Consider the following 264,298-nt stretch of genomic DNA (forward strand, 5'->3'; position numbering starts at 1 on the left):
CTCAAAAAGAAACTCGTACTCCCTCAAACATGGCCTCTCTTATTGAGTCATGTTTGTATAATGAGAATGTTGCGTTAGCCTTATGAAGTCAAGGAATCTACTCATTATTAAATGATTTCATGCTGGCAAATACGATAACTAAGCATACAAAAAGACTTCCATAAAGATCAACTTATTACATCCCGTATCTATCTAAAACACTTTATCTTCTCAGCTGAAATTATCTATATTTGTTCATGTAGCAAAGGCAAAACGTTCGGAATGATTGAATAAAGTTAGCTCATGCATTTTTAAAATATGATTTACTCAAAGCAACTCAATGTTTCTGTCTTATATTAGAGCCCTCAAAGACCAAGTTTATTTTATTACAGCATCCTGCTCTTCAACCTGAAATCAGAGCTTCCACCAGGCCAGCTGCAGTCTCTTGGGATTTTACAATAGGAGTAGAAAAGACTGACAAAAGATACAGTAAAAAAAAGAAAAAAAAGAAAAAAAAAGCCCAGCAAAGTGAAGCCTCAGTACAGAAGACCCATGAAAAACTAGGGTTTGATCCAGAATGAAATTCTGGTGTCTTGATTGATTAGACAGATTAGCTTCTTTTTACACCACAACCTAATTTCTTCTGCATGGAAACATCAACAATACTTTAATTTTTATATTTTCCGTTAATACTTTCAAGATCCTGTTTTTCCTTAGAGGAACAGAATCTGTCTATATCTGAGAACTAATGCAAACTGCAATAGGATCAAGATCTATTGCTAGAACATAATGTACACATTCACAGGAAGACATAGAAGGAAAAAAAATCCTAAACCAATTATTTTTAGTGATGTATATATTTTTCTTATTACACAGTGGATTGTCCCAAATTAACAGATGTGTTAGTAGCAAAGATAAAATAACCTGCCTGTATTTCCAAGTGCTGGCTAGTGCATGGGTTTAGTTGTTTATTTTGTGTGTGTTTTTTTCCTTCTTTTTAGTTATTTGGTTTAATTAACAAGATTCACAATAATAACATGACCTTTGATGTTGTTCTATAATTCACTATATTCAGAAGCATTTATTTTTATATGTATAATATCACACCATAAACGGTGTCGTCTTTTAACAGAATGTGACAGGAGCTTAATTCCTGGTGCCTATGAATCAGGTCAAGAGCTGTCGATGACAGTGAGTTAGAGATTTACAGTAGACCAGACAAACTATAAAAACCTATGGTAGGGATTATGAGTTATCAAGATGTGCTGAGCTGGCACATGCTGCTGAGTCTGTGGTCAGCATTATCCAGGGGGAAGCTACAGCGCCACAGCTGCACAGCATTCTATTACTACTGGTTAGCATCAGAGCGAGTATCAGCAATGGGAAGACTTTAAAAAGGTTTGAAGGCAGGAGGATAAAGAAGGGAAATCAGGAGAAAAATGCATGACAAACAGTAATGTCTCCAGGACTGGCAACTCGTAAATCCAAAGGTTGCTAGCAAACAAACTGTATGTTCAGCACTTTAACAAAACCATTCAAGGAAATAACGTCAACATCAAATTGAAAGCCTTCTATTCCCTTGTTCTGGCAGGAAGCGTGAGGAAAGCAATAACTGTGGGAGGCTGCAGTTTTTCATGCAGTGATTCTTTCTTCATTGCACGTATTATCAACTGTTTACCTGCAACGGAGGAATGTGCCAGGTAGGAAAAGTGTCTTGTGTTTATCATGCTTTTCCTTGAACTCTGTTCATTCATTTCTGGATTTATATATACATATGTATATAAATATATATAAACACATTGCTTATGGCTATACGTATGTTTGCATCAGTAAAAGCAGAGAGGCAAACCAGCTTTTTTCAATCACTGACCCTTCAGAGACCACAATGGAGTTACTCTGATACATATAGCTGAAGGTTAAGACTCAGTTTTATTTGCTCGAATTTGACTAGATATTCTGAATGAGAGTCAGCTTAAGAAATAAGGTATGTTTACCAACAATGTTCCATGCTTCCAGCAGTTTCATCCTTCTTCACTGGAATACAGATGTGACTTACTAAGGCCTTTTACATTCAATTATTTCACTTTTCCCTTAAGTGCTGCTGGCCCTTTGGGACAGACTCAGAAAATTATGGCCATGGTGACAACTTCCGTGTTTCTCTAGATGCTCTCTTTTGCACATAATTTGGAATAGAATGAGAAGCTGGGGATACGGTACTTAATCCAGCCCTAAATTGGCCATTGCAGCTTGCAGTCTGAGGCAGCAGTATTGTTTTTCTTTTAGTGACCTGGGCAGGGAAGTTGATAGTACTGAAAAAGGTACAGAAAGTCACAGCAGCATATTGGTTTTGCCAGAGGAAAATAAAAATGTAATCATATTTCTTTAGAACAAAGAGAACATTTGCCCTGTCAGCCAACATCTTCAGGAACTTCCCCCCATCCTTCCAAATTCCATTTTATCTGAATTGAGGTTGGTCCAACTTGCCTTTTAGCCTCCTGACTGATCTGGTTCTACAAGAGCAAAGAGATTAAACCTTCCGGTGTGACAGGAGAGAGAGAGACAGCTGAGTGCCATCTGCACATTAATAAGTCCACTTATGGTCTCAAATGTTCTCACATACATATCAAATAAAAAAGCTGCCCAGAATGGCATCCTGTAGAGTTTCCCATAACAAAGAGCCTACTAAAAGAACCATCCCGTAACATTCTTTAAGATTTATTGAAAGGAAAAAGAATTGACTCAGCGAAGACCAACCAGACCATTCCTACCCGATACCCAGGCCAGCCAAGCACATCTTGTAATTAATTGTGCAAAACGCAATCAAAAGATACAACCTGTAGCTTTTGGTCTGAACTGAACAAAGTATACATGACTTCCTGAAATAATTAAATGAACTACATTCACTTGTGTCTTGGGGCCAAAGCTCTTCCTCAATTTCCGTGCTTGATCTTTGTCAGTTTAAGCACCAGATTGATACGAGGTAGCTGCACTGCCTGTTTCTTACCTATTGCAGGAGATAGATTTTTGGAATGTGTCCTGATGACCTGCTAGAGGTTACCAATGTCTTAACCATCCATAGCAAAGTGCTGAATACTCAGTCAGTGAACCACTGCCTCTTTTCCAGTCACCCGGAGCACACAACTAACTACCTGTCTGTAGAACAAAGTAACTGAGAGGAGTCTCCAGGTTCCATACACAAGAAGAAAACAAACAAACAAACAAACAAAAAAAAACAACAAACACCACCACCAAAAATTTTGGTATAAACGCGTCCTCTAAAAACTCTCTCCCTTTCTCAGAATCTGCCTGGTAAATTTGAATATTATGATCTGCAAAGTACACAGCAAATTGCCTACCACACAAGAAAGTGGTCTGTCTACATGTCTGCAAGCATGATACTCACTGACCTACCAGCAGTGATTTTAGCATCCAGGAACTTATTAATAGAAAACAGTCATATAACAAGTAGTTTTATTTACGACTTCCTAACTTTTTCAGTGTACAGAAGCAATTCAATGGTTACTAAACCAAAGACTGTGTCAAACACAGACACTCCATGAGCAGATTTTTTTTTTCTCCCCAGTTTAAACAGCGATGCTACTATTAACATACTGGGCTGTGGCCAAGTCAGTACTCATTGTACTGAAAAGCAAGGTTAGTGCTCACAGATGAGCATTACTGGCTATGAATAGATAATAGGTTACTATTCTTAGATTGAGCTGTGCCATAAGGGCTCAAGTGCTTTGCTTGAGATAGCCTAAGCAGAAAAAGTTCAGTAAGCCATCCCTCTTTTAGAATTTCCTGTTTTCAAGAATGCATGTTAGACAGATGTTTTCTCACATACAGCAAGTCTCCACTTTAGGATACAATAAATTCTATAATAGGAATATGATTGCTTTAAATTTGAGGAACTGATTTATGTTGGTGACCTGAAAGTTATTATAATACATGGCAGAAAAGAGAACTAAAACAACATCAACAGCACAACGAGTATATGAGACTACTAATCATGGCAGTAAGTGAAGTAAAATGCTTTTTCATGAAATGCAAGATTTTTAAAACCATTAGTTATCAAAGTCATTGTAGTTGGTAAGGCTGAAGGAAGAGACTTAAAACGCTACAGTTTGGTGGCAGCACATATGTGAGAGAGGAGTGGATTTTAAGATCGGACACTTCAAAGCTGGCTGAGAAACAGAATTAGCCTCTATATACAATATATAATTAAGAATTAAATTTTGAAAGCTGTACTGTGCCATTCTTGTGCATCAGATCAGACCCAACAGTTACAGGGAACATACTGTTTTTTCCCCTCTTCATCCAGTGCATGCTTCAAGAACTGCCACTTGGTTTGGTTTCTGCTCACTGTCCAGTGCATAACCTACATGTACATGTATATCCCACATCCTTTTCACACCTTTTGTGCCATAAGAGCTACATAGGCTACACACTGCTGACATGCATTTCTTGCCAGAGTACAAACATTAAGCTATGTTTGCTCTGCTCAGAATGGCAGGTGGAAGATGGAGGAGATAGGACTGTTGAAGAAGCAATGGTATAAAAGTTAAGACAAGAAGCTAGTTTCACTGGGGCAGAGAAAATTATAGCTGCAGTTCATGTCCTGGAAATTGAGCCTAGCATTGGGTCAATAAATAATCTAATAATCGAAATAATCTAATAAAATCTAATAATCTCAAATCCGTTGGAGACAAACTAGCAGTTATGCTGTAAGCACTGTTTGTTTTAAATATGGAACAGCAGCACAAGTCATCTTTTCAGTCTTTCCAAGTCTGTCAGTCAAGATTCAGGTGGTAAGAACCAAACTGGACACACAGCCTTGTTTTGGTTCCTTTTGCATATGCGCTGTGAAGCATTCTATCTATTCCATACAACTACTGCCTTATTCAGAGCACACGTGCGATGCTGCTCTGGACATGCCCAGGACAGCACAGGCAATGAAAGGTGGTTTGTGGAGGGTTCGTACCACATCTATTCCACTGGTGAAAACACATGGGGGGAAAAAAAAAAAAAAAAAAAAAGCAGTTAGGGTTAAAACTATTGAATGCCAATGTGAAGTATTGGAGTTTATCTTTCTTCTTTTACAGGCGTTTGGAGATTTTACCTTTAAAGCTGATAATCTAAATAAATTTGCTGATATCTATCTTCACTGCTAACGTTGGTGTTTCACACATCACGTGCCTGATATGTATGATGTAGACAAACAGCAACATAAGGTCTGCCATGTACTGAGAAGCATTTAAAACATTTACATGAAAATAAACATGGGAAAAAAGAACATAATTGGGATTATCTCTGACATCTCAGTGCTAGGTGTACAGTATTTGGTACTTTTTGAGGGGCTGTACTTTCCTTATAAAAAGACAATTTCAATCTGCCATTCAACAAACATCAACTTCTCACTCACTTCTGTGATTTCTTTTTCAAAAGATCTCACAGCATCTTGGTTTCCTTCTTGTGTTTCCACATTGCCTGTACACTGGGACTTTTGTAACACACTGTACTTGCTTTTACAATACAAAAGAAAAAAGGAAAAGAAAAAAGATGTTCGCTTTGGCCCATCTGCTATGCTAATCACAACTACTTGCAAAGGATTGCCTTATGACCGTTATTTTAGTATTTTTGAAAGCTTTATGAATTTCTTTATGCTATATAAGCATGCTTTTGGATAGCCTGTCAGTCAATGCACTAGAGCTTTGAAAGTATTTTAATCTAGTACATGCTGATTATATATATGGTGCTTTCCATTACATAATTACAAACAGCTTCACTTCAAACAGATACAGACTTCCTTCATCCCAGAAGCCCAACCACCTCTAGTTGGAAATACCAGCAGCTGGTTCTCAATTGGAAAGGACATTGCAAAACCATTTTGGTCAAAATATGAAATTGCAGCAGCCGGAAAATCCTCTGTTGAAACTACTTGGAAAATTCAAATGGGCATAAAGCCACATCGCCAGACTGGAACACAGCACAGTGTGACAAATAGCACAGTCCTGTCAAAATACTCTGCTGCTGTAAGTCACTGTCACCGCTCTATTTTCAAAATAGCAATGCTGATTTACCTCATATGATGAAGGGGGTCCTTTTTCTCAGTTTAGGATCATTAGAAAGCTGGCACATCCAGCAGCACAGATACCCCACTTTGTTTTGCTGGAACACTAGCATGGGGAGGTGCCATGAGGCTTCTCTTTACAGGTTTTTTCTCTGATGTCTGTCATCCAAATATTGATTCACTGCTCAGTTCATGAAGACTGACAGGATTGCAACTTTTGCTGGTATGACAAAACAGTTTAATTGCAATCCATTTTTTTTTAAGCACCACCAACTTTAACTATGCATTTTCCCTGTAAGTTTACAAAACTCAAAGTTGTCTCTTAAGGATAAAGAGATGTCTTCTTCTCGCTAAAGAGAAGCAGGTAGATAAAAAAAAAAATTGTTCAATAGCTTTATCAGAGGGAAGTGAAATTTATTACACGAGAAGGACCTGAGAGGCTTGGGACTGAAGACTGTACTGATATATGTCTTCTAGGAGTTTAACTAAAATGTTATTTTGTATCTGCCATAAAGTATAAGAAAATATTGATGGTGTTTTTTAAACTTGATGTCAGTGGGGTATAATCAGAAAAGGAAAGGAGAGAATAAAACATAGATCTTTCCTTCCCTTGCTGAAGAGAACTTTCATACCTTTATTTTATAGACTAATCTAATGTTACGCTTATTTGGTTAACTGGGCTTCAGCTTGTGGTTTGGTTTAAAGATTTTTGTTCACTTTAGTCTTACAGGGATTGTCTGTGTGACTGTAATGTCTTTTGAAGGGACAAATTGGCGAGCACAACTATTAGCTGGGTGACATCAAAGAGCATTAATCTTTTGTTCTATAGCAAGGCCAAGACCACATTAGTGCATTTCACCCAGTCATTATTAAGACTGTAGCCCAAGGGTGTAATAAATGTTTTATGGCATGCAAACCAAGGTAATGGAATGCAAATTCCATAATACATCCATACATTTATTTTCTAATAGAGTAAATGATGATGTATTTTATCCAAGAAGAGCTGCTGAATGACAGCACAAGTTCAGAAATTCATAACTGAAGATAAATATAGCCCTTACTTGTTTTGGGACAGCTGTGTGATACAAGAGGAATAAGAGATCTATTCTGTTAGAAATTGCCCAGTAAAAAAAGCGTTAAGAGCAAACACTTTCATCTTATTCTTTAATGTAAATCTCTTTTCGGGAAGGTGGATGTGGTTATCTTACATTTTTATTTCTAATTACATTTCCCTCTTTGAATACTAATGGATTATTTTGCTTATATTTGCCTTAGAAATATATGAGAGAATTAATGTGTGAGATTTTAATAGGTATCAGGGAAGGCATTTTCCCAGCAGAACTTAAGTCATGCTTTATTACATTGTATTCAGAATCTGATAGATTAGGAATTATTCCTCAAGTACAGCAGTTTAAGTAACCTAAATAATAATATAAATACATGTCAGTGTTCTTGCTACTTTAACCTGTCAAACTCTGCTGTAAAGGTTCCAGTAATCACAGTGCTGGTTGACTGGATTAGCGTGTGAAACCTCTGTAAGCCATTTTATCTGCCCCTAAGAAATGTTTTCATTTCATTCTTACCTTATTTCCTGATGATGCACAGTGCTTTTGATCTGACCTAATAGACAGTTTCATGTTCATTCATTGCTGTGTTTCTCAGATAGAAATACAGTAACCAAGAGAGTAAATTGTATTACAGAGTATAGCCCAAGTACACACTCAGGACTGATAAGTAAGTTTGAAGACTATAAAAGCACTCATAACTAACTAGGGAGAACAGACAGGGAAAGTTTCTCTGTGACTGCTGCACACCAAGGTCTTTCTGCAACTTACACAGCCAGAACAATTCAGTAACCTGTACCGCAGGAAAGCAAAACCGATGGAATTCTCTTTTCTCAAACCCTTTTCCCCAGGGCCACATCTTTCCCGTTTCATTCATAAGGCAAAAGGTCTGTCAAGGCAGTGTATAAGTCGATGACAAGGACATCACAGTCTTCTAGCCCCTCACATCATTTTTCACTGGATCAAGTTGCATCAGTGCCCTTGGAGCCATTATTTGTAGGACCCGGTTCCGAGTCACATTCCTAACTGAAAGCATTTATAGTCTGATCCAAAGCATACAGGGATGATTGGAAATATTCCCACAGACTCCACTGGTCTTTGGATTAGGTCTTCTATAGAAATACAGTATTTAATATGTCTCTGCTTGCGTTTTCTATCCTGGAGTGTAAGTTCAGAACAGAATAACTCTCTGGGACAAGTTCATCACTAACATCAGCAGAGTTGCCCATAACTAAATCTGGCACCAGGGAGCCTCATTCTGTGTATGGAAGCAGTTGCTTTACATTTCGGTGCTCCTGATGGCTAGGGCGTGCAAACACTATTTTTGCAGTGAGTGAGTATTTGCAGGTGAGGGGAAAATCTTTCTGCCAAAGGGAAAGAAAAAGAACATCAGCATAAAGGGATCCTTGAGTAACAGTGGTTCTGACAGAGAAAGTACAATCAGTTGTTGCACCATGATTCCCTCTGCAATTGGCAGGATCTCACAGAGGTGGCAGTGCACTTATTTAGGCTTTATGGCCCAGAAGTTCTAGCATGGGGTGATGAAAACAAAGACAAGCAAAACCAGACAGAAAATATTCTGAACAAAGCAAACCATTGCAGTTAATTTCAATAGAACAACAGAGGAAAAACCTGCTGTTCAGACACACAGCCTGAGGTGCTGCTGAAATATGACTCTTTTAGCACACTAGGCATTCAGACCTATTACATTGCAGTAGAGAAGGAAGCCAAAATGAGGAAGAGAAGTCATACACTAGAGTACATCTTTCTTACCTAATTGTGATAAATATGTCCTGGAAAGAAGACATGCAGTTGTACTTAAATTTGGGAAGTTCAAGAAGGAAATAGATTTCTTCTCACAGATAGAACATACCAGAGCCACTAGTTGCCAACTATGATAGCAGCTTCACAAATAGCCCAGTATTACTTTGATGTTTCTTTGAGTTTAGTAAACATGGAAGCCTTCCTAAATTACGTCTGTGTCCTATCTCTTAGACAAAAGCTTGGGGTTGATGAGCTATGAGATTACCCAGAATACCTATCTGCTGTGAACTGCAGTCTGCTCACTGCTTTTTCAGGATTTGGAAGAGACTAGGATTGAAAGCAGCATGTTGCTTCTTACAGCACTGCATCGTGGAACTTTCACTGGGCTTCAGGGGCTAGTGAAAGTTTTTAGCTGCAGTGTCCTCTGTGACTGGGCACAACCTTATTTCCACTTCACAATTTACTTATTTACTTAAGACCTATTCAAAAGAATCGCAACATTACGCAAATCACCCACTTAATATTCAGAGTCTACAAAGACTAATATAAATGCTGTACTTTACGTAACTGAGCAGCAACTTTGACTTTACTCTTCCTGAGAACTGGACAAAACCCACCAGGATTAGACATAGTTTGTTACTATTCGTAATCTGAGTTCTGGCTAGTAAATTCAATAACTTTAGTAGCAAAAAGGCTAAAAGCTGTAATGAAAAAAAAATCAATGTTCACCTGTCATTTAATACCCAAATTGAACAATTAAAATAGTCTTTGGCATGATGTAAGCACTCACTATTGCAACAGAGGATTTATTGAATATCTGATATGGGGTGGTGGCCTTTGAAGACAGCTGTTAGAAAGCATTTAAATTTACTGCCCACTTTTGTAATATTTTTTTTAATAATTGTTGTAAAACATGATGCTAACTTAGCAGTTATAAACCTGTCTGCTGTATAAATTAACTAAGTGGTGGAATCTCGCTGATATATCAATGAAAAAAGTCAATTTTTATTTAATCTTTTGAACAGAGCGTTTTGCTTAAAAATCTGAAGCAGATTGAGATAAACTTTAGTGCTCATTTTTTTTGACTCTTAACAAAAGGAAAAAAAATGTGGAAACTTGGGCAAGACTAAAAAATAATAAGAACTCCTCTCCCAACTTTTCCTGGGATTTACCTACTTAGAAATTCAAATGTAATCATCTCAAAAATTGCTCTGGTTTATTTATATGTTACCAGTGAATTTTGCTTGCAAACATTGACTATAGTCATCATTACTTCATCAGCTCATTCCAATGACTGATAGCATTAACCTCTGCTAAGTGACGTTCTAAACTTGCAGTTTTATAAGTGTCAAGTCTGAAACATAGTTCACTTATTGGTCCATCCTCCCCCTTCATTCTAGGAACGAGAGCTCTTTCATTTGCTATTTCCTTATGAATGATTAAGGTGAACTTGTTTAAGTTAACTATTAACTCTTAAGCTTAAAGAGCTTAAGAGGTAAAATGAAAATGCACAGAAATTTATGCATTTCTCAAGATGACAAGAGGTTTATTCCATTTTACGGTTGAAACCCATTTGACTGCAGATTTTGTTTTTTACAGATAGTATAGATTTTAGAAAAACACCAGATATTCCTGAATAACCCACAACACACATCTTGCTTACTGTAACAACTTCTGAAATTAGCCTACGTGCACACATTTGTGCTATTCCAAGACATAGGTTAAGGACTGAAAAATCAGCTGTGAGCTTGGGTGGAAGAAAAATAGTTCAGAAGTTTCTGCTTTCAGATGTCTCCTGTTAACCATCTGAAGTTGTTAATTTAATTAATTATTAAAATCACAGCTACTTACTGTAATTTTGAACCAATCCCCAGTGAAATACACAGTAACATTCTCTTACTGTTGTGGTTTGGAATAAGACTCTTGGGTACCAATCTCCCCACCCAATTCATTCAGACAAGGGGATATCAACTTAGCTGAAATGTACCATCCCTCATTTACCACCACAAACAACTCACAGTTTATAAGGATCATAGCATTTATTCATGTGAGTATAGCCCTATAGCTGCCGAAGCTAGAGGGAATAATGATCAGCAGTGTCCTTTGATGCGCTGCACTTCTATTTCCCCTGCACTCCTCCAGGCAAAACTAGGAGAGCTAGCACAGTTGTTGAGGTGGTAACACAAAGGCAGAAGAGTGAAATGACACCATACTATTACAAAAGGGAAATCAGTTGGGTGAGGTTTTTTTGTTGTTGTTGTTTTGTTTTGTTTTTTACTGCTGTTGTTTTTAATGGGTTTATTGAAATAAAAATTAACTTGTATTCACAGTGAAGTAGTGTAACATGGCAGAGTTTATTGGAGTTGGGATCTTAGAATTAAAAAAACAAACAAAAAAAACCAAACACATAAGAACATGCTCGCAAAACTTCGTATAAAAATCCTATACTGTTTAGAAGCTCTCCATGCATTGATTTCAACTGTAAACAGCATAAATATGCTGTATAACCCTTAAAATGCTAATGATTTATTTTGGCTCAGGTTCTTCCTATCAACCTGAATATACAGAAGTGTACAAAGGTGGAATGTGAAAGACTGCTTTACAGTTTCCTTTTGAGCTAATTGCTTGCCTGTGAAATGAAGACACTACTGAGTCTGGGCAAAGGCCTTTTAAATAGTGGTACATTAAGGGGCTGAGTGATTCAGCACATTGCTGTATGCTGCTTCATTCTGTATAAAAGATAGAGAAGTTCAAGTGTTTCCAGATATTTGAAATACTTTTGTTTTGCCAGATCTCTCTCTGTGTTTCTCTCGACAGGTTAGGAATGTGATTTTTTTTTGTTTTGTTTTTTGACTTGCTTGTAGCCTTGGGATATTTTCTTTCTTGAAAATTTTGTTTTATCATCATATTCATCTACTCAGGAAAAGACTAAAGCAGAAATTACAGTCACAAGTTAAAAATCTTCCTGGTAGAACAGCATGATGTAGACAGTGGCAACTCACCTGTCACTTCTACCACTGCAAGTAAGAAGATTAGGATCTATTTTCCAAGCCAATTCATTTCTCTGTACCATCCCAGAAAAGAGCTGCCCTTACGTCTTTAAGCAACATCTGAAAGATCAGACTTAGGCATTTAACAGAGATACAAACAGAGACAAGGGAAATGGGACTGTAGGCGAACATAGGTTAATTTTGTTATCGATAGCATCAATTTCCTGGTGTATGGCACAAGTCTATGATTACAGTAAGTCATCAACACAGTCATCAACAGCATGATGAGGAAGGGCAAAAAAGAGAAACAATTTTGAGACTGACAACTAAGTCACCATTTGGCTACAAATGTTATCTGGGATGTTCCAGCTGTTTCTGTATTAACTCACTTATTTGACTGAGAGTATCAGCCACTAGGACACGAGGTGTGAACCCCATTAGTTTGATAACTTATAATGTTTTTTAATTTATTCCAGATTTCCAGTCCCATGCACTTTAATCTCAAGGAGCCTCATCTAGTTCTGTGCGATAGGGGTTGGTGGGGATAGAGTGTAGACAAGTCCTTTTCCAGAGTCATACTATTACTTGAAGGGGGTTAGAAAGGATGTTCTGCTAATAGAAATTGTACACAAGGCTGCAGAGTGGTTTTCAGATTATTGCACCCCCCAAGAAAACAAAAAAAATTCACACCTAATTTTTCCTGCCATTGCCTCCAGAAGCAGCATGTGCTTTCAGCTAGTAGTTTTCAAAGTTTTCAACAATTTTAATAATTGGAAGGCTATGTCTGTGGCTTGACCAAATACAAGAGAGAAATACCTCCATCACATCTCCTCATAATGATATATGTGCCTTCAGTGAATAAGCAACACAGACATGAATTCATTCATTTCATTTCTAAATTTCATTTCAGTGACGCACTGAGACACTGCTCTGACAAATACAGGTCAAATCTCAACCATGAGCCAAATCTCAAAAAATGGTGCTGAGCTATTTCCCTGAGCATGGAGAGGTTATACCTAAAGAGAATTGGTTAAAAATGTTTGATTGGAGAGTTTGTAAGGAAAGTGCCTGCTGTAGCAAGAAGTGATTAAAGCCATTACTTTAGCATCAGTTTTACCTTCTGAATCATGAATAAACCAGTAATAAATGTGCCTGATAAATGAACTATTGCCTGTTAGAGAGATGCTGTCTTATAGAGCTGACGTTTTGACAAATGTGACTACTGTAAATTCCTTTGTGCTCCAGCAAGAAGTCCTGAGAAAATTCCAGTCCGAGGAATTACATGTACCCCAAATTCCCCTTTAAGTTTCAGATGAAAAAAAAAAGACATTTCATATAGCAACCATTTAAGGGATAGCTAGCTCACCAGGGACTGCATTTTGTCATTACTGTGAGAAATGATTCACTCATAAACCCTTATCCCTGGAAACAATTGCTCGTGGAAGGACTTTTATCTGTGCATACATCAAAAAGTTAAGGAATAATGTCTCAGTGGAATCAGCTGATGGCTCAGGTCCTACCTTGCAAATGATTTTCTGGTATTTCCACAATACACTGGGTAGACAACAGATGAAATAGGCCTTTAGTACTTTTCTCATTCTCCCTGAATCCAGTGAGACTGCAGTGATTTTACAGGAATAGTCTCCAAGCACTCAGAGGACAACAACAATGAGAAGAGAGTCCTCATGGTTTAAAAATATTGTTGCCAGTGCATCTTTGTTTTACAGACTGATTCCAACATCTGCTTTCTGTTAATACCCACAGGGGGTAAAAGAAGGGATTTTTACTAGCATAACAACGGCTTAATCCTAACACGCAATTGCCATGGAAATTGGTGCCTCAGCATCCTCTAGGACGCTTTCAGACCTGCAGACACGACCCACAGCTCTGTCTGAATTGCCAGTCTGAACCCTTGTTCTTTCTCACAGTGGGGTCACAAGAGCTCTGCCTGTGTTAGCACTCTTAAGCAGGACCCTGACTTTCTGGAATACCCCACTTTCACATATAGAATTAGATTAACATCTGAGCTCAGGACCAAGCACACAGACTTTGTTTTGACCTTCTGAGCAAAATCTGCTTCAAAAAAGGTGTCTAAGTTCAATAAGTGAAGGACTCTCGGTATCGACAGATTGTAAATTCTCATTACAAAGGATCCAGTTTCTTCAAGAAAGGCTGATCAGGACAATCTGAAAACTACCTGGCTGGCTGGAACTCCAATGCAATGGCTCTGCAAAGAGCTAGAAAAGTTAAGCTAGTGCTGCCCTCCCCCATTTTTTTTCCAGTGAATGTTTATTATCATTCTTTATTTGCAGAAAGTTTCAGTTTGGAGTGACTGGTCAAATTAGTTATATCTACTCATTTTATAAGGGACTTCTGAAAGGCTCAGCCTGAATCCTTAAACACTGAGGGATATATCTGGGTGAAGGTCGCTGTCCCACCCTATAGCTGTTTTTGATCAGACTAAACTTATGGTCAGAAACAAATCAGTGCTATATTTGCTCTGAAAATATTCTGCAGTCCATGCAAAAGTATTTTGTCCTAGAAAGAAAACACAAATTTCAAAGAAGGATGTAGTTATCTGTGCATGCCACAGTAGCCCATCACATTGCTTAGAAACAAGAGGAGGAAAAGTTATTTTAAAAATGGGTTTCCAATCATAACTAGGAACTTATTTCTTCAAGTGAGGAGTAGGTCTGAGAAGCTTTACTACTTTGATCAGCTATTGTTTGCCTTACATTATAGGTTCTTGTAAACTTATACTTTAGATTTAGCATTTCTAAGTTTTGCAGCAGCCGTGACCCACAGTCACCATTTGTCCTCCAATCTCACTCTTCAGATGTCTTTATGTCATTACTGTTCTCAAGTGATAAATATTTATAGCTAGCTGCAGATGTTGTTTCATTTGCAAAAGAAAGATTTACAAGTAAAGAGAAACTGGAAAAAATGAATATTAATAAACTGCACAGGAACAGAAAATGAGAAATACTATATGGCTCAGATCCATGAGAAGAGCAGGTCATCAATTTGTAATGGGCAAATAATTCATAACAAGTAACATATTCAATACATTTCATCTCTTTTTTTATTCTAGCAAATTGCACACCAGCAGATAGTGATTTTCTCTAATTTACTCGTAATTCACATTTTCCAACTAAGTACTTTCTGCAAAAAAGTTATTGGTCTTAGATAGTTTGTTGCAAAGTATTTCACAGTAAAAGAAAAAAGTTGCATTTGGGCAATTTTGATTAGACCTTAGACAAGTTTTTGTCCCCTTACTAGATAGGTGTAACTCTTAAAATTTAGTTTTCTGATCTAAATTCTGACATCTATGGATTTCTGCTTTACTTTTAAAGAACATTTCCAATACCTAATTAAAATACTGTTCCTACAAACTGTTCTGCTAGAAAACTCTTTGCCTTCAGTAATTCTAGGTGACTAGAAAAGTAGCAAAAAAAAAAAAAAAAAGCAAAATGAACTGCCTGAAAAAAAAATAAAGAAATTGATACTCAACAGTGAGCCACAGTAGCCTTTAAGTATGAAATGGATTAGCATTTATCAGAACTTCAAGACAGACTGGAGTCAATGCATTCAATAACTTACTACGTTAGCTAGTAAAAAAAAAAAAATGGGGAAAAAAAAGACCTTCCTTCTATGTGTAACTGCAAAAATATATGCAAGAGTGGATAGAAGTTTGTTTTTGTATTCTTCTTTCCACAATTATGGACCATTCAGGGTTTTTCTGCACTGATATTGCCTACTTGGGATAATCCAAAAAATGAACAGAAAATCAGAACGATGTTGGAAATGCCCAGCTAAGAGAAACGCCTGAATTTCTATGGATGTTTGGCAGTCAGAGGAGGTAACTTAACGTGAAGGAATCCCAGACTACTGGCAACTAATATAAATACAATTTCAATGAAAAAAAAAAAATCAGATGTAAGGAAATTAGATATTAGGAAGAAATTCTTCACAGTTTCACAAGGGTAGTGAGGCACTGGCACAGGGTGCCCAGAGAAGCTGTGGATGCCCCATCCCTGGAAATGTTCAAGGCTAGGCTGGATGGGGCTTTGAGCAACCTGGTCTTTCTGGAAGGGGAATTGGAAATAGGTGATCTTTAAGGCCCCTTACAACCCAAACCATAGAATATGATTCTATGAAAACCTCTACCCTATTCACTTTCCTTATTCACCCACAAACTCCGAGGCAGGATGATAAGAGTGACCACTTCAGATAGGCATGTCGCCCTAGACACTTCTTTGTGATGCTAATGGTGAAGCATCTCAAAGGGACAAGATAACAAGTCTATGTATCCTCAGCCTGTGGCGTGCTGGGAAACATCTGAGCAGAGGGATAATCTTGTGCGCAACTGCAATGCTGTTCGACAGCTATGTATGCATATAGTCAGTCTGCAGAACTCTAACTGATGCCACATCCACATATTTGCATGCATTCACATATTTGTAAGTGTGGGAGAAATATTTGATTTTACAATGGAAAGAGGATGCAATTTTTAGCTGTTGAAGGGAACTCTTCCTTTGTGAAGTGGGCTGAGGGGAAAAACCACAGAGACATTTTCCAGGCACTGCTCAAGGAACTAACATGCAGTGACATTAGCCCGGCTCCAGCTACAAGCAGCAGGCGTACATCACTACGCTCATGTGCAATTTTGCTGAGAAGGCACTCTTTCCAGCATGACACAATAGTCTGCTAAAAGCATTTATCTTCAGAGTTGCACATTTTTAAGTGTTGTCATTTTTTAATTAGAGTTCAGGGTTCTTGTTTTGATGGGCAACAGAAGATATGCATGCCTTCAATAAATACACATCACAGAGGTCTACACGAAATATCATGCAAGCTCAGGCATGCCAAGGTGGAAGCTCATGAAGGCATCGGATATAAAACCTCAGTCTCAATTACAGTGTGTGAAAGATTGGTATCAAAATTCAGACAGCTGTGTCATTTATTAACACAATCTTACTAACAGCTTGTTGACTCAGATCTATTTGTTATCTGCAGTTCTTTATTTTCAGTTAATATACATTCTGTTGAACTCCTGAGCGTGTTTCCAGTAACAGAGATACTTTTCTGTGAGCACTCAAGGACTGCAAAAGCACTCACAGCCAGAGTGAGAAATCAAATTGATTCCTCCAGACTTTATCCTGTTGTAAGACATTTCATTTGTGTACTGCCTTCTTAGTCTTGGAGAAATCCTATTCAGAATTGTGGCTTAGACCTCCCAGAACCTCATCAAATATGTTCAGATTGTCACTAACCTCACTGGCAGGCATTTTAACATCTCTCAGCTGTATCCTGCAGGTGGTATGAGTCATGTGAGCTTATTTAAGAATTGGGTTTTTTGGAACTTCCCCAGGAACGTGGAATGTACATAGATCCACCGTGAACACTACAATACTATCAAATATGCTTGGATATTTTTTGAAAAGGAAAGTAAAAAATGAATATTTTTTAAACAAACATGGTTTCTTACAGCAATGATATCTGTCTTACACTTCATATACTTTTATATGTACGCTCAGCATAACATTATCATTTTTCCCTTTATTTCTTTCCCAGACCGACCCCATAGTAACAAAGCAGTGGAATAAGAGGAAGGCCACTTGGAAATCTGTGAGTAAACTCAAAATTATCTTAACTCAGGCTTTATGAAAGTAGTAAATATAATAGTGGAAAAAAGTGTTTTGCCACAGTTGTTGGCAAAACTGATTCCTCTGCCCGCAGATAAAGAAGAGTATTTTTTTTTTTTTTTTTTTTTTTGACCTCGTTGCTGGAAGTAACAACATTCTGTGCTACAGTAAAGGAAGAATGGGTGAAGGGAAAGTTTCCTCTGACCGATGTGCAACTGGGAAACTAGGATGCAGGAATATTTGGGGAACCTAGCAGAAAAAACCTACACCCTTCCTCCCTTATCTTTCCCTTCCACCACTTACCTAACTAGTCTTTTACCCACAATACCTGATTTAACTTGCTGTGACCTGATTTTGTAGCACTTCATACTACAGTATAAATAAACATACTGTTAACCTGGGCCCTGATCTGGTTGGTAAGGGGTATTTACTCTGCTCCTCCAGCCTACTGTCCTCAACCCCAACACTCCATTAAGACTTGCCTTCATTCTAGCATGCCATCCCTTGGTTCCAAAGCTACGCAGTATATTAATATAAATAAAGATGAAACAGACTATAAATTTATCACATCAGTGATATTTTGGTTTGACTCACATGCCACTTTCAAAGGGAGCACTCGAAACACATGAAAACCTGGGCTGACCCTGCCTTCTAATGTATTGCTTCTGTTCCATGGCTTGATTTTTGCAACCTGCCTTTCAAGTTAAAGTACATTTTTCAAATTCAGACAGTAATTTTTTTTTTTTTTTTTTTTTGAGTTAATTAAGGTCCCTACACTTTATAGTCTGTTGTTCACCAAGACCTACTTTTTTTCAAAAGGAGAGTTAATACAACAGGTTGTCCTTCAGAGACAGCTTGAAGGAACGATCAAGCTGTCATTCTTGGAAAGAATGGAAAGATCAAGATGGCAAACAGGAGATTTATTTATTTATTATTTTTATTAGGGACATATGCCTGTCATAGAATATGTAGCCTGGTTTGCATCTACAGTTAAATTAATACAGATCATCTCAATCTGTTAGACTATTTCATTTATAACTTTTAACTTTTTTTTTCCCCTCATCGAAGTCACCTCCAAAGTGATGGATCCAAATTCTCCCAAGCTTACTTGAACATTTTTCAAGTGTTTTATGAATAAATTAAATTCCCCACACATGAAGTCCTATTGCTTAAGAAATCTCAGTGTTACTGCTAGGCGGGAGAATGAAACTGATTATTTAACAGAAGTTTTCCAACTCTCCCAGTTCTTTACCCTGTGGGCACAATGCTTTGAACTGGACAACTTCAGAAGTTTAATGGAATTTCTCCTACTTATATCAAGGCTAGATCTAGCTCTGTGAGAAGAAAGTAGCTTGTTGTTCATGAGCAATGTCTTTCACCTTTAAGGGCTAGACAAGATGTCACGATGTCTTTCAAACAGGGCTTCAAGAGGCATTGGAAGTTATATGAAAAAGGGTGCGGTGCCAGGAGTAAATGAAAGAATAGCAATGTTCCAAAAGTTACTCTAATAAAATCAGAGCCAAAAGATACATTTTTCTAAGTCCTTAAAAAAGCAAGATTAACTTTGATATAAATGCAAGTTTTGCCTGCTTAGAAACAAACTGACTGTGGTTTATGTATGGAGTTGAACAATCAACAGTTCCAATATTTAAGGGTGTTTTTCTTTCTTAACCACAAAAACACAACTTAAAAAGACAGGTTTATTATTTGAGACATAAAACGGAAGGTTTTATGGACAATTCTGTAAGAACAACACTCATTATTGCATTAGTTAGTAAATAATAATGATAACAGCATCAGACTGGTGATTGCTGTCAATGAGTAATGAGCTAATGCTCTTTGTGTATTTATTATTAGATTTTCTGTGCTCATCAGAAATTGAGCGTAGTTTTGTTCACTGCATATATCTTCATATTGCAATCAATATAATGGTACACTTTTCATAGACATCAGACTTTAATATTAATTTGTTTTTATTTATACACCATGGAAAGACAGAGAACATCTTCACTTCTATGATAAAGCCTTCATTCAAAATAAAGTATGGTTATATCATCACTGGGGTTAAGAAGATTTTATGTTTACTACTCAAAAGATTAATGGGTCACTCAAGCATTTACATTCTCATACATTTTTATGACAGTGCTATGAAGTAAATTTGATGTATGTTCAGAAGAGAATGATAGGTTTAAATGTCTAACAGCTGCTCTTTTGAATTTCAGCAATGTTTTAAGTGTTGCTACCATTTAGCACTTCCACTGCTCAGTGCAATTTACTGTTCGCCTGCATTAGTTATTTGTATTTGCACAGGAAGACAAAAGGGAAAGAATTAGGTGCAGAGTAGAAACAGTTTTACTTCCTTCAAGTCACCTGAATCTAATCAATCTTATGGCTGACAGTGTTGGGAGAAAAAAAACACACAATATGTTTCAGAATGTGTATTGAAAGATTTTACTGGAAAAGTATCATAGGTACAGAAACTGTGTGAACAGATACAGACCCTTTGCTGGATCTGGTTTGAAGACTATTTCACATTTTGAAATGCATTAGACGTCCTCTATATCACAAAAGCAATTTTGATGAGTAAACAACCCAGAGGGGGGCTGATTCCAGCACAAGTCATTGAAACAGCTTGGGGATGGGAGTGGCAGTAGCAGCAGGAAGTTCTGGTCTTTTAGCTCCAATCAACTGAAACAGCCTCAAATGCTGCTGCAGTCTTTTCCTGTGTGAAGTACACAACACTGGATGTAATGCGCTTGGTACACGTCACTTAAGACAAGACTGTTTAACACAGCAGGGGAACTTGGTTCTCTAATCACCCCCTACCATGAGCCAGAGCCAACACAGAGGCAATTAAATGAGAAAGATCAGAATGTCACAACAGGCAAGCACAAGCTGTGTTAGGGGACAGGGTAGTCACAAGCAACCACACAGATCTGCTTTTGCATGCCTTTGCAGCTCCTTACTCCATACATAGCACCAGTTGTTCCAAGAGTACCTGTGGGCTTCAGCAGTCCTCACAGTGCATGTAGCAGGGAGCTTGGGCTGCTGCCTGTAGCCCTTCTCCAGCATGGCCTGTGCAGCATACAGAGCCTCAGTTCTAGGATGAAGGAGCATGTGTGTGACCACACGTTCCCATTTGTCCCCATTCTGAAGAGGGCTTAGTTTGCCCCTGAGTCAGGGTTTCACAACTGTCTCATTATATGAATGAGCAAAAAGACGGCTACACTGAATTCCAAAAGCAGTCAATAAATCTTTCAGAAGCCTAATTTTATTTTAGGAATGGTGCCTCAGGCAAGACTTGTGTGGCTTAGAAAAGAAAATGTTTAAAACATTTGCAAAAGTTCTGTAAACCTGGCTTGCCCCATTTCTGCTCTCTGTGTTACGCGATTCTGAAGAGACACAACGTTTAACGGCTCCACTAAATTGGAGAACAGAAAGCACACCCTACCACTTATAGGAGGCACAGGTTGTTGTTACTTTAGGGTTATCATTGCAATACATTTATTTTGTGGCCAACTTCGTGACTGCCTGGAGAAATAGAGTCAAATTTAGTCAGAGGCACTCTGTTAAAGTTCTAGAGTTACGAGCCAGAGTTTTAACACCATCCTACTACCACTTGCTGGCCATACAGGACAGACAACAGAATCTCAGTAAACATCAACCATGTATCTTACTGTGTTGATCTTATATTTCAAAAGAAAAACATTTTCACTATTCCTAGACCTGTTACTCTGTGACATCCTCCAGTCATAGAATAGCTTGCAGAAATGCAAATATAACAATTAGCCTTGGTCCCCAGCATCACTTGGCCCCTGCAGTCCCTCACCTTGCCCACCCACCTCCAAACCAAGAATCCACAAGAATCCCATGCCTTCTGCAGAGGCAGTCTATGACCACATACCATGTCCCTGTCTGAGGCACTCTGCCATGTGGGAAGTAAGGTTGCTAGCTCCTAAGCACGTCTTGCTACCTGAGAGAGGCTAGAGTTAAATGGGGAAGGGTACAATCAGGGACTATTTTTCATAATATGGAAAATAAAGGGGGTGTGGGGTGGGGAGGGGGCAGGACTTTGCATGTATATTTATTGCTCCCCGAATGATGTGTATCTAAGACACTCAGCCCTCCTACATTAGCAGCCATCCAAAATCTATAAAATTTGAAGGAAAGAACAAAAGAAGAACATGTCTTGTGAACTTTTCGATGCCTCAGAGAAGCGAGGCCAGCTGACGCAGGCATGCAAGGAGAAGTAACTCTGAACTACAAAACAGAAGTAACACAATAGAGCCGCCCATCCCTAATCTGCATGCTGGCTAAGCAATGCTTTGAAATGATCCACAGACTACAGAAAGACAAAAAAAACAGTTTATACATTTCCAGTACAGATAAGCTACTTCTTAAGACATTTTAAGTAAAGCATACAAAAACATGATCATTCAAATTATCAATCACTTTATCTAAACCCATTGTGCCTTGTTTTTCCAATACCTGAGTTTTCTGCTGTATACAATGAGGCTCATAATAGTTTTCCACTTTTCTCATACATTGATGAATGATTTTAAGGCAGTTGGACCGAAGGAGATGTGTCAGCAGAAATACAAATTCTTAAATTATTTAGTGTGGCAATACATCTAAGAAATAACTCATTCCATTAAAAAACTGCAGAACTTGAACTCCCCTAAGTTGGCAAAAATGCTTGAATTGAACTTTTTCTCCACAAATATTTCCAGAAGAGATAAATTTCCATAATGAAGTATTAAATAATTGTAAATTAAGTTGACATTAATTTCCATAATGGGCAACTTTTGAACAAAAAAAAAAAAATCAAGATCATTTTAGAACAACTTCCAGTGTCAAATAGTCTTTTTTTTTTTTCTATTTTAATTGCTATTTGGACAGCTTTTCCTCAAATTAATATTTTCAATATTTTACGAACCCTAATCACAAATGTATGATATTTTTATTCCCATTCGGTAAACCAGAAAGTCTTATTATTATAATGATATTGCCTAGCATTATTTTCTACTACACATAGATTAGTTGCCTGATCTCTCCAAACATACTTAATTATGACTAATAAAAAACAGATAAATAAATGCAGATACACAAATTAGGACAAATATAATGTTATTAATGTTGCTTTAATTTATACTCACAGGAAAACTTAGAGCAAGGTATAAATTTACTAGCTGAAGAAAATAAATGAAAAGATAATTAAACTCTAATTAAAATTACACTCGGATGTACAGCTGCAACGATGAGTAATTCTGGCTAGAGCATCATTAGCCATGTACGTTAGCATTTGTTTGTACTTATAGCTAGGCATGAATTTATTTGGAGAAAAAAAGATTTTATTTCAGCATCCAAGCACATACTTAGTTCCCCGAAAGATGGTGTATTTAAGTCGCTCAATAGCAGTGGATTATCCATGTGTTTAAGATTAAGCCTGAATGAGCGCTTTGCTGAATTCAAGTCGAAGTGACGCTTAGTCACAGGCTTCGTTTGTGCATCTGTGCTAGCTGCTAGCAGGGTAAGAGGATGTGGAACCAAACCACACCATCTTTCATGACTCCATGTTAGGGATGTATATTGGGTCTGTCCAAGTCCCAGACTATCAGGATTCAGTTCTGGAGAGCAGGCAGACAAGGCAAAATCCTGACCAGCACAGCTGGACTAATTGCTGCGTGGTTAAGAGCAGAGCTCAAGATGCACAGCATAGCACCAAGTGAGATCAGTCTCAGCACTCTGCATGCAGACATATAGGCAGTGCCTGCAACTGACAGCACATCATGCACAGCTGCAGCAATTCTGTGTGCATTTTTTTTTTTTTTTAAGAGAGCATACAACAGCCTAAATACCATGCCAATTGCCAAGGCAAAACAGATATGTAAGAGTGTATGCATCTTTGCATATATGCAAGATGAAAACCATGGTGTCATACAGCTTTCTGAGCCACATAATAAGTCACTGAAGAACCATGAGTGGAAAGGGGTCCTGGTCCTGTGCAAGTGCATCTAGATATACACATACTCTAATCTGTCTCATCTACTTAATATGAAGCTGAATAGCATTAAACTTCTACATTACACATTGATGTCCTCAGACACCATAGGTAGTCCTCATATCCTACAGCATGCTGGCAAACTATACTAGACCAAGTAGTTTGGTTGTAGGTTTTCTCCCTTCACTACCCTTGTGTAAGCATATTTTTGTGGCATCATGTTTCATAGAACCTTATTTTTTGCAAAGCCAAGTGATTGATCAGTTAAGAAATAAAATAAATTCTCTGTATAGAGCATGTATAGAGAAAGTATAGAGAATGAGGAGTGAATGAGTGAACATACCCTTTCCCACAAGGTGGGAAAAAGTATACTTCCAAAAACTTAGAAAACAATTCACTAATTTCTATATCCACAGCAATTTCCTGCTGGCTCCTAACAGCTGGCCTGAGTAATCTTGGTTGTAAGACAGCTGTAGCTACATTCTGACTTGCTCCAAAGCTTGTGCCACTTTTTGCAACTGCAAAGCAAAAACCCTAGCAAGTCAAGTTGATTTGGTTTTACACTCACTTTCCCTAGGCTGAGAGGAAGCAAAGATACTGAGCAATCAAAAATTACTCACTAATTTCTATAGCTTCTGAATGGTCTTTTTATAGAATTAGAAATGAAAGCATTCTTTGGTGTCAACAGCTGTTTATACACTTATGTTTTCCCCACTAACTACATAAAACATTCAGTCAAAATAAGAAAAGACAGCATCAAGTAGGGCCTTTGGCTTTCTTCTCCTTATACCTTACTGACTACTCTGACCCGCCTTTAGACTAGCAGGACCACATTTCTGGTTTTTCACCTTGGGAAAGGCCTCTCCTTTGTAGTTCAGGAAAGAAACATCATGGGACAAAATACAAAGCACTCCAGACTTGAGCTCTCACACTGTGGTCAGCATTAAAGCCTGGATTATACAGCTAGAGAAATTACAAAGAAAGAGGCATCTCTAACCGTCTTGAATTAATTTTTATGAAAGAAGAAAAATCTATGTTATAGTCCTTTCTTAAAAGGCCTCACAGGAAAGGAATAATTATGGAAGTCTGTAGACAAAGCATTTTAAAAATCCTATTGTACTTGCATTTAAGTTAATGGTAAAAACTCTGCTGACCTCAGGAGCGTAACACTTTACATTTGTTACCAACACATAACTGTAGGAAGTTATGTAACATAATTGATGCCATTTTCCCTTCTAAATTAATCTAGTGGAATTAAATCTGTCCACACTGTGTTTTCAGGAAAGATTTTCTGCAGTAAGTTCTTCCTGCTGTACTATATATTAATTTCTATTCCAATTAGCATCCAGAAAGGTCTAGGCTCCGCCCAAACATTTAATTGTTTCAGGCAGGGAACAATTCAGCATCCACAAATTCCGCTTTATACTCTTCTCCCCGTTGTTAAGGGTATCCTGATTTGCAAAGCTAGAGCATCAAGATTATAGCTTAAGAAAGCTGTTCAGAGCACTCATGCTGTGAAACACTCATAAAACAAGGCACAAGCAGAGCTAATACACAGAACAGGGAGCAGATGCATCAAGTGCATGACGAGATGCCCCTGGTGAGAAGGGGCTATCTGAGAGGTGCCAGTGCTCTCTGGCCCCTGCCCTTTACATTTTACGCTATTATGCTGCTGAGCTCACTCCGGCAGTATATCTGGCCACAAAAGAAGCAAACTTGAGCAGACCCAGCACAGGCCCTTGTGCAATGAGAGCGAAAGGCCAAGGCATGCTGCACTCAGCAATGCCGTACTTCCCAGGGAGTGCTGGGGGCAACACCGGTGGCTGTCAAGGCTCAACCCTACATCTGGAAGAGGGGACAGTGGCTCAAAGTACTTTGCAAACCATGCCTTTCCTAACCTGTCTCTCTGTAAGCAGAGGGAGCTGGGGCCTGATATTTTGGTTTTAGGTTTTATAATTCTCATTCCTGACAGGCAAAAGCTTTTCTGCTAGTTGCTTTAAAGTAAAATAAAAAGAAAGGAAAGAAGAGACAAACATTTCTAGAATTATTTGTTAATATTTTTTGGCAGCTGTACATGTACTACTCTCTTGCTGTGACCATAATCGAAGCCTAATGTTGCTCCCAAGGAATTCTGTGGCAGTATTCCCACCAACTGTAGTGCAGGCAGATCTGTGGCCTTTGTTTGGTCAAAGCTGTTCCAGATGGAGGCCGAAGGATTCCCACCCGGCATTCCAGTTATAAAGAATGATTCTGCCCTTCTCTTCCAGAAGCAGTTTTCTGGCTCCAGCTACAGTTGACCTGTTGGGACCAACAGTGGAAATGTTCCACTGCCATCATGCAGCATGACCCACCCCACGGGAGAGAAGGGTAATGCTAGGTTTTATTAACTGCACAGCTGCCTCATCAATGCTAAGATAGTTACATTTGGTGCAATTCAGTTTAGAGTTGCATATAGTGAACGGGTTTCAGATAGTCACAGAAATGTAGCTGCAGCTGGGATAGAAATGCAATTATAGCACACAGTGAGACAGATTTTGAAGGATATCAACTGTCTAGTTAGCTTCACACAGAACACTAAAATCCCAGTACCAGTACACCTACCCACACAGAACCACACCAGAAACATAATGCAGGAAAAATATGAACTACACTAAAAGGGAATCTGACAAAAATCAAAATTCTTTAGTTTACCAGTGAGATTCCCCTGGGATCTTAATGGTGAAATAAACAGACAGAAAAATAAAATTTGCATCTTCATAACATACAAGAAGCTTAGCAGTAGTTCTGTAGCAATGGAAGTGGGCCTTGTTCTCAGGAACACTAAACTCTTCAGTATTTCAGCTGAGCATCAGAATAACACTGGCCACCTTTGAAAGCTTAGACTGCTATCATCATTCATTGTCTATCACCTTTTGAGCATGACATCTCCCTTGACTTCGTTAGTAATTCGCTGCTGAAGTACAGCTCTAGTTCTGTAAGCAAACTGATGCTTGTTCATACAAGTAGGACTTCTGAGCAATGACCACAACTTCAAGCTGTAGAAAAGTAAAGTGATGTCTCCCAAGTTACCACAGTACCCAGCATGATTTTTTTTTGCCCTAATATGCTTGATTTAACAGTACCATAAAAGGTTGAGAAGCTCTCTATTCAGATGGGAAGGTGTGCTAAATCACACATGAAGTCCCTGCACATCTCCCAACATCCCTGTGACCAGTGAGGCCTCTTAGCAAGTTATCAAATCCATACTTCCTCAGAAAATCCAAGTATAGGAAATTAAACTTCTTCCCATATACTATGTGGCCAAGCTGAGCCCACGCAAGCTAAAAGCCTTGTACCCCGGTTAGCATTCTGGCATGAAACCCTGCAACACCAATGAAGAACGCATGGGTTTAAGGCACCCGGCATGCTTACATAGAAGACTTCTGTATTCCCAAGTGGAATGTGTACTGTTATAGCACAGCGATACCTCTGGTACACAATGTAATCGCCAGCTTAAGAATTTGTTTCATAAATCAAGGTTGCCTTGTCTTTCTGGTCAATTTAGCCATAGAAACCAGACAGATCTCAAACACAAAAGGACATACAAACGCTCTGTTAACATTTTCTAAGAAATAGTATGCTAAAATGTAACCCTTTTGTCAAGTTTCATTAAGGGACAGATTGAGAAACAAGGGAGCATACAAAGCAACTTACATGTATTTAGGCACTCCTGTAACATATCTAACATTCTTGTACGTTGAATCAACAGTCCAAGAAAAACAGGAGTTCTGACCGATTGTTTTGCTTTTCCCTCTGCACAATTACTATATGGGCTTGACTTTTTTTTTTTTTTTTAAACAATTGTAGATTGTACCTGTTGGCCAGAGGCACTTCATTGGCTCAGTTATGTTACAAGACTAGAGAATAAATACAAGTTTACAGAAGTTGACAGAAAGCAGAAGCAGGAGGGTATGGAACATGCTTATATATAAACTACTATTCACTGAAACGAGCTTGTTTCTTACTGTCTTGGGAAGTGCTGATTTAAAAAAAAAAAAATACACAACACAACTCAACACTATTTTTCTATAAGCAAATAGCTTTCCTTGACTTTACCAGACACCAAACCCAGATTCGAGTCTGTATTAATATGAGTGAAGTTGGTGACTGTCTCCAAGATGACATACTAATGAAACAGACTTAGTAACCAAGAGGCAGAAATAACTATAATGCTTCATAGGCTTCTGAAACCTGTCCAAAAGTTTTCCCTTTGCTACATTTCAATCTGATGAAACAAAGTCAAGGAGCAGGAAAAGCACACATGATAAGGTATGTGATGCTTTGTGTTCAGCAGGCAAATTTGTATGACATTTTCTCCCTTCCGTTTTCTCAGTGAGTGAGTGAAAGCTTGTGCATGTTTGTCAGATCGGCCCTCCATTAAATGTCTCTTCATGGAAATAAGGGGATATTTATGCACAGTGACTAATGAATGGATGCATTCCAGCATCTGCTATTGTGTATTTCCTGTAAAGTCATTTATTATTCTATCTAACAAACACAGTGTTCTTGGTTGATGCTTAAGATTAATGAGGCATTTACTCCTATTCAAGAAACAAGTTCAGAAGACACATTTTCTCCCATTCAGCTGGGCTGATAGTTTAATTAATGCCATTAATACATATAAGTCACCAAAACCTGTTTTATGGTAACACTGAGGAAAGTTGGCAAAGCACGAGGATTTCAGAGATAAAGCTACAGCATAACACTTCCCTTTGTTTCCAGGTAGTACAGGATTCTCCAGACAGAGGGGTTATCTTTGGGACCGTACAAGTAACAAACAAACAAGATGTAATGAGCTGAGGTAATGACAGAATATCAGTCTTAACTCCACTTGTGTGGCCTTAGCCAAACCCTTAATGTCATTTAATTGCAATTTTTTTTTTGTATGTGGATGCATGTCGTATCTTCCCCAGTAGCACAAAAAGAGAAGGAAGCAAATGCCTTCACTGAAACATATGAATTATTACAATAAACTATAACCAGTGCCACAGCCTATGGTTTAAATATACTTGAGGGGAACTTTTCAAAATGTGCACTACTGCACTGATACGACAGGTGGAATGCAATGTCTCTTTCAGTGCTCCTAGAGTGCATTGCTGAAGTTTCTGTATGGGGCCTTTTTTTGTTAGGGATGCATGAACGCGTTTTACCTAATTGCCAGGCCCACTCAGGCCAGCACAGAAAGCTGGAGCAGGACTGTTGCTGGGTGCACATTCCAAAAGCTGAGAACTGCAAAGCAAGGAGTGAGCATGCAAGTGTGCGTGAGGTGGGGACACACCAAAAAGCAGTGAAAGAGGGCATGTAGCAGGGCTTCTTAGCCCTTTTCTCAAGAGCAAACAATGCACCAAAACAAACGTATACCATACTCTTACGATGATGGTAACCTCCCTGCAGCAACCTAAAGTGATTATCTGATGATCCCCACTCTCTCCTGAATTCTAGAATAAACAGAAGATGTCAAACAGCTTGGAGACAGCATTCTTACTGAATTAGAACAATAGTCCAAGGACAACATCCATTGGTGATCCAGACAAATAAATACAACATACACCCACGTTACAAGTATAGATGGCTGCCTGCTGAGCTTCTGGAGGCAGAACACTGACTTCATTTGTTTTAGCCTCCTAATTATAATTTTTCTTTTCTCACTTTCACTGTCTTTATCTCAAAGACTGATTACAGGAAGAAAAAAAAAAAAAAAAAGAGGCCAACCCTCCCTAGAAGGGAAGAGACTTTCAACATTAATTGTCTCTCCAAACAAGAGAAATAAGCAAAGCACAACTGGAACTGCTTATAGAGGAGCAGTAGATCACCATATGCCATGGTTGCTGGTAGTGCTGTGCAGTGCTCTGCCACCACAGTTTGCTACCCCAGCTAACACCTTCTGAAAGCAATCCTCCTCATGCAGCAGATGACTACAGGCACAGGGATGGATGGAGAGTTGGGTATAGTGCCTGCTGGAACAAGGAACTCCTGGACAATTGAACAGAGAAAGGCCATTAGCTTCTCTCTGTTATTGTAATTCCTGAAGTAAAATGAAGCCAATGCAGGCTAATATGATAACTAGAAGGCCTCGAGGATCACACTTCAAGGCATCTGAAACCTGTCCTACAAAGAAACAGTTCTGCTTATACTGGAAATTCGTCAGTGAAAGGAATCTCTATGAACACGTTGCCTGTAAGATCACCTGCTGTCCCTGGCAGTCCCATCCAGAAGCTCTAAATGGCTCTAAGACTGAGAATTTTCTTAGCCCGGAACTGTTGATACTATCAACAGGTGAAGGGACATACTATGAACAACAGACCAAGACCCACTAGAAATGCGCAAACATACAGATTTCAGCCACACTCCCCAGAAACAGAAAATAGGAGTAAGAAAGACCCAGGAAGCAGTATTTCCTTCACAAAAAGCATTTCAAATAACATCTAGCTATTTTAGATACTTATCCCTCTATTGTGGGAATAATATAGATATCTGAGGATAGGCAAAATAGAATGCAAGATGATGTACAACCTAATTCTCAGTTCTATTTAAGAGAACAAACCTGATATTTAAACGTACTGCTTCAAATTGTTTTGAAAAAGTTTGACCAATAGCCTCGAGGGATTTTATTTTCTTCCCCTTCCAAAGGTTTCCCAGTGCTTAGCCTGTGGCTGTTAGCATTAAGTTTCAAGACACACTGTACTAAACTGTATTAGGCATGTGAAAGGACTTTCATTCCTCATTAGCTGTGCATAAGAAAGGATTGTAACTTTTAAAAAGAACTAAGAGGCTTTGTAAAAAATTCAAACTTCCTTTTAACAAAAATCATACTTGTTAAAACTTTTTTTTTTACTCTGATCTGAACTATGCTTCAACTCAAAGCAAATAAAGTCATCAGTTGACTCCATTCTGTTAGAAGACAGCATTTAAAAAAGCAGGTCCAATGGGTCCTTGAACAGTGGTCCCTTGTCTGTCACATCAAGACATGGCTTATACTTCACACACTATTGACCATGAAAAGCAATCTTGCGACTTTTGAAGCCCTATCACAAAAAAAAAAAAAGCAAGAGAAAACTTCTTGAAATGTTGAGGATTGGGGGGTGACTGCTCTCATCTCCTATGATTAATGACTTGTGGCCTTATTGTGTAGAGGCTGCTAATTAGCTTCAGACTGATTAAGGCTGCAGAATGCAAAATTCAACTTGATAAACCTGGATGGCCCCCACTTTCCACCCCAAGCAAGCCTGATGCACAAACTGACATCTACTTTCTTGAGAAAAATACTATACACATTCTCACTAGGAACTAACATAATCCCAAGTGGCTCTGGAGTTCAGCTTCACCTAATCAGAAACTCAAACTGCAGCATTTTTCTGCACAACATGATGATTATTTGTCAGACCTATCCAGGTTTCCTGTTTTTTGTCTAAAAACATGCTTGGCACATTAAGTAAACAGATATCACATACTAAAAAGTCTTTTCCAAGATTTTTCTAAAATTTAGTTTAAAAACAAAACAAAATAGCTAGTGGATACTTTTAATCTTTTGTTATCCACTCATTAACAAGTGAGAGCCAGTAAATATTAATGCCAAACAGTTGCACACAGCCTTACTGCCTAGCATTTTGACCATGTTCTTTACTGAAACTTTACTTTGATAAAAATGGCTTGCCATAGCTGTGGAGGTGGAGGTCTAGCACAGCAAGTTTCAATCCCTTCCCGACCTTCCCCCCTCCACCCCCCCCCCCCCCCCCCCATCAGATTAAATCTGCTTGTTAAGTTGATCTTCTCATGGAAAGCATTACATTCTGCTAACACAGGAAGGTCACAAATACTTATGCCAGATTTTTAACACGAACCTCATCAAACTGATGTGCTACAGCATAAGGCTGATTAGCTTAATAACTGATTACTCGTCCTCTGGGCACCAGCAACCAACATGAAAAACTTTAGCAGCTCATATAACAAAGTAATATGAGTATGCTTTTACAGAGACCTACATTTCCAACAGGGAGGAAAACAATGTACATTTGCAGAACACCTCTGAAGAGGGAAAGCTCCTTGGTTTTGGTGGGATGGATTTAAATGCTGATAATTTTTCCCCTACTGAATAATACCTAGATAAAGAGACCATGTAAATATTTGTGCACAAAGGACAAATTAACCAGATTACCTCACTGGCATTACTTTTGATTTTAATTACGTATACACTTCTGAATAACTTCAACATGTCAACAGTCAGAATTCAAGAGGCTTCCTTTCATGCTCTGCATTTAGAATTACAGAGTCATAGAATACCCTGAGTTGGAAGGGACCCATAAAGATCAGAGTCCAACTCCTGGCTCCATACAGGACCACCCCAAAGTTTCCCAAAATATCATCCACCTGTGTCTCCCTCCCCCTCCAACCAGTAGTGGGACTGATTGCTTTAAAGACAGGGCATCTGTTATACCAGATGCTGTATGTTGTGTAGTAAAAAGACAGTCATACCCCAAAGAAACAAGGTCCAGTACTGTAAAAATAATTCCATATAGGTTATTACTATGAGTAACTGTAGCATGCCTTCCCAGGGGGCAAGTTTCCAGGGGTGGTGTTAAGTTTGTGATGAAAGGCGACAGATGGTCATTGGAAATAGTAACTTCAGGTAATGTGAGATGACTATGATAGGCAATGCAAATAGAAGGGCATCACTCACAGCCTCTTTCACACCCTCAACAAGAAGCCTAAGCATATGTCTATCCTGAAACATTTCAGCAATCCCTTTAAAGTCAGTAGTAATCAGTTTTCTTAAGTACTTCTGTACTTAGAAGCTTATTTTCACTTTAAAGTGTATACACTACACAGTACAAACATTAATAGACCAAATTCAGCACTGCTGTAAGGTGGCACAGTTCTTCTGACAGCAATGGATCAATGTCTTACTCAAGATCTGTGATTTAACTTTAAAAACATTTTCTAGACCTTACCCAGTTTCTCTTTTGCCTTATTTTGCTTTCAGCAAAGCTCTTTGTAGCATAACAACTCACCATCTTTCTAGTCAGACTTTGTTTATAAAACCTTTATTGTTCAGGAACAATATGGTTGTGACCTGTTAGAAGGAAGGACTGCAACTGGCGCCCTCTCCGTACTTTCTCAGGGCACACTTTGGGATGGAGTGAATGGAAAACACAGTCGTATTGATGTCAGCCAGAAGAGGAAAAATAGACTTCCCCAATAAATCTAAACATAAATCTTTTTGCTCTGTCTCACCATCTGTATGAATGCACCTAAAGCACAAAATTACTAAGGAGACCAATATCCCCAAGCCTACAAAGCTGAAATGCTGCTTGCAGACCATAATGAATTTGGTTTATATTTAGGAAGTTTTGGAGGAATTTACAGGGAAAAAAAAAAAAAAAAAGCAACAGGTGGAAACATAGCTTGGGTCAAGACAAAGTGAATGAGTTAACATTAACATATAATATTAATAACATTATGAGTTTGTGTTCAAACTTCAGTCTTGTGTGCCAGCTCCCTCTGACCCCTTATAAATTTATTTAAGGGTGATATTTGGGACTTATTGTTTCTTAATTTCAGGGCTCTTAAGGCAAACATTTCAGTGAACTTTAATGGGGAAGCAAGTGATTTTTGAAACCACAACTTTCTTCTGCACTCTGAGTAATGACTCATGCAATTTGACTTAAATGATCAAAGGGTACATCAAATACATTGTCCTAATACCTGAGTGAAATTTTGGGCCTTAGCTGGTAGCAAGCAACTCAATTTCATTGAAGCCAATGAGCCATGCTGGCTTACACCAGCTGTTCAACTGCCCCTTCTGCCTTAGTTCGGTCCTTTCGCATCACACAGCCCATTATAAAAGGTATTGCTGTTTTTTCAAGCAAGTGTATATCAAAGTCATCACTTTCTTTTTCCTAGTCTGTAGGCACCCTCAAGCCTCCTCAGCTAATTTGCAGCTCAGTATTTATCAAAGCTGCTCTCACAGGCACATATGTAATTAAGAGAGGAGCAGATCATAAAGCAACAGCAGTAAGTAGCATTAACTCCTTTTCCTTCCCCTATTGTTGTCTTTGTAGTGCAAGTTCCTCAGGGCAGAGCACATACTGTTTTTCCTCTATGACTCCATGCACAGATGTGATACTGACTGTATCAGATATTCAACCAACTGGAACCAGCTATACTACAACTGTAATACAACCAACAGGACTAATATTAATTTTCCTCGTTCATCTTCTCTAATCCATTAGATTATTTCATTCCCCTCACACCGAGCTCCCACCCTGATGCTTCATTTTCTGTGCCTTCTTTGCATGCTTAGGGCCACTACAGCCACTTAGAAGATACTAAACCCCAACCATTTTAATTACAGAAGTCTGAGGGGCTAGCAGAGGCCTTTATGACTATCTAGACATATCCTGGTGGCTAAGAGTAGATAAAAGCTTTACTATATTTGGCAGCGGGGGAGAGTGGGAACAATCAAGTAGATAAGCAAGTGCAAAATATTATTAGGAGAATGAAAATTTTTATGTAATGAATAAGATGCATCACCACAGCATCACCAATGAAATGTATACTTTTTGCCAATAGAGATTGGTTCAGTGGAATTCATTTTCTGAAATCACTGATCCACAACACAGAATAATTAGTGTTAAATATATACTTAAAGAAATGTACTCAGTTACTTTGGCAACATTTAAAACTATAATGAGATAAGTTCAAGTGCACATCTTAGACACCTTTGCTATTTTGATTCTGAAACGGAAAAAAGTTCATAAGTCTTAATTGTTTAGATTTCATCTTATTCATTACATAAAATATACCTGCAAACAAGTGTTTCTCATTTATGCATTATGGACAAATCCTGGGGGATTTACATTAACATCTATACACTGATCAAATTAACAGCAGCTATACTTCAAGTTACAATTTAAGCTTCACTACTGTGTGTATGCACACATCACACATGTATGTGTGGACGCACTCATACACTTCTCTTTCTGGATCCCACAGGCCTCGACTAAATCAGTGTTGCTAGAAAAACACATTAAAATGTTTTAATTTTATTAGCCAGCTACAAAGTTTAAATATAATTCACACCAAGTATTTGGAGAAGGAATGCAGTCATTTTTCTGGGCAAAGGAAGGTCTTAGATCACTTAAAACCCAATTCTACCCCACGGTGAATCAAAAAACCCTCTATCAGCTCCAGACCTTAAATAACCTTCAGATCATAACTAGCAGACGAGTGCTGGGAACATGGTATTTTTGTGAGGCTGAACGGTACCAGTACAATAGGCTCAGTCACTTGCGGAATACAGCCAATAACTTGGGTTTTCTAATTTTACCTCCAATGCCACAGAGAAATTATACACAGAAGCATATATTCAGTGAAATCATTTCTGTATTTGCATTATTACTTATGTTTTTCTAGCTTTCATTCAATTCTGACAACAGAATTTTTCTGTAACATCTTCCATCTGAGCAGAGCATATCAAAGTGCTTTGCAATGAGTAATTACCACTCCAGTTATGAAAAAAATCAAAATAAATATTTAATTATTGCAATGAAAGGCAAAGGATCCCATCTTATTCAAGCTATGCTAGAGAGAAACATTAGCGTAAATACATCAAAACTAAAAACATGACAAGAAGTGATTTCGTAAAATAACAGTTCTGGTGAATCAATGCATATTCATCGCATAACCTCGTATAGCAAACTCCAGGCAACTAAATTTGAATTCCTGCTTAGAAAATACTTTGATGCAAAATAATTATTTAGGTGGCTTAAGTAAGTTGCATACCTACTGCTAATCCAAGTTACTCATATTTGATCCGCATTCCCTGCTTTGTATCAGCCAACCTGGACATACCTACTCAATGGCTACCCACTCCTAATAACAGAAAGGTGGGAGGTAAAAAACAAACAAACAAACAAAAAACAAACAAACAAAAAAAAAACACATCTTACCTTAAACAGTCTCAAAAGAAAAGTAGGGTATCAGTCAAACAGAGCTGTTCTATTTCTCATGAGACAAACACAAGGAACCATGCTATGATGTGAAGCAAGAAAGGGAATCCCCTGCAGTTCCTCCAGGACCTGTGAAGGAATCATCCATCCAAATTTCACAAAGAATTCATTCTATTCTCTGTATTTTCAATACAGAAAAAAATAAAAAAATTAAAAAAGAACTCTACCGCAATGCTCCTTCCCCACTTCCAAACAGCCAGACCAATTCACAACAGCCACAGCCTATCCATTCAGTAGAACTAAAGGTATTTAGCAACATACAGAAGAATGTTTAAAAGTTTAACTGCACATATATTTTAAACCCCACTTCTAATGGGGGTAGAATATCTATGTTTTGTTCTAGCATAAAGCACTTTATGAGAAATCATACAGCCACCCTACCATCCACAGGCAGTATCACCCTTGCTCTTCAGTGTTAAGCAAAATACCTTGCTAATCCTCCTCACGGCTTTCATAGTCTGGTGATTGGTTCAACAGCTGAAAAATCACCACTAACCCAGTTCAGATGTCCTCATTAGTACCTGCTAATGCTCATATCTGCAGCTCCTGCTGTCAGGAGGGGCCTATGGGAGACTGTAATGACAACCAGAGTTCAGGGGATGCTGTGATACCATAGGAGAGGGTGGGGTGGTTAGAGGTACAGTTTGGCCAGGCACTTCTTTTTCTACCAAGGTACTGGGTGCAAAGTTAATCATGGTAATGCAGAAGTGAAAATGCTCGTTTCTGCTTGAGAGCTGGTGTGTCCTAAGCACAGCAGTCAGGTAGATGAGACACCAGAAGCAAGAACCTGTGAGATATTAGAGTGCTGAGGCGCACCGAAGGGCACAAGGGAAAACAAGCGGAGCACAGATCTGAGAAGTGACGACCTGTGGCAACAAGCCACAAACATACATGCAGGTTATGCATCTGCTTAACAAATGAAGATGTCTAAAAACAGACTGTCTGCATATTGCATAATAGGTCTCATGATTGGAGGTTTACAAGATAGTAATGGGGCACCCTGCTTAGCACCAGGAATAACAGCGAGACCATCTTAATTTACAGACATCTTTGAGGCAATATGCGTTTTTAGGCCAATTTAATACAAGAGGTGTAAGGAGAGAAGGAAAGACAGAAGGCTTTTGAGCATACAAACACTTTTTTGATGGCAGAAAGGACATAAAAATCAGTAGAATGGGAAAACCTGCTTTCTTGGCTTTTTGGTTGTGATGCAGAAAACTGTGGAGAAATAAAATTTTTATTGCTCAATATAAACCAGCTCTCCCAAGCCAGGTCATAACAGATTAAGGGGCAGCCAGAGCGTCTATTTCCACTTAGCAACTAGGAAATTAACTTTATTTTCAATTGTTTATTTTGTACTACAAAGCTACCCAGAACAAAAACACTTAGCATATTTCAGATGCCTTATAAAAAATGTGCCTTGTGATGTGGGGGGGAAATCACCAGTACTTAAAGTCGGTAATTAAAATTATTAATTATAGTGAAAATAATACATCCATTCTCCAAGCAAGCCATCGTAATGCTTAATAATTAATTGCAATTTCCTGTAATAAATACTAATGAATTCATTTACAAAGTAATGTAGCTTTATATGTTTATTCACTTTTCTATGAAATATTTGTATTTGTGTAATGTCAACAATTTAATATGCTAAAGTCATTTATAAATATTTATATTAGTTTCAACACTTCTTAATAAAAAGCAGTTGTTTCACATAAATACCGAAGCAATCTTCAGAGCACATCTGTGTCCACAGCAAGCACTCAGGCCTGGCTTGTGAGTCCTTTTACCATCTGTGAGCCTGCATGTTGACAGTGCACCAGCCAGATTAATGTCCCAAAGAGCAGACTGAGCAAGCCTGCGGGGACCTTGCCCTAACCTGGGCTTTACCAGCATCCAGCCTGCCTCTCTTCAGAGCCCAGCCTTTCTGTGGGGAAGAGATTCAGTCACTCCTTGGAGAGAAGAGCCCCAAACCACTGAGTTTAGCAGCTCTGAGTAACCTCTCCCACCCTGTACAATTTCCTATCTTTGTTGAAGTCTTCGTCCATGCTTCTACCGCATCAGCTTCTAAGCATTCCTCTTCCCACACACAGTCTGCTAGGACAGCAAATATTTATGACAGCTTTTTCTACTCAGCTGTTTGATTCATCTGTGAATGTTATTAGGCGCAGCGTTAACCTCTGTTGTGCCATGTGGGATGTGTACCTCCTGCTGCACTTGCGTTCCTGCCTCAGAGAGTCTCAGCAAGGGTGGCAGCAGTACGCGCGGCACTGCCCTCCACAGAGCTCAAGGGCAGCTCCTGCAGGGCGAGGGGGCACGAGCCTCCTGCCCTTGGTGGGCCCACTAATGCTGAGACTGGCTGCCACCTGTGTCACTTAGCTGGCTGCGAGGGCAACCGCCCCACATGTTAAAACACGAACCTGCAATCCCTGACTGCTTCTGCGATCACCACCACTCAAGCCTTGTGCTTGGGACCGAAGCTGGATCAAACCCGGTGTTGTACTTGTGGTCATGGAAGATCACATCTTCTAGAGCACTGGCACTGCACTGGTGGTGAGGCATGAGGTAAAACAGGACACATCAAAACTGTCACCTTGTATACCTGTCACACCTGGGCCCCAACTCATGTCCCTTGGGTACAGCACTTATGGCCAGCTGACAGTGCCTTTCTGGTGCTCTTTCACTTGATTCATCTCCCAGATGCTCATCCCCCTCATTTATGCCATCAGCACCAAAGTCTTAAAGCAAACAGGACTGAAGAAAGGGGATTCACACTGCCCTTCTAAAGGTCATGAGTTAGCATGGCCTTTTTATTCCTCTGAACATGAAATCCTATCACATCCAGTACCTGCCTGCTTTCTCAGGCACTGCCATGGTTTTTGCTTGTAGCTAGCTGTCCTATGATTTAGGAGGGAGTTACTGATCTGACTTGGGAGCAAAAGAACCAGCAGATACAATACAGGTTGCTGCGAGTCAAGGGGTAGACCTTACTTCAGCCCAAATTATAACTGTGAAATGAGAACTTAAAAGGGCACCGATAGCTAACCTATTCTGGTCCCCAGCAAAAGAGAAAACAAAACAAGAACAAACAAACAAAAAACAAACAAACAAACAAACCAAAAAAAACACCTCTTGCAGGCCACAAGCAAAGAAGAGGCTCTCACAATCAGCTTCTTGTTCCTTTACCACCATTAGAAGCTGTAAATGACACTGGACAAGGAGAAACTCCGTCTTTTGTTCTGTTTGGGAATCCACTGAAACAGAATGCTTCCTGAGGAGTCATGCCTCCATGATGAAAACTCCACAAAAGACATGAAAAACAAACAAACAGAATAAGCCTGTCTAGTCACAGTCCTTCACAGAAACTTCTGGAATTAATTATACTCCTTTGTCCGTGTTTGGCCTTAGGCAGTCAAGAACCACACTAAAGGCAGTCTTGCTCTGATCTTCTGGGCTTGTCTCCAGATAGAGGCTGGAACTCTGGACTCAGGTATCTCACTAGGACAGAACATCGCAGGGCAACCTTCCTTCAAAAAAAAAAAAAAAAAGGAAAAAATCAAAACCAAAAACAGCATCAAAACCATCCTTCACACCCTTGCTTGATCTCTTCTCTTGCTCAGTGCATGCTTGAAACCTTTGAGATCTTAACTCATAGGACCAGGCCCCCAGGGAAGGTACCTTCAGAACTAACATCAGCGGTCCCTCTCAGCCATAGGTCTGCACATTTGAACCCCATCAACACAGCAGGCTCCAGGCAGAAAAGCAGCAACCCTCAACTCTTAGCAACACCCATGACTCCCTCTTATTCTCTGAAGCCACCACTTCACAAGGCCAGAAGGGCCAGGACTCTGATATGTCCACACTAATGATCCTTCTGAGTGAAAATCCCCTTTGGGATTCCCCCATGGGTTGAGGTGTGTCCTTCCTCCCAGGTGGGCTGTGGTGTCCCTGCTGTGGCAGGGGGCTGGCTCCGAAGGCAAGGGAGCCCTTGGGCAGGCTTGCTGTGAGTGGGGCTACGGTAGCACAGCACTGCTCCCTTCCCTGCGGGAGGGCACGGGAACACCCACTGAGGGGGCAGTAGCTGCACCTCTTCCTCTCAAGGGCCACATGACAAGAGGTGGGCGCTCCCCTCATGTTTCACCCTCTGTTCAAAGGCAGCTCTAGATACCCTCACCCAGACTGCATGAGCAGCTGCAAAATCCAGCCTCCCCAGGGCCCTCCCGGGGCACTGCAATGCAGCTGTTACCACCGGGAGGGAGCTGCTCCCAGGGAGCTCAGACCTGGGGCAAATTTTTGTAAATGTGAGACTGCCATTCTGCTCGCACCTCTGCTGTCAGTGTGCACCTCTACTGTACAATGCTAAGACCCAGACTCTGGCAGACCCATCTAGCACACAGAGCTCCTGTGGTCTGTGCTCAGAGAGCAACACATAAGGAGTAAGGGGATTAGATTGTATTGTAGCTTGAGAGCCAGGTTTGGTAGAGTGTTAATCTCCAAGAGTATCATTGCCAAAGTCACTTCTTAATCTGGCAGTTCAAGAGGGACAGCCTCTGTCTTAGGACCTGGGGCTAACTTATTTGATGTCACACTATAAGCAGAGCAGGTGCCGGGTTTGCAATGTATATTTGATGTCTAGTGTTGAAAAGTGAATTGATTGAAATGCTGTCAGGCTGCATTTTGAATGATTGCACTACTAATGTCACCTACAGGCATCTTGACGGACATTCTGCCTTACACAGAATACAGTAGGCTGGAAATCATCATTTGCAAATCATCACCTTTGAAAGTACAACTACCAATTCAGCTGAAAAACAGAATTGGAAACATGTTGAAGAAACATTAACCTGAGGAAGTGAGCAAATCAGAAACACCAAATATTTAGGCTCATGGATTTCTCATTATGGGAATTTTCAACCTACTGTATTTCCTCCATGGTGTTGCATTTCAAAAACTGTATTTTGTTTGATAATATATTTCTACCACAGGAAATCTAATCAGGTTGTCCTTTTTTTTTTTTTTTTTTTACTGGCATTCATCAGTATGGCACTTCTTGGTCTGTTCATTTATGAAAGTAGTTTTACAAAATCTGTCACTATGTATGAGCATGACAAAATTAGTAGGAGAGCACTGGCATATTTTTGAAAGGATATGAGGATTTAACTAAATAATTGTCATTGAGATTAACGGGAAGTTGGTGTTTAAATCCAATAGTTGAGCATATAAATCACAGTTCTGACCTATATTTCCTTACCCTTGACACCAACCTGGGTTAGAGTTAGTCTTTTATTAACATTAATGACAAAGGATAGAGGCAAGCAAAGTTTCCTTATTTCCAATGCCTATTATTCTCTAAAGGTAGAATTCTGTGATAAATTTTACATCAATCTGGAGATTAATTTTAGCAATGTGGCAAAACCATTGGCTAAATTGGCTCTCAGGACCAACACTCCAGAAAGAGGAAGAGGCAAGTCTAAGACAACGCCAATATTTCACCAGTCATCTGCTGTTGTCAGCCTAAGTTAGCTAGTTACCAGTAACAGTGAAGCCTTTCTTCAAGTCTCCTTCTGTCAAATTTTCTGAGATTTTATTTATCATGAATGTATGCTTCTGAAAAACAATAAACAACAGCAGGAAGTGGGATACCAGCTACACACTCACCTGTTTCATTTAGAAGTACTGTTTTCTCAGTTGCCAGGGTATTTATATGTATCTATATCCCGAAGACATTAGGCTCTCCTTGAGGATTACAGAACACTGCATCTCGTATAGGAGGAAATTTCAAATTCTGTATAAATTTGGCACTGCACCAGGGAAACTCTACCCCTTCCACTGACAAATGGAGACAGGGAGGCCTTTCTGAATGTGCACAAATTCACACAGCAGGTGAAAGTGCTCTGTGTCGTGCCTAAACAAAACTGAAAGATTACATTTTGAAGCAATAACTGCTTATGCAGGTGCAAAACCAAGTAGAATCAGCAATGGATTTGTTCCCAGTACCTTGACAGCCCATGCTCATGGGCCTGAGGAGAAGCCTTCAACTTTGCTGCAAGAGCCTTGAGCAGAGTTGTACCACATGTGGTAGTGCAAACAGCAGCACGATGTTCAAGCAGACCCCCTTTCTCTTGAGCAGGGAACACATGAGGGGGCTGTGGAGGGGCCAGAGGAAAAAAGAAAAAAAAAGAAAAAAAAAAAAGCCAACGCTGGCTGGGAGCTCTCCTGCTGTGTAGAAAACTCATTAACGTTAAATACTAAAACGGCCCCCTGTCAGGGAGCAGCAAAAGCAGAGCTTCTCCAGAGGCAGAATAAGCTAGGAAATGAGGGTAACCCATGTGCAGCTCCACATCATCTGAATGGGGCTGGGCCCGTGGTTGTGAGAGGGTCCATTGATCATTCCAGACAAGGCGAGATAAATTGGAAAGTGCAGGATCCACCCAGGAAGCCTAACCAGGACAGGGGCAGAAGGCAAAGCGACCTTGCAGGTCAGGTCTGGAGTCCACCCACGAAAACCAGCCCATAAGCCAGGGCAGCAGACAAATGGCACAGGAACCTCTACAACATGGCTTAGGGAGCAGCAGGGTGCCCAAAGCTGGCCCAAAATGGGGCTCCTGGACCTGCAGGCAGGGGCTGTGGGTGGTGCTCCCGGCTGAGCCTGGTCAGGGCCATTAAAGCCCATCAGGACCCTGACACAACCCAACCTATGCTGTGGGAGGAGATGAGAGTCTAAAGCCCTTTTTAAGCAAGAGATGCTGATTATTACTGATGACCTAGGTTTTACCTTTCAATAAGAAACGTACACCCACTCTTATGCAGAAAGGCAGGCTTCTAGCCAACAGGAGATCGGGTGTTTCTTCAGTACCTGACATCACTTCTCACACCGGCACCTGGTCGGGCAAAAGCAGTTCTGCCAAGAACGTGCAGGGCGGTTTTTCCTCTTACTTGTCTACTACTAAACTGAAAAAAGCAGTTTAATGAAGTAAAGCTTGAAATATAAATATATACAAAATGGACAAAAAAACAAGCCCAGTTTTACATTTCTTATTGTTTTCATCAAATTAAGCCTTAAACCATTAGCTCCTACTAAAAATTGGGTAAAAGTCTTTCATGAGTAAACGGTAGGCTCATTAGCCTGTGTGTCAGTTGAAATGTAAACAAAATTAATGGCTTCAAAAGGAATCTTTCAATATTGAGAAATTAGCTGGCTGTCTGATTACCAAGAATCTGTATGCACATTCTTTTCTTTCACTGATCTGCTCTTTCAACATCAGGAATGGTAACACTCTGGGAACTGTTTACCTAAGATCAGCATGGTTCAAGTGTTACTTAGGATCTCAGTTAGGATTTCTTGGTTTTTAAATGTTTAGTCCTTGGGGGGAAGTGAAAATGACAGCAGGAAGAACCTGGAGGTACTAAGCACTGCTGTAGCTGGCACTTGATGACAGGAGGGGAATGAACACACCAGGCACTACATTTTATGATACAGCAAACAGGGAAGTTTGTATTAGATTGTATCAACTCTTGCTGCGCCTTGAGCACATCTGAAAGGAAAGAAACAAACTGATGAAAGTTACAGGGTACAAAAGCGAGAAAAGTGCAAGGAGGGAGGGAAGTTGGGAGCATGTGTAAAATGGCAATAAACATTCTGAAAAGAGAAGAGACTTGTCACCCCTCATGAAAACTATTGTAAGCGGTGGTTGTTTTGCAGTTCAGATTAGAGTGTGCTCCTTCCTTCCTCCCTCGCCCCCGGCCCCACCAGAGATAGTCACTTTGCCCAGGCAGGGATGGCTTCGGAGTCTGATGAACGGAGCCTCAGGTCACAGGGGTGAATAGAGTCCTGTTCTCCAAAGGAAGGCAGGCAGCCAAGGAGGTGCATGAAGCTAGCGTGCAAGAGCCTTCTACAGATGGCTTCTTTAGAAGGGGATCCATCACATGCGTAGGCAATCTTCTCAAGAAATGCTAGGAGCCACAGATTCTTGCTTTCAGAAAGTTAACATCATGCTGATTCAGAGCCATGAGGCTTACCTGGGCATACTGATTTGAAACCTAAGTACAAGCACTCCGATTCTGAGCACACAGATGGGGGTTAGACATGTGGAAACTGATAAGCAACTTGCTGAGTCTGTTGTAGGTAACCTTTTCCAAACCTGGATAGATGTTCCATGTCGTCAAGGTCCTGCCTTCCTGGGTAGTGTTACTGAGTGCTGAGAGCAGACCTTTATTTCCTGGTCCCATCATTTGCCATCGGTTGAATTTACAGCAAAGTAGCAGCCCATGGCAGCTCAGAAAGGCTGTACGCACTCTTCAGACAGACAATGTGGCAGATAGCTACAGCACAGTCACCATCCATCCTTGCATTTGGAAATAAGTTGGTTTAGTAAAGATTCAACGACAGAAGACAATTTGCTCTCCCTTTCCTATGTGTTACCTTCTTCTCCAGTGGGTCGAAGTCCTCTCTTAAAGCTGCAGTCATCCCCGGGAAATCCTAACAGAGAAAGAGCAATGTCAGCCTTTCCTGTGTTACTTTCACGATAAAAGTGTAAAGCGGCAACATTGAGCGGGCCGTGAATTCCATAGGCCAAACTATAAACACTGCAGGAATTCAAGGTCCTTGACATTTCACGGAAAGCAAAACCGTGAGACTGAGGAAAACAAGCTAAAGGCTAAGTTAAGATATGTCTACCAGCTCCTAAGAAGGATCAGTTCAAATAAGGAACTGCAGTCACAATTTCCTGCTTGATTGTCACTTTCTTCCAGTGAAGAAATAGTCTGCTACTGGCCCTTGTCAGGAACAAATTACTTTCCCTTCACTGCCAGCTCAGCTCCACACGCCCTGTGTAGAGAAGCAACACTGCAAGAAGCCAGTTTTCCCCAGAGGATATGAACTCCACAGACTGGTAATCTGTACAGATAATTTAAAGGGGTAACTTGCTCCTCTGTAGCGTTCTCAGTAAACACAAGGTAGTGGAAGTTTAAATTAATTGGAAAAAAAATTGTCATGCAACTTTTTGCTTAGGAATTCTCATCGATGAAAAATTTTAATCCCTTGAGAGCAAGCTTTAAGGGTTGTTAAAACAGAGTCTAAATCCAGCTGTAGCAGAAATGTGATGAAACAGTCTTGGTATTTTAGCTTGTATTCTTGGACAGATCCAATCAGTACAAATACAAATAAATACTTTTTAAAATTAACATTAATTACAAAGAAAAATGTTTTGAGGCATATTAATTTAAACCTTCCAATTTGTTTGCTTTCAGTTTGGGCAATACACACACTGAGAAAAAAATTCATTCTGCTCAGAACATCCTCACCTTATCCTTTCTAAAAAATGTATGTGTACGAGAAAAAGGAAAAACTGTCAACAGTGAGGATCCCAAATGCAAGGTACTCATGCTGGAGCGCTACTCAGAGCTTATTCTATGGTGCAATCCCAAAGTCCTTACTCAGCAGCAACATTAATGGTAGTTCTGCTGAGGAGGGAGTGCCCTGCAGAGATCAGGATTTTAACTTTAAGAAACAATTTTAATAAACTGAGAACAAAGTCATTAAAGCAATGAAATAAGCTTTAAATGCATTCCATTATCAAAAGATATTCCTCTTCTAATGGAAATATCCTGGTTACTTGATTAGGAGGTACACTTTGGTGCCTTACTTTTCTTTATCAGGATTTGTTCAGCCTAACCGGCGCTCATACAATATAGCTTTAATGTATCTATCACACTTTAGTAAGTCCAGATTTGGACAACTCTTGCCTGCTTACTCATGTTTCTGGACTTGTTCTCTCCTAGGCAAAGAGTAACTTGATCCACGCATCCTGTTGATTCTTTCAGTGTCTAAAATTAGGTCTGTGCACGCACGCTTCCTCTACCTGGCGGCGTTCTCCCGGGCTGCAGGCACTCACGCACAGGCAGGATGCAACAACTGCCCAAGTGTCGCTTTCTGAAGGAGGAGAAACCAGAGATTTATACCTTTCACTTTACGTGCAGGGAAGAGAGCCCAATCCACTCTCACATTCAGCACACATGACAAGTATTATTTTGTTCAGCTAAATGCTTAAAATGATAACAGGCTTTCTGAGCACAAGTGGTGGCATCCATCCTAACGTATGATTATCCATACCCATGACTCTAGCGAGCCCAGACTTGGTAGAAATTACTTGACAGTCACAGGACTGCACGGTTGGAAAGGTTAAAGAGAATCCCCCAGCCTCCCATTCCTCCCTTCCTTCACTCTTCTGTTCCCATGAGGATCGCCTGGGACACCCCTGCTAGAATAACATTTGTCAGAAAGCGGAAGGTAACCCAATGGGAAACATCAGTGAACCTGTGTTTACTTTATTTAGAAATGACACCCCATCCCTGTCCCCTGGGGCAAAACTTCTTTTCTAGACATGACCTCAGAGATGTGCTACACGCACCCTGCACAATTTATCACCATGCTGCCTATAATTAGGTTTGTTAACATACAGCCTAGTGCAGTCTTGTTGACTGGGAACTTAATCAAGTTACTATTGAGTTCTTGTATGCATTGCTTCGGGTGACTGTTTTACTTGTAGAATTATAGCTGCGACCAACGTGAGGAAATTAGCTCTGGACACAAGTTTTTTACTTTTTTCCCCCTACATGTGAAAATATTTAGCAAACAGTGACAATGATGGAAAACAGTAGGAAACAAAATGTTCTACATTAGTATAAAACATGAAAAATGCAGCAAGGACCCTCAGTGGTACAACATGTGTTATGCTGGCTGGCAGTCCATTAGGCTTGATAGACATTTCACTTACCTAAGTCAAATATAACAGTCTAGTATTCATTAATATAAGAAGGGGGTTGTGGAATCAAGCCTACCATCTGGTTAGAACGACAGAATAATCTACAACTCATGATTAGGTCTAAGGAGTGGAATTTCACTTTAATCTTTTTCATTGCTCGAAATTTCCATCTGCGCAGTACGGCACATCATTTTTCTTCAAGACAAATGTGCTGTTTTTCATGTTCCAAAATTAGATCAGAAGAAAACGATTAATCATGTCATGGCCTGGGAAAGGAAACAAAGCCCTGATATTTCTCTCTCTCCCCCTCTCTCTCACTAGCTCTGGCTGTTTGCAAGGTCCTTTCTTTCCCTGCCTTGATTTTCATCACAACTTTCAGAGATTCACATTGTGTTAGGCTAGGAACGTTCAGGAAACAGGAATCTTAAATAAAGACATGGCTTTGATTTGCATAGCCATTTTTATTTTTCCCTTGCATCTCCCTCCCCCCCACTTTGCCACTTCATCTTTTCCTCGTCTCTGCCTCGCTCCCTCCCTCTCCGCCCCCTACCATGTGCCCCCTGGCACAGGACGACAGATGGTGACCTGTTTGCATGTGACACCGTAACTGAATCTAAACTCAAGGAAACAAGTCACCGGGCTGCAAATTAGTGAGACCACACAACTGTCAGGTGGCAGTCCCCTTTGACAGTTGTAGGCCATTATAGGAACATTGATGTTTTCGCAGTGTGACAAAAAGGAATCCTTTTTGCAGCAGACCTGTCTGTCAGCTGGCTCTCAAGTCATAACAAATCCCTGGCACTCAGCTGAGGCTGAACATTCGCAGCGTCAGGAGGATGATAAATGACCTGCAGGGCTTTGAAGTGCCTTGGCAGTTCAGATGGGTCCGCAGTGCTGACAGAGAAATATACACAACAGCGTAACCAATAATGAGAACATTAAACATTCCTGCTTTGTGACAGGCTGACAGAAAAACCCAGCCTCACATCAATCATCTTTGGAGATATAACCTTGACAATTAGCCCCCTCTCTGATACTCAGAGTAACCTTTTTTTTTTTTTTTCCTCCCCACCCCCATTCTTTTTCTTTTTCTTTTTTTTTTTCTTCTTTTGCCTGGCTTATCTTCCATAATTTTTTTTTTCTGGTATGGCAGAAAGGGAAAAAACAGCAGAAGGGAAAAAAAAAAAGCCCACATCAAAAAAGATCTTTTCCTTTTCCTCCATGCAAAAATAAAATACGCTAGGACAAAGTTTATTTGATGGACTTCCACCTATTTCCCTTTAGGAGAAAGGAATATATTTTTTGCCCTATCTACCAAAGCATCTGTCACTACAAATACTCCTAGTAGGATTTTGTTTACATTTTATGCTTATTTTGTTCCTTAGTTTTTGTTTTTTTTCCCCTTCACCAACTCTTACATTCGTATCAGTGCATTCTGCTGTCAAGCATCTTTTCCACTTGTAAGAGTGAGATGATTAAGCAGGCGACTGTCCCCTTGTTACTGTATTCTAGGATCATTCAATAAAACAGATATAATCTCTCTTCTTTCTGTAACCTTGTGTTTTCTTCTTTTTGTATGTGCCTGTGCATTGGTTTGCCATTTCTTAAATCCTTTTTACAGAGCAAAAATAATCTCCGAAGGACAAATGAAAGGTGCAGCTAATCCTCCTGAAAACTGAACACTAAACACCCCTCTGGAATCATTCTCACCAAAGTGCTAGAATGAATCCTGATTTTGAGGGTGCTCTCTCTGTTCATGGGCAATTCCTCTTGCGTTACTCAGCATAGGATTGGCAGGAATTTCTCCTGGTACACACTGTTTCTTGCTGATACTCTCCTGATGGCTGAGGACTTCAGGCAGTCGGGTCAACAGGAGCAGTCTGTGCTCTGTAAGAGGTGAATTAGGCTCCTGGGCACTTTCGCTGCTCCTTCCCTGGAGGCTTCAGTCTCCCGAGTCATTACTTGGAGCCCCACAAAGAGGTTTCAAAGGAGTTTAAACACCTTGGTGAAATAGCCTCAAACAAAAATGAGTTTCAAAATGGTGTTTATTGCAGTGGTATTCATCTAGAGGAATGCTAAAAGCCTTCTGTCATTGAAATTAACAGCAAATCCTCTAAGGTGTGCCACATTCAGGTCTTTGTCTCCGTATTCCCTAAAACAGTTCTGCTTTGCTTATGCAATGATGAACATGCACTCTTGCTCTCAAGCACAGCACAGCTCAGATACTTTGATGTTAAGTTCAGGCAGCGAAACAGATTTACACACAACCAAGCACTTGTAAATTAAAAAAAGCTGGGTTTCCAACCCTGAGGTAAAGCGTGTCCCCAAGGCCAGTTTTCCTACATATACTTTAAGGTCCCTTTGCAATGCTGGTGTAGTGGAAAGAAGATGAAAAGGAGACAAAAACCTAGGCCTTCATCACAATTATAGAAGAGCCAGCTATAGACCCAGATGACACTGCTGGAATAATTCATTCCAGAGTCTGTCAGCTGAGTCCTGCTGCTGTCAAAGTATGTCCTGTGCACGTGGCCACAGCTGCTGACTTCACTGCTAGGAGAGGTCAGTGTGAAGGAGAAAAGAAAGGTATCAGATAGAGGATCAACAGCGAGTGGCAAGCACTGTTCAGCAATTGCATGGCCTCATATGCACCCTGATTATAATATCCTGATAAAGAGTCAAACTATGCTGTGCTGGTTTCATAAAATAGCAACAGAAGATTGGCCTTTGCAGGACTGGGAGGAGCAATTTCACTTTCAAGCAAGTACTTTCTAAGATACCAGGCTGACAGTGCTGGAAATAGAAAACTTCTCCTTGCGTCTGTTTTACTTGGCTTGTGGGTACTGACTGCCTCTGTTACAGCACACAGCTAACATACCGCTCTACCACATCGCACAGCCTACCTGGAGGGACTGGAGTCGGACATCATGACTGCTAAATCCTGCTGAGGCTATGGAAAACCCAGACATGGTAACAGCACAACCCAGTGCCTGCCTGGTGCGAGCTGAGGATCCGGCAGAGCTGGGCAGTGAAGGACTGCATTCAACAGCTGGAGGCTCCTCCCTCCTTCCTCCAGGTCTGAGACCTGTTTCTTGCAACAAAGGGACATCACTCAAACTCTGGCTTGTCTGATGAAAGAATCATGAGTTAATTTGCACCACTGATTTTCAAAAGATGGATTCCTTTACTCATTAAAACTACCGCTCTGCTTGTTATGAGTCTGACTCACAGCTGGAGACCTTTTCTCACCATGATGGCCAGTACAAAGGCAAGGGCACTCCCAGCCCGCACACTGCATCCGTGCAGTCCATCAGGTAATTGTTTCACATACTTTAAGATAAGTGGCCATACCTCACTTCTTAAATTCCAAGGTACATCAGTTCCAGGCCTGCCAGCCAGGCTGGCCAATATTATCCCTTCTGCTGACAGGAACACAAGGTGGGGAGCCAGAACCTGCGTGACACACTCATACAGCCACAGGCAGGCTTTGGTGAAAGCAGGTAAGACTTTCAGTCCCTGATCATTGAAGTCTCAGAAAGTATATCCTCCCACTCTACTCCAGTATGATGCTTTATGGCCTCTCCTGCAGCATCACCAGTAGCTGTGTTTGGTTACTGGGTGCTGATGATTGAATCTATAAAACATCTTGGGAAGAAAAATGTGTAGAGTAGATGAACACTTTCCTCCCAGCAGCTTTCTTCCACCTGCCAAACAGCAGAAGAGGACAGACTGCTTTCAGTACTACTCAACGAAGAGAGGGATCAGAAGCTCCCTCTTTGTCACTGGCAGGGACCAGGCAGAGAGCCCGTGCTTTTTGCAGCTAATATTATGAAGTTTATACTGTAGAACACCAAAGCTTTGGGAGTCAATAGATGCATTCAGATCCCACCCTAACAAGACTGCCAGTGGAAAGAAAAGATGGCTTATACCATGTGCTGAGAAAGAAACTGAGGCAGAATGCAACTACTTGTTTTCTTCTGGCCATGTTGGAGGACTGAGCAAACATCCAGCATGCCCAAACATCTGAGAGGCCCGGAAAGCAGACCGTGGCGTAAACCAGTCAGTCATCGTGAAGGCTACAGAAAGGATGACTCTGGAGAAGCCATTTGGCTTCTATGTTAGATGAGGAGGCCATCATTTTTTTGCCTTTTTGAAGAAATCTTTAAGAAACAAATCATGCTTGGCCTATACAAAACTAATCAGATCTCCTGGACCCCATAATTCTCACTGACATATTATTCGGTGCATGGCCTTGAGTTAATCACCATTCTCTGCCTCAGTTTCCTCACAAACAGGAATGGATGCATTCAAATTATACTCACCTGAGAGACGTGTTGTAAAATTTAATTAAGCCCTGAAAAGCACTCTGCAATTGTGAGATGAAAAGGTGCCATTAAAGGCTTCAAGTATTATATTTCACTAAGACTCTCAGAAATATTTTGGATGGAGTTAAAGAGAGAAAATAAAAGGGGAATAAATCATAAACATTGCAGCATAAACGCTGCCCACCCCTTCTTATCTGTAACTCACAAGGCATATAGATTACATCTAAATAATCCTTTGTATGAGAAACTGTCCATACATTTGCACGCAAGATGTAAGGACAATGCTGGTTTTATATGAAAGGGAATATACATGTTTCCTTGCACACACTCAGTGAAGTTAAAAGGGTTAATAAAATATAAGTTGAGATCAAAAGAAATCTGAGGTGACATTTTGGCCTTGAGGCCTTCTCTTGGCTGTGGGAAAACAAAACAAGGCTGCTCTGTAACCTACAACCGGAGCACAATTAGTCGTGTTTTCAGACGGCATGTATTTTTCTAGGTTAAATCTGTATAGATATGAGCATATGCACTGAAAGCACCATGATTTTAGCTTTTCCAGTGGAAAATTATTAACAGTGTTAAGCATGGAGACAAGCTGAGAAAATTCAAAGTTATGTAATTAGAAGATTATACCCGCCCAGATCAGAACCAGATAAAACATTAAAATCATCATCATCATAAAATGCACTCAGAAGGGAAGGGCTTGGTGCACGTGTGTGCAGCTGCAGTGTCATGCATACATCCTGAGGACAATTGGAGGCACTTGGCTTTTCATCTTTTGACTGGAGACCTCTGCAAGACCTATGCGTTACAGCACGAAGAGCCACACACTCTATCAAACCTTGTTATTTACATAACACATGGCAGGGAGCGGTTATAGAATAAATCAATACTTTGTGATATTTGTTACAAGCCACATGGCACAGTTGAGCATTTCTAAGGCCTTACCCAAGGTCTGGCTTAAAGGGAGCTTGTTACAGCCACATTAAAGTTGCCTAATAAGTGAGGTTCCCAGACAACTGCACTGAGCCTTTTTTTTTTTTTTTTTAAATAAAAACAAAACAAAACAAAACAGACTGTAGTGTAGTGAGGGCAAAGCTTTCATTTACAGCTAGGGTCCTGTTCTGTCCCTCTCCAACAAGAACTCTCTTTTTGTGTGAACTACAAGCTGATCTTTCCCTGCTGGCCTCCTCTCCAATAAGCCTGATTCCTAAGCATAGTTGTGGTTATGGCTGTGGGTAATCCCTCCAGATTCAGTGAGATGCTTAATAATAAAAATCCTAATTGTTCACTACTGAGACTAAGACTCTGCATATCCACACCCCTGTGTAGGGATAGCAGTGCAGCTGCCAAGTGGGACACTGATTCAGTTTTTCCCTTACATCCCTGGGTTTGGAGGCTCTATGTGAAAGTGGAACTTCCAGAGGATGAAGGGAAGCACCTCTCTCTCTTTGTTGAGAATATGAAGAACTTAAGACACCTACCTCATACGTGCAAGTTAGCTGTCTAGATTTTGACAATGTAAGAAAACTAATGCTGAATGCTCTACACAAAAGGATGTGGGCATTGGGAAAAACTCCCATACAGACTGTCAGAGCTGATACTGATACAATCTAAGCATCACTTTCCTCTCTTCCATCACTTAGAAATTAGACTTTTGTTTAAAAACACCATCAGAGAACCCAAGTAACCTCTCCAGTTTCAGGGTGCTAAAGCATATTCATTAAAATGTCCAGTTTGGAGAAGACAACATTTTAGAGCACTAACAATACTTAAAATACAACATTTACAGTTCTACAGGCCAGAATGTCTGAACAAGTGACAACACTCAACAAGCTTGAAATTCACTGGGATAAGGCCCACGCTTTCCCTTCATATTAGCTCAGCACTTTGCACCTGCTACATGATTAGTCCTAATAAAGTATCTAAAATACAACATACCAGTAATTGAAAAATATGATCCTTGATACAGTGGATAGAGTTGTTACATAATTGGAAAAATTATCTAAAAGCCACTGAGCAAAAACTCATCTCAGAATGCAAGACATAACTTGTGTTGTGTAAAAAGAAAAGCAGTAAGCAAAGCGTCTTGTTCTGTTCTTTCCTACCTAATAAGAACGTAGGCAATCGCAGACAGAGGGAGGAGCAAGCAATTCATGGAGACGTGTCAGGCCAGCAAGGAATCTCCACTGAAGCCAAGTACAGGATGGAGTAACCTGCATGAACTGTGAGGTTGCAAGAAGCAGTAACAAACAGGTTGCAATAGGAACTTGCAAGAAAAACTCTTCTTAACTGTGGAAGAGCTAAATTTATAAAAATGGAATTGATGTACGATATTTACATGTTAGTAAATCATTTAATGGAAAGTCAACTGAAATATTCAACTATGCTTATTTAGATGCTACCAGAAAACTAGGTCTAAAAAATTTAAAAATTCAGCCTTTTCTTTACTACTTTTCTCAAAGTTCATACATTAGTCATCTGCTGCCTCAGCTCTATCAATGATTTTTATTTTTTTTCTTGTCTTGCAGCTTTCTTACTGCCTTTGTTTCAATGGACATTTTGATTACTCTTCTCTTTTCATGTCCTTCCTTCTCAGCTCCTTGATTTCCAGTTATTATAAATCAAGTTCAAAACACCATTTTAAAGCACTGCAAAAACTTGGACCTCTTCCTTTACTACTTTTTCTCATTAGTCCCACTCCTTAAAAGAAATACCAGTCTTGTTTGGACCATCTGAGTATTCTTTTCCTACCACAGTCTTTATTTTTCATCTATGTCATGAAATATGTTTATGACAGCTTTGAATTCACTTTTGCTAGAGGCTTCCCACAGAAAACTCAAAAACTCATACATTCAGTCGTACAACCATGCCCCCACTCCCAAACTATTTATACTATTTCTCATGTTTGAGATGTCTGTAGCCTAAGTTTTTCAGAGCAAAGAAAGCATTAATTGATGTCCATAATTTCTATTGAGTGGTCCTGTATACTTCTGTAGTGTCATATACATTAAGCATATAACAAACCCACTCGCAAATAAATGCTTTTAGGGAACTGCCCATTGGAAAATTTGTAGGGACTGTGCTAAACTCAGTTTTTAATATTTCATTAATATTTTAAAACCACTGATCAGGTGATACAAAGAGCCGAGACAAATATTAAATTTGCAGATGATACTAAATTAGGAAGTGCTGCAAACATAAGTGAAGACAGAGAAACAACACAGAGTACCTAAGAAAGCTTAGAAATAAGAGCAGGAAATAACAAAATGAAATTCATCCGAGAAACATGCAAAGGTACAGTACATCTGGGGGAAATATTTCAAAATTAAATACCAAAAGTAATCCGATCTTGTGGTTCAAGGTGTAAACTGATTGCCACAGCTGAAATAATCCTCTCAACCCTCCTGCTCAGCAATATGTAACTGGCAAGGTACATTATGAAGGGTTTTAAAAGATCAGGCACAAGTTATTTTTGGAGGCAGGATGCTGAAGAGGAGGCCTGTCTCTTACAGAAAATGCTCTGCAACATGTTATTCGGGGAAATAGCCAGGCACATTGACGGCACATTCCCGCTTCTTGGGCAAGCAAAATATTTGCCTACTTCTCCTTTCACACCCAACAGTTACCTTCATCCTCCTGCTGTTATGCCTACTGACAATTTAGCGCTGACAGGCTAGGCAGAGACATGGTGGCAGTGGCACTAGTGGGTTAGAAAAAGTTGACGAGAACTGGGGACAGGGACAGCAGGCTGGCTAGAGGATGAGATATCGGGGCTCTTAGCATTCCCAACCTCTGAGAAACTGCCTGAGCTACTTTTCAGTCTCAGCGGCCACAGGGACTGCTATACAAGACAAGCAGTAATGTTGTCAGAAACACAGAACCAGATATTCAGTTGATGTCAGTCACGGTTTTTCTGCTGACTTCAAAGAGAATAGCAAATTTAATGTGAGTTTGCAGTGAAATAGGATATTGAAATGCTTCACTGCAGCTTGGTTTTCCATCCTCCAGCCCACCACAATCAGGAACTAGGGAAGAGATGAGGCTTTGTACAGCATTAATAAAACCACAGCAAATACATCACAAGGCTTTGGCCCTTGAATGCCATCAACTCATAGAAAAGCTGGAAAGAGTTGAATGGAAATCAATAACAAAGAAGGATCTCAGACAGATGGACTTTGAAGAAAGTCACTATCGTCTTTTGTTACATGTGAAACAAAAGACAAGAAATGTCATTAAAATAAATAAATTAATGATATCCCTATAGCAAATCAGTCTTTTCCTCCCACTGCTTCAGAGCAGAACTTCTACCTAGGAATTAGCTTTCTACTACACATTTAAATAAACAGCACATATATCCTTATACATTCTCTGCCCTTTTCTTCCTAGATAAACAATCTGAACAGGAATGAAATTAGACACTGAGATGAGTCATTGGTTTCACCACTCATTCAGATCTGTTCACTGTCTAACCCCACCACCACGTTCAGCTGATTCAATTTATTATGAAATTCCAGAGGTGTGAATGGCTGGATGATAACTTAAGGACCCTTTGCAGTTGGATTTCCTCCCATCACTGAGGCTGTGGTATGGTTCCACACAGGCCAAGAACAGGATTTCATAGAAATTAAATTGGGACTGGATATCTCTCCAGAAAGATTTGATGTACCTTAAACAGCACACCATACAATTTTTCAGGAACTTTTTTGAGTCAAATTTGCAGTTTGTGTCAAGCTAAGTTGACAGCCTTTTCTTCCATCTGATCAGTCTGAAGCAAGTAGTCTCCCATGGTGCAGCTATCCGTACGAAGCCATACTGACACATGTTGAAATGTCCATTCCATCCTGGTCTCATGGAAATTAGCTTTCTGACAGTATTTCTGATAGCAAATGGAAAGGAACAAAAAGGAAAAAACAAATTTTCTGAATTATTTCATTACAACTGTTGTCATCTTCTCACACCAGAGTGGGTTGGAAGCTCCATGGAGAATTTCTCAGTGGGACTGAAAGCATCTAATGAAGAGACTGTTAACATGTAGGTAGAACAGGGGTAAGGATGAGCTCTGGTAAAGACCAATACTTGGACTTTAAGTTAGTTGGTCTGTTCCTAACTATGCCACATATTTCCTGAATAAACCCAAATAAATCACTTTATATGTACCTTAATTCCAGATCTGTGCAGTTAGTACTTTCTCAGCTATGCCTGTTCATGCTGCAAGCTGCGTGTAGCCAGTGCATCTCACAACAGGAGACAGACTTTGAATGGAGGAGAGAAGGGATTTCCAAAGCAGGCAAGACTATTGCAGGCAACTGGCATTGTCACGTCTCATTATACATGTACGAGTATGTCTATAAAATCTTCTGCAACCAGAAGAGGGAAAATATCAGTGGTTTGCAACCTCTGGAACAACAATTCATTATGATTCACTTTGGGTGGGCTGAACTTGCATTCAATCATCAAAACCTATGCAGAGGTTATGGGTAGCACCATTATGCACAGTCAAGTAGCTTTGGCTCTCTCTGGCTTGTAGGTTTTCCAGCAGTCATGAACCCCCACCCTCCACAAGCTCTTTATAGTTGGGCATGAAGATGGAAATGCAATTGTGATATAATGGAGGGTGGTGCTTGATGCTATCAGGGCTTTTAATATTAGTCTCATTGCTGCAGGGTCTGAGCACTTCCAGCTCCAGTTTGGTGCTGGCATAATCCAACCGTCTGATAAAGAGACCTGCAGGCAAAGTTGTGGTTATGAAACCTGAGATGAGCAGATCTTCTATCTGTAAAATGAGCTAATTAAAAATTAATTTAAACATAGTCTGTATAAAGTGCTGAAGCATATGATGTGGGGTATAATCCTATGCTAGATTTGACAATCCACAACTGCTACTGTGTATTCAGTGTCTATGGACAAAATTGCATGCTCCTTCTGCCAGACTTCATTGAAAATTTTGCCTGAGAACTTGAGGATCTGACTCAAGGATGCAGACTGAATGGTTAACCCAGGTGGTGATGTGCAGAGATAAGAGCTCAAATCTAGAGGTCGTTTGGCTGCATTTGCACAACCATGCTGCTCTCGGACTGAGAGATGTTCTACAAAGTGAGCATGGATACATCTGCTGTCCTTCCCTGCCATTCCCGGTTCCAGACTGCTTATGCTGAGCCAGCTTGGGTCCTTCAGCACTTACAGTGCTGATATACCCCTGAGGTATTTTGTCTGCAAGGCATGGAGGCCTCTGGGAGCCATGTGGAAAGCTAAAGGCAAGCTCAGATTGCATTCCTCTGCCAGCAAGTCTCAGTTGCAGCACAGACATAGATGAGGTGTCTGGAGCAATGAAAGCAGAAATCACTGTGGTAGGCATGCACTGAGGAAGTCATGCAAATGCTTTTTGGACAGCCACCTACCACAAGGCACAATTGAGCCCTGCCCTAAATCAGGTACTAATTTTCTACTGGAGAGACATACAGACTAATGAATTGTCCTGTCTCTGGTCCTATAGCAGCCAGGCCAAAGCTATGACATGATTTTATTGGACTGCGTGAAGAGTGAACTAGAGGTATTCCCTTGCTTGTCTGTTTCTTAACAAGATATTGAAATAGCCTAGACTAAACACATACAGCAATGGACTTGTGTTTTGGTTCGAGTGAGGACAACTGTGTGGTTGCCTTTGGCTTGGGCTTGGAGACTGAAAGCAATATAAATATGAGTTCAGCTGTATAAAGTAAGATAGGAATAAAAGGATTGCTTCTGAATATACATACTCAATGTGATAATTTTTGAATGTGGAAACAAACACTATAACTGATGTTTCACATAGCATAGGTATGTTGGTAATTTGTTTACTATATTAGTAAATAAAACATTTTCCCTGTTGCTCAATAAACAGGTTAATTAATTGTGTGGAGATATATCCTAGAGACACAATTAGGTAAAAATTACATATGGCTACACTTACTTTTGTGGTGTTACCAGCTACAGAATGCCTATGACTCTTGATAGAAGTAGCCTCAAACAGTCCAAGAAAAACAGAACAGCAATCGTGAAATAATACCCTATGTTTTACATATTCAGGAAACTTTCTCAAACAGCACAAACACATCTGGCCATCACTCACCATCATCAATCTGCCAGTGTTCCCAAAGCAGGAAAGACACGGAGGCACCAGGACGCTTTCTGTGTTGCAGTAGAAGAGCCCAGGGATGGTAACTTTGACTCCTTTGGGCCAAAAAAGTAATCACAAACAAGAGGTACCATGCCCTGCCTGAGATGCACTGTATCTCATTTGAGAAAAAACCTTCCATTATCCTCTTGAAGGCAAACTAGTAAGAAATCAACATAAAGGAAACCCACGTTTAATTCACTGGCTCTAGCCAGCTACTGTGTATTGCTCATGGAAGCTCACAAAGTGAGCTGGTTCCCATGAAAAGGAACGTCTGTGCATTTCCACAGTTGTACTGTTAGCAAGCTACCTTTGTTCTGTGCTGCCTGCAATGACTTTTCATAAAATTTCAAACCAGGATCGTTCCTTATTTTCTCTTCCCAGCATACTTACACATAAAGATAGGATGAGGATCACAGTTACCAGTTATGGCCCTCTGTCCCTACAGGGCTCTCCATAACAAGGCTAGAGTTCATCTGTACAAGAGGTGGGATCTCCTGTGGGCTGTTCATGACTTCATTATGAAATGAAGAACAATCATCCGAAAGAGCTAAATAAGACTGCAAAACAGCCTCTTCTGCTCTGTGCACATAGTGCATCTCTTTGACCTTGCTTGCTCTGACATAAAATGGAATGACACATAGATGATTAATTAGAGAGATGACCATATTACAAGAACATATACAGAGCAGAATATATATGAAGAGATTGAATAAAACAAACTTACTCACCCCTTCCCCATGTGTATATGCCAAAGATCTGGTGGCTCCTGACAGTGAGCTTAACATTTACCAGACAAGATGTTTGGTGCCTTCCCTGTTGGGGCTGATCAAATTTGTGATGGTTTTCTGTCACAGAAGAGAAGCAATGTATTTACTGTTGAGCACATAAATATACGTTAAAAAAGAAAAAAATCCTCTTGGTCATAAGAAGAAATCAATCCTACCACGTCCTGCTCCAACCTGTACCTCACACGTCAGACCTCTGTTTTGCTTTATTTTTACTTATCACACGTATCCTTGCTGCCAACTTTATACACAGAGAGATTTTACTTTTGAACATCTTTTGAACATTTTGAAGTTTTTGAACATCTGAGTGAATTTTCAGACAATGCTGAATAATTCCCCAGGAGCTGTTTGGAGTTGCCCTACAGTCCAAACTGTTGAACACAGAGGCTTACCACAACTGCTTCCCACAAGGAATGAACAGAACAAGGCTCCTGTGGCAGTGTAATCAACTCATGCGCAGGAATCATTCTGAAGATCCATAATTCAACTGCTACAAATGGAATTATGGAATTTCCCTATATTCCTTTTTTTTTTTTTTTTCAGTTTCATTAGGAAGGAAAGAGTAAAGCTGCCTCATGAGTGAAAGATTTTAAAAGCAGCATTATTTTATATTTTATGTTATTATTTTTAATTTTAATTTGCTGTAGTTAGGGACTCAGTAGCCGAATCCTGTGTAGGGGTCCACGCAGCAAGGCTTTATTATGCTGCCCTTTTCCATATTATCGAAATATTATATTATGCTGCCCCTTTCCTATATAATTTTATTTTATTTTCACCTGCTGAAGAAGCCACCTAACAAACACACTGAGCCCTAAACAGAATGTATGGATGCAGCTACAGTAAGGTTGTGCTTTCATGGCCAGCTTCATCTAGCTGAACTGTGAAATGCTGCTGAAGGGACAGATCCCTCCTTTCCACCTTTCCTCCCCCTTGCCTGCCTCTCCTGCACCCTGTGTGTCAGCACACATGGTTGCACACCTCAGCAGTCCCCCAGATCTGTTCTCCATGCAGCTGCCTGCACATCTGGAGGAGTGCTGCTGCTGAGGACAGACACTCACCCTTTCACCACCTTTTCAGCAGTTTAGAAACAGATTAGCCTTAGACTGATACAAAACTATCCCTGAGTATCACCCCTTTTTGGTGACAGAAGTAAACAAAAAGCCAAGAAGTTCCCATGTAATTTGCTGCACAACAAATCACATTACTGATAGAGTAAGAATTTGGGATACCTGCCTTTATGATAACATGGTCATTCTTAATACTAAATGGCAATGGATAGAAGACAGAAAAATGTTTGCTTCAAGAGATGGGACAATAAATAGGAAAATCAAACCAAGTGAAATGACAGTGTAAGAGCAGGTTTTGTGGACAGAGAACTGCAAGGCTTAAACATTCATTTTTCATTACTTTCTCATCTTCATCTCAGAGAACACTACTTCCAAAACAATATTTAATATTGGTGTCACGCTAATTAGTACTACATGAGAAGCTGACTTAGGAAGCAGATCTAAACCAAATGGTGGCAAGGCAATACACTAGCAGCTTCAGCAGGATTTGGATTAAGCTTTTAACATTTGTTTCTTCCTGTTATGCATCTCTCACTCTCTGCTAACTCCCAAGGGGAGACTGCAGAAAAACTCCAAGATGTGGAAAAAGAAAAATCTATAGAGCTGCAGAATGAAAAGTGCCAAACCAACTTTTTTTTTTTTTTTTAGAAACAGAAAATCTTATTATTGTGAGAAAAGAGTAATTAAAATCCTTCTCAGAGAAGGAATTAAATAATAGGAGGAAAAGGGACAGCTTCCTCTACAGCAGTTAGCACTATCCATTATCAGTGCCAAGATATCAGATTAGATAGATCACCACTCTGATCATGACTGGCGACTTCTATCTAACTCATTGCCCTACCCATCATCACGGGTAGAATGGTGCTTCAGCAAGAAAGTCTTACAGGAAAGCAGGAACGCAGTGCTCTGCTCTGCAGCAGGACATACAGGAGTAGTTCCCACCGCTGTCAGAAAGAGCTGCATGAATACCTGCTTCCAGGAAAGCTGAGGTGAGAGCATGTAGAAAGCAACTACAGAAAGTTTAAGTCAACGGGTTTGGAAAATTGGCAAAGACACTGCAGACAGACAACCCAAGGTTTGCATGGCAGCTCCAGGACTGGTATAAATCAGATGAGCACCAGTCAGCTCAAGGGAACCTGCCAATACACAACAGATGAACACCCACTCATTCGCAATACTCCTCTGACTCTTGATATCTGAACCACTTGGATCTCCATCAGCTTCCTAATGCTTCCTCCAGGCCAGGAAGAAGGTGAAAACAGTGTCTGCAAAACACTGTGACGTTCACAGTGCAAAGAAAAATAAAATCACATTTGATCATGAAAACTGATCCTCCATTTTCATACAACACTGAAAACAGGAAGAGACAATGTAAGAATAAGAAACTTTGTCCTGTTCTTTCACACCCCCACACTTTTTGTGCTTTCCTACTGCTGACAGAAATGAAAATCAGGCCTGGATGAACCAAGTGCAGATACCCAGAGGCACCAGAGCAGTACTGGGCCCCTCCCAATACCACACTGCAGTTCAAAGCTGTGAAAGGCTGCAGAACTCCCACCGTGCTGCAGTTCAGCTCCCCACCCAAAAAGCCATATACCTGGCAGCATAATCTCCTCAACATGTTTCTGCTATGACAAAAAGCTCAGATCTTCTCTGCCTTCTGCCCTTATAGTCACATACTGCTGTTACTGTGCACATACAATGAGCATCTCTGCTCCTCCTACCCACCGTACCTCCAGATGCAGGTGTCAGCCAAAGCTCTTTTTGCTGAGCTTTAGCGACTGCTTCTGCCCCAGCTCCCCCTTTACACGTTTACCCTGGTGGTTGCCTTTCTAGACAACAAGGCTGTCTTAAGAATTTTTTGAGACAATGGGCTCAGTGGCAAATGGGGACCTTGGTCAGACTTCATGTGGTGTCGCTCCATGGATGTGTAACAAGTCTACTGTGCACATGCAAATTAAAAAAAAAAAAAAAAAAAAAGCCTTTTCAAAATACAGCAGGATTTCATCCAATGTTGGGAAGTTCAATAGTTCAATCCTTACCATACTAAGGTCTCAGATACCTAGAACATGGATTTAGCCAGTATATTACAAACCGCGTAAGATAGGTCCAAGTAGTGAGACCTGACTCTGTTAATAATCAGCATCCAAAAATGGAATTGCCAACCTGTTACAGAAAGTTGAGCAGGTCCCATACTTTCTTTAGAGAGTTGAATTTTACAGTATTTCAGGGCTGATGGTGAGAGGGCTCAAATACAGAGTTCAAGGTTTCATTTGACATATCCTCAGTAAAACTATCATGGTTCCCTAAACCCAGTGCTTTCCCAAGATGCTGCTCTGGTGTGTGCTGAAGGGCTGGGAGGAGAAAGGAGTGGAGGAGGAGAAAGAATTTCCTCATTCTTCCTTACTGCTCTTCCTGTTTTCATGACTGTGTATTCAAAGGATTGCCTTTCCACAAGCAAACAGCCAGAGACAAGCTCACCCCAAATGTATGTTCTCTCATGTTTCAGGCACTTGCTCTCTGTTCTTGCTGAATGTTTAGTTACAGCATGAAAAATGGATATGTGGAATGAAGACATTTCCCCTTTGACTAGCACATTTGCAGAAGGTATGTCAAGGATCTGAGGCAAGGGGTATGGGCAAGCTTTCAAGAAAGTTTTTTCCCCCCTTCTCCTTTGCTTGCTTATTGGAAGAGCAATAAATATCAAGCAGACAGGCCCTTCTCACAGTTACAAAGCCTACCTGTAACTGAGCTGGATAATTAGCAGCCTTGAAGATGATATATGACTTTCATTACCCTTTGGGACTGGAGACTAAATGAGGACAGAGCTAATTGCCGTGCAAAGCAGTTTGGCATGAATGAGAAAAATGCAGGCGCTGTCTCCTGCCAAAAAAGGGCCCTATTGCTGCTCTGATCTCATGGCTGGTTTTTGCCGCAGGAGTTCACTTGGTGTCCATAAATCATGGTCTGCTTACAGCTGAAACTGCACTGAGTCATCAACATGCAATAAGCTGAGTGACAGATTCCAGCCTGACTACATTAGAACTTCAAACTTAGTCCTCCCCCCCCCCCCCCAACACTACCCATACTTAACAGAAAATTAAACCCAGACTACACAGACATGAAGGCTGTGAGAAACACAAGGCTTGTTTACTTGACAATAGTTTTTTAAGACTAATGTTTCCAGGAAATAGCATCATACGTTTTGAAAGGGAGAGGGCCACGAGTACTGAATTTCTAAAATGACCCACTGCTATAGCTTTTGGTTTGTCCTTCCCCATATAATTGCTGATTAAAATGTATTACCCTCCTTTAATGATCTAAAGTGGCACTTTGTCATCTTAGTTCTCACGGAGATAGATTTAGTCAGCTATCTGAGAAAATATTTTGCTCTTCTTTAAAATTAGGCCAGAAGAACCTGAAATCTGATTGCAAATCTGCTTTCAAAGTGACCCGGGGCACATTAACATCCATCTTGTGCCCTTAAGAAATGTGGGCTTCTGGGGAATCTAAACTATCAGTGCAAAAGACAGTCCTTGAAGATACTCTTTTGCTCTCCTCATTCTGTTTCACATAAGATTTTTTTGCTTTTCCCTAAAGGTACCTTAGGTCTATTTTTTTTAATGGGAGAGATTGTGCTGAATTTGCAATATGGTATCCTGTCAGATCCTAATCAATTAGCCCACATCAGCTCAGTATAAGGCAGATACCAATTTAACTCACAGAGCTAAGCCTTCTGATTTTCTCTAAGGGCAGTCACATAATTCATTCTTTGTAGTGCCAAATTATATTTGACATTTAATTTAAAACTCAAGGTACCATAATGCAAAATCTCGCTAAAAATAATGGTGATAAAGCAGAGGAACATTTCATTTGACAGTGAGGATTTTTTCAGCTTATTTATGCACCCAAACTTTCCCCTCCTCCACTTTCCAAAGCCCCCAGACTCACCACTGCTGGTTATCCAGGCGCTTGCAGACAATGTTAGGCTCTACAGGTGCTCACATACTGTAAAGGGGCACTTGAAGGTGAAGCAAGAAAGCTTCTGGTGAGTTCTGGTGAGTGAGCGCTCCTCTCCACAAAGATACGAGCTTAAAGACAACTCGTGTATTACTGCTGCTGTTGCTAGTAGAAAGCAATATTTCAGTAGTGTGGCTGGGCTAACTGGAAGAGTTGCTTGTTCCCTGAACCAGGCAAAAGGGAGTCAGCCTGAAAAGGCTGTTTTTTTGTTTGTTTTTCTTTAGAAGATTCAATACAAAAAATGCCCATTTAATGGCTTCATTTGCATTCTCTACTATGCCATGCAGCAACTCCATTCACAGCCACCTGGCACAATGGAAGCCTGTTGGTCCATAAAGCATGTCCATGCTGCGGTAATACAATTTTATGCATGGACAATAATAATAATAAGAAAACCAACGAGTTCTCCTCCATTCTTGAAATAACGTGCAACACACTGCAAACCTTTGGAGTTCTAGCCATGGACTCAGTCAGCACTTTCAGCAGGTGAACAGTCAAACTCTAATATAAACACTAGCTTGCTAAAAAATGCACCCATCTCTGTCAAGGTGAGTTGCTCACAAGGACCAACTATTACTGCTGGCATTGTGCAAAATGCTAAGAAGCCAGCAACTTGGCTGGCTAATCCAGACCAGCTCTGTGGGAAGAGAGTAATGGATAACTGTAGGCTCTGCTTTGTTGAGCCAATGCCATAGAGCAATATGCAAAATAGGTTGGTAGCACAATCTGAGAGCGATTCAACTTTCGTCCTGTTGAAGACCAGCTACTACTTTGCAATAAAAAGAAACAAATGTCTAATACTCTCATCCTTCATAGGCAGATTCTCTTGGGGGGAAAAAAATCATCACTGGTCCAAACATGCTTCTCAACATAAAATGGATGACTTGAATTCAGGGACTTCAGGCCTTTTTGTGGATTTCAGTCCTTTATTAAGATGAATACAGTCCAGGGCTGAACTCTGGTATTTTTGGAGTGAGTATGTAGGCCTCAGGTTAGGCATTCTTGCCTTATTTCACATTTGCATGTAGGTGCATGCATATGCTACTGGGAGCTAAGTTCAAAATCTTCCACATTTGATCAGGTTTTGCTCCATTTATTTTAGTACTCGATGCATTATTACATTATTATAGAATACACAGGGTACTATCTGGCATATGAAATATGAACAGGAAATAAAGTTGCTGTGTACCAGAGAGAGAGAGTACACTATCAGCGTACTTGGAAACAAAATAAGCTATATTTGATGTTGATGCAGTGTGCCTATGTGATAAGTTTAAATTAGTAAAGTGATTGTGATGGCATTACACCACTGTAGATTTTCCTACATTCCATGGAATGTCATTGCAAAATACAAAACACAAAACCAAAAACTTCTGCAAAAGCAATGTTTCAGCATTACATAACACAGAGGACTTCTTCTTCTTTTTTTTTTTTTTTTTTTGCATATGTCCTATAATTCAGCTCTTTGAGACCTCCTGAGCTGAGGCTGTATCAAGAATTTTGTTGCCAGTAGTAAGGATTCTGTTTTTTAATTACAAAAGACAAGCTTACCATTCATCAATCCAGATAATTACTTTCTAAATCTAATTATACTTTGGCTTTCGTGGCATCCTGTGGCAATGAGTTCCACAGTTTACTAATGCTTTGTGTGTGTGTGTGTGTGTGTGTGTGTGTGTGTGTGAGAGAGAGAGAGAGAGAGAGAGAGCACTGACACTTGCTTAAGCACTGTTAGCATAAGAAATAGAGAATAGTTGATTCCTATACTTTTTCATACAATTTACGATTCTACCAACAGGAATTACGCAGCCATCAGACCTCTTTTCTAAGCTCATTCTACTTAGCCTCTTTTCATATGGGAACCATTCCAGAAATTGGCATTTCCTTACCTTTTTTAAATCTTGAAAGGTCTTTTTGAGTTGAGGACAAGTGACACACATAATTTTCAAGATGTGAACATGTCAGAGATTTGTGTCACACACTTTACAGTCGGCATTGTCCCAGAAATTGTTTTTTTTTTTCAATTGTGAATCTAGGAAGATATACAAAAGTAAAAAATCTATAGCTGTTCACCAACTAATATCTCTATTTTGACACACAAAAACATACACGCACAAAATCTTCAGAGCATTTCCAGAAAGTGAAGATTTTGCATCATCTTCTTAAGAAAATTCACCTCAGTAAATATTGTTTCAGGATAGTTTGAATGTTTTCAGAAAGGAAATTATGTAAGTACTAATGTAACTATTACACTAACGAAACTGGCTTAGCTGAATGGCCATGTAGGTAGCCTATTTACATCAGCAAGGTTTTACTGTTGTGTAGACAGAAGCTTTAAAAACACTGAACAGTGTAAAACAGTACTAAAAGATACAGTGAGTAAATATGCAGATTGAAAAAAACAACACATTGTACCACGAAGAATCTTTACATGGAAGTAAAGAGATAAATGCATTGACTGAGATTTCAGACCCTCAATACCTAGGTTGGCTCAAATTGCTGAGAACTTTGGTGCTTCCACTGAAATATATGTAAATATGAACATAAGTCTAATGTTTAAATGTTTCTTCTTTTTGAAGGCCTTATCCTTAATCTCTTTTCATATATAGGATTTATCATATTGCTTTAATAAGGGATGTATTAAATATCAGGAACTGACTCAGAGCCCTTGCTTTCAGTAAGGAAGCTGCTTTTTAATTACACTGTGCACAAACATCAGCAATAAACTCCCTCTTATAAATACAAACAGAAAACTAAATCATGGTGGGAAGCCAGAAGAACTGGAATGCACAGAGATATTGAAAGAGAGAAGATAGAAATGATCTCATGGCATTTAAACAGTCTAATTTCTGAAGAAAATTCTTCTTCAATTTACACTGATGTAAAGGAGCTCAGAAATTAGCTTGTTTACTCCTCATTTAAAATACTGCCAGACAAATGGATTATGTTGTGGGTTTGTTTTTTCTTTTTTTTTTTATTTCTTCTTTTTTTTTTTTTAGAATCCTTTATGATATGGGATTCTACAATTAATAGCACAGACACATTTGTCACCATTCTTAATCACAGATATTTGTGCAAAGATTTCAGCAAGCTCTATGCTGTTCTAATTTAAACTCATTTAAATCCTGCACAGCTATGTTGTAGAATTAACTCTCTACAGAATTTAAGCCTGTGTTTGACCACAACTGTGGGTTGTTTTCATACCTGTATCAAGACGCATTTTCCAAAGCATAAGCAGCAAATGCTTAGGACAGTTTGAATTCACAAGTTAGGCACTGTCCATCCAATCTGAGGAACCGTAGCATCTCTCATTCAACATGGATTGATCAAAATACTTCTGGAATTCCAGCACCACCATATTGCAAGTCCCACAGGAAGCTATAACTCACTTTTCAAAATGGATAGCAGGAGTTGCTGCTGGGTCCACATGCAATAAAAATCAATCCCCTCACCAATAATATTAAAATCAAAATTGACAGGTAACAAAATATGAAAATATATATATATATATATTACTATCACTTTGTAGTTTAGAAAACAGAAGCTAAGAGAGAACAATTTTTGCCCAAGATTGGGCAAAATAAAGAAAAAAAATGAATCCAAATTTATCCAGGCTTATTATGGAACTTGTATCACAAAACCATTTTGCTCAGTGAATAGTAAACACAGCCTGACCAGCAGCCTACTGAATTCAACAGGAAAAGCTCTTGCTATTTTCATGAAGGATTTTGATCACTCTGTTGGGTTTCTCAATGAATTTAGCTAAAATAAACCTGCAGCTAGAATAAAGGTCATAACTGAGGCACTACCACAGCAGACTAGATATTTTGTTTTTAGGGCATCTCTAATTCAATAGCCATGAATAATATAATATTCATGGAGTCCCATCTGCTGTTCAGTTCAGTGTATAGAAATATTTTGCATTGTTGGTCCAATAATCCTGACTAAAACTGGTAAAGTGACATACAGGCTCCTGAAAACAGTAGTGGAATAAAAAAAATAATAAACTGAATACAGGAGAAAAAATAAGCTTGTTTTAGTTTGAAGGGAATAAAATTGAAGTCTTTTAACCTTACACATAAGTTCCACACCATTGCTTTTTAAAATCAGTTGAAAATCATTTAAAATCAAATTGATTTTGGCTTTTACATTCAGATGCACTTCATCCTTTCACTTACTCGTCTATACAAGTAATGTCTTCAGCCAACCTGTGTTTAAAATGGGTTGAAAATCAGTTTGTATGTTCACATGCTTATTGGAATTTTCTCATTTCCATTTCACTCAGAGCCAATCACAATCAGATTAACTTGCTGGGGAATATGTCAAGAGGCTGATTTCATGGGTGTTTTAGCAAAGAAATGGTTCCTAATGTAGTGAAACATTTTTTTGCTTATAGCACGTTGTCTATTGCCCATTTGTGTCAATAAGAGGGAAGATGTATAATCAGAACTGTTTATATTTATTCTGAAAAGCTCTCTTCTCCATCATGTACAGGCTCATAATCAATCATGAATGTACTATAAAATCACAGGAAAATATTTCCTAGTTTATATCTGCTTCTTTCCGTTACCAAGACCTGGAATATCTGCAGTCTTCCATGTGTGGAGTGCTAGGATAGGCTCCTGCACTGGAAATTCCTCTGTTCACCTGCTGCCATCCAACTGTGGATCATTTGGACTGGATATCTGCTATCTGAACTGACATTTATTCATCCAGTCTGAAAGCAAGTGTGCAGAAATGACGCAACGTAACTCACTATCAGGGCTGTAATAGGATGTAGAACACCTGCCATTGACTTGGATAGAAAGGATAAAACCTTCTGAATTGCTTTGTTTTCAACATTCTTTTGCCCATATCCCTCAAGTGTCCACTTGTACTTAATTTGTCACTGATGGACAAATTTAAGGAGTGGAGAACGGCATAGCAGGAGAACAAGAAAATGTGAAGCAGATGCCCAAGTTCTATTACTAGCTCTGTTGGTGACTGGGTAAGCTGTTTATAACGTTCTATCACGTTCATTGATTTAGATGGCTCAGTTTTAGGTTTCCAAACTGAGAAGATGCATATGGTCTGCTTTTCACTGTGAGTCAGTACTTCCACACTTCTCATTTTCAAAAAGAGTTTGTATGAGTCTGCAAGTAAGGTGGTAAATGTCTCAAGCTGTGCATATAAAAGCTGAACACTTGCAATTAAATGGTATCAGAAGAATGTTGACTGTAAGCTCTCAGTAAGTCAGTTTACTTGCTTGCAAATGAGAAATTAAAAATGCATCACGAGGAGAGTTGTTGTGGGTTCAAGCAATGTTTTAAAGACCGCTCCAAATCGCAAATGAGAAGTCAAAATTCCACGTGCAAATATTACATTTCAGAGATGATGAGTGGGAATGGAGTGGGAGGTTATATAACCTGATAATATCAAGGATCAGAAAGAGATTAAGCTATTTAACTATTCAGCAGTGAAAAGAAGTCAAGAAGGATCAACGCAGACAAGAAATGGAAAGACAATATAGAAACTGACTTGCGCAGGCTGACATTCTGCTTCAAAGGGTATTAGTGCTAGGGAGTAGTTACAAAACTGTAAGTCTTAAAAAAACAAGTCTGATTTAATAAATATTTACTAAATTGTATAAGAATTGCCTGGCATCAAGCTATAAATATTAAATTCTAATGTAAATATTAAAAGAATGATGGGTTTTCAAATAATCAATTTAAGATTCTAAGAATTTTTGGATTAAACATGAAAAATAATAATAATAAAAAAACAGAGTCAAACAAAAGCCCTGACAGTTAGATTCCAAAAGAACAATCCACTCGGAGTTCCTTTCATGTGCCAACAACTATTATTTATATTGTTTATGCACTTTCATCATGACAGCCCTAACACTGAACAGAGCAGATAGAGTCTAACAGTTACCACATTTGAAAAAAAGCTCTCAGAAGGTAAATAAAGCAAAGTGAGGCTATATTTTTGGATTTGGAGATGTAAGACCATTCTGATACTCTATTTATATTGATTATTTTATATTGTTTAATGAATTTCTGCACTCTCTCTACAAAATAAATGTTGGCTCAATGAATAGAGCCTGCATTTAAAGGAACCACCCTATTAAAACTGGTTTTGTTTGTGCCTGGAGAATCAGAACTGCTCCATGCTTGTTTCAGATTTTACTTGAAAGCTCCCATTCCATTAGTATGACATTGTTTCTGAGACAAAGCTTAACCATAGTGTCTTTCCCCTTTAAAAGGTAATGACACCATCTAAGCAAAAATAATGGTGGGGGAAAAGAAAAGACCCCCATTACAGCAAACTGTGGTATTAATGAAATTCTGTTTGTATTAAAATTTTCTTTCAACCCCAGTCTTCCTGTTCAGGGGGATAGTGTCAACCTGTCAAACATTTAATCACGAGCAGTTCATTGATGCTTCCATTATGTCAAAAAGCCTCACCTAGGTGACTTCAAGGGGAGACAGCAGGTCTGACTCTTTCTCAACATCCAAGACTGAATTTTTCAGTTCTCACCCTCAACTTCTAATTTCTAGTGTATGAGTATGAATATAGATGACAGTGGGTTTTTTTGTTTGGTTGTTATTTTAATTATTTATTTACTTTTACTATTACAAATAATCTATAATTAGTGTAAATTGAAGTTGTAAAGCCAGGAGACAAAAAAAAAAAAAAAAGTCCATATATGAAAAAGTATTTTCTTAATTTTTAGGTTGGTGGCAATGGGCTTGTTAGAGGGCCAAAATCTGCATTCAGAATGCCTCTCACACAACACCAACTTTAGCCAAAATTTCACAATACAGTATCATGATTCGCAATCCAGACTGTCCCTCACTGAGGTGTTGCATTAGAAGGCATGCTGCTGTTAACGCTGATATTAATATTAAAACTGAAGAATCCTCACTCTATTGCATACAACTCAAATTTGGGGCCAGATGCTGACCTCCTGTAGCTTCTTTTCAGCAATCAGCTAGAATGAAACAGGGAAAAAGTCAATTACCAAGTACCTACACTGTCAGGAGAATGCTAGATTTGAAAAACAAACAAGCAAACAAACAAAAGACACAAACCCTTGTGTGATAGCTTTGCAATGCCTTCCTCTAACAATGTATTATTTACTAATCCACTACAGGTGAACTTATAAGGAAACTGGTACGGAACATCTGTCTCTCTCTGATCCTAGGGAACTGAAATCATTTCTTGGAGACTTTAAGAAGGTGATGGTAACCAGGAGCAGCCTTAAGACAGCTCTGATTTCCATCTCAATATTGCCTTGGTATGGGGGTGACCCAGTGCAAAAGTCAGGAATATTTTAACTCCCTGTGCTACTGGGAGAAAAAAAATCCCAAGGAAAACTCTAGTCCTCCTAGCTTCTGAAAGAAGTCCTGCAAGAATTTGACTGAATTTCTGTTAAAGAATTTCTACTTCTACAGTTTCTACCATGAGCAGGAACAAAGCCATCTTTTTCCATTCACAGTAATGCCCATTATTTATCTGTTAGATGTATGGTGCGATGAGTTTTGACTTAAAATACAGTGTTGCTTCAGTGTTCAGGAAGTGAAGTCAGGGAGAATTATGATATCCTGAAGGTATGGTTAGAGGAGATCCTAGACCTTGGGCTTTTAAATAAGCTTGCAAAGACTTATTAATGGAGAATGTGCCACATAATCCATCTAAATAATTTACTGTTAAATATTCTGCCAAAGGAAAGATTCTCATGCAAACATAGTTAGTGTATGTGTGTGTGTTTTCGGTTTTTGTGTTTAGTGGTATTTTTTTTTTTAAGTATCATATATAATTAAAAGAAGACTATATGGGTCATTTGTAAAGCCAAACAACAAGACAAAAACTCTAGTAACGTGAAATGACCAGCTAATTACAACACTGGTTTAAATTATGCTCCTAGGTATTACTTGTTCTTTCCAAAGAGGGCTGGATATCTGTACTATTTATTCAGCCCAAAAGACCAATTCATTCTTGCAAACATATTGCTCCTTTAAAATGTAGCAAGGTTTAAATCATCCAAGCTTATTGTTTTAACTTCCAGCATTTCATTATTCTACTTAATGGTTTGCACATTGTTTTACACAAGGAAAATATAATTTTATTGTGTGATGTCAAAAAAAATAAAATAAAATCCATGTCCCATTTGCTTCTAAAGAAGATGAGAAGTGATGGGACAGGAGACCTAAACTACAGGGATGTTTTGCCTATAGACAGGAAAAGGCCAACGTTCCTCAGCATATGTTTAATTGGGAAGACATGCAATCAAAATATTAGCAACATACACACATCTGAATTAGTCCACCCCTCAAGACTGGATTGGCAGAAATATAAAGAAACTAGGCTGGCCCACTCTTTCTCCCATCGGAGTCAACTGGAATGCTTGACAGCTTTAACTGAGCCAAGAGAAGGCCCTGATTTAGATCCTATGGCTTCTGCACTGGAGCAGGGTTTGTGGCTGGGGATCAGGGCTTTAAGAAACATCCAGGGGTAAAGTACTAAAAGAAACGGTGCCAGGTGGTCCCTGAAAATTTAGCAGAACCGAAGCTAGAGCTTGCAGTCTCCTTCTTCCTCCAAGAAACTGCCATTGGCAAAGCCTGGGCATCAAGAGCCACACAGGAGTATTTTATTTCATGTCTAGGACTGAAGTACCACTGGCTAGTGAGATGGAAACAACAATGACAGCAGAGTATTTTGATGGATTGTCCCTACAAAGTGCAGATATTTGCCTTTAGCATAAAGAACTGTACTAGGAATTTAAAAACATATTTTAAATTGTTCTTTTGGTTGAAATGCAAAAACTGCTTTTTCACAAGAAATATTTTTAGCTAATACCTCCAACAAAGCATATCTAACGTAAAAGAAGCACTGTATCTGCAAAACTGTTTAAGGATGGGTACTTCCCAAGTGCCCTCAATTGCTCCTGCTCTACTTGCCTTGACCTGTTGCGTCACGTTATGCGATATCAAACTGCCATCATATTCCATTTTAGAAGTGATTACACTTCATTGGTGGGCAAAGTTGCTGCTTGCTGAGTGTTTGTGAGGTTTGATTAATTAGTGCTTATGAAGTGCTTTGAAATGCTTGCATGAATGATGTTACAGAAACACTGAATATTGCTGCTGCTATGCAGGCAGGTACATGATTAAAGATTTGATGTTGCAAGGTGTGGCTGGGCCTTACCTTCTCTTTGGGAAAATGTTCTGGTTTCCTTTGCTTTCCCTCTGGCAAGCTAGTTCAGTTTTCCAACCAAACCAAAACACTTCAGTCTTTCTAGGGTAGGGAAAAATAATAATAATAAAAAAAAGATTAGATGAAGGGTATTTCTCAGAACTTGTTGCTTGTCTAGGATATTGCACCTCTAGGTGGTCTGATAAACTTCAAGGGCACCTTGTTGATTAAGCTCATTCTCAGACTAACTCTATTTTCTTCAAGTCTTTTTTTTTTTTTTTTTTTTTTTTTTTTTTAATCAACTACGGTTCTTTTAATTGCTTTCTCCTCTGGGTATTTTACATAGACACCTCATTGCCTGTTAAACCACCTTTCTAAAGCATCCTTATCTCTGATATCCTCTCTTTGGCTGGAGAGACCCACCTGTCTCCCCCAGTCTCTCTTGTCCAGAGGGAGCTGTTACACACTATCCCTTTCCATCACTTCTGACTGTGAACCTGACAGCTTCCATCTGCTCTGGGAATTAAAGCTCCCCTCAGGAGATTCACTCTTGGCCAAAGTAAGAAGTTGCAGGACTGGGCCCACAGCTGGCCTTGAAAAGCCAAAGCTGAAGATAATTATTGCACAGACTTACCCATTTAAAGATTTCTTCAGCTTACTCAGTGCTGCCACACTGGTCTGTAGCCATTACCACACTGTTGTGGCCCTTCAAGAGCATGATGCTTCATAAGGCAAGTGACAGGATTCCTCTGCTCATGCTCAGTGCCCAGTGCCATTTGAGAGACCTTAAGGTATCCAAGACATCTGTACAGGAATAGCAGGTATGACGCAGGACCTAAAGCAGATTGACACTCTACCGAGGTGGCAAATGGATGCCAGACAGACTATGTTGTAATAGCTAAAACAACACTGGATGCCAACGATGAAGCAACCAAGTTCTTTCCACACTGCTTAACTTCCCTGATTTTGGTCATTATTGAGGGCTCTTGAGAGGATAGGTTGTATTGATCTTCTGTGCTGATCACAGACTTCACATCCTTTTTGTGTTGGGCACGTTAGTCTGACTATGATCACTTGCTGCTATCTTTGATTCCAGTTACAGTGTAGTCTCTCAGGTTTCACTATTCCTGCTTGTTTTACTCCTCTCACGTCTGTACCCAATGACTTTTTTTGGTGCTCTTATCTTTCATAGTAACTTCAGGGTAAATTTCATATACACCTGCCTGCATACAGTAGCTTCTGGGTTTTAGGCTCTTTGTGTTTGGTTTCCCAATAGCTGTAAAGAAAAAAAAATAAATCATTTTTGCTGCAAGCTTCAGAAGACATACTTTCTTAAACTCTGAATACATGTCACTATCTAAACCGTGGAAATATTTAGCATTTATGAGGTTCAAACCAAACAGGACAACCCTCCTTCTTATCTCTCTAACATTGCCACCTTTTGTTTGGCTGCCTTTAAGACAGATACAATCTTCCTATTCTGTTTTGTATTTAAAGGGACATAAATCTTATTATGCAGAAGTTTTTAAATGCACTGAAGTATTCAAAATCCTAAATGAGAGGTACCAGGACCCTCTCACTTGGTCCCAGTGAGTATCATATCTCGAAACCTGTGCCTTCCATTTTCTGATCACCGTTCTTGTCTGTGCATCTTCCAGAAACTGGGTTAGTAATCTACCGTGGCCATAAAGTTTCTTTCATTAGAAACAAGTCTGTTCTGACCTTTTCCAGGGCTGGGCTGGGATTTCATGAGGCGTTTCTTGTCAATCACTATATTCTTTACACAGCTTTCAGTGTTCCATGTATGCTTTCAACTGGGTATTCATGCCTGGCCTGTAGATACATTTCCTGGCTCATCTCAGGCATGTCTCTATCCCCAGGTGTGAAATATGTATCCATTGCATGATCTCAGCACTTAAATCTCCTGGGATTACCGTTCAGTTCCATTTAAAACAAGATCCATGCAGTTCTTCATTCACTTCCTAGTGGGGCTGGGGGTGGGCACAAGCTCCTGTGGCACTTACTCCTTGCTCTCTTGCGGGCTATTGGTTGCAAATCACTTTACTGCCCGTCACACACCCTGTTGCTCTTTTGGACTGCTTTGAGCAGCTCCATCTGAAAGAGCAAAGACAGTATTTCAGTATTTTTTTTGCCTCCCTCTGCATATTTGCACCAGAGTTGTTTTTATCCCCCTTTCTCAAGCACCCCCACATCAGTGTTTTAGATGCTCTGCAGGCATGTTGTACTTCAGAGACCTGTGTTCCACTTTCAATCTTCGTCTTTAAAGGCCTGTATTTCCTAAACTTTGAGCATTCTCACAAGATAACATTTACAGTAGCATTTCCTTAAAGGACTGTGACAGGTTCATGCATTACATTAAAAAGTACTGAACATCCTACACTTGCTTTGGCGGGGGCATTTCCACCCTGTTCTCAGTAGCCCAGAAATGACCAACGTAACATATCTATAGCTCACTTAAAGTTTGTCTCCGTTCAGCCTAATGTTTTGTCTCTAGCACCCACCCAGAAGAGTTATCACAGCTAAGTATCATAACATTTAATTGCCTATTATTTGACACCTCTTTCCCACAATCAAGATGTCTTCAGCTACAACATTGGTGGCTAGAGGCCCAGTATTCAGGTAACATTAAACATCCTGATTTCAGAACTGACACTGATAGGCATTTGTGCTCATCAATACCTGCTAGAAGGTGTGGCACTAGTTGTCAGGCAGCTGAATAGAGCTTCCTCTTCAGCAAGCCACAGTAATTGAATCCCTGATTTCCTGCTCAAGTCTTTAACCAACTATTCCATCATGACAGGATACATCTACAGAAAATAATCCATGTAAAAAAGACATATGGGAGTGGACAGAATGAAGGTGTATACCCAGCCCAAGCCAGGTGATTACTCCTACTCTGCCAATTAAAATCACATAGCCATTTTGCTAGTTTAACAGTAAGTATCTATTTTGCATTCAGCTCTTTGTTTCTGAGCAGATGTGTTCATTCTTACTTTTTAAACTATGTCACCTTTCCTTCAACGTGGGCTTAGGTTAATAAACTGTACATCAAGCACTGCTTAAAAGCTGGCTTTGCAGGATGATAACTGATGAGGGAATTGCTTTTAATTACTGTACAAGTGAGTAGATAAAAATCACAGCCCTAATAATCAGTTCCAGAAACTGACAGCAGCAAAGTCTCACATTTCAAATGTGGATTATTTTTTCTTTCAGCGTTCAGCTACAGAAGGCAAATGTTAGTGGTTGGATCATCTTCTGTAAGCAAGCCAAAGTTATGTGTAACATTTTTGGATGCTAATAGGACACAGTTCTGGCAGAACAGAAATAAGGGTAACGTTAAAGATTAGTGCAAGCTTGGAAAGGAAGAGAAGTGCATTTTCTCAATCCAGATTTTCAGAAGAACAATCACCTCACCTACATCTGCTGCTAGAACTTTTAAAGTCCAAGGACAGCAAAAACAAACAACTTACTTACACAGCTATCAAGTCAGAGAGAGCATGAGGCTTCCCAGATTGCCTTCAAAACCAGCAGCATTTGGCCCATTACCATCCACACCAGGCTAATGTATTTTTAATAGTTCACCTCCTAAAGAGATACTGCAGGCCATGAGATGCAAATTAGCCAGCCAGAATTGACTGAGTTTGTGCTATGAGAAATTTCAGGGGAGGATGAAATAAATGAATGTAGGATTACCAACTGAGTTTGGTGCTCTGGTGAGAGGAGAAAAATGTGCTCATGAAGCCCAGTAAAACTTTCTTTTTCTGGTTTATTAGGTGTTTGCAAAAAAGTCTCAGTTGCAAAGTACGACATGTTCTTTTTCTGAAGACTCATCTACAGCACAGAGGCTCTGATAAATCAGCTGCTTTCTTTCTTAGCCAACTATGCAGTGTATGGGAAGCTGAGGCTTATATTATGACTTTGTTAAAACATTAGATGTTGCATGAAAGCTGCCATGTGAACTCCATTTTGAATGTATTTCAATGCAGGTTTTTACAATAGGAAAATAAACACTTAGCAGCTCAGGAAACCAGAATCTAAAATACTGTAGACATGGATTTGTTTATTTGTTGCTTTCCTGCTATAGATCAGCCTGTCAGGAGACCTCCTTCATGTAAATATTTAAAATCTACAACAAAACAATTCTGATAGAAAAAAAAAAAAATTAAACTCTGAAAAGAAGAGAAGAAAAGGAGGATGCAGACTTATTTATCAAAAAGCCAACACAGATGTGTCTCTCTTTGAATCTATCAAGTGTATTCTTTGATGAAAAGGGGAAATATTCTGATTGTAAAGGTGTTATATATAGTGAATGACACTTAGCTCCTTGAAACCACATGTTCTATAGATTCAAAGTTATCCTATTTTTTTTTTTTTTTTAATGGAGCAATAATTTTAGCTCTCAAAAGTCCACATGAAAAACTGAAAATCCAGGATTTGAGAACCAGAGAAGTTCAGAATAGTAGTCATCTGGAAGTCTCCTCTTTTCATGTCGGTAAAGTATAATGTTACTTCACGCCATTTGGCTGCAAATGTAAATTACACCTTTTTTCAGTTGTTAGGACAGGATAGAAAACCACATAATTCTAATGAGTCATAAATGTTTCACCATTTTTTTTCTTCATTTAATTCATATGGTGCCAACACCTGTGAAAACAATCAGCATCATAGCTGTGTGCTCTACTTAAATTTGCTTTAGGGTATGCTTGAGTAAAAGCTTTTATATCTCATTTCTCTACATTATTAACAACATGATGCCCTGAATCATTCTATAATTTAAGTATGCTCATTTCATTCTCAGCTATTTTATTAGGACTAGAAAAGATGCTCAAAGACTCTGACAGTCTTAAAACAGACACAGACACACACACACATACTCATGCTTGATTCTTACTGTAACAAAATATCTATAACAAGATCTTCACATTATTTTTTATGTGCTTTGGCAGTTTTGCACCTTGAATTACGAATCTAAACTGTTAGTACAAGAGCCATACTACAAAGCTTTCTCCCAAAAGACTTTGCAACCGTTGCTCTAAGGTGAGTTAATTTCATGAGAGCAACATCTGCACTGAACTGCATTTTAAGCTATTGCCAAAGGAAAACACATCTTGTTTTCCAATGGGAACGGAGCAGTGGTTGGAAGCCCAGTTCTGGAGTCACTAGATGGTGCCAGAGAGGGCTACACATTGGTAACACCTCAGTTTTGCTTTAGTTGGAACTAGGCAATGGGGTGGTGATGTTAATTTGTAGTAGAAGCACACCATGAATACCAGGGAATGAGATTTACAGATACATGCCAGTGTCCAAAGAATCAATGTAGTGACTGGAGGGGACAAAAAAAGAGCCTCAATCCTATTGACTTTCAGTGGACATCAGCTCTGACCATCTTGAGAATTCTTGCTAACTCCCCCTGGCATTTATTTAGCCTTAAATGACTACAAACTGAGCAATTTGCAAAGGGCTTTTACCTACAATTCTATAATAAACATAAGGTAAGGAGGTACAGAGCTCTCCCCTGCATTTCAACTAGATTGTGACTCCAACTTCCTCTATAAAATTCCCCATCTAAAACCATACAACATAAGAAAAATACATGAGTGATCATAGTGCTTTAAGCTGGAAGGTGCAGAGACCAGTGTCTGTCCCAAAGAGATCTTTTCCCAAAACTTGTCCAGAAAGTACATTCCAGTGTTAAATAGCTTATTACACATAGCCATCCAGGGCCAATTTGTGATCAGGAAGCAGGCCAAAGCTCAGCTGATAAATGCTTCAGCAAACTGTTTGCAGTTGTGATTCACTGCAGTAACTTCCACTGTAATCCAGAGGTGGAAACATACCCTGAGCAGCCTAAATGAACCAACTCAAATACTAAGAGCAGTACAGCCTTCAGAAGGATCTTGGGTGAGGACTCGCTGTCACAGCTTAACAACTTACGTCAACCAAGCTAGCTAGTTTAAAGCTTGTGAATAGCAGGCTTCTCTCTACACTGTAGCTTGGTCCTGCCTGCACAAATGCAGACAACATGAGGGATGAGCTCCCTACTATGTCTAAAGAACTTCAACGCTGACTTTGTACTGACTAAAAATAAGTGGTCTGATAGCCATTTTAAATGTAGTCATTCCAGTAATCTGTACATTTTTACATGGAGTGTCACATTAAATAAATTAAATAAATAAATAAATAAATAAATTAAATAAAAAAAGAAAAGTCACAGTCAGTTACTTGTTGTGTAAGAACTTGTGATTTAACACCAATGCCCCTAGTGGGAGCTTATGCAGAAGTGATCAACCAGCAGTAGGTGATAAGATGAACATGCCTTTTTCCTTGCTTCCCCTCAGGCTTTTTCTTAAGAGGTCTTCCACACACAGACTTAGGGGAGGAGAGGAAGCATGGAAACCAATCCTACTCACAGAGCATCTCAGTTTTTAGACATACAAATGGATATATTTATTTACAGCAGTATGCTCCAGATGGAACACACAGCGATGCGACTAGGTTGTACAGAATTTCATCCAATCCTATCTCTACATATTCCAATGCCTTCCATATACAGGGACCAAAAAAATCCTACATCTTCCAATTTCACCTCTTTCTGATTTTATTCCTCTTAGTCTACCAGATTTCACTTTGAGAGCCCAAAAGAAAACCCATATAATTTAGACAGAAATGATCTTGACCTTTATAGGAAAGAGGCTGTCCTTGCAGAATTCCTTCTAAAGGACTTGCATAGCAGGACTGTGCTTGCTTTACATTGTTTAATTCTCAGTTGTTTATTCAGTTGAAGGTCTGTTTGATTTGAATTGCTGCTATGATGATTAAAAATACGATTTTTTTTTTTTTAAATCACTAAAATAATTCTCTACATTCTTGAAGACAATCAGATTTCCTGACCAATACTGTACCCATAAGAAGGTAGCATTTTCCATGGTGTCATACATTAACTGTTAACTTCGAAATGGAATAAGAAGGGAACATTTACACTTGCTATAACTTCATTTAATTAAATAAATTAATTAAAATGCAAAAACTCTCTGAAGTTAGGGGGTGATGAAGCGAAGAACAGAAGAGAATGATCTCTACATTTCTGAATACAATTTCTGTTACTGAAATACTCATGTAAAAATGCAGTTTTTACTTATGGGGAAAATCATTTTCCTGACTGTAAGCTGCAAATCTGTCTTAGTTTCAATTCTTCCACTGTGAAGGCAGCTTCTGTACTAAGAACTTTAGGAGGACAGTCTTGAAACATTATTAATGAGAACTTACTGTACACTTCATATTTGATGTAGGTGCACTCTGCCTCCTAATGGAAGTCGCATGTGTTTTTTTCCCCAAGTATGCACTAGTAAGTAATGACCCATCATCAAGCACTGACTGATGACAATTGATCATATGGCCATCTACAGCAGCAAAAAAATTAGAGTAATCTCTCAAGAGAATAATCAGAGAACAATTTTCCAGGGTCACTACTAGCAAAGAAGCTTGCTGAAGAAGAAAACAGACTCAAGCTTCACCCTGGATTTTCTTTTCTCTCCTGGATTTCATTTTATACACAAGGTTTAGATTTGTTTCTAAAAAGTTTTATAAGGCAGACTGAAATGTTAAGGGGATTAAGGAATGGGAGACAGAGTCTTTCACCTCCAAACCTTCAGTTCAAATCCGGCTTGGGATAGTAATGAACAAGTATTTACCATTGCTGTTCAGCGTCTATGCAAAATGGATTGGTGGTTCTGGCTCACATCCCAGCAATAAATGTGCATGCCACAACTGGCAACTCCATTGCCATTCTCAGCAGACAGAGCCAAGAATTAAATGAAGCATGGGAAGCAGAGTTACCTCTCCTCCACTACAGGCCAGGGTGGAGGCACATTGGCAGAAGGCGCCTTCTCTGCTGCTGCATGAGCAGGGCTGTGCCATGGATGAGCACAAAGACATCAGTATTACAGACTATCAAACTAGCACCTTTCTTAGGCAGTTAAAAAAAAAAAAGTAATTAAAAAAAAAAATCAGATGCTGTTTAGTGTCGGGTTGAATGGTGACCTAGAATGGATCACAGTCTTCCTTATGCTAAAGTGTAGATTAACCTGCCATTGTAAAGAAAGTGAAACAATGTAAATGCAATATATTCTCAACTACATAAGGCTTCTTTGTCCTGCCAGGGGCATGGCTATAGGGCAGAAAAAGTCAGGGCCTTTTTCTTCCCAGCAATCACATGACAAATCATTTCTCAGGCAAGGAGACTTTGACTCATTGACACCACAAGCCACTAGACCAGGAAGTTTGTTTTTCCTTTTACCATAAACTTAGAGTAATTCTACTGAAATAAATGGAGTCAACCGCCCACACAGAGAAGCATGAAAGGGAGCAGAACATGCCCCATTCTTTATATGGCTGATACTAGAATGAAAAAGTGACTGGTACTGTTAACACCAGAATTATAATATGCCACTGCACTGCTGTTCTGAAGTCATCAGCACTATCAACAGGAAGGGCACCAAACATCCTTGCACGTCTAGAGCAAGCAAGGAATGCAACCTAGGTCTTTAGCCTTGAAGTGGTTTTATCATTGAACAATGCTGAATAAAAAATACATGAAATTTATTCTAAAAATAGCAAGATGGGTCAAGAGAATAATGATTTCAATCTATACAGCTAGGTGAATTTATGGTGATGCTCTTTTATATTTCATAGGGTATTCACTGTGGACCCTGAAATTTCCATGGGTTTCAACACTTTATTTATCCATATTTTATTACCACTGTAAACATAATTATCACAGCATCTTCATACTGAAAATGATAGATAGATTTTGTTACTGGCTTGTCAAGATGCTCGTGTTCACTGTATTCAGCCATCACACCAACCCAGAGACTGATGACTGTGCTAGCCTATTAATAAAAGTCTATTACAGTACATTGATGCTACTGCTCTCAAACAATATTAATGCAAGCCCAGCGGCAAGAGGCATATTTTTAACTTGCAACAACACAATGAGGTCTATTTCATTACAATGATTAACCCTTCTACAATTTATTCAGACTGTCCATTCTTTGCCATAAAGAACAATCACAAAGTCTTTTCACTTGCTATTTTTCATTCTTGTAAAAAGGTGTTGATCATCTGGCCCAAGTTTTCAAAAGTAATTGGTGATTTTCAGTACCTACACTTGAGGCTGATTAAACTGCAGTAGTGTAAAGTGCAGATGATTTTATGAAATGCTGAATACCTACCTCGTGAAAACAAAAATATCACAGGTTAACAACTCAGAAACAGAAAGATCTCAAACCCGTCATTGATTGTGAAAATCTTATCTGTTAAAGTTCAATTGTCAGCAGGCAACGCATGAAAGATATTTCTCCAAATAACAGAAGGTAGCAAAGTAAAAATAAATAAATAAATAAATAAATAAATACCTTTAACATGCCCAGACTTCTAAAAGCAACATGCTGGTGGCAGTGCAATCTTTCAATATATGCTCTTCTAGGACAAGCTTTTTCCTTCTGTCACTAGAGTTTTAGCCTGATTCAAAGATGTTCAAACTAAAATGTGATGGTCCTGCTAAAGAAGCCAAATTATTAATAGTTGAGATACACTTGATATGGGAGGAAAACAAACAAACAAAACTAGCCTGCAAGTGAGATACAAAACAAATGGATAAAAGGCTTTGATCTTCTAGTGCCAACCATCTTATTTTTTAAGCTCTTGAATAAGCAAATAATAACAGAAATTGCACATAGTGATTTAATTAATCATACTTTTTAAAAGACCACCCCAGAAAATGACAAATCTTCTGACTCTGTCCACCAAACATGTACAAAGCATGTAACTTTAAGCATGGAAGTGATACCTTTTAGTTTTCTTTGACAAAGACACTCACTTTAGCAATTAGGCAAGAGCCTAATTGTTTCACTGTGTCAACATCCTTATAGAAACCTACAACGTAACATAAAAATCAGTTCCTTCATATGAAAAATAACTCATATTTTCCAGGAAATCTAGGTTCAGCAGTCACAACGCGAATTACTGTGCTTAAATACTCAGCTTGCATAAATCACCGGTACTCTGCTGACTTTAACTGTGCCTACAAGCCATTGAAGATACGGCCTCAGAACCCCAAACATTGCTGTTAGTCCTAACATCTCTCAAAGACTGACGACTTGGAGCTGAATCAGAAAGGTCATGCTGGATTTAGTGGTAATGGTTTAAGAGGTTACCTCTCCCATCTGTCTGCAGCAGTCCCTCTCCAGAAGCTGAAACAGAGCCATTAGAAAGCAACGTGGTCCAGCCCTCATCTATACAGCTCACAGCCAGTATTTTTAACTGCCAATGGCCTGCAAACTATGACAGCTGATAAACTGGCACTTGCTTGCATATGCTGCCTCTGCTCGTAGGGTGAAAGCCCCTGGTAAAGTGGCAGGATAGGTGTTTATGGTGGCAACCCCTTCTCCCACCCCAGCAATAATCCATCACACTTGTTTGCCAAAGCTCTAATCTGGTCAAAGGGGAACTATACTCTGAAAGAAGCAACTCCATTTAACTTCTTTTGGGGGAATGGAGAGAGAAGATTTTGTACATTTCATGAGGCAGTGAGTGGGAAAGAAATAGTATATATACAGTACCCCTTGTAATTTTAATTCACATTGCCCCTTCTCAGCGAATAAATCTTGTTAAACTTATCCTCTCGAAGACCATCTGGATGAAAACCATTCAGGAAACATCACCATTGGTACAAGAACTTAAATCTCACCATAAATCTGAGCATGTCAAAGCCAAGCATGCATGCCTTAAAGAAACTCTGCAGCTGTGACTTGCTCGGTTACAGACATCTATGTGCAAATGGTGCCTCCCAAGAAACACATTGCTATGTTTCAGTAACTCTTAAAAACAAATGAAAGCAAACTCAAGGATTTTCTCATTTTCAGATAGCTTTGACCTTTTTTATGTAAAGGAAATGAAATCCTTTAATAAAATCCACATAAAATTTACTAGCTTGTTGGAACAGGACTGTCTCAAATGATCTCCACCCTTGTCCTTATCTTTCTCTGATTACTTCTCCCTCTCTTCCAAAGTACATGTGCTAATGTGGCAAGCTATGCTCACAATCGGAAATCATGATTACTTTGCTCTGTAATCTGATTGCCTGTATAGTTAGACACCTGCCTTCCTGGCAAATTTCTTTATGGTAACAGGGTATGAGCAGGTTGGCCTTTTAAATGCCAGATACAGTCAAAACAGCTTTGATCTAAGCTCAATGAGAACACTACTCTTATCCAACAGCAGATAGTCTCCCCTTTCTCCACCCCTAAACTGAGTATAATTGTTTTTATTGAAAAGGATTACATATTTAATTCACCAATTTCAAAAAATGGCAAAGCATAATCTAAAACTTGCAAGTCAATCCATTCAGGAAGTGAAAAGTAAAAGTAAAAGTAAAAAAGGAACTAGGAACTAATGCAGGCTCAATATTTTGACCAAAAAAAATTACAGGGATAAATGCAGATTTGGTGAAACTAAAGGTACTATAAATTTGCTTTATTTTCACTTACTCATTTCCCTAGAGAAAACAAAATCTAAAATCTTTGAAAAAGGACTGAAATGATGTTTGGTATTTTTAAAAAGAGATTTCTAAAGAAATCTAAAGGAGCTTGTTCGGAAATATTTTTCGAGTAAAAAAAATAAAAAATCAAGTAAATCACAAGAACAGCATTTCATTTTCATTTAAAGATTTTTGACTGAAATAAATTTGGTCAGTTTTCAGAATTCTGAAAAAAAATCACCTCAGATCAACTCAAAATTACAGTAATATATACATATTATTTTTAGAACTGCCAGACAACCAGCTACTTTTGCATAACAAAAGTAATTTATGAGCCTAGGAATTGATTTATTGATGTGCTACCAAAATTATAAGAAACAAGTTTCATTGCCTCAAGCAATGACATATTTGAGATATATCAACGTACCGCAGCTGATGAACTTTCTCCAATAGCTGTGAAGGTTTCCTGATGTTTCAGCTAAGGTCACTGGACCTCATTCTTGAATTAAGTACAGGTGATCCTGGTTTATTTTTGCAAATTTCAATTCTGTAAAGCTGAAAATCACCACAGCAAAGTGTTTTAGCTGTCCTCACAACAGCAGACATGACAGTGGTTTGCTAATGCAGGTTCTTGCTTGATCATCTACAGAAAAGATCAATTACCCTCAGCAGTAATAGGTGCTATCCAGAACTGAAAAGACTGCCTTGGTATCTCACTGTGATTGCAAAGTAATCCATTCATTCCCTACAAGGGCAGAGATACTTGCTAAGAACTATCAGCCTCCCACTAGAGAAACAATCTTGTCTGGATCACAGAAAATGGGCTACAGCATATGATTGTCTAAAAACTGTAGAATGAACTAGTCATATCCCCTGTGAAGGCAACAGTTGCTAGCTCAGCATGAAAGACGATCAGCAATGTTTTGTTGTCATGCAAGGTGTATTGTTTCTTCTTTTTAAAGCTATATCCCATGCTGGGCGCTAATTCCTCCCACATGACTTTCTACACCAAACTGGGGAGCTAAGGAAGGGGGTACTGTTTTAAGTCTGTCTACACAGTCAACAGATGGAGACACGTGGGCTGAACTGCCCTCTGGAGGTGCACATCACTTTCCTGACATCGACAGGGGACCATCGGGTGATCAGATACTTACATTCCTCAGTTATATGCTTGAACTCATACTGCTTCAATCCAGGAGCAACTGTGCTTCTCCTGTCCTAAACTGGTTTGTACTGTAGCTACATGCTACAAAACAAATGGCATATACTAATAGTTTTGGCAGAAGTGGTAACAGCTAGCATAAAGTTGGTACTTTGGTCTAAACCTGAGATATTATTGCAGAAATCCTGGTGGTTTGGTATGTCTTTTAACTTCACTCCTTCAAGCATGCAGTGCTACAAAACTGGACAGATTGTGTGAGATTACTTGCACTTTTCAGCGAAGCTTCAACCAGAGTTAGCCTGGAAGCAAGATAGCAAATTTGCCAGGCCAATTTGCTCCTATACAGTAAATCAGTTGTTCCTATGGTAAGTTATATATATATAATTATTTTTTTTTCAGTGCATGGTACAAGGAAAGGAGGACTCAAGCTGAATTCACAGGTGAAGTTCAGACGAGTTCAGATCTATTCAAGCCCCTCTCAATATTCATCCATGTTTGACTCAAGTCCAAACATTTAATTGTCAGCTCTAAACAAAAACTACCAGTGAAAAAGCAGAGGAGGCGACTCTGAACTCCCCTTTCCAGCACTTAGGACTGGAGCACTTTTTTTTTTTTTTTATAATCTGTCATTTGTACTTTTTCATACTAAAGGTGACAGTCTAATTCACATATGACCAACACCCATAAATCATGTTGGGGGGGAGGAAATATTCATAAATCCATATCAAACAGCACCCAAATTATGACAAATGACATGGCAGTCATAAAATTGCACAAGCACAACTCACCAAGTCATTAATTTCATGGCCGTGGAAAATAAACAGACACATTTTTTTCGCAGCCCTAATAAATTTTAAAAAACTCAAAGAATGGTCCATCTGCTTCGAATAATTTTTAATTTCCTATTCTGTCTCGTTCCCATTAGCTATTCCACTGAGATATTTGCTAAATTCTTTCATTTGCCTCCTCCCATCTGTATTCAATTACTCTATTCCCAAATAGAGTTAGTTTTTCTTTCTCCTAAGCACAGTACAAAATATCCCCACCTGTACCTTAAAGCAAATGTTATGTGTGTTTTATTATCTGTTAGACTCTATGAGTCATTCTAACTCGATTGCCTGTGCTGAAAGACTTGGAGGGCAATCTGATTTTGATGTTTTCTGGCTTTGGTGAAAAACACCTGCCTGATTCTCATAGCTAATCTATTAACTTGGTAAATGCCTCAACAGATGTTCTAGAATCAGCTAGGGATCAGGGTCTGTCCTCGTGACAGCGTCCGCTTGTAAGCTTGAAATATTTAAATGTTCAGAGATCAGAGGCCAATGATGTGTTTTGGGTACAAGCTTTCACTAAATCATATTTTTGCAGTCAGTCCCTGGAGTGCAATCCACATACAATAAGTGGCTGGAGCATTCTGACTGAGCAGGCCAACAATACAGGCCTCCTTGAACTTTGAAGGGACATGAATTTCAAGGCAGGATTGGCTTCTTTTATTGAAAAATGGAACAAATTTTTGACTGCACTGCAGTCGTTCCCTTTTAAGCTACACATTTTTTTCCAGTTCCTTTCCTTTCTTCCTAATGAAACCCATTAAGAAAGTATAAACCTTGGCTTTGAGACCTGCCTTTCCAAGGATAACTTAATGTCTCTGAGGAACCTGTTCTAAGCCGTCATCCTCTGTTTGGGTCAACACTGCTCTGCATGATTCACTCACTGTGTGCCTGATTCTCCACCTTGTTACATTGATTTTAAGCCAGGGTAGCTCCACTGACTCTAAGCCGTTCCACTCTATAACAGCCCCCCAGGCTCCATAGACTGGCTGGGATGACTGGAGCAGACCAATCCCTTGAGAAGGCTTTATTCCTCCCATAGGATGGGTGGGATAGATGCATGACATCAGAGTCAAGCCCACGTGAATTCCCATTTTGCAGGTCAAAGCAGTTTTCTATCCAGCTAGTACCACCAGAGAAAAGCAATGAGAAAAAGGCTCAGTACAAGGCCACTGCTTCCCCCTCTGCTTTCAGAAATGGTCCCTTCTCAGTCAAAGCTGGACCTGAGAGCTGAAAGCATTTATTAGTTTTGTAAGCTTTTGTACCATCTTGATTCTTGTAAGAAATACTCAGGCTTGTTACAAAATGCCTTAGAATATTTAATTTGAAATGGCTGCAACTTTCACTGCAAAAATTTTCTCAATGAGATCATGTGAAATGCAGAACAATTAGATACCAGGTTTCTTTCTTTGACCTTCATTCACCACTTGATACTGGTCACTTCACATACCCTTTGTTTACCTCCACTTCTTCATTTGCTAAATGGTCTTTATTAATGCAAACTTATTTCAGTGTTTTAAAGCTTAATTAGTTAATGTTTGTAAAGTGTTTTGAGATCAATACAGTATTATTACTAATGTATTCAAAATCTCATCTCTGATGCTATTTGCTCTTGGATGCTTGACAAGAAGGCTTTCACTGCTCCATGTCTTCAACAACCCTCAGAAGCAGCTCTGCTGTTAGAGCTCTCATATGAGTGATCAGCAGATGGAGTTGGAGGAGTGAGAAGGGAAATGACTGATTCATATGGTTATTGCTATTACACATTCTGCTTTCTAAAAGACAAAATAGAAAACATGGTGTGTGTGGGGGTTGTAACAATTACTTAAGCATTTAAAGGAAGACACTGGAAGCACAAACTGCCTATGTGGGGTATCTGAAATTATTGCTATTCTCAAAAGCATCTCTGGAGGTACAGCCATCTTGTTAGACTTCAAGTCTGACAGGCATTGGAGAAAGGGTCTAAATGGAAGAAGAAGGCTTCTTAGAGAGGAAAGGATCACTTGTAACTGAGTTCTCATCTGAGGGACGAGGGCAAGAACCTTCATTAATAAGGAAAAGGAGATTTTTTTCTGTCTGTAAACAGATGTGGAAGAAGTTACTATAGCTCACCTAGGAGGAATGTTTTTTTCCTTCATTTTACAGGCTGTATCTCTGCTGAAATGCATATCTACTCCTCTTCTGTCTCAGAGAGATTCAAAAATCAACAACCCTTTCAGTAAAGAAGTTCTTCCAACCCTTTCAGTAAACCCTTTCAGTAAAGAGAGTCAACTGCATGAGGTTCAACAAGGCCAAGTGCCGGGTCCTGCACCTGGGGCGCAATAACCCCAAGCAGAGCTACAGGCTGGGAGATGAGTGGTTGGAGAGCTGCCAGGCTGAGAAGGACCTGGGAGTGATGGTGGATAGTCAGCTGAATATGAGCCAGCAGTGTGCTCAGGTGGCCAAGAAGGCCAACGGCATCCTGGCTTGTATCAGAAACAGTGTGGCCAGCAGGGCTAGCGAGGTGATCGTCCCCCTGTACTCGGCTCTGGTGAGGCTGCACCTCGAGTACTGTGTTCAGTTTTGGGCCCCTCACTACAAGAAGGACATCAAGGTGCTTGAGCGAGTCCAGAGAAGGGCGACAAAGCTGGTGAGGGGTCTGGAGAACAAGTCCTACGAGGAGCGGCTGAAGGAGCTGGGCTTGTTCAGCCTGGAGAAGAGGAGGCTCAGGGGCGACCTTATCGCTCTCTACAGATACCTTAAAGGAGGCTGTAGCGAGGTGGGGGTTGGCCTGTTCTCCCACATTCCTGGTGACAGGATGAGGGGGAATGGGCTAAAGTTGCGCCAGGGGAGTTTTAGGTTAGATGTTAGGAAGAACTTCTTTACTGAAAGGGTTGTTAGGCACTGGAACAGGCTGCCCAGGGAAGTGGTGGAGTCACCATCCCTCGAAGTCTTCAAAAGACGTTTAGATGTAGAGCTTAGGGATATGGTTTAGTGGGGACTGTTAGTGTTAGGTTAGAGGTTGGACTCGATGATCTTGAGGTCTCTTCCAACCTAGAAATTCTGTGATTCTGTGAAAAACAGAACCAGTTACTGGAAAGATGCAATAACGAGGTTTGATTTTAAAGCATAATCTCTGCAAAATCCTCTTTATAAATTAGACAAATGCATATACTAACTCATCACTTCCTATTTTGATATTTTCAAACTGGTATATTAAATATATATATATATATATATATATATATAAAATTTTATTGAAATACTGCTGACTCAAGTGAGGACTTGACCTGAAGAACTATTCATGGACAATGCTTGCAAGAGAGAATCTCTGGATCAGGAGAGCTAACAAAACCAATTAACCAATTTTAAGCTACATGCCCATGTTCACATAGAAAATCTGACACCAGAGACAGAAGTGATACAATCAGTGCATGTTCCACAGGAACAGGACGTAGCAAATATCAACTTTTTTTTTTTTTTTTAAATTAGCCTGTGCAACCTGAGGTGATCTCTGGACTCTATAAACATTTGCATGCCCACAGCCCTCTTCTGCAAAGACTAGGTGTCAGTTGAGGCCTCTCTCTTATACAGAGTATTTTAAGATCTCCTTGCCTGTATTCTGTATGTTTCTTCTTTAGCAAACACTTGGAAAAAAAGCTATCTTCCACAGCAAGTCAAGGAATAGAACACATTTTTCATATCAGATACAGCTCCATTGACACAAGCTGTGTTTGATTTGTAGATCTTTGGTCAAAAAGGGATACACAATTTATACGCCAGTAATAATTAAATGAGATGTTATTATAGATGTCCACAGCAGAGGGTGCTAAGATTAAAGAGAACTGACCATAGAGTTAAGATCTGGGGCAATGGGAGCAGATTCACAGCAAGTAGTAGATGGAAGGTGGTTCATTAGCAGAGTAATGAAGGCATCAGTTGATTCTTCATTAATCCTATCTCCGTTGCTTTTTTCCTGAAATTCGGGCTTTTTATAAGAAAGGAGGTACAACATCCACAGCAGAAAAGTGACCCTTGATTTCTTGCATCAGTGTTTTCTGAAATACTGGATTTAGTGCACATATAAATAATATAATAATAAAATAATAATAATATAAAAACAAAACAAATAGAACTAATAACCAGACAATCTGTGTTCTCCTATACTCTGCCTTTTTTCCCCCAATAAGTCTTATAATCAGTCAGTCTCAAGAAGATACATTTATCTCAAGCCAAAAGCAGCCTTAGGTAAGCGAAGACCATTCAGAAATACTTCTGCCAGTGAAACTGGCTGTTACTTCAGTGAAAATGAGGTATCTGACTGATAGCTTAGATTCCATTGTGTTTCAGTGAAAGCACATCCTTGAATTTAGAGAAGTGTAATGACATTATTACATTAAGCTTCTTATTTGAAAACAAACTGCTCCCAAAATATTCTGCTACTGGAGACATGTTTGGCTTCATCTCTTCAGAGATGACTGAACATGTCATTAAGTTCTCCCTCCCCATACTTTCCTACTCACCACTTTTCACAGAATTAAGTTTGATTGTGGGGCAGTGTAAAGCAAAAAGAAAGGAAGAGGCGGGACACCAATGGCTCAAATATATGTGCCTGAGGACCTGGAAAGCTTACAAATTTGAAAAGGGATTACCACTGCTAGTGATTGAAGCTGAACTCAGAGCAGGAGCAAGTGAAAATTTCTACCCTTTGATGTAACAGTGTCCTCAATCAGCAGTTCTCAATCTTCCCTGCATAAAAAAAAAAACTTCTAAATTCTCTGTTTTTTCACTCACCTCCTCAGAAGACAGACATCTCTCCCACTGAGCCCAAGAATAGAGTTTGGGGTTCTCTCTGAGACATCTTCGAAGCTGTCATCTTTGCGATCAGCTCTTGGACCTGTAAGACCTGAACAGAAATCAAAGGTCAGAGGAGTGAGCACCTTGTAACTGGAGACAAACTTGTCTGTTTTGAAGATGGATCTAAAGAAGTTCATCTGCGACAGCAAACACAATGTCCACTCCAGATACACATTGCTGTGTGAAATAACTAGATTGTTTTTTAATCTGTGTAACAGTGAAAGTCTAAGAACTGGGGCACCAAACTACCTTCCCTGTACTTGATGTGTGTTCCTCCTGGTCAGGGCTCCACCATGAAAAACCAGCAGAGCCAGAAAAACTTTTACAGATGCTATCCACATAGCTCCCATGCTGGGACTTTTCACCAACAGTAAGTCCAATGTAGCACACAAACAACTGAGGAAAGTAATTTTATTAAAAATGAAACAAAACAAAAAGCTTTTTGCAGGAATCAGAAATCCAGAGCGGCTTTCTGCTTACTAGAAGAACTACTGATTTACACAAGATAGAGCAGAAATAAGACCTGGGGAGAGAAGAGATGTTTCTATGTTTCTGCTTAAAAGCACAGGACGCACACACACAAAAAAAAAAAAAAATAAAAAAAAAAAATAATAAAAGGTAGAAAGGAGAAAGGAGAGTGCAACTCTGAAATACCTAGCCTTGGAGGAGAAAGCCCAGGAACACCATGGCTGACAACTTGTTGAGAATTTAGGCTTAGAACATCAGAGCAACTCAGGAGGCTGCACACAGAAATCCATTTGTTTCAATGGAAGCTAGGAAAGTTAACAGGCATTGGGCTTGTCAGTATTTTGGAGGATCTGGATTTCACCACTTTGGTATAATCTAACACCTTTGTGCCTGATGTCCTAGGTCCAAATTGTATGGCAAGATAAAAATAATCTGGCTACTGAGGATAAGCCAAAAAGAGAAGCACAGGAATGCTCAAGTAGAGCACACAGATAACAAGTCCTCGAGGCAGATTTCCTGATATGATTGGCATCATAACACTGGGATTCATTTAGACACTATTCCATTATGTGTCCTCTTTTTCCCCTCCAAATTATCACTCTTCAGTGAATACTCACACCTAGTGAAAGTGAAGACAAGTAGTAAATAAAATGTAATGAAACTTGTTTTACATCTCTTTTCATCCCCTCTACGCAGCTCCCTCAACCTTAAAATTGAGAGGAACAGAGACGAGGATTTCTATGCGGACGATGAAAAGGATATGCATTAAACGTCAATTCTATAGGAAAGAAAAGAAGAGATTGAAAGAAAGAAACCCATAAAAGGAAATGCACCACATTCTTCTACCCTCTACGCCAACAAATCCAATTAAACTTGCCAAGACACACGCACATGCCGTCAATCATTCCAGAGCCTATCCGCCCTATCAATATTTCAGCAGCATTTCACTCTCTCACTTTTCAGGACTATGCACACTCCACACAGCATGCACTCATTGTTCCCCATGCTCCTTCCTTGCCCCTTTTAATCAGTCACAACAAGCCACATCCACTTCTTTCCTGCACCTTATGCTACACCAGCCTAGTTGGTTAGCTGGCACAGCAAAGCTTCCTTCTGCTCCATTGATGGTTTCCACCCCTTAAAAAATAAATAAATAAATAAAATAATGAAATAAAGAAACAGGAAAATGCAGGATGTAAAATGTGGTTATAAATGGACACGAGGACACAGAGGAACTGTATCCATGCTTATAAAACAGATATGTTTTGGGGGAAATACTGATTTCCTATTCTGGTGGCATCAAAAGCTGCCTCATTTTAAAGAGCACAAGGAAAATGAACTTAAGGCTTTAGAAAATATCTAGTAATCCAAAAATTCTCTGGAAACCTTACATACCTGATACAGGCATCCTCAAAGTCTGCCCGAGACACAATACCATTATCAAAATAACTTCAGTAATTTGGACTTCTGTTCCTACATAGGTTGCAGGGTTCTGGCTTCACAATAGAAGTAAATCTCCATAATGGGAAAAGGGAGACAAGGTGGCTTTTTCATTCTGCGCAGGACTCAGGGTGCTTGCAGAGCCACCCCTGAGTCACAGACATACACAGTAATTCATTTTCAAAGATAAGGCTTACTTTGGAAGCACTGGAAAGATTACAGCCGTGTCTTGTGCCAGTATACCAGGTCTATCAGGTTTCTCTTCAAATTCTCTCAATGTCACCAAGGGAAATGTATAGAAACCTAATCTGATGGAGGATTTAACTGTTTTTACTGTGATGCCTTTTCTGACATTATAGGCAGTAACCTGAAGTGGCTCCAGAACACTGACAGGGGTTTCAAGCAGGTGGTAGCTATTCCAGCAGAGCCTTTATTGATATGAATTTTACCCTCTTCCAGCATTCTCATGTCCTGAGCCACTCCAGTGCTGAGTGGGTTCCCAGCTTGAAGGTGAGTACCTACTCCATGCCTGTGATGTTTTTCCTTTTCTCTGAAAGGCCTTAAGAGCTCACATGGCAGCCTAATATCCATACAAGATGGCTGGAATGCACAAATAAAACTGCATAAAAACACACAGGCTGATGACCACTGTGGATGCTGGCATGAACACCAGGCAAAAGAAATGAGTTGTGCAATTTATTCTAGCTCTGAGTAGATATAAATAGGTTCTCGTATCAGACCATATTCTACCTCAAACCCAAACAGGAACTGAAAAAAAAAAAAAAAAAAAAAAAAAGCTTTTCCAAAGAAGACTTTTAACTTTATGAAATCACAGCCACCTGCTGAGCTCCAATTTATGAGTCCAGAAGTGTTCTTCAAATTTCAAAGTCCCCCAGAGTTTTGTCAATAAGACCAGCCTCAATGTTTTGAAACAGAACATCTCTGGATGTGCTGTCCAGAAACTGTTTCTTCTTTGAACCTCTTAGTATTTTCCACTTTCTTACCTCTTTGAGGAACTTCTCTGCACAAGGCAGAAATCCAAGCTTTAAGGCTGCAAAGCATAAGGAGGAGAAAAGGAGGAAAGTGGTATTTCTCTCCTTGGCAATAACCTGTCCTGGAAATAATAAGTATTTACTCCCATTTCTAACAAGGTTAGCTGCCAAACAAATACAACCGCTGCTTACTACGAATATCCCAGCTAGGATGAACCAAAGCAAAAGGAAACCTCTGCATTAGTCACAACCAAAATTGGCCACAGAGCACCTGTAAAATATTGACTGCAATATGATCTGCTTCCTAAATTTGGTGAGCAATGTATAATTTCCTCATAAATTGGGAAATCACTTTATGACTGAAAAGAAGTCACAATCGTGCAGGCACGCAGTCCGAGTGCCGGCTCACTTATCCCTGGTAACATGAACCCAGCTGATTTGGGGATTGCCTGGAGGCCTTCAGGGCATAAGCAAACACAGCATCAAATGACTCCACCACAGCCTTTTTGCAGAAAGAGGTTTGACACAGAATAATGATGTGAGTCACCCTGTCGATGGGTTTATGTGCAATGTTTGTGGGCAAGTGCAAAAAAAACTGCTGAAGAGCATTCAAAAGTGTAGCTGGCAAGGTGCTGACATGTGATTCTAATAAGGAAATTGCAGTTTTTCTCAGACATGTTTTTGGTAAGGGTTCATTTGATGGAATTTCTTCACAGCACTGCATCTTGTGCACTTCTCATCTTAGAAACCAATAGGCAAAGCCCCTAGGGTGTGATTAATTAAAATAGCTACCACATGTTTATCTCTGTTTATCTGGTGGTAGAAACCATGTGCATGCATGCAGAGCAATTCTGACTGTCATTTATAACCAGGTCACTTGCTTTCTACTGCACTACGAATGTTAAGAGCTAAAGTAATGGCGATAATGGTCTCCACCAGGCACGGAGCGCTCTGCAGGAGGTCGGTACACACCCAGACCGAGTACCCGCTAAAGAATGCAGCGGTTCAGGTCACTGGATGCAGGGAGTGTCAGAGCCTATTCCTGCCATCGGCAGGAGGCAGAGACGCTGCGTGTGTTAGGTGCGAGCAAGTGGATGACCTGATCCGCATGGTGGCGGAGCTCAAGGAGGAGGTGGAGAGGCTGAGGGCCATCAGGGAGTGTGAGCGGGAGATAGACTTCTGGAGCAACTCCCTGCAGGGCCTCAAGGAGAGGTACCGGGGTGAGACACCCCAAATGGGGGTGGACACCCTGCCCTGTCGCCGTCGGGCAGAGGGAGGGGACCTGGGAGTTGAGGAGGAATGGAGACAGGTCCCTGCTCGACATCGCAGGCGATGCCCTCCTCTTCCGACCCCACCTTCCCAGGTGCCCTTACAAAACAGGTTTGAGGCCCTGGAGAATGAGAGATCAACAGCAACTGAGGAAGAGGTAGAAAGTGTTCCCAGGAGGATTCCTAGGGTGAGGAGGTCAACTCCACGCATCAGGACTGCCTCCACCAAGAACGAAAGAAGGGTGATTGTTGTGGGTGACTCTGTCCTTAGGGGAACAGAGGGCCCTATTTGTCGGCCTGACCCTACCCGTAGGGAGGTCTGCTGCCTCCCTGGGGCCAGGGTCAGGGACATTGCCAAGAAGGTCAAGCGCCTGGTACGGCCCACTGACTACTACCCGCTACTGGTCTTTCAGGCTGGTAGCGATGAAGTAGCAAAGAGAAGCCCGAAGGCGATCAAAAGAGACTTTAGGGATTTGGGGCGACAACTTAGAGGTTCAGGCGCACAGGTTGTGTTTGCCTCTGTCCTTCCGATAGGGGGGATGGAAGCTGAAAGGTGCGCTGTTCGCATAAACTCGTGGCTTCGTGACTGGTGTGACCGGCACAACTTTGGGTTTTTTGATCACGGGAAGGTCTATGCTACACCGGGCCTGATGGCACCGGATGGGATGGGCCTCTCTCGGAGAGGGGTAAGGATCTTGGGTCAGGAGTTGGCAGGGCTGATAGATAGGGCTTTAAACTAGGTAAGAAGGGGGATGGGGGTGAAGCAAGGACTGTTGGGGCTGTGCCAGGGGGAACAATGGCAAGGCCGGAGGATAAGGTAAAGGCCCAGCTGAAGTGCATCTACACCAATGCACGCAGCATGGGTAATAAACAGGAGGAGCTGGAAGCCATCGTGCAGCGGGCAGGCTACGACTTGGTTGCCATCACGGAAACGTGGTGGGACCAGTCTCATGACTGGAGTGCTGCGATGCCTGGCTATAGGCTCTTCAGAAGGGACAGGCAGCACAGAAGGGGTGGCGGTGTGGCTCTCTATATTAGAGAGTCTTTCGATGTTGTAGAACTCGAGGCTAGGAATGACAAGATCGAGTCCCTTTGGGTTAGGATCGGCAGGGACAACAAGGCTAGTGTCCTGGTCGGGGTCTGCTATAGACCGCCGAACCAGGATGAGGAGACGGATGAGGAGTTCTACAGGCAGCTGACAGAAGTTGCGAAATCGTCAGCGCTTGTACTCGTGGGGGACTTCAACTTCCCTGACATATCCTGGAAGCACAACACAGCCCAGAGGAAGCAGTCTAGGAGGTTTCTGGAGAAAGTGGAAGATAGCTTCCTGACGCAGCTGATTAGTGAACCTACCAGGGATGGTGCCCTGCTAGACCTTCTCTTCACAAACAGAGAAGGACTGGTGGAGGATGTGATTGTCGGGAACAGTCTTGGGCAGAGCGACCACGAAATGGTGGAGTTCTCTATTCTTGGCGGGGCCAGGAAGGGAACCAGTAAAACCACTGTATTGGACTTTCGGAGGGCTGACTTTGGGCTGCTCAGGACACTAGTTGGTGGAGTCCCATGGGAGGCGGTTCTGAAGGGCAGAGGGGTCCAGGAAGGCTGGGCGCTCTTTAAGAGGCAAATCCTAATGGTGCAGGAGCGGTCTATTCCCATGCGCCCAAAGATGAGCCAGCGGGGAAGAAGACCAGCCTGGCTCAACAGAGAATTGTGGCTTGAGCTTAGGAGAAAAAAGAGGGTTTATAAACTTTGGAAAATTGGGCAGGCCCCTAAGGAGGACTATAAGGATGTAGCGAGGCTGTGCAGGGACAAGATTAGGAAGGCCAAAGCTCGTCTGGAGCTCAATCTGGCTACTGCCGTTAAAGATAATAAAAAACGCTTTTATAAATACATCAACACAAAAAGGAGGACTAGGGAGAATCTCCATCCTTTACTGGATGCAGGGGGAAACTTAGTTACAAGAGATGAGGAAAAGGCGGAGGTGCTCAATGCCTTCTTTGCCTCAGTCTTTAGCGGCAAAACCGGTTGCTCTCTGGATACCCAGTACCCAGAACTGGTGGAAGGGGACGGGGAGCAGGATGTGGCCCTCACCATCCACGAAGAACTGGTTGGTGACCTGCTACGGCACTTGGATGTCCACAAATCGATGGGGCCGGATGGGATCCACCCAAGGGTACTGAGAGAACTGGCAGATGAGCTGGCCAAGCCCCTATCCATCATTTATCAGCAGTCCTGGCTATCGGGGGAGGTCCCAGCTGACTGGCGGCTAGCAAATGTGACGCCCATCTACAAGAAGGGCCGGAGGGCAGACCCGGGGAACTACAGGCCTGTCAGTTTGACCTCAGTACCAGGGAAGCTCATGGAGCAGATCCTCTTGGGAGACATCATGCGGCACTTGAAGGGCAAGCAGGCGATCAGGCCCAGCCAGCATGGGTTTATGGAAGGCAGGTCCTGCTTGACGAACCTGATCTCCTTCTACGACAAAGTGACGCGCTGGGTGGACGAGGGAAAGGCTGTGGATGTGGTCTACCTTGACTTCAGCAAGGCTTTTGACACCGTCTCCCACAGCATTCTCCTCAAGAAACTGGCTGCTCTTGGCTTGGACTGGCGCACGCTTCGTTGGGTTAGAAACTGGCTGGATAGCCGGGCCCAAAGAGTTGTGGTGAATGGAGCCAAGTCCAGTTGGAGGCCAGTCACTAGTGGCGTCCCCCAGGGCTCGGTGCTGGGGCCGGTCCTCTTTAACATCTTCATCAATGATCTGGATGACGGCATTGAGTGCACCCTCAGTAAGTTTGCAGATGACACCAAGCTAGGTGCGTGTGTCGATCTGCTCGAGGGTAGGAAGGCTCTGCAGGAGGATCTGGATAGGCTGCACCGATGGGCTGAGGTCAACTGTATGAAGTTCAACAAGGCCAAGTGTCGGGTCCTGCACCTGGGGCGCAATAACCCCAAGCAGAACTACAGGCTGGGAGAGGAATGGTTGGAGAGCTGCCAGGCAGAGAAGGACCTGGGAGTGATGGTGGACAGTCGGCTGAATATGAGCCAGCAGTGTGCTCTGGTGGCCAAGAAGGCCAACGGCATCCTGGCTTGTATCAGAAACACTGTGACCAGCAGGGCTAGGGAGGTGATCGTCCCCCTGTACTCGGCTCTGGTGAGGCCGCACCTCGAGTACTGTGTTCAGTTTTGGGCCCCTCGCTACAAGAAGGACATCGAGGTGCTTGAGCGGGTCCAAAGAAGGGCGACGAAGCTGGTGAGGGGCCTGGAGAACAAGTCCTACGAGGAGCGGCTGAAGGAGCTGGGCTTGTTCAGCCTAGAGAAGAGGAGGCTCAGGGGTGACCTTATTGCTCTGTATAAGTACATTAAAGGAGGCTGTAGCGAGGTGGGGGTTGGCCTGTTCTCCCATGTGCCTGGTGACAGGACGAGGGGGAATGGGCTAAAGTTACGCCAGGGGAGTTTTAGGTTAGATGTTAGGAAGAATTTCTTTACTGAAAGGGTTGTGAGGCATTGGAACGGGCTGCCCAGGGAGGTGGTGGAGTCACCATCCCTGGAAGTCTTCAAAAGACGTTTAGATGTAGAGCTTAGGGATATGGTTTAGTGGGGACTGTTAGTTTTAGGTCAGAGGTTGGACTCGATGATCTTGAGGTCTCTTCCAACCTAGAAAATTCTGTGATTCTGTGATTCTGTGAAAGTCACAGCTCAAAGGAGTAAAGCTGCCTCTGTTTGTCCTGGAAAGGTGAGTGAGCATGGAAGCACTCAGCAGGACAGACCTGGCCTCGCAGAAATCTTGCGTTCTGATATTTGCTACAGTGTCTGCTCATAGGTGCTTGGAGAGAGATAAGCAACAAAAAAATGTGTGCTTACAACCAGCATCCTGAAAAAGGAGCCAACTGAGCTTGCCCATAGGGAATTCAGAGAAGACTGTCTTCTGACTTTTAGGAAGATATCTTCCCAGACCTTGACTTCAGTATCTTCCATTTAAAACTCACAGCCTTGAGTATGAAGCTTGGGCTTGGAATCCCATTTTTCAGAAATGAAGGAGGGCTGCAGTCTTTTCAAACACTTTCTAGAAAAAGCATGCACTCACTCCCTTTTAATCCAGGAGTCCAGGCTTTAGGTCCCACTTCGAATTTGAGTTCTGAGAAAGCTTACTGGTGTTAGTCCAGTGAGAGGTCACATGAAGACTTAATCTGTGAGTCTGGGTGGGCTTAGATACAAGCAAGGCCTGGAACCAGTCGTCAATCTCAATGCCAAGCAGCTCTTTTGGTGCTTTTGACAACATTAGAGTCAGCATTCTCAGGGCCAGGTGGCAGCCAAATGTTTTTTTGAGAATCTAAACAGTTCACTTAGACCACATAGTAGAATTGCCTTGTCCTTTCATTTCACAATCCCCAATGACCTTAAGAAGCTACCATTCTCTCCACGCCTCTATTACTTCTTTGTGCACTCATCTTGTAGCAAGTTTGCTTTGCTGCACCATAGGTATTTTGAAGCTTTGAGCTCAATTGACATCGCTACCAGGTACATGCTTCATGTACTTCTTGGTAAAAGGAGGGGAAGATCCATCCCCTCATGCAGATTTATTCTTTTTTTTTTTTTTTTTTTCCTGCTCCCTGGCACACCACTCACTACCTGAGCCACCATCCTCCCTCATACAGTTTATAGCAGTCAGAATATGAGCAACGCTTGCATGTCCTATGGGGAAGCCACCAGCTACCCCTTACTGCTAATGGTCTTTGAACTAATGGAGCAGTGTATTCCTCCCCCAGTTATTAAATCGTATCAGAACTGATTTCTGACACAATATATGGACAAGCTGAAATTTATTGAATGAACCAATCTCTCTATCCCTTACATTTTCTGCCACTGTTGCAATTCAGGTGCAGTTAGCTGAGTGTCTCCTGATAAATCATGATGGCTGCTTTATCAGCTTTTGTTTCCTTAAGTCACTTACCCCTGAGAAAACTGTTCCAAATTTGTGGGCACCAATTGTGATGTGGGGAAAAAACTCAACATTGAAACAAGCTCAACATTGGAGAAATGTGAAAACATGTTCCTTTCTGCTATAAGAGCCATCCCTGGAAATGCTGTGTTTCACTGCTGTCAGCCTTAGAACAGATAGCATGCTTTTGGAAATGAAGTGAAACAGCAAAATTGGATTAAAAGATTCTTGGTGTTAAAAGGTTTGGACACACTGAGTCCATTAGAAAAACAGAAGCTTGATAAGATTTCTTAGGTTAGTAGGATGAGGCTTCGCAGCCAGACTTTGAAGGCATAGTACCAGGTGTTTGGATGATGGATTTTCATAATCTGGAGATTTATAGGATCTAGGATTCATATTTGCAGAAGATAGTAATTTCAGACTTCAACCTAACTCAGTATCTTTCCTGCAGGAGTATGTGAGGACATGGATCAGGATTGGAACAGGAGATTTTGAACAGGATTCAAAAAATGGCAGACAGATGCAGTCCGTGTCAGACCATTCCATTAGCTAGGTACTCAGATCAAATGGGTAATTTCAAAGCTGTCTCTGGCTGATTCCCTTTCTAGAGGTGAACTGTTTTTTCCAAGAAGGCTTTCTGGAAAGAATTAATTTGAATTCATGTGTGTTGCTACTAGCACACAGGGATGAAAGACATCTAGATAAAAGACCTCTAAATGAGGGACATATGGCCAATAGTCAAGAGGCTGCGATACCTAGGTATCAGTCTCTAGCACAATGCTCTTTGCCAGCTTCCCAATTTAATGCTTTGTTTTACTTAAAAAATCACTCTCCCATCCATCCCCAGCCAATTCAAACACTGTACGATTTGAAAAGCCCTAGGTTGGCATTCTCTGTCGAGGATAACATCCGCACCTTAAATATCTACACATAGCAATAAAAACATGCATCTTCTAGAGATATACATGTAACACTATTTTCAGTAATTTTTTAAAATGTAAACCAACAGCTTTTCTGTGATGAAAGATGGTAAAGAAAGATCCAGTAAGGGAATCAACACAAACTAGGAAACAGAGATTAAAATTCTAGACTTACCAGACAACTTGATGAACAGTGAAGGCAGCAAAAGCACAGCAGTTCAGTCTTCATGCTAAATTTGATCCAGGTACTCAGGATGTTCAGTCCAACATTTTCAAGGAGATCTACCAAACAGACAGTATCAATATTCTTCCAGTAGCAAGACATCAACAAGCCCACATGACAGGGAAAAACCTGTGGAGCCCGTTCCAAGGACTGTGCTAGTATGCCCCGTGTGGAGCTCTGGAGGATTCCCTGCAAAAGACTATAGATTGCCCATGATGGAAAGGAGGATAACCAGCAGATCTGATGTTATTTGCTTCCTTTGAGCGAGTAACAACTCTCACAGGTGAGATTTGAAGACAACAGGCCTTTGAGCCACCCACATTTCAGTGCTAGGTGCAGCTTACATGAACAGCAGTAGGTATTACAAACAGGTTTCTGATCTTACCCCTAAAATTAAAATATATATACATATATTTTCATGCTATTGAGACAAAATATTGGGATGTATCTGCATATGACATTTCTAATAACCCCGGCTCCATAACCTCTAGATAACAAGCCAGCTAAGTAGTAGCTACTCCTTCAATTACACAAAGCCATTCAGGCCAAGAGCTGCTGGGATTTATCACAGAGAAAAAGGTTTAAGGCTCTCCAGAACTAAAACAAACAAGTTGTAGTTTCTGAAACAGTATCATGTTCCCAGGCTATAACAATAACAGTTGCTACCACTGGGTGAATTGCCCTTTTGGATTTGAAATTGTTGATAACAGCAGCAAGAAAAGCCAAGCTGTGTGTGAAACAGAGTTAGTTTTACATCTGAAACAAAGGTTGTCCCACCAAAGAGAGGATCAGCTAAAACATGCATTGGATGTTTTTGATCAGGACAAAGGAACAGGCTCTAATTCCAGCTTTACTGAGTATTTCCTGTAGGACAGTGAATAAATGACCTTCATTCACTCTGTATTTATTTCCCCAGCAGCGTCACAGGGTGGCAGATTGGACCACTTGGGAAGACACCCAGATGCTGAAATGATGGACAATATGATGCAAAGAGCGAGATATTGGTCTTTCCACAGTTGTAGATGGCCCCAGGTCTAGATTTGTCTCATACACATATTCCGTTTCTTTTCATAAACAAGATACCTTAAGCCTGTTCTGACGAGAAATCAACGGCATTAATTAGACTTAGCAATGACACAGACACTTTAGTCTGAGTTGAAACATGCTGGAGTTTCGTTGTCTGCTGGACACAGCAAGCAGGTCACAGAATTTCCATTTTCATAGTGCTCACTCAAGTTTTACCAATGTGAGCTGTTGGTTCGGCTGACGCTTCATGCACTATGCAAATCAGAACAATGATTTTAGCTGCTGAAGTTAGAAATTACGAATAAAACCACAAATTTCAGGTATAAACTGTGACTTTTATGGCTTTACATAACACTCAGATGTTAATACTGGATTTACAATTTCCATCTTCTGATTTAAACATCAATCCCTTTACCAAGCCTGGCCTGAGAGAAACCACTCCTAATGTTGTTTCTTGACTTGTGTGAGGTAAAGAAACAGCCAGTTTGCCATTTGAGAATTGTGGCTGCACACTTCTGTAGGTAAGTGAGGGCTGTGACCTGTGACCAGCTGAAAACTGCTTAATAAAATTTTAGTCAATTAAAAACATTCTTCAAGAGTTACCCAGCAAAGAGGTGAGGGGGAGGAGAAAGGAAGAATATTCAAATTCCAGCTAAACCCTATTGTACTACACAGCTTTGTTGTCTGTTCCAAAAGATGCATTGAGCCTGTTTCTGAGTAGCAAGTGAAATCTGTGTGACTGATTTTCTTATACAGTAAAGTATCTCAGACTTGCAGAATCCTCCAGACAGAGGATGCCACAGATAGACATGCCTCACATGTCCTAAATATTTAGAGCAGGAATATTAAAAGAGATAAGACCTTGTAACTTCACAATTTTCTTGATTTGAAAGGAAAACCTGTAATTTTTTTCTGAAAAAAAATTATTGTTACATCTCTGGCAAGAGCTGCCTGAAGACAGCTTTCTTTAAAAGAATTAAATCAGTGCAGAGATCGTGTATATTTTGTAGAGTTTGTTTTCTTAAGAACAAACACACAGAAATCTGTCCTGCACCAGAGGAAGTCTCAAACAGCATTCAGGCCATATTCTCTTCCAGACATCACTGCAGACATACACAATGTGCATTTCCTGGGATGTGACTACATCCTTACATTAGCCTTCAATGAAGCACTGAATGAACTCTTAGCTCCTTTGGGACTTCTGCATAATGTAAAGTAACATAATATATGCTTATCTGAAGTTGAAAAATTAACAAATTCAGAAAAACAAATTTCAGACCACGGAAAAAAGCATCACGTGAAAGCATCTGCCACAAACATGTCTTTCCATTACAAAGGTATGATCTTGTGACTTAAGGGCAATATGTGTAGGCCTGGCCTATTAATTTGAAAAGGAACTCCAAAATGCTACCAAGCAGGAAAACTGACTCTGACATGATCTTTAAAACCCAATTAACCACAGTAAGTTCTATGTTTTTTCTCTGTAACATCAAAACATGAAAGTTTATACCTCACAATGTAAAAACACAACATTAATATCACATATGCACACAAAAAAAAAATCTGGAAAAAGTCAAGATTTTGACCACAATATCGACTCTTTGCTGTGACGTGTCCTATAAACTTAGGATGTGAAGAAAATCAGTATTTTTTTTTTTTAACCAGGTAAACAAGAATAGGAGTTCCACCTGAAGAAATTTTTGTAGAACAAACTTGACTGTTCTCCAAATTCTGACTAAGTTAGATTTCTCATCCTTAATGCTGCTGTTCCTTTCTGCATTCCTTTCTTTATGAAGCGTGCTGCCAGAAGGCAGTGATAGGGTTACTTGCTTTGAATGTTGTGTGTTATGCAGTCAGATATTACCTACCCATCCCAGCATGAATTATGTCATCTAGTTTCTGTCCTAGCATGCATTAGGTCGCTAAGTTTCTGACCTAAACATGTGTTGTTGCTAAGCAGTGCCCGGTCACAAGATCCCCTGTAATCTGCACCACTTGCTGTCCTACTGGAGATGTGCTGTGGTCAGTCTGGTAATGCGATACTCCTGCTCCCACGCTGGACAATAAAACTCATATTTGCCACTACGGATGGCGAGTTCAGGTCCTTTAAAACAAGTTCTGAGAATCCTTTCTCTTAAACAAAAAAGTTCATCTCTTCTTTCTGCAACAGGTCTTAATATCATCTTCTCCCTGGCAGAAGTCCACCCAATATTGATGGCATGCACACGGGCCCTTCATTATACATGACAGCTTTTCATGCTGTAAAGAATATTACTTTTGAAGGAGGAGCAGAGAAGAAAAACTGATCTTCCTTCTTGCAAGAGAGGCTTGAAAAGGTAATCGAATTGCTAGGGCTGAGCAGACCAGGCAGAGAGGCTCCTTGCATATGTATAACTTGTTGGATTTATTCTTGGCTTTAAGGAATCAGTTCTGTTTGACATATACCTCAGCCAAAAGCCTATGCTCTGATGCAGAATGGAGTGATCATCCTAGACAGAAATGGGTCACATCTGGGGAAAAGAGCAAAAAATATGGTTTCCTGAGCCACTCAAGAATACCCAGATCACCTCTGCAAGCTTGCAAGCTGACATGACACTTAAGTCAGTTAAAAAAAAAAATGCTGCAAAAGATCTGTTAAAACACCAGGTCTTGATAAGTTTTATCACAGAATGTGATCCTTTTTACTCTTTGTTCCTTGGGAATGCTTGAAGCACAGTCTGTCCACAGTCTGTTGCTGTAACAATAAGGGCAGGAGATTGGCTGTGCCGAGTCAGACCAAGGCCTGACTGAGCTCATGACGTGGTTCTCTGACACAAGAAATGCTTATGGCTAGGGAACAGCAGAATCACAAGAGAAACACAGGCACACGTGTTCACAGACATATATAGATATATAACTGTAAACCATGGTATATTCTCTCAACCAATAGCACAAAGTTTCAAAGGATTTCTTAAGCCAGACAAGTATTTAGGACACTTAGCTTGCTCTAGCACACGTTTGCAGATCATTCTTATACAAATTTCTCTTGGGGCAATGTTGAGGCAGCCAGCGTGGAGGGAATCAACACCCCACAGCAGCAAGTTCCATAGAGCAACGGCATCCCTGAGGAGGGAGGATGAGGAAGGGCATGCCGTTGTCTTATACAAGGGCTGCAAAATCATCAAAACCCATCTGTTTCTGTCACTGTCTGAACTCTAGCTTGCGGGACTTAACTCCTGCAGGAAGTTCTGTACACTGCAGAAACTAAATCCCAGCCTCTCCAGCAAGTTAAAGAAAGGAGAGGAGAAAAAAAAGAAAAAAAAGAAAAAAAAAGAAAAAAAAAAAAAAAAAAAAAAAGGCCTTGAGCAACCTGAAAAGGTCTGGCAATCTCAAAACCAAAATGAGGTATCCTCTACACCCATCATTACAAGAACCCTTGAGAAGCTCAGGTAACTTAGATGTAGCACTGACAAAAGGTGGAAATCAACTGTTCCTGGGGCAGCTTTCAGAGGTGGTGGATGCAGATAGCTGTGCAATGGTGGATGAGGGTGCGAAGGGACACAAGCGACAGAACAGTGTGTGAAGGCACAAAAGCTTGTGGAAAGCAGATGTAGCACTGGACAGAAATGGCACTGATGCAGCTGTCCTGCTCGAGTGCCATCAGAGGACCATTAAGGCAAACAAGCTCCCCTTTCAAAGACACCTAGCTCTTACAGTGCAAGTGTAAAAATCAAGAACAGAAACCATGCTGAAGCTTTTTTTTCTTTAGTGATTATCTTTAATTGTTGCAATAGCAAAATCTAAGTACCAACCCTGGCTATTATCCATGGCCTAACTGTGCCCTGAGCAGTTCTCAGGAATCAAGGTGGGGTCGTTTTGTTTGTTTTTTAAAAAAAAAAAAAAAAAAAAAAAAAAAAAAAGATTTGAAAGTGATGAAATACCCTGATGATAAAGTGACACAAGATATAGAGACAACTACAGTATTTGAAGCATCAGCTGAAAACATTTCTCTCCTTCAGGCCTGGTCCTGTAACTCTAACACTGAATCACAGGATCTATAAGGACTGTTCACATAAAAGTCACCCAGTCAGATTAAGGTCTGTGCAAGAGCTTGAGCTGGCTGAATGCCACTTTCTAGGACTTAAAAACTCGCTTGTGAAGCACTGGGAAAGGTAATACTAAGAATCTTCCTGTCATTTCTATAGGTAGCATGTCAAGTCCTGCCCTTGAAGATACAGTCTACGTGCAGTTCAAGTCAATGCAAACAGCAGGCAATCCCTCTCTTCCTAGCTCGTTTCAAAAAATTTGGTTTATCCTGTGTAACACATACAGAGGATCAGCTTCTTTCCCACTTTACAGACCTTCAGCAGACCTTCTATTTCTCTAAAACGAACAAACTACTGTTGCAATACCTGAATCAAATGGTAATACCTGGTCTCAGCCTGCACACCGACAGCATTTATGTTCATTTCTGTGGGATGTAGTGTGGCAAGAGCTGTGGATTTGATAAACACTGTCAGAACCCGTTATGGAACTGCTCCTCTTGATCTAAAATGTGAAAACCAAGCATCAATCACCATAAAATAAATGTGATATAGCATAGAGCAGAATAATGGTTCTAGCACATATGGTATTGTGAGAAATGATTTTCTGTGACAGCAAAGTATGACAATGAACAGAAGACAAATGAATTTCCTGAACTGCTTCAGTAAAGGTTGCCTGTCCTGTAAAGACTTATATAGAACAAACTGACAAGATCACCTGGAATTACCTAATCTGATAGGCATTATGTGTGACAGATAAAACATCTGTTTAAAGAAAATAAAACATACTTAACCATGACTTAGATACTGACCAAAACCAGATCAAACAGTGGGAAATTTCCTTAAAAAAAAGCCTTAAATCTTGCAAAGAGTTCTCAAACAATTTATATTAATGCAAAGACACGGATCTCATCACATTTTATGTTTTACCAACGAGCATGCCACAGTTAATTTACACGTTCTAGTTCTGTGGTATGCTAGTGAGCAAATTTGAAAGTGAAGTTGTTTGGAAGAAATATAGGTAAAGTAGGAAGTATACAAGAAAAAATCCATGGCTGATCTATCAGGAGGGAAGGTACTTCTTAAATTACCTTGCTCTCTTTGTGTGAGGGAAAACAAAACAAAACTTCATATCACTGGGTTTTAAAATGGCACTTTGGATTCGGAAACAAACTTTCCTCTGCAAAATCAAGCACTGATTTCAGTACCTGGTGGTTGTAAACAGCAGGAAAAGAGAAGGCCTAGGAGAAAAATTTGAATTTTTAAGTGTGATGAGATGTTCATCAGTGAGATTCAGCTGAAACATTTATCATTGTTAGAAAAACTTCCCAAACTAACCCAAAATTTGTATAATCTGGATGTTTTTGGAAGATCTATCTTGAATCTTCTTTGCTACATAGATCTAAATAGCTCCTTCTCTTTCAGAATTTGTTGACTGGATATTAAAAAGTTGCAGGAGGCTGTTTTCAAGTTTGGTGACAGAAGAGAAGTTTTTAAGCTGAGAATGCAGACAGGAGATTTAGCGCGAGGGGACAGAGTGATGCATTGGGAACAGGCTGGCTGGAACGGGTTGAGAGCAGAGATGGAAGATCACTCTGGTGCTAAGGGTGATGTGGTAGATGATGGGAAGCTGCTCCAATTAGGGTGTGGGTGTAAGTGACAGCATGAGGGTGATGAGAAGAAAATGACTTTACCAGAGATGCTTGAAATCAACTGGAAAGGAGAAGAAAGTCAGAACAATGCTCGTTATGCAGGTTTTGCAGGCACTGGGACTGTTTTTCTAGCTGGATTCAGCATTCAGACAGCTGAAACACGTGCTCCATAGGAGGCTGCATGGGAAGCCAGGGGCCCACAATAGCCACAAGTTGCCTGAACCCCCTCCAGCTGCACACCCAGGAGTCTGGTGAGATAACCACAAACCACAGCTCTGCCTACTGTGCAATGGTTACAGTCTGGGAGGCTGCATGATTGTAGTGACACTTGGACGTCTGCTCCAGTTGCCTCGAAAATCAGCTCTGAGAGATTTAACTAGAATCTGCTAACATGAATCTGGCAGACCCTTTCCTGTTAAAAATAACAAAACTAATAGTGCACTCCACTTTCTTAAGGACACATCTTGAAGCATTTACTCTTGGTGAGCTAGCGCCTTCAACAGGACTACTCAGTACAAGTCAGCTTTGATGCAAGTGTCCTTCAGCCAGGGCCTCCTTTGGGTGTTACACGTCCTTCTCCTTCCAGGAACACCAGAAGACCTGTAACTGCAGACTGCTGGCTTCTCATGAGATACAATCATGCCAAGGATTCCTCGCTGCATTTCTGCACAGGAAACTTTTAAAGGCTCAGCCCCTCACTGCCTAACCAAAGTTTTCCTACCTCAACCCCATGCCAGAGAACTTACTGTTTGTTTCTTGGAGTACTTACTCTTTTTCCCAGAGATATTCCTAGCTAGAACAAAAAAAGATGCAGCTAAATCAACTTATATGGGAACAAATCTAAAATGTGCATTAGATATGCAAAAAATTCCTGGGGAAGTAGCCTTTTTTTTTCCCTCTCACCCCAACACAAGTTTTATATGCTACCAATAATCAATGGAAGAGACCAAATGGTGGAGAGGGTGATTTATAAGAGGGATTCATTTAGATGTTTTGAATCTCAGATGCTCAGGAAAAACTGTCTCTTCTCTGACTATAAGCCCAGAGAGACCAGACAACTGAAGCACAATAGTAGACTTTCTCCTCAAAAGAGGCTCTTTTCTTTCCAGGTGCCAGAGAAAGCATCACAACAATTTTCTTGAAGACAATATAGTCTCAGGAGGCAGACCAAAAAGCGAACAACAATTATGGTTAACTACCTTCAACCATTTCCCTAAAACTCTTTAACAGCAAAAGAAAGTAGACAAATGAGTTTATACATTGAACTTTTCAGTAAATAACATACACAGAGAGGAGGGAACCTGGATTAAATTATTAGGAACAATGAAAATTCTTTTGGGGTAAATCTGAAAGGAAAATGCATGCTCTGTTCCACTCGGGAGGATCTGCTTCTTGTCACGTATGGCATAAGTTTGCCAGGGTGCTTCTTTACTTTTGTAACAAAATAGCTTTGTGAATATGCTGGTCTCTGAAGGCAGACATGAGGAGGAACTGGGAATCCTTCAGTTCAGAGCTTGACCCATCTGATCAAATCCATACACTTCTCTTCAGCAGGAGAAAAGTGTTGTCACTGCGTTGTCTCAGGCCCTGTACATCAACCCTAATCTTCCTCCTGTTTCATCTTTTTCTGTATTTTTAGTCTGGACAGATCATTCTGTTGTACTTGAAGATTCACACACTCTCGTGCAACTGTTTTATTTCAGCCCTCGCTCAGCAAGCAGTGCAACAAAGGCCAGAAGAGAATGGTGAGCTCTGCGTACTGTCAGCGCTACATAGTTCTGACTATTATTTCCGCTTGATGGCTTCAGTTTTATCCAAGGATTATTCAGTTTGGGAATAATGGGAGATTTACATGCTTGCACACAGGTCAAATGACAGTCAGAACGCACATGTGCTGTGATTTCTTCACCTGCAGATTATTCCTGGTGACTGTTATATTAAAACTTCTCTAACCGGCCATGGCAGAAATTACTGTCTGAATCCTTCTGTTTGCAGATGGATACTGATGTCCTCCTGGTGTTCCAGGGGGATACTACTTAGCCGCTGTTTTTTTGCTTTGACATTAAATTATATGTTGTTTCTAATAACAATTCTTACATATGCTGAATAGATCACTTCAGCTCTCTCACTGGAAAAATCTGGATTTTTCCAAGTGACTGTTTCTTAATCCAACGCTGTTACCATGTTACTTCAAGTTTGAGACAAACTCGAACAAATGACCGCAGTGTCATTCTCTCCAACCACATGAACAACTACGAACACTTTGCCATTATTCCTGGTATTCCTAAAGGTTTCGGTAATCATTTGGAGACATTAAAGAGGAAGCAAACAGAGCTATGCTGATTTTTTGGTCCATGAAAAAGCAAAACAAAACCAACCTGAATTTCACTGCCTGTCCTGTAGCAAAGCAGGCAAAGAACAACAGTTTTGCAGCTTGCGAGGAGTTACTGTGAGTGGTTGAAACACAGCTGTGAATTCTGGATGTATCTAATGAGAATACAACGAGGGGAAAAAGTACTGCTTTACTGATGTATTCATTTTTAATGATGATATAGAAATAAGCAGGATACATAATTCAATTTTCAAGTTTGTCTAGTTTCCCAGAACCGTGTAACTTCTATCTGTAGAGGAATGAAAGGACGGAAGTAATTCTCCAACACATTGGGTCTTTGGGATTGAGCATCTCCCTACAGATACTCAGAGTCATGTGTGATCAAACTTAATGCCAGAACACCAACAAAAACTCTACAGTATGAGTTACACAGGGATGAAAACCAAAGGAGTAGGACAGTCTCCTCCTCCTCCTTAACACATAGCAAATGATGTGGGGTGAGAGCAGACAGAACTAGGAAGATCCCAGAATGGTTTTCCCAAACACACTTATCACAAGCAACAAGAAAATGGGCACTCCAGCTCCACCAGCAGGGAACAGCCCCTTGGCTCACTTCAGGATCTTGTCACTTCGTCCTTCCTGAGCAAAGTATGCTGGCCACAACACAAAGGAAAGTCTCACCTCTGGAATCCATCTCTCAGCTCTTAACCCCTTTGGAGACTTCCTGGGGATGCAGGATATGTGCCAAGGGATGAGTTTTTGGAATAAGAGCTTTAGAACAGAGGCTTATTCAGTGACCGTGACAGATCAGATGGCTTTTTGTTTGTTTGATTTTAACAAAGAGTTGAATCATAAATCTTCACTTCAAATTTGATTGCTTTATAATATATCATACTGTGATATAACTGGCATCTGCACTTGGCTCTTATTAGGTGATGCCATATGGTACAATTAGAAGTGGAGACAGAGGACCATCTAAATAACTTAAACTTCATTCAATCTACAATTAAACCATCCACATTCATCTGCATGCATTCAAAATACTAATTTAACCTCTGAAGAGACTCCCATTTGATGTTGCTTATACCTTTTGTATTTCTGAAGCATTAAATCACTAAGCTGGACTTGTATTGTAATTTGAGTAAGTTGGACATTTGTTTTCTAAATAAGATGGTTTCAGTCTCTAGCAGGGTTAGCCCAAGCATGAAGCTGTGTGCAGTTTCCAACACCTCACATTCTCAAGGCAAGTAGGGGTTCTTTTAAACATTTTTTGCCTCCCACTGGGACAGCTACACAATTGAATTAAACTTTGTCTTGTGATACCCACATTCTAGCTATGGCACAAAATAAATCTGCATGTTATCAATAAAAGATTTTTAATTGGCAAGACTGAATTATTTATTCATGGGAAGATAAGCAAGTCTTAGAAAGCCTACTTTCCCAGAAGGTTAGGGGGTTGCACACAACTCACAAATCTTTCTTGATAATCCTTTACTTGAACCAGAAATTATATTATGCTTTTGTTCTTTCATGCCTAAAACTGACCAAGCGGGCAATGATTTATTAAGCTAGAGTCTTGAGTCTCCTGCCACACAACCCACTTAGTCACAGCAATGGCTATGAAACAGATCATGCATTCTGAGATAGGCTATAATTTGTGTTAAAGAAACTTGTCTGTTTCAATTAGCAAATTTAATTTGCAAAGCCCTATAAAAGGTTATGAAGTAAAAAGAAACAAAGCAGCTAAACTTTAGGCTGTAACATTATGTGTTACATATGCACACAGAGCAGAAGAAAAAATGTCATGGAATGGATTTAACTGATAAAAAAATAAAAAATGTTTTCATGTAGCTAAACATTAAGCAGACCCTCGCATGTAACTTTCTTCCAGTCTACAGTTTTGCATCTTGACTCTCCATTTACAAATAATCAGAGGTAAAGGCCATCTCACCTTCTCACTGAAAGACCAGAACAGGAGTTCAGTTACAGAAAATCCTTTTCTTGAAGAACTGACTCTGGGTTGTAAGCAAAATACCATGCCATTTTAGATGACAATTAAGCACATCCTAAATTTGAGTTCTAGTCTTGCTGATTTTAACTTCCATCCAAGGTTATATGCATGACAACATAGTTTAACTTGGTGCTTTAAAAATGTTTTTCAGAGAATGCAGTAGGAAAAAGTCACCATTTAGAAATAAACAGTTTCTCCAAATAAAATTATTTGCAATATGCTAATTCATTAAAACTCACTTTAGCAATATATCTAGAAATAATTGAGGTAACTTGAATTTTATTCTTTACAGGTTAATAGTCTAATCTTTTGCTTTGAAACAATGCATAATGGAAGATACTATTTATTACTACCCTTGCAGTAGATTCCACCAGCTACTTATAATACAGATGAAAAAGGAGACAGGAGAAAGTACTTCAGGAAGTTTGTGACATCAAGCATTAATCTGGCCTCAAATATCACCATAGCTTTATGATTTTCATTGCCTATGTGAACAAGCAGTTCAGAGGAGGGAACGATAACTGGGAAGAAATAAATGAAAAGGCAGAAAGACAGCAAATGGAAGGTGCAAGGGCCAGGCTGAGATGCTGGTGAGAAAGCTCAGCAAGCTCTCAGCTAGCACAGGCTGGCACTGAGCAGCACCTGGCTCAGAGGAACAGATCCAGCCAGCACCCACCACCCTCGTGAAAAGGGGACACATGCCAGTCTGACTTGGCTCACTACAAGTGTGAAGGGGCCAAATCCTGCCATAAAAATTGATTCTGTTTCATCAAATGATGAAACAGGAAAAAAAAAAAAACAAAAAACAGTATCCAGAATTTAATTTAATGTAAATAATTTAACCAGGTTTAATTTTATATAACATTTGCTTGGTCAAGAGAATGAGAACTAGATTTAAGCCTCAGTCACATATGAATCACAGGCAGGCAGGCACGTCAAGTGAGAATTGTGTTCAGGTGGAGCATTGCAGTCACAATACATGCCCACCAACAGGGAGATATGGTCCCCTTCTGCCAGTGCCCCAAAGCTCCTTTTGTGCTGCCTCTGAACACCCCATTTCAGCGGGTTCTGTGAAGCACTGACAGCAACAGCCGCTCACTCGGAAGGTATCGCGAAGGTATACTGGAGGCAGCAATACAGGTTTTGATCCCCGGGCTGCAGCTGTTATTTGCCGAAACTATTATTATATAGAGATTGATTCAGACCTAGGGAGCTTTGAAAAGAAACTTGAGAGGCTGTTGAGCCATTTTAGTCACTTTTCAAATATTAGGGGGGGATAGATGCAGTCCTATTTTAAGTAGGGACAGAAGAAGCTGCAGCAGCTGCGACCACAGCCCAGCGCAGCACGGTCTGCTTCGCTGAGCAGCCTTACTGGGGGGTGACAAAGCCCCCTAGGACAACAGGCACAAAGATGCAGGCTGGAACAGACACATACACCTGCACACACTTAGCAGCTACACACTTGAAATACTTACTGACCTTCATTTTCTACTTTAATTGTATTCATCTCCATTGCTCATTCAGCACCCTGAACCGAGGTGTAGTTTCAATGCATATTACAATGGCTACTCTTTAGAAATTACCCTGCATTCTTCACAAGGGGTTATTTCAAAGTAGCACTCTAAAATGAAGAGATTGCTGGAAAAGATTAAATGTTTTCGCCAGGCTGAGAAAAAAATCACCCTGAATTTTAGAACCAGTAATCTTGTTTCTTTTCATGATTGATGAGAGATCACTATTGAAACCTTCAAGTGAGTCAGCAGTGCATGCAGCACAGATGAAGTGCTGCAAGTGCAGAAAAACATACACCAGAAAAATTGTCTTGAGACTTCCCATTAAAATATACCCCTTTGCACCTGGAGAGAAGAGGCACAACACAATCCTGGGGCTGCTCATAAATAAAGTGTTTCTATCAAGAATTACTACAATTAAAGGTTGCTGTTATTAAAAGATGTAAAGAAAAAAAAAAAGTAAATTATCATATTTAATCAAGTTAAAGCATTAAGTCCTCTAGGGTCTCTACTATTTCTTTTGCTGGGTTAAAGAAGTTTTGCATTGTAATAGCACAGATGTTACTAACCATCTTCAGCTGGCCAAGATGTGAGGGAAATTCCTGTAATAAAACAGCACCAGTGCGGAAAAGTTTAAGATAAAGATGATGTTGTATCATCTCTCAGTGTTGACTGAAATCTGACCTACTTGTGCAACTGGCAGGTCTATTTAGGGGGTGTTCAGTTCCACAAGACAGGGATTTTAGGTGGGAGAGTGTCTTTGTAAATTTTTTTGTTTTGGAAACACGGTTTTGCAAATATGATGTCAACAAGACTATGCAAAAATGGCTGCTCTTTACGGGAATAGAGAAGCCTGTATGCAAAAATGGCAAGGGCTTTGTTAGGTGTTAGCTTTTAATTTTCTCTTTGACATTTGTTACTGTTTATTCTCCTTATTGAAGACATATCAAATAAAAGTAAAAAATCCCCAAGAATAGACAAAGTGAATGTCAGTGAACAATCAGCTATTCGATATACTTAGCCAATGTTTCAAAATAATAAAATATTGCAGAAATGAGAATCCATTTGTAATCATAGAAATGTATGCTAAATTGCTTAAAAAGCTCATAGCCTTAAGTTTATTTTTTTTTTTTTTTTTTTTTTAGTCTGGCTCAGGCTTTTGTGCTGCTGGAACAGCCTAATTACAACTTAAATCCAGGAGTCATCTTCTTCAGCTGCCATACACTCAGCATAACTTCGGCGTACATCACAAATGGCATCCATGGCATGTTTTCACCTCAGGTCTACCTGTCCCAGAGCATACTCCCTGCCTAATCCCCTCATCCTCCTCAGACAGGCACTAACACAGGCACAGCAGCCACCACTGACCTCCTTCCAATTATGTTATTTCCAGTCTCTCTGCATCCAGCTCACCACACAGTTTTTCGTGTCCACTTATCAGATATTTATGATCCTGCCATCAAACAACCGCAATTCTTTGATAGCCCAGAAAGATCAGCAAGCTACGCAGAAGTGACAGACCTGTAAGAACTAAACTTCATGCTCAAACCCTGTTAAATTCCCTTATTAAAACCAAGTATAGCAGTGTCCATAAGACATACTTGTGCTTATACTTAAGCTGCTGATATTTCTGCTTTCAAGACATTTTACTCCTGACTTCAGAGTTTATGCTGCTTCTATTTCATTCCCAGAGTGGATGTAAACTCAACAAATTCAGCCACTTTTTCAGCAATTTTCAACTCTTCTGCTACTCCTTGTGAAATGCATTGCAGCTGTCAGCAATCAGCTCAAATAGGTCATGAGCAGAAATGGGATGGCTCTAAATCTCTTAGACTGTACAATTCCTGCTCTGGGACTTTTGGGTGTTTTGATGTTTATTTTTTTTTTTCCCTCTCAGTTTTCACAGGTCTTCCTCTATTTGCTGGAGGATGTATGTGAATCTTCCACCTAGAAAAGTTACTCTGTAAAACAGCTTTGAATGTAGATCCAACAATTTTACTCTGCTTTTCTACATAAAGGGGTGTTCAAAGTGTCCTGAGCATCAATCTCTTAGCACAGATTAAACCTCAAGGCTCTGCTTGAGCTTCATCCTGATGTTACTCAGTAACTGGCAGAGGAGGATCAAGGGTAACTGCCATCACTGATACAGGGGTGCATTTTGGTGGTGGTGGTTTTTGTTTTTTTTTTCCCCAAAAAACTCTAACCATAAATGTGCTCTGTGAATACCTCTGCTTCTGCAGTTCAGTAAAAGCTTAGCACCTGTGAATTTTCAGTATCAGAACTACATTTGCATTTGGTTGCTTCAGGCAAAATACTCAGAATGCAAGACAGACAATACATGATTTGAGTTTTGGAAATATAATTACCATGGCACAGTCAGTGTCGGGACTCACGATAGCCACCAAGGACCACAGCAGTTATCATCCAAGAATCTCAAAGCACACAATCAGCTGTCATTAGGTATCATGGCACCCTTATGATTTAGACAACAAGTTGTAAGGAGACCATCAGTAATGCGCGAGGACACTTCAAATAGTCTCAGGATGGGACAGGATGCCTCTGCATATATTACATTTGTGCTCTGGGCTGCACTGATTTCACTTTTGCCTTTGTTGATCAAGATCCTACAGAACTGACAACCCAGAGAGGAGTCAGCTTCGAGGATAACAGCAAAATGATACCAATAAGCAAGCTTAAAGGCCTATCAGCCAATTATTGGTATACCCAGAACCAATTACTATCATATGAACGCAGCCTTTGTCATACAAGCTCATTTCAGCTAGTCTAGTCTTTAGGAAAGACTCCTTCAGGAGGGAAAGCTTGCCAGACCTCCAGAGGCTCATGCAGAGCCAGATGGGCCCTTCTCCTTGGGGAACAAAGCCCAAGCTGCATGTGCTCCTGATCACGCCCTGCCAGCTGAAGGTCAGCAGATGCTCTTCTCTTTTTTCTTTCTCCTCCCAGCGTTATTGCAGTGGCATTCATGGTTCCATTCCCAACTGAAAATGCAACTCCCAAGATTCTCATTTTATTATTTAATTATTTAGTTGTTGTGTTGATATTTTTATTGTAATTGCAGGGGAACAAGGAAGATGGAATGCTAAATATTCTAATTTTTAGCTAGCTATGATTATCCCTGGATGACTCCCACTGCCTTCTACCCCAAAAGTCAACTACTGGAATTGATACCAAAACTTTTCAAAACTAGTGTTAACTACCTTCAAAAGACCTCAACAATAATTCTTATTCCAAATCAAGCTTTGATGCACTATAGAGATTGCTACATTTGAATTAAATATTCCCCAGTATTACTCTGCTATTGTTTAGGTGAGCAATTATGTGCAGATGCATCCCTGCTTCAGTGCAGATTCAGTCATGTACAGACAGCCACTCTGAATAGGTCTCTGCAAGCATAATTATCTAGTCTGATTAGGGTATTGATTATATAAAATCATTTTTGGAGTCCCAAAAAATAAACTGGAGGTTCTGAAGATAAAGGTAATTGACTGAAAGAAGAATGATCACTATACCTTTCAACTCCTTCTATATAAAAGAGGCATCACCCCAATATACAAAAGAGCTTCCATTGTACAGTTCTTAAAATCACTAGATATTCAGCCAAATGTTAAAGTGCAACACAGCAGAAGGTTTTCCTATGAAGAAATGCCGTAAAAAAATCTGTGAAAGGATTTTAAGGTTCCAGAAAATACCCAGAATTACAGGTAATAGTATCTATAACGCCACTGCATTTTTTGCCCTTACTGACACTACCTGATTTCCTGCTACCAGCTGTTTTTTGGTGTCCCTCTCTCCCCTCCAGTCCTCTTGTACTGATAATGGAACACAGTTCCTAACAGTTACCCAGTGAGGTAACTGATGTGAAATGAACTGCTTAAACTTTACAAGAGCAACATGTAATTTGGGGTCAAAGCAAGTGGTGTCAGAGAGACTCCAGTGCAAAGAACCAAGTGGAATGTCTGTGGGAGAAAACACATGAATGTAAGAAGGCCATTTCTGCAGAATGACTTTATAAACCCTGATTTATATTATGTGCATGAAGCTTGATTTATTAGTGTGTATAAAGACTTAAGCATGACTTAAAATTAAAGAATATTAAGCAGCAAATGAAGCACAGTTATTTATCTCTGGCATGAATTTCCAGAGATGTTAAAGACTATCCACCTTGCAAAGAGGGTGGTGCTCAACAGGTATAAACACCTGAGTTGCTAGGGGTACACCAACCACAGGAGCTAAAAAATCAGCACCAGAAGAAAAATTATCAATTTATGATTTAGCACAAACCAAAAACAATGTTTTTACCTACAAAAACATTCACAGTTTAGACAAAATTAAGCTGTTTACTGTAAAATAGAATACTCAATTGTAACAATCATAGCAGGCAGGCTTCTTAGTTTATTATTGTATACATGGTGCAGGAGTTGCATCCAACCTGATACCCTGAAAGAAAACAAACATCCTGAAAAATATAATCTAGTCACATAGTCACAGTCTAATTAATGTCCCTAGTTTTACTTAAAAAAAAAAAAAAAAAAAAAAAAAAGGAAGACAAGGACCTGATTCTGCTTCCGATTACAAACACGCAGCCCCCACTGTCTCTAGAGCATCATTTAGCCCCAAGGTTTATTTATGAGAGCTACTGGGTGAGCAAAATATTTAATTAATTATGGTAAGCTGATCAGAAAGCTAAAAGTGCAAAGCATGAGAAACTGCCTGAGCACAAGTCGGACTTGCTCAATCTCCCTACTCCAAAAGAATTTCCTCCAAACTCGAGCAAAACAAAAACCAACAGTAGGGAGCAGTATGGGGAGAAATTTTGCTGGCTAACAGAGCAGACGTCCTGTCAAGCAACTCAAACAACCAGCTGAAGCAATTTCAGAATCTAGTTGCTTACAGAGAGCCTCTTCAGATGCCAACACTACATTTCCAAGGTGGAGAAGAAGAATCCTTGCTCAGAAACAGCATTCAAATTGCACTTACTTGGAGTTAGTATCTGCAGACAATTTCTTAAGGTATTTTAGTGGTTTGGCAGAAAATAACACCCAATGCTACCAATTGTTTTAATATTTATCCTTCCAGCAGTAGTGAAGGAATAAAATTGAACTGTTTTCTGGTGTTTAGAATACACTTGGAAGCACTGGAGTATTTTTCACTTTCAAGACAAGAGATGCACACCATTTCTGAGGAATGCTAACATACTGTCACGTGGCTGCATTAGCACAACATTACATCTGAAATGAAAATTAGAGACCAGTCTAACCAGAGGCAGAACGTTATTTGGGGGCATTCTTTCATCCACGGCAGCTCTGGCACTTAAAAGAAATTGTTTTGGTACCAAAGGCTTTGGCAATGCCATCCCACTGATGACAGTCAAATCACCTTATCCAAGGCTTGACTGGGTAATGGATAATCCCTAGTCAGAAAGGGTTTGGATTACTACCCCCACTTTGCTTTTGCTTTTATCTTTATTTCTAAAATTGAAACCCAGGAGCTTTTGGAGGAGAAGATTTCTTTCTGACAGATAAAAGGATCATGATGTTTTCTTGTCAGGGTTGGCGGATTAAAGACAGGATAACACTGGGAAGCATCTCTGCACATACAGCAGCCCACCAAGACATAAATCTGCATCCCTACATTGTTGTTGAGGAAAATTATGGTGACACATCACTGTGAGAAATCAAATATTGATGGAAAATGCATCTTGTCTTAAAAACAAATGTCATCTAAAAATCAGAGGAAAGAGATGCATTATCCTACTATCCCAAAGCAGCACACATGTACACACACACACATACAGGCACACGTAAAGCACAGCTCTTGGATATTTAGCCCTGATCTCTTGTGCAACAAGATTTACCATATAAAGAAATTCACTTTCTGAGCAAACAAATTTTTACAACATTCTTAACAGGTGAAGCAGACCCTTGCAAGTCAACACCAGGTGACACCATCCTTCATCACTAGAACATTGCATTTTTGTGTAATGACTTCTAAGGCATTTCAAAGGTAGATGTACTTTAAATTCCAGCTTAGGACCTGCTAAGACTTGGTATACGAATTGGGTCCCTAGCCTCAGAATTTCTCCTTTGTTTCTTAACACACAGTTGCCCTGATTTGTCCACTGGGAAAGTAGGCAGCCAGAGAGCAAAAATGGGTAGGTTTTCATTTGTCATCTCATGCTGTTCTTTGTCCAGTAGGAACTTAATCTTTGGGGCATTCTGTCACCCTTTATGGAGAAGGTGACACTGGTATTCACAAGAACTGCAGGTCCTACGCAAATGCCGTAGACTTAATTTTTTTTTTTCTACTGCCAGAAACTTTAATCGAGAGTAAGTTCATTAATAGGAGCGATATCCATTCTCTAAATCATGACTGCTCTTTTACAGCAATAGGCATAAAAGTGGAAAGTGAAGGACTAAACTAGTTTTAGCTTGCAAGTGGAGTAAGAATCTCTAAGCCAGTATCTCCCAGAGTATGCAAGTGAGAGATGTGGACACATTAAGGCATACAGACCTTTAATGTTTCACCACAGAGAGACTAGACTGATGGACTTGTATTTCTGAAAGAAAAGGGAAATGGGTTGGAAGAGTAAAGATAAAATTCAAAAGACCGAGAATAACATCCAATGCATTACCCAAATATTAGCCAAATCAATTTAATCTTTTCCTGTCCTTTGATCAGGCAGCATTAAACTATGAAGACTGATTGTTGGAAGCAGAATCTTGACTTAAAATTTGACATTATTAGGCACACCATGTGATACACAAGAATAAAAAACATTCCAGTTTTCCCTAAAAAGAAAGAGGGACTGAGCCATCAGAAGTAGCTGGTGCTTGATGCCAATTCCTTTGGGATTCCCTTCCTCAACTTATTTATTTATTTATTTATTTTACAGTTTATGTATCTTCAGAAATGACTGCTACAAGAAGATCAGATATAGAGATCTCCTTAGGCTCAAATTTGAAAGCATTTAGTAGAAGGTACCTCACAAAACACTTTAATTATTAATGAGCAAGACAAGCAGGAAAGCAACTCTGCTTTCTGAAAGTCCCAAATTCTTTTAATGCACTACATTTGGGTTTTCTTCCCCCTTTCCACCTTCTTTTTCCAGCAGTACTTTCTGAACCGTAACTTCAAAGGCTGTTGTGTAGCTTATATCATAGTTTTCTCCTGCCCTCAGGACAGCATCAATCCAACAGAAGATCCACCAGTGTGCTGTTGTCAGGGACACAGGTGGTTGAAATTTGCACATCTTTTCCACTGAACAGTTTAAATATGGAATAAAGTAACCTAGACCAGAATGAACTAAATATAAACTAGAGGAAAAAAAGAAAAAAAGAAAAAAAAAAGCAATTCTTTCTGTGCAGATTCAAGTAGCACCTGATATGCAAGAACAATAATCCTAAATCGCAAGAAGCCCCTTCTTCAGTGGATCCATCTGGGATGAGAGCACTCGTGAAAAGTATAGACTCAATGCCAAAACCCCAGAAATTCTATGAAGATGCTACACAAGAAAAACTGGGCATGGTTTTAGGAGGGCTGCAGGGCTGATACCTACTGTTTGGTCTACACAATTTATTCAGGCAATGACAGCAAGGTGCTTGCAAAGAAAAGGTGCAGAGATGCTCAAGTACAAGCTGAAGTCTACAGCATCGCAGAGGACTGCAAAGACATACATCGTGCATCATCTTACAGCAGCTGCCTTTCCTACAGGAGGGCAGTTTTAATCCACAGAATCACAAAATTGTCTAGGTTGGAAGAGACCTCAATATCATCGAGTCCAACCTCTAACCTAACACTAACAAGTCCTCCACTAAACCATATCACTAAGTTCAACATCTAAATGTCATTTAAAGACCTCCAGGGATGGTGACTCCACCACTTCCAAGGGCAGCCTGTTCCAATGCCTCACAACCCTCTCAATAAAGAAGCTCTTCCTAACATCTAACCTAAAACTCCCCTGGCGCAACTTTAGCCCATTCCCCCTCATCCTGTCACCAGGAATGTGGGAGAACAGACCAACCCCCACCTCTCTACAGCCTCCTTTAAGGTATCTGTAGAGAGCGATAAGGTCGCCCCTGAGCCTCCTCTTCTCCAGGCTGAACAAGCCCAGCTCCTTCAGCCGCTCCTCGTAGGACTTGTTCTCCAGACCCCTCACCAGCTTTGTCGCCCTTCTCCGGACCCGCTCAAGCACCTCGATGTCCTTCTTGTAGTGAGGGGCCCAAAACTGAACACAGTACTCGAGGTGCGGCCTCACCAGAGCCGAGTACAGGGGGACGATCACCTCCCTAGCCCTGCTGGCCACACTGCTTCTTATACAAGCCAGGATGCCGTTGGCCTTCTTGGCCACCTGAGCACACTGCTGGCTCATATTCAGCTGACTGTCCACCATCACTCCCAGGTCCTTCTCTGCCTGGCAGCTCTCCAACCATTCATCTCCCAGCCCGTAGCTCTGCTTGGGGTTATTGCGCCCCAGGTGCAGGACCCGGCACTTGGCCTTGTTGAACTTCATGCAGTTGACCTCAGCCCATCGGTGCAGCCTATCCAGATCCTCCTGCAGAGCCTTCCTACCCTCAAGCAGATCGACACACGCACCTAACTTGGTGTCACCTGCAAACTTACTGAGGGTGCACTCGATCCCCTCGTCCAGATCATCAATGAAGGTATTAAAGAGGACGGGCCCAGCACCAAGCCCTGGGGGACGCCACTAGTGACTGGCCTCCAGCTGGATTTGACTCCATTCACCACGACTCTTTGGGCCCGGCTATCCAGCCAGTTTCTAACCCAACGAAGCGTACGCCAGTCCAAGCCACGAGCAGACAGTTTCTTGAGAAGAATGCTGTGGGAAACGGTGTCAAATGCCTTGCTGAAGTCAAGGTAGACCACATCCACCGCCTTTCCCTTGTCCACCAAGCGCGTCACTTTGTCATAGAAGGAGATCAGGTTCGTCAAGCAGGACCTGCGTTTCATAAACCCATACTGACTGGGCCTGATCGCCTGCTTGCCCTGCAAGTGCCGCGTGATGACACTCAAGAGGATCTGCTCCATGAGTTTCCCTGGCACTGAGGTCAAACTGACAGGCCTATAGTTCCCCAGGTCTGCCCTACAGCCCTTCTTGTAGATGGGCGTCACATTTGCTAGCTGCCAGTCGACTGGGACCTCCCCCAATACCCAGGACTGCTGATAAATGATGAAAAGCGGCTTGGCCAGCTTCTCCATCAGTTCTCTCAGTATCCTTGGGTGGAACCCATCTGGCCCCATCGACTTGCGTACATCCAAGTGCCATAGCAGGTCGCCAAACATTTCCTCATGGATAGTGAGGGCCACATTCTGCTCCCCATCCTCTTCCACCAGTTCAGGGTACTGGGTATCCGGAGAGCAACTGGTTTTGCCGCTAAAGACTGAGGCAAAGAAGGCATTAAGCACCTCCGCCTTTTCCTCATCTTTCATAAGTTCCCCCCCACATCCAGTAAAGGGTGGACACTCTCCTTAGTCCTCCGTTTTGCATTAATGTATTTGTAAAAACATTTTTTGTTGTCTTTGACGGTAGTCGCCAGATTGAGCTCCAGATGAGCTTTGGCCTTTCTAATTTTGTCCCTGCACTGCCTCGCAACATCCTTATAGTCCTCCCGAGTGGCCCACCCTCTTTTCCAAAGATTGTAAACCCTCTTTTTCCTGCTAAGCTCAAGCCACAATTCTCTGTTCAGCCGGGCCAGTCTTCTTCCCCACCAACTTGTTTTTGGGCACGTGGAGACAGACTGCTCCTGCGCCATTAAGATTTCCTTCTTGAAGAGCGCCCAGCCTTCCTGGATTCCTCTGCCCTTCAGAACCACCTCCCAAGGGACTCTACCTATCAGTGTCCTGAACAGTTCAAAGTCGGCCCTCCAGAAGTCCAATACAGCGGTTTTACTGGTCCCCTTCCTGGCTTCTCTGAGAATGGAGAACTCTACCATTTCATGGTCACTCTGCCCAAGACAGTTTCCAACCACCACATCTCCCACTGGTCCTTCTCTGTTTGTGAAGAGAAGGTCTAGCGGGGCACCTCCCCTGGTAGGCTCACTAACCAGCTGTGTCAGGGAGCTATCTTCCACGCTCTCCAGAAACCTCCTAGACTGCTTCCTCTGGGCTGTGTTGTGCTTCCAGGATATATCTGGGAAGTTGAAGTCCCCCACGAGAAAAAGTGCTGACAATTTCACAACTGTTGTCAGCTGCCTCCTGTAGAACTCCTCATCAGTCTCCTTATCCTGGTTCGGCAGTATATAACAGACCCCCACCAGGATGCTTCCCTAGTTGGCCTTCCTGCTGATCCTAACCCATAGGGACTCAACCTTATCATTCCCAGCCTCAAGTTTCACGACATCAAAACTCCCTCTGATACAGAGAGCCACACCACCGCCCCTTCCATGCTGCCTGTCCCTTCTGAAGAGCCTATAGCCAGGCATTGCAGCACTCCAGTCATGACAGTGGTCCCACCACATCTCTGTGATGGCAACCAAGTTGTAGCCTGCCTGCCGCACGATGGCTTCCAGCTCCTCCTGTTTGTTACCCATGCTGTGTGCATTAGTGTAGATGCACTTCAGTTGGGTCATTGCCTTCTCTCCCAGCCTTGCCATTTTTCCCCCTGGCACAGCTCTAACAAGCCTTGTTTCAGCCCCTTCACCCTTCTTACCTAGTTTAAAGCCCTCTCAACAAGCCCTGTCAGGTCCTGGCCCAGGATCCATTTTTCCCTTAGAGGAAAACAGATTTGCCCATCCTGTCAACTGCGTCACTCCCTTCTGCCGCGCCACGCCCTGTTTGCCCGTCCTGGTCACCGCGCTCCCTAGGGGCAGCTTTTGAACGGCCGGGGAGGGGGCACTGCTGGCTCCGCCTGTGCCTCCTTCTTGCCTCGTTCACCTCCCTCGCGAGGGCTGCCAGGTCGTGGCGGCTCCCTCGAGTGGGCTCGGTGCCAGAAAAATTAGCCCTGCCTGTCCGATCCCCCGCTCTGCTGCAGGACGCATCTGCCCCGGAGCCAGTGGCACTGGTGTAAGCAAGAGAGCCAAATGCTGCCAAAATAAAATCCATTTGCAGTACTCAAAAACAACACAAGCAAGAATTTAAGAAAAAGATGAGGTCAAAGTTACAAGTGTATTACCAGCAAGGACCCACAAGTACTGCCCCTGTATGCCCTCCTCAGAAAAGACAAAGGAGCATGCTGAAGTGAGAACAGATGCCCCTGATAAAGCAACTGTTGCAGTTGTGTAAAGCACAAAGGACAGAAAGACAAGTTGAGGGGTGTGCATGCAAGCACACACTAAGAAACAGCATCAGGTTATATTTACAGGGCATAGGAGATGCTAACAAAGGGGACTCTGGAAAGGAAATATGAATGGCTTTCATAGCTAATCCTTAATTTAACTCAGCAACTTAATGAGAGGAAGAAAAATGACACAGGAGAAAAAAAACAATGGGACAAAAAGGAATGGCTCAAGTCCCTTACGCAGGCAGGCTATTAACTTAGCAGGGAGCTAAATACCATCCATGTTGGAGACAGAACCTCGCTGCAGTCGCTCCTAGGTCCAATTATTGCATAAACCCTCTCTTTACATTAGAGGTCGCACAGAGACACCAGCTGACTTGTCCTAGATGTGGTCCATTGATCTGTTCCACATTAAGTTATATAGCAAGCAAAACTTCTCTGGCTGAGTGGCATCACAAAAAACAGTAGACCACAAACAACACTAGAGCTGAATAGAAAACACAGAAGTATTTGTATTGAAAACACAATCTGCAGATAAATAACACACTAAAAAGCATAAAATGTTGTGACTTGAGACAGGCACAGATGTGAGACATACTCAAAGAAGGGCCACATCTTCTATTGCAGCAAGTTACACTACACCATTTTACACCCCAAGGACATGATATTAGTGTTTTTACTCTCCTCTAAATTTCAGGAACTTAAATGACAACCAGCTAGAGCTGCAGTCAGGAAGGACACAGTGCCATAGCTACACAGATAGAGCCATGTGCTGAATTGTTAGCGTGCCTCTGGACATGGGACGTCCACGTGCAAACTTCCTTTGCAGGAAGGAGACTGCTTTGGGGATGGCAGGGACAGCAACAGATCTACACTCCCAGAAGCAGAATGGAAACAGATACTTTACCCAGTTTTAACTGCACATGCTTTGCAAGTATCGCTACTTCTGGTTTGATCCCATTCTTGGTTTTTGTATCTTTTTGTATCTAATGACTATGGTCATTATTCACCATGTTAAGTAATCCAGATGTGGGTTTCCTGCACCACACAGTCACTTTTCATATAGATAAGCTGCAAGTTTTGGAGCCAAGTTCATCCGGGGCCAAAACCCACTCTGAAAACTGTGCCTTGCCTGTCTGGTTATCTATGAGGGTATCCCTAAAAAAGCAACTGGAACTCCCTGAAAGACTGTTCGCATTTCACCACAGAGCCACAGTTTCCTCCTAAACACATTGTGGACAGCAGGGGAATGAGCTGCACAGCGTTGGGCTGAAAGGCAGAGACAGCTCCTTAAACCTCCCCGAGGCATGAGGAGGGCACGGACACACCCTGTCCATCTCAGCACGCAGCCCAGCAGGGGGGCTTCAACCACTGCAAGGTTGTGCTTATGCTGCCACGGCCAGGGAGCCTCCTAAGTGTGGGCACTGTCAAGCAGCAGTTGATGAAGCTGGCCCTTACTGCCACCCTACAAACAGCTGTCACTGTGCTGTGATGGGGCTGTCCTGATGGGGCACAGAGCTGGAAGCCCAGCACCCCAAGGCCATGTGCTTGGGTGGCAAACAAAACCGCAGCCCAAGCAGACCTTTAGAGAGACAAATATTCAAAGTTCGATCTTAAAAAGGTGCGACAAGCCAGAAACAGCCTGGGAATGTAACCAGCTAAATCCAACTAGGCACGTAACAACACCAACAGGTTTGTCTTGAATACCAATTAATTAAAAAACCATTAATACTCACAGCCCACCATATTTTCCTGACACTGTGCTGCCTTATGCTCCAAGTCACTCACTTAGATCCACATCTGTTGATCTGCTGGTATTCCCTAAATATCAATTTGAAAGCATCAAATCCAGAGCCTCTAGCGATTATGCTCCACCATCATTATAATTAATCTTTCTTAGTTTGCAGAGCATCTTTGCAGTAAAATGCTTTCTAGGGATGAGGCATTTCTGGACTGAAAGAGAATTGGCATGCTATCTGTTATTTATGATGAGTAAAAGTTAATAAAAGTTTTAAAAAAATAAACCATCTGAAACCACAAAATAAAACTAAGAAAATCAAAACCAACTTATATATGACTTCAGAAATAACAAAAATCCAGAAGGAGATGACAGCAAATAAACAAACGTATGTAAAACCACAATATTAGATAGTGATACTTCAGCTTTGTCGCATTTTATTTCAAAGCCACTGCACACCTAAGGAGAAGGTTCCATGCCACATTTTGTGATACTACACATCCATATTTTGTGACACTGAATGGAAAAGCCAAAGGTTACACATCAAACCTACAGCAGGTCTACATAGTTTCTGCATCTTTCATCTCACCCACAACTTTGTTGAGCCCTTAATTTACCCTCTGTCAAATCCAAATAAAGTATCATATACAAAGTCTCAGAGTAAGTTCAATACTGTCTCAAAGAGATCAAATTCCAAACCCACAAGAGAGAATTTTAAAGGGAGCAAGTCAAGTAATGGAGAGAACGACCATAAGGCTCTCTGTTTGTACCCCTACCCTGAAGCACTCACAATCAGTTTCTCTACAAACTGTACATCAAAGACCCGCAATGATTTCACAAATTATTTTATAGTGACATGAATAATCTCTCCCATGTATATACTAATTTTGGGTGCACAGTAGTAAAGTTGCAATGCTTGCACCTTGGAAAGTGCTTATCACACTTGTCAAAATTTGCTGGGAGGTGCCAACGGACTATTTACTCTCCAGTTTGCCCTGGGAACTCAGTTCTCGGTGTAAATCAGAACAGCACTTCTGGCTTCCATAGCTCTTGCTGATTTATAACTGACCCTTTTATACAATATTAAAATAAAAACAAAACCCAGAGTAAGGAATGTGAGACCATTACCTAGTTTCTACTTTAGTACTCAGAGACAGGAGACAGTCATTTTACAGTTACTTTGGCAAATTGAATTCTGTCATACCATGTGCTCACCCCTACACATTATATAAAGCAAGGGTCCTACACAGGAAAAAATAACACCTTATATTTGTAAGTGCATTGTAAAGCCTTAAAATCAACATGCAAAAGGAAGGAATTAAAGTAAAGGAGCCTCTGTCCCCACGCAGCTCTTCCACCTCGTGTCATACACAGGACAGACAGAAGCTGGGACGAGCGCAGCCTGGCACCGAGAGGAGGGTCTCTGCTGCCTGCAGCCACCATGGCTATGCTGGTGCTGCGGGGCATTTCTTTAAAATAAATAAATAAATAAATAAATAAATAAAATCTAAATGGGACGGAGAGAGGGGGGAGGGAAGGCACTTCTCTAGCCAATTAATTTCCTTCCCAACAAATTTCAACTGCTGGCTGCAAAAATTGACATGTGAAAGAAACCTGAAGCTCTTGCACATCCAGAATCCTTTACGTTCCTGTGTTCTGCCATAAGCTCACAGCATCTCTTTAATCTTACTCCTAACTCAGGGTAAAATTTATTTGCAAAAATATGTGGCAACACAAATAGCACTACGTAAGTACCACTAATTCTTGGTGACATTAAGCACACTGCATCAGAAACTGGAGAGGAAAACTTCAAAGGTGTAAGTTTTACAATGAACTCAGAACCTGTAGCAGCTGAAGTAGTAACAGGCAAGAGTATTTGTTTTCATTTATGAGGGAGGGAAATTTATTCTTTTGATTTGGAGGTGCTGAAGGAAGAAAATTAGATTCCTTTTTCCTCAAAGCATCTTTGCCACTCCACTGTTTGACAGAAATCTAGTGGACCCTAGGAAGTGTTTAATCTGTGGGCAGATGTGACTGCTGGTAGCAAGTCAGAAAAATCCTCAACTACTTTAAATCTATAGAGCTCTGCTCATTTTATTAGAATTGGAAGGGTGTACATCAGCAGAATAACTTGTCCTATACAGTCTCTTGGTACTTACTTCGCTGGAAGTGGTCCGTGCTGAACAGTGACCTCACTAAAAACCATCAGGATCCCTACACCGTTCCTGAGGGCTAATGGAAACAAGCAACCAGCATTTAATGTGCTTTTCATAGTTTTGCAGCTAAAATGTCAGTTGTGCCCTCTAAATCAGTAAAAAGTAAACTTATTAACCAAGCTGAACTGAAATAAATAGTGAAATGATTTACATGAAAGCAGTTCCAGGCACAAATTTGGAAATAAATGGGGGCTGTTTAAAAGAAAAAGAGAAGCTTTCTGTTTTCTTCACTCTCGGTCACATGCTATCAAGATGTGATCAAGGTGTATTGTAGCTGGCTGTCTCCAAGCAAATTACAGTAGGGGGCTTTAGGGTCCTGCTTACAGCTGACATGTAGCTCCATCAATCACATCTGTTTTCACCATAAATTACTGAAATCCCAGGATACTTTATGGTTCACCATACTTCACACATCCCTGCTCCCCTTTGCTAAAATTTCTTTGGTAATAGAATATACATGAGGAAAAAAAAAAAAAAAAGTTTAATCTATATTGGTTTAAACACATAGCTTGTCAAAACAAGTTTTCCCTCCAGCTGACATTGAACTTTGTAATTATTCCTGAACACTCTGCTTTAGAGACTATCTCTGGCTGAGCTAATTTAACAGACATCATGTTTTCTACAGCCTGACTACATGTCTGCCTCTGCCTGTATAAAGAGGAATATCGTGTCTTTTAAAAAGACTCATCTCTGCCCCCTTTGCCCTCCTCTCCCACCATTTTTTTACTCAGATCTTTTAGCCTTCAGTTTTGTGGAGGCAAACTGTCATTTGACTTTGAGGAGCAAAACCTCAAGGATAAGGACAAAACCACAACATGAAACACTCGTGCACATACTGAGCAAAGACATCGGCACTCTGCAACTGCACTGTAGCACACAGTCCAGAAATGAGCTTTAAGAAAAGCAGGGGTTCAGGAAGAACAGAAAATCTTCCCATCTCTAAAGCTCTTGGGCATCACTTTTCTTCCAGCCCAATGAAAAACAGCAGAAAGAGGAAGCACTGAACACCCAGGGCTGTATCTGAACTCCAGCCAGTTGTGCTAATTATTTCAGTAGGATCTTCACCCACTTTGAAACCAGAAAACAGAGTTTTCTCATGTGAGACCGGTGCTGTTTTCTCAAATACAGCAAAGGTCAGGGGTTTATTTTGAAAATGCAGGAAGATCTCGCATACAGCAACTTACAGAACAGCCTAGTGGATAAAGCACTCACCAAGGAAGTCAGCAACCAAAATTCCAACTCACATCTCATCCCCAGGAGACTGTTCTGCTCCCCCAGCAGCTGAAGTGCCTTAAGCAGGGCCATACCTCCTGCAGAAGCTGTGCTACTGTACAGCCAAACACACAGGAGATGGCAAGACAACAGAGCGTGTTACAGGCCAGCATCCAGGACGCACACCCGAGGAGGATGGGAGATGGAGGGTGAAGCAGGAGTGTAAATTAAAACATTTTCAGACTTTACCAAACAAAAGGCCTTAGCCCCAATGGACAGTTTATTACAGAGCGTGTACCAAGTCTGCTTAAATCCAGTGCACACAACTTCCAGGAGCTGAAGAAGTAAGAATAATAAGATGAATATATTTTTTCTTCCCCCCTTCCCCCCTTTTAAAGGATCTGAGACTTCTTTCATGGAAGGTATGAGTACATAATTCAGGCTAGAAGACCTAAGAATAACACTATGCAACAAATTACATGTTGTGAAGGATGCTCCAAGAAAAAAAAAAAAAAAAAAAAAAACACACCAAGAGATGTATTAGCTGCTGTATAAGCCCCATTAGAAGCCATCATGCCTGTGCTACAGGGCTGCACTGCAGCTGCTGAGGGATCTGTTAGTCAAGCAGGTGAAAGGTCACCAATAATAGTTCTCCTTGTATAATATTCAGATGTAATACTGCAAAATTAACATTCTTAAAGGCTAAGCAAGATAAGCTGATTACAGTAAATGGCTTTTGCTCTCACGCATTGGTAGGACAGGATGAAAAGAAATCACACCAGGAAAGGGAAGAGGTGATTTACAGCAGAGTGCTGGGCAGCTGGAAAGAAGAACAGAAATACACGTGAACTATTTCCTGCAATGGCACAGTCTTCTCTGGATTTAAAGCTACCTTTTGGGTCAAGCTAGAAAGAAAGAGTCCACCAGGTATCAATACATCAGCATTTCGTTCTCCTCATGACCTTTCAGAGGTGAGCCCATCTACCCAACTAGGCAATTTCCCCTCTCCCCTCGCGTTCCCCAGGAGGCAGCTGTCGGGATAATCACCTCCTTCAAGATCCGGGAGACTCAGAGAACACAAATAATGCACTAGGCCAGCAGTTCAGCACTCTCCTTCAATTACCAATATACGTAAGTCAGGAGAAGCAGGCAATAAAATATCCACTTTAAGGTAGACTTTAAGAGGCAGAAAAAAAAGAAACCCACACATACACCCTCCCCTCCCCTGCCTCATAAAAGTACAAATTTGTCCTCCCCCCACCTTCCACAAAACATCATCTAGCAAGGAAAACTTTTTAAAAGGAACAAAACATATATTCCTCCTTGGACTCTCCCATATCAGAAGGGAAATTTATCATTCTGCGCGCCTCAGCAATATTTCCTGCTTCAGCCTATATGCTTTCAAATTCTCTTCCAAACATAAAAGCAAAGCATCGATGAAAAGAAAATTGATGTCCCAACGAGCAGGAGCTCTTGCAGTGATTACAACCAAACAGCAATTGGCATGAACAGAGCCAACATTTAATACCATTTTAAGGTATAATTAAAAAGGAGAGCTGTTCAGAGAGGGGTCTTTACTATAAAATATGGCAGGTACACACTACAAATACTCCACCAGCTTCTTCCCATGCACTGGAAGCCTAAAAACCTTCAGATGAAAATGTATGGTGGGTCTGCAGAAGCCCTTTACAATAACACTTAGGGGCCTTTCAGCACATAATAGACTTTGGCACCCTGCTCTCTCTGTCATTAAGGGTGGCACCGGGAAGATTTAGAGCTGGAGTTCACCTCCTCCCTATCTCACGGGGAGAGGGCTATAAAAGGTTGGGGTACTTCCACTCCATGTCTGATCACAGCCTGATTTAGGGCGATTTGAGAGGAGGACAAATAAAAACAGATTTGTTGTTAGATGCCTTGTCTCCTGTTGTAGAGCTTGAGTAATACAGCAGTTTAAAAGGAGCTGTGGAGTAGAGGGGAAAACCAGAGTAGTTTAACAGCAGAGCACAGTAACTGCAGAGATATGAGCTATTTCACTGAATGAAATAGGAACTTCATTGCCAGGAATTTACTGGTGTAAAGCAGGGAGGTATTCAGCTGTCTGGGGTTTGGTATGGTTTGTTATTTACACAAGAGCCAGCTGCAGCTGGAACTGGATCCAATTTTCCCTACAAAGCCTAGGATCTAAGCATAATCTCGATGCGTGTGAGTACCTGACTGTGCGCCTAGTAAAAACGCAGGCATCGCAGCCAACTGTCAGGAGCGAAGGTGCGTAATAACGCGCTGCATCGGATACTCAGCAAGATGTGCTCACACTTCTGATGGCTGGGTCTTAACACTGAGCTGACAGCCCCCTCAGGCACACGAGTCCTCTTTTCTTCTTGCAGGACAAACATTAATTTCAAGGCATGGAAGCCAGGAATGGCTTTGGCAGCATAGAAAAGCCCTTTACATAACGTATCAAGGTCTTTCAGCTTTGGCACCAGGCTGCCCCAGTCATCACGGGTGGCACCCAGAAGATTTAGAACCATCTGCATCTTTCACAGGGACTGCAGAAAATCTGTAGCTTATTAGTGGCTTTAGTGTCTCAAAACCATTTGCTACAACTGGCCTGTAAGAGACAAAAATTCCCAAACTCTTCACATACAAAGAACATGGGTTTTGTATGCCAGAAGCCCAAGAAAAAGCCACCACCAGCAACCGTAGTGTTACATGAAGCACAGAGCAGAACAGTTGCATTGCAAAACTGCTGGAGGATAACTTCAGGGTGGAGTTTCAACACCTGAGAGAAAACTTTCCACGCATTTTAAAACACCACGTACAGAAACCCCAGATCTTCTACCTAGGGATTGCTCTGCAAGGTTATATTGCTGGCTTTTTTTAAGTAGAGTTACATTGTCTTATGTGTAGTCACATATTTTTCTATCCAGTTTCACTGAAGCCCCAGAGGAAAAGATTCTTTTTAAGTGCTCTTCACTCCGATCAGACTAGGTGACCCTCCACCACGGAGCTGACAGCTTTAGCGGCCCCTCTGTTTAGAGCTGTGTCCCAAACCCTTGTTGTTGGAGAGCTCAGTAGTCCACATACAGCCTGGATGATCAGAGACCAACAACTCCAGCACTTTCTTTTCTTCACCCCCAACCAGATGTTGAAGCATGCCATGCTAGTACAGTCATCCTCGCACTACAGCATAGCTCACCAAACTCTTGGGACTTCTGAAACTCAGCAGCTCCCTCCTCCCAGGGGCACACAGAGCTACACTCAGTTTGTTTGCTTTACTCATGTGAGGGGATCACCTCATGCCCTTAGGCTAGACCTGCTCCTTTTCCCCTTTCCAGCACCAGATGACTGCCCATGAGGTAAAGCTCTTGACCAGCTAATTGGGAAGTTTTAGGCACATGCTAGACAAGTCCTTAAAGGGCAGGCATTTAAGCAGAACATTACTAAATCCTTAGCAGTTGGGTCTGGGAGAGGAATCCCTGGGTAAAAAGCAACTTCTAAGAGGAAACACAGCTCCTGTGAAAAGAGCAATGCACAACCATTTTAGAGAAGATCAAAATCTAGGTTTTATGCAGTGAGATGGGCACCACCATCTCACAGCAGGGTGTGCACATCAACGAAAAGCACACGAGAATAATATCTGCAAGAAACGTCTGAGAATATAAACAAGTGCTTCAATTGTCTCGGCTAAAGAGTGAAAGGAGTTTCAGAGTATCAGGCCTAAAAACACATTTAGCCACAAGAGGGAGACAAAGACGCAGATGGACAATGTTTCATGCTGCATTCAGATTGCACCAGATTTTAGGGAAAACATGGATGTGGTCAAGAGGAACAAATTTGACTTCGATCTTTTAAATGAATATCCCATGCATTAAACTTCAGGGTTTCCTGGATCTAGGAAAACTCAAACCCAAGCCAGGATAGCTGCATCTGATGCATAGAAACAATATGACATCTCTTTCCACATAAAATTCCAGTGCAGTAAAAGAATGCCAAAAACAGGGTGGAAATGGATTGTTTTGTTTTCTTTTGTTTTGTTTCATTTTAAGCACCTTTTCTAGAAGAAAAAGATCTTGCGGTGGTGAAACAGTTTGATCATAAAAGTCAAACTCCTCTGAAACATCAGGGTTAAACAGAGTTCACAGCATTCTCAAGATACACTTTTATGACATCTAGAAGCCTATCATATGTTATAAATTAATGGCAGATACAGCACATTCTAATTACACCACCCATGTCTATATTATTTAAGTAATAGCTCTGAAGGGTGGGTTAAAATGATAAAATCTGAGGAATGGCTGCAGATAATTGTGTGAGGTGAGCTACACCTCTCTGATTTACATCCTACTGTACAACATCACCCTCTGCTGGCATCAGTGAGAAGAATTTGCATGGCAGCATCTCGAGAGCTTCCCACAATGCACCAGAGGTGGAACAAAACGGGTGGTGCCTTACTCAATTGAAGCACATCATCTGGTGTGCAATTTGAAGCATTTAGGCCACAAGATTTCACTACAGCTCAGCATAAAGTGATCATCTGACCTGATGGAACAAAATGGCAAAAGTACATTCAATGTGTGGTAAATAAAGTAATCCAGGCACCTGGACTTGCGAGGTTCTGCATCCCCCTCACCTGCTACAGCTGACTTTGAAAGCTCAGAATATGCTATACAGCCAGGATTAGGCCCCAATTGCCTTTTACTTTCAAATCTTCGTGTAAAAATAAGTCATTTTAAAAAGAGGAGCTGCTTGGAAAAGAGCCATTTCACAAACCAATGAAAACAGCAGAGAACTTAATCCTTACTCATTCACCAAAGCCGGTGTTTGCAATAGCAGGCTACCCAGCACTACAGTCCAAAGTTCCACATCTGGCACTCAGGCTGTAATGCCACTGCAGCAATATAGAAAAACCTGTCACAAAGCCCAGTGATGCAAAATGGAGGGAATTGAAACTATTAACTTACCCATGTTTTGCAGGTGGACCAGTACTTAGATCCAGCACCACAGAAGGTCACTCTGGATTGATTCACATCACATTAAAAGAAACATGTCTTCATGCCCGCAGATGCGGGAAGCTAAGGAAGGGTGGGCTGAAAATCTGTGCTGTCAGGATGAGCCAGGCCCTGGCTGCAGACAGTGGAAGTGGAGGAGGCAGCTGCCACCTGTGCAGCACCTTGCTATGAGCACAGCACCCACTGAAGCTGTCCTTAACGCAAGCCGGAGTAACCCCAGGCAGTACCGTTCCTTCAGCCAGTTGCTGTGGCTTCCTGCAAGACCACTTAGCAGTCCAGAGTGGCTAGAAGGCAGCGTGATTCAGTCACATCTCATTCTTCCCACATTTTGGTGTGGGCTTTAGCCACTGGGGAAATCACCTTGGCACCAGGTGCAGTTTCACCAGCTCTCCTGCCCCAACACTTCCCTGGAGGCAGGCCTTGATCGGAACCTTATTTTCATCATTTGTTCATTTTATTGTAAAAACTTGCATTCAGATGCAGGACCAATAGCACCAGAAGCTGTTGTACTGTAACACATGTATGAAAAAACCATCCCACAACATCATTCCTTCTTGAATAAATTCACACAGGCTGCAGTTTTTCCAAATGCAGCACATGATAGAGAAGGTACAGGAATATGTTCTACACATTTCCATCCTCAGCAGAACTCCAAAATGCTGTGGATTTAGGATACACTGCACTGCCAAAGCCAAATGCTCTAATAACCACATGCTCTCAGATTCCCAAGAGAGATAATGCAACTGAACTCCTTTTTAGTTTCATGTATATGAATAATAAGTTTTAAAATAATTTTATTTTATTAGAACATTAATTTCTGTGGACTACATACCATAGCAGCATTTACAAAAGCATTAGGTGACAGACTGATGCTGTTAGATGGAAACAAGTCCAAATTTCAAAGTCTTAAATTTCAGGCAACTATTTGGGGTCTTAGCACACTGAGACTGGGAGATACACAGGCCAAATATCTTGCAAAGATACTTTCAAAATAATACTCTATTTACTGATTAAGGTTAAATGAGCATAAACCAAAATTAAACTGAAATCCAGGTGATTATCTGTGCATCAGATGAGTTTAAGAAAATATAGCTATTAAAAAAATCAAATGCATGTAGGAATCGAACCTAAGTGCAAGAAAATACACGTGCTTTCTTTAAGCTCCTTGCAGGCACCAGATAGGAGAGAACACAACCTATTCATTCCCCAAAGATGTACAAGCAGTTTTAACCTAATACTTATTTTCTTTATTCTCAATAAATCTTTGCTTAATGTTGGAAACAAGTGATTCTTTATCACTGCCGTTTGGATCAATGTCTAAGAAACTCAGTCTGTCTAGCAACAGATTGAAAGCAGAGAAACGATCACCCTTATCTTATGACCCCCAATTACACAAGAAAACCCGTTGGTGCTAGAGGGATGGTTCACGCACAAAAGGGTGGCGGAGTCAGGATCACACAATTTCCCCGAGGATGAAAAAGTTATCGTCAGTGTACAGATTTTCTTTCTAGGCTGCAAAGAAGTCAATAACTTCTTCAGTGTGAACTGCGGAGTAAAACCCCTGCATCATCAAAGTCTTGTAAGTGAACCCAATTTGCCTGTGTTTGAATTCCCAGTGAACAGTATAACCCATCTCTGCCTGGAAGAAACTAAGCCAACAGCAGCACCAATCTCAATTTTATTCAAAACCACAAGTCATGCCTTGAGGATATAAATTTTTCCCCTCCCTTTCCCATCAACACGCACGTTTTGCCACTCGCCTTGGGAAGCATGTTATTAAAAAAAATTCATTTCCCCCTTGGATACATTTTTATATTGTATACTAAATTATGCATTTAAAATCAAATAAAAAGAATTTACTGCCTTAAGATTACTGCACACATCAGAAAGCTCTCTGTTTCTAAATTTTGGAAGAATTTTCCACCTTCCCACCCAAGCCAAGCAAACATCCAGTGTTATTACAGCTGAAGCAACGGGGAAAAAAAGACAAAAATATTTTTCACATTAGAAAGCTGTGGTTCAAGTAGTAAGGAGGAAAAGAGCACATCTCAGAAAAGGCACTGCTCGACGCCTTCAAGAAAGAAAGGGGACTTGAATTTTGAAGGCATATCTGCAAAGTTCACAGTTTAGGTCACTTTGGTATAATAATCCTATGATACTCTCCTAAACAACATGAACCCTCAAGTCTAATTACTTGGAAGCCTGATGCAGAAGTTCATTTTGCAGCATTTTCTCTTGTTTATGGCTCTCCTTGTTGGCAAGAAATGAGGAAGCTCAACAACGCGCAGAGACAGTTCAGATGTGGCAAGTGTTATTTTTGGTTTGCCTTTTGAGGAGGGTAGGGCATGGGAGTGCGAAGTGACTTTTTTCCCTACTGTCATTACTAGAGGCTGAACACAACTGTCAACATTTGAAAAACCTGGAAATGTAAAATATAAACACCTCAGGGTTCTTATTTAGAGATATAAGTGAAAGCGTCCTGAGTTCCTGAGCTGATGAACTGCTCCACCCACTTACAATTGCTCACATGTTCCAAAAATCATGAGATTTTGATGCTTAAGTTTAAATGTATTACTTTCACTTCCGTTATTCATACTTGGAAAAGTTTAACTTGACTTTCTAAGTCAAAGCATGGATTTAAGTCTAAGTCAAAGATGGATTTAATTTAACAGTTAGTTAGATTTTTCCATGAACAATTAGAAACGTGAACTGTACAGGGATGGAGACCCACTGTGAAAACACTCCTGTAATTCTCCCGTGGAACTCCAGCAATTCAAGTGAGACCTGTTGCCCAGAAAGAACTCCTCAAGAAGCTCCCAGAGCTTGCCAAGGGTTGATAGCTACAGCTGAAAAGAAGATATGAACATGTACAGGTAGTACCCTCTCCCCTTCTGCAAACGCTGCAAGCAGACAGATTCAGGTGGCATGGAAGATGACATCAGGAAGGGTTTATCCAAAACCTTCACAGAACTCCACTGCTTTCTCGCCCTTATGTTGCTTCCAGACAGACCATGTGTTGGATACCGTCACTGAAATGGGTTTAACATTCCTACAGTCTTCCCCAGCTTTAAACTCCAGGCCTCTGGGTTGCACGTAAAGGATACCTTCATAATTTAACTCAACTCATGGACACTGAAGCAGGTCAAACATTTGTCAACTCCCTTTAAATGTCTTTTAAAATATTTCCAGAACCACTAAATAAGCCCCCAGAGAAGCATGAACAAATAGCCAGCGTCTGTTAAAGAGCAGCGGAAGGATTGCTCTCTCCCTGCAGGGGATAGCCAGGACATCTGTTGAACACTCCGCGTTCTTTTCCTTTCCTAAGGTAATTGCTGACCTGATCCCATGCTCCCACTTAGGCTTTCAACTGGAAAACTAGAATTTGGATAGCAACATAATTCATTATTGGACCTTTCTATCCCTGGCTTAGAAGACTAATTAACATGACACTTGGGAAATGGTTCGGACTCCTCGGCACTGCAGGTTTGAACTGGAAGTCTCTGTAACCTGCAGCAAGGGAAGTGATTCCTTCACTAGGCTGGCTGAAGCATGGCTACCAGACACAAGGCAGGCAGCGGATTTGTATCGTATGTGGTGGTGGTGGGTGGGAAGACCATTAGCTCACCAGTCTGCACAGTTATCTGAGAGGAGGAAAAAGAAAATAAAGCACTTTGCCACGGCCACATCTGCTACAGCTCCAGATTCAGCGTTCTGGATATGAGGACGTGACAGATGGAGCATCTGCAACAGTAGGGATGTACCATGACAAGTGACAGAAATCTCAGCACTAACAAAGCTGATAGGGAAGAGCGTGTCTTTTCCTGTGTCCCACATGTGCTGAAAACAACAAATTTCGCAGTTCTACCTCAGAGTAGAATTGCTGCCTCCCGTGAAGACAGCAGTTGCTGTTCCTCAGCCCAGATAAAAACTGTCATTCTCCACACACACACACACACACAAATTTAATGATAGTCACAACATCAATGAAACAGATTTGATTTCTGCTCTTGCAGTGGCCATTTTGCACAACCTTCCTCCTGCTCCTGATGAAAGAGCAGTTCTCTCCCTTCCCCAGCACTCAGCTACACTAATGGGATTGTCAAAAAGCACAGAAACTATGGGGGAGTTTGGACTTCAAAACTCCCAGGAGCTCACCCGGGCAAGGAAATTTCTTTCAGACAGGCCATGGTACAGTTGCCCCAAAGTTGCACATGAACAACCCTGCTTCTCGTGTTATCCATGTGAAAAATAACCTCTACTTTTCCAAAGAACTTTGCTAAGAAATGAGGACCTAACCATTGCCACCTCTGTATTTCAAATAAACTCTCAGGCCTCATTTAAGAGAGCCCTTGCTCTTACCCAGTTCCTCCAAGTGAAGTCAACAGAAGTCCTGCAAGGTTGCAGACTAAATAGAGCACACCAGACACCTCAACCTAGCTTCAACACGACCAGGATTTGACACTTGCTAAGAGATGCAGCCTGTTAGTGAAGCTTGATGTATAACCTGATGCAAATGAAATACCAAGGTGCTGAAATACTTGTATTTGTGTCAACACACCAGCTTGTCTTCCAGGGATTCTGTCAAGTGAACATTGCTGCTGCACTACAGTTGGGTGAAAATTAGCCTTACACTAGCAGGTCGTTACCAAAAACGTGTAATTCTAATAGAAACAAAGAACCCAGAGATTTCCATGGCTCATGCGTGGTCAGTAAAATACATTGCATTGTAAAAATTACCTCTTGTGAATTCCTTCTGTGCTCATATGAGAAATGAGGACCTAGCCTTTGGCGACTAGCTTCATCCCACAACACATCCTGGAGTGAATAAACTCCATTTAACCAGCAGAGACAGTACAGTAAGGACAGCACTGAAAACATTCTGCTGCTTAGTGAGCTGTCAAATCCAGTTCCTACCAGCAAAACGCATCTTGCAGAATTTCCGCCATGTGCAAGTACTTCTGTGTATGCTGGGAGATGCTTTAAGGCTGCCCGGTTTTGAACTGTGTGGAAGACAAAAAACTCATTGGTGGCAATTCAAGAGAAAGATCTGATTGTCAGCAAGAAATGACCAACGTTTCACGCTAAATGTTTCATGTATGCAACAAATTGATCCTTCTGCATTTGTTTCTGTCACGGGTTTTTCTACCGCTCCCTAATGGGATGTAGTCAAGTGTTATATTTTGATTTGCATGTTTCACATGAATCATTAATGCAACAATACAGAACAATGTTGTTCCCACCAAAGGCACATTATGTTCCTGGAAACAGAGTGTGCCCACGTAATGCTCATAAGAGGAAAATCATGGAACTAAGGAACAGGCACATGCACACAACTTGCTCGGCTTTCAGAAGCCGCTGTGCACAAATGTCCCTCCTGCTTGTTTGCATTTACCTATTTTCATTTGTTTCCTTCTTCCCTCCCTCCACCACCACCACCCCCAACCGCCTGTCTGAATTTGTTTTGATTTTTTTTAAACAGTTGTGGGATGTTAAATGGACTGGCTTAAAGTAAGTGGAGCTGGTAAGTGTTAGGTGATCTCTACAAGATCGTTGCCATGTGGATCACAGACTCTGTGTAGGGTTTGGCCTCGAAAAGATGTTGACGCATGCTGGCACAACTGAACTAACACTTCACAACATATCCCCAGGCACCAGCCGGTCCTAGCTTTTAAGACAGACCTGCACATATTTTCTACGTATCTCATTTCCCAAACTCATTGCTAATGCTGCAAATAAGACAACTCCACCAGCCAGGAAGGCCAACCAACTGGTCAAGAAGATAATTTACAGTTAATGTAAACCTACTTAGCAGGATTACCAGCACATTTATACACTTACAAGCATTCATGAGTGGCATATGATGCTAATGGACATTAAAAGGAGGGCTGCATGATGAATGATGGCAATTAATGATTAAAGCATTACACAACACATCTCCCTGGGAGTGCCACGCTAAGTGTCACAAAGTTAAGATCCATCAACCTGCAGCTTAAGAGGTCCTGAGGTTGCAAAAATCACTTTGAAAAACAAAGGTATTTTTACCCTTGCACTTTTTTTTTTTTTTTTTTTTGGTAATCACACATACGACTATTAATTCGGGAATGAGGACATCTCCTGTTTGCAAAACATTAAGTATATGCACAGGGAGCATGCACGCATGCTCTTTCCTGAAAGCTTTAGTATTTCCTAGCTGCTAACAAATCCTGCCTTTTTCTGCTTTTAAACATGTTCCATTAGGAGATACCTTAGATTAAGGCATTGTTTGCATGAACAGTTACTCTTAATAACTTAATGCTGGCTTACCAAGACAGACAGGAATCCTGTTTGCTCTACTGGTGCTCATGGTTATACATTACAGTAGAAATCATGAAAGAAAAAAATCTAAAATCAAAAAAGGAATGATTCTCTGACCGCTATTTTCTGTCAGGGAAAGAAACAATTTTAATAGTATGTAAACTTACAGACAGCAGACACTTTCTCCCCCTAGAAGGAAAGCAGCAACAGCAGGCATTGTAGCCCAGTCCTTGGTAAGCCAGTGAGAGGTGCAACCATCCTGCACAAATACATCACAGCACTAGTAGCGGTGAGTGTGGCACACGTCTTGACACCAAAACAGCTGAGGATGATACACACACCTCAGCCAAACCTGTTACCATCTACTACCTTAGCCCAAAAGATACTGCAGTTGGTGGCTAATTCAGCGATACCAACTGCCAGATGAAATGGCTAAAAGTGACAGCCTGCCAGAACAGCTGTGGTGGCAAGAGCCCTGATGCAGTGGAGTGGGGCAGGCAGATGGACATAGCATCACCTTAAACTGCATCAAAGAATGGGTAGAACCTGCTCTGTCAGACTACTTGCTCAATATAAGATCGCCCTGTAGCGACGACCAATGCAGTGGCCTTTTTTGCTGTTGCTCATTTAATATTCTGACACACTTGTAAATACAAGCTGAGTCTCATCAAGGCTGCAAGCCTGAGCAGACCTATCTCCTCCTAGTCTTAAATCAGTTCTATCCAACTTGCTTTTAGGAGGATTAGACAACATGGCGCTGAAGAGATGAGCATGTGCAAGAGGCAGGTAAGCACTGGAGCTTCCTAGCAGACAAAGGATGTGAGCCAATCTTACCAAGAAACTGGCTTTCCAAGTCCCCTGTGCTAAGTAGACTCACTTTAATTTGGTATCTACTGGAATGATGCTGACTCTGCTAATCTGAATAAAAAGAGCTGTTACTGCAAAAAGATGCAGGTACTGAAAGAGTTGCCTTGGCTCTACAATCAAAGTTATTCCCCTGTATTAAATTTCCTTTAAAAATAATAATAGTTAATTTAAAAGCCATAAACTCCAAGAATACCACTGTATGCAGCTGCAAAGGATAACAGGCGTATATAAATTTCCCCAACTATATGGTCAATCAGATTCATTTCATCAGCCATCTAGAGCCTGACAATATTTTTCCAGTCTCAGTACAAACAGTACATTTTCAGAGCATGAGAGGCAGCCAGCTAGAAAAGAATGAGAAACTTGAAGTGATCACTTGATCCTCATAAATGCCACTAAAGCTGATTTCAGAAGAGGTCCTTTGTCTTCCTAATCCCAGTAATTCCTTTAATTGAAACTACAGACGTTGTCTTTTCCAGCTAGGAAATGCTAGTTCTTCACTCTTAAACAGACTCCGCCTGGAAGGCGGGTAGGGTTTGCAAAGAACACACTAGCTGAAGAGCCTAGAAAGAGAAACATTCAAACAAAACCTCTTGTGAAAACATCAGGCGCTTCATTTTCACACGTTGAGAAGTAGAGAAAATGCTGTGAAATCCGTAAGGAGAAGGGGGGAGAAGGGGGGAGAAGGGGAACGAGTGGCAATTTCTCCTGCCGTGTTATTTCCCAGTGAGTAAAACAAGAACACTAGAGGTGATGAAGTTGTTATGAGGAAGCAAAGGGGAATTATACCTAACAGTCATGTTCTGGGTAAAAAGAGAAGCAGAGGACAATTATGAATCACAGTGCTTGGGCTCTGTTTTATGCTTAGCTAGTGACTGTCATCTGGCTTTGAATAAAATACTTTGGGCCTGCTTCAAAAGAACAACCCAGGTGGGACCATTGAAGGACACAATTCACATCAGTAGGACTTCCACTTGGGAACCTTAATCATTCAAGGGCCAATTTTAACAATCCAAGAAACCGACAAAAATCTGATGATTCGCAAACACGGTATGAAGGTTAAAAAATAAATAACCCACTATTTCAAGATAAAACTACTCAAGCCCAACAGCAGGAAACCTTATTTCTGATTTCCAAAACAAACAAGTCCACGCTGCTATACGCTTTCCCATTGAAGAGCGGCACTTTGTCTTGGAGCAGGAGGACTGCAAGTACAAAGGACAGCACTGTCTGTGTGTCAAGACATCAGCCGAAGATTTACTGTGGAACTTAGGCTTTATCAAAAGATATTCAGAGGTACCTTTAAAAGATGGTCTCTAAAAAGGATAGGGCTCTGTAAAAAGCCTTTGCAATTATTTCTGCATCCCCAAAATAGCTGGAAGGAGTCCTGAAAGATGAAAGCTGGCAGACTTGCACTTCTAAGGATCCAGGCCACAATCCACCTGCTTTAGAATATTTGATCAAGATTTAATTGTAGCCTGGTGCTTGTAGGGCACAGCTGATGATACCCAACAGATTTTATTTGTTTATGTGAAGAAACAAATTAAGCCTTTAAAAAGAAACAGAGAAACCAAACCCATGGATGTCCATGGTAACGAGTGTGCCAACACTACTTCTTAAAAGACTTTACAAAGGGAAAGCAGAAAATGAATGAAAGAGCTAGTTTAAAATGAAAATCCAGTTTCCATTCACAAACAGAAGAAACAGATTGCAGATCCTTAAGAAATTATGATGCAAATATAAATATATTGCAAAAACTCAGGTCTCAGCTGTACAACAGAGAATGAAGCTCAAATTTACAGGTTTCAGTAGAACTGCCCTAGACTTCATCTGGTTGAACTGAGACCAGAATTTCCCTACTTCCATTAAACTGCATAAAGCAATACTTGATGATTATTTAAGTGATAGTTCCTGCAAGCAGAAGTATAGAGGCAATGGAATGAATCCCATGCAAACTGGCTGGCACTGGTACATCAAGAGCACTTGGGCCGATCACTAGATTTTCCTTACAACTTAATAGTTTAAAAAAAAATAATCAATGAGTAAGAAAAAGAAGATAAAATATCTGACACTAAAACAAGGTAATTTCTTGGGCAGCAAGTGCTGCATAAGACATAACATTACATGTTATTATTATTACACGTTAGCCTTGTCAAAAGTGGCTTTAAGCAGCAGGAGACCCAAGTACACAGTCAACTGCATAGCACTCCTGCCAACCAGTCAGAGGCTCTTTTGTTTACATCTAGAGATGTGCACTTAGCCAGAGCCTTGTTCAGTGAATTCTTAACTACTCTGCTTAATACTACCCAAGATACTTTCAAACTTCACCCACCCCCAAGACCTGAAAACATCCAATTTCTGTTAGTTTTGGACCACTTCATCTCCAAGTTCAGCCTCTAAACAAAACCCTACTACCCGCACTTGTGTACAACCTCCTCATGTATGAGGAGCCCAAAGCACCCTCAATGCACTCACCTGTTAAACTCTTATGTAAAGAGGTAAGATTCCTTATCCTGTTACCAACCACGGCAAGCCATCCAAGTCTGGCATCGAATTAAGAATCATCAATGGTCAGACTATGAGCTGGATGACCAAAAATTTGTATAATGAATTCTACAGGCTCTCTTCTATCAAAGAAAAATTTTAGTGTTTCATCTATTCAGTAAGATCTCTAGTCCTTACAAAAACAAGAGAACAATGGGAAAGCCATGACAGAATACTTTCCCCTCTTTTGTCTTTGACCCAGAGGTTGTGCAACCTTGCACTTCTTCTTGGCAAGATAGTTAGCTGAATGCTTGAGATTTGAAAAACAAATGTAGTGACACTCCTTGAGGAGGAAGGAGTCAGGCACAAGAAACCTGTGACAGTGAGTATTACTGGAAATACACCTTAAATATGAATTAATTTCTTCAGATGCAAGTAATTTAACCTAGCCCTAACAATTGTAAAAATTCAAAAATTGCATGACCACGTTCAGTTTGGGTACTCACATGATTTTCTTTTAATGGAAAAAGACAACATTAAGAAAAAGCAGCAGGACAGTAATTATTATACACTTCAAAAGGTATTATGCTAACGTCTATGCTATTAACTACCCTTGAGGTTTGTTTTACTTCAGATGCATTAATATTATTCCTTCCCTACAGAAGAAGGAGGACTGTTAAGTGATGAGACTGATTTGAACATCTTGAATGAGTGAACTTGTACTGCATCAATAAGGTTGCTGTATAGGTCACTAGCAACATCATTTGCACTAGGCTGGCAATGAGATCTCAGATCTGACATATGACTTTACTGTCAGAAGATGTTAATTATCCCCACTGAGGTAATATGCAGGCAAACACACAAGTGCACGTTCTCTTGATTTATTAGAAACTGTATTAATTTACAAGAATAAACACAGAACTCGTTAATTTCAAATAATGCAATTTAACTACACTGAATTACACCTGTTCCTTAGCTCTACCACAGAACTGAAAGCCATCACATATAATAAAAACCTGAAAAGGATTAATATACTGAGTCAGGCCAGGGACTATTGCCTTTTTTATTTAACGCAGGCATTGTCTATTACAAGCAATTTTCTGAAGGCGATTGCTCTTGCATAATATGCTGTATGAACATGCAGAGGGTGGGGTCCCAACAGCCCAATTCTTTTAATTCACTGAAGTGGAAACAGTCAAGAACAAATGGAAAGCAGAGATCAATTGCTCCCACTGGCGATGTCACCAATTATGAATTTTGTGGAATTAAAATGAATTTACCATCTTGGCTCTGTTATTATGGTTACATTGTGTAACATTATGAAAAGCACATTCATCTCATGTATAAGATTAGCTGAAATAAATGTATGATTCCTCTCCTTTTGAAATACTGTACGTGGTAACGATACCTGATCTGTTCTAGCAAGATGTCTCAGGCTCACTTTTTAACTAGTCACAAAGCAGCTGCCAGCAGCATCAGGAAGCAAATGCTGCAAAAAGGTAAAATTCATTTAGCCCCACATCAGCAACATCTGGTACAGTCTCTGTAGCCACTAAGAAACCTGACAGCTCCATTCTCCCACACTAGCCCACTTCCAAAGGCGATTTGCCTTGCGTTCAGAGGAGTGGCTTCCACTATACAGTAACAGAAGATGAGACATGAATTTGGTTGTCAACTTCTGAAACAGACTATGCAACTCAGGGATCTAAATATCAGTAAGGAGTCCCATCCTACAGAGAGCAAACATCCAAAAGGAAAAGTTTTGCTATTCTTTATCCAACAGCATTGATAGCCTAACATTCTGTAGTAACAACCAGATCATGAGCGAGTGCAACTCAGGGCTAGACATGTGGCAATTCCCATTGTATAACAAATTTTATACACTGGGTTAAGGAGTAACCTTTTAAACTGTACCGAGGAAATTCAAAAACACTCATCCACCCCTGCTTCTAGACAGCTCCAAGTTCATTTTGACTTTTGGGTTTGTGAAAATGCTTCTTATGGACAACTGACACACCAAAATTGCTGAGTTTGTGTTGGGAAAAGAAACAAAGAGAAAATAGGTATTAATTACATATAATAAGATTTGGGAATGGAAGTCAAAAAATGGGTATTTTGCAAGCTAATACGGACAAAAGACTTACCTGCATCACTAGCTCCTAGCAGGGAAACTATTGCTATGGCACACACTGCAGGCAGTTTAAGTCACAAGGGTATCTCCCCTACATTATGTTGATGCTAGGCACATATTAGACTTATTAAGAAACAGCATTACAAAGGGAATAGGAACAGGGAGAGACAAAAGACAGAAATAAAAGCTCTAAGAAACTTTAGATTTAAATAGAAACTAAAACTCATAATAGCATGGGGTGAGGAAGGGAATTACAACAATCTAAGAGGGAAGAAAAATTCTACAGGGTGGAAAGAGGTTGCATGAAGCAAAAAGCTGGATAGAGAACCTAAGTGATCAGAACAACACTGCACAAGCAATACTTTGCACAACCTGGGTGACAGAAAAGCATATAGCATTTGGTTAGGAAAATGACTTTTTTCCAGGCTGCCAAGACAGCACTGATCCACCTTAAATGGAAGCGACAGCACCGTCTGCTAAAGTACAGTCGTTCAGGAAATTACGACAGATACACTAATTTATTGATAGGCACATAGCAGCATTAAAAATCTGCTTCCCATAATGGCATTTCATTCTCTAATAGCCAAGTACAGATAGCAGAGCTCACATACAGTTAGCTGGTGTTTTAGCACAAATTACAGGTGAGCCGTGCAACAGAGAGTTTCAGCTTGGGTAATGCTTGCCCTATGCTTGATCTACATGTTTGGATGGATCCTCTCATCCCACAAGTTAAGGACAGAAGTTTCCTGTGAACAGGCCTTTTTTTTTTTTTTTCTTTTTCTTTTTTCTTGCAAGACTAAGATTCTATTTTCAACTTTTATTTTTATTACTTATATTGCTGTAAGAACTAAGAACCAAAACCCATCAAGCTAAACATGCGCTGGGACAGCGTTCTAGCCAAGAGCTGAAAGCCTTAATACAGCAGTTACACAAGGCATGAAAAGAAAATGGTGATGAAATATATATGTCATGAGATGAATTAACTTGTTCAGGGCTGAGATCAAAAGAAGAACCAGGGAAACAACTGTACAGCCTATAACCCACACATCTGTGATACCTCTTACTTCAAAACAAAAGTCAGGAATCTCTCTGAAGAAATGCAGAACTGTGCAAGGAAACTACGTGAACGTTTCCTAATTTGGATCAACTAGCCACACTGCTTAAAATAGTAGTAATAATTTAAGGAAATGAGAATAATTGTCCATTGAGTATAAAGGTGAACTGCCCTCTCCTGGACAGTACTGGAACACTCAGATGTCTCCCTAATCCAATGTCCGGTCTGTGCATCTCAGAAAAACATAAATGCCTTTTTTTTTTTTTTTTTTTTTCTTAAGCACCTGGAAATTCTTTGGCTTTGGAAGCTGAATTCTCTTAGTAGCACTGAGGATTACAAGTGCCTCTATGTGAACCTGGCGTCAGGGCTTGCTCTCTCTAATCCGATCCAAGACATTGTCAGGCAACAGCCATCAGTTCACAGTAACAGACAATAGTGGTTTTTGAGCTATAAGGAGCTATAAACCTCAAAGTAGGTGACGGACCATCACAGAACCAAAACTTACTGAAGCCTGAAACAGCAACAATCCCCTCACACACACACCCCAACCCAACACACCCACTGCTGCCACTTGTAGCAGAATGGGGGGCGGAAAAGTTTGGGAAAGTCCTGCTACAGAACTTCCAGCTCCCCTTGGGTTTTCAAACAGCAGTAGTGTACACAACAAATAAGGAGGCTACACAAAGGCTATTCGGAAACATGCTGCAACAAGGCCAAATCCAGCAAGCTGCTGAGTTAGTACCTCCCACAAGGTGCAGAGTGCCCCTGACTCCTGCTTCAAGTTATATTGCAGAAGCCTTGACACATTCGGACGCGTGGAGGACACCCATTATTTTAGCCATTTGAAAAGGAGCCTGATTGATATAAGACACCCACAGGGGCAGTAGAAGATGGCTGCAGCCTGAGCAGTGACATAGGAAGGTCAGAGGGAGGTAGAAGGACTACGCTATGTCGGATTTAAAAAATAAATAACCCCTCCCCCTCTTAGAGCTTTGGAAATGACCTACACATCATTTGTCAAATAGGTTCTGCAGTGGTACAGGCTAACACAATAATTGTAACAGCAACCCTGAGTGGGACAAGGTGGCAGGAGAGGAAGAAAATACGTAACAGAGCAAGCTGGCTCCTTGTGATATACTGAGTTCGCCACAGCTGAATGCTGTACTTGGGACAGCAAAGGCTTGCTTTTCACTATATTTTTAAAATATGAAGCAGCTTCCATCAATTAAGAAGGTTTTTGAAATACAAATACCCTATTAAACCATATTAGTAACCATATAGCTCACCAGATGTATGGAGTGAAAGAAGCATCACATTGCACTAGTTGGTAAACATACCTAAAGATATATTTTTCACTGTGTTTTAAGAGGGTGAGGACGGGTAAATTACACAAACAATCCTATAATATACATTTTCTGCCTAGAAAACCTAGTTTCAGAGTCAGTATTTCTAGAAATGTAAGTACTGAAACTGCACTTTAGTTGTCAGTAAATTCATTATCACATTAACTAGGTCTAAATTATTAAACCTTAATGATGTAGGTTCTCAAAATACGTTGGGCTTTATTTTCCCACACAGAATCAATGTTAAACATTAGCAGTATAAATTAAGTAATACTTTACCATGGCATGCTGCTGCTTTGAATTGAGTTACCCTAGGAAGATGTATATTCATGGCTACAGGCTCTCTTCGGCCTCCTAGCAAGGATGATATAGTTTATTGTAACAAATGAGCAGTCGACCTGTAATGACTTAAATGATGTATACATTTTTGCCAGTGAAAATGTACCAGTGAGGACCTTTCTGCTTAAGGGAATGAGAAGAAAACAGGAGCATGTACTATAAACATAATTTCCATGAAAGCCTGGGGGAGCATCTCCCTTTACACAGTTTAGAAGCATGGCGCATATCACAAAACATTTTAGGATGGTTAAATTAATAGAATATAGATTCAGGCAAACTTGAGAAGGATAATTTTTTAAAAACAGTATTTTGGCTTTAATCCTGTGCTGCTTTTTTTGTGTGGCCTTCAATCTGAACTGTGCAAAAGACGAGTTACGAGACTATATGGTCATTATCTTGTTGCAATTTATGGGTCCTTAAAAGAGCAAAGTATTTATATTGCAAAGTCATCATAACTATTGTCACATATTATTGCTAGGCTTCAATTTTTTCTCTTGCTATTTCTTCTACTCACCCAAAGGGCTTTAACAGTGCAATAAGTATCTGATAGCCTAAAGTTTACTGCAATATACGTTTTGCAGTGATATTCAAATTAGAGTAGGCAAGGTAAAAATATACATTTTATTGCTTTTCCAGGGTGCTTAAAAGCAGCCTGAATAGCCATGAATGCTAGCTTGTCAAAATCATCAGCAACTATCACCAACACACACTAGTAGTTTGATAAGAACAAATTTAAGACTGATAATCCAAGGCCATTTACTACAGATCCTTTGACAGAATTGCCGTACCCCAAAAGACTATCTCATCTCAATCACCAGTGCAAAATGAATGATGAGTCTGCCCAGGTACAGAATCAAGAACTACTGAATTGACAAAAGGTATGCTATAAACCAGGATGTGAAAGACTGCACAGTCAGTGTGCCAGCAATCCACTTTCTCTTCCACTGTTGGAAATGCAAGGAGATAAAAGACTTCCTCTATCGGGAAGCATAAAAGGCTCAAGTTATCAAAGAGATGACAGAAAACAGGAGGTAAAGAGAAGAGAAAGAAGATGGTGAGCTTACTAATGATAGCAGTGCAGTACAGTCCCATGAATGGCATGTGGAGATCCAGTTCGGAAGCTCTCCCCTACCTCTGGCAATACCCAAATGATGAAACCTTCTCTCACACTTCAGTACTAGTTACACAATGACTACAACAAAATCTTGTTAGATAACAACTTGAAACAGTGAAAAGGCAGCATATCTCCTAATTCTCTTTTAGCCTGAAGAATAAATAAATGCACAGACCAACTTCTATTCCCACTCCATTTGAGTACAGGACCACTAATGCCAGTTACACCAGTCTGGATACAGTCTGCTCTACATAAAGAGAATCACACGACTGCCGTACAGAGTAGCATACAGTGCATTTCGTCCTGCTGGGATTGCACATGGAATGGACCTTTGTATGCAATATTGTCATCTCTAACCGTGTTCAAAGTATGTCAATGGAAAAGACGTACCCTAGCTTTACCAGGACAGCAGAACACCATCAACATAATACAACAAGTTAGGAATCACATAGTGGTTGCAAGTCCACTTGGTAACGTTTGAAAAGACGGTGGTTCTAAAAAGAGCCCAATGAAAACCCTAAGAAGGGTTGAGAAGAGAAAGGGAAGAAAAGACTGGTTTTTTGTTTTGTTTTGTTTTTTAGCTACAATTGAAAACATTCTTACCTCTTCTTCAAAATCTTGTATTTTGCATTCACATATGCAGAAGTTATTTATGGGTAGCCAATATTTTACAAATGTGAATCAATGCCTCTAGTCATTTCACACCTGGTTTCCCTTTTTCTATCCACTGCCAAGCTTACATTTGCAACTGACATATAGAAGTAGGGATGTGAGACTTGCCCTTAGCTATCATCCATATTACTTGGTTGATAACACATCCAGAAAAACCTACAATTTTTGTGTCACTGATGAATTTTGGTCTCACATACTTTCATTTTCAAAACACAAAAAAAGTGACTGAAGTTTTGCAACAGGTTCATTTTGACTAGTGATCCGTTTTCACACTTTACTGGATTAGGAGTAGGTAGTTCCTAGAAAGGCAACGGTGAATCTTAAACTAGTTTTAAAAGCCTTATACTGCATGCACTAAAGGACTGCACCTTAAGGTGTGCCCAGCTAGGTTCTAACACCCCAGATTGACAAATTTCTTTTGAAAAATTTGATGAGTTGGGAATGCAAGCTTATAAGAAGAGGGGCATGATGTCTCAAAACTAAAGCATCCATGAAATACCCAGCATGGTATCATACCAAACATTGGTGGTGTATGTTAAGCATGTCCTGCAACGTTTCCACATTACAGTCTGTTCATATTTGCAACCTCTACTATGGTAGCTCCTAAAAACGACCATGTAATAGTTTCATCTTTAGCTAAGTGCTTTCTTGTTCACATAATGTCATCAGAAAGAATTTGAGTCAAATACTGCTTTAATTTATCACTCTTCTGAAAGAAATTGGCTTAACAGAATTATCAGTTTACTAGTACATTACGTATTCAAAAAGAAAATTGTATGCCCCTTTAAGAACCTTATACTAACGACTAATGTGTGTTGTAACAAAAATGTAACTGTTTAAGCTGTAGAAACTACCACAGTAGTAATTGTGGTCAGTAAGACACAAAATAAAACTAAACACAGATTTCCATTTAAATAGTATGCTTGCAGCTGGGATTATTTGTATTTATGTATTTCCTCTTGGGTTTCATTCCCGGCACAAGGGATCTTTAGCTCCTATAATCCTAGTGCAACATTTTTATACAACAGCAATTCAAGTACACACTATAGTTTAGAGTACATTTCTTCCCCGTGGGAATTAGGTTTCCACTCACATAACTTTAAGTACATAGAGTGCTATTGCCAGCACAGTAGTAATAAAGCCCTTCCTTGACTCATTTGGTACAACTTCTCATTGGTTAAAGCACAGCTCACAAGTCTATCTGTTCCACTTGTTTAGTAAACCCAGAAAATACAGCAAATTGCTTCCCTGCTCCTGCTATCTGAATACTTATTCAGAAGACCTCAGAAAGGATCTGTTTCCAGTTTTGTACTGAAGCTGTTCTATTAGTACCAGCACCATGACAAATGACTGCGAAATTTCACTGGGCATCTCAAGTGCTTTTAAGTACAATGGAAACATAACAACTGCATGACTTGGTTTGAAGGTGTGGTATTACTATCCCTTTACACTACTTCTAATCAACAGCTTTTTGTTTCCTATAAAACGGAAATTAACCTAAAGAATATAAAGGGGGTCTAATCCACTAGTAAAGAACACCAGAGGCCCCAAAATCTCTTCTTGGTGGGACCACATCTTGATAGACAATGCATGTGTACACCACTGAGAAGGATAAATTCAGAGTAAATGGAAACTAAGCATCCCAGATTCTAGGCCACCAATTCCTAATACTGCTATCATTCCAGTGCCAGCTGTTCAAGAGGAATTAAACAAGTTCAAGCAATTTAACTCTTAAAAAACAAACAACAAACAAAAAAAAACTTCTGTATTGGCCATCCCTCACATCCCTCAGCATCTCCAACACAAGTCAAGGTACTTTCATACATGATGAAAAACAGAGTATACTAATAACAACTGACAACTTCAAAGTTAACACAAACCTCAGAAAACAGTGGGTACAAATGGAGGTATTCCAGAAACATCAGGATAATCACAGTCAGAGGCTACAGTCTCCACATCACACCCACTCTGTCAGCAGGTATCCCAGGGAATGAGAGACTGAGACACTTGAAAAACACAGCCCCTGTGTTTGGTTCAGCTCTTACACTGCTCTGTCTAGATGAATCCACTGTATGCATCCAAGCTGAAATGCCATACTTCAGACATGAGTGAAAGTAGTGTAATCACAGAATGGTTTGGGTTGGAAGGGATCTTAACTTAGTCCTAAACTGCTGGTTCCTACTCTGTTCACTAACAGCACATGCAGGGTGCAGTGCTAACTGCAGCAGTTCTTTAGGTTACTCTAAGCCAAGCAGAATCTCTTTAGGGACCTCTTCAAAGACTGGCTCCTCAAACAGCAAAACGAAATTATCCTGTGGTTAGTCACAGCAGCACCTTTTTATGATTCTTGTCTGTTCTTAGTGGGGGCAAATTGCAGAACGTGCTATTAGGGATTTTCACTTACACACAAAGGATGGCAATTTATTGCTGTTCTTATGCTAACACAATGGTGTTCTGAGTATATATAACGTTGTTGCATTTGTTATTAATAGAGCAGTGTACTGGGGAGAGAGTAAGAATCAATAAAACACTCATGTCCGTATTTAAAGTATTTAAAAACAAGATAGACCACACAGTCCACAGGTTTTACTTGGGGAGATACATTTCTTGAGAAGTTTTATTATTCTATCTTGTGTGGGGGTTTTGGATAACTGGTATTGATGGAATGTCAAAGTAAAGACAGCAGAAATCATGAAGCAGTATCTTCTATGGGTTAGAAAACACTAAGGCTGGAAGTGAAGACTTCAGTTTTATCCCCCATCATGTATAAGCTATGTGACCTTGGAAAGTCACCGAACCATAGTTTTAAGAGCAGTTAAGTGCCTAAAGACAGTACTTTGAGTGTGAGGCTCTTTTGGGAATCCCACAACCATTCTGAGCTTCCCTCTGCTCCTGAATTAAAAATAGCGAGCCCACAGATTAAAGCCACAAACAGCTGGAGGAGCTCTGGAAAACAGTGTGTTTCAAACAGGTCCAATGCTACACCTCAGTGGGTGCAGAACACAATTCTGAAGGAGCCTGTGTAGAGTGAAAAGTGAAGGCAGTATCTGAGTGGAGAGGAGGATGTATGAACCCGCTTGCTCTGAGTTTTCCCAGTTTCCACACCAAATGTCTGTTTCATTCTGTTCCTGTTGGAAATCAGATCACTGTAGGTGTGCTCCACCAAATCTGATAAGACCAGAACAGAATTTGCCTTTCCTGAGGTTTGTATATACCAGGAGACCCTCACCATCAAGAGAAGCAAAGCCACCCAACTGCCTGCTTTTCCTGCGTCCACCCTCTTATTTCCCACTGAGCCTCCCATCCCTCCTGTGCACAGCATTCACAAGTGTTCTTTCTACATTTGGGCACCACAAAGCTGTCACAAGCAGCATTCACTCTGCTTTTTGCAGGTCTTCAATTCCTATCAGGAGATCGGCAAGCCTGAATTATACACAAGTGGCAGAATCTACCCAAGGGTCGTTTCCAAATCTGCACCGCTCCAGCCACCAGGGAATATAAAAGGTTCTTGCATATTCTGACTAAAGGAATTCTGATGGATAAAAGTAGGTGGTGCAGAGAGATGAAGAAACAAGAATGAGAAGGTAAGGCACATCATATTCCTCCTCTACCCAAATAATGAAGTAATAGGTGGCTGCAATAGCCCTGCAGTTATGTTTGCTTCTTCGCTGATCTCCAAACTTCTCATGCTGCACAAAAGCTTATTTCCAGATTTGGCCCTCCCACTTTTCTAATCCCTCGTGGCTCCAGCTGCTACAGAGTTGGTAAAGTCAACAGCCTAGGAAGACGGGTATATTGCAATAACAAGAGGACCAACACTTAGTCCCTTTGATTGGACAAATTCATATTTCTGGGTGTGGTGTGATTTATTCCCATCACCTCCTTGAGGGACATTTCCCTTGGTACCATTTGTTTGGCATGGAGACATATCGCTTTCTCTGGGTGCCAGATTGGTTTCGAGCATTTGTGGATGGAAACACTAAACTATGCAGATAAATTTCAAAAGATGAATGAGCATCTGCACTCCAATATAATTTATATGCAATAATACATGTTATTTATACATTCTGAAGGCTCTGCAAGCCAAAACATCACCATTTTGTCTATTTTTTGAACATATAAATAAGACATAGGATTGTAGAGAAATTATATTGGAGTGCAAAGGCTCATTTATCTTTTGAAATTTACTTGCATACCCTTTACACTAGGAAAAATAACACCATCCAGAATCTACACAGAAATAAAATCAGACAGATGAAAGGGTCTATATAAAGTGTTATGGTAACATACTCAAATTAAGTACATTCAGCCTTTTTCAAATTCATTAACCCCCACCATAAACTAAAAGCAACTTCCCCTGTTTAAACTGTCCACACATCAAGAACATGATGCAAAGGCAAGTCAGGTTAGCTGAAAACAAAGAATTGCTCTTGCAAGGAGAACCAGACTTTGCTTTGCTTATACCAGGTTAACAGCCATAACTTTGTAGTTATTATTCTAGCTTTGTGTGGCTCTAAGTAACAGCATAACTTACTCCAAGGAAAGAAACGCTTGCTCAAGCTTAAGGAATCTCTGAACTCTAGGACATGTAAATTGAAATACTGTTCCTAATTTTATAGTTCACCTCCAACATAGGTAATTAACGTCTTCTTGGAAGGAACCTACATAATATGCTAGTTTATTACTAGTAACTGCAAATTTCTTCTTTTGAAGTCAACTGATTAGAACTTAGATCCTTCGTTTCCAGCATGTGGAAGAAAATATTTCAGAAACTTTCCCTGTCTTTTTTTTTAGTATCAATTTTTCTTTAAAATAATAAAACTGAAGGCAGAAGGTTTGATTCATCTATCCTCTTCTTAACCACCATCCTGTTCCTTCCCACACAGCCTTGTCTTTTAATGTGTCACCCTCTGTGCTTTCTGTTTCATGTCCAGAGCAGATCCACAGCTTAATGACTCAGGTAGGGTTATACACCAGCTGAGAATCCACATCAAAACCCATCCTACAGCTGTTCCTCCTTCTCCTCTTTGTCCATCTCATGTGGATGAAGCACATTGTTCTCATTAAGTTCATACTGAAACATCTTCTAAAGGCTTCCACATCTGTAAGTTTTTCAGTGCACAAAAGCATTTCGTACATCCTGTAAGGACAGCGTTGGTTTTGTCACAGGATTTACAAGACACGTGTGTTCTAAAGAACACCTAAACCCGGAGCCACTGGTGTTAAAGACAACATTTTGGTCTAGATATTAACAGCTAAGCAAGTAGATATGCCTCACTCTCCCCAAAACTGCTCTCTAACACCTTTCTTTTCACCTGAACTTAATTGCACCATTACCTTTAATGCAGAAACAGCACTGGGATTTCTTGCTTTCATAAGCAAAGATTAGCTGAGCTATTTGAAACTGAAGAAAAAATATACACCAAATCTACCACTAAAATGACAGTTTTTAGATTACTTTTCTCTTAAAAATAAAAATAAATAAAGAAAATAAAAAAGGAGGAGAAATCACTGTTGGTAAAACAAAAGCCAAATCAAAGAACACCAAAGTATTTCCTAACCATTATTCTTGTTATTTGCACTATACATAGAGATTGAACTTCTCTGCAAAGCAAAAAAAATCACAGAAGGATAAATCAAGAGAACTCAAAATTCTCCTCACATATTCTAGGAAATCCCTATTCTCAACAAAGCCAATTTTGAAGCAGTCAGAACTAGAATCTAGGTTCGGCCAATCACAACTATTACCCCAGGTTATACCGTCTTCCATGCAGCGCAATCCTTTAGTTCTGGTCTGGTTAAATACAGCACAGTATGCTAAAACTTCCACTGCAAACTGCACAAATAAATAACTGATGTTTAAGTGCACCGTGGGATGAAAGCTTTATAGATCCAGGAACATTTTTCATCTGCTCAGTTCTGCAGCACATACCTACTTCAGGCCTTCTGGCAACATCACATGCAGCCGCAGTCAGGGAGCTCCCAATCCACCAGCCTGCCCTTGTATCTTTCTTGTTCTGCAGATGCTATAATCTTTTTCTCTGCACATACTTGGTACCAAACAGCAGAACCAAAGCTTGATAAAGTGACAACAGAAGATAAAGCATTTCTTAAAATCCAAACAGCCAGAAGCAAACATAACCACAATATTTCTACACCTCTGGCTAGGAGGCAGTACATAAATAGAGAAGTACCTCATTTAAACTACTGAATTGAGCTTGGTAGCCCAGTCTGGGCAAGCTGTCTTCTGAGGGCTGTTTTTTTCAACATAGAAAAAGAACCTCTACAAGTTCACATATAGTATTTTAGATGTCTCTTTCGCGCTAGGAAATCAAATAAAAATGTGTTGAGCCTCATGTATCATGTATCTGATGCAGCCTCACTGATGACCTGCATCACATCGTGCCATTTCTCCTCTTGGACTGGCTCCTAACCCAACCATTCCAGACCCCATTCTGTAAACAATTTCAGCAGGCAAACGCACACAGACACCGGTGCTACCCTCTCTCAGTCCTGATGGCTCAACTGACCAAGCACAGGCAACCATAACAGAAGCTTTGGGTCCAGGAAAAGAAAGGTGAATTATGGTAGCCATGACATGGACAAGAACTACGGTATCATATTTTCTAGAGGCTGATAAAACGAGACACCTAGACAGAGTTGAACAGGTTATTGGTAACAGAGCAGTCAGTTCAGAGTCTCCCCAAACACAGCTCCTCCCCCAATACCACACAGAAATGAGCTGCCAGGATCTCTCCTACAATTTAGAGTACTTAGAGGCCATCGCATGCTATCAAACTCCGTTGGGAGTTTCAAGCACTAACACCTCCTGTAATTAATCAGTCACAAGGAGAACTGACAGAAGTCACATAGGAAACCCATCCTCATAGATATCACCAGAGCAGATTTTAACTCTTAAGTATGTCAGCTTGAAAAAGAAAAGCTGCCTGACTTCAATCTGTGTGCTGCCCTCCCCATACTGACAGCAGGCAGGCAACTGCCTGAGGACAGTAAGGAGATTTCAGCTGGCACAAATGCATTACCCAGAGCTCCCTGATTAGAGACCATTTAAGTGTCCTATGAAAATAGCTTCCATCTCTCTACTCTCAAAGCAAGCAAATGCCTCTTTGCACTAGATATTAACCTAGGTCAAGCAGTGAAATTTAAAACTGAACTGCTTTTCTGGGTGCTTGCCGAGACAGATCAGACAACCTCTTTAACATATCCTTCTAAGGCATGACAAGATTGCATCACCTTGGAGGATGCTCCAAACAGCAGTCTGGGGAATGGGGTGGCCAAGGCTCCTGCCACCACTCAGGTGTCCATCCAAACCCCCCGGTAAAGGACACTGGACCAGGCAGGTTTGGTCAGGATCAGAGAAGGAGAGATGAGGGGTTCTTTTTTGGCAAGATGAATGTGCAGAATACCTGCTATATCGATATCTTACATCGATTGTGAAAGTGGAGCACAGCACAGGTGCAAAAAAATCGCACAACTGTTTGCAAAGACCATAATGTCTTAGTTGTCTTTTTAAAATCTAGGGTTTTTCTGGTTGGGGTTTTTGATTGTTCTTACACGCTCACACACGAGAAAGAAAAGATGACTGAACATACATAGTTATTCTCACAAATCCATCCAACTGCCAGCCCCACCAGAAAGGCTCTCCATGGTTTTGCAATAGCTAAGAGAAGATTACTGCTTGTATTTTGCAGGTAGGAAGCTCAAAGAAGCAGCAAGCAATGCGCCAAGCCAGTAAGGCATTAATTTTTATTGTATCATCTAGGGACTTGCACTGTGGGAACACCAAGAGCGTACAGTTAGTATCGACCAACCCCCAAAGAGCTACCACTTAGATAAGCATGTACTTTAAAGATAATGCATGCTGAATTGTATCAGTGACTTCTTGTCACTCTGCCTCCATCACCTACGCATGCCTTTGCCTTCAGTTCCCAAGCCTGGGAAGAGCGCTCCGCGCCTGGCTGCGTGCACGAGTCCTTTCCCTGGCACAGAAAGCGCTGCCCTATCGCAACCCTCGGGCATGGTTACAGGACAGGTGCATCTGTGGCAAGCTAGACAAACTCATCTAAAAACAAACTTGCTTCAGCAGTACAGGGGCTAATTTCACCATGCGGGTTTCTCATCCAGTGCCAAGCTTAGTGCTGCTGTGGTTCTGCTACAAATGCTTCAACTAGCTAGTTCGAAGGCAGCAAGCGCAACTATCTTTTCATCAGCAGCTCTCAGACAGCCCTCCTACTCCAGCAGCCATCTCACACCCCCTCACTTTGACAGCTACTTCACTGCAGAGGGGACATTGCCCAGGAGCTTCTGGCAGCACACTGGAGGAACGCGCTAGTGAGAAGACAGCTACGATAACCCAGGGGGTGGAAGACCAAGATCTACCGACCCAGCCTCACCCAGGGAAGGTGCAGACAGCAGAAATAACGCTACCAGCAGCCTGAAACACCATTCCTGGCATGCATTCTGGCAATCCTGGGTTCCTTCTATTCCTGCTTCCCACACCACCTGCCCTTCCCAAGGCCAGAGCATCCCCAGCACAGCCCCAGCCTTACCCACAGTCTTCCTACGCCCCGACGCTGCCACTCCCCACCACCCATTCCTCCTTTCCCAGATACAAGCCACACCCCAGCCCTCCCTTTGAGGATGCTTTCATCTGATTATAAACTCTTTCAGGCAAAGATGATCTTTTATTATGTGTTGGTACAGTGCCCAGAAAAATGGGGTTCTGATCTCGAGGCACTACTGTAATATAAATAACAATAATTCACTACTACCAGCCTTCAGTAGCTCCAGGAGTTTCTCTGGGAGATGGTGAGTCATGCTAACATGCCTTTCTGCAGCACAGAAATAAATCATTTTTGCACATTCCAGTATTTTGGGGAGATGGAGGAGAAGGAGGGAGGAAATGCAAAATGAATCTAAACCACATTTGATTCTTTAAATTTATAATAAATCCAAGTGATTTACCAGAACATAAAATTCTCACATGCAGAGTCAAGGACAATATTCTATTCATGTGCAGGAGTCATTTATTCATTTATAATTAGATAAAATGAACTGCAATTTTTTAAGAAAAAATTTGCATGTGGCAACAGTAATGTATTACGGAAGGGTGGCACTTTGTTACATCCATTTGTTAGTCAGGACACTGGAGCTGCAATTTAATAGACAAGAAATAAGTACAGTAGAGGAAGGGAAAAAATTAAATTCCGCGTGATCAGCAAGGTTTCGAACAATCGCTAGCCAACTGAAGTGGGTGCCATATCTATAAGTCATTTTGTTTTATAGGCCATTAGGATCTCCTGAGAGAGGCTGCATGGAGACCGCTGCTTTTTGTTGAAATTAAAATGTCAGAGAAAAAGAAATAGAACAAAACAGGGAATCTGCAATTAATTACAAGGCCATAAAAATTCAATAATCAGGAGGCAGTGCTGCTGTAGGCACAGCGGTGTCTGATTCAGGCTAACAGGAATGGAATACATTAATCTTTTCAAATTAGTTTTTTAATCTGACGGGAATATATAGTGACGTGTTCTTTTACTGTTTGAGCAGAGCTGCTGTCTGATGTATAATGCTGAGTGTCTGGAATTAGGACATCTACAGCCATTTTGTGGCTACAACATTTTCACAGCATTTATTCAACCCTATCTGTACACCTGTCCAACAGCAATCAGGCAAAACATGTTCAAAGTTCACATCTTAGATAGTGCTCACAAAAAAGAATTAAAATGCTGGGATTAAGACAAAATACAAGGTCCCCAAACAAGCTTGCACACGGCTGCTTATAATGACAGTCTGCTCTTCAGGATAGATCACTAGGCTTGGGAACTGGGTTCACAGCCCTTGGTTACATTGAGTTCTTCCACTTTTTTTTTCTTTTTTTTTCCTTGCAAAAAGACTTAGTCTTAGGGCTTTCATATCTCACATACTGTAAAGCCTTGAGTTTCAAAAGTTAGGGGAATTTTTTGCTTTTCACTTTGAATATGAATAACGTCCCTCAGACCTAGTCTTATCCTGGCGAATGCTTCGCAGCTCTTCCTGGTGGCCATCTTAAGGAGCATAAGAAGCCCAAACACACACTACAAATGCTTACACGTTAACTAAACACTCAGGAATAGGACAAATGTTTACTGGCCACTTATTATCTAGAACATGCATTCATCCTCACAGTTAGAGATAATATGATGATCATTTGACACTGCACTTTTTTCCAGAAGAAAAAATTTCTTCTCATTTGCTCAGTTTTACCTTCTAATTCTACTGAAATTACATATATTTTTTCCCTCCAGTTATCACTGGATGTGAACAGGAAGACCTTCCTACTGAATGAAAAAAATAAGAGTCTGTTCTTTTAACTGCACTTGCCCCCAAATCTATTTTTATGTTTAAAAAAAAAAAAAAAAAAACCATACACACACACACACCTGAAAGACTACTTTTACATCTTTCATATGATATACAGGAAAATAACAACACCCTCTTTTTGACTTGTTCCTAGATCATTTCCCATGTTTTGTGTCTTTAAGTAGACTTATGCCAACTTTGCATTACTGAAAGCAGTAGCAATATGATTATCAAGGCCTACTATCTCAAAACTTTCCCATAGGTGGGTGAGTTGCCATCATTGCCACCCTGTTTGTCCTGGGTGCTCTGGGCACACCCATATCATTCTGTTTGAGGTTTTGATCCTGTAAGCATGCATCCCCCAAAAAAGCCAAAAAAGCTTCCCGGATAAATATTAAAAAAAAAAAATCTAAGCTCAGGTTTGAATTGAGACTTTACACCTTTGGCTAATTCCTTTTTTAGCTTACAGATTTTTCAATCAAATTCCTGTGCACTCAACTTGAAAAGCCATTTTTCAATTCTTTACAGTGCCTGCATATAGAGTAACATCATTTATGCATTCATTGCTTTTTCCTGCAAGGCAGAATAAATGGGCATGGATGTATCCTTTTCATGGATCCTTCAAAGGGATAAATAATATGTTTGTGTGAGAGTAGATGAAAGAAAGGAAGAGAAAGAGAGAGCACGCACAAGTAAGCAACACCTAATATTGTAAGACAGGCTTTGCAGGTTAAAAGAAATAGTAGCTCCACTTAAGAAACATATTCCAAGCTGGGAAGGGTAGGAAAAACTTCCCTGCAACAGGCATTCATCGTTTCTAGGCATCACTTTTCTTTCAAATCACTATGGCTGCAGAACTCTGATTTATGCTCTTGGTTTATCTAACACCCCTTTCCTATGAGCAGTACGCTCTTAAGCAGGCATGTAAGGATATCCATACTCAAATGACAACAGAGGGCACAAACTTACCTCTCCTGAGGTCATCAGCTATTGTCAATATTACTGTGGCAACAAACTCCCCCCTACATCTCCAGAAAGAGTTGATCTGTCCTAGCTATCTACTGTTCTTCGAATGTTAGAAGCCAAACATTTTTGTAGCTTCTACATGAGATAGCTACACTCTGGCGTCATAACCCTCCATGGGGAATTCCTCTTATCCAAAAGGGTCCTAAGATGCAGTTCCCCGACTACGGTAGCCAGATGGAGTGACAATATACCCATTGCAATGAATGATCCCAGCAACTATTTCATATTACATCATGGTATTCCCAACAACTTGGACCAGGAAAAGAAGAGCACAGCACATGAAAGAAATTTCAAGAGGAGTTCAGGGAAATGTAGTTCTTTGAGCTGTGTGGTACTCAACTCTACTACCTTTGCAATGTCTCCCATGAGACAACTTACACTGAACAGGCCAAGGAGAATTAACTTGCAATGTCACATTCTAAACGAGGCTTCATACAAATAGAAGGTGAAACCAGAACTAGGAAAAATTGCTTAAAATTAACATATTCAACCATCTTTCCATTCAGGTGAGGTGTTATGAGCACACTGAATAGAATGCTATTTCTATAAATGTTAATGACTCAAAATTATTTTTAGGTCATCATTGCAAGATGCCTATCACAACTGTTGATAACTCAGAGCAAGCTGGGTCTCCCCAGTCATTCACTTTACTTTTCAATCATAACAATACAAGCACAATAAAGCAATACTAAATATTCCACTGTCAAAATTAAAATGTTTCCAAACATGGCATTACTGTTTCAACAAAAACAAAGTATACACAGAATTATTATGGGTGCAGCAATATATATATTTTTAACTGAGAAATATCCATTTTACATATTAAAAATATATTATATAAATATAATTTTTATCAAATAAGTTACTTCATCTACACAACACCCTGATGGTTTTGATCATTTCACATCTGTGAGTTTCTATTTGATGGCAGTGATGTTAGCAGGACTAACAGTCAGGCTAGTGGAATTTAAACAGAGACACCTAGCCCTAAAGTAAACAAAGATTAAGAGACATCAGCTGTAGCAGCACTAGTACCCCTATCTCTACTACTACTGGTGAATTTGCACCAGTGATAGCAACAGAGAGAAAGCTTAAAAAAGAGGCTAGATTATATATAGCACGATCAGGAAAGCATAGGACATTTTTTTTCAGACTTTCTACTGTCCAGATTGAGGATAAACAGATGTCCCTTGAAACATGTCCTATTGGCAAGAGACAGCAGCTATAAACTCACTTAGGACAATGACACATTCCAGGGTAAATATTCATTGTGACTTATGGAGAAGTTAACCATGCAACTCTGATTAGCAATAATAAAGTCCAACATTGGACAGACAGCCAATATCTACAATGAATATTGAACATAATATTAAATATATACCATCCTTCCTTGTTTCTTCTTACTGAAGCATACGAACTACACATCCTAGAAACTGAATGAAAGGGGGAAAGCAATACTTGCATTTTCTTCATCTGAGAAACAAAAATAAGTGTTCAAACATTGCTATATTCATAAGATTTAAAACATGTATACACACACAGCAACCTGAGCCATCTGTTACAACAGCAGTGAGCTTTGAAGTCCAGACAGTTGGTCTTCCAGTTTTAAGACACATTCTCAGCGTTATCAAGATGTTTGTGTTTATGATAGACTTTAAAATACTGTATATGGTCACAATGAGATACTAAAATAAAATACTGAAAAAATATATTATGAGTTGGTGAGAAAAATGTCATGAAGTTATGCTTGCTCAACCTGGCAACCTCCTAAAATGAGATGACTGACTTAGTGGATGAGGGAAGGACATTGGATGTTGTTTTTTTTTTTTTAACTTCCACAAGGTTTTGGGTGCTGGGTGTCTGATGAAGGGCTAGAGAAACGGACAGTGAGGTAGAATGAAATCTGGGTGAACAGCTCAGGGTTGTGATCAGCACACTAAGCCCAGCTAGAAACTTGTCACTGACGGCATACCCCAGAGGCTGATACTCGTGTCAGACTGTGACATCTTCATTAACAACCTGGTCACAAGAGAGAATGCACCCTCAGCAAGTTTGTAGATGATAAACTGGGAGGAATGGTTGACACATGAGATCATTGTGCTGCCGTTCAGAGGGACCTGTCAAGCTGAAGAAATGGGTCAGTGGGAATCTCATCAAGTACAAAGGGAAAGGGAAGTCCTGCTCTCAGAGGAGGAATAACTTCATGCACCGTGATAGTCTGGGGGTTGATCAGCTGGGCGAGTAGCTTTGCAAAAAAAAGGACCCCCAGGCTGTCCAGCTGGAAGACAACAAATTGACCATGAGCCAGCAGTGAGCCACGCAACAAAAGCAGCCAGCAGCACCCTGGGATGAGTTAGGAAAACAATTACCAGCAGGTCAAGGAAGATAATTTGATCTGCTCTAGCTGCCACTGATTTGAGCAGAAAGATTCTTTCCAACTTCAACACTGTTGTGTGTCTGTGAATAAGTCTTACTACATATGGTATATAGACACACACACATTTGCATTGTGATATGCAGTACAAGTCCGAGCCATGAATCGGAATCTCTGTTCCAAAGAATCCTAATCTCTGAACCATATACCATCAGAAAAGGCAAAGGACAGCAAAAAGATAACAGATGATCCACTCAATAAAGTCTGGTTACTTAGTATACTTTTAACTAACTGAAGTTACATCAAATTAGGATTCAAAATTAGTACCTCAAGCTCATCTTTCTCTCTCCTCTTGCCTGTATTTCACTAAAGAAAATGCACCAGCTGATGCAGATCCAGCGATAGAGCTAGGCAACAAAAATAAAGACTCCTCTGAATTACAGAATCAGGTGTTACCCCATCTTCCTGAAATCCTATTTTATTCTAACCCAGGACCTAAGCACAGTCTGGATGCTGTATGTACAGGAGACATATTTTGTATATGAGAAAAATCCTGCAAGAGGCCCAGTGAAATAGACCAGAAGTTTGGCTTCATGAAGTGGGAAGAAGAAAAGGCAAAGAGTATTGTAAACAATGCAGAACTGTTAAGATAGGAGGAAACGGCCAGAAGAAGAAAACTGAAAGAAACCCAACTCATGTGAATTATGAGGGCTAACTACATATTCTATACAGGAATACATTAAGCAAGCCCGAATCTCCCCAAATACTGATGTTGGATACCCAGAATCGAGGAACCTCGAAAATTACCTGACCGCAGAGAAAAAACAGGACAAAGGCTGAATGACAAGTAACCAGCTAAAGGCGCTGAATAAAAACATGAGACAGGTAAGCTCACCCTCCTCAGACATATGGGATTGAGCTGGGAAGGAAGAAGGAACAAGAGGCAAGAGAGTGCTCCAATCCCTGACTGACTCTTGGAAGCCAGCTCTGTTCAGCAAGGCAGTCATTAGGTGTCATTTTGTCAGTCTGCTGAAATCTGGAAACCTTATAAAAGACCATTAGCTTCAACCTATTGAAAATTAATTTAAAATTCAGCCCATGTTTTGGCATCTTGAATTGACACAGTATGCCCTGTCTATCTGTTTTACTTTCACATGTGCAATAGCAAAACCAACCTTTCAACAATACACGATAATAACAGATGGCACAGGAAAAAGAAGCCAAAAATGCAACAGGGGACTTTAAACTGACTGGCTGCTAGTGTCAAGAAATGGAGCAGTAAAAGTACATCATTTATGAAAAAAGATTTGGTTGTGTGAGCCAGAACACTTGATGATTTAATAGAAAACTTGTGACTAATCTGTTGTCCTTTGAGCCTTTTCTAGGTTACCACTAAATCTTCAGAGTCTGAGATGATGAAAGATTCTAGACACCTTGGCTGCTGTTCTCCACCCTAACCACTTCTTAACCTTGATGTGAAACACCCTCCAGAAAGCTGCCGAGTTACTCTGCGGTAGTGTTATGATTACAGAACTGCCGGTGATAATGTATTCCTAGCTGCAAAGAACTGACAATCATGTGAGCAGCGTGAAAGCTTTTGGTCCTAGATGTCTACTGCATAGGTGTTTCTGTGGTTTGGCTGGGAGCACTGATAGGAAAGTATAAGTTAAAAGATAAGAATGCTAAAAATAATTATGCCCAGAAACATAACAAGTCCCCTTCATGCTTCATTATTAAATCATTCATGTCATGTCTGAGAAACAAAAAAATCCCTTGCGCATTTCAGAACCTCACTCTTTTGGCTCCAGTAATAAGGGAAGGAAGGAAGATGTTTCAACTCAGCAACCCCCACTCCTATGCAGCACTACTGTTGCTCCCTGCTAGAACTGCAGCAAAACTCGCACAGATTTCACATGACACAGCACAGTGAGTCAGCCCTCCAACCACAACATACATATTTCCTAAAGGGCAAGGTAGCATTCAAAGAAATGAATTTAAATGATTTAGAATACAAAGAAGTAGAAAGGATGAAGGGAGACAGTGTTTCTCAATCTTCTCAGACTAGTGAGCCTACTTTGTCATGCAAGCCAAAACGTTAAAATTGCCTCAACTTCACAATTAAAGCTAAGAGTAGAAATTATAGCCATTAAAACACTCCTACACATGTGAAATTTATCTCAGTGTTTCAAGAAGATGACAGAATATTTGGCCTTCAGAAGCAGTGAAGCAAGAGCAAGATTTTCTTTGTATTTAGCTGATATCAAGTCTTGAATGCCTCGAGACCCTCAAATATCTTTTGAAATCTAGTACTTCCCCACTAACATCAACAGCTGCCAACTGAGAGAGATTCTGTGATACAGCACCCATAACTGACAATCAAGGGAACTGCATTTAATTCTCACTTTAGCCAGATTTCAGCCATGGCCCAGGGAAAGTCACTTGGAACAATTGCTTTTAAATTCTTCCACCTGAAAATAATATTATTTTCCTTTTCTGTGTATCAAATGGCTGATTATCCATGCCATTTTAAAACCAACATGATGTTATAAATGACTGAGTCCCAAACAGGGTTACAATCAAAGTTAATAATTTATTAAAGGAATAGAGGTAAGCAAACAGCACTGGGTGCGCCGGGAGTCTCTGCTCCACCAAGACGCACACCAGTTACATCAGGCGGCTGGTTTTTATGCTCCTAGGCTAATACATATTCATCACCACTTTTGGAAAGGGCAGGGTTATTATAATTAGTTTCCTGGGACCCGAACCATCCCATGGATGCATGCATATCAGTCTCCTGTGGTCCCTCTGGGGGTCGCTCATACTGAAGTCTTGTAGTCTTCCTCCCAGGTTTTGTCCTTCGGTCGTTCTTCAGCTTCCACCCCCCTCCTTATTTAGTAGTCTCTGGGCCAGATGTCAGAAAGCTGTGTCTTGTGCAGTAGTCAGCAGTTATCTCAAAAAACTCCCCCCTATTCTCTTATCTCCCAGACATGAGTCTCAAGGTTTACCCTTCAAACCCTCTATCGACACGAACTGCTAAACCATTCTTTTGCAACATACAAGAACTATATTCACTAACCACTCTGTTTCTCTTGGACTTGTGGTTATTTATACAAGGGGATGTAAGACAGAAGGTCACATTTCTTTATGAGGCCCTAGCATTGTTCCATATTGACACGAATCAGATGAACATATTTCACAATGAGAAACATATATATATATTTAGATATTAGAGGGAAAAGTTTGATTACGCAGGTACAATTTCTTTTAAAAATAATCAGAAGTCATCGGGGGGGGCACTATACAGACGTCAGACAAATAGAAACAAGTTAAATGTAGGAGATATGGGACTTGTAAACCCAGTAGATGAAGATCAAATTGGAGAAGACAAAATGTCAAGGAGTGAAAAGACTTCCAAAAACTTCGTTTGATATTAAAAAAATTATTACACAGATATATATCAACAGCAAGCTTTAAGGGAGGTTCACTTTTGCCTTAAAATTTATTTACTTCACATTTTCTCCCATTAACTAAAACCTAACTGAAGATACACGGGTTCAATGACAAGTCACACATCATTTGGAATCACAACCATCAATCTGGAATAATAAACACCTAATGAACTAAGTTTCAACAATACATTAATTGGATCAAATGCATGCATCTCATCTTACAGACTCCTGAAGACCAACAGCCTAGCCCAAATTTCCACCTCTGTTTCTGAACATTCTTGCCCCCATAGGCTTTCTTCTTTCACTTGTGGTACCTTGATTGCTCTTTGATGGGAGTCTCCACACCTGGCAGAATTTGATTTCTTTACTTTAAATCTACCAATTTTTTCTCCTGTTCTGCTTCAATTGGACTTAAAAACTACAAGCAAGTGAATCATGACTTTCCCCTCACAATTGCCAATATTTATGCCATTGAGTTCTACTGACAGGTATCGTCAGAGAAAATTTCCTTTGCAATTCATTACAGATGTTCTTTCAGTACCACCCATGATAGTTCTCAATTTATATGTGCCTCTATTCAACAACTGATTGCATTACCGATTCAGAAACCAAATATGCATTATTAAAGCAAATATTTGAATAGCAAATAACAAGGAAACAACAAAGATCTGGATTGTGGACTACATATGCAGTGAGATGGATCCAAGTTAAGTCCTTAACATCCATTTTTACCACTTCCTGCTCCTTCCAGGAATCCTTCTAGATGATGATCACCAAGATAATTTGTTATGTCTCTGCTGTAACTACAGCTCATCTGTACCTCTGCGTTGCCTTTGGAGTTCTTCATTGATGGAATGTTACTGATATACTGGAGGGAGATCAGGTATGAGCTACAGGAATGATTAAGAGACAGGAGGAATTGATTTATTGGAAAATACTCCAATATAAATAGCTTGGTTTACTGAAGATTATGTGGGGAACTTGGAGGGGAACACATGATGAAGGTCTACAAATACATGATGGATATAAACATCAGGAAGGCAGAATTATTCAATACAGTAAAAAGAGACTTTAACTAGAAGTAATGAAATGAAAACAACAGAGAGAAGATTTACCATAAGCATCACAGAGAAGCTTCCAGGGCAAAAACCAACCAGCTGCACCACAGCCTCACCTGGAAGACTGTGGTCAGTGCAACATTTCACAATTTGCGCAGCAACAAGGATGCTGGGATCCAAGGAGGCTCCATGCCACAGCTGGACACACAGCACCTTCCTCATAGAATCTGGTCAGGTTTACAGCAAACTCAATAACTCAACACAAGCACTCACAGCCACTTTTATAAGAATGATATTTCTAAGAACGCTACAGCACCTTACTTGTTCAGCCACTCCCACATTATTCCCCTGCTAGTTACCCACAGAGAGGCAAGCCTCATCATGTGAGGTGTTTAGAAGCAGATCGGACAAGCATTAGAAACCATACTGCAGGGGACTGGCCCCAGGGGACAGATTAGATGACCTCATCGGATTTTTTTGTCCATGTCTCTAAGGTACGCAGTCTGTGATGAATACTCAGCTTTTACAGAAGGTTCATCAAGTGTACAATGATTGCAATAATCATGATTTGATACAACAGTTTTCTTCCAAATTAGATGGCTAATACAGTCTTTGTCTCATTCCTGCCTTCCTTCCCCCATCTCTAATTAACTCCTCTGTGCAGTGGCTCAGGAATGCACGTAATCCCTCCTGGAAGGGTTTTTTCCTAATCCTCTGTGACAGGTCTCACAGCATGCTGATATGGACTCCAAAGACAGATGACTCAGTGCAACTAGAGAGGCATATAGCAATAGCACTTAAAAATTAAAAAAAAAATAAAATAATAATAATCCACCACATTCTGCTCTGTAGTGACTATTATGAGTTGTAGAGCATTATATTTCTTTGTTGTAGTTTTGTTTGTTTTAAAACATTAGCATCCAATTGACATCAGAGTTGACTAAAACAGGTCAGCAACTGTCCAGTTGTGCAGGATTAATGTTCTCTGCCTGCCGTTGAAGGAACAACCAACTTTGTTTCAGGGGTCATAATCTAAACCACCATCCTCTGTACACTGAGCACCTGAGCCTCATGAGGAATCTTGCTAACTCCAGCCACAGCAATCAGGCTTTCAGGAAAGCTGTAGTAATACTATGAAAACAGCACAGAAGTTAAACTGGACTCCAGACTGGTTGCTAGCAGCTAAATTTATTTGTAGCTTTTTCCTGCAATGATCTTGAGAAGCAATAAAGTAACTTGAAAACAAAAAAATGCCCTTACCATAAAAATCACAAAAGCCTGATACAAGAAAATGAAAATTTGAGTGGAAGAACACTGTCTTCATACTAGAAGGGAGTAAATCAAAGGAAAAAAATAAATAAATAAAAGTAACAAGTATTTCGAGTTAGTTTGAATAGATTAAGCTAAGTCTTTCAGGAAATACCTAAATTATTCCAAAATGTATAATTCAGCACAAAATAGTATATGTACGTATATATACATACGTATAAATCTGCTCAGATTTATTAAAAACTCCTTGAGTGTGATCCTTTAACATATTGTAGATCAGTAAATCTCACTGCCCATTTGTAATGATCTCTCCTTATTCCACTGATATATGCCTTGTTTCTCAATTTACGAGAAGTAATGTAAAAGGTGAAGAGTAGCTAATCGGTTGAGAGAATAATCAATTCTAGGAAAATTATGGCAAGTAACTGTAAAGATTATATACTGGTGAGCAAACCATTCTTCTGATAAATGCACACACACACAATCCTTAATACAAATAAATATGCTCCATACTTTTCTCATTGATGGCATCTGTTTGCAGGAAAAAAAATAATAAAAAATACAACAACAACAACAACACACACACACACAGCTCTATTTATACAAGATTTTCACAATTGATATGTTATTTAAAGTGCCTGGTCTTGGACCCCCTTACTCTTTGGGATTCATATTTTCCATTTCCATCATCCATTCAGGTTTCTTCCTCTTCACAGAATCACAGAATCTCTAGGTTGGAAGAGACCTCAAGATCATCGAGTCCAACCTCTGACCTAACGCTAACAGTCCCCACTAAACCATATCACTAAGCTCTACATCTAAACATCTTTTAAAGACTTCCAGGGATGGTGACTCCACCGCTTCCCTGGGCAGCCTGTTCCAATGTCTAACAACCCTTTCGGCATCTTAAGGCAGGCATTGATTGGCTCTGTATACCACTCCTTTGGTCTCCATCAGCTCAGGTAATACACTTTTCTAACAGCAACTAGGTCATGTCTGTACTGCGAAATAGCATAGATACTCTACACAGCTTTCAGTTTAGATTGGCTCATGGAAGCAGTATAGCCATGCCACTGTACTGCATTACAAAGCGTTTATTCCAGCTTTCCTGTACTTCTGTTAGATAGCTTCTGGCACCTGAGGAAGCCCTGATAGGCCCTTACCATGCGACAGCATATTCTACATCAACTAGATGAAAGAACTGCCACCCAAAGTAGCTGCTCAGATTTTTTTGAGCCTAAGTAATGTCAACAGTAAAGTATCAAAGCCCAATTTAATAGCTGTTCTTCATTATTAGTAAAAGACCCTGTTTTAAAACAATGGCAGAGAGACTTAAAGATTATAAACAATGTAGAAATCCAAAATGCAATTTTAAATATCAAAAAGCAAATGATCCAGGAGTAATTTCATGAGACAAAACAAATCGTTTAAAAAAAAAGTTCTCAATGAAGAGTAGGTAATTAAACAAGATGGAGCCCGCTGAACCTCAAGCCCTAAACTGAGTATCAAACCACACCAGTAATAGGTGAACAAAAATCCAGGCATACTGTAAGTTCTTGGAATCCAAAGACATTAATAAGAAGTGATGACAGAAGTCCCATCATATTTTTAATAGTCACTGCCATCCTAGCTGTGAAGAGAACCACTGTCATCTATACTCTGCTGCTGCCTATTGCAAAAGACAGATTTTTCTGAGGTGATGTTTTTTGCCTTGCCACCAATGGTTCAAAGGAAGGTCTTACTCCCAGCATCTAGGGAATCAAATGTGTTTATAAACCTCATTTATCAAAAGCATGTGGATTTTATTCATAGCAATTCTTCCCTTGTCTTGAAAAGATGAACTCATAGGTTTGAGTTGACAAATTCAGTTCCTCAGTAGTCTCTATGCTTCTGAGGAGCTCTAAAATAACCTTTCTGAGCTTAGGAGGTATTTGTGAATGAGTACAATAATTTGTATATTGTACTCCTGTCCAGTTATCTTCACCTTCTAAAGAAACACAAACTAAGTGGAAAACAACTAATATATGGCACATCAGTTTTCCATAAAATAGCTTCATGTGAGAAATAGTGAAACCATCACAGACAGAATACAGATAACAATGAAGAAACTGGCAAAACAAATGAATTCTAAGCTTCCCAAAATAACTGCTCTTAAAGTTTACAGATTAAGATGACAGAGTAAGTGAGAAACATCCTACTAGGACTGACAGAAATGTCCAGTTTTAATAAAAGTTCATCACACGTAGCCAACAACAAAAATCTAGACAACCACCAACAGGCATATACACACAGAAGAGATGTTCTAAGCAACAGAAGTAGAGGAGAAATGGAAAGGGGGGCTGCAGTAGCACAGTAAATAAAAATGACAAGGTAATGGGGTTTTTTTGAATGCATTATTTCTTGTTTGTACTTACTTGATTTCAGGGACACAGCTAGGTCACTTGCTTAAGCAAGAGTAGAATGCATAACGCAGGACTACGGAATAGTAACTATAAGTAGAGCTCTTCTTAAAAAAGAAAAATTAAAAATTAAAAAAATAAACATAACCCCTAAGCACCCCACCCCCCAAACCCACTTTGACAGTATGAGAAGTCAGAGAAATTAAGCTGTCAGACAATTTAAGACTGCAAATTAAGATTATCCTAATCAATTCAATACCTGTGATGAAACAGGGTAAAAGATGGAAGTCATTAACTTCTTCAGAAAGTGCCACGGCAACATAAACATATCATTTAAAAGTTAGATAAAGATATAACAGCCATCTCATGGGCACGGAAGGAAATCCCATGACTTCAGAGTTGCTCTGGATTTACATTAGTGAAGCTTAGATTAGAATCAAACCTTCAGTATATTGGCTGCTAGGGCATAAATCTACCTGAACAGAAAAATATTTATCTTCAGGAAACCATGGAGCAGTCCTTAATACCATCGGTGTATTTTTAAAGCTCTGTGCAGGATATGAGCAACATTGCTTCCTTTGACTTTAATGATCTGCCGTGTCGGCCTGCTCTGCAAAGTTACTGTAAAAACTCTATAGTGAGGTTCCACATTTAGTGTCTTTCAATAACTTCAGATCAAATATAACAAGTTTACCAAGACAAGAAAAATATTTTTTCTCCCAGACTCCAGCTCTGAAAACTGACCTTAAACTGATTCTGTCCTTCTCCCGCTCCCCAGCATCCCCTCCTTCTCACCAATAAAGGGCCCACAGAGCAAGCCCAGTCCCTCCAGTAAAGTGCCAGCACACTCCCATTATCCTTCCTGCATTCACACAGATGGAAGATCCACGACAGGAACATAATAACTTCTTCAGAGGATGCGCTTGAGGAACCCAGCCTAGCTACCATTTCTCCTCCCCCTGCCCTGTTTGGTTGTGTTTCTAAATTCTTCAGCATATGCCACTGCCAGACAACTGCTCTACTTGCCAGTTTGAGAAGAAAACCTTACTTCCCAAAGCATTTTCTGTGTATTTTGATGGCACTGAAATTGAATAGAGAATAACGTTTGAGTGAGTTTGCAGATGAGAGAATTTACAGATTAAGATACTTTTTGCTGCTAGCAAATTCCATATTCCCACATAAACCTAGACGAAGCAATATTTCTGCACCTATCTTCATTTATTTCTGTGACACATGTACTGTCCCAAGACAGAATTTTCTTGGGCAGTACAATTTGTAACACATACAGAGAACTTCTCCCAGGAAATCTGGGAGAAAGTCTCCCCTCAATTCTAAATGAAAGACCATCTAGCAGTGGCGCTGTTGAGGGCAGTACGTTACAATGTAACTTGACTTATAACTTGGGTTATAAGATAAAGACTTATGAATCAGTTAAGAGATGCGCTGCAGGGCATAAAAAAAGCTGGAAGTGATTGCTTAGTCTGACACAGTTCTACAGTATCTTAAAACGTATAAAATTCCTGAGTTTCTGTGGAGGAAAGCTCTTAAAGGATTAAGAAGTAGTGTCAAAAATGACACTTTAAAAAAAATATTTTCTTTTTAAATTATTTAGCAATTCAAGTTTAACAGATCAAAACAACTCATTACTTTTGCAAAATCTTGTCAATATGATAAATGGCAACAGAATTTTAGGACCTTGGAGAAGTAATATGAAGGTATATAGCTCATATAACAGGCTTCATCAGTAGCGAGAAATAATTCTCACAAATACAAAGTTAAAGTTTTCCTTCTGGCCCTGGAACTTCATAAACCTCCTCAGTATGACAATTCATTTATGGCAAGAGACAAGGGGTCTTGTTTACAGCTCTGTCTGATTGGATCCACCTTCTAGCTTCTGAGTAGTGTGATATTACAGGCAGCATTGATGAAGGAATGAAATACTTCCAAATAAAAGGTAGACCTTCAGTCAAACAGGTCTTTACTTGCACGATATAAACACAACGAGTTGAGCAGTGAAGCATACAGTATAATTTGTGCCAATGTGAATGACATAGCATCAGAGATTCAGTTAGAAATGTCAACGAGAAGCTTGAAATAAGAATGGAAGAGGTGGCTCTGTAGCTTATGAGTATAAATATTTCTCAACAGCCAAACATTACTGGTTTTCACCCAAAATATTTGGAAGTGAAATACTGTAACCAGATTCTATGCACAGATCCTCTGGACTAATTATCCCAGACAACCTGACATTCAGACTACAAATTTCACTGCAACAGAGGCTGATAAGGAATTTAATAATAAAACTAGTTGTTCTTTCACAGACCCTAATGTAGGTCCTACAAAATGATCTTAAATAGCATTTAAGATGTGCAGACAGTTGTGTGTCATTACATTAGACGTTTTAGTAAAATGTTTATTAATGATGGGTCGTCATTCATTTTCTTAAGGCAAGAAGCCAGTATTGCTCAAGGTTCCTCGGAGGCTGATGTTTTTCTTTCATTAAACAATGCATGCTGGTGCAAAGCCGTAAAATAAATGGCAACTGACCTAACACGACAGGACAAGGTAAGGCAAACAAGTTTTGGTCATTTTGCCAAGCATAAATATTTTTATTCTTGGGGTTGACTTTGTACAGAATACTGGTCCTATAATAAATTCAACTTCAGGACATTACTATTTGAATGAAACCCAAATCTGTGTTTGCATTGGAAGATTCTAATGTGACCAGTCATCTAAATGGATTGAATTCAGAACTGAGACCCAGAAAAAACATTACTTTTGGTTAAAAGCCACGTCGTCACTGGGAGTTCCAACCAAACCAACCAAAAACTAGTTGAAAGAAAGATGCCTTGCACTATCCAGTGAACTGAAAAGTATCAAAATAATCAGCTACACCATAATGACTGGAACATTGATAGTGGTTTCTGTGACCTAGAGTAACATACATCAGCTCACGTGCAGGCAAGCAAGAAGTTCTGGTAAGTGTCACTAGCATTATTTTTACAACAGCTATTACAAAAACCCTCACATAGGGAATTAAATATTCAGCTACTGAATGGCCTATTTGACTTCAGTGGAAAATGGGCTTGAGTAAAGACTCAAGAAGAAACACACAATATTACAGTGAAGGGAACAAGCAAAGAAAACAAAGGAAAAATTCAAAGAACATTGGGGGAGGGTTTCCAAAATTTAAAGGGAGACTTGAAATTTGCACGTACAATTCCCCTTAAAGGAAAAAAAAAAAGAAAAAAAGCTGGATAAGACTACAAACATGACACACATTTCTCCTAGAGAAACTCAGGAGCTCATGATCAGTGCTGGATAGAAAATAAAAGTAACTTTGATTTTTTGATTTGACAACTTTAGTGAAGGGCAGCTAAACCCTAACAAAGTCATCAAAACCTGTTTCATATGCCAGAGAATGGATGTTTTCCAAGGTATCAAATTCTTGAGTAATTCTGTTCATCAGAAAATATTTTGAAACACCACTAGCAGAACTTGGTGCTATTTTTACACTACCTCCCCCCACACACCTTTTACATGTACTTGGAGTTTTAAATTTTAACATTCTCCTGGGACCTTCAAGAACTAGCAAAAATTTCTCAAAAATGGGGGCGGGAAGAAGCAGTTGACACGATTCCTTGCCTGCTTTGCTCATGTGGTCTTACAAGTTCTCAATGTCATTTAACTGTTCCTGAGCTGAGTCAAGTAGGACCCACTCTCAAATTAAATGGAAGCAGTCTGCAACATTAATTGTTGGAGCATGACAAACTGTACACTGTGTAAACCTCACAGTTGTACCAATTCCTACCAGTACTTGTCCTTTATTAAAATTCTGGTTTGTTTAGGGTTTGTGAAGCCATTTGGAATTTGAAGTGCTGGAAGTTAAAGTTTCTCATATTTCAGGAAAAAATAAATAAAAAAAAATATGAGTTCATTGCATAAAGGAATTGATGCAGTATGGTTTTTAATCAAGAGCAAAAGAAGCCTAAGTTCCTACTACTAGGGCCTTCTATACAGTAATAGGAACATAAAGAAGCCCTACCAATTGTGCACAGGGAACAGAGTACAAACAAGGCCTCAGTTCAGAGAAAACCTTGCCTGAAGACGCAACCTGGCAGACCTCAGTCTTGTGTTATTGTTCTATGCCTTGTTTCGTGTCTTCCAGGCAGAATAATCTCTGCTTCTTTCACCATTGTGGTCTGAGCACAGCCTAAGCCAATCTGTACAAAGTGAAACAATTCTATTCTCATTAACTGTAGCCTGAAGATGATTATACTTATTTGTCCTACTGAAGAATACAGCTTGAGACACAGCAGAATTAAGATGGAAATTTGACATTAGGTAAAATTAAAAATATATATAATATATTGAAAATTCATCAACAATATATCATCAACAGCTTTTGTTGAAACATCTTCATAGTCTTGAATACAGAATCCAGTAGTTGAGTATTAGACCTTGTTAAAAGATTACTTCAACCACAGGAGGAAAAAGATTTACAGATGGCAAAATATAATTTTGTCAACACTGAAGCCTTTTGAAATATTAATTAAATTTAAATGGAATATTTCAGTTAACATCTTTGGGTTTGGCTGTCTGGTTGTATTTTATTCTGACTTAATTTTGTATTGCATTTTATTATAATATTGGCATATATAATTTTATGTGATATTAGAATGTTCCAAGATAAAAGCATTCTGACATTTCTAAAATGAAATATTTCTGAGTTTTTATGCTCTGTTTAAATACATTCCCAAAGAAGAAAGGAAAAAAAAAAATCAGCACAACTAACTACAAGGACAACAAATCCATTTTTCAGCTAAATATATTCACATAGAATAGTTTGACTGCATTATCTTGCTAGCTCCTGATGCACTAGCATCCAAAATAAACAAACAAAAACCCACTGTAACGCTATCCCCATGCCCTAGTCACAAATTCCTGAACTGGGTATGAGGAAATGAAGCAACTTTCTACTTTTTTCTGGTGACAATCTGAAGTACTTGGGTCATTTAGGATCTGTTCTGGGAGTAAAGAGAATTTTGGCCTTCAGCACCTTTCTCCAACAGCAAACTTGGTTTTGAGAGCATAAGGAAAGAAGTGGCCTTCGCAGGCAAAATATGTTGGAAGCCAACACTTTGAAAGCATCAGTTACAGTTTTGTCAGCTAAGAAAATTAAAGACCTTCCCTGTACTTTTGTTGAAGCGAGCGGCCAGCATGTCTTCCAGCCTTCGACATAACACAGCTTTTCCAATAGGGCTCAAGAAACGTATCTCAAGAATACATTTGAATGACATGCAGAGATACATATGGTGACTACCATTTGTCAAACAGATGACATTAGGAAGCACCAGGAAAAAAAAATTCTCAGCCTCACTATTATTTCATACCCTTCATGAGGCCCAGACTCCTCGGAAACAAAGAACTCAGGTATCACACTCTTATGAGCAGGCTGATGAATGACTCTTTCAAGTGACTGAATATCTCAATATTACTGGCATGTTCACTTTCTAAGGCAAGTGAAAATTAGCTTTCACCAGAACCGTTATTGAGAGACTCCTGCTTAGGCATTCAGACACTGTTGCAGGCAACTTTTGAGAAAGGAAAAAACACTGTCCAGTTGCCAGCTAAAGTGTTTTATGAAAATAGAAATTCAATTTCAATGCTGTCAGCTACAGTATATCGATGGCATTGGTGGTATTTTCCTCAATCCACAAACTGTGGATCACATTCCTGCGAACACAGTGGCATAGGCTGTGGGAGACAGTAGGAGCATCACTGTGTACTGACGGAACTCCCTTAGATTCATGATCGGTCAGGGAACAAACCAAGCTGTCTAGGGATAAACAAATAATTTCTCAAAAAGTCCACACCACAGAACTTTGTGTGGATGCAGCCCCTGATTAATACACACCTTCATTTAGCAGCCCCACGTTTACAAGAAATCTCCAATGGTTGTTGACCTAATCAAACAGACACTTTTTGGCACACATGTCATTACAAAGTAAGAAGATGATGTAAACCTACACTAACAAGTCAAAGAGACGCAACTGAAATACACTAAATACACTACAATCAACTGGGACAACTATCTTAAGCTGAAGTACATTATTTTGTATTTGCAAGTTCCTTGTGTTAAACTGATTGAATTGCTGCTGCTTCTCCTGAAGCTCATGTGTCACTACTGATGACACATCATCTTCCTCTTGACCCAGATTCTATCACACGCAGAGGAAATATCTTGCCCAAATCCACTTTGCACAGTGCTGCTACTTAGACTCCTCTAGACAAGAAGCATATGAGGCATCAGTGGCATTACCTTCAGCCAACAACTCTGAAGTATGCTCAAACTTTTTTTTTTTTTTGATAATTCCTTAAAAATAAATCCAAACGACTGCCATTCCATGAGCTAGCAAGTGATGTGAACGCAAGTTTCTTTAAAACCCCGGAAAGAGACAGAAGAAACTATTCCACTTGGTGGCAGCAGTGGTCTAAAATGCGATGAATTTCCATGTTCCAAAACATCAGGATACAGGCCTTCGAAGTCATTATACAGCAACAGAAAGAGAAGACTTCCTTTCTTTGACAAACATCCCATGCTTTAGTCTATCTTTTAAACATTAATCAAGTTTATATATTCCTGATTTCTTCCTTATGATTTTTAGCTGCCTTACAGGAATGGAAACAACTTCCAAGAAAAATCAAAGAAGCTTCCTGTTTCAGTAAGGTTGGCATAGACATGAAAATATGCAGAACAGTAGTCTCTGTGAGAAGGAAATGACTTCACTATCCACTATATCCTGTGCACTGCTCTGTCAAACATTTGCAAGGATAGCAATATGGAAAAAACGTCACCTTCTCAAAAGTATTCAGTGGATTACTGCTGTGGCAAGAGAGCCCAGACTGACATTGGGCAAAATATCACCACATGGCCTTTGATGCCAGCTCCTGTATGAGCAGTGATAGGCCAAATCCTTATCCCAAGAACAAATTCTTGTTACATACAAGAATTTCTGCCAGGAGGAAAAGTATAATGCCAAATTCTGGCATACCAACAAAACTTCTTGATGATGACCATAGCAGTTCTCCATGGCACTCTGCATTCCCTCCAAGACGCATCACTTTTGCAGAGTACTGAAGCACCTTGATTTTCTCCTCACTCAAAAAAAAAAAAAAAATTAAAAAAAAAAATCTATGCACAAGTAGCAATCTGCCTTTCTTGCTGTGGCTCCCTCTTTGCTTTACCAGAGGTTTTTTTGTTGGTGGTGGTGGGTTTTTTTTTGATTTTTTTTTTTTTAAGTAAGTCTCTAACACCGAATACAGAAGCTAATCACTCTCCTCTCTCCTTGCTTCTTTAACTAACTCTTGAGAAGGAGCTGCCTCTAGGAATCTGCTGCCCTAAGCAAACCAGGCAACGAGCAGCATTCCCACCTCAGCACCTTGTACACCACCAGGCTGCTGAAGAGCTTTCTGCTCTAGGCAAGCACCTGCCCTGAATGCATGGCAGTGCTCACCTCCCCCTCGGGTGAGAAAATACACGGCCTTCACAAAACTTGCTCTGAGCCTTACTCCAGAGAGCTATTACCTATGGTTTTCCAGCTGTGAGACAGAGGGAAGAAGCAAACAGCTTATTAGAGCAAGGAATTATCGATATGTGGCTACTGGCCAAGAAGTTCCCCCAAACAGCTCTCCACACTTAAATGTCTTGAAGTCATTTGACTTGCTTGAAAAGCTTTCCTACAGATTTGAAGCATGAGATGAAAGAGTAGGGGGGCCTGGAGGAGAGGTCAGAGTTAGTCTGGGCAGTTGATTCTCTCATAATTGCACCCCTTGCTCATTATCTTCCCTTGGTCATCTTCCACCTGCTCTTGGTCAAACTTACTGTGTGAATTTTAACTTAAATTTGGTCATCCTGATCCTCTGAAGCATTTTATCAACCAACAACACAAGTTAGCTAACTGGAACAACAACACAAGTGAAGCAGAGCTCCCGGCCCTTGAAAACAAAAGCACCTACAGCTTGAGCTATGCGCAAGGCATTCTCAGCTGGTGGCTGCCAGCACCTTTGCAGATAAACAGAGACAAGCCATAACATCTAAACACCAGCACGTAGGTGCAAACGAACACCGTGTGATGCTGCATACACAGGAAAGTGGCAAAATCCTTGAAGATGAACCAGTGTTTTTAATGCACTTGTGAAGACCTCTGGACCAAGACCATTTTCATCATGTCATCCTGGAACTGCTGTGACAACTCCTGCACAATTGCTAAGGGGCTTCAGAACGGGAGCTTTTCCCCCTCCCCCATGCCTTTTTTTTTTTTTTTTTTTTTTGTTATCACAAGAACGTCTCTACCCTTAATTCCATCATTGTGTTTGTCTGTAGAAGTGTTTTTATTTGATGGGTTTTTGTGTCATTTTTGTTTTCTTTAAGAATGTGCAAGTCTGGTAAAAGTCTCAGTTGTATTGATTACTTTTCGGGCTGGGGGGTAGAGGAGATCTTTTAAATTTTAGTAAGTAGTTTAAAGCTCATTTTCCTTTTTGCCTTCATACTGGTTTGTTTGAAAAAGCAAAATCCATTTGTTACCCCCAATTCATCATCAAAACAGGCCTGACATTAATTGCATTCTGTTATTACAAGCGGAGGTCATATGTGCTTTTCTTAATAGAGTTTGCAGTTCTTATTTTTATAGATATTCCATGTGGGCTAAATAACATTAAGAAAGCTAAGGTCAAAGCCCAGTCATTTCAAAGGAATAAAGGGGGAAGATTTACAAGACATCTGGTGAGAACAGTTTATAAGGGGAAGCAAGGCTGTTCTTCTGAGATTACACCAATTGAAGCCTAAATTGGGGAAGAAATCCCAAAGGAAGGCACACTCCACTTGGTAAATCAATATTGCTCAAAGATGCAACTGATTTGAGCCTCAATTTTAAATACGCGATAGCTTCTCACACTCCAGAAAGCTTCTCTAGAAACATTAAGTTTTGATTGCCATAAAGCACTTTGGGGATTTGATCCCTGCTCAAGCCTTGCAACAGGCAGGTGTCCTGTCCAGGGGCTGTCACTTTTAGCCCACCCCAGCTCTTTAGTCACCAGACCATACTTGCCCCCATGGACACCTTCTCTTAGATCTGCTGGCATGACTGCTTGTGAAATCATTTCCTAAACCACTTCAAATATAATTTTTTGTCTGGGTTAAACATTTTTTCTAAGCTAACCAATTTTAACCACATCAAATTACATGAGTTATGCCAGTTGACCATAGAGAAGGATCCCCATGGCAAGAACCATCTTGGGGCTATACTGTTAACATAAGCTAAATGCCAAAACAGCACTGACCAGTCTGATCTTCATGGGCCATCTATTTCTACTACTATAAAGCAAACTTTTTTTTTTAAAGCAATTCTTAACATTAATAAAAATTCTTTCTTGCTTCTAGTGCTTGTTGTACGCTACCCAGAGTTTTGCTCACAAGCTATCAAGTTCTTGCTTATATTGTGCAGGTATTGGCTTGAATTAAAGCAAGCACTTTGCACACGCCTGACCTAACCTTGGATCCAGAATGAAGTCAGTGGAACCTAATCTGTGGTTTCACCTTACAAGTGGGTTTTGTGCTGTTTTATTTCTGTAAGGGCAGGCAAGTTCCCCCACCCAGCTCACAGCACTTAGTTCTCAAAATAATTGGGCTACTGGAGGAGTTGCAGCTTTGTCTCAGCAGCCTGGGATTAAGCAATTTACCTTCATATCTGCTCACACAGCACACGCAGGACTGTTTGCACTCATTCTGCATCCTGGACCAGGGTGGTGGTCCACCTCAGCTGCACCTATTTACTCAGCTCCAGTGCTGCTCAATGCGAAACTATTACTGGGGCTGCACTGAACCATGGGTGCCGCAGAGTACGTGAAATGAGGCTGTAAAAGAGCCAGCATTGCCACGACACTTCGTATTTTGTAAAGAAAACCTGGACATACACAGACGCCTTTCATGACGAACTTTTATGAGTCACTGTGTCTGTTACAGAAAAGCCAAGGGCAGTCAGTAAGACATAGTTTACAAGTACAAGAACACCTTTAAAAGTATTTCTCTTATGACTTGAGATATGGATGCCCAATAAAACCACAAACAAAATCCTCAAACTTCTGAGGTGCAGATAGTCTATGCACTCCTACACCCACTCCAGGCTGCAAGACCAGTGAGTGAGATCACACTGCTACATCCCCTCACTCCCTTCACCCTGCAAGCAACACAATCCTTCCTTTTCACGCCACCCCAATAGCCAAAAAGGTAGAAACAGTTTTGATGTAGACAGCTATGCCTAAGACACCAAGACCTCAGCACAGAGCCACCAACAAGTTATCAAAGGGTGATAAGTTTCAATGACTGCTATATCGGAGCACAATTTAGAGTTAGGTTGAACCACCTCTGTGTTACTGCACATCTGGCTACTATTGGCTTTCTTTGCTACCAGTGTCTCACGCTGACACTGAATGTTCCCTCTCTGTGGCAGGCAGTGTGGCTGGCAGGGGGACCTGCTCTTCCATCCAGAAACAGCCACCAGCACTCACACGCTCACCTCTGCTGCAATCCACGCCGCCAGATGCAGCACCACCTGCAAAGGCATTAGCAATGCCCTCTTCTACAGGTTATATGACAGGACAGATGCTAAATGTCAAGATTACTGTAAATGGCTCGATTTCAGAAAACGTAGGATGAAGGAAGAAAGAGGTAATGACAAGGGAAGCAGAGTATGTGGTCAAACAATAAAGCCCTCCCCAAAATATAATCTCCAAACAGGCAGTTCCACACTTTGCACTAATTGTTAAAAACCTGAAAACAAAACCAACCAAAAACACAACCTCCTGAGCCACAGAAATCTATATACAAATTAGATTGAAAGCCTACACAGTAAGGTGCAATTCTTTTCACTTGCTGAAATGTTGTCTGAAGCTACATACTTGTGTTGTATAGCATTTAGAATTTTTGAAGAGGCATTCCATTATTTTGCCTTACATGGAAAGTACAATACTTAGGCTCTCTTTAACCAGATCTTTGTCCCTTAGCATACTTTTGCTTCTACAGCTTCAGACAGGTCTCTTTTGATAGAGGTCACATTGCCTTCATCTTCTTTCAAGTGATACTATAGGAACGGAAAAGGAAAAACAAGAACAACAACAACAAAAAAGGCTAATCCTGTCTGCATGTCACATAAGGAGAAAGAAAAGCAAGGGTGTTCTGAGTTGCTGTCTTTTCTTTTTGTGTTTTCACCTCCTACTTGCTTGTGTTTTCACTTCCTACTTAAGTTTAATCAGGTGGTCTCTGTTCCCAATCTCTTAACCAAGAACTCCTCTTTAGTTCCAGAGGAGAATTCTGCCAGGAATCCCACCCAGAGGTGAATTCTTTGGACAAGGCTAAAAAACACTGATTCCAGTCCTCCTCAATCATTGCAAGGTCTGGCTTCAACAGGATCCAACCATCAAGTCTGCATCATCTGCTTTAATTATCATGCAATTTTATCTATCGCATTATTCCCCTGTAATGACATTTCTTTTGCTATGTAATCCAAAATTGTTTCTTGGGTATGTTTAGTAACTTTGAAATTAAACTGTCTGGTGTAGCATCTTGCCCTGTATAAACTATGTGTGCTGAAGATACAACAGACAACCCCTTTTTCCCTCCTCACAGTGACCCATTCAACTATATAGATTGCTTGGCTCCTTTCTTTTTAGCACTCATTTCAGCACCATCCACAAATATCTATTTAAAGACTAAGATCTATTATCTTGCGTGGCTTCAAGTCAGTGCTGAAATTGTACTCGGCCAGCTGAAATATCTGTAGCCTGTAGGTTTGCCTCAGGCAAAACCATCTCTAGCACTAGTAGTCAAAGCAAGTGCCTTTCTCATTCATTAGAAATGTGTTGCATTCACATATCTCAGGCAGCTGCTGCGGCTAACTGCATGAAAAATAAACTAGAGTCAACCAGTTTGGACGAGGTTCATATCAGACTTTTAGCTCCCACCTCAAAAATCAGGTTACAGAGAGAAAGCTGAGCTTACATGTTTTATCTGACCACCTGGAATTATTTCGAAATATCAGTTAGAAACCTGGACCTCAAAAAAGCATTGATTCCAAGATAACAAACAGCCCAAAGGTCACGAATCTTTAGGCAGAGATCTCAGTCCATTCCTGTCTCTAAAAGCAGAGGGAAAAATCACCACAACTATTGTAAGGTGCTGATAAAAGTTTCAGGGCCTCAGAGGTGAGCATCTTAAATTTAGCAGTTTGGTTTCAAAGGTTTCTGGGGATATGGCAAGGTCCTTTCTGCAGCTACATGGATTATTGCATTCAATGTTGTTTTATTTCATTTACCCAGGTATTACTGTTCAGTGCATCAGTATTTCTTAACAAAACCATTAGAATACAGAAACAAAACACCAGATTCATAAAGCTAGCATAAACATTTGTTAGTCTCATTCAGAAGACACCATTAACCACAGTGTAGTCCTACTGACTTTAAGAAGGCTACTTACAGGCTTAAATTCAGACAGACACTGGAGCAAACCATCTTTTTGGGGTCAGTCTACTGGAATCCCACCACCCTTCCCCAGTAAGTAGGGCTGACTGAAGACCTAAACCAGTTTCCACACACACACACACACACACACACACACGGTTCCTTTCAGATTCAGTGGTTTCCAGCTCACACAGAGCTAGCACACCAATATACTCTCAGTTGTGACTGGAAGGTAGAATTATACTTAACACCCACTTCAGAATTTATTCCTAATGCCCCCATTAGTGCTTCTCATTGCTAAATCTTTAAAGCAGAAACAAGAGATTTAAGAGATTTCCCTCCCTTGCCCCGGGGCTACTCTCTCTAGAGCCATGCTCGCTGACAATAGTTGTTCAGGGTTTTTTGTTTTATTTATTATTATTTTTTAAGTAGAAAAAAAATTTAAGCCTCCATAGCCCTCAAATGTTTTTTCCAAAACCCAAACTTCATAAAGCATGCAAAGCAGAAGCCAACCAGCTCTAAATCACATAGGTTTGAAGGGACAATCACTACATTTATGGTATTCATGCTGTCATGCAAAAAATATTAGGAATGACCTTAGGATACTCCCAGAGGAGAGCATTTGTACCTACATGCCTTCTTGACATTGGGTCTTGGTTTTGTGCAAGGAAATGTTCCCCAAATATCTCCACTGGTAGAATTTCTACAACCTTCAGGGGAATCCATTTCAGCATTCAGCTATCCTCAGCAGGGAACTTCTCTCAGCATCTCAGCTAATTTTTAAGAGAACACCATTATTTTTATTTACCTGATTGGAAAGCCTGGTAACATGAGGCTAGGAAAAAACTCTAACTTAACATTTCAGCTCAGCATTTCCAAAATATGCAGTTCTCTGAAAATGCTGAAGTGCACGTTTTACAAGACAGACAGATCCTATGGGAATAATGCCTGTTTGTGGGAGCCAAAGATCTAGTCATTGGCTCTAGAAAAAAAAAAAAATGAACTTGTGGTGTTAATTCAAGTGTAGTTTATCATAAATACGATAGAGAAGCCAAGGATACCCTCCCACGTGTGCACACACACAAAAGGTAGAGATAAAGCTTGAGAGAAAATTATCTGATTAATTTCATAGCAGAAAAATATTTATCTTCTGATAGTTCTGCAATAGTTACTTCTCCCCTGTTGTCCAGGATGACTAATATACTACAGATACTATATTTTATCTGATAAACACAGACTTAGTACAGCAAAAGCTAGTCATTGCAATATTATTGAAGAGGTGCATGCTGATAAACCTAGAGACAGTCTTGTTCTGAAACTCAGGCAAATCAGAAATCATCGTGCTCCAAAAAATAATAAAAGAAACTCTTAAATAACTGCATATGTAGATCTTATACATAAGCTGTTTTGTGATAAAGTGAAATTTTAGCAATAAACTTGGAGAGAAAATCTGGTTTTGTGTCTTGCAAGTCAGAGTAAGAACTAGAACAAAGATTTTGACAAGTCAAGAAGTTATGGCTGCATTATATCACTTTCTCTGGTTGTGTCTGTACGTAAAATTGTAGATCTCAGGAACAGCAGCAGTATTCAAATGTGGATTTCCACAGTTCTTGCATCTTCTTCAGCCCACATAGTTTTCATTCAAAGGAGCAGTTTCAAGATCCTAGGCTAAAACATGGATTCATGTCTCAACTCTGCAAAAGAATTCCATGGGAGCCTTAGCCAGTCATTTAACCTTTTTTAAGCTGGGGTCTCAATTACTTCTGTATCTGTCAACTCAATTTCTCCATCTCTAAAAATGAGCAATAGTACTTACCACATCTTTCTTTTGTTTGCCTAACCAGACGGCAAACCTTTAAAGCAAGGACTGATTCTTAACATATGTCCACACAGCACCTGGTCAGGCAGCTTTAAGACACACACACAAGCAAAAAAAAACACCCCACACCAACCCAACCTGTCGACACCAGTCAACCACTTAAGAAAAAAATCCACTGTAAGATGATATTTTTTAGGCCCACTTTTTTCCTTTAGTATCTTCTAGGAATTTTATGTGGTAGAAAATAGTAAATGCTACATCAAAACAAAAGGAAGACCTCATACACTGAGCATCAAACTCCAGTTCACTTCCCAGCAGAATTTTCCACTTCCATCAATGGAAGATCCTCCACTTATTTTACGCTTTCCTGGAAGAACCACTGTAGCTTATACCTTAGTCAACATTAGTTTCTGCATTCTATACAGTGCTAACATAGTGGAAAAAAATGGCTAATGATATTTAACATAATATTAGCCTTTGGCTACTGAAATACACAGGATTCTCTATGGAAACTGCTTCTCACCATGCAGCAGACTTAGTAGTTACCCTGGCTTTTTGCAGACTGTTTCCTGACAAAGCAGCTTGATTTGACTGTCCAAGTGAGACATTTGCATCCTTTCTTAAATCCATAAAAATCCAGTCACTTGTGTTTTGAATGCCATGACCAACTTCCACATTCATCCGGTAAGTGTACAATGTGCAAAAGCAGGCTGCATCGAAACTCTCATGAAACCATGTCCCTAATCTTCATTCAAATACTAGCTTCCAAAGAAGCACTGCACTATACCCACAACAAAAATCAAAAGCTCAGGACCACTTCCAGTGGATATTCCACTGTTAAGACAAAAATTTTATTTAGCAAAAATGTCTTGTCAGTGTATAAATGCAACTAAAAATCTCCTCCCAAAGATCCCCCCTTAAGGGACGACAGGAATTGGAGGCAAAAGCCTTAGGCAGGCACACAAATTCCAGGAATGAACTAAAATACTTCTTAAACTTCACAACCTAATATTGTAATGATTCTTAAAGATTTGTACCAAGTTACACAATTTTCCCAGTGCCATAGTCTGTGAACTTCTTGAGCAAGAAACTGCATTTTTTTTTCTTGCTTTTATCGGAAAGCAATACGGCTCATCAGAACAGCTTTAGTGTGATGGTTCTGTGCTAAGATAATGCTCCATGTATAATAATTTACATTAAATCTTTTTGCTAAATACATATTGTTCCCATCAGTGAACAAACAGCCTATCCAAACGTCCAGATAATTTGTTTTAACAACATGTTACTGTTCTTGGGTAATGCAACAAAGCAGGCAATCACAGATGAGTGAGCAATATGCCAATAAAATTGAAAGAAATAAATTAGTATCATGGTAACACATGTGTCTTCACAATTAATAAATTCCACTCCATCAGTCTATGATTTAATTATGCATTATGTATAGGGCTACCATGAATCATTCATGTATTCTGTTAACTAAATGGCTAGATACAAAGCTTATAATGAGAATATTTACATGAAAACTTAAGTGTTCATGAAGAGTAGAACACAAAATGATATGAAATTAATTTAGTTTTATATATATATATATATAATAAAACACACATGGGCATTATTTTGGCCAGATTTGAAATAGCTTTCTGTACACTTCAGCTGCAACAAAGTGAGTTTTTATTGCAGTTGTCCACAGCTAAGATTATCAAGCAAGTCCTTAAAACCATCCTTCTCAGAAAATCCAGCTCTGACCACAGTCTGCCAACAGAGCCCCAAATGAGGTTGCTTAAAATAAGATCTGTCCCTGTGGTCTCCTCATTCTCCTCACACACTATTGCTCCTTTCTGTCAAGAATCATCTCCATCAGGACCTCCCGTCTCCTGACTGATTGACGTGACTACAGATTAAGACACAGTGCTTCCTACAGAGGAGAAACACACACATAATAGGAGCAGAACATCACACAGTAAGTCAGGAATGACTTGTACCTATTGCAGCTATTGCCGTGTGCAAGAATAATAGTTGGTCATTCTTTGTGTGGAGGAATTAATCACTCCATTATTCTCAGGCCTAATGAGCAGGAGAAACACCTTTTCATAGGGTCTGCTGTAAAGATCACTGAGGCAAGGAGTCTTTTGATTAACTTCAGTGAGTTATAGATGAAGCTCATAGTTAGCAACCAACACCAAGACAGGGAAGGCACATCTATTTAGGGCTCACTGCAAAAACAAAGAAGCAAACAGTCCTCACCAGCCCATCTAGAGAACAGATAAAAGGTCTGGGAAATGCTGCTTACCATATTGTTGCCTAACTTGCAGCTCAAGAACAGTGATCTTCAGACCACACTGATCCTTATCAGAAATGTATTTTAAATGAAAAGGGACCTGAGTTATACTCTAAAATGCACAGTGTGAAGTGTTCCTATGACTCTTCAGGGAGGTGCCAGCAAGGCACCACTTGCCATTCCACCACAGGAGCATTTCTGCTTTCTGATACAGCTGCTCCACATCTTCCCATGCAGACTGCTGCTGCTGCTGGATACTGTGTAATTGAACATCTCTCACTCTTCCACTGCTTGCTTCCTTACTAAGCATGCAGCTAGCAAAAGTTTGGTGGACTTGCTGCAATTACAGACAGGTAGAGTAGCAAAAGATGAGCCTACAAAATTACCACAGAAGACAAAACGAAAGACCATTCACCAGTTACTGCTCTTGTATTTTCAGTCTTAGAACTGGCTGAAATTGCATGGGGATTCCTGGGTGGAAGAATTCTTGGGAAACCATCCTCCATGGCTACCTGCAATGTATCAGATAGCAAGCTTTGTAAAGGGGCCATAGCACTGTGTACCACAATAAACTGAAATATAAAAAGGCCTATGTTTGCATCTAGAGTACAGGCTCTGGTCCATTGCTCATTTAAAGGGAGGAAAAGAGAAACCAGTATGTGTTCTTCAAAGTTGCAGAGTGAGACTCAGATGACAGGAATAACATCAACTGTATAGCTGCTGCAAAGAGCCCAGAGGATCAGAAGCAATTTTATACTCCTGGAAAGAAGCAATTACTTTGAGAGATGGAATGAAGAATGTAGCTGTTATCAATAGGATACATATTTAGGGATTATCTAGTGCCTGGTTCTAGGAAACCCTAAGGTTAAATCCAGTTTGAGCTCTTCAGAGTTTAAGAGGAGTGCAAGCAGCATTCAAGCATTCAACATCCTGGTCCTTGAAGGAGCAATGCATGAGCTCACCGCTTGAAAGTTCCTGCCAGTACCTCTGGAAACACAGAAGCCATCTGTCCCAATGCAGCACTGGGAGTCAAATAAACTTCTGAATACCCAAAAAGCAGCCACTATAGGTACATAGTAACAGGGATGTGCTAGAGTGATAGTGATTTCCAGGGTCAGCTTTTATCATTTGTCGGGAGCACTGAAGCACTGATAGCGCCTTCGTTAAGAACTTGTTTAGCTGACAAGGAAATCCAAAAGCCTGCCCAGTCCGTATGCACATACGGTTTTGCTATTTTTCATCTTCTTCTCTCTGCTCCTACTATTTCTCTAGGATAAGTAAATCCACGTGTTTTCAGCAAGCTATTTTTGCTGCTGCATTTTTAAACCCAGATCATGGAATCCGTTCTGGGAGCTATTAAAGGGGTGAAACCCATCTGGGCCTGCAGGAGGTGAATAACCCTGCCAGAAGATGAGAGAACTCAGGCAGCACAGAGTGCAAACTGCCATCTCATCAAAGAGAAGGCCAGACACAGAACTGGAACAGGCAGAGGTTTCTCCCAAAAAGGAAGACAGCATCTAGACCACACACACACCCCTCCAAGCCAACATGACTGGTTGCGAGTAGACATCCAACTTCTTTCAGCCAGTTTCTGTTGTATGGCAGCTAAGGCAGCAAAGAAGCTACTGACATTTTTACAGGATGCAACAGAAAGTCTTATCCACAGTTCTACAGACAGTCAATGGAAAATCCTGATGGAGTAAAACAGAGTGAACTGTCCTTGCAAAGTCAACCAGCTTCCTTCACACTGCTGTAGCCATCACCGATGTTAAGTGACCCTTCGGTTACATACACCACAGATTGCTGGATAAAGATTGGAGGATGGGAGCATTATGTTTAAAAACTGTTCTCTTTAACAGAAGTTTTCAGGTTGTTTTAATAGTACCATAATTATCATTTATGACCACTCCAACCCACAGTGGAAAGCTGCAGTCAGAGTTTGTTGCTGGAGGCTATGTTGTACTTAGAATAGCGTAAGATATTTGTAATGCATGCCTGACATGAAATACATGCATCAGGGCAGGGCATCAAAAATAAGATACTTGGACTCTTCTGTGCAACAGGGTAACGTATAGATGGATAGACCAACTGGTTCAGGCTTTCTGCTTCATCTGGACCCATGAACCTTTACATGCATTTTTGAATACTACCCTTCTGCAGCCCATATATTCGAGGATGAGGTTTTCACCCCCCATTTAAAGATGTTGGCATGCTTTGCTTTAGGCATGGTCTAACTCAGTAGTAATCAAAGAACAAGACAACAACAACTCAGATGAAGTATGATTTAACTCAAGCACAAAGAAAGTGACATCATCTGGATTACAGGGAGGCCAAAAAAATGAAGATATCATAAAGAAAACATGCACACAAGACAGAGATCTTAATCATACACCTTAAAAATCCACCCCATATTACTCCAAGAATAAACGTAGTTAGTGCCCAGCAGCTATATGAACTTAGGGAAATTGTCTTACAAGGAAGACATAACAGACATATTCTACAGGAAATGGCTTAGGTTACCTACTAGTGGGAAGAGAATTTGCCTGCAGCGTGCTCACGCTCTGTACCAAATCATTGTGCAATTTCAGTCTTATCCAAATATTTAAATAAAATGTTTTAATACATTGATGTTTCTAAACAGCTTTGGACAATTTCCCTTCTGTGCACTGAAGCACAGGAATTTTTCTAGACCAGTTGAAATACTCAGTAGATAAATCTTAGGCAAAACGTCTGTAGCTGTACCAGTTCAGAAACATAGGATCTCCAGCTTCCTGGGATGCCTTGAAGCATAAGAGCGATGTGTCTTAGCTTATTAAAGAAGTGAAAATGGAGGAAAAGGCTTGACAGCTTTCTGGCTGGACCTGGCCTGTGTGTATTATGCCAAGTCTGTTCCAGAAAATCATTTTAGTAAAAGGCTTCTTTATGTTTCTGAACTAGTTTGGTTTCATGAAATATTAAAGACCAGCTGTCAAAAAGGAACATGTCAGTACGAACATTCCTTTCCCATGCAGAAACATCCCACAGTAAAATGACATTAATGTTACGTTCTTACCCTATTCCTTTCCCATGACTGCCTGCTGCCTGGCTCTTTGGAGAAGTTGCAGACAGGTTTTTAATGTTCATTGTTTCCTGGGTCTTTGTGTAACACAGAAGAGAGGTAGACATGGAGCATGCAGAGTTTTCCAGCAAGAGCAAATTGTTTCAACTGATGAGAGCCATGAAGCCTGAGACTCTCCAGTTGTCCTGAAACACGTTGGGGGACCAGGCAACACACTGGCAGATTAAATTTAATTTGCATGAGTTTAAGATAATATACACTGGCAAAACAATCTTAATTTCTCATGTCTGCTGATGAGCTGCAAATGTGCAGGCCCCTCAGAAGAATAAAGGAGTCAACCTGAGTATTGCAGTAAAGTTGCCTACCCTCCTCTCATCCAGAACCGTTACTAAAGCAGATTACTTCATTCTTTCTCGGCTTTGTTAAGTAAAGCTTAAAAACCATCAATGATCACATGGAAGACTTATGAATCAAACCACTATCTGAAATACCTATGCTCTGTATTGCCTCTGGAAATATAGAGAAGCCAACTGAAAGATCTTTGGAAATGAGTGGAATCAAGAAGGGACTGCACAGGAGCTAGAAATATTTTTGTCTATTTTAGAGCAGTCTGTGCTCTCTGCCACCACACACAGGCACACACAATACTCAGAAACTATCATTTATTTCCACCACATTTTCCATGCAATGACTGAAAACTGTCACATCCTTTACACACCTGTTAGGACAAGCTCTGCTCACATTTAGCACCACAGCCATTCTTGTTACTGTACACAGGGCTAAGGGAGAATGAAATAGAAGTAAGGAGGAGATGAAACCCATCTTCTCCATGGTGTCCAGCAGACATCCTCCTTCAGATCTGTAATTTATCAGGAATATCTGAGCCCTCACAGGATGCTCTGCTGAAGAAAAACACTCAGAACTTATTAAGGCTAGGCTGAACAACAGTATAACAACATATCTTGAGCCAGAGTGTATAAAAATGTATGCAGAACCAAAGAACAAGCTTAGAGTCTTGGGAAGTATGAACAAATTGCTGCATTTAAATGGGCAGAGGATGTTCTGGCTAGGCTTGTACTGCTGGTGATGTCAACACAGCCCAAGCATGGGAAAATACCATGGCTGTTTTGAACGAGCAGAAAGTGATCTATTTGGCACTGACATGGAGGAGACATCACATATGCTTGCTTAGTTAGCAGTCAGCAAACCATTTTTTGAACAGCGGTATAAACACGCACACAGCTAGATGTAAGTTTTTTTCCCAAACCAGAGCACAAGCAAGAGGATGGAAATGGATAAAGGTGATGTGCCAGAGGTACAGCAGCACACCAGGCACAAAGCCAGGGAACACAAGAGGAGATTTGAACAGCACAGCCTGTGTGGGAAGGTCAGGAAATGAACAATCTTGGGGAGCACCAGTGGGGTCTGGTCAGGGACAGCCAGACGGCACAGCTGCTGTTCAGACATGATGTCCACAGAGCAGGATCCCACTTTGCTTGCCTTCCCCCCCCCCCAACTTCCCATTTCTCTGTCCACTCTTCTAAGGATAGAAACTCTTACTGTGCATTTAAATAGTATCTTGTACCCACAAAATCTGCTCAGCAATTGCTGAATGGAAATATGTACAGGGACCTCACTCAGCCCACTATTTGACACTTCCACAAGTGTTATATCAATGACAAACGTTTGGTGGGAATAAGAACAAGGCCCAGCTTCCCTTCTTTGTAAGCAGCTACAGCCTGGAAAATCTGAGTTACGCTATGCAGAGCTCTTGTATCTAAGTTGAATAAGTCACAGCAGAAGAGATTCACTAGTGAAGTTAACAACAAATAACGCAACGATGATTACATGGATTCATTCTTTTCAAGTAGAGCAAAATACAAGACTAGAAGCAAATTTCAGAGATGTAAATTAATTTTGCATTACAGACTTCCAGTATACTAAGAAACTAAACTCTATTAAAATAATTTTAAAGTGGTACACAGGGAATTTGTTATTTAAAAAGGCCAGTTTCTATGGAGTTGTACTCATACATACCAAGTTCTCTCTCACATACACAGGGGGAGTCCACATCTTCCTCTCCAGATTAGAGGTCACGAGCACCCACTACATCTAGAAGTGGCTGTCAGTTTTATAATTAATCTGTGCTGACAGATCCATTAATTGGAGCAGATCAGTGCTCAAGCAATGTAGGTCACAATGCTTTAACAATACCAATACAAAGCAGTCAATGTTTCAAATGACCTTGTGCTACAGCCATTTCTTTTGGGGAAAAAAAAAAAAAAAGCCTCCACAAAGTGTAATCCTTGCACCTTTCTCCCTTTCCTTTCATTGCAGTCTCCTATCATAAGGAAAGATCAAGCTGAGGGCAGACGTGGGAAAAAGTCATTTGCTATGCTGGTAAATGTTAGAGGCAAACGCTGTACTGTCAGTTGCAATTTGATTTTACAAACTGTTTCATTGGATATTTTATGTATAGCAATAAGATTTCCCCGCTGCACCAAAAATAAATCTGTCCATCCAATTACCAGCAAATTATCAGCCGTTAACTTCGTTAGTGAACAGTAATTTTTCCTATCCCACATGGGGAAAGGAAGCTAGGAAAAATCTTATCCCTGCCTGACTTCAGTTCAGTAACAGGACAGTTGTTTTCAATTCAAGACATTTTACATGCCCAGAGCAACCTCAGTTACTTTCAAAGCCATTCCACCGGAGTAACACAAAGTTTGAGACTTCTGATGGCAGCACAAACTCAGCAAGTAGCACCGCTGCTGAAATTACATATACATACAGTTTCTTTCCTGGCTGCACTGATGAAGTTCCTTGTGTCACTATGCACAGACACTTTTTCCTTCATCAGACCGAACAGGCCTGGGACCACAGTTCTCCAGCAATGCAAGCTGATGCTCTGACTTCCAACATACACTTGGACTGCTCTCAATAGCTCAAAAAGTGGAAAGGTTACTTGGAGCAAGCCTGTAGCTTTAATTCCAAGTGCTTCACCTTCATGAACAGCTAACCCCTATCTGTTCTTTGAGGAAAGCAGATATTCACTGCAGACTAAGGGGAGAGATTCAGGCCAACCTTTGCACAGAGTGCCATTAATTCCAGGCACTCTGGTTTTGCATACCTATTCAGAGCTGATGTTCAGTCATACACAAGAAGCCATTTGGTCCTACGAAATGCAGAAGCACCAGCCTACATAATCTTGATTGCCACCTACTGGTTACATCTACTAAGACAATTGGCCTCCCATTCCACTGCAGCAGTGCTGAATGCCAGGATATTATATAAAGCTATTCAAAGCATCAATAGCAAAACAGAGAACAAATTAAGATTCTCAAGATTTTGTAGTCCATTAAAACCACGTTCTGAAGAGGTCTTTAAGGCAACGCTGAAGTGACAAACAAGGCAGTGCATTAAGGCCATGTCAAGTTCATAGTTCTGACGCAAAGCCATGAAAAACTGGAAGATGCATCCAGATAAGAGGTTGCTGAAAACATAACTCAAAGAAGTCAAAGTCAAGACAATGCAGACAAACAAGATGAAAAAACAAGTGTTTAGTGTTTGTTGTTTTTTTTTTTTAATGCATAAACTTAGTGAAAGTTTCACAGTGGAAAGTTGACCTCTATATCAAGCCATTCGCCAAAAAAAAAAAAAAACAAAAAAAAACATACAAAGTTCCCTTCAACATGAACCAAAGTCCCAAAGTCTCAGTTAGTAGATTCCACTTAGCACTACTCTACTGTTCAACCTCAGTGCTCAACTTCAGCTTCAGGTACTGATACTAATGCACCTTAGTACAAACTTAGCATATGATTTTCACAGCTCCACACTCTTGCTGAAGTCATAAGGATTTGCAAGTTTGAAACCTGTATCATACATCAATTCACTTTGAAATTGAGTGTGGTCCTTTGTGGGAAATAACAACATATTTTGAGGTGCATAAAATGATAAACATCCCGTCCTCCCATTAGCATTTTGAATTGATAAAACTTTGTATGTATGCCAGCCTTCTCATGTCTAGCATACTTAAGAGCTTCTTCACAACTTTTTTTAAGCAATTATTTGCTGGAGCATGACTAAAGAAAGAGTAAAAAATGGTATTCCTAGGAAGTACAAAACTTTTTTTTGTTTGTTTGTTTATTTTTAAATGAGCTATGCAAAACAAGAACCAGTACTTTAAAAACATTATCCACACCAAAAGTGTACAGGCCTTGTTTGGCACAAGACCTGGCATAGGACAATCATTTCCTGAACACTGCAAAACCAAACCAAATAACAAGAAAAACTACACACAGCCACCACCTACAAGCAACCTCATTCAACATCATAAACCAGCATTTCATTCTTCCTCCACTCCTCCCCCCACCAAAATGAGAAGCTGAAAATATTCTCTGGATTTATTTTTCTCCAGATCTTTGCTTTATATCTGAAAGATCAATTTTCTACTTGAGGCAGTCAATATAAATTCTGTGGTAGTCTAATACTTTCCTTCTTTAAATTGTCATCAAACTACATTTTGAACATCAACACCATCCAATGTAAGTGTGCTTTGAAACAACTGGCCACAAAATTCCAGTAGTTACCCTGGCAATCTGGTGCTTACTGATGACAGCCCCATTGGTTACCACAAAGAACACTGATCAGCATCTCATCAGTTAAGTGGGCTGAAAGCAAGCTTATCATTGATAGAAGTAAGACATGAACATCACACTTAAATCCAGACTTCCCAGAGTTGAAGAGATTTGATCCAGATTGTGCAATCAGTTCACTTCTATTTTGGGACAAAAAGCAAATACATTACTTATTTTCTCCACTTCTATTATTTTCCTGTCAACTCCTCTGGAAACTCACAAACTTCCTTGCATTACACAACTGTACAAGCTATTCTTTCTTATCCGGTAAATCAGATGAAGTGATAAACTTCAAAGGTCAAATACATCTTCAGTGCCGAATATTAGCCAACTTAATATCAAATACTGAAGTCTGCAATTTATGCTTACACACATTCTGTATTAAAAAAATGACATTTGATCAGAGTCAAAGCTCCCGTAATAGGACTAAGAAACAGACTTCAATGCTATACTCACCACATATGCAACATTTTTATTATTTTTTAAATCACGGAATGGTTTGGGTTGGAAAGGAGCTTTAAAGATGATTTAATTACATGTATAAACACCCACCAGGGGGAAGAACATCTCCCACTACACCAGGTTACTCAAAAACTCCATCTAACCCACCTGAACACTTTGAGGGATGGAGCACCAACAGCTTTTTTTGGCAACCTGTTCTAGCGTCATTTGCATCAAAGAGAATTTCTTCCTTACACCTAATCTAAATCTAACCTCCTTTAGTTTAAAGCCATTGCCTCTAAAGGCATCCTCTAGAGAATCAACTGCACCACTCAACTTGGTGTCATTTGCAAACTTGCTGAGGGTGCACTCAGTCCCACTGTCCACATCACGAGTTAAAGTATAAAATATTACCAGTCCCAATACAACCTCCTCAAGAACACCCCTCATCACTGGTCTCCACCTGGACACTGAGATATTGACCACAACTTTCTGGATGCAGCCACCTAGCCAGTTCCTGATCCACTGACTAGTCCATCCATCAAATCCATGTCTCTCCAATTTGAAGACAAAAATGTTGTGCAGTCTTTGTGTCAGTCCCACACAAGTCAATATAGACTGCATCAGTTGCTCTTCCATTGTCTGCCAATGTTGTCACTGTCATAAGAAGCCACCAGATTAGTCAGGCACGACTTGCTCTTTTTGAAGCCATTGTTGGCTGTCTCCAGTCACTTCCCTGTCTTCCACAAGCCTTAAAATTGCTTCCAAGAGGATCTGCTCCATGACCTTACCGGACACAGGTGAGGCTGGCTGGTCTGTAGTCTCCCAAGCCTCTACCTCCCTCTCCCTCCCTCATTTTTTTTAAACCCTTTTTAAAAAACAGGTGTTGTTTTTCCCTTTTCTAGTCACTGAGGACTTCACCTGACCATGAACAAGTACAGTTAAACAAAAAAGTGGAGAGGTTAGCCTCTGCATTGAGCCATAAACATTTAGGCTAAAATCAGGAGTTAGTCAAGCAAGGAAGAATTCAGCATCTCATTCAAACTACTCCAAAGAGGTAAGCATGGGAGGCTCCCATGAGCCACAGGAGATAGCATTTGCATACAACTGTCTGAACAGCAACATTTTTGAAGTTTTAATAAGGAAAGAAACCACAAAGACAGACATGGCCAAGGATTCAAAGCTATGACTCGCTTTTACCTGATTAGCTTCCCAATTAAAGAGTTTGAGAGACAATGGAATATAACCACTTTAATTAGATATTATGCAAGCAGCTGAATGACATGACAGTGCATAATTAACAATAGATTCCCCACCTGCCTTCTTATTTCATATTCAGACAGGGGAACCTCACTTTACAAAGACAGTCTTGCTAATGGCAGAAGATGGAACCAAACAGAGCATAAGGAACGTGCTCCCAGATGTCAGTGGGGAAACCAACGGTGAGGAAATTAAAATGTCTCAATTTCTCTCAGCTGCTAAACAATTTGTCGCTTCAGATTGGAGGCATACAGTTTTTACCAGCAGAAACGTAAGGCAAGAACCAGATGGGAAAGGTATTAAAATCTGATCATCCCTTGACCACTTCAGGATGGTCATATCAGAAGCAGAAATGGCCCAGCTTAACACCCAGCTTGTTCAGAACAAAGCTTTATGAAAATCAAGCAATGAGATACAGCTCCACTTGGGCTAACACCAGTTTTATTCCAGTACTACTCAACTACTTCAGTATAGAAGCCTCCTTCACGAACGCTTTCCTCTGTCTAGACTATCATAAGATATATGAGAAGCACAGTTCCTGTCTAGCATTTAGTCAAAAGAGCATAATGAAGACACAGACAACTGGAAAAGTACTGTACACAACAGCATTTTGCTGTGTACCTGCCATTTCCATTCACCTAAAATTTGGCCATCCTGTTATCGACCACACCACAAGCAAAATCAGACCTGTGATGCTAGAGGGACAAGGGAAGTCAAGAGGTGCCCAAGCTCTAGAAAGCACTTCTGAGGTGTGTATTATACAAACACTGTAGACTCAACCTGGCCTCCAAGCAGCTCTAAAAGCGCCTAGCCCCCAGTTTTGTCACTTAGCCAATTACAGTATGCTCAGTGAGCTGACATGACAAGTAGAAAAAAGGACAAGTTTTTCAAGTCTTTCTGCTGTTACACACATAGGGGCCCTCATGAAGAACCAAGAGAACTTTCCTTGCCCTAAAGCCCTTAAATATACCCAGGCAAGACAAACAAAAGGTTAAGGGGAAAAAACATTTTTCCAACTACAGGATACAGACACAGAACACAGGCTTACAATCACACCAGCATCCTCAGCAGCTTGAAAAATAGTCAGGTCTCCCAAGTTCTAGAGCAGTGCCTCTCAACCACAAGATTAAGTCAGGCAAGCGACTGAACCCCTGCAAACTATGTAACTATTATCATAATCAGAACAACAGCAACATCTGAACAAGGAGACAAGTGGTTTCCTGCTTCTGCACTACTATTAAATCAAACAGGAATGACTGCACACATGCATGTGTATTGCAGTCACACGTGGAATGTGGATTCCTCACTAATAATTGTAGTTTATCTAGAGGGAAGGAAGAATTTACTGGAAAAAGGACTCTCATGCTGTAAAATACTAGTCTGGAGAAGCAGCAGGGCTTCTGACAGGCTGGCTTCTTAATCTAAACTATTCCTCATTGGCAACTGACAGTCCTTTCAATGAAGAAGCACCTGAGTACTTAATAACAGAGAATTAACGATCTGACAATATGCAAGGTACTTGCTCAGGCATTAGTAAGGAAACAGAGTGACACCTTACATGAAAAGCTACTTGAATGCCATTTAAACTTGTCAAATTGCAGAAAATAGAGCTGCAAATTGATAAAATCAAGGTTATTCATTATGTGAACTAATGTCTAATTTTCTTAAATTGCATCCATTTTACACAAGTTAAAACAAGAGACTCTCTGCTTGAAATATTAACATACAGGAACGATCTTGGCCAGGATGGTACTGACACAAACTGCTGTAATGCATTCAGAGATCCTACAGCTCAAAGATACCAAAGCAGTCACCCTGCCTGACCTCTTACAGAGCACAGATCCTACCAACCCCTCAAATCCCCTGCTTCAGCAAGAGCACACCATCAAGAGAGGGTGAAATTGCCAGAGATGATGAATCCACAGCTACCCTTGGTAAAATACTTCAGTGGTTAATTATCCTCAAACATGGCTCGTTCTTCTAGTCCATATTCATCCAGCTTCAACTACCAGTGAGCAGCAATCACAATACACTTGTCAGCTACATGGAGGAACTTTTCTGGTCCTTATATAGGTACTTACAGACTGGTCAAACCACCTCTAAACCTCTCTTCTATAACTTAAACAGATTGTGCTCTCAGAGCATGTCACTAAAGGATGTGTTTTTCAGACCTTTTAATCATTCTGACAGATTGCCTCTGATCCTTCTCCCATTTATCAGCATCCTTGTAGCACTGCTGAAACAAGACTGAGGCACAGTATCACAAAAGCAATTGCACCAGTGACAAGAGCATTACCTCTTGACTCTTACTTAACAATCCCTTCTTTGATTTTGTTTTTTACATCCCAAGATCTCACTAATTGTTCTGATTAATTTGGGAAATAATTATTCACAACAGATGCCCCAAGAACCTCTCAGAGCTGTCCCCTTCCCCAGAGGGTTTGCCACTCTCCAGGAGCGGCCTCTTTAGAACATAGATGCCAATTTTAACATTTGGCCCCTATTAGGAGGTCCACACTTGCTTGATTACACAGTACCACTGGCTTGGAAACCTTGTATCACAAAATGCCATTCTCTCTGTTGACACAAGACTAAGGGATAGCACATCTACAGCCTTCCATCACTAGTGATCTGTTATTTTCCTCCACACTGACCTATCAAAAAATAACAGAGCTATGAACCAATTGCTGCAGGACTTACTGAGAGCACACCCACTCAGCAGTGACTCCTTGTTTACCGTCACATTTAGAAACCTGTCACAACTGGCCAGTTGGCAATGTCATTAGTGCATGCCATGCTAATTCTGTATCACTTTTTTTCAAAGTGTCCTGTGGTAGCAAGTCAACTGCTTTAGAGACATCTAGAGCGTTTTTTACAATCAACTAGATTTATCATAAAAGAGATATCAAGTGAGTTTGACAAGATCTATTTTCCATAAATCCATCTTGAGTGACATTAATTATATTATTCTCTTTAACTCTTTGCTATTCAAATCCCTTTATCAGCCATTTCATTATTTTGCCCAGGATCAGCGTCAAATTGACAGGGCTATAATTACTGGGATTGCCTTATTTACTCTTTTCATACATTGGCACAACATTAAGTTTCTTTCGGGCTTCTGGAACATCCCCATAAATCCGTGAGTGAGTATTACTGACCCAGACAGATAGACATGCTAGTGTTGTACAGACCAATTATGGATGTATAGCTCAAGTTGTGCCAGGTAAGATGGTGCTAGATACAAGGCATGCATCAAACATCTCACCAAAGCACAACTAAACCAGCACCAAACCCTGAGAAGGAACAACTGAAAAGTCAAAAACACTAGACAGTAGGTGCCTCAATCTAACACACCTCTAGGAACCTAAGTTACCTCAAGTGAGCAGGTCTAGAGTCTCAAGATGCCTTTGAGAGAAGCACTCTAAAACTTCCCACTGACTTGACCATCCAACAGTAGTAGGGAGAAGTACTGGACACTGGCCCATTCCAAGTGGTTTAGTCCCAGACTGCAAATTAGAGTTACTGCAAGAGGTAAGTACAGGTGAGCACATTTATAAGTAGTAGCAACACACATTACCATGAGAGGAGACACCTCCTTGTTCAAGCCTTCCAGCTGCAGGCCCCAATTGAAATCAATGCTGCCCTCAAAGTCAGGCAATCCAGAAGCTTAGGGATATCATCAAATCTAACTCGTAATGAAAAAAATGAAATAAAAAAGAATTGACAAGTGGAAACCAGCTTAAGAAGAGACTAGAGGGCCCAGATGAAAGCAAGAGCTGATGTAAGAGATTGAGACATGTCAAAGAGTAACAGAAGCATTACAGAATGGCAATAAGGCACCAGAGGGGAAAGAAGCAGTTAACATGGAGAAGATGGTGGAGGAGGAAGAAATTAAATTGACAGTATTATTGCCAAGCCAGGTGTAACTGCACAAGATCATGTTTCTACAATCCCCTCTCAGCCTGCTCCCATCAGCTTTCACAGCCTTTGCTTAGTGCTAACAGGCTCCATTCCACTGCACAGAGGAGAACAAACACTGCAGGCAATGCAAAAATGAAGGAAGAAACCCTCAGGACTGAACTTAGGGTTTGCTTACTGCTCACTACAGGCCTGCAGCTGTAGCTGTTCTGCTCCCCAGGGCTACAATACAAACTGCATTGACTTCGGGCACAGCCAGGACATTTGGGTGCACCAACTCTTACAAAATTGTAGGTAGCAGAAGTCTTATTGTCGGAGGTGCTGCATTTCAGGATCATTATTTGCCTACTGGCAAACAAGCAACATTGTATGGTTCTGTAGAAGGGAGGTCACAAAAGGCAAAATCCCGAGAGAGTCTGTCATTTCAAGGAACCACTTCTGCTCTTAAAAGCAACCTTGGGTCTTAAGGGTATAGAATATACTCTGGAGACGGGGGCTTAGTGTTTCCAATCTCATCCCACTTACCCAAATTAATTTCAGCAGGGAAGGAAGAAAGCAAGGAATGCAATTTCTGGCTCAGACAATGAGCAGAGAGGCAGTACTGCAAAGAACAGAACAGAGGTGTGTTTTCAAAGCACAAGGTTAACTGTACTTGATGCCAGTAACCTGACAGCACAAGGACGTCAACTGCAAGGGTGACAATACTGACTAGAAAACAATAGTTGTGCCTCACGTTGGTGGTAACAGACCCAAGCAGAAAAAAAAAGAAAAAAAAAGTATCAATTTAGTAGGTTTAGTAAAACTTTATTTCTCTATTTTCAAAGCATATTTGCCTGTATGTGAAACAATATCGAACCCATTGCAAAGCTGGCCAAATTGGCTGGCAACTTGGAAGAGATGGCATAGCTGACAGCAAGCAAGCTAAAATGCTGGGACTAAATCAAACTGACAATGTCCCTTTAAGGGAACAAGCATAACCAAATGGGTCTATTTTTAAGCCACTTATGCAGAAGGCTGCTGCCATTCTGACACTGTTCCCAGCAGCCAAGACAGCATCTGTAGTGGTAATTTCAGGGATACAGTATATTGGGAGGGTGTTCCTCTACCTCCTTCCCCAGCCTTGTCTCAGAAAAAAAAAAAAAAAAAAAAAAGCAGTAAAAAGATTTTAATGAATTTTGTTCCCAAAAAATTCAAAGCAAAGCAACCAGCATACAGTGTATTTATCAAATGGAACAACAATACCCATGGCCGCGCATGCTCAGCAACACCCTGATCTCCCAAGGCTGTGCTGCTTTTGTTCGTTGGACCACTTGTGGCTCCAGAATCCAAAAGAGGGTGAGATGTGGCAACTTATCTGTAAGGAATATGTTGAGGTCTACAACCACAGCGCCAAGGTAGCTGACTTCCACTGCTGGAAGGATTGGTCTCAAGAGAACCTTTGAACCTCTCCTTCACCTAAATGATGTGTGTTCCTTTTTCAGAAAACGTTAGATATAAAGAAAAGACATTTCTTGATTACACTGTGGGAAAATGGCCCTGGTCCTAGCGTAATTATTTAAAGGACATCAAGATTTCATTGAACAGAATTTGCTTAGGACTTCTGTGGTCATTCCTCTTTAACATTGGGGAAATCAAGTCTGAAGAGATCTAGAGCTCATAGGTAAAAGACCCTTTGTAAAATGCTTAAGCCCATATGAAATTTAGAATTGGAAAAAAAAAAAAAAAAGAAAAAAAAAAAGAAAAAGAAAAGGAAGTAGAGTCTATGAGTAGGAACTATTTCCACCGCTCCCTTAACAATTTGTTAAAGCAACACCATAGTGAAGGGTCAGTTGACCTAACTGATCCATTCAGAAGTAAAATCCAAAAGATGTTCCATGCATCCAAAGGGCTATAGTTTTATAAACTATAAACTAAACTGTTAACTATAAACTAAACTCTTGTAGACTAGTAAATTCACATCAACACAGCTCTATGAATAGGACTTCCTCATTCACAGCCTGTTCTCACAAAGCAGGTAAACAGCTGCTAATTAAATAGCCTCTGATATCTGTGTAGCTGCACCCTATATCTGCAAGATTTTAGGTTTTCACACTAGGGAATCACAGAATTTCTAGGTTGGAACACAACATTAACTCAGGCCAAGCCAGCTCTGCAATTCTTAAAATTTCTTTCACGTTGCAGAGCACAATTTGATAGACACAGTCTCCCCCAGCTTCTTCCCCTTCTCCCATTAACAAACCTCTAACACCCCCCTGGCACCTAGAGCAATTGCTTACACAGAGAAGCATTTCAACTGTTTCAGCTGTCTTTCACGCAGCTTTTAACACCATGTGATCAGCAAACACTCTATAGACCACAGCAATCCACAAACTATAACTTCATTATCTACGGCAAAACTGGACGTTTATACAGGTTCCAACAGTGTAGCACAGACTTCATAAAGCATCCTCTTCTAACCTTAAAAAGCATAATTTTCAGAGCAGAAAGCGCTCCCTTCTTCATTAGCATCAAAATGTCACTAATGGTGCCACTAGACATCAAGCAGCATCCTTTTGAGAATCTGGCAGATTCTTCACTCTCCTAGCTTTCAGATGAGTACAGCATTCAGCTGAATAGCTTTTTCAACAAATGACATGTCACAGCCTTGACACAAAAATACTCGCACCTTGTCAATCATTCACTCACCATCAAGTTCAAAAGCTCATCTTCACAGAGATGGATTTGATCTGCACTGCAGTTAAGAATGTTAAATACGGACTCAGAGGAGAAGATGAGTGCAAGTAAAAGTACAAAGCAAGTGTGGCAAATCAGAGAAAATACAATGCCATTTATAGAGTAAATAGGCAACGTAACTTCTGTAGCATGTGGAAGTCCAGGCACCAGCTACACAGAACAACAAAAGCAGTGTTAGATGACAAGGATGGAAATGTAAGCTGATATGGATGGTCTCCAATTTTAAACTGGTGACCTAAACATCCCAGCCCAAAGGTTAGCTACTGCTTTATCTATCAAGGTTGTTATACTGCAACCATCACTGTAATATAACATAGCCAGTCAGGTCCTTTATTGCCAGAGAGAAATCCATGTGTCATTTCCAACACCTCAGTTATTTCTTTGATAGATGTGTAAAACAAAGCACTATTGTGCACAGTAAGGTGCCTGTACTAGCCAAGGCATCATTCATCACTCCCTTCAAACCAATTCAACCTAAACTGAAACTATGGTAAAAATTAAATGTAGTCACTTCAGAATTATTCAGGCAAAATGATAGCAACTACCAACTTTTGTGCTTAACCTCTCCAGAACAATGTCACAAAAGTGACTTTAAGATATCTAAGATCCATGTGAGGAAAGAGCAGAAGCCAAGTGAAGGTCTAGTCTGAGACTTGTAAAAGGTCCACAGGAATTAAACTCAAAAGATATTGATGCTCACTCCCTGGAGTTCACTCCCACACCCCCCAAAATAAGTAAATAAATAAACAAATAAACAAACAAACCACGCACACAGAATCCAAGATGCCTGGAATGATGAAGAAACTGGTCTCCTCAGGATCCAGATGCTAGTGGAATTGATAATAATGCAAGACACAAATTGTAGAAAAGGTCTTGTTTGGTTTTATACCCTTATTTTAGAGTCTTCCTGGCCTCCTCTTTGCTTCCCAGTTTTGTCCACTCCCCTGAGGGTTTCCTCCTGAATGGTATGTTATTTCACAGTTAAATGTAATTCTTCATTAAAAATGTAATTGAGAAACCCATTTTCTGGTGTAGCACTGCTTTGACATGGTATTTTTAACCAGCTTGTTTCCAGGCTTTTACCAGCACTCCCAAATCATCCAGAGAAGCCACTTTAACCATCTGTGCATGTGATCTTCCACAGAGGCCCTGCCAGGCCAGCTCACATGGCTGAGACATAATCACGTTGTTGCCAGGTATGTCTCACTTTACAGTTGAGTACTTGGATATATTATTCCTCTAATATTCTGGTTACATCCCTTTATCTTGGTGCCAACCATCCATGACAATCCAGGATTATGCGAACTGGTCAGTCAGCATACACCGTCTAAGCTGGTGTACAGCAGTTCTGAGGTTATCGATTTTTGTAGATTTTAATATCCCATCAAACAGCTCAATCCAATTAACTCGATTTAATTTAATGCCACTCATTCATTACTTTGAGCTCTTAATTGCCACATGCTAAGTTAGCTGGTTTTCCATCTCCTCAGCTTTCTTTTCAGTTCTCTTTCATGGATCAGGTAACTCTATACTGTATTTGCAGCCAAAGGCTTCTGGGAATTAACTGGAGGGCAGCAACCTTCAATAAAGCTGAGTTCCTCAGTTAAAGCAGGCTCCACTTAATCACTCTCTGAATCAAGGAACTGCAGCTTCAAAGAGAACATCTCCAGTGCAAAGCATTCCCAAGACTCAAGCCTAGTGGATAACTAGCATGCCTGGACACAAAATGACACACCAGGAAATTGGCTCTATGGTCAGTGACAGCAGATACAGACAAAGAAGCCTGCTCTTGTGCCTCTCCCTTTTGGGGTTTTGATGCACTTTTAAACTACTCCTAGAAACACTACATATTTTCCTCTCCCGGTGGTCTGTATGTAGCAGGCTTCTTCCTGCCTTTACTGTGCCTGTACAACGCAACCATAACCTCCCGTCTCTTAGAAATGAACACTGGCAAGGACAGGGAAGGAACATAACAAGGCCTGAAGCTCTCAAAGCAATGTATTTTTCTCCCGGTTCTAAATGATTTTATTATATCTCAGATTTTCATCACATTATCTCAAATGGCAGAAACTGGCCCACTATTCACTTTCATAGCATTGCCATTACTGCAAAGTAGCATCTCTTTTAATGGTGCCAGGGTTAGTTGCTCCAGACAGAAAAAAGGGATTATGGTAGGGTGCCCATTTACCCACTGCTACTTCATTTCATCAGCCATTTATCAACACATTTTTCATTTGGAAGAAATAAAATCAATGGTAGGTGGAGCTCTTTCAGAGCATTTAACTTCCCTGGCGTGATACAGGTGGTAACACAGCTGAGATCAAACACTTTCATCTTTCCTCCAGAGCCAGCTTGGCTGCTGACTAGCTGATCCGCAATTAGAGATTGCAGTATTTCTGGCAAGGGTTGAGCATCCTTTCTGCACCTGGGATTTGAGTGGCTGTTGCTTTCTTACTTAAAGAACTTTCACTTTCTTAATAGCTTACCTAGATTTTACCCACCATCAGTAAGAAAAGAAAGACCTGGCTCAAATTATGTTTGAGTTACAAAACTATAGAAAGCTTTAAGCAGACAAGGAGAGCAAGAACACAGATGCTGTGCTGCAGTTTATACACCCTGCAATAAGTACTTCTCTGCTAGTGTCCTACAAGAGAAGGGATGTAACTACATCGTGGGCAAAGCCTGGGATAGTTTCAGGAGACCTCATGGCTTATTGCTGTCATTTCTGCTCCCCGAATATTTTTATTCCAATGTAGGAGAACAACAGTTCACCAATAACAATTGCTCTGCATAGGGCTTTTTACAAGTGTAACTACATCAGATATCCATGAGGTCAAAAGAAAAGGAGTACCATCACTCCAGTGTTTTTCAGGGAGGAAGAGGTACTGTAGTGTTTTGTTCTACTTTCAGAAATCTTTGTTCCTCTATGGATTTTTTTTATCTTTTTTTGTAATGTAAATACAGAATAACTATCCTGCCTCTAGAAGGACTAGAGAACCTGGAATCAAAGTGTCAGTAATGACTCACGTTCATGTGGCACCAAAAATAAAATCTGTCAGGGCTTGCATGACTCATATAATTGCTGGTACAGATTCAAAGCTTGAAGAGAAGTCACAGCAACACAAGCTGTTTCTCTCTGACAAGATAGAGTATTTCAGAATGTAAAGCAAGGAACAAGAAAACACAACTACTCTCCCCCTCTACTCTACTCCTGTGATACCCCACATGGAGTACTGTGGTCAGCCCTGGGGCCCCCAACATAAGGACACAGATCTGTTGAAGCAAGCCCAGAGGAGGGCCACAAAGATGATCAGGGGGCTGGAGCACCTCTCCTATGAAGACAGGCTGAAAACGCTGGGGTTGTGCAGCCTGGAGAAGAAAAGGCTCTGGGGAGACCTTATAGCGGCTACAGGAAAGCTAGGGAGTGTAGTGATAAGGAGTAATGGCTTTAGTCTAGAAGAGAGTAGATTTAGATCAGGCATCAGGAAGAAATTCTTTTCTTAGAGGGTGGTGAGGCACAGGAAGAGGTTGCCCACAGAAGCTGTGGATGCCCCATCCCTGGAAGTGTTCAAAGCTAGGCTGGATGGGGCTTAAGGGCAACCTAGTGGCAGGTGTCCCTGCCCATGGCAGGGAGGTTGGAAGTAGCTGGTCTTTAAGGTCCCTTCCAACCCAGACCATTCTGTGATTTGATAACTAAACTTTGCCATAAATTCCCCATGGGAACTTTAAGGACACTTACTACTTGGTGGAATTTTATATTGCAGTAGAAAACTTCAGATCATGGCCTGTCTCCACACCTGGCACCTATGGCCCGTTAGATCTCCTGCAGGGTCGACAGGATGATGGTGTGCCAGTCTTAGGTTAAGCTTCTCTAACATTTCTGTCAAAGGCCTAATATTTGCTTCAGTTAGTCAGTCTTTCCAGTTGGACAACACTTCAAAAGTAAAGTTTCAAAACAACTAGGGTGCCTGGTTTTCAAATTTAAAGCCAAATTACTTGTACCCTCATTCCTCATACAAATATCAGCAACACTGGACTGACAGACTATTTAATTACAGTGTTTAAAATTACATATTGGAGACTTTTTTCCCCATATTCAGGCCAGCTTCTCATCCAGTAATGTACACATTGTTTTGCAATTTATGCATTCCTAGTATGCATGTAACTCGATAAATCAGCACCCATAAATCAGCCACAGCCTCTGTGTTGTATCCATCTTCCCACTCCTTACCCTGAAATGCCTTGTCAGCATAGGCTTGAGGTATTGGTTCTGCAGGTGCATGTAGATCAATATTAAACACACGGTAGTTTAGTCTGCGGTGACGAATGTTAGCTCTGCTTCACTGTTCAGAGAGCGCAGTTACCTAGGTAAGATTTCCAAAGCGCTGAACACTGACCAAAGCCTGCTTTCAACCATGTCAGTGGTATAACTCTTGTTGAAAACCAGCATACAGATCCTCTGCTAAACAGTGGCTATGGATCACAACGCTCCTTAAACTGTAGTAAGTAGCACCGCGTTAGAAGAAGTGTCAGATGGTTTGAAACAAGCTGTTGGGATACGCTAACAGCTCTTTCACTTGCTAAAACCTCCTGCTGTGGGCTGGCATGAGAACAGGCACATCTTGCCGCATGCTATGCAAAACATATCTGTCCGATTTTCTAACCTTTCCCATTAGAAAAAAAAAAAAAAAAAAAAAGGTACCCAGGACTCTTACTTCACTGCCCATTACTGACATTCAATGCAAAATGGAGACATGGAGACAAGCTTTTCCACCTTTTTTAGGCTGTGCATTGCCCAAGATTCAATGAAGTAAAACCGTGGAATGGTACAAAGCAAGAAGAAACATGGACCAGCCTGAAGCAGCCACAGTTTCACATTCGCTGTTCCATTTCCATATGCAATTGACTACTAACTGTACCAACATTTCCACTTATGAAAACACCAGGAAATAGCTTTGCTGTTGAAGTAGCCTGTAATTTTAGACAGAGCATCATCACACTTTGATGAAAAGGGAAGACCTGGGTAATGTTGGAAAAAATGATTCATTAGTCCACTTGGAAAGGATGGGGAAAAACAACACTAAGGATGCTCCATTTCAAGCCACAGTTGTCACAGCTTAGTGTATAGTCCCAAAGTAGAGAAGAGAGGGCAACAAATCGGTCTGGGGGAGCTGACACCGTCAGAGCCCATAACAGATGCCTCAGACCAAGGAAGCTGACAGCATACAGAATACAGAACTGACAAAGACATTGTCATCCTACGTTACCTACCTAGCCTGGCTGCCTGGACAGGCAGTAAAAATAATTCACACTGCAACATTAGCAGTATGCCCATCATGGAGTGTCATGAGATACCACAGACAAAGAAAGTGGCTCAGAGCATTGAGCTGACAGGCAAACCAAGTACAAGAACCATTTCCTTCACCACCGGAATGCAGGCACCTCTGGAACAAAACATGGAGGAGATTTAGCAGCAAAGATTTAACTCCATACTGCAGCTAGTCTGAAGGAAACTGCAAAGATAGGGAAGTCTCTAACAAACACAGCTAGAAGATAGCCAGCTATGGAAATAGTTATGGAATAGCCCCAGCTGTGATGAGAAGTAACACCACTCGTTAACAAATTCAGCTACTATATCACTGCTCTACTTCTTGCAGCATCCAAGATTTCTGCAGCCAAGTGTTCAACCAAGTATCCTCACTCAAGTTTTCATCAGTCACAGCCTTTCAGAGAGGAGGAGATGTAGGGAGGCCAGGGGAGAAGAGGGAGGATTCCAGACCGCCACAAGAGGAGGCAAGACTTGTATCGCAGTCACTATCAGACTGGATTTTTCTCTGTACCAAAAGCACCTTTGTACAGTCCCCACCAATATGAAATATGCAGGCTATTACATTTACATACTGCCTTCACGTTTCAGCTGCTTTAGGAACAAGACAATAGTCCATGGAGAATGATCTGTGCTCTTTCCTCATGTTCTTTTGCATACCCTTGAGCTGCACTGCTCTCAGGCAAATGCCAAAGAAACCAGGCTTTCATCCTCCATGGCAGCATTCTTCCCCAGAGGGAAACACATCAAAGCTGTCAGTCCTACCACTTACTGAGAAATCACCCTGTCCTCTCACCCACTCACCCTCAACAGATGAGCAACTTCACCACATGCGTGTCAGCCTTCAAGATGAAATGGAAAAGCCTGCAGCCAAAGCAACAGCTGCCACAGCTGATTTTAGCCACTGGTTTAAAAAAAAAAAAAGGAAGTGAAGGGGAAAGAAGGGGAGAAGACAAACTCTTTAGACTCTCTTATTTGTATTACAGAAGGCCTCAATCAGCACTACCACAGATACAGTGCCTATATAGACTACTGGTCTGGCTCAGGGTACTTAAGTCTTAATACAGGAGTCAGGCAAGACATTTCTGTTTTTACAGCCAGTGAATTTAGTGACCTTATAACATGACCAGGGTCACGAGGATTTTTTATTTCCTCTGCTGTTACACTGATCGGCACTAGACCAAGGAAAAGGGGCCATTTGGCTGTGAGAGCACCAGCAGTGCAAAAGGAGCCTTTGTGAAGGAAATCTAAGGAACAAGCCTTGCCACTGCAGTTGTCAAAATGGTAATTGAAACTATTACACTAACACTCATAAGTGGCTTCCAGGGGAGTACATATTCCTTGTTCTTACTTTTAAAACCATCCTTGATACTATAATTCCCAGCCTTGGAGGCTGTTTTCCTCCTGAACTTCTGCACTTCTCACAAGCAGGCAGCAGAACACTATAACGCTATCCACAGGGTCTCAGACCCCAAGCTGGGGGGGGGAGAGGGGGAAGTTGTTTGTTTTTTCCTCGTAAGTTTAATTTCCACCCGTGGATAATTCAAGGTAAAGAGGAAGAAAGAACTGGGGGGAGCTATAAGCCTTTTGGCTACTCCATTGGCACAAACCATGTACTCCTGTATTCCAAGATGCTGCCAACTTCACACAAGTTCACAGCCCTCTCTGCTTTGAAGTACGCATTTACCCTGTCCTCTGAGCAGATGTGTGTCTGTACTGCTGTGGTGACTAACGGCTCCAATCTGAAAAGGACTCCACAATGCCAAACGCTGCACACATGCACAATAGGAAACAGCTAAACAGCTCCTGCCCCCCAGAGCTGTCCTAATTTAAAACAAGGTGTAATGACGGGGATGAAACAAATAGAGGACAGGATAAGAAGATGAAAAAGCTATTGCATGAGCAGGTGTTTTCGGTGACTGTCTCTACTGACCTCTGCTTTTCACAGAGCTTAGCTGCCTACAACCAACACACCATAAAGACTGAAAATGTGAATCAGGGTTTGAAGCAGGTTTTTTTTTTGTTTTTTTTTTTTTGGTCCGGAAGAGGGCAGGAACATAGCATAAAGCTATCCTAATCCAGGGAAGTTCAGCTGTTCCAATGCATTTTCGAGCAAGCTATTACAAGTGATAGAGTGACTCTCTAGAGGAGTGTTAGGGGAGGAACAGATTTAAATGCTGTTCTGAATTTTACAACAGGTGAAGGTACTTATCTACCCTGACCTGGCCCTGCTTTTTATGACTGGCTTATTCCATTCTCTGATGTCTAAAAAGGATGAGAGGGAGAATGAATGAGGGAGTATCCCTCTTCCTATTCCTGCCTGCAGCAAAGGCAATGTTTAATTTATAGCATGCCCACTGCACACACCCCTCCACAGCTTGCATTACTCAGAATCCACACCAGAAGGGCATGACATTTCCTCCAGACTGCAATATGCCCATTCATTTTCCGATACCAGCGCCACTCTTAGGATGAGTGCTGCATACCAGGAAATTGCTAGGGGGAAAAAAATGTGCCAAAAGAAAGGGAGACACACACGCCAAGCTCTTTTCCAAGAAGATTATGCTAGAAAACTGGGCAGTGATCTGAAAGGGTAACTCCAGATGAATAGACTAATATGCAGCCCATGTACTTAACCTGTATGCCAACACGCAATATAGCGCAGCTCTGCTATTCAGCCCATCTGAATGTAGAAGGGTGGGAGCTGGAAGCTCTCTGCTGCCAGAATGCCAGCCACAAGCCAAAAGGTACATTTGGTTGCTTGTCAGTGCAGCAGATGTGAAATGGGCATCCTTTTCTTTCTCTGACCTCCTCAAGGGCAGCAAAATCATCTCCAGAGGGGGCAGTAACAGAAACTAGCAAAAATAAATAATTTATTTTAAAAGAAGTTCTGCTTTTTAGCACTATTTCCACATCTTGACAAATTTCTGGTGCGGAAAAAAATGAAAATATCACTCCCTTGATATTTATCATTTGCGTATGAAAATCCAGGGAACTGAGGACATTCAAATAGTTACTGATAGCAGTGAGGAGGACTTGTACTGAAATGGAGGGCTAACCAGCACATGGAGGCGCTGAACACATTGGACCAAGGCACCATAGTACTGTCAACCCTGATGAAATCTCAGATTGCTCTTACAAGTGCCCTGCTTACCCACTGTTGAAGCACTGAAATGCAAAATGGGGTATCCCAAACCTGGAGGCGTGTTTTTTACACTCAGTGGTTAGGACCAAGTACTTAAGGGTATCTGGGAGTGGTTGGGAGGGTTGCACCACCCAGCTACACAGCATGGAGGAAAAAGCACTGTGATCATATATACAGAAGGAGAGGGCAGGAAAGAACAAGTTTTGCTACCCACCAACCTCTTCATGCCTCCACTAGAATCAGGGCTGTGGAGAAATTAGGAGCAAACAGACAAAGGAGAAATCTGTAGGTAACGGTTCTCCCCTCAAATGAGATTTTCCTTCAAAGACAAGGCAAAAGTAAGTGATTTTGCTGGTTTACACAACAGTAGACTATCTTACCAATCCTGCCATATTATAAAACAGTAAAAAGAGGAAGTTAATTGCAGCAGCTATTAATCAGACTCCATATGAACCTGAGAAGGCAGAGATGTGCACTGTCACCCAACATATTATGTTAGAACTGGAAAAAAACAAAAGGAACCTAGCTTCATATTCTAAATGGCTTTTGCAGTCTCAGAAGGAAGTGGGTGGGGGTAAAATGAAGGAGAGAGAAGCAAGCCCTATGATCAACAGATTGTATATAGAGAGTCATAATTAACTATGGATGCAAGTGAACATTTTGCTTTTACAGACCTCGAGGAGGAATTGAACAATGCTGACGCTGTGCACTGACTTAACAGATTAAATTCCTTTATAACAGAGGAAAGTAGCAAGGGGAAACATTTTTCACTTCTCTTCCTACCATTACTACTTATATTGCTCAGGTTCTGGCTTGTGCTGGGGATACACACAATACTTCACTCAGAGAAACTACTGTCCTTTAGAATGGACTCCCAAGAATGATTTTGCTACCTCAGGGATTCAAGGCTCTAAAAATCTCTGTTACACTTCAGAGAACAGAAGCAAAGGTTGACTGGCTGTAATTCTACCAAACACTGGAAAGGGAAAGGAGTGGCTTTGCTTGGGTTTGATGTACTTTAAAGAATAAAACCAGAAAAACGTATGGCATTATCCTGAAACACCAGCAAGCAGTAGGATTTACCAGTGGTTCAGGAATGTCCAACATGTCACATCAAGTGCTTTCTGTGTCCTGATGCCTAACTGGAGCTCTTGGCATGCTGCAGACAGAACCAAACTTCCCAAGGCTTCAGAGAATCCCCAAGTACTCCTAGATTCCCAAATGCCATCAGAGTCTACATGGAGACCAAGAAAGCAGTCCTCAAATGCTTGCATACCTTACAGCCTTGTAGCTTTCTCCTGTAAGCTCCTTCACATGTGGCCTCAAGGAGTGGGCTAAAAAAAAGAATTCTTTTGAAGTATCTAAACTGCTCCTCTATTTTCACTGACTGTATTCAACTGTCCATTAAGCACAGATGAGTTGGCACTTTTGTGCTTTAAGACAGGAAATAAGTCTGATTTAACAGACCAGAGCCAGGTTTTCAAGCATGGTGAATATTTGGTTCTGCTAGCTTATTTTGGCACCAGAACTACTACAACTTCTAAGGATGTACAAATACAGAAACTTATGGAAAAAGTACAGAATTAGGAAGGAGCAGTCAGCCTCATCTTTCCAAGGATTATGAGACACACAATACTCAGTCCATTATGCCAGTTGCCCTTTTTAAACCCAAGCCAAATACACAATAAACATCACATCCACATTTCATGCCTTATTTTAAGTGTACAACAACCCTGCAGGTACATAAACATCAAGAAGCTAAACAGTCCATGAATGACACTGCAGCTAGGCTGGAAGAGTTACTAAACCCCATTTGGTCGGAGAAACTGTCTCTGCCTTGGAATCAAACAGCTTTGATTTTCCAAAAGGCATTTCATCAGGAAGGTGTATGGCATGCAGCAATTACCTTTGTTCTCAAAAGTGGCGAGACAGACGACCAGCTGCATACCTATCCTCCTCCTGGCCTAGCTCCCAAGCACTCTGGCATTTTCCACTGTTGCCTACATGAATTAGAAGACAAAGGCAAACTGCATTAAGGTTCCTGCCAGTTGGGTAGTGCTTTGGGTTTTAAGGACTGCAGCCTAGGATTCAGTTACAACAGTTACTGTTTACAACATGCTACAAAGACCCTGTTAGGAAACATAACAGTTCACTAACTACAGAGCTGCTCTGCACTGTGAAATATTTCAGCATGGCCTTGCCAGGGATAGCATTGTTAAATATTCTGCATGCCCTTGAAATCCAGATATTCACACCAAGTCTGACTAACCTCTCACATACGCTCCCCCGATGGAAAATTACAGGTGCCCAGATTAATTCCCTGCTTTCTATATCAAAACTGGGGCTTTGCTTGTTTAGTTTTTCAACCAGAATACTGTGCCTATTGTTCTCTGTCACCTCCTCTCCCTATAAAACAACACACGGTGAAAATCCAGAGGCAGCAAATGCTGCTTCTCCTCAGAAATACAACAGCATCAGAACTTCAGTTTATCTTCTCCAAATGGCCCATTACCTCTGAAGCCTCATTCAGAAACACGTTTGCCTCTTTCTGAAGGAAAAGCACTTCAGATAACAAGCAGGTGCTGACTCACTAGCACCATCACAGCTGCTCTCATTTTCACATGAGACTGTACTGTTTCAAGTATTCCTTTACTGACATCATGAAGGTACAGCCTTATTTCTGATAAAGAAGATAGAGCAAAAGTGAAGTCCCCAGGAAATAACATAGTACGGCTGCATTTCTCCTCTGTAGCAAACCGCAGTTACTTCAAAAACAAGATGGCACCAGAAACCAATTAAAAAAAAAAAAAAAAAAAAAAAAAAAAAAAAGTACAATATGGCAAGGGGGAGACTAAAAGACTAGGAGGTCTACAGTGATATATCTGTTTGCTTAGGTAAGGAATAAAGAATAAGGCACTACCTACAAAAGACAACACGCAAAACATGAGGTGCAAAGGACTACAGGGAATGCAAAGTGTAAAGGAAAGACTAAAGTAAATCTCTCCCAGTCATTTCTTCAAAGAGCTTGGCAAACTCAGGGAAGAATTCCATACTGACTGTGCAACGTAACCCAAAGAGCCAAATATTGTCCAGGGATATTTATGATGCTTTATACAGAGGCTATTATCCCTTGGAATGGACTACAGAAGAATCATTTTGCTACTTCCCAGGTCCAAGGCTCTAAAAATCTGTGTTACACTTAGGAGAGTAAAAGTGAAGTATGCAGAAGTGATCAAAGGAGAACAGGCTGGTTTTATAGCCTGTAGGGGAAACAACTGATCATATATTCTTCCTATGACAAACAACTGAGAAAGTAATTGAGAGCCTAGCAGAAACCAATGTTGTTACCTCAGCATTATTGATTTTAGGCAGACATCTTAATCTAACACATGACAAAACTTTGGTCATTGCAGTAAGATATAGCTTTCAAGGAAAAATGATATTTATAAAGGTAGTTTATGGTTCAGTTAGAGATTCTTATGAAGTCAAGCCCAGACAATAAACGAATGGAAAGAAAGGGACTTCTTAAAAACAAAATGGACAGAAAATTAAATTAAAAAGTGAAAACATAATTCAAGCATACTAAAGCAAAAGGATCTTCAAAACACTAAAATGAAGCAGCAAAAACATAACTCTAAAATACTGCACTGAGAAAGCCTAATTCTTCTCAAAGGGATGACTGGCACTGAAAAACTCCAAGTTCATCCAGCTGGGAGCTCCATTAAAAAAAAAAATTAACAGAATCATTCCAACTCCTTATATTAACTGAAATGTTTTTTAAACCCAAGTTTTATTACAAAATGAAGTCAAAACTGAATTTTTAACAAAACTTACATAGTTCTGTGTTAACATTCAAACTCAAATAAATACAATGGTAAAGAAATAAAAAAGTATTAACAGTGAAGAGCAGCATTAAGTAAAATTCTAACCATCATATTTTAGGAACATACCAAGAGAATAAATGTGAATTTGGTTTATATCAGTTACTAAGAGCAGATCTTCACTCTGTTTTTTTTTTTTAAATAAGACAAATAGGGGACAATAGAGATGACACTAAACATAAATCAAAAATTCTTTCCTGCTTTCCATCTCTGTTTTCTCCTCCAATAAATAATGAGCAACCGTATCTGCTCTTGCCCTTTGCAAGGTTAGGCCAAGCTCTCTGCACCTCTCCCACTCCTCTATTTCCCAGGGGACCTGAGCCATCCTACCTACACCTTTTCAGCCAGAAGGAAGTAACGCACCCCACATGGAGTTACAGATGATGACACTAATTGGGTTTAGTCCCAGAGTGAATAACCTAGCATGGTTTTCCACAGGCTTGTGATAAATTCTCACTCTTGAAATGGCAATCTGTTCTACCATTCCATACGAATCAGATCTGGTAAGATGAACATTCATCATTGCTTTGCATGCTTGGAGAACAGTAGGTAAGAACACCCCTAATCCTGCACCTCTCCCATTGTCAGGCTGCTGCTGTTAGCTGTTGTTCACTGGAGACTCTAGGACAAATGCTCTTCAGGGAAGGGAGAAACCACTGGGCCTCCAAAGGTACCCTTTATCTTTGGCATCTGCTCACACAGATGACATGAAACAAATGCAGTCTGCTGGCCTTTAACACAGATCTCTTTTGATATCAAATATATATACGTATATATATATATGCTGTAGTAGAGCCTTCTTGATGAGGTGTTATGGCTATGGGTGATTTGTTCATTGCTTGTTTCACGTTTTCACACGTATCAGGGTGATAAAGAGCAAAAATTCTCATATTTTGTTTACGCACTATACAGTTTAAGGCTTACTTGGTACAACATATTGAGACTTAGGGTGTAATTTGTAAGTAAAGCAGAATGCTCCACTAAAGTTGTACCTATTTCAATCACATGGGGACCATTTGCAGGAGCAAATTAATACCAAGTTTTATTCCTCTGTAACAAGCATCCATTGCACCACTATCCATGCAATTGTTCCAAGGGTGAGGCTAGGCCATGACCTGGAAGGAGATCATTCAGAACAGTCTGTCACCTATTTTGGAAAATTCAAAGTCCCTGTGAATAACATCCTTCAATGACAAACCCTCTTTGTCAGGAGAACTGCTTCTATCATTGCATCTGTCAAGCTGAGCCACTGAACGAGCTATTTTACTGGGTCTCCCCCAGTCAAGCTCAATTTGAGTTTTATAGTCCTTGATACTTGTGGGATATTTTCATAGAAGCCATTAACTTACTTTGCACTGGGAATTACGCTGCTTGGCAGGAGCTATCTCTCCTCACGATACCTGCATGTCCAAAGTTGAACCTAGTCTTGTAATGAGATAGCAAAAAGTAGTCATATATATTCAAAATGTTGGCCTGTAAGCCAGTAAGACCTGAAAATATTTACCAATATGTCAAAATGCTTCTAGCTGAAAACCATTTCTAAACCATTCGCTGTTTGCAAGTTTAATGGCTTAAGGCTTATGGGCTCATGAATCACCAGCTTTCTTAGCAGCAGCATTTGAAATGTTGATACCTTAGCCTTGAAATAGATGTGAAGGTACCACAGCCTTTACAAGCTGTTATCGAAAGACATACTTTAAAAGCTCCCACAGAAGACTGAATGCAATAGAAGTAGCTGAGCAGAATGAAAGTAACCAAACCAACTTAGTTAAAGTCATTGTTCATGTCTGCGTTCCACTTTAGTGATTACCCTCCAGCTGGGCAATGAATCATATTAAAGGAAGGTTTGATACTTACAGTTTGTCTGATAAAAAATCCAGATGACTTCAGAAGCAATGATGAGTATTTGGGAAACTATTAGTCTTATTTCAAATTACTGAATTCAACTATCAGAAGAAAATTTTGGAGCGCAATTCTATTTATCACAGCTTTAAAAATAAAAAAAAAAAAAATAAAAAAAAATAAAAAAAATAAAAAAAAATAAAAAAGCAGCTTTGTACCATTTTTACTATTCCAAGATTTTCAGTTGAGAAAACATATGAACAGTCATGGAAAAAAATTGCTACAACAGATCCATGTGGAATGAGCATCTCTAAGGTCAAGGAGGTTATGCCAGTAAATAGCAAATGCTGCATTACGGAACTGTAAATGAAATGTTAAGTGTACACGATACTAGAGAGATAACAGGGATGGAATAGACAAATACAATAGCAAATCCAACTGGAAGAAAAAAGAAACCTCAATTGTAAATAAAAATAATAATAATTCCATACACAATCCTCTAAAATATGTAGCCATAAATTGTCTTACCTAGGTCTTTCAAAGGGATATACACTGTGGAGTGTAAAATGATAACACATATACATGTTTTATCTACAGCAGTTACGACAGATAGATGAACAAACACAAAAATATAGCAAAGAAAGTTCTCTTTCAGTTTTAATCAAAGAGACTAAGAAAACCCACTAAATAAAAAACAAAACAACAGCAAATTTATGCAATAGAATGATTATGGGTTTATCTGTGAATAGTTTAAAGGCACGGGAATTCACAGCTTTCTGTTTTTTTCTGAGTAACTGTCCCTATCTATATATACAGATTCATCTACCATGTTGATGTTGACAACTTGCAGGTCTCCCTCTTCCCTCCTATCTCCTTGCAGCCAGATTAAAATCCCAATCTGTTTCCAACACTTCTCTGAGGATGTCTAAGATCAGCTCAGCCTCAGCTTTCCAACCTTTCTCCTCTATCAATACAGATAAAAATGACATTTTGCCTACCACTCAACTCATAACACTTCATTTTCAACTCTGATTTCCCTCCAGACCCTCACGCTGAAACCATACAAAAATAATCAGATAGATTTTGATATATTTCCAAGATGATTTCTTTATGTTCATCTTCACACCTAAAAAATTCTGTCCAAGCTCACATCACCTTGATTGCTGTAAATTCTTTCCACAGATTTAATCTCACTCAAGTTCCATCTATCCAGAATGCCATCCCAAAGAGCATTTTCAGCAATTAGTCAATGTGAATGCTTTTTCAAAGCATTTTTCTTTAGATTCTCCTTGTGTTTGGGCTTTTACTCATGCAGCAGTCATACAAGGAGGTAAACTCCTTGTAAACAGCTTCAAACCTCATTCTCCTTCCTTCTGAATTCTCCTTAAAACTTATTTGCTCTGATTTCTTGTGGGAATCTTGTCAATTAGGCTATTGCCAAGCACTCTGACTAGTACAGTCTAACTCCTTGCCCTTCCTTTCTATTACCATTGTTCTTCCACTCATATTTGAAGCCTTTGGGGGCAAAGATTACTGCCTTCTCTTCTCTTAGCTGTACAGAAGATCAGAATACACTTCTACTTGACTCACTGAGCTAAATCCATGTAGTATTTAAACTTCCTTCTCAGCATTTTATGCAAGTGCTGCTGTGCTTCAAAAGACCATAACTGCTATCCTCATCCTGAACACAGAAAAACAATGTGTGGGTAGCCAAGGATTGAAGCAAGTACCATTTAAATTATACTTGAAGCCATGCCAGCAACATCTCAGCATGAATGAACTAGACACAATATGTAGCTCCACTGAACTCTTTTCTATGCCATAGGTCAGTATAGCTTTAATATATGCACAGGAATTATTTCTGGTGAGTTATCCTGTTCAAACAAGTCCACACATACTTCCCTTAAGGTGTCTGTAGTAAACAATGATTTTTTCATCACTGGTGAATGTGATTCTCAGAAGAATCATCCGTACCCACCCTCTCCTAGTAAAACCATTTTAGCAGTCACTATGGTTTAGAATGTGTGTTGCCAATAGGTTTAGTAACACCATGTCAGGAGCAGCTATAGTTTAGTACACATGTTGCAGGTAGGCTTTCAATCACAGTGCGGACAACCACAGGGTGAGCCACGCTCAGATTTTAATTCTTTATTGTTCAGCAACAAGACAATCAAAGCGGTTACATTTTGGCCTTTAACAACACCTTGATGCAAGCCACAGAACAACTCCTATGTCCCAGGAGGTACAGTCTGGCAGAAGGTATGGTTGTGAGCTCCAGTAGCTGGTGCATGGAAGGGTGAAGAGGAAAATAGACACAGAAAAAGAGGAAGGAAAAGATGGAAAAGATGGAAAGCTCAGACATCAGTTACCCAGTGACACAAAAGCAGTGGGATATAGAATCACAGAATCATTAAGGTTAGAAAAGACCTCCAAGATCATATGGTCCAACCATCCCCCTACCACCAATGTCACCTACTAAACCATGTCCCTAAGCACCACGTCCAACCTTTCCTTAAAGACCCCCAGGGATGGTGACTCCACCACCTTCCTGGGCAACCCATTCCCATGCCTGACTACTCTTTCTGGTATATTATCAGTGTGAAAAATTGAGGATTTGTCAACCTGAGGTCAGCCACTGATTAGACAGCCTGAATCTCATCTATCTTACTCCTTATGCTCCACAAAAGTGACCATGGTCTGGGTCCAGTCTGAAGAAGCTGCCCAAACCCTGCCCTTTCAGGATGCACTTCCAGGCAAAAGGCACTGTCAGGCACAGCAAATATGCTGAGTACAACACTGGGAACAACCCCAATCTCATGTGAAATCTGTGCATACTGATTGGCCTTACAGATAACAGGGCACAATGGGTTTTGTATCCAAGCTTACTTCACACTTACTTTTCTGTCTCTAGGCAGCCTTCATCTACCCAGCACAAGACGTGGGCAAATATCTACCAAAGTCTTTAAGTGCTTAAATTGCCACAGCACACTGCAGCATGTGTCTGAATTACAGGGCAGCCAAAGTTTCCTGTTCACTAATATACCACAGAGCTACGTAAAATTAAAACCACAGTAGTTCAAAGAAAAGCAGCTGTCTCCTTTCTATTTAGTTGGAGAACTTGAACTCTTTTGCTTCTCTAAGGGCAACTGTTTTATCTTGACTTAGGTATCTGTAGATCAGCTTCCTTATCTAAAGTGAACAAGTCCAGTGCACCACCATAGTAAAGGTCCTGTAACTGCCATTGCAGGTGTATTACTATTACTGTGTAAGAACTTGGAGCCAAAAAAAAAAGTTTCAAACATGTTTATTAACACATATTAGCAATTCTGTTCACTAATTCTCTTTGTCACTTCAGAAACTGTGAATTTCCCAGATTGGTTCTAGCAAGGCAGCTAGTTGTGCTGTCAGTCCACAGGCCAATACAGTGTTCTCATTTGAAGGTATTCACAAGAAGCATATAGGCTGAGAGCATTTATGAAAAAGGCAGGGAGAATCCCCTAGTTGCTCTCTCTCTTCTACTGCAGTTATAGAGAAAAATCACTAGATGGAGCTGCACAGTCACAAATCTGATTTATAGCCACTAGAAGAGTTTGTTGTCTCCTACAGTTCTATTTGGCCTAAAACTGACATATTCCAGTGCGACCTGATAACTCATCTTCTGAAAGATGGGATGAAATGCTTTCATTTACAAAAGCAAAATGTACACAGAGAAAATGATGAGATACTGAAGGGAAAAAAAAAAAAAAAAAGAGAGAAACCAACAACATTCCAACATTCACGGCCTTCAAAATCAAATACATTTTAAAAGTGAACTGAGAAATATTTTATCTGCCAAGACAGATCAAATTTCTCGCTTTGTTCTGCAAGTCAGAAAGCTCAGCAGACTCCTTAGTGCTTGACATGATTAGCTGCTGCAAGAGAAATACAAGAGCTCTGTGCTCAAGCCTTTGTAAATAAGGTCTAGCACACAATAAAAATGCAGTGATAGGCAAACCCATGTCCCATAAATACAGCTTTTGCCTTGGCTGATATACTTAATCCTGCACTTAAGATGTACTTACAAGAGAATCCTTTTCGGCTAAATGCATTGACACTAGACAGTTTTGCTAGCTTAGGAACACAGTTGAAAAGTTATCGTCCTAACCTACTGAAGCACAGTTCATCTGGTTTTATAGAGATTAACTATGTGCCAAAAGGGAAGCTGTACCTGCTTTCATCCTACATCTGCAGATGCCAATTTGCTCCATGCCCGCAGAGTTCTGGTCTGTGTCCAAGGTTGTCAATTTCATTTCACCTAGAGCAACAAAATAACAGACCTTTGCATCTTGCTGGGGTTTTGCAAAATCAAGGCATTGCCAAGACTTCACAAAATAACAACCAAATCCCTCCTGCAAATGGCCCTGCAGGGTCCTTTCAGCACATATCTATGAATTATGTAGTGAATCAAATGCACAAAAACACTTTCTACCCTGATTTCTAAGAAAATGAGATAGCACAGCCACCACTGGTCAATTTCCTCAGACACTGACCAGGGCAGCAGGGAGATGTTTGAACCACCACAGTAGGGGCTGAAGTGACAGCAGAGGAAAACAGGGGCCCTTTTCTCTCTTTCCCCACTCCTTGGCTCGGTCCTTTCACCGAGAACCCTCAGGTCTTTTGGGCGCAGGGTTCAACCCCCACAACCTGAGGCGCTTTGTGACCGGGATCCTGCCCACACCTCAGCTTCGAGTCCTCAGGTGCTGGGGAAGAAGAAGGCACACCTCCAGGACCGGGGCAGCCCCAGCGGGGACATTACTGCCAGGACCTCCTTCACCACCACCTCAGGTGTGTTTTAAAACGAAGACAGCGGCCGAGCCAGGCTCAGAGGAGGCGAGGGCGCAGCTCCCTCCCCTCAGCCGCCCGGCTCCCTCACGGGGTGTGCGCCACCGCCCTCAGCCTTCCCGCCTATGCCGCGCAGATGGCGTAAAGTACGCAAAGATCCCCACGCCGGCAGCGTGGGCAGCCGCCGCCCTGCGGGCAGGAGGAGCAGCAGGAGGCGGCCCGGCCCCACCACATGGCGGGCGGCCCCGCCCCGCCCCGCGCCCCCCTGTGCCTGTGACCGCCCGGGCCGCGCCGCTCGCCGCCTCAGCCGCTCCGCGATGCCGCTCTTCAGCGTGCCCAAGGAGGTGGCCGTGGGGACGGCTATGCTGGGGGTCGCCTTCGCCACGGGGCTGCTGGCAGGTAAGCGGCGACCCCGCCGCCAGCCGCGGGCAGGACGTGGCCGCGCCCCAGCGGCTGCCGGGGAGCAGGGCGCCTTCAGGGCGGGCTGGGGCTGGGGCGGGTGTTGTCTTGTTGATCTGTCGGGGAAAAGGAGCCGCGGACGCCAAAGCCGGGATCAGGTTTGTATGTGAGCCTTCGGGGTTACGCCTGCAAACGCAGCTTCCAGCGCTGCCCCTGAACCCGAACCCGGCAGGGAGCTGCGCTGGGACCCGCGGCTGGGGGCGAGCCCCCTGCCTAAAGGGCACCCGCCGCTGGCAGCGGCACTGCGAGGCCCCGCGGTAAGGACAGGCAGGGGCAGCAACCCTGCTGCACAGCTGCCCTGGGCGGCCTCAGGCCTCCTGCAGCCGTGAGTGGGGGTGCAGTTCAGTGCCCTGCAAGAGTACAGCACGCAAACCTTCACCTCAGCTAGGGAACATCACGGCACCCCAGCCTTTCACTTGTAGTTTCGGCAGGCTTCCGCTATACAGTTCAGAGGTAGAAAAAAAAAAATATATATATATATATATAGTCCACTGAGCAGTCCAGCTACTTTGTATCATCATTATTCACTGGCTCTTTCATAGCAAAGAGCCCTCTTCGTAGTACTAAAATGTACTTTAAGCACCTTATAACTTCTTTTTATGTATTTTATTTATTTAAGCAGCCCGTAATTTAGAATTGCAAAGTTTTATCAGCGGAGCTTAAAGTTGTCCTTTATTTTTTGCAGGTAAAAAATATCCATCCTTAGTTTTTGGGATACCCAGGTCACCCAGAAGTGTTATTGGAAAGAGCAGTCCTCTGTGGCAGTACATACTGGATCACTCTGTGAGGGAACACCCAATTCTAAAGAAGCTGCGACTGGTCAGTACTTTATCTCCCATCCTACATTTTCTGTTCACTTACTGTTCCACTAGGCCCTTTTGGCATCATCCATGTCTGGTCCCAAATTGCTAGACTCCTGATTATATTGCTTATGTTCCTTATACTCTTTTATATTGCTTATATTCCTTCCTCCATCTTACTTGCACATACAAATTTATAGGTACACAGAATTAATAAGCCCTTAGGAAGCACTACAGGCAGCCTCAAAAGTATAGCTTTCTGTTCCTCACAGAGATACCCAACAACCCAACCTCTTAAGATTGGTCTTTTAGTTTTATAATCCCAGACATTGCAGCAGAGACCAAAATCCTGCTTCCTGATAAAGAAAGACCCTTACTCCACCTAAGTAGAAAGTTGCCTTAAATCCTCTTCCTTCCCTACTCTTTGTACTTTCTGGGATTTTCAATCCTTAGAAATCATTCTATATACATATTTATACTGGTGCAGAAGAAATCCTGGTCATATCTGTTTACCTTGGATACACTTCCTACACAAAAGAAGCAAATGCAAAGATGTCCAGTGTTTTAAATTCTAAAACATATGCAAGAGAAATGGTTTTGAGCTGGTAGCACCCAGAGTTTTCAGTGTTCAGGGCTCCCCAATGAGTATTTAATGGTATTGGCATACACATTAAGCACATCTTGTATCTTAGAAGAGTGACGTCTTTAAACCTGCTGTATTGTTGGAGCTCAGAACAGCCCTCCTGACTCAGGACTGGCTCTTAGCAAATGAGACAAACTACTCCTGTATAAAAGCAATTAAATGTTAAACAGTGGAGCTGTTCGGTTAGATTGGGCCCCAGTAGAGAACAGGAAAGGGGAGGGCTGTCCTCTTCATTGAACTGCAGTGGCATAGTCCTGCTTCCCCTGCTGCTCTTCGTCAGTGCCTGAGGCCCTCACACCCTGCCACCTCTAGCTAGGTGCTTTGTAGCCAGAACCAGGGGGTCTGACCTTTGGCAGAAGACTTTGACCTGAGAGTTTAAAAAAAACAAACAAACAACACAATACCACATGCTACATGTCCTGGAGGTATAAGAGCATAAATACAAAGGCTGTCGTTAAGAAAAAACACATCTGTTTATGCAAATGTACAGAAATAAAGGACTTTCACAATCAAGATTCCTTTAAGGTTCTTCATCCATTACAACTTTACTGCTGAGTTTGGTACAGACACGGGGTAAATTTGGATCACACCATTGCTTTGCATGATTAGCAACTGCTTATGACTTCGCCCCTTCCCACTTCAGTTACTGTTAAATTCAAAACAAATTTCTGTCTCATATGTGGAGCACACAGCCATCTAGAATAAGAAAGGTAAGAGCATCTCTGTTTTTCCTGGGGTTTCTCTGCCTTAGGACATAATTTTGGAAGCTTTGGCTTTTGTTGTTGTTTTTAGTATTGTTGTTATTGTTTCATTGTGTTATTTCCTCTCTTCAGATCACTGCAGAACATCCCTGGGGTAGAATGATGGTGTCCTGTGACCAGGCTCAGCTTATGGCAAATTTGGTCAAACTCATTAAAGCGAAGAAAGTTATAGAAATAGGTAAGATCATCACTTTATCTTCTCTGTAGAGAAATAAATCTCCTGTCTGTGCTTCTCCAAATCCAGCCATGTTTGTGTAAGATAGGATTTCCCAGTATAGTAAAGCACTGCATCTCTGTCTCAGCAATCAGTTGGGTAAACTAGTGTGATAGTATCAATAATTTTAGCATCAGCAGGGATGTCTCATCAACGCAGAAGCAACCTGAAAAATTAGGACCAATAGATCACTCGGGTCTGTAAAATTGACCAGCAATTGCCAGGCAGGGTGCATTCCTTCCTTTCTGTATAGGTTTCTTGTCCAAAGGAATTAGTTTGCTGCACAGGCCCTGAATCCAATCCACTTTCTTTGACATGCCTATGTGAGGAGGATGTCCCAAAGCCAGACTGATGCTGAGCAGCCAGGAATGGGTTCCCATCATCTTTATCTTTGGCCCCTCTTACGATGCCCTGGTATTTTGCTCCTGGACAGATTCAGTCCTTTTAGCTCAGGATTTAGCTCTGCTTTTAAGTGATTGTTTTCCTGAGGTGCAGGACCAGACCCTGCCCTCTGTGTCCTGGAGAATTTTAGGAAAAAAAAATACACACACAGACAACTTGAATCTTTGTTACAAGATTGATTAAAGAGGAGGAAAAAAATATCTTCACAACCCCTGTAACATCGGAATGAAATAGAAAGCCTTTTGAGTCCATTAACAAATTGTCATCTTTGACCCTTCTGGGTTCCTGTTTGTTTTATTTTTATTCTAATTTTTATTATTATTGGTTTTATTATCATTCTAGAAGGGACCTCTCTAGTTCACTATTTATCAGTTTTTCAAAACACAGTAATTATTCATGACTTCTACAATTTCCCTAGGTGTTTTAACAGGATATAATACCTTGAATATGGCACTTGTCCTGCCAGATAATGGAAGAGTTGTTGCCTGTGACATAAATGAGGACTATGCCAAAATTGGAAAACCACTGTGGAAGGAGGTAAGGAGCATCTTCTCAGTTAGGTGGTTGGGACAGCTGCATTTGCTTGTTACTATTGCTCGATAATTTTGGTATCTTAGACCTGCACATTCACATACAAGCATTCCTATCATTAGGGCAGGAGTTGCAACAGCTTAATTTGAGAAGACAAATAGTTGCTGACTGGATCCTAGAAACAACGGTAAAAAAAAAAATAAAAATCTGTTGACTAGTCACTCATTGAGTGCAAACTGCAAACAGGTTACTTATTGACGACTTGGATCACTTCTATGCTCTTTTTCCACTCTAGGCAGGAGTAGACCATAAGATTGACCTACGGATAAAGCCAGCTATTCAAACACTTGGTAAGTATCTTAAAATATATTTTTTTCTCCCTTAGAAGCCAAAAGATGAATATAATGCTGATGAAATCCAGGAAATACACTGTCAGATCTGATCCCCTGGGTAATAGTGAAACAAATTTTCTTATCTAAAGAGATCTTAAAAGTAAATTTATAAGCACAGAGCTTTAAAAGTTCAGTTTTCTTATGTGCTAACAGAAAGGTGAAAATGCTCGTCCTGTGGAGTGGGCTGTGCTGGTCACTCACCTGTCCTGTCTATTGCCTTACTTAATCTATGAAGTACTATTGTCAGCTCTTTCTGGGAAAGCAGATTAAAACAGATTAATTAGACAAAGCCCAATTTTTCTTTTCCAGAGTCCTTTCTAAGCAAGTATTTCTTTGTTGTAGAGAGGAAGAGCTTTCCAAAAGCTCAAGGTGCAGGGAAAAAAAAAAAAAGATACAGAAGCCAATATGAAACTTAGGGTATAACAGTTAATTTTGGCTCAGAGAAGTTCAGATTCAGAATGCAGCAAAACCTTGCAAGGGCATCAGAAAAGCAATGTCTTCTCTGTCAAGAAGAGAAGCAATATGGAGCAGAGAGGATATTCATAAGTATTCTAAAATGCAAGAAATTTGTTAGGAATGGAGGTGGTATTGGAAGAATATAGGTTTCCAGCAGAGGTATTTGAGGGATCCACATAGATCCATCCTTCCTTTCTACAGAGGATGCACTGTCCTTAAAGACTGATGGACAGCTCTGTCTAGGCAATGCTTCAGATGAAGAAAAATCCTCAGTTGACAGAGGATAAGGGTGCGTGAGAGCAGATGGCAGAGATCCTTAGGAAGACAGCAGTCAGCCCCTTTCCAACTGGCAGCCTGGAGTTCCCAGTCAAGAAAGCAATACACAAAACCTTAAATGCCATTTGCCCAGAGAAAGAATACTTAATGGCATCATTTGCTGTACTGAAGATTTTTGACAGCGTTTGTTCAAACCCTATGACATAGGGAACCACCCTACCTGCATCATGGCACTTGGTCATCAACTAGAGATTAGCATTTAGAACCTGCTCATAAACATGAAAAAAACATAATCCACTTAATACAGTTTTTAATCAGCTCAAAACATAGCTGAAGGTTTCGAGTGTGTCATTTCAAACTGCTTGACTTGTTCTTGCTACGCCACTCAGCAACCCCAGCTGTATTCTGCAGGTTTTTAGAACTACCCCATGAACTTCTTGCACATTGGAAAAACTCAGTAACTGCGTGTTTCATGACTTATATTGTGTCCAGATTGTTTTCTCTGTGTTAAACTTTTCTAGTAATTAGCTGTAGAGGAACAGGCTGCCCAGTCAAAGCACCAAAGCTGTTATTTATTGAGAATTTTGACACAGCTAGTTGACTTTCTTCTTCTACACAGCATTAACGAGGCTATAATGACTCACTCTGTTGCCTATCTAGATGAGCTGTTGGCTGGTGGAGAAGCAGAAACCTTTGACTTCGCTTTCATTGATGCAGATAAAGAAAGCTACAATGAGTACTACGAAAAATGTTTGCGCCTCATAAAGAAAGGGGGAATAATAGCTATTGATAATGTAAGTACTGCTGGCTGTAGTGGTAGTAGCACAGGGAGTTACTGCTTTGCTTCTAGGAAAGAAAAAATAAAGTCACAGTGGGATTCTAATAACTTGATTTCTGACCTGCAACTCTATTGCTAATTGCAACATCTTTGTTTCATATCATACAAAGGAGGCTTTAAAATTCAGCATAAATTACCAAAGTAAGCTTTATGCAACAATATAGCACTAATAACACTAATATGGGCAAGAAGCCCTATATGAGAAGTAATATGTTAAATTTATGTTTCTACATAAACAGCCTGGGATGAGAGGCTTATCATATCTTTTCTAGTTCATTACAGAGGATGTTCTGTCTTAATCTGCTCTGTCTTGTAGCATTTTCTACTATATATAGTATTTATGCAAGATCTAGGGTAGCATTAGTAGCTACTGATTAAAACTAAGTTATTCATTAATGATTTTTACTTGTAACAAAGAACAATGTTACACTTTAGGTACATTCAGGGTTACAGTGGCAGCTGAATAGGGGCTTTTAAAAATACATCTTTGTTGCAGTTTTCTGTTTTGGCTTCTAACCTGCCATAGAAGTACAGTTAGCCAATTCTGTGGACTCCCAATCCTGCTTCATTATGAGAGCTCCATGTTGGGAACCACTAGGAATTTGAAATACAGTACAATACCGATTTCTAGAAAACATGCATAATCTTTTCCGAAGTTTCTTTTGTGGTCCAAAGAACTTATTGGAACAAATCAGGTGCATGACATTGCTTTTCTCAATAGGTCCTTTGGAGTGGAAAGGTGCTAAAACCAAGAAAGGATGACTTGACAGCACAGAGCATGCACCGCCTCAATGAGAAGCTTTTCAGAGATGCACGAGTCAATATCAGCATGCTCCCAATGGGAGACGGATTGACATTAGCATTCAAGTTGTAACTGGAGGAAGCCTAGCGCATGGGAAAGTGCAAGCATCAAATCACCAAGAAAAACGTAGGTTGAACACGATCAAAAATCATTATTTAACCTATACCTCCACTGGATTTCGTAGCCTGAGAAAGTAGACTTTAGAAGCAGCAGGACCCTAAGGGCAGCTAAATTGATGACAGAAATTTACTTGGAGATCTACTGTGGCTTCTTATTGAAATAAATAAGGTTAATAAATTTAATTATAATAAAGGAAGAAAATGTATAAGAGGTTGTCCTTTTAAAACAGTTCTTAAAAAAAATCTCCCTGTACATGACTGAGTTCCAACTGTGTTTGTACAAAGACTTTTTGCTGTCCTAAAAGAGGCTATTGAGTCCAAGGAGGGGAAAAAGCTTGGGTGCACAGGGAATAAAAATAGGGAAATATTAACTAATTGGCACAAGATCTTGTAAAGAGGGGGAGTTGTCACTTCTCACAAATACACTGGAGGACACTGTTTAATTGGACAACCCCACAAACAAGAATATATTTTGGTGACCTGTGACAAGACTAAGTAAAAATTACAGTCCTTCTCTAGAAGGCTATTTTGTATTATCTTGACATGAATGTATTCGCTAGGGATCATGAAGCACCAAGTACGTTGATCTTCATCCCCTTGAAATAAATGGGTAACTGAAGCTTTTTGTTTGAATGCAGAAAAAAATAACATATTGCTGGCATTATGCAGGACTTGGAGACTGAGTTCTCTGCAGTGTCAGACAGCAGGTGATTATAGCTGTGCTCGCTACCTTATTCTCAGTAGCAGAACAATCCATCCTATTGTTCTGCTAGTAACAGGAAAAGAAGCAGAATTTAATGTTAAAAGCCATAATAGAAGATTTATTTTTAAAGAAATATATGTGGCATCAAGGAGATTACTAGCTTTCTCAAGCTGGCAATTGAAAGTTGCTGGTAATCCTTGAAGGGTACTAAACTGAGAAGCCTCAAGTATATGCCATCTGAAAAGTCCCTTTAAAAGCATGTTGAAGGACAAACAGGATTTCCAGTACCGATCGCTCCCTAAATCGTGTGTGTGCAAGGACTGTTTTTTGTTGTTTTTTTTTTTAAACCTAGGTAAGACTGCAGGTAATTTTTTTTTGAAGTTAGAATGAGGAAGAGCAGATCAGCAAGAAGAGAACCAAAAGAATTCTTTCTCCTTCTTCCCTTCTTCAAAAGCAGCAACTTACAGAGTGCTCATTTCCTAGAAAGTTGCTTGCAAGCATGGAACATTAGTTGCAAGTCCATATAAGGAAAATGATGATTGTTTAAGGATGCAACACAGCTGTTAACTGGCTATTCAAGTAATTACTACAAGCACAGATTACGTTCCATAGACAGCATGTAAAACAATGCTTTTTCACATCTTAATAAAGTATTTTCGTATAGTATTCTTAATGCTTAGTTAACATAATTTGATGCTGTCATTCATTACTCATTTCATCCTGCTGCATTCTATGAACTTTTGATCAAGACACAGTAGCTGAAAGAGCTCACCTTACCTGGGAACAATAAAAGAGACTTAAGTGGGGGAAGCATATTCTGTTCAAGTTCAAGAAGGAGAATCTACCTGATGACTTGCTTCCATGCTGAATTACCAACACTAACTAGTTTTTAGGGCTTTCAGGATCAGCCTCGGATTCTTATTTTAGAGAAAACCCAATTAAACACAAAACCTGATTTAGCATTTTACAGGCAAAAGCTCCACTGACTACTGGTTTGGGAGGTACAGCTGATGCACTGAAGTATCATACGCATATTGAAAAAAAGGTAACTTGACATTGGTTGGCCTCCTATAGTGAGGAGGCCAATGTTTGCTTAAATAATGCTCTCAAGGCACTGGGATACAAAGGTTTCAAGCCTCAAAATAATTGTTGGAGCTGGCTACATGGTTTGTATTTGTGAAATTTTCACTGGGTGGCTGGAGTTCTGGTAAGGGGCAGATGTTCAGGGTACAGGTGTTAACCTGTCTCTTGGCAATATGCTACAATGGGAGAATTATGAGAAAAGGAAGCATTGCCTGGTGGTGTCAGAGTGGAGCTGCGACTGAGAAGATCTCAGTTCTATTTCTGTCACTTCCAGTTTAAACCCTGATTCGGCACAGCATGTCAGGATGTGCTTAAGTACTTAACTGAATTGAGGGCTGGCTGCTGTGAAGTAAAATCCATGCCTGGGAAGAGGCCAGTACAAGGTGTATATGGTGCATAAAAGAGATTTTAAATAGGACATAAAGCTTGCCCAATTTATTTTTTAGGGTACAGTTTTACCCGGAGAGCTTCCAACCTGCGTGTCTCAGTGTTCTTATCTGCACAAAAGAAGTAACACTTCACTCAAGTCTTAATGACTGCAATAGCTCTCAGATGGAGTGGCTAAAGAATATACAAGGTCATTGTGTTTTCATGCAAAGCTCCTGGCCATGTTCCACATACAGTTTTACTTTTTAAGTAGATAACAAAATCAGGCAGGGTAACAAGCAGTACTGGACACCAACAGGATAAATACTCTCCATGTTTTGGCCCCAAAAGGCTGTGTGACGTGACACTCCTCTTCTGCTTTTGATAAAGCTCAGTTTTCCTAGATTAGCTGCAAGATCATCCATGCCATTATTAGTTTCAGTGATAATTCTAGGTGTGATTACCTGAAGCCCAATTGGTATTCGGAGCCTTAGATGAGAAAAAAGCCTTCCTGATGGAGCTTCCAAACCAAATTAGCAGCTGCCAGGCTCCTACCCTGCAGTGGCACAAAGCCCCTTCAATATCACTACTTTACTGGTAAGTGAAGGCTCTGCCTTAGCAAATAGGATGGAAACAAGTGTATCTATTCACACCTTCCCCATCGAAGTAGTTCAACATGGTTAACATATGCTAGAGATTATAGCATTGTTTATAGCATCTACAGCGTCAAGAGAATAAAACCAAGCTGGGTGTTCTCATCACCACACAATGGGAGGGAGAAAAGGGATACCTAATTTTACAAAGAAGGTATGTTTTTAAAGAGAACATCTCTACTGAAAAGAAGGATCCTCTTCCCAGACACTGGTCACAAGCATTTCACAAAGTCAGGGATGTGCAGGCAGCGAGGGTTTCACTGGCAACCCACAGAAATTGCAGATGCACCTAATAATAGATTTTTTTTTCACAAAAGAACATTCAAATATAAGACAATTCTGCTTTACTCATACCAGTATGAAGGCAAAGTGAAATGGGTTAAAGCTTACTAGAGACCACTAAGTAAAGTGAAGACAGCAAGCAGCTGGTTACTATTTCATCATTTTTGGATGCTTATTAGTGGAAGCCAAACCACGACAACACACAAATAACAGCATATCAAAATAAGCACAGAGCATTCAAGGGTGCTGGTTTCTTGTACAGGAGACCAGGTTTGGCTACTGAGAGATCATCTAACAAGGAGAATGAGACAGAAGGTAAAGTGAGATGTCCCCATGACCTATGCTAGCAGAAGACACTAGTTTTGCTTAGAGGGCTCTATCAAGCGCCTGAGGCTCTATCTGCATACAGTGGGCTAGCACATTGCCTCTGCTTTGGATTCTGCTCCATTTTAAATATGCAGAGTATGGTGCATGCATTTAATCAAACCTGTCTCCATCCTGATCACGTAATTACCATTAGAAAGAATAGCAATGTGTCCCCAAACTATAGATTGATGAGCCATCTGTAAGCTGAAACAAAGAGCAGAAGGAAGCTTAATTGAATCAAATATTTAGAATACATTACACTTCATTTTGTAGTTACTCAGAAGCTGGCCTTCTCTTCAGGCTCCTGCCCCGTGCGTCTGGAATTCATCACCACTAACTGCATTTAATCCTTCAACCTTACTATAAAGTGACTGCTGATAATATATAATTATGGTTTAATTCAAGTGGTGAATCAGCCTTGGGGAATTTGCAGGGACAATGGGAATTTAGGCTTTCATTAGGTGGCGAGAGTGGACCATACGATAATGCCTCACAAGTCTTTGTCTTTAACAGCAAGATCGCGTATGAAAGCTTACAGATCTTCTCCTGACACACAGATATCACACCTGCCTGAGCTGTTGCTCACAGTAGAGCCTCCTAATTTCCCATCCAAAGAGAGGAGCTGGCCTAGCAGTTGCCCAGCCCTCCCACCCAGATGTTCACGCAACACTGGCATCTAATCCAGTTGTGAGGCTTGGCTCCAGGGTGGCCAACACAAGTGATAAACATATATTTGGGACATGCTCAGAAGCAAATGGGGCTGAAGAATAGTATATTAAAAAATAAATCCCCACTCACGACCCCCAGTAACTCCCAGAATCACAGAATTGTCTAGGTTGGAAGAGACCTCCAAGATCACCGAGTCCAACCTCTGACCCAACACTAACCACCTCCACTAAACCGTATCACTAAGCTCTACATATAAATGTCTTTTAAAGACCTCCAGGGATGGTGACTCGACCACGTACCTGGGAAACCCATTCCAATGCCTAACAACCCTTTTGGTAAAGGAGTTCTTTCTAACATCCAACCTAAACCTCCCCAGCACAACTTAAGCCCATTCCCCCTCATCCTGTCGCCAGGCATGTGGGAGAATAGACCAACCCCCACCTCGCTACAGCCTCCTTTAAGGTACCTACACTCCCAAACCATCATGAGAATTAGAGAACGTAACAGTAGCTGCTGGTCAGGTATCTCAGCCCTTGCTCCTCAGATGTTATGTTAGAAGTGATGGTGTGGTATTTGGATAGATCCTGGGGAAAGGAACAGAAGATTCTTGCAGAGTGTACTTCTCATTGTACTTGCTCACTAAATGAGCAGCCAACTCTCATTCAGCACTGCTGCCACACACACTTTGCACTAGCCCTGCCTGATAAAACCAAAGGGAAGGCAGCAAGAGCTTGGAGTTATGGACAGCTTGGAAAACACTGAGGACACAAAGGTGCTCAGATCAAGAAACAGGACAGCCCCTCCTTCCAAGAGCAAACACCGCAGTTCCTGAACGCTCGAGGCTTGCTTCTGCATGTTCAACGCTGCAGCTTTTGATCCTGCTGGGACATGCAGTGGATGAAGTGGGGAACATTGCCTGTCTGTCATGTCACAGCAGGCCTAAAGGAGAGCTGGACTGACGGGTGTAGCCCAAGTTAGAGGCATTTGTTTGAACCTCTGCTATTGCCACCTCCTTTATTTAACAAGCTGATGAAGTGTTTTTAACCTGTTTGAGTCTAGCCACATTACACGTGGACAGCGCTTTCTGTAAACTGCTGCTTCTTGAAGATAGTTCGCATGCTTCTTGTGATAAAGCCCTTAAGATACAGGGAAGAAACATGACTGTAAGCCTCATCCAAGTCCTCTCCTTTCAAGCATGAGCAGCTCCCCAGTCCCCTCAGAAACTCCACAGCTGGGACCAGAGCACAGCACATCACAGGCACCACAGCCGTGGTGATGCTCAGCTCACCACAGTGGCAGATGCCACCCCTCGCAGCTGGACCATGGCCATACTGAGAAGCTCCAGCTGTCCTCCCGCACAAGGGACATGCCAACGTGTTCAGATAACCTATGAGTTCCCCACACACAAAAGACTTGAACTGATTGCCAGGCAGTTTGCATCACATTTGATTTTACTGCTTATTTCATTTGCACTTCAGCAGCTCCGCTATCTTCTGCTTCCCAGAATCAACATGTGGAAAACCAAAGATGCAACCAGCAGGTCTTTGTGGGGACTTGGGTTTCTGGCCAGATCCCAGGCAAGAAGTTGCTGGCCACTGAGCAACTGAGCCTGTTGCTGCAGGCTCTGCCCAGTGGTTTGCACAGGGATGAAGGGCTCTGCCTGAGGATAAAGCATTACCCCTGCCTAAGTCTAATCACACGCAAATTGGCCTCATGCATTTGCAGCTACTCGTGGTTTCTAAGTCACCTGGTTTATAACAATAATTTTAAAGGCAATGTTTTTGAAAAAGGAAATGAACAAGCATAAAACCTGTAAAAGGGGGAAATTAATGTGGGATTTTAGACATGTTATTTATCTTCCTTTCAGCCTCTGTGCAATACTGTAGGGATAAGCACATAACTAGCTGCTTTAATATTTATTCCTATTATAGGAAAAGTAAACATTGCTGATAAGTCACTGCTTTCCAGGATTAGATTTCATATTTTAAAGACTGCTTTAAATTAATGCAAAAGCAAACATTATCTTTTCTTCTTATTCATATATTTCCCTAATGAGTTCCAAGCAAATTGTGCCTACTTATATTTTATGATTTTAAATAATTAAAACATTTTATGGAGGCAACTAAAATTCTCCCCAGAGTTAGCAGAAAGATTATTGATTGAACAGATCTCAAGCTACAAGGAAAAAATTATTATTTAGTTTAAAGGCTCATAATTTTATTCCTACTCAACCTACTGAATAAACAAGGACTGTGCATTTTTACAGCAGCCTTTTGAGTTATGCTGGGGTAGGGACATGGGGTTTGTTGGTAAACTGAAAGCAGTAACTTTCTGACACTGTGGAATTAGGTTTGCAGGAGAGTTAATGATTGTTGCTGCTGTCACAAGTAAATGCAATGCCCAGCTACTGTGTACACGCACAGCACCACAGTGTTTGTTTTAACACGCTTTTTTCTCTTTCTATTTTTAGGAAGCAAACATTAGGACTTAACTTTTAAAGGCTCACAAGACATGTATCTCTTTGGACTAAATTCAGAGATTAAAATAAGGGGAAGATCAAAATTTAGGAGTATACAAATAGACTGATCCAAGATAGTGGTTACCTTGTTTGTTTAAAAAAAGAAAAAAAAAAAAAAGCATTATTGTTTACCCTGCAGGTCCTGCCATTTTCTCTCCAACAGGTAAACTCACACAGGCTGTGCCTCACAGCACTGAATGCTTACTTCATTTCTGTACAAGGTGTGTATTTGTGAGCTGCTTACTACAAGCTGGCATTGTTGTTGCCTGACATAGGTGAAAACCTGAAGGCAGGAGGAGTGCTCAGCTGCAATCAGAGGACCTGGAAAACTTCATCAGGAAGCAATAGATGCTCTTGACCCCATGCTGAGCCATGAAGGCAGGAAGGGGGCATCAAGACCTTCCTGCTGCTCTGCATGCAGGAATCTGTCTGCCTCCAGCCCCACACAGAAGGTGGGAAAAGTGCTGTCACCCACAGCTTCCAGCCATCTCCTCAGACCCCAGGCACACCAGCAGGACACCGCTATACTGTTTCAGCATGGTTACCTTTGACGTCCCCTAGCCACCTAAACGTCAGCTGCTATAAAATGCTCTCCCAAGCTACTTAATCCATCTTTTCAATGAGGAGTAATTAGTGGGGTCGTTCCTAAGCAGAAAACCACAGTTAATTGTCTAACTACTGTGCTGTCATATGTATTATATCAAAGAGATTAATACACCCTGAAAGAAATCACAGAGCCTTCTTCGGTTCCCTGTGTACAGCTGAGCTAGGTGGTATTCCAGTGAGCCCCTAAAGCATCCCCTGTGCAGAAAAACATGAATTCACCATCAAGGTGCAACTACAACATGATACTAAGTCAAACCCTTGACGAGGCTGTTCACATACCAAAAGCTGCAGTTTCTCCTCAAACACACAGAGCCTGTTTCCAAGGGGGCTCTAGGTCTGCACGTGGCAGTTTGCCAGGAAGAAACCCCCTGCCCACACTTTTACTGTGGTGGGTTTGACCAGGAGATGCAGAAGACAAAAGAGGCAAAAACCACAGCTGCATTTAAACACACAGCGAGGCAGGGCCCCAAATTCCCTTCTGTGTGAGGGAAAGGGACCCAGGTGCCACCAAGGGCCCTCTTTTTCTCTCACCCAGCTTCGGTTACTCTGTTGGGTGCTGCCTCATTTTCCTTCCTTGATTTCCAGCACAGTCACTCACGTGCCAGCTATGCTGTCATGCCCTTAGCACAAGCTTAACTTCAAGTGCAAGTTTAAACCTCTGACCACAGGTACACCCTTAATGAGAACTGCAGACCTGCGGCTGGGGCCTGTTTGCTGAGCTTACAAAGCATTTAGGGCTACATCCACAGACCGCATTAACGGCACGTGGTCAAAGCTGCAAAGCTAACTCTTTCCTCACTCCTTTGCTATAAAACAAGCCGAGCTCCCTGTGCCCACAGGCCTGTTGCCCAGGTGCCCGCTGCGGCCTGAAGCTGGCTGGCTGGCACATGCCGCTAGGCCAGGGCAGGCACATCAACAGCTTGTGGCCCTGCCCTGCCAAACCACTTACAGCAGTACCCCCTATTTTTAAACCCAGAAATCCCAGGCAGAACTACGGAATGATCTCATTTTAGGAAGAAGCGTCTGAAGCGGCCTAAAGCACAAACTTCTCAAGGCAGCGGCTCTTGCTTCCTGCAAGATATCACTCTCTGCACTCGTGAAGCAAGCAATGTTTTGTCTCACATAAGCGACCAAATAACCTCGCTCCATGGCACAACAGCACCTCTTGGGACACAGGTGTGCTGCTAAGAGAGACTTCTGGAAGCAGCAACAAACAAGCAGCCACAGCACAGTTCTCTGCTACTGCTTCAGGCAAAGAGAAAACAGGGATATTGAGCCAGAGTGCTTAGACAGGCCCCAGAAAGAAGAAAAGTTGAAGAAATGATGCAAATAGATCCAATAGCACACTCAAGTACCCTGATAGAGTGAGGACCTACACTACAAAGTGCTAGGTTTCACCAGAAAACCTGACAGTCTTGTACCAGACTCAACCTTGTAGAACGTTTCACAATGAACTCTACGAAAATAAAAGAAAAATGAAGTGTTTGAGCAAACACAGGCAGATATCAGCCTTCTTTTACAAAGGCTGCAATGCGAACCTGCAGCTGGGCTAGAGTAACAGTACCCTAACAAGTTGCTTGCGAATTGCAGTTTACTTAAAAACATGTCATGAAACACTGGTTCCCAAAACACCAGACATCACCTCACACCTACCTGGTGCTGTTTTCTGGCAGAAAATACCCCCAAAGCCACCATCAAGAAGACTAGACAAAGCTGACCCCCCCGGATGAACACCCCAGCTACAGCCAGCAGCCTGCATCCAAGTACTCGCTCTCAGAAGCAGATGCTGCTAATTAGAGAAGTGAAAATCACACCAGGTGATCCTCATGATCTTAACCCACCAAGCCCACTCAAAAAGGCAGAGACAAAGAAATTCGCAAAACCTGTAAATTTGCCCTTTACAACACCATTAAAAATAAATAAATAAATAAATAAAATAAATAAAAAATCTGAGAAATCATCATGGTGCTAAAACAGCTTTTCCCTCTGCTGCCCTCCATACCACCATCAGCTGCCGATTCCCTCCCAGGGCAGCCGTCTGAGCCACCACAGACCCTGCAGCCTTCACCCAGGGGCCTGCAAGCAGTCACCCCAACTCCTGTCCCTGTCACTGGGACGCTGCTAAGGCCCAGGCAGCCACCCAAGAAAGTGGTCCTGGCGGAGTAGAAGGGCTCAAAACACCTAGAGAAAGGGTTTTGACACGCTGCACTGGGGCCAGGGAATGAGGCCCTGAAGACTAATGAGAGCCAAGGGGAGTGGGGTGAGGCAAGGCAGCCCCCAGCAGCAGGCAGTGGTAGCCCCGAGACAGCAGTGCTGGCTGTGCAGTCACAGCCCAGCCCCGTGGGCAGGCTGGTGTTCTGGTTTTGTCCAAGACACGGACTTCGTACATTCACAAAAGTAAACAAAACAGTCCTGACAAAACCTACCTCATCTTCCGCCCTTTACTGGAATATCCTGTGAGACAGCTTTCAACCGGTCCCTCGGTGTGGCAGGGATCTTGATGCAATTGTCACAGCAGCGGGGAGCAACCGGCAACAGCTTCCTGGCGGGGGACTGCTGCCTCACGAAAGTGTACATGTGCTTTATGACAGGACAGGCGCTGGTCATGGAGTTGCTCTGCTCTTTCCCCTGTTCCTGCACTTCAAATGCTTGATTGGGACCTAAGTTAACTGCAGAAAGAGGGTGTGGGGAGATTTTGTGAACGACCTATGTGTCCCTGTGGTGCGTTGCCACCACAGTCCGTCCTGCCACACCATGGGGCCTGGTGCCACCAGCTGCCTGATTCCGAAAAAAAACAGGTCAGGCAATGCTTCAAATTCCTCCCCTCTGCCTTCTGGCCTCTGACAGAGGGCACATTCTGCCATCCTTTTGGCACGTGCAGCCAGAACTTCTTGTTGGAAATCAAGGGCCCTTGAGCCATTTTGAGGCTGCCAGACAAGGAGATAACCTGCCTCTTCAACCCATGCGGCTGGGCTCAGGGCAGGGATGAGCCCGGGCAGTGGCTGCAGGCCACTGGTGTTGGAGAGCCAGAACAAGGCTCCACAAGTGTCAATGCACACTGTCCTGCTTGCACACACACAGGTGTGGGTGACAGCCGGGTGCTGTGGCCTAAGGTTTCCCTCCCCTCCAGCTCTGTTTTATTATCTAAGAGCCAGGCTTAGGCTTACTGCAAATATTATGTCCCCATTTGCTCAATGAGCTAATCAAAGTTATGAGAGAAATATCAAATAAAGCAGCTCTTTCTGGTTTAATTTCGTTCCCCGGAGAGATCAGAAAGGAAAGCAGCGGCCACCAGGTGGCACACCCGCCCCACAGGCCAGCCTGGTGGCTCGCAGCCCCTCCGAGCCGCTGCTCACCCCCTGCCCAGCCCGGGCAGTCCCGGCCGGGCCGAGGGGACAGCCACCCCTCCTAGCTGCTACGGGGACACTTAAGAGATTGGGGAACTGCAGACAGTAAATTATGACAACGCTGTTTCAGCTGCTGCAGCAGAAAACTCCTCCATCCCATCCCTACAGAAAAAATACCCCTCCTCATAACTCTTACCTGGACAACATCCAAGCCCTAAACACAGCATAACTTTTGATTTCTCAAATGAAAAATGTAAGCATGTCTAATAAAGATTTGGCTAAGGTGTGTTTTCAGTATCACTGCCATGGATCAAATAAAATGTCTAGGGACAAATGCCATTAGTTACTTGTAAGCTACTCCCTCCGCTCTCCTAACCACAGCAGGCTGGGGCTCAGATAGAGCACTTGTACCCATGACTCACATAGCACACCCAGCTGAGCTCCACGATGCACACCAGATAAGACTAATGAAAGTAGTAAGAGCTGTTTAAATTTTAATGCTTATAGCATAGGTTGAGTAAACATGAAAGATTCTGAGTCACCAACAATGAGGAATTAAATAAGCAGACTCCTGACTTTAGCACCAGGGTCTTACCCCAGACCCAGGACAAAGAACAACCCACGGCAACACCCACAGACTGTTGAAAGATTTCTGCTGTGTGCACTACAGTTAACTGGCAAGAATTGTGGTGCAAGTATTTCAGCAGAATTGGTCTCAGAAGAAAAAAATCATTTAGAAACACGTGGTACAGTAAAGGTCAAACAGCTGGAGCTGAGACGAAGTCTGATTGCTTGCCATCTTTAAAACTGTCAGTGCTTTTCCTAACACTGGAAGTTAAATATGAGTGTACATAAGAAATCTAGATAATCTAACTAAATCTGTGTAAAACACACCAGATTCTAATAGTAGTTTTTAGAAGTTTTAAGTGTGTATTATTTTTCCAGAAATATCTGTGCATGAAATTTTTGCCTTTTTTATGAGTGTTAGTATCATTCTCACAGCTAAAGCAAAAGCTAGTTACACCATAAGCTCACAAAAATGAACTCAGTTTTTTTGTGTGCTTTCCATTTGACCCAACAACATGTAGGAAGACTGAAAACCTTAAGGCAGGCCCAGTAACTTTGATTAACTTTGTAATAAGGGAAATATCACTACAACACAATGAACACAGACCCCACAGTAATTGATATGCTTCATGTTTTTATTCCTATTCCAGATCAGGAACAAAAATATTCCATGGCAAAGGGAGGCTGACAAACACATTAGAACAGCTTGCAACAAATACAGCCTTTTCATGCCACAGAAGAACCCAACCAAATTTTTTCTTTGGGTTTTCCTTTTTGGTAGTTCACAGGAAGCATTTGTACCTGCTGTTCGATCACTGCTGCCACAGGTGACACCCAGGATTTTTATTTTTTATCAATTAGTAGCTTACCTTGCATAGAATTGCTCCTGTCTTCACTGACTAATATAAGGAAGCAAGGACCTTTTATGTAAACAGGGTTGAATCATTTACACATGTCAGTCTTATCTCTTCAGTTCTACTTCCTGTAAAAGTGCAGTCACTAGGTTCAAACACAGCACCCTGTGCCAGCACAGAGGATTGCCAGTAGTAAAGCCAAGCGCCAGAACAGGACATTAGAGGGCAGTATCCACACTCCATTGCTACCTGGCTTTACTCCAGCAATACCCAAGGGAAAGTTAAAAACCTAGGCCCCAGTGTTTGGGTGTGAAAGGCTTCCACACCCAAAGGAATTCCAAACAAGTTTCCTGGTTTCTTAAGACTGTAGTGCACAAAAAGCAGATTTAAGAACATACTACACCAAGCTGATCTAAGAGTGCAATGTTGGTTGATAAAACCTGGAGAACTTCTGCAAAATAGGAAGAATAAATGTTTGAGTCACTCAGTAAGTTGTGCAGAGGGTATCATTTAATATGCAAGGAGTCTTACTTAGCAAAGCTGATTACATCTCCTTGCAATGTGCACACAGACATCCACTATTCCAGCTGTACCAGGCAAGAATGCAATGCTACAGTTCACACAAACAAGATGCACATCCATCCTCAGGTCACTCACTATCTCAAGTGTTTTATTTTGCTCAGAACAACAGCTGAGAAAAGTCTGGCGAGTGCTGAAAGTTATCATTAAGGCTTTTCACATTTTCTAACATAATGAAAACATTTAAACTACCACCATTCCTCACCAAAAAACTCCAGTTACACCACTAGCTTCTGTAACATACTTGAAAAGAAAGTTTGAAAGCCATTTCTATAAGCCTTACTTGTGAGATGCCAGGAGATAAGACACCAATCTTCTTTTTCTTACTTAAGGTAGCAATTTATGACAATATTTTAGGAAGCTCAACATTTTCACATTTAACTACTGCAGAGCCCTTGTAATTCTCACATTGCCTATCAGTGCCATAACAGAGGGAACTGCTTAAGGTTTCTAGGCTAAGGACTAGTGAAGTGATTCACATGAAAATAGTAAAATAAATGTGTTCAGGTTTTTCATCACTAATTTGTAGGAAGAAGCAACAAGAAACTCTGAAGATCTTCTTTTGCTTCATTTGGCTATTACTTAACCTCAAGAATGACAAATACAGGTGAGCAAACAGTGAAGAAAAGGGCTAGGGTAGTTGGTTCCTGAAACACCAAGTGTCAGACCACTACAGCCTTATCAAAACCCTCCAAAAACCAGAACAACAGTACTGTAGCCAGTGTTGGTTTAAGGATGCAAGGCATCAGTCATAAACAAAGACAGTCCTTTATTTGCCCAAGTGCTACAGTTGGATGATGCATGCAGGCACACTTTTTTTATTTCTGGGAGAAGCCTGGAGATGCTTTGTGTTACACTAAAAAGAGAACAGGGAATAAAACTGAGTTGTCTGGCCACACAATCTCTAGCTTTAGAAGAGCTTGTGTAAAAATACTTTGAAGTATATCAGCTCAAACATTTGCATGCAATTACACAGTAACAAATGACACCTTATGTGCTGCTTCTTCCATCACCAAGTGGTAGAAGTGTCCCAAGAAAAGGGTATTCAAGTGAGAATGGCACTAAAGGTTCTCTGAAGAGTAAGTCTAGTGACCTATGCTGCCAAGCCTTCCCTTTTCCATGTAAAAAAAACTGTTCTAAGACACTACCAAGCCCACTCAAGAGACTGAGATGACAGCATAAGCCTGGTTCCACCTTCTGCAAAGAAGGTGGTTCAATTATTCCATAGCTAAAGCCTGGACACAGGCAGTTCGCTATAGTATGTAATTCAATAACGAGGGCAACAGCACAAGATGGACCAAGAACTCAAGTAAATCACTCAGATGTTTAGGGGCATTAAGTAACCTAACACAACCATAACCTAACCCCCTTCCTTTTAAAGGTATGTGAACTACAGGCTGCAAGACCAACTGTAAAGAGATAGCTTTCTCATCCATGAGACTAAAGAAACAGACTCCAAGCAATTCCCTGAATAGAATAAGATCTTACTCGTAAATGTAAGAACTGTGACTGCATGTAATACATCCCACATTAAAAGCAGCCACAGCTACTTATGCTTGACCTTAAGAGTTTGATTTTAAGAGATGCCACCCTAGAAAAAAATACGTTTTTCTATTATTCCACATTTCTGATCATATCTACCAAGATTTATTAGTCAACGGGAAAGTGAAATTGGATATATTTTCCTCCATTTCCATTTAAAATTAAGTCTTTATTTATTTTAAGCAGAAACCTTCAAAGCAGTTGGGCTAAGCAGGCTGTTTTATCATGACACCATTACATTCAGTTGCAGAGAAGTCGCGCTTCAAACAATTTTAAGCAAAACAAGTGTTTGTGGGTTTTCTCCCTCTGCCTTTGGGCAAAACATCAAGTAACAGTTTTTAAATATCTCAATGTGGCAAGCATGTCTTTCTGCATTCTCTACATCAGCAGGCCAACTAGTAATGCAGTTAGGTCTTGCCCATGGAACAACAGAGGGAAGGGAATACAACCATCTGATATGACAAATCTTACCTGACAAAAAAAAAAAAAAAAACATTCAACTTGCTTGAGGAATATAACTGTTTGGTGAAAACCAGCTATATTCAATGTTGTCATGGGTGGGCTGGGTCCGTAATTGTACAAAGATACAGAGCACTACATCTTGGGCTGTTTTTAGTTATAACTTAACTGAGCACTACCCTCTTATCTTGACTCTTAAAATATCTGAGGCACAAGTATGTGTGTGTACTTGTTTTATTCATAATTTGAGTTGTCTCGGGATACCAAATGTATTTCTATTTAAGGTGGTATAACAGAACTGTTGACCTCATTTCAAGACATCCACTGATCCATTTTTCATTCAATGGCAATATCGAATGTTAAAAGGAACATAAAAACAAACATGCACACAATTGTACAGTTTTCATAAATGTCTATTTCATTATTTGTGGGTAGCGCATTAAACAGTTAAATACATTTAAATAATGTTTAAGTGACTGCACTAATGCAGAATTGTAACTAGATGGGTAACCAATTTAACTAGAAACCAGCTAACAAGTAACTGTCTAAATACTTCAAATACAGCTCTTGTTCTAGGTCATCCTTCTTGGGAAAAAAAGCCTGCTGGTCACATTGGAAATACATTTTAAGGCCAAATTCTTCTGATATCCCTTCTCTGCAGCAGTTTCTTCACCTTTTTAAGCCTCCAATTCCAGGCCAAGACCAAGCTTATGGCCACCAGCATTGATGCTCTTCCCATCTATCAGGGCAGACAGAGTAAGCTTCACACCTGTAAGATATTAGAGAGAACGTTTACAGCATATAATCAGAATTGCTTTAACTGCAACTTAACCTCTGTCATTTCAAGTCCCAGTTGTAGCTCTCAGTTCATTACTTTGCTCCCAATTACTCCACAGAAGAATTCATTTACATATGAAATATACCCAAAGCTAGTCATGTGAATCAAGCAAACTAGATCTTTTTTAAAATACCATTTTATAAACCACATATCCAAAGACTCTACTTGGTAAGTGCACAGAAAGTTTCTTCTTCTACATTATGGTATGCATGAAAGAGAGAAACTGAATAGAATGACAGACACTTGTGCCAAGCAAGGGACGGAATGAAAGCTATGTATTTCACTAGGTTTCAAATGAATAACTAACCAATAGTAAGGTAGCATTAACAGGTGTTTTCATATTTAAACAGAAAAAGTTCAGTTCCTCAGATTTTTTCTGAACGTGCAGATCAGGAAGTGTGCTGTTTTGATTAATAAACATTTTTCGAGATCTACTATAGATCAATAAAGTAGGTCAGGAAAAAACAAAGCTAGGAAAGACTTTTTGCACAGCCTTAAAGCTAAGCTATCAAACACAAGTCAACTGTTAAATAAATAAATAAATAATATAATGCAGAAATACCATTAGATACAGTGTTATCTGTCTTGTTTATCTAAGTGTTAATGTGCAACATAACCTGCTGTCGAACACCTACTTTTCAAGACAAAGATATTCTGAAGAATCAAAATAGTTGCATATCAATACACAGATCTCAAAACTCTTCTGTGTGACGCATGGAAGATACGCATGCTAAAGTCACGCATGTGGAAGTCCTTACCTGGCCTCAGGGTCTGGGTGTAACCCACTCCAACTAGACTAGAATTGTTCACTTTTGCCTAGAGAAAAATAAACAAACAATTGAAACATAACTGAAGAGTTCTTCATTACCATTCAGGAGCCAGAACTTAATAACCAAACCCAGTATTACTTTTTTCATTATCTCTGTGCTTACTACACTGTCTCTCTAGCTATGCCTATGCCCCACAACTTAAGCTGAAAAACTGAAACCTATTTACATGCAGACAGGTCACAGGGACATGGAGAACTGCTACTGGAAAGTAGTTTGGCAGGTGAACTTACACCCATTCTTTTCAGAAGGCCATAACAACTCACCACCAGTTTCCCAAAATAAGACACATTTGAAGAATCCTACATTAGTATTTTGCAGGACCAGTCAGTCAAACAGAGATCACTTCATAACACAGTAAACACAGTGCAAAAATTCTCTCAGTCTGCATCACTTGCTCTACAGAATGATTCCAGCCTCATAATGAGCAAAGCTGTTCTGCATTATCATCTTTGTAACCATCTCTTACCAGTTCTCACCATGAGAATTGGAGTGTTTCCAAAAAAACTGTTCAGAAAGATCTGTAAGCTTAGGGTCAGATTTGAAGGTTGTGTTGTCTGTCTTTTTTAATATACAAATGTGAAGTCCTGCAGAGCAGGGCAACATTTGAGTCAGATTCTAAAAGAGATGTTGCTATATGTAAAGTAGAATGATTTAAATACTGCTGCTTTTAATTATAACCATCTGGATTTTAAGAGTAGCTTTTACTAGACTTTTTGACCAATTATCTTTTGTACTAACAACATACATATGCTCAGGAACTGAAAAGTTGCTGTTTAGAATAACCCTTTTAGTTAGAGGCATACTTACAGAGATAGAAGCAGTGGAATCCAACTTGTATTTAGCTGCAATACCGAAGCGAGTGCTGTTGCTACCTGCTGTCCAGGACAGGTTTACAGCAGTTTCAAGATTGTCACTCACTTTCTGGTAAATTGACCCACCAAATTCAGAACCATCATTGCTGCACAAATATAAAAAAGAAGTTACCTCCTTATATCTACTTAATCTCAAGTTCTAAAAATACAGTTCATCTTATTCAAACGAGAGTCAGAAACTTTGAGTTGTTCCACACTTCTACATTGGGTTAAGGGAGATGAAAAAAACTTCACAGCAAAATTAAACTGCAATAATCCATGAAAATATCTTTCAGTTTGCCACAGTTAACTCTCAAACTGATTTTAAGTACTTCAACAGGATTCCAGTTCACATGCTTAACCTAATAGATATATGTTAATTATGAGGAAAGAAGCATTCTGAATTTGATTACTGAACATACCTGATGTTTCTAACTATTTCAAAGATTCTTTTAAAAAAAAAAAAAAAAACTGTCACAGTATTTGAGATTACTGAAGTGAAATGCAATTCTTATAGCTTAGACTAAGGTGCTTTGCAGCTAACCCTGCCTCAACTTCCACAAACCCTGATGGAACAATCCCTCATCTCTTTCCAAAATAGCTTGGTTTTGAAACAAAGGTGTTATGTCCTACATAAACACACTGAAACAATGGCAGTTGGTATTAGATTGAGAACACCATATTCTTCCGTAGATTATGATCAGCTTGTTCTGAAGGACATCCAAGCTCTCTAAACACCGCAATTTGAATGAAGTTCAAAACCAAGATGCCGTACACTTTAGTTGCACTCTAAGCATTTCATGCACTCATCCCATATATGCAAGATGAAGAAGCTACTCAAGATGTCCAACAGCAAGGCTCTGTTCTTGCTGCAGAAACTACCTTTGATCTACTTAAATAGCTCAAGGCTAATTGCTACCTCTAACAAATCTACTACCCTTATATTATAGTCAGGTACAGTTCAATGTATTGGGAAAACTAGAAGCAGCATTATGATCAGCTCAACATATCTGGGAGTTATGCATATTGCGCTTCCATTTTTGATTTCAGCATCTGGAAAACTGCAGCATGTATTACACTTTAAACGATAAGCTATGAGTGAGTACTTACTGTTTTGAAAAGAGAAACTAACATCTGTTTAAGTTTGCTATTCAAAAGAATCATGCTACTTAAATGCTTGAAATACCAAGAGGTGCTTGGAAGGCGTTTGTATTCTGACTAGAGTGAAGGGTAAAGAAAACCTGCTTCTGTAAAACTGGACACAATTTTAAGTACTTACACATTAGTGTGCAGTTGGAAGTCTCCAGTCTTGTAACCCACAGAGAAGTTGTTCCTTGTCAATTTTGATTTGGCACTATCAAAAGTCATCTGATAACCAGCCAGCCAGCCTTCATAACCGAAGACAGCTGAACCATGGATTGCAGGCCCAGCAAAGTCAAAGTCAACATCACAACCGAGGTTTAGGCATTCACGTTTATATGCTGACTTGATTTTACCACTCTTCTTTCTGAAACAGAGAAAAGGTTATTTTAAGAGAGAGCTTGATCTTTCCTCAATGAACTGCCAAATTTGAGCCATATGCCTCAACGGAATGTATCTAAATGCCACACACGTGCCTCCTCTAGACTGGTCCAAAGCACAGGTAACCCACCAAAAATACAGAAAAAAACATCATAACATGTATTGTTATAAAGACAGAAACATCTTCATCCCTCCTGTAATATTCCAACTAAGTATTTCTATCCCAGAAAATGAGGAAAGCAGGCTGCTGTGAAGTGTACAATACTAAGCCTGTTGAACAAGATGCGATGCTGAACAGCAGAAGCCTTTAGTAGCATTAGGATTTGCCAATTTGGATCAATAACAATTGATTTGACAGACCAGATGGCTATTTACCAACCATGGATGTAGGTAGTCAGACGGTAAAGAGTTAAAAATTCTTACCCTGTATTTGGTGAGAAAGTTGTATCAAACGTCAACTTCAAGCCTTTGGCAATCTAATTGGAGAGAAGACAACACTGTAAATACAGTTCTGCCAGTAAAGTAAGCAAGCTGAATACTTCCCTAATCTATTACCTGATCTTCAATTGCAATTTCTGTTCCCAGAGTGTTATCTGTGTTCCATTTTTCTGTGAAAGTCAGCCCATACTCAGCCCACTTGTATTTGGTCTCCAAGCTCCCATTAACTTTTCCAGTGTCGGTGTTCGAAGAACCAGATGTTGTGAACTCCTAAAAAAGGACAGTGTCCATGTAATAATGAAGATACATGTGACCATGGAAGTCTTACACAATGACAAAAGACCCTTCTTCATGAAATATTAAGATCTTGTTATGCTATGTAACAAGCTGAACAACAACAGACAACTTGGGGGACAGACATAACAGGAACTAACAGCCAGGTGATTCACATCCACATAGAGGACTCCCCACCTCCTCACCCTCATTTCAACTGGGATGTTTGTGTCAGCATTACAAAAACATATTGGTTTATAAAGTAACTCAAAAGCAAGGCTGTAGTTACTATAAGCATTCTGCTCTAAAGGAAATGAGTTCCTGAAATATAAGGTCACCTCTGATACTCGTAACAAGCAAACCAAAAGCCAAACCAAGAATCTTTAATACTTGACAGCACATTCCCCTGCTGGGAATGACAACCTGCAACTGATACAGGATTCACATCAGAGCCTGTATTCTGCATAAAGTTTTAGCAGTTATTACTGGTAGTCCTTGACAGAAACAACCTGAAATAAACTTTAGAACTTTAACAGGATCATAGGGCTCTGCAAACACAGCAGGTAACACACCTCTAACAGCTACTTATTCTTGTAACTTCCTGTTCTGATCGGCACCAGGGATCTACCTTTACACCTTGCACAGTCTGCTCTAGAAATAGATAAGTCATGGAAGGCACTGCTTGCGTGACCGAGCCATCTTGCATGGAATATCACTGCGGCCTTTTACTACTTTTAAAGAAGAGTCACAGATGCAAAGTGCTATTTCACTACCAACTACTTCATACAGGTATTAAGATGTCAAAAAGTTCCAAAAACACAAACAGTACCACAAACAACTTCTGTGTACCATAGTTGAAATACATATTTATATGTCTGTGTATATATATAAGAGCAGATTTTATTTATTGGCCCATACTGCAATACCAGTGTTATATTCAGATATTCAGAAGTCTGCGCTTTAGGTGCTTCTGAAATTTTTACACCAAACATTTATCATTATTAAAACTAAATGTACTTAATAGCATCTGGAAGATGCCCTTCCGTCATTAAATAATCATAACACCCATCCTCCCCCCCCCCCCCAAATACAATGAATAAGTACTTGAACTCACCACTCCACTTGCAGATTTTGTTTTCACATCCAGCTTCACCAACCCAAACCCTTAATAAACAAAAGTCGAAGTTAAAAAGTTGTGCTTTAACTAAGACAAGATACACTTTCAAAAAGCTGTTTTCCCAACCTCACTGCTGAGACTGCTGTGTATATACGTAAACTACAAAAACCACCATAGACTGACTTCCGTAACACTCAAATTACAAGTACTACTGCAGCTAGAGGAGGCCGCCCTAACAAGAAGCCAGGAGTTCTGTTCTGTCATCACCAAACAGTAAGCAGGGAATAGCTGCTCGGTTGTATACTGCACATCTAACAAGATAATACCCAAGAATTAACGTATTTACTGACAAGATCCATTCTCTTGTGTTTCCTTGATGGCATCTACTATGTACTCAATGCTATTTGAAGAGCTATCCTAATGCATAAAATTCTGTCTGAGCACTAAGAAGAAATATCTCAAAGGAAAATCACTAGGAAATGCACAAGTATTGGACTTGAAATGTAAGTATGTCATTTCACATTTTTACCCTCCGACCTGAGTGTTGATCTTGGTGAAAAAACCCTGCATGAATTCCTGAAGACTAGAAATAAACAGCAGTGCAAGTAAGCAGATTTAAACTATGCAACTGCGTATTAAGCATTTACAGATTTTTGAATTTTATTATCCCGAGATCTACTCTTCCTGCTATTCCAAAAGAAGCACTATAATGTTACAGTGGTAATATACATTAAATATATATTTGTAGCTCCCCTTTCTATACCAACAAATGCTGTGGCACAAAGACCAGTACAGGAAGTGTGCTCCTAAGCTAAGTAACAGTGGATGCTCAGTCTCACATACTTGTACACCTTTCCTGACATGTGTGGCTAAGGCAGTGAGGTTTAACAGACTTCACATCAAAATAGCCCACAAAAAGCCTCCACTGATCTGTTATCAGCTGACAGAAATGACACAAAAGAAACATACCCTCCCCAAAAACACAGGCATATGAGTATTCAGCTTTACATACAAGCTACATACAGCAGTCAATTCACTGCTGCAACACAGACCATGCTTTATTTTCTAAGAGGCTCTATTCTTACCATATCCTTTATTGAAGATATCTCTGGCAGATTTGCCAAGGTCTGCGTACGACGGAGGAATTGCCATTGGAGCTGAAAGGTAATGAGGGTAATTAATAGTCCATCTTTTACCATACACACACACCCCAAAACGTTACCACAACTCTTAAAGATGCCTTCTTTAAGGCAGATTAGTCCACAAAAGCAGTTAACAGACACATGGTTCAAACAATTACAATGTTCTGTGAAACACACAGATTTTCAGTGATGTTCACCATGAACATTGTGTTTCCTGTGCATATGTAACCTGATTATTGATGAGAAAGTGTCACTTTTCAAGTCGACTTCACCACGCACCTTTCATTACCACAAGCTAATAGCTCACATTTCCAGAGTTGGCAGTAACCAGTGAAAACCAGGAAACCGGAAATATGAAAAACTAATTGAGACTTATTTCTGCAAGTCCTACAAAGCTAAATTTAACAGATGCCTATGAAAGTTATTTGAGAAGACCTACAATGTTTCATTTTTAAGATGTGAAAGCATGAGGTTTAAAATACAGGGCAAAGCAAACACTAAAATTTAGACCTAAGATTTGGCATGGATATTTGAAGGATGTTACCTAGCCATCACTCAGATGAAGGTCTTCCACCCTACAAAGTACAAGAGCTTACGTTGGGGGGTGGGGAGGGTGAGGGGTGGTTCCTGTTAGCTTAAAACAAACAGTAGGAGTGCTGGATCAGTGAGAAAACGACTTTTACGGAGAGCTTCCAGACAGGGAGCTTCTGACAATCTGACTGTTAAAGAACCCATCGTTCAAGACTAGCCATGGCCCAGTTCCCCAGCCTGCTGGATACCAGCCTAATGTCCCACACAGGACCACGTTGTGCTCCTCCTCCCCATGAAGATGCTCTCTATATGTATCTTCCTTAGGTGACTGCTTCACTACTTCAACAGCAAAATGTCATAAGTAGGGGCATTGTATTTTAAAGTCTTAAAATGCAGAAAAGGGAGCATATTTCCAAGACTTAGTAATTTTCCCCAAAGGGCCAAAAAACAAAGGGGAAAAATACTAACTACACAAACACAATAAAAAGCCTTAACACAGAAGCAAAATGATAAGTCCTCTCTTATCTTTTAAAATTAATCAGTCATTTGTTTTGCTGAAAGCCAGATGAACATAATTCACTGTTCATCCTGCTCTTGTATTAAAGAAAAAAAATTTACTTTGTTTTAAAGTAAACAGAAAAACATCCTTAGAACCTAAAAAAAATAAGGGCAGTACTCTCATATATTAACTTTCAACTGAAAGCTGAAAAGATGACTTCCAGTTTTAGAAAGCAATTTTAACTAAGATTTATATTTTCTTCTGCATATCATTATGAGTGTATTCAATAATAAGGGATTTCAATAATATGGGATTTAAGGCAGGCTTTTTATTCTTCTTTTAAAGTCACCTTTCATCTTCTCTGGGCCTTATCTGCATAAAAGCAGAACTTGCCTGAATCAGGCAAGGTACTCCTGATTTGGAATAATTTCCTTTAGGGCATCATTCCACTAAACACACTGTTTTAGAAGAGTAGCCACACAAAAACTGATTATACTACCTACCAGCTATAGCCTAACTGTAATCAACTGCTACTATTTAAAAAGTGTTTTAGCATGTAAGCAAAAGTCTTGTGCCTAAACATCGTTTCTCCAAAATTTGTTTTCTCATTGTCCGGAGTACCTCTCTCCATCTTCCTAAACCACAAGAGGAAGACTTGAACTGCATCATAGCAAAATCACGTATGTTTACAGTTTAGCTAAAAATAAATTAAAAATAAATCTTTACTAAGGAATGCTAAGCTCTACATCCAAGCCAGTAGAGAAAGACATCCAGCACTTACTGAAGAGTATTAAGAAAATAGACTTATTAACAGAGTCATTTGTCTGTTAAAAGAATTGCTTGAACATGCTTGAATCTTGAAAAGGCTCGGCCCAAGTTAAAGTCCACAGTAACTAAGATAAGCTTCAGGACAAGATTCAATAGTGGAACAGATACGAGCCCCAGTGTCATCACAGGGAATGATTTCTGTGATCTAGTCAATAAAACTATGAGATGTAGGACCAAATTATAAGAAATTATGGGAACAGTAGTCTTCCCACACTCTAAATCCCTGCTGTACAATTCATTAGTAGTTTAAAATAACATAGAGAAGGTTTAGCTACCTACTTCTCCTCTGAATAAGTCTCTAGCCTTTAGCATAGACATACTTTGACAGCACAAATGAGCTTTTATTTCTTGTTTTAAATACTTAAAATCTGACTAGACAATCACTACAGATAAGATATTTATATTAAGCCATAAAGGCCTGTGAGGTTAACAAACTGGTATCTGTCTAAATTTAAAGAAATACTGCAGTGAAAGGATATCGCTGTTTTATCCAGCCAAGTTAAGCTTCCTCCCTATGTGAGGAAGCTGACCAGTATTTGTCAGACATTGCAGTCTACAGATCTAAGTTTCATGATTAAAAGTTAGAACAGCTTATGACCTTCACACTACTGTTTTACTTCTTTACTAACAGTGATACAAGAGGAAAAAAGGAAAAAGCCCAAGTTAGTTTTTGGTATACTAAACACTTGATAAGCTAGTGTCATCATGAGAAAGCTCATTAAATGAAAACAGGGCCAAAAAAACTCATTCCTGTTTCCTCTAGAGTTGGTAAGATAGCTAGGTCTGCAAACTCTTACAACCAGAAGTAATTTTCTTCAATCCTGTTTTAACTGCCTTTCACGTAAACTATTAATTAGAAGTGCCTAAAATATAGGTAACACTTAACGACAATAGGTTGGTTGTGAAAGCAACTGTCGGATCTTATTCCTCATTTCATAAACATAGAATGCACTGGTAGCAAGCAGGAGCTCCACCCTAATCTTTGTTTCATTTTATCCCTCTTTAAAAAAAATCATTAAGGAATCTGTTACTCAAAATCCACAAATAGGCCTTCTTTTAATGTAAAATAAGAAAAAAAGAACAGGAAAAATATAGAAATGTTGTCAGAATGATTACATGACAACTTTCCTTCGAGGTAGCATTTCGAAACTGTGTCGCACCCTGTAATTAAAGGAATGCCAAGGACTTCTATAAAGATTTCTAGACCTCAGGATATTGAAGATCAAGCTAGAGGTCATGTAATGAAAAAAAAATTTCTCACTCATCCCATTTTGTAAATGGCAGCAACTACACTAAGATTGTATTCTGATATCGCAAACAGTAACAGATAAGTAGAAATTCCTGAAAATACTCTTGTTAAAAATGCATCGGATACACTGACCTTTACACTTAGCCTGCTCCTAACGCTTACAGAACAAAAAGAACCTCGTTACCCTTGCTTCACCTGTCTCCCTACTTACTTCTCGGAGGCTGGCACGCTACTGGCGTAGCCATAGCTAGGCCAACTTAGAGGCTCTACGGAGAAGGGAGAGAAGATTAAACAGCTGCGGTTAGCTCCGCGCTCACAAACCGAAAGCGGCAGCGCAGCGGAGCCCCCCCCACACCGAGGGCGAGGCCGCGGCCCGGGCCCCCCCCCCCTTCTCCCTTCCCTTCCCCTCCCCGGGCCCCGCCGCAAGGTGAACTCCCCGGCGCGGCCATCTTGGGCATCCCGCGCTGCCCCCCGCCCTTATGTAACCGCCGCCCGCTCCGGGCCGGGCCGCAGCCCCGAGGCACCGCGCCCGAGTGGCTCCACCGCCACCCCCCCCCCCGCACCCCCATGGCCGCTCCCGCCCCGCCGCCACCGGGCAGCCGAGCCCGAGCCCCAGCCCCAGCCCCAGCCCCAGCCCCGCGCCCCTGCCTCGCTCCCGGCCCCGCTCGCCGCCCCCTCGGCCGCGGCCGGCACCTGGCTGGCGCGGGAGGGCGGCGGAGCGGGGCCGGGGCCGGGGCCGGGCGGAGCGGGGAGGAGGCCGCGCTGCTGCAGGCGCTGGCACTGGAGGGCGAACTGAAGGAGACACCGGGGCCCGCCCGCCCGCCGCCGCCCCGCAGGACCCCAGCGAGCCGGGGCCGCCCCGCGCCCCGCCTCACCGCCGCACCACGCCGGGAGGCGGCCCCCGCCCGCCCCAAGGCCGCCGCCGCCGCCCCGCGAAACGCGCCGGGGAGAGCGCGGGGGGACGCGGCAGCCGCCAGCCAGCCCCGAGCCCCCCGGGGGGCGCCGCGAGCCGCAGGCGCTCGCGCGGGCAGCCCCGGCGGCCGCGAGGGGCCCGCGGGAGGGCGGGGCCTGCGGAGGGAGGGCGGCAACGGCCGCGCCCGGCGCCTCACGGGCACCGCGGGGGGGGGCGAGGCCTCTCCGCGCCCCGCGGCCGCGCACGGCGGAGCTCGGGGAGAGGCGGCCGCGGGGGGCTCCTGGCGGGCTGCGGGGCCGCCACCGTGAGCAGGGAGCTCGGTCGCAGCCCCGCTCACTGACACGGGTCGCTGCGCCCTAGGCCCCGCAGCGTGCTCGGGCAGTGCCCTCATGGAACAGCAGAAAGTCAAAGGGACACGGCCGCGCGGTGCGGTGCTGCGGCAGGGACACTGTAACACCAAGCACCAACAAACACCAACAATAAACCACAATACCGGGCACAACAGCAACTCCCCAGCTTATTAAAAATAATATAACTTTAAGGCCCAGCATAACGCCCATCGGCATCTCCCAGTTACATCAAAAGATCAGCAGCTGATTGACCTCTGTTAAAACCCAATACTTCACAGCAGGAGACCCAAGGGGCTAGTACGCTTAATTCTCTTAAAGATGCCAGCTTGGCAGGCCTGTGAGGGAAGGTATTGATGAATCAAGGAAGAAAACCACATGCTGAGAGCATAAATGCCAGTAGACTTACTCTGTCTTACTCTGCACTGGAACAGAGGCTGGGAATAGGCAGAGGTCTCATTAAGTAAAGATACATTGTGGCATGAACTGTTCATTATTTAAAAACAGACATTTATTATTCATATCCACAGTAGAAAAATCCATTCAGAACAAAAGTTAAGTTACTTACATCAGGCAGCTGGATCTCTTTTTACTATTAATACTTTAGTCATGGATTGGCTGAATGTTCTTTTTTTAAGCAATACAGGAAAGTGACTACTGCCCCACCCTAAGGGGAAAAGTACTGAATCACTTGCTTTATGAAACAAAACAGACATAATCCAAAACAGCAGTGCACAAACTCCTCTGTACAAACAGTGCAAGCTTCTGTAGCTAGTGTCTGTTGCCCTGTCTTTCCCATGTTCACCATATATCTTACAGCAGATCTTCTGCACCCCAGAGCACCAAGGAAGAATGCCTTCAAGCCCGCCATAATTTATCAGTTTTATCCTGGACCTTTCTTCCTACAGCCTGGGCCTCGCCCTCATCCCCCAGCACACAAACATCCCATACAGCTGTGCTTGCTCTAAATGAGCTTGCTTCCACTTGTAACTAATCAGCTCTCACATACATGCCACTCAGCTGTTTCCTTCCACTTGCAGTTTACCTATCACTGCTTTGAACAAGTACAACTATACGTATCCATGACTGACATGAGTGAATCATATGCTTTACTGGCACTGCTTGGAAAAACACACTCTACTGCAAGAACATACTTTTTGAACACAAACCCTGCTTATCTTTCCATACATTATAATCATGATTACTTGATTAAGTAATATATCTGACCATCAAAAAGAGAGCAATTATCTAGTGTGCATATCAATTTCCATCAAACATCTTGGATAATTTTATGTTCAATTATAGCCCAAGCCTGAATTCACGGTCTGCCCTCCCCACAAGATGCAGGCCTTCGAGCATTAGAAATTCAGTAGAGAGCAAGCCTTAATGAAAGCCTAACAATGATCAACTAGGTAAACTAGGACTTCTCATTCAGAAAACAAATTGACCAAAGAGATACTGAAGAGATCATAAAATTATAAACAGCAGGGAAAGGGAGGGAAATAGGTGAAGCTAGCAGGAAACAAGTTCAGAACCAGCAAAGGAGGGCACATTTTATTGTTGTTTTTGTTTGTTTGTTTTCCTCTCCCCACCAAAGGAGCGTCATTCAGTGAAAATTCTTGCCACAAGATGTTTAATGTTTATTTGGGCTCCAGGGGAATGTAGACTGGTTTGTGGAAGAGAAATCCTGTGAGGATTACTAATTACTAATCCATTAGATATGGCTGTATGACCTTGTTGGAGTCAGAAAATGCCTGAGCTACAAACAGAGGCATCATTTAAGCTCACTCTGTTCTCACGCTCCTTGTTAGGCATGCCTTGCCTAATTCATTGCTTAACTCATTGTCTCAGTGGCAGGAATATTAGGCTAGCTACACCTTTTATTTACTAACATGCAACTGCCCTTATGCAAGCAGGACATCTGGAAAGCCCTATGAGGGCAGGCAGATGAGTCCCATACTGCCAGGATCCTTTAGACTGAAATTAAATGCCTTTTATTTCCCCCACCCCCCAGCAGTTTTCAGTGGTCTTCTTTCAGTTTGGCTTAAACAATCAGGGGGAAGTAACTTAAGCCAGCTTCTAGGATACAGATAAAACAGGTCCACATAGAGGCTGACACTTAAACAAGCTGATAAATATGCACATCCAGATAGTCTCTTACCTCAGAGAAACACCAATGAACAATGGAAAGCCTGGCACTTCAGTGATGAGAGGACAAACAGAAAGCAAATTTGGGAAAGCCAACAATGGTGGGAAAACGGGAAACCAAAACAGAAAGCAAAACAGAAAGCTAATCTGGGAAACCAAATGGCGTGCAGGCCCTAGTGAGGCTGACACAGAGCCTCTTGCAGCTACCTACCTAACCCAAGCTGATTCCCCACAGCCCTGAAGCCAAAGCAAATCACAGAGTCACAGAATCACCTAGGTAGGAAGAGACCTCCAAGATCACTTAGTCCAACCTCTGACCTAACACTAACAAATCCTCCACTAAGCTCTACATATAAACGTCTTTGAAAGGCATCCAGGGATGGTAACTCAACCACTGCCCTGGACAGCCTATTCTAATGCCTCACAACCCTTTCAGTAAAGGAGTTCTTCCTAACATCCAACCTAAACCTTCCCTGACGCAACTTAAGTCCATTCCCCCTCGTCTTGTCACCAGGCATGTAGGAGAATAGACCAACCCCCACCTCTCTACAGCCTCCTTTAAGGTATCTGTAGAGAGCGATAAGGTCGCCCCTGAGCCTCCTCTTCTCCAGGCTGAACAAACCCAACTCCCTCAGCTGCTCCTCCTAAGACTTGTTCTCCAGATCCCTTGCTGGCTTTGTTGCCCTTCTGTGAACTCACTCAAGCATCTTGATGTCCTGTGACTGTCCAAGTGATTGGGGACAATCACTTCTCTAGCCCTGCTGGCCACACTGCTTCTTATACAAGCCAGGATGCTGTTGGCCTTTTTGGCCACCTGAGCACACTGCTGGCTCATATTCATCCGACTATCCACCATCACTCCCAGGTCCTTCTCTGCCTGGCAGCTCTCCAACCACTCATCTCCCAGCCTGTAGCTCTGCTTGGGGTTATTGCGCCCCAGGTGCAGGACCCGGCACTTGACCTTGTTGAACTTCATGCAGTTGGCCTCAGCCCATCTGTCCAGCCTATCCAGATCCTCCTGCAGAGCCTTCCTACCCTTGAGCAGATCGACATACACACCTAGCTTGGCGTCATCGATCCCCTCATCCAGATCATTGATAAAGACATTAAAGAGAACTGGCCCTAGTACTGAGCCCTGGGGGTCTCCACTAGTGACTGGGCTCCAGCTGGATTTAACTTCATTAACCGCAACTCTTCAGGCTCGGCTATTCAGCCAGCTTTTAACTCAACGAAGTGTACGGCAGTCCAAACCATGAGCAGCCAGTTTCTTGAGGAGAAATAAGAATCTAGTCCTTGTTGTGACAGCCTATAGAGATACTGCACACTCTTTTAGCCTATAACCAATGCTAAATTGTCCCATCCCCAAGTAAACAGAAAGAGGGATAGGAAAAAGGTTCTGTTAAAGAGCAAGAAGAAATTGAAATGAAAACCAACCTCCGCAGATATGCCTGTACTTATTCCTTCTTCTAGGTTTTTCTTTAGTCAACTGTAAATTTGTATCCATCTTTGTTCTTCGTGTTGCAGCTTCCATTTCCTCAGATAATTTCTTTTTTCTTTGTACCCAGTAGCTCAAGGAATAAGCAACTTTTTAATAAAATTAACTTCTACTACCTGCTAGATCTCAAACCATCAGATTTCCTGAAGCTCTAAAATGAGTAAATTAATAGACTTCTCTCCTTTGGGGGAAACACCACCTGGAAAGGGAGGGGCAATTAAACAATCAGATGATGATCTGTAAGCAAAACACAATAATTCTTGAAAAACACATTGAGAAAGTCAACAAGAGATGCCCAGTACCCTTAAATGACTTATGTGGAGCAATTGGCACATGATTTGAGTGATTGGCAGAACAGTTCTCACCTGCTGTAAATACGAGACTGACTACTCATTTCTGCTGTTATTGATGTTTCTCCTTTTAATTTCTGCTCAAGGTTTCTGTTCCATGACCCCCATCTCATGTTTTCCTTGGGTGTTTTTCTCCGTTTTATACCAACAGAGAAGACTGGAATCAAAGAGAGGACAGAAGCATCGAGATTCCTGGCTATCAATCCTATATTTAGACCATATCTGTCATATGCCATTAAACTAAGCCATACAAACCATCTGTATATAATGAAAGATTATTGCTTTTTGTAGGTCTACACCCTATTACCACATGCTATTAACAGCTGGACAGTTAGAGCTAATTTGCTAATTAACTTTGATTGAGGTTTGATTTATATGCTGGATAATGCTCCTAACTAGATAAATAAAATAAAATAAAATAAAATAAAATAAAATAAAATAAAATAAAATAAAATAAAATAAAATAAAATAAAATAAGAGAGAGAGAAAAAGGAAAGTAGACTATAGCATCTTTTTTAAAGACTTAGGCCAGGCTATTTTTGATGTGGAAAATACATATGCTGCAAAAATATTCATGTGAGTAAAATTACACCAGAACTAATTCTATGACCTGAAGAGCAAGAGCTTCTTCTGTGGAACACCTTCAGTATCAGCATGTGTAAAGCACTGAAGCTTAACCTAATCCAAGATAATAATTTTTCATAAATCATCTCATTTATTTTGTTACATTGCCATAAATTAAAGACAAAATCAACAAACATTGGAGCCTATGGCAGATTGTAAGCAAACAACAGATGCCTAAAAAATAATGGATTATCTTTACCATCTTGTGCTCCAATCCTGCAAACAGTAGTGCATGCATGCACACATAAACATGCGCACACATGATTGCTTCAATTCGTGTACCTGCCAGGTGAAGACCTGCAGCTGGAAGCAAATGGCATCTCTGTAAATACCAAAGTACAGACCAGGAGAAGGGGAGATTTGTCACATGTCCAGCACTGCATGCATAGAATCATAGAATCAGTAAGGTTGGAAAACACCTCCAAGATCATCTGGTCCAACCATCGCCCTACTGCCAATGTCACCCACTAAACCATGTTCCTAAGCGCCACGTCCAACCTTTCCTTGAACACCCTCAGGGACAGTGACTCCACCACTTCCCTGGGCAGCCTGTTCCAGTGTCTGATTACTCTTTCTGAGAAGAAATGTCTCCTAATTTCCAACATAAACGCCCCCTGACACAACTTGAGGCCATTCCCTCTAGTCCTATTGCTAGTTATCTGTGAGAAGAGATCAACCCCCAGCTCCCCACCACTTCTTTTCAGGTAGCTGTAGAGAGCAGTAAGGCTTGCTCTGAGCCTCCTCTTTAACTAAACAACCCCAGTTCCCGCTGCTGCTCCTCACAGGACTTGTGTTCCAGGCCCTTCACCAGCTTTGTGGCCATTCTCTGGACATGCTCCAGGGCCTCTATGTCCTTCTTATATTGAGGAGCCCAAAACTGGACACAGTACTCAAAGTGCAGCCTCACCAGAGCAGAATACAAGGAGACGATTGCCTCCTTGGTCCTTCTGGCTACGCTATTCCTGACAGAAGCCAGGATACCGCTAGATCACTATTTCAATCACCTCAAGTTTTCTGTAACATGCTGGATGAGAATTATATGCCCCAGAAAATTCAATTTTTTTAATATATATATATATATTTTGTCTAAGAAATTATGCCACAGATCAACAGGCCCCCAAGATTTGATTTGTGTAGGTGAAAACAACTCATTTGCCTGCATGAAACTGATAGCTTGTCTCATTGTAAGGCATGACCCAGTGAGGGACACAAGCGCGCAGGAAGCTGAACAATGTTTTTGTGGCGTTCCTTCCTTCTTGCTGAAGCAATGGTGAAGCAATGAAGCAAAGGTGAAGCCTAAATTCTGTAAATACCACCCTGATGGTGGGGAGAAACAAGGGACAGCTGTACCATGGTTGAGGAAAGGTGTTGAGCACCTGGAGGTGGATGCAGAACAGTGCAGGCCTACTACAGTGCACTGCTTTATTCAGAAAGTGTTAAGGAAGGGGGCTTGACAGCAGTTTATCCCCAGGCAAATTCTACCCTAAGAAAAGAGATATGCTTCCCTGATATTACACATTATTTACAGGCTGTCCTTTTTGTGATAGTCACTTTATGTTTTTTATCATAGTAATTTTAGTGATGATAGTCTTGGCTGTAAACTGCTCTCAGTGTGCATCCTCAAACCTGAAGGCACCTCGAC

At 40.8% G+C, this 264,298-nt stretch overlaps 2 protein-coding genes and 2 long non-coding RNA genes across 13 annotated transcripts; 1 reads left to right on the forward strand and 3 right to left on the reverse strand.

Annotated features, from left to right (window-relative positions):
* Positions 1 to 21,696: 21,696 nt before the first annotated feature.
* On the reverse strand, positions 21,697 to 36,228 carry LOC137859745 (uncharacterized). Its single transcript, XR_011098508.1, has 3 exons — positions 35,942 to 36,228; positions 35,501 to 35,629; positions 21,697 to 25,811 (listed from the first exon to the last, which is right to left on the reverse strand). It is a non-coding gene; the product is annotated as an uncharacterized lncRNA (long non-coding RNA).
* A 4,678-nt stretch (positions 36,229 to 40,906) lies between these two features.
* LOC137859567 (uncharacterized) lies at positions 40,907 to 241,074 on the reverse strand. 8 transcript variants are annotated; one of them, XR_011098383.1, is made up of 16 exons: positions 240,968 to 241,074; positions 224,762 to 224,848; positions 101,438 to 101,544; positions 91,173 to 91,284; positions 82,285 to 82,429; positions 74,573 to 74,965; positions 73,485 to 74,126; positions 72,863 to 72,952; positions 65,563 to 65,705; positions 58,533 to 58,649; positions 57,757 to 58,419; positions 55,806 to 56,005; positions 52,754 to 55,524; positions 45,313 to 45,491; positions 43,983 to 44,039; positions 40,907 to 43,905 (listed from the first exon to the last, which is right to left on the reverse strand). It is a non-coding gene; the product is annotated as an uncharacterized lncRNA (long non-coding RNA). The 8 variants fall into 8 exon arrangements; XR_011098380.1 differs by having other exon boundaries at positions 40,909 to 44,039; positions 57,757 to 57,857; positions 58,195 to 58,419; XR_011098381.1 differs by having other exon boundaries at positions 40,908 to 44,039; positions 82,285 to 82,426.
* On the forward strand, positions 225,486 to 233,444 carry COMTD1 (catechol-O-methyltransferase domain containing 1). Its single transcript, XM_068688528.1, has 7 exons — positions 225,486 to 225,774; positions 226,520 to 226,653; positions 228,111 to 228,216; positions 229,073 to 229,191; positions 229,481 to 229,535; positions 230,970 to 231,103; positions 231,869 to 233,444. Exons 1-7 carry the CDS (start codon positions 225,501 to 225,503, stop codon positions 232,019 to 232,021), a joined length of 975 nt encoding a protein of 324 aa, XP_068544629.1. The 5' UTR covers positions 225,486 to 225,500; the 3' UTR covers positions 232,022 to 233,444.
* A 5,277-nt stretch (positions 241,075 to 246,351) lies between the features above and the next one.
* VDAC2 (voltage dependent anion channel 2) lies at positions 246,352 to 261,769 on the reverse strand. Of its 3 annotated transcripts, XM_068687884.1 has the most exons (10): positions 257,473 to 257,584; positions 256,991 to 257,045; positions 253,616 to 253,687; positions 252,528 to 252,577; positions 251,258 to 251,410; positions 251,126 to 251,178; positions 250,461 to 250,688; positions 249,138 to 249,288; positions 248,259 to 248,316; positions 246,352 to 247,431 (listed from the first exon to the last, which is right to left on the reverse strand). In XM_068687884.1, exons 2-10 carry the CDS (start codon positions 257,022 to 257,024, stop codon positions 247,340 to 247,342), a joined length of 891 nt encoding a protein of 296 aa, XP_068543985.1. In that variant the 5' UTR covers positions 257,025 to 257,045; positions 257,473 to 257,584; the 3' UTR covers positions 246,352 to 247,339. The 3 variants fall into 3 exon arrangements, with proteins under 3 accessions (XP_068543985.1, XP_068543984.1, XP_068543986.1); XM_068687883.1 differs by lacking the exons at positions 256,991 to 257,045; positions 257,473 to 257,584 and adding an exon at positions 261,622 to 261,769; XM_068687885.1 differs by lacking the exon at positions 256,991 to 257,045 and having other exon boundaries at positions 257,473 to 257,636.
* Positions 261,770 to 264,298: the final 2,529 nt, after the last annotated feature.

Source organism: Anas acuta, chromosome 7 (assembly GCF_963932015.1).
Source record: "Anas acuta chromosome 7, bAnaAcu1.1, whole genome shotgun sequence".
Lineage (NCBI taxonomy): Eukaryota > Metazoa > Chordata > Aves > Anseriformes > Anatidae > Anas > Anas acuta.

Excerpts from the sequence above, each read along its gene's own strand:
- COMTD1 (XM_068688528.1), top strand. The coding sequence starts at position 225,501 with ATGCCGCGCAGATGGCGTAAAGTACGCAAAGATCCCCACGCCGGCAGC. Across the intron at positions 229,192-229,480 it reads GAAAACCACTGTGGAAGGAG|GCAGGAGTAGACCATAAGAT; the intron begins GTAAGGAGCATC and ends TTTCCACTCTAG. Across the intron at positions 231,104-231,868 it reads GAATAATAGCTATTGATAAT|GTCCTTTGGAGTGGAAAGGT; the intron begins GTAAGTACTGCT and ends TTTTCTCAATAG.
- VDAC2 (XM_068687883.1), bottom strand. The coding sequence starts at position 261,718 with ATGGAAGCTGCAACACGAAGAACAAAGATGGATACAAATTTACAGTTG. Across the intron at positions 253,688-261,621 it reads GTACAGGCATATCTGCGGAG|CTCCAATGGCAATTCCTCCG; the intron begins GTTGGTTTTCAT and ends ATTACCTTTCAG. Across the intron at positions 250,689-251,125 it reads ACTTTCTCACCAAATACAGG|AAAGAAGAGTGGTAAAATCA; the intron begins GTAAGAATTTTT and ends TCTCTGTTTCAG.